This window comes from Bufo gargarizans, chromosome 2, assembly GCF_014858855.1.
Source record: "Bufo gargarizans isolate SCDJY-AF-19 chromosome 2, ASM1485885v1, whole genome shotgun sequence".
NCBI classification, from domain to species: domain Eukaryota; kingdom Metazoa; phylum Chordata; class Amphibia; order Anura; family Bufonidae; genus Bufo; species Bufo gargarizans.
The window spans coordinates 719,227,772-719,516,129 of NC_058081.1; the positions used below are offsets into that span (position 1 = coordinate 719,227,772).

General features: G+C 46.1%; 1 protein-coding gene and 1 long non-coding RNA gene across 2 annotated transcripts; both read left to right on the top strand.

The window, feature by feature from the left end:
• Window positions 1–2,894: 2,894 nt before the first annotated feature.
• Window positions 2,895–29,485, top strand: LOC122927109. The gene is made up of 3 exons (XR_006387759.1): window positions 2,895–2,942; window positions 23,518–23,661; window positions 29,188–29,485. It is a non-coding gene; the product is annotated as an uncharacterized LOC122927109 (long non-coding RNA).
• Window positions 29,486–74,862: 45,377 nt separating this feature from the next.
• On the top strand, window positions 74,863–197,547 carry LOC122929134. The gene is made up of 6 exons (XM_044282628.1): window positions 74,863–75,140; window positions 75,409–75,504; window positions 100,272–100,418; window positions 115,293–115,436; window positions 194,911–195,054; window positions 197,289–197,547. The coding sequence occupies exons 1-6, from the start codon at window positions 75,038–75,040 to the stop codon at window positions 197,501–197,503; spliced, it is 849 nt and encodes a 282-aa protein (XP_044138563.1). The 5' UTR covers window positions 74,863–75,037; the 3' UTR covers window positions 197,504–197,547.
• The last annotated feature ends 90,811 nt before the right edge of the window (window positions 197,548–288,358 follow it).

The window sequence follows — 288,358 nt, forward strand, 5'->3', positions numbered from 1 at the left end:
TCACTACAGGCGGCACCTCCATAGCCGTGAGGTGTCGTCATTCAGCGAGGGATACCGATACATACAGGCCCCTCCCCAGACTGCTTCCCATGTCAGTGCGTTCCACCATTTGGAGCGCACTCGGGCGGAAGTGACGTCCTTTACAGCTGGCGTGCGTTCCATTGGCAGCCGGCATTCGTTCCACATGACGGAAGTCGCAGAGAATACACGACTTCCTGCTTTCTGATGTGTTCCATTTGACCGGAAGTCGTGAATAGACGTGACTTCCTGTCCTCCTGCGATTCCCAAGCGCGGGAACGAGATGCGGTGGCAGAGGGAACATATATAATGTGTGAGTTTTTATGTTTTTATGTATTGTTTAATACCTTGCTCCTGAGGGAGGGTTTTTTTTTAAGTACACACCGAAAAGCGTTGAGCTCTGTTAATTAAAGAAATTGAAGGAAAAGCTCTAAATTAGATGTGCTGACTTCTACATCTGAGACCCCTACAAGCAAACTTGGCCGGGGGGTACTGTCTCAGGCGTCTTAAGCTCCACCTGTTTGTCAGCCCCCCAGTGAAGTGAGTAAGAACTTCTTTCATAGTGTTAGCTTTTTTGCCCAAAGTGACCTTAAGCGACCTTGGCCGGGGGTACACTGTCCCAGGTGCTTGTGACTATCTACCTGTGTGACAGCCCCCCAGTGAAGTGAGTAATACTCTTCATTTTAGTGCACGTTTAGACATTGAGTTTGTGTGCCCCTTTCCTGGCGACCTTGGTCGGGGGGTTACTGTCCCAGGTGTTTGTGAGAATATATACCTGATCGACAGCCCCCCAGTGAAGTAAGTAACCATCCATTGGTAGCCTTGCATTACTAATTTGCTGATCATAAGGTTGATGATCTTTTAGAGAATCACTACATAGAATCTTGACTGAATCGTATATATATACATATATATATATATATATATATATATATATATATTTGGTTAATTTTATGTTTGTGGGGATTAGGCGCTTTTTATGTGTAACTGGTAGTTAAAAAGGTCAATAACATTATAGACTAAATCTTACACATATCCTTTCTCTGGCATTAGAATACAGGGACTGCATTGGTCCCCACTGTCGGAATTCGTAGGATTCGAATTTTACAAAATACAATTACAAAATCGAGTCGACGAATCCCACAAATCTTGAGAGATTCGAGAGATTCGTGGATTAGACGGATTCGTTGTCCCACCTCTACCCATTTCTCTCAAATATTGTTCACAAATCTGTCTAAATCTGTGTTAGTGAGCACTTCTCCTTTGCCGAGATAATCCATCCCACCTCACAGGTATGGCATCTCATGGTGCTGAAAACCAGTCAGTATCTGCTGTGGCCACTATTTGCCTCATGCAGTGCAACACATCTTCGTCACATAGAGTTGATCAGGTTGCTGATTGTGGCCTGTGGAATGTTGGTCCACTGCTCTTCAATAGCTATGCGAAGTTCCTGAATATTGCCAGGAACACGCTGTCGTATATGCCGATCCAGAGCATCCCAAAAATGCTCAATGGGTGACATGTCCGGTGAGTATGCTGGCCATGCAAGAACTGGGATGTTTTCAGCTTCCAGGAATTGTGTACAGATCCTTGCAATCATTTTGGTCCAGTAGATTTTGTTTAAAACGTGCTTTTAAAATATGCAAATTACCTTGCTACCAGAAAGTAGGGCGGCTACTTGCTGGTAGCAGCCGCATCCTCCGATCCTATAGACGCCCCCTCCGCATATTGATTGACAGGGCCAGGGAACGGAATCGTTCTCTGCTGGCCCTGCCTGTTTGCATTCAAAATCTGGCGCCTGCGCCGCGGCCGTACATGTCTTCAATCGGCACAGGCGCACTGAGAGGCGGCCGCTCGCTCGGCCACTCCATCCTCAATGCGCCTGCGCCGGGTGTAGATGTGACGTCATCGGCGTAGGCGCATTGAGGATGGAGCGGCCGAGCGAGCGGCCGCCTCTCAGTGTGCCTGCGCCGATTGAAGACATGTACGGCCGCGGCGCAGGTGCCAGATTTTGAATGCAAACAGGCAGGGCCAGCAGAGGACGATCCCGTTCACTGGCCCTGTCAATCAATATGCGGAGGGGGCGTCTTTAGGATCGGAGGATGCGGCTGCTACCAGCAAGTAGCCGCCCTACTTATAATGTAGTAGATGTCACCTGCAGTCCTATGTAACACCAGCGATAACACAGTAGGGCAGCAGAACGCACCCCTCCACTCCCTCTGTCTGCTCTCGAACAGCACATGCACACAGGCAGTGCCGCTGTGGGGCTCGGGTTTAATATCCAAGCAGCACTGCGATCACAGCGCCATGAATGGACAGCAGGCAGTCATATGACAGTGTCAGCAGATTCTCCTGCGCTCTGATGGGCCATTCTGACGCTGTCTTAGACCACATTTACATGACGGTAGTGTTTTGCGGATCTGCAAAATGTGGATCCGCAAAACACGTACGTCCACCCATGTGCGTTCCGCAATTTGCTGAATCTTAAGTCCACAGCCAGCTCTTCAAAAAGGGGTTAAAATTTTCTTTTACTCTGGAGGACCTCTTCTGTCTTCTATTAAACAGACATTCCACCAATTAGAATGGACACTGGGTAATACCTGATTTCCCCTGTGGAGGCGCTGCTGGAAAATTGAATGCCCACAGAGCTGATTGCTGGAGGTCCCAGCAGGGGGTATCGTGTGATCATTTGTTGTTTTTTTGTCAAAGAACCACTAACAAGAAGGTCCAGTGGAGAGAGAACCTCTTTTAACTCAAAACTTTGTTATGTTTATTTGCAGGTGATAAGATGGCTAAAATTTTGGCCAGGACATATCAATGTGTATCTAAATGTAACTTCTTGGGCAGCTTGCGCCTACAACAACTACAAATCAGGATGGGCACGATATGTTATAGCAATCCCAACTGCGCTCTGAGCGGCAATTGTGAGTCATATATTCCTGGCTATTTCTATGTGTTCTGTACTTAAAAAAAATGAAAAACAATTTTAGATTCCACATAAGTGAATTGACATTCTGATGCGCCCCTCACTATCTTTCCTATCTTTTCTGGTCGGTTTTAAAAAACAAAACATGTCTGTCTAGCTCTGCAGGGCTTTGCAAGTAACCTGAAAGTTTTATTTTTGCAAGCTGATTATCTTGCATCACTTGTTCTGTCTTCATACACGTTCACACAGTAAACTCTTCCTGTTCTTTGTAGTCTAACTTGTTAATTGGTCAACAGGTTGTACTCTGCGCGGAGTGAGAGATTGTACATGTGTGGTAAAACTACAAGAACACAAAAAACATGTAGAAGTATAAAGCATAGGATAGCCTGTACTATAACATTTACAATGGCAGTGCACTGTCAGGGCCCTCTATATACCGTCCCAGGTTTAGTAGGAATGCCGAGTGGTATAGTGTGGCCTAAAATGTATCTTTATGTGTGTCACGGTGCTCCTACCTGGATACCGCTGGACCCCAGGCTTTGGCCCTGAAGCAATAAATAGGGGGAATAATTTCAGACCTTGAGATGAAGTTTAGCAGCAGCTTTACTTGCATAAAAGTTCCAACAGTTTACAGGCTTTGTCTTGGTTCCAGCAGGCTTTAGCATTCAACCGATAGGCAAAACCAACCCTGCGATATTTGTTTCTCTCACTGCAGTACTGACAGGCTAACTGGATAACGGCTTCTTCTTTATGCTGCCTTTCACTCTGTAGTCTGACTTATCTTCAGCCGAGGAACTAATCTGATGGCTCTTGAGGCTTTAGGATTTTGCCTCCATGGCCAACCGAGCTTAGTCTTTTAGATCACTTGAATGGTCTTGGGGTGAGAAGGCCTCCATGAACTCACGGCTGTTGGAGGCAATTTTTTTTTATAAATTCTTTATTTATTTTTTATAATTTTTTTCTTTTTCATTTTTTATATAGTCAAGTAACAAAATAATATGAACATGACATATAAATGCAAATCATTGCGGCATTAGTATCCAAAGTCATACAATAGTAAACACTATAAAGTAACCGTGTACAAACATGGATTGTCATCACATGTAATTGCTTTTCAACTCCTTTTAATATCTAAGGAAATGAAGAGGAATGGGAGCTTTCCTTTCTAGGTACCTTCCTCAAGGCTACATATTTGAGCTATGTAGGAGTTGCAAGATAATAAATAAAAGAAAAGAAAATAGGAAACTGAGAGTAAAAAGTAGAAAGGAAAAGGATAGTTGAGAAGAGAGAGGGGGGATGGGGGGGGGGGTCCCAGATCTATAGATTGTTGTATCTGCTTAGTCAGGGTTCACCAACGCCAGTGACTTCCAAGGACTCCATAACCTCATGAATTTATCATGAGTCCTGTCAATCCAGCTAGTCATTTCTTCGAACCGGCAGATTTGAGTTACTTTAGCTTTCCATTCTTGTTTGGAAGGGGGATTAACATCTAGCCAATGTAAGGGAATTACCGTTTTAGCCGCAGCTATGAGGTGTGAAGTCAGATTCCTTTTGGATGGAGAGTATTGAGGGGTTGGAAGAGCCAGGGCCACCATCTCTAGTGTAAGTCTAAAGTCTGGAGTTGTAAATTTCTGGATTAATGCTTCTACTTCTCTCCAGTAGGACTTAATCTGAGGACAATCCCACCAGATATGTGATAGGGAGCCCACTCCTACTCCACATCTCCAACTCTCCCTCGTAGTCGCTAGGCCTCTCTTGTAGAGAAAGTCAGGAGTTTTATACCACCTTGTAAGTAGTTTGAAATGATTCTCCTGTAGGCGGATACAGTGGGAGAATCCATGTGAGTGTCTCAGTACCTGTTTGACCTCCGTATCAGTCATAACCCTGTTCAACTCCTTTTCCCATTCTCTGATATACAAGGGTTTCAGAGGGTCACCCTCGCCTCCCACCATTGGGTAGAGCTTCAACACCTTTTTGGAAGCAGCAAGTGGTGAGAAGATTAATTTCTTAAATTCAGTTAAGGACCTCTGGAGAGGGTACTGCTCTTTTACCTCTCCACACACAGCTTTAATATGGGGCTTCATAAGGAAAAAGCTTGGAGAATCAGTTATCGAGCATGTAAGTGCACCAAGGATGGAGGCCTCCACATTCGGAGTGATTTCACCAAGTTTGACCGATGTTAGGGAGTTCCACAGATGTGGTTTATCTAGATTAATTGGGTTTAGGAGATCTGGGATAAGGCTCACTGGCATCAGAGGAGATGGATTAGGGGCTAACTTTTTGCTCATTTCTCTCCATATCTCTCCAAGGCCACGTATCAATGGATCTATAGTCATACAGACGTGGACAAAATTGTTGGTACCCTTTGGTCAATGAAAGAAAAAGTCACAATGGTCACAGAAATAACTTTAATCTGACAAAAGTAATAATAAATTAAAATTCTATAAATGTTAACCAATGAAAGTCAGACATTGTTTTTCAACCATGCTTCAACAGAATTATGTAAAAAAATAAACTCATGAAACAGGCATGGACAAAAATGATGGTACCCCTAACTTAATATTTTGTTGCGCAACCTTTTGAGGCAATCACTGCAATCAAACGCTTCCTGTAACTGTCAATGAGACATCTGCACCTCTCAGCAGGTATTTTGGCCCACTCCTCATGAGCAAACTGCTCCAGTTGTGTCCGGTTTGAAGGGTGCCTTTTCCAGACTGCATGTTTCAGCTCCTTCCAAAGATGCTCAATAGGATTGAGGTCAGGGCTCATAGAAGGCCACTTTAGAATAGTCCAATTTTTTCCTCTTAGCCATTCTTGGGTGTTTTTAGCGGTGTGTTTTGGGTCATTGTCCTGTTGCAAGACCCATGACCTGCGACTGAGACCAAGCTTTCTGACACTGGCTAGTACATTTCTCTCTAGAATTCCTTGATAGTCTTGAGATTTCATTGTACCCTGCACAGATTCAAGACACCCTGTGCCAGACGCAGCAAAGCAGCCCCAGAACATAACAGAGCCTCCTCCATGTTTCACAGTAGGGACAGTGTTCTTTTCTTGATATGCTTCATTTTTTCGTCTGTGAACATACAGCTGATGTGCCTTGGCAAAAACTTCGATTTTTGTCTCATCTGTCCACAGGACATTCTCCCAGAAGCTTTGTGGCTTGTCAACATGTAGTTTGGCATATTCCAGTCTTGCTTTTTTATGATTCGTTTTCAACAATGGTGTCCTCCTTGGTCGTCTCCCATGTAGTCCACTTTGGCTCAAACAACGACGGATGGTGCGATCTGACACTGATGTTCCTTGAGCATGAAGTTCACCTTGAATCTCTTTAGAAGTCTTTCTAGGCTCTTTTGTTACCATTCGGATTATCCGTCTCTTAGATTTGTCATCAATTTTCCTCCTGCGGCCACGTCCAGGGAGGTTGGCTACAGTCCCATGGATCTTAAACTTATGAATAATATGTGCAACTGTACTCACAGGAACATCTAGTTGCTTGGAGATGGTCTTATAGCCTTTACCTTTAACATGCTTGTCTATAATTTTCTTTCTGATCTCTTGAGACAGCTCTTTCCTTTGCTTCCTCTGGTCCATGTCGAGTGTGGTACACACCATATCACCAAACAACACAGTGATTACCTGGAGCCATATATATAGGCCCAATGGCTGATTACAAGGTTGTAGACACCTGTGATGCTAATTAGTGGACACACCTTGAATTAACATGTCCCTTTGGTCACATTATGTTCTGTGTTTTCTAGGGGTACCATCATTTTTGTCCATGCCTGTTTCATGAGTTTATTTTTTTACATAATTCTGTTGAAGCATGGTTGAAAAACAATGTCTGACTTTCATTGGTTAACATTTATAGAATTTTAATTTATTATTACTTTTGTCAGATTAAAGTTATTTCTGTGACCATTGTGACTTTTTCTTTCATTGACCAAAGGGTACCAACAATTTTGTCCACGTCTGTATCTCTGTGTATGTTCCTATCTGGAAGCCATAAGTGTTACTGGAAATGTCTTCCTATGCTGTGACTACAGATGGCTTGTACGTCTGGTCGTCTTTTGGGGTTTACCATTTCGAGCCATCTATTGAGTTGTATCGCTCTGTAGTACCTAGAGACGTCCGGTAAGCCCAGTCCTCCCCTCTCCTTACTTCTGACTAAGATTTCATGGGATATCCGAGGCTTCCTACCGTTCCACAGGAACCTTAAGAACATATTCTTTATGTTCCTGAGGAAGGATTTAGGGAGCCCAATCGGGACTAATTGCATGACATCTAGGACCTTTGGCATTACATAAGCCTTTAAAATGTTTTTCCGTCCCATCCAAGAGAGATAGGGAAGGTTGTATGCTTGTAACAGGCGTTGTAGGTCTCCCAGAAGGGGAGCGTAGTTGTGTTGATATAAATCATTAGTGTTTCTGGGGATTAGGATCTTTAAGTATTTAATAGGTCCTTTAGTCCAGTGAAATGGAAGTCGAGCACGTAAGGTGGCTACTTTGGATTCTGGCAGAGATATAATCAATATCTCTGATTTGGTGTGATTCACTTTAAAATCCGATAGAGAACTATATATGTCTATACTCTTCACCAATGGGTCTAATCCTTTTTCCGGGTCCACTATTAAGAACAATAAGTCATCTGCGAATGCAGTACATTTTAGTTCCTTTTGGCCGTACTTGACTCCTGAGATGTCTGGAGACTGCCTAACCAGTTGTAAGAGTGTCTCCACCACTAGGATAAACAATGAGGGGGACAGAGGGCATCCCTGCCTAGTTCCATTAGTTATATCAAAAGATGGTGATAGCATGCCATTAACTTTCAGTCTGGCATAGGGGTTTTGGTATAGAGTAAAAATCACCCTCGTAAAGGTGTCTGGGAAGGCGAAGCTTTGCAAAGTCAACTTCATGAACAGCCAGTTGACTCTGTCAGACGCCTTTTCGACGTCAATACTGAGTAAAGCTAGAGGTAGTTTTTTTCTATGTGCCATGTGTATAGCGTGAAATATCCTGTGGGAATTTTCTTTTCCCTCTCAACCCTGGACAAAGCCTGATTGTTTGTGTCCTATAAAAGCTGGCAAGAACTTGCCTAACCGGCAAGCTAGAATCTTGGCCCACAGTTTTAAGTCCAGGTTCAAGAGGGAAATCGGGCGGTAACTTCCGCAGCTCAAGGGGTCCTTTCCCTCTTTAGGAATTAGGGTGACGTAGGATTCTAGTGTCTGTTTAGGTAGGGAGTCCCCTTGCATGAGTGCATTGCACACATCTGTAAACCTAGGGATGAGGATATCTTGGAGCTTTTTATAATATAATAAGGGCAGGCCATCTGGTCCTGGGCTTTTCCCAGGTGGGAAGCTTTTAGGAGTACTAACTACTTCATCAGTTGTTATCGGACTAATGAGGTACTTTGAGTCTTCCGGTGTTATGGCCGGAAGATGGAGGGATTCTAAAAAGTCTCTGATATGGCGCTCCCTTTGGAGTTCCCGGTCAGGTGTTCCTGTCTGATGTAGGAGTAGAACTCTTTAAAAGCCCTAGCAATTTCTGGAGTTTCATTGGTCAATTTGCCATTTGACTTTTTTATAGAGGAGATGTGAGTGACATTCTTAGCTTTCTTGAGCAAGGATGACATCAGCTTTCCTCCCTTGTCACCATGAGCATAGACTTTATACTGAAAATTCAGTATTTCCTTTGTCACTTTTTGGCTAAGGAGTTTGCGAAGTTGTAACCTAAGTTCTGTCACTGCTTCTTGGTGTTCATTGCGTAGTGAAGCTTTATGTTTTTTCTCAATTATCACTATGTCTGCTAGGAGTGTATCAACTGCCTTTTGTTGTTCCTTCTTGACTCTGGTGTCTAGAGAGATAAAGCAGCCTCTAATGAACGCCTTGGGGGCCTCCCATACAATGGGTTGTGAGCTGTGTGTGGAGGAGTTAGGCGCAAAGTACTCTATCAATTGAGTCCTAACCTGATCCAAATGGAGTTGATTGTACAGTAGAGATTCATTCAGCTTCCAACTCCAGTCCCTTTTTGGTAGAGAGGCCAGGGTGAAGAGGCCGCCATGCACGGAGCGTGGTCGGATAAGGTGATATTTCCGATCTCCGCTGATCTAAAAGAGGGAAGAAGATATGCAGAGGTCAAAATGTGATCTAGTCGTTGGTACGTCCCATGCGGAACCGAGTAAAAGGAGAAGTCCTTATCTGTGGGGTGAAGGCTATGCCATACATCAATTAAGCATAAGTCATGGAGTTTCTTCTGGAGTTTACTGAGTAGATTTTGGGTTACAAGGGGTTTAGCTGAAGATGAGTCTATGACAGGATTTAGCACTAAATTTAGGTCCGCTCCTAGGATTATCTGGCCCTCAGCAAAGAGTTTAAGCGTGTCAAGAGCTTGTATAAGCCAATGTACAGGGGACTTATTTGGAACGTAAAAGTTAGCCAAGGTGAACTTGCGATCTGCTATCAAGCCTTTGACTAACAGAAGACGTCCATCCGCATCTGTGTGCTGCTGTAAAAAGGTAAATGGGACAGATTGGTGAATTACTATGGCAACTCCTTTGGAGGCAGAAACTGTCTGTACACTATGGAACCAGTGTGCAAACGGACGTTTCGGCAGTCTTGGCATTTTCTTCTGGCGTAGGTGAGTTTCCTGAAGAAATACTATATGGGAACCCATTTTCCTGAGAACCAGCATAACTTGGCCCCGTTTCTGGGGTGAGTTAAAACCTTTCACATTAAATGTAGTGATTATTATATCAGTCATCTCAGTGGGTAAGCTATTTACTTCTAGGATAGAATTAGTATCTGCAAACTCGTCTATGAGTCCCCTAAAGGGTCCGAATGGGATTCCAATGGGAAGGGGAGAAGGAAAGGGGGAGAAAAGAAAGAAAATCAAGAGAAAGTAGAGATAAAAATAACAGTAGCGATCAGTAGAACAGTCAGTTACTGGGTGTGGGGCCAGTAAGTGAAGCTATCACAACAGGTGCTTTCAGTGATGTATGTGGATAGCAAGGGGGTGAAACACAAATATACTTCTAGCCTGGTCGTGTTGCCTAGACATCACAGCCATAAAAGATGACACTATTTTTAGTGACCTACATTTTTTACAAAATTCCTAGACCTTAGGTAAGGAGGTGGGGAAGGGAAGGAGGGGGGGGGGGGGGGGGGCGAAGCAGAAGCTTATGCTTGTTAGGAATAGGTATGCTGAATACATTAGGTAAGAACATTAAACATGGGTACACTTATATCTGACCTTCATATATATACGTATTAAGTCTACCTATGCTGAGTACAATATTCCACTTTATGTAATATATGCACCAAAGTGTACAGTATATGTACCAAAGTGTAGGGATTCTCTATCATGATAGGACTACCGCCGGGACCCTCCCATGTCCCCATCAATACTGGACCAGAACTTGGCGTGGAAGTCCTCAGGGTGGGAGATCCATGGATCCCATCAGGTACTTGGTCGCTTTGCCGGTCTTGGTGCATTGAAGTCTTCTCCAGGGTTCAAGCTGTGGCAGGGTCGAGAGCGCCGTCGGGTAATTCACTGGTAGCCATGTAGGGATGTCTATGGGTCGGAGGCCAATGTGCTTCCACGCCTTGTCCAGATCATCCGGTGTATGTATGGCGATGCGTTTCCCATTCTTATTTATGGATAGTCCAAATGGGTACATCCAAGTATATGGGATTTTTTTCACTCGAAGTGAATCTAGTAAGGGTTTCAGTATGCACCTTTTTGCCAACGTCGATGGAGCATTGTCCTTGTATACGGCGATATCTGTACCTCAGTAGACAATTCGGCTTTTAGTACGTGCCGCCTCCATGACCTGCGCTCAGTCTACAAAGGACAGTAGGCCGCAAACCACATCTCTCGGCCTCTCATTTGGTTTCGGCTGGGGTCTTAATGCTCTGTGTATGCGCTATATAGTGATTGTCGCAGCTGAATCAGAGTCTAATAGGTCTGCAAATATTTCCATGGCTACTTTTCGTAGCGATTCGGCTGCCCAAGATTCGGGTAGGTCTTTTATACGAATGTTACGCCGTCTGCTGTGGTTTTCTTGGTCCTCCAGCAGTGAGAAGGCTCTGTTGAGCTCATCAGCATGTCCACTAAGGCACTCAGCCACCCCAGTGGCATGCGATCTCAGGTCTTGCGTCGCTTGCTCCAGTGCCTCGACTCTGTGCCCCACTTGGGGGATCTCAGTTTTAATGTCTGCCAGTTTGGTCAGGACCGGTCTGAGGGCTTTGTCTAGTGCTTGGCTGAGCACTTTGGTAAGAAAAGACTTGGACACCGGTGCTGGGTCTTGTTCTTCAGTTGTGCCGCAGCGCTCACTGTCCTCCTCTGAGTCTTTAGCTTCCGCTTCTTTCATGCGTGCCGTTGCCATTTTGGCGCCTGCTCCCGGCGAGTGAGAGCTTCTCTTTTTAAGGAACTTTTGCATGTCTTGTTGTCCTTTGTGGGATCGGGGAGTATCTGGAGGGTCTAGTCCCCTATCTCACCGTATTTGACCATTTCTGATCTGGTCACTGCTGTTTATAAGGCTGTAGATGCTAGGACGTGGAGGAGCAGCTCTTTCACACAGCCATCCACGCCAGCGGCCAGGCTCCGCCCCCTTGTTGGAGGCGATTTTGTGCAACCTTAAATTAGATAGAGCGAGAATTTATTGGGCCCTTTTCAAGAGACTAATTGCGGTCTCGTTTGTGGGTGTGGATTTCAAGCAGTCATCCACATAAAAATCCTTTTCCACAAAGGACCTGACATCCAACAATACTTTGCTTTACTCTCTCAGGCTGAATGTAGATAGCGACTGCAGAGGAAGGACTGTTTCCGAAGATGTGCACTCTTATTCGGTACTCTACAATGTCTTCACTGGGGTCGTGGTTACGGTACCAGAAGAACCTCAAGTAGTTTCTGTGTTCTTCCTTGACGAGGAAGTAGTGGAACATCTGTTGTATGGATGTAGTAGTGTTAAAACACAGGCCCCTTGTCGCTTTTCATACCAAATCCCTCCCCATTCACTCCTCTGTCCTGCCCTAGGTTCTTCAGAAATCCAGCACCAGCGCCGTTCAAAAGATTCGCCGCGCCTGCACACTTCATTCCCCATTATGGGCAGAGGCACAAGGCCAGCAAGATGTACGGGCCGGCACATGCACATTAAAAGCTCTAGTGCCTCTGCCCATAATGGGGAATGAAGTGCGCAGGCGCTGCAAATCTTTAGAAAGGCGCTGGCGCTTGATTTCTGAAGAACCTAGGGTGGGCCAGCGGGTGGAAGGGGAGGGATTTGGTATGAAAAGCAACGAGGGGCCTGTGCACCGGCTGCTTTAACCCCACTCCTGGGCACCTTCAGAGCCTAATTACCATATTGAATAAAAGTGTTTTTTTGTGAAAATCAGCGACGGACAGCATTGGTATGGTAAGTATGGTAAGTAGCATTCGAATATGGGGACAATTATGGAGATCCTGGTGTTAGTGTTCTATAATGGTCATTTTAGGTGAATACTTCCTTTAACCAAACACCTTCAATTGCTTTTCAATGGCTTTTGTTTCAAGATAATGTGAAATTTAAGTTAAGAGTTTGTGTGTTAACCCTGCTACATCTGTATGTCGGCCATAAATGCTACTGAATCCCTGCGGAAGCGTAGAAGTACCTCCATAAATCTGTTGTTGAGGTCTGGACAAGACAGTAAGACATAGTTTAGCAAGACACCTTCGCATCTGGCGCTCAAGTCAAATACTACTCTTATCTTCCTTGGTTTTTTAGGATGATAGACACCGAATATGGCTAAGTACCAACACTCCTCGGAGTCTTGGAGCACGGGTGCAATTTCTGCATGGTTATTCTGAAATATTCTTTCCATGAAGGTAAAGAAATGTTCTTTTGTCTCTGGTGTCCTCTGAATATTTTGTTTGAGGGAGATAAATCCGCTGTAGACAAGTTCTTTGTAGTATGGAGCGAACATGAACTGTAAAGTTTGGGTCCGTCCCAAACTTTATGATTTTGGGTACCCGGATATCCGGATCCAAAGTCGAACTTTGCCAGAAAAGTTTGGGTTCGAGTTCAGTGTTCAGGCATTTAATAAAGCTTGTTGAAAGGCTGCAGGGCAGCCAATCAACAAGTTTTTAAAGTGTAACTGCCGTTTCCTTTTTTTTTTTTTGGCTAATGTGTAGGGACAGTGACAGGGAACATTTTTGTAATGTACTTTATTTAGGGAAAACGTTTATTTTTAGTAGAAAACTGGGGCGGAAATGTCCCTTAGCAGCACTCTCTCAAATGTCAAATGGGCCATCCGTCTTCTATTAGCATAAGAGAGACTGTGCGGGAGCTGCGGGTCACTGCCTGCCCTGCTCCCGTACAGCCTGGTGGGCGCAGGAGTCTTATGTGTTAAAATTAAATCTACATTCCCCCTTTTTATTAAATATAATGCACTTGTATACTCTGTAAGCTCGCTGAACAGCATGGCCAGCGCTGTCAGTGAGCTTTCCCCCTGCACTACGGGCGTGCGGACTAATGAAGCAGCCGCCGGGAGCGGTAAGCGCTCACTACAGGCAGTGCAGGGAGGAAGGGGGAAGCAGTTATATGGTATATAGGGACATAACTGTCCTTATATACTGTATAGCAGTATATAAGCTGTGGGCACTTAGAAACCATCACAAAAAATATATAAAAGTCTCCAATACGTTGCCTGTCACTTTTGCGCTGCAGGTCCAACAGTGAAGTGGGTAAAGTTCACACGGTAAGTCTTTCGCATTGATCGGAGCGTGCTGCTCAGAATTCTCAGGAAGTATTTCACTTTAATTTGGAGCCATCAGCACCTTTAGACATAGGAAAACATTGGTATCCACACAAGACACCCTCCTTTCTCAGTGAGCTGCTCTGTGAATCAGCAAACAGGTCCCACAAATTGTGAAGCACCATTAGCCAGGGTCAGTTATAAAAATATTTATTATACTCACAGACGTAAATGAGTTAAAAGCTTATCATAAAAGCTGTGAAGCCTCTTGTCTCTGCCTGACCCGGTTTTCGCTCACGCTTCGTCAGGGGCAAATACTTCTCCCTAGTGCGAGCTGTAAACGAAATCCACCCAGAACCCCCCTCCCCATATATTTTATTTTATTCTTAGAAAGTCAGTATATATAGCATTGGTTTCCATTAGAGTTGAGCGAACACCTGGATGTTCGGGTTCGAGAAGTTCGGCCGAACTTCCCGGAAATGTTCAGGTTCGGGATCCAAACGGGACCCGAACTTTTCGGCACTAAAAAGGCTGTAAAACAGCCCAGGAAAGGGCTAGAGGGCTGAAAAGGGCAGCAAAATGTAGGTAAATCCCCTGCAAACAATTTGGAAATGAATTTAAATGAAAATAAAAATAAAAAAAATTAACCAATATCAATTGGAGAGAGGTCCCATAGCAGAGAATCAGGCTTCATGTGACCCACCACTTGAACAGGCCACTGTCAGATATTTTTAGGCCCCGGCACCCAGACAGAGGAGAGAGGTCCCATTGCAGAGAATCAGGCTTCATGTCATAGCAGAGAATCAGGCTTCACGTCACCCACCACTGGAACAGGCCATTGTCAGATATTTAGGCCCCGGCACCCAGACAGAGGAGAGAGGTCCCATTGCAGAGAATCAGGCTTCATGTCACCCACCACTGGAACATGCCACTGTCAGATATTTAGGCCCCGGCACCCAGACAGAGGAGAGAGGTCCCATTGCAGAGAATCAGGCTTCATGTCACCCACCACTGGAACAGGCCACTGTCAGATATTTAGGCCCCGGCACCCAGACAGAGGAGAGAGGTCCCATAGCAGAGAATCAGGCTTCATGTCATAGCAGAGAATTAGGCTTAATGTCACCCACCACTGGAACAGGCCATTGTCAGATATTTAGGCCTCGGCACCCAGACAGAGGAGAGAGGTCCCATAGCAGAGAATCAGGCTTCATGTCATAGCAGAGAATCAGGCTTCACATCACCCACCACTGGAACAGGCCATTGTCAGATATTTAGGCCCCAGCACCCAGACAGAGGAGAGAGGTCCCATAGCAGAGAATCAGGCTTCATGTCATAGCAGAGAATCAGGCTTCATGTCATAGCAGAGAATCAGGCTTCATGTCATAGCAGAGAATCAGGCTTCACGTCACCCACCACTGGAACAGGCCATTGTCAGATATTTAGGCCCCGGCACCCAGACAGAGGAGAGAGGTCCCATTGCAGAGAATCCGGCTTCATGTCACCCATCACTGGAACAGGCCACTGTCAGATATTTAGGCCCCAGCACCAGGGGCATAACTACAGTTCTATGGGCCCCAGGCCAAACTTTGAATTGGGGCCCCCTTTGCTACCAGACCTCCCCCCCCCCCGCCAGCCTCTGTCCCTACCCATACCCTCCCCCCCTCTGTATGAAGCCATACATAAAAAAATATAATAATACTCTAGTCACTAGAGTATTTTTTATTTATTTTTGAATGTATGGCCCACACTGGCTTCATATGAGGGATGGGGGGGGGAGATGAATGATGATCAGTGGTGCCGTGCGGCAGTGTGTCTGAATTGAGAAAGGGGGGGGGCCGCGCCATATGAGGACAGCCAGGGGCAGCAAATAATGAGGGGGCAAAATGAAAAAGAAATACTCAGTGGGCAAAAAATTTCAAATATATAGAGGGAATGGGGGCAAAATGAAATATAGTGAGACTCTTACTATATTTAATGTTGCCCCCGCCCACTCCCTCTATACATTTTGATTTTTGCCCACAGAGTATTTCATTTTCATTTGCCCCCTCATTACTTGCTGCCCTATTATGGCCGGTCCGGGCCCTTCTGAATTCAGACACACTGCCTCACGGCACCACTGATCATCATTCATGTCCCCCCTCCGTATGAAGCTGGACGCCGGTGTGTGCCATTTTTTACATTTAAAAAAAAAGTCTACCTACTCTTGTTTGTTCCGTGCCGCTCTCCTCACTTGAGGGCTGGGGCGGCCGGCAGACTAGTCATTCCTGGCTGTGTGAACCCGCGAGACCCGCCGCGGAGGTCACGGGTCTCGCGCTGACAAGTAAGCGCAACGACTCAAAATATAAGGAGGGCCCGCCACACGTAATACAAAACCACTTGCGGGGCCCGCTTTACTCCATCTCTCCTGGGGGGCTCTATGGGCCCCCCTGACTTAGGGGCCCGGTCGCAATTGCGACCGCTGCGACCCCTATAGCTAAGCCACTGCCCCGCACCCAGACAGAGTAGAGATGTCCCATAGCAGAGATTCAGGCTTCATGTCATAGCAGAGAATCAGGCTTCATGTCACCCAACACTGGAACAGTCCATTGTCATATATTTAGGCCCCGGCACCCAGACAGAGGAGAGGTTCATTCAACTTTGGGTTGCCCTGCAATATAATGGTAAAATAAAAAAAATAGGATTGAATGAGGAAGTGCCCTGGAGTACAAGAATATATGGTTAGGGGGAGGTAAATATAAATGTCTAATCTGCACAAGGGATGGACAGGTCCTGTGGGATCCATGCCTGGTTCATTTTTATGAACGTCAGCTTGTCCACATTGGCTGTAGACAGGCAGCTGCGTTTGTCTGTAATGACGCCCCCGCCGTGCTGAATACACGTTCAGACAAAACGCTGGCCGCCGGGCAGGCCAGCACCTCCAAGGCATAAAAGGCTAGCTCTGGCCACGTGGACAATTTGGAGACCCAGAATTTGAATGGGGCCGAACCATCAGTCAGTACGTGGAGGGTTGTGCACACGTACTGTTCCACCATGTTAGTGAAATGTTGCCTCCTGCTAACACGTTGCGTATCAGGTGGTGGTGCAGTTAGCTGTGGCGTGGTGACAAAACTTTTCCACATCTCTGCCATGATAACCCTGCCCTCAGACGAGCTGGCCGTGACACAGCTGCATTGGCGACCTCTTGCTCCTCCTCTGCCTTCGCCTTGGGCTTCCACTTGTTCCCCTGTGACATTTGGGAATGCTCTCAGTAGCGTGTCTACCAACGTGCGCTTGTACTCGCGCATCTTCCTATTACGCTCCAGTGCAGGAAGTAAGGTGGGCACATTGTCTTTGTACCGGGGATACAGCAGGGTGGCAACCCAGTAGTCCGTACATGTTAAAATGTGGGCAACTCTGCTGTCGTTGCGCAGGCACTGCAGCATGTAGTCGCTCATGTGTGCCAGGCTGCCCAGAGGTAAGGACAAGCTGTCCTCTGTGGGAGGCGTATCGTCATCGTCCTCCATTTCCCCCCAGCCACGCACCAGTGATGGGCCCGAGCTGCGTTGGTTGCCAACCCGCTGTGAACATACTACATCCTCATCCTCCTCCACCTTTTCCTCATCCTCGTCCTCCTCGTCCTCCAGTAGTGTGCCCTGTCTGGCCACATTTGTACCTGGCCTCTGCTGTTGCAGAAAAACTCCCTCTGAGTCACTTCTAAGACACTGGCCTGTAAGTGCTAAAAATGACCCCTCTTCCTCCTCCTCCTCCTCCTCCTCCTCCTGGGCCACCTCCTCTTCCATCATCGCTCTAAGTGTTTTCTCAAGGAGACATAGAAGTGGTATTGTAATGCTGATAACGGTGTCATCGCCACTGGCCATGTTGGTGGAGTACTCGAAACAGCGCAACAGGGCACACAGGTCTCGCATGGAGGCCCAGTCATTGGTGGTGAAGTGGTGCTGTTCCGCAGTGCGACTCACCCGTGCGTGCTGCAGCTGAAACTCCACTATGGCCTGCTGCTGCTCGCACAGTCTGTCCAGCATGTGAAAGGTGGAGTTCCACCTGGTGGGCACGTCGCATATGAGGCGGTGAGCGGGAAGGCCGAAGTAACGCTGTAGCGCAGACAGGCGAGCAGTGGCAGGATGTGAACGCCGAAGCGCGCACAGACGGCCCGCACTTTATGCAGCAGCTCTGACATGTCGGGGTAGTTGTGAATGAACTTCTGCACCACCAAATTCAGCACATGCGCCAGGCAAGGGATGTGCGTCAAACCGGCTAGTCCCAGAGCTGCAACGAGATTTCGCCCATTATCGCACACCACCAGGCCGGGCTTGAGGCTCACCGGCAGCAACCACTCGTCGGTCTGTTGTTCTATACCCCGCCACAACTCCTGCGCGGTGTGGGGCCTGTCCCCCAAACATATGAGTTTCAGAATGGCCTGCTGACGTTTACCCCGGGCTGTGCTGAAGTTGGTGGTGAAGGTGTGTGGCTGACTGGATGAGCAGGTGGAAAAAGAGGAGGAGGAAGCCGAGAAGGAGGAGGTGGCAACAGGAGGCAAAGAATGTTGCCCTGCGATCCTTGGTGGCGGAAGGACGTGCGCCAAACAGCTCTCCGCCTGGGGCCCAGCCGCCACTACATTTACCCAGTGTGCAGTTAGGGAGATATAGCGTCCCTGGCCGTGCATACTGGTCCACGTATCTGTTGTTAGGTGGACCTTGCCACAGATGGCGTTGCGCAGTGCTCACTTGATTTTATCGGATACTTGGTTGTGCAGGGAAGGCACGGCTCTCTTGGAGAAGTAGTGCCGGCTGGGAACAACATACTGTGGGACAGCAAGCGACATGAGCTGTTTGAAGCTGTCTGTGTCCACCAGCCTAAATGACAGCATTTCATAGGCCAGTAGTTTAGAAATGCTGGCATTCAGGGCCAGGGATCGAGGGTGGCTAGGTGGGAATTTACGCTTTCTCTCAAATGTTTGTGAGATGGAGAGCTGAACGCTGCCGTGTGACATGGTTGAGATGCTTGGTGATGGAGGTGGTGGTGTTGGTGGTACATCCCCTGTTTGCTGGGTGGCAGGTGCCAACGTTCCTCCAGAGGCGGAGGAAGAGGCCGAGGCAGCAGCAGCAGAAGAGGCCGAGGCGGCAGCAGCAGAAGAGGTAGCAGGGGGAGCCTGAGTGACTTCCTTGTTTTTAAGGTGTTTACTCCACTGCAGTTCATGCTTTGCATGCAGGTGCCTGGTCATGCAGGTTGTTCTAAGGTTCAGAAGGTTAATGCCTCGCTTCAGGCTCTGATGGCACAGCGTGCAAACCACTCGGGTCTTGTCGTCAGCACATTGTTTGAAGTACTGCCACACCAGGGAACTCCTTGAAGCTGCCTTTGGGGTGCTCGGTCCCTGATGGCCCTGGCCAGTAGCAGGCGGACTCTCTTGGCGGTGGGTGTTCTGCTTTTGCCCCCTGCTCCCTCTTTTGCTACGCTGTTGGCTCGGTCTCACCACTGCCTCTTCCTCCGAACTATGAAAGTCAGTGGCACGACCTTCAATCCATGTGGGGTCTAGGACCTCATCGTCCCCTACATCGTCTTCCACCCTGTCTTGATCCCTGACCTTCTGTTTAGTCTGCACACTGCAGAAAGACGCAGCAGTTGGCACCTGTGTTTCATCATCAGAGACGTGCTGAGGTGGTATTCCCATGTCCTCATCATCAGGAAACATAAGTGGTTGTGCGTCAGTGCATTCTATGTCTTCCACCGCTGGGGAAGGGCTAGGTGGATGCCCTTGTGAACCCTGGAAACACTGCTGCATAACTTGAGGCTCAGACATTTTCCCTGGTATGCATGGGGGTGATGTGACAGACTGATGGGGTTGGTTTTCAGGCGCCATCTGTGAGCTTTCTGCAGAAGACTGGTTGGGAGATAATGTGAACGTGCTGGATCCACTGTTGGCCACCCAATTGACTAATGCCTGTACCTGCTCAGGCCTTACCATCCTTAGAACGGCATTGGGCCCCACCAAATATCGCTGTAAATTATGGCGGCTACTGGGACCTGAGGTAGTTGGTACACTAGGACTTGTGGCTGTGGCAGAACGGCCACGTCCTCTCCCAGCACCAGAGGGTCCACTAACACCACCACGACCATGTCCGCATCCGCGTCCCTTACTAGATGTTTTCCTCATTGTTACCGTTCACACCAATAAGAAAAAAATTATTTGGCCCAATGTATTGAATTCAAATTCAGGCCTTTTTTTTACAGGCACCTAACACTATCTGGCTATCTATTTAGGTACCGTATTACACTAATACAGGCACAGCAGTAACCACCGATTTAGGGCTCTTTCACACTTGCGTTCTTTTCTTCCGGCATAGGGTTCCGTCATCGTGGCTCTATGCCGGAAGAATCCTGATCAGTTTTATCCTAATGCATTCTGAATGGAGAGAAATCCATTCAGGATGCATCAGGATGTCTTCAGTTCCGGACCGGAACGTTTTTTGGCCGGAGAAAATACCGCAGCATGCTGCGCTTTTTGCTCCGGCCAAAAATCCTGAAGACTTGCCGCAAGGCCGGATCCGGAATTAATGCCCATTGAAAGGCATTGATCCGGATCCGGCCTTAAGCTAAACGTCGTTTCTGCACATTGCCGGATCCGACGTTTAGCTTTTTCTGAATGGTTACAATGGCTGCCGGGACGCTAAAGTCCTGGCAGCCATGGTAAAGTGTAGCGGGGAGCGGGGGAGCAGCATACTTACCGTCCGTGCGGCTCCCGGGGCGCTCCAGAGTGACGTCAGGGCGCCCCAGGCGCATGGATGACGTGATCGCATGGCACGTAATCCATGCGCATGGGGCGCTCTGACGTCATTCTGGAGCGCCCCGGGAGCCGCACGGACTGTAAGTATGCCGCTCCCCTGCTCCCCGCTGCCCACTCCTACTATGGCAACCAGGACTTTAATAGCGTCCTGGCTGCCATAGTAACACTGAAAGCATTTTGAAGACGGATCCGTCTTCAAATGCTTTCAGTACACTTGCGTTTTTCCAGATCCGGCGTGTAATTCCGGCAAGTGGAGTACACGCCGGATCCGGACAACGCAAGTGTGAAAGAGGCCTTTGCTGAATATAAATTGTAGGCCTAGTATTTAGGCGCTGGGTGACAGGTATACGTTTACGGACAGAATTAGACTTGGAAATGCACGGTAGCGTGTGAAGTTATTGAGGATGACACTATCCGCACCTTCAATGTAATATACCCTTTTATGGATAGATTTATACTTAGCCTGATACAGCAGAAACCACTGATTTAGGGAATTGCTAATTTGGGAATTGTATTTCAACCCAGAAAAAAATATATCCTTTGCCAGACAGCAGACAGTATTACAATTGGCTAGCCACAGCTGAAACACCAGATTTATGGTACGGCTATTTTGGCAATTGTATTTCACCCCTCAATAAAATAGCAAGCACAGCCAAGCCCCTGATGTAGGATATAGAAAAAAAAATAACCACACTATTGATGGTTAAATGTACTTGGTGGCAGCTTGTGCTGGCGCACCACAAGACACAAAATGGCCGCCGATCACCCCAGAAAAAAGTGACATAAAAACGCTCTGGGCAGCCTAAAAACAGTGAGCAATTAACTAGCAGAAGTTGAATGATCCACAGCTGTAGATCGATCACTGAATTAAGTGTTTTTGAAGAGTTAATCACTGCCTAATCTCGCCCTAACAGCAGCAGCTGCATCCTCTCCCTACACTGATCAGAGCAGAGTGACGGTCGGCGCTACGTGACTTCAGCTAAAAGGGAACCTGTCACCAGTTTTATGGTGTCCTAACTAAGGGCAACATAAATAAGTGACTAATTCGCTTAGCACAATGTTGGGTCACTATCTTTAATTGACCCAGTCAATCTGCCAACATCTTGTATTGAAAAGCTCCAGCTGATAATGATGAGTCATGAATATTTATGAGCTCCTGACTCTCCCCGCCCACCTGCTTCTGAATGACAGTTTGTCTCCATAGTAATCAGCAGCAGGTGGGCAGGGGAATGGCTATAGCTCTGAATTAAATATACGCCGGACTCGAATCAGCTCATTAGCATATGGCATGTGGCATCTTTGTGTGTATATTATGAGGTAACCATCTGTCACACCAGTAAGTGAATACATCTAAGGCAATTTTTAGTAGTTAATGATTGTATATAATTAGCTAGATTATAATCAAATATCCACATGACAGGTGCCCTTTAAATAGAGGCTGGGTCACATGGTGCTCTGGCCAATCACAGCCATGCCAATAATAGGCATGGCTTTGATGGCCTCTTGGGGCAAGTAGTATAACGCTTGTTGATTGGCTGCTTTGCAGCCTTTCAAAAAGCGCCAAGAAATCGCCGAACCCAAACCCAAACCCGGACTTTTCCGAAACTATACAGTTCGGGTTCGCTCATCCCTAGTTTCCATTGCAAATACTACGTATTAGCTTTCTAAGTATACCAAAAATGGTGCTATCAATATGGTAAGGCTATAGCCTGGAGGTAAGGTCTTCTTCCTTGCATATACTGTAGCAGTCTCAAGTTTGAGTCCCACAAAACACTTGGAGAGTTCTTTCTTCAGTTCATTTTTGTCCCCGTCATTTAACTCATAATAAAAGTTGATAGAAAATCTTAGGTGTATGGTAAAATGGCCTGATGAAAGTAATGCTTTATTAACTTTATTTTTACTCAACTTTACTTTTTCCTGATATCTATACATAATACTCTCCATATCTAGCTGAGGATCTATTTCTCTGTGTAAAGGCAAATTCTAAGCCAGAGCTGAGTGTCACATATGAGATACATGATTACATCTTCTGCTTCTGTCTTCAGTATGCTGATCTCTAACCCTTTCAATGAAAGGGAGAGGGGATTGTGCAGGGGTGTTACAAAGCAGCACTCCAAAGATTCAGAACCACCCCCTGGTGCTCCATTTGCATATGAATACAAATGCAGATATCTAACAAATATATCATTTTAATCAGCATGATCACCACTACCAGACAGTATGCCTGGTTTAATAGGGTTGATCATGCTGACAGAGGCTCTTTAAACTTCCCTTGGTTTCTGTATTCTTATACTTTTCTGCAGCACTGCAAGGGTTAAACTTTCCCTTTGTTCTGTGTCAAGCTGATTTTCAATGTGCTTATCAGCCCCCCTACATATACAAGGCTGTTTTCTCCACCCTTTGCCTGAGCAATATGTCTCCAAAGATACTGCCAGTTTCTGTTTGATTTTGCTAGTTTGAAAGTCTATACTAAAGACCTATAATCCATTTGTCTTCATGTGTACCGACTTGGGCCTGAGTCCTGGACTGGACTCTGCCTCTCTGGCGCCTGACCGGACCCATGCCTGTTCACCATGATGATCCTGAGATGCCTGGCCTGACCTCTAAACTGAAATAAGGATTTGCAAGAAATCGAATTGCTCTCATCTGTGTCTGATTCCTGACTACGACTACAGCCTGATCTCTTGGTACTTCACACTGATGTCTCTGATTCCCAAAGGTCAGCAGCCAACCACCCAGGTTTGGTTGGCACAGGGGACCCATAATCACCATCTTGACAAGTTGGTCCATCTAGGATTGCACATGTAGAGCAGATACTTTTTTTGTGATGGGTAGATCTCGCTTTGGAAGACCACTAGTGTCTATGTATTGCTTGGAAGTTCACTGATTTCAATCCACAGAAAAGATGACCACTGCCCAACAAGTTCTTTAGACAAAACTAAATGATTGTGCTTTCAATAGGCTCTAACAGAAGCACCGCTTCTTTTACAAAGAGAATAGTGGCTTATGAGAGAACTACATATGTTCATGTATTAACAACATTTCATTTCTCCTTCTCCTATCTGATTCTAGTGCCAACTGAAAACTCTCCCCTCAATGGACTGGGCTGCCCATCCTGCTTATCTGCTAACTCTACCTGGTGTCACACTGATGAAACCATACAGTGCAGAGGGGATGAGACTATGTGTCTTCTTCTGCAGACAACACAAGAATCAGGTATAATTTTTATTTATTATTTCTTTTATCTTACTTTAAAGAAAAGCATTGACAAAGATTGAAATATTAAAAATCAAAGAATGGGCTGGGCACTCTCTATATCTGGAGTCAATGGTACTTTATTTAATAAAAATATCAATAATAATCACGATGTTAAAAATTAAATTATGATATACATAAATAATACAAAGGTCTGGCCAGACTAAAAAGTACCTACAAACACTTGTTTACCCACTCAATTCCTAAACACAATGGTTTTCCTGTAACCAACCTTCGAATTGTATATGAATCTCCACTTAAAATTCACAATTTCACATAAAATTCGGATATATATTCGCAAGAAAAAATCCAGATGTATAATCACAAGAATTCAAATAGTAAATAGACCTTTGTATTATTTATGTATATTGTATTATTTATGTATATTATAATTTAATTTTTAACATCGTGATTATTATTGATATTTTTATTAAATATAGTACCATTGACTCCAGATATAGAGAGTGCCCAGCCCATTCTTTGAATTTTAATATTGTTCAGCTTATAGATTGGGTGAATCTGTTGGCTGAGAGCACCCATCCTGCGTCACCCCACACAGTAGTGCGACCTAATACTTGATTAATCAAAGATTGAAATATCCTCTCTAGAACTAGTGAGCACAATGTGTTAAGAAATAAGGAAGGACCAACATGCAGATATGTCCAATCTTACCTTTGCTTTAATTTGACTAAGGACCTCAATTTCTCATGACACAATAATGTGACATGTGTAAGGGGGGAATATTAATCACCAATATTTATGTAAATATCGATAATTAATATTCATAAATAGGAGGAGCCGGCTAGTAATGACTCCGCCTATTTATGCCTTTATATAATAATTACACAATACTTTCGCTATACTTTACACTAATCACTACGCTAGCTGCAGGCGCCTAACTAACTCACTATCGCTAACAAGTACACGCTACACAAAGGGTACAAATATAACAGTATTTATTAACACCTGACACACACGATATACTGTAAATACACAGCCTAAACTACACTACACGTTCCCAAATTCCACCCATAAACTAACTATACAGTTCACACATACAAGTATATTAACAACCCACCCCACCTGACTATAGACTATCCCTATGGGGTACGACGAGGGTTAACTATGGCCTACAAGGGTGTAAGCAGACACAGTTACGGTAATTGGGGTGAGGTATCCAGGAATAAGCACAATAGGGTTAATCAGATCAGGGACACAAACAAGGCCGGGACTAGGGTTAATCAGGGAAATCAGGTACAGGGTTAATCAGGGGTGGTAGGCACAGATCAGGGCAGGGACTAGGGTAAATCAAGGGTATCAGGGCAGGGAAATCAGGTTATCAGGTGTGGTAGGGTAGGGTTAATCAGGGGTAACAAGGGGCAGTATGGGGTCTGGGATTTAAAGGGTAAAATGTTGGTGGGATAGTGGTAGGGAATAAGGGGGTGATACTTAGGGTTTATATGCTCGTTCGTCCAGGGGTTCTGCTCGTTCGTCAAGGGGTGGTCTGCTCCTTCTGTGGAGGGGGCGGCACGGCTCTTCCTGTGAGCGCCGATCGCGCTTTCCTATCAGGGGTGCCTGTCCAGGTGGGGTCTCCTCCTGAGCGCAGGATGCGCTCTCCTACCAGGTGTGGGGTCCCGATCCTAACTAACTTGAGTGCCGGGGCCGCCGCAGTGATATGACGTCACTGCGCCGGCCCGCACATCGAGGACGCGCTGCAGCTAACTGGCGGGAAAAGCCCTTGATCTCCCGCCTGTGGCATTCTGCATTCTGGCCAGCGAGATGTTAATTTCGCTGCCGGAATGCGCATAATAGAAGGAGGGGAGGCTTCTCCCCTTCTTCTATCATGCGTAATTATCTCCAGCAGAGCTGGAGGTAATTACAACAAAGGGCTCAGATTCTGTCCTGTCATTCTAATGCAATTAGCCAGATTGCATCGGTGTGAATGCTTGGGGCACATTCACACCGATGCACCCGTTTTCAGGTGTAGGGGGGGGGGGAATATATATATATATGTATAGAGCAAATGTAAAGGACACATCTGTATGACCCCTTTTCAATGCTCCTATTATTGGCATCACAGGCTCCCAATACAAGGGCCTACTGTATATATATATATATATATATATATACAGTACAGACCAAAAGTTTGGCCTCACCTTTTCATTCAAAGAGTTTTCTTTATTTTCATGACTATGAAAATTGTAGATTCACACTGAAGGCATCAAAACTATGAATTAACACATGTGGAATTATATACATAACAAAAAAGTGTGAAACAACCGAAAATATGTCATATTCTAGGTTCTTCAAAGTAGCCACCTTTTGCTTTGATTACTGCTTTGCACACTCTTGGCATTCTCTTGATGAGCTTCAAGAGGTAGTCACCTGAAATGGTCTTCCAACAGTCTTGAAGGAGTTCCCAGAGATGCTTAGCACTTGTTGGCCCTTTTGCCTTCACTCTGCGGTCCAGCTCACCCCAAAGCATCTAGATTGGGTTCAGGTCCGGTGACTGTGGAGGCCAGGTCATCTGGCGCAGCACCCCATCACTCTCCTTCATGGTCAAATAGCCTTTACACAGCCTGGAGGTGTGTTTGGGGTCATTGTCTGTTGAAAAATAAATTATGGTCCAACTAAACGCAAACCGGATGGAATAGCATGCCGCTGCAAGATGCTGTGGTAGCCATGCTGGTTCAGTATGCCTTCAATTTTGAATAAATCCCCAACAGTGTCACCAGCAAAGCACCCCCACACCATCACACCTCCTCCTCCATGCTTCACGGTCGGAACCAGGCATGTAGAGTTCATCCGTTCACCTTTTCTGCGTCGCATAAAGACACAGTGTTTGGAACCAAAGATCTCAAATTTGGACTCATCAGACCAAAGCACAGATTTCCACTGGTCTAATGCCCATTCCTTGTGTTCTTTAGCCCAAACAAGTCTCTTCTGCTTGTTGCCTGTCCTTAGCAGTGGTTTCCTAGCAGATATTCTACCATGAAGGCCTGATTCACACAGTCTCCTCTTAACAGTTGTTCTAGAGATGTGTCTGCTGCTAGAACTCTGTGTGGCATTGACCTGGTCTCTAATCTGAGCTGCTGTTAACCTACGATTTCTGAGGCTGGTGACTCGGATGAACTTATCCTCCGCAGCAGAGGTGACTCTTGGTCTTCCTTTCCTGGGGCAGTCCGCATGTGAGCCAGTTTTTTTGTAGCGCTTGATGGTTTTTGTGACTGCAATTGGGGACACTTTCAAAGTTTTCCCAATTTTTTGGACTGACTGACCTTCATTTCTTAAAGTAATGATGGCCACTCGTTTTTCTTTACTTAGCTGCTTTTTTCTTGCCATAATACAAATTCTAACAGTCTATTCAGTAGGACTATCAGCTGTGTATCCACCTGACTTCTCCACAACACAACTGATGGTTCCAACCACATTTATAAGGAAAGACCTGACAGGGCACACCTGTGTAGTGAAAACCATTTCAGGTGACTACCTCTTGAAGCTTATCAAGAGAATGCCAAGAGTGTGCAAAGCAGTAATCAAAGCAAAAGGTGGCTACTTTGAAGAACCTAGAATATGACATATTTTCAGTTGTTTCACACTTTTTTGTTATGTATATAATTCCACATGTGCTAATTCATAGTTTTGATGCCTTCAGTGTGAATCTACAATTTTCATAGTCATGAAAAAAAAGAAAACTATTTGAATGAGAAGGTGTGTCCAAACTTTTGGTCTGTACTGTATATATATATATATATATATATATATATATATATACAGTTGCAAGAAAAAGTATGTGAACCCTTTGGAATTATATGGTTTTCTGCACAAATTGGTCATAAAATGTGATCTGATCTTCATCTAAGTCACAACAATAGACAATCACAGTCTGCTTAAAGTAATAACACACAAAGAATTAAATGTTACCATGTTTTTATTGAACGCACCATGTAAACATTCACAGTGCAGGTGGAAAAAGTATGTGAACCCCTAGTTTAATGATATCTCCAAGAGCTAATTTGAGTGAGGTGTCAGCCAACTGGAGTCTAATCAATGAGATGAGATTGGAGGTGTTGGTTACAGCTGCCCTGCCTTAGAAAAAACCACACACCAGTTCTGGATTTGCTTTTCACAAGAAGCATTGCCTGATGTGAATGATGCCTCGCACAAAAGAGCTCTCAGAAGACCTACGATTAAGAATTGTTGACTTGCATAAAGCTGGAAAGGGTTATAAAAGCATCTCCAAAAGCCTTGCTGTTCATCAGTCCATGGTAAGACAAATTGTCTATAAATGGAGAAAGTTCAGCACTGCTGCTACTCTCCCTAGGAGTGGCCGTCCTGTAAAGATGACTGCAAGAGCACAGCGCAGACTGCTCAATGAGGTGAAGAAGAATCCTACAGTGTCAGCTAAAGACTTACAAAAGTCTCTGGCATATGCTAACATCCCTGTTAGCGAATCTACGATACGTAACACACTAAACAAGAATGGATTTCATGGGAGGATATCACAGAGGAAGTCACTGCTGTCCAAAAAAACATTGCTGCACGATTACAGTTTGCACAAGAGCACCTGGATGTTCCACAGCAGTACTGGCAAGATATTCTGTGGACAGATAAAACCAAAGTTGTGTTGTTTGGAAGAAACACACAACACTATATGTGGCGAAAAAGAGGCACAGCACACTAACCTCAAAACCTCATCCCAATTGTGAAGTATGGTGGTGGGGGCATCATGGTTTGGGGCTGCTTTGCTGCGTCAGGGCCTGGACGGATTGCCATCATCGAAGGAAAAATGAATTCCCAAGTTTATCAAGACATTTTGCAGGAGAACTTAAGGCCATCTGTCCACTAGCTGAAGCACAACAGAAGATGGCTGTTGCAACAGGACAACGACCCTGAGCATTGAAGTAAATCAACAACAGGATGGCTTAAACAGAAGAAAATACGCCTTCTGGAGTGGCCCAGTCAGAATCCTGACCTCAACCCGATTGAGATGCTGTGGCATGACCTCAAGAAAGCGATTCACACCAGACATCCCAAGAATATTGCTGAACTGAAACAGTTCTGTAAAGAGGAATGGTCAAGAATTACTCCTGACTGTTGTGCACGTCTGATCTGCATCTACAGGAAACGTTTGGTTGAAGTTATTGCTGCCAAAGGCGGTTTAACCAGTTATTAAATCCAAGGGTTCACATACTTTTTCCACCTACACTGTGAATGTTTACATGGTGTGTTCAATAAAAACATGGTAACATTACATTATTTGTGTTTTAGTAGTTTAAGCAGACTGTGATTGTCTATTGTTGTGACTTAGATGAAGATCAGATCACATTTTATGACCAATTTGTGCAGAAATCCATATCATTTCAAAGGGTTCACATACTTTTTCTTGCAACTGTATATATTTATATATTTAGTTTAGAAAGTCTGCATATTTCAGGTCTAATATTGTGTTACAGTAAATGAAAATTCTTCTGTGGATCTTTGCAGGATCAATGTCAACTTCAACGGTCTTTCGAGGGTGCGCATCAATGTCTCTCTGTGATCTTGGCAGTCAGTCCCAGAATAAGACCGGATCATTCACTGAGGTTAAGATTAACTGCACGAGAGCCAGCGGTAGCAACAGAGTCAGCATGAGTGTCCATAAAGTCGTCTTGACTTCAGCCATTGTGTGTCTCCTACTGAAATTGCTCTTCTAGGATTCTTGGAGGAATGTGGCCAAAATAAATTACAAAGATGTATATATTGTAGTGTATTTCATATTGTTCCTTAATTTCTTTCATTGTCAGTAACGTTTTTACTAAACCTTGGCTGGAAAATATCTAATTGCAGAAGTCATATAACAATTGTCTCCATTGAGAAGAAAGGAACAATGACATTAGTAGGACAAAAAACACACACAATTAGAGCTACACTAGGCAAAGCATACAATAGGGCAGATATATTAAAGGGGTTATCCAGGAAAAGATATTAATGACCTAACCTGAGGATAAGTCATAATCAGTATCAGATCTGTAGGGGTGTAACACCCGGAACCTCGACAATCATCTGTTTGAAGAGGTCTTGGGCACCGCAACCTCCTACTAGGCCGGTCACATCACTCTATATCGGTCATGAGGCCTAATTGCAGCACAGCCCCATTCAAGTCAATGGGGCAGAACTGCAATACCAAGCACTGTCACTATATGGTGTACGGTGCTGTCCTTGGAAACCTTACGGGAGCCTGCATCCTGAGGGAAAGTCAGCATCTTTTTCCAGGATAACCCCTTTCACAAGTTTGAGCCTACAGTCGTGGCCAAAAGTTTTGAGAATTACATAAATATTGGAAATTGGAAAAGTTGCTGCTTAAGTTTTTATAATAGCAATTTGCATATACTCCAGAATGTTATGAAGAGTGATCAGATGAATTTGCATAGTCCTTCTTTGCCATGAAAATTACTTTAATCCCAAAAAGATTATTTCAGTAATCGTCTTGTTAACTCAGGTGAGAATGTTGATGAGCACAAGGCTGGAGATCATTATGTCAGGCTGATTGGTTTAAAATGGCAGACTTGACCTGTTAAAAGGAGGGTGATGCTTGAAATCATTGTTCTTCCATTGTTAACCATGGTGACCTGCAAAGAAACGCGTGCAGCCATCATTGCGTTGCATAAAAATGGCTTCACAGGCAAGGATATTGTGGCTACTAAGATTTCACCTCAATCAACAATATATAGGATCATCAAGAACTTCAAGGAAAGAGGTTCAATTCTTGTTAAGAAGGCTTCAGGGCGTCCAAGAAAGTCCAGCAAGCGCCAGGATCGTCTCCTAAAGAGGATTCAGCTGCGGGATCGGGGTGCCACCAGTGCAGAGCTTGCTCAGGAATAGCAGCAGGCAGGTGTGAGTGCATCTGCACGCACAGTGAGGCAAAGACTTTTGGAAGATGGCCTGGTGTCAAGAAGGGCAGCAAAGAAGCCACTTCTCTCCAAAAAAAGAGGCGGGTGGACAAACAAAAACCCGCCAATTCTGACAAGCTCCAAGAAGTGATTATGAAAGAATGGGTTGCTATCAGTCAGGAATTGGCCCAAAAGTTTAATGAGAGCATGCCCAGTCGAATTGCAGAGGTCCTGAAAAAGAAGGGCCAACACTGCAAATACTGACTCTTTGCATAAGGCTGGGTTCAGACCTGAGCGTTTTACAGCGCATTCCTACGTGCTGTAAAATGCTCAACAGGCAAGAACCAATGATTCCCTATGGGAATGGTTCTCAACTGAGAGTTTTACAGCGCGTACGATCGCGCTGTAAAACGCCCGACGCCCCAAGAAGTACAGTAGCTTCTTTGGGGCGTCTTTTTGCGCGCTCCCGTACATAGACTTCCGGGAACGCGCAAACAATGGGCGTTCGCTTGTCTCTGTATGCGCGATTGCAAACGCCACTACAATCGCGCATACAGAGCGCTCCATCCCGAACGCTCAGGTCTGAACCCAGCATCAGGGCTGTTTCACACGAGTGGATGCCGTGCGTGACATCTGCTCCGTGAATGACAGCCAAGACCCGATGCGGACAGCAGAAGCACGAAGCATTAACATGATTGATAATGCTCCGTGTCTCTCTGTGATCTCTTTACTACATAGAATGTGTCGGCAGATAAAAACCATTTGTCCCATCTAGTCTGCCCAATATACTAAATACTATGGATAGCCCCTGGCCCTATCTTATACAGGGAGTGCAGAATTATTAGGCAAATGAGTATTTTGAGCACTTCATCCTCTTTATGCATGTTGTCTTACTCCAAGCTGTATAGGCTCGAAAGCCTACTACCAATTAAGCATATTAGGTGATGTGCATCTCTGTAATGAGAAGGGGTGTGGTCTAATGACATCAACACTCTATATCAGGTGTGCATAATTATTAGGCCACTTCCTTTCCTTTGGCAAAATGGCTCAAAAGAAGGAATTGACAGGCTCAGAAAAGTCAAAAATAGGGAGATATCTTGCAGAGGGATGCAGCACTCTTAAAATTGCAAAGCTTCTGAAGTGTGATCATCGAACAATCAAGCGTTTCATTCAAAATAGTCAACAGGGTCGCAAGAAGCGTGTGGAAAAACCAAGGCGCAAAATAACTGCCCATGAACTGAGAAAAGTCAAGCGTGCAGCTGCCAAGATGCCACTTGCCACCAGTTTGGCCATATTTCAGAGCTGCAACATCACTGGAGTGCCCAAAAGCACAAGGTGTGCAATACTCAGAGACATGGCCAAGGTATGAAAGGCTGAAAGACGACCACCACTGAACAAGACAAACAAGCTGAAACGTCAAGACTGGGCCAAGAAATATCTCAAGACTGATTTTTCTAAGGTTTTATGGACTGATGAAATGAGAGTGAGTCTTAATGGGCCAGATGGATGGGCCCGTGGCTGGATTGGTAAAGGGCAGAGAGCTCCAGTCCGACTCAGACGCCAGCAAGGTGGAGGTGGAGTACTGGTTTGGGCTGGTATCATCAAAGATGAGCTTGTGGGGCCTTTTCGGGTTGAGGATGGAGTCAAGCTCAACTCCCAGTCCTACTGCCAGTTTCTGGAAGACACCTTCTTCAAGCAGTGGAACAGGAAGAAGTCTGCATCCTTCAAGAAAAACATGATTTTCATGCAGGACAATGCTCCATCACACGCGTCCAAGTACTCCACAGCGTGGCTAGCAAGAAAGGGTATAAAAGAAGAAAATCTAATGACATGGCCTCCTTGTTCACCTGATCTGAACCCCATTGAGAACCTGTGGTCCATCATCAAATGTGAGATTTACAAGGAGGGAAAACAGTACACCTCTCTGAACAGTGTCTGGGAGGCTGTGGTTGCTGCTGCACGCAATGTTGATGGGGAACAGATCAAAACACTGACAGAATCCATGGATGGCAGGCTTTTGAGTGTCCTTGCAAAGAAAGGTGGCTATATTGGTCACTGATTTGTTTTTGTTTTGTTTTTGAATTTCAGAAATGTATATTTGTGAATGTTGAGATGTTATATTGGTTTCACTGGTAAAAATAATTTAAATGGGTATATATTTGTTTTTTGTTAAGTTGCCTATTATGCACAGCAATAGTCACCTGTACACACAGATATCCCCCTAAAATAGCTAAAACTAAAAACAAACTAAAAACTACTTCCAAAAATATTCAACTTTGATATTAATGAGTTTTTGGGGTTCATTGAGAACATGGTTGTTGTTCAATAATAAAATTAATCCTCAAAAATACAACTTGCCTAATAATTCTGCACTCCCTGTATGAAGGATGGCCTTGTGCCTAAACTCCTCCACTGTATTTGCAGCTACCACTTCTGCAGGAAGGCTATTCCATGCATCCACTACTCTCTCAGTAAAGTAATACTTCCTGATATTACTTTTAAACCTTTGCCCCTCTAATTTAAAACTATGTCCTCTTGTAGCAGTTTTTCTTCTTTTAAATATTCATCCTCTTTTACCTTGTTGATTCCCTTTATGTATTTAAAAGTTTCTATCATATCCCCTCGTCTCGTCTTTTTTCCAAGCTATACATGTTAAGGTCCTTTAATCTTTCCTGGTAAGTTTTATCCTGTAATCCATGTACCAGTTTAGTAGCTCTTCTCTGAACTCTCTCCAAAGTATCACTAGCCTTCTGGAGATATGGTCTCCAGTACTGAGCACAATACTCCAAATGAGGTCTCACTAGTGCTCTGTAGAGCGGCATGAGCACCTCCCTCTTTCTACTGGTAATTCCTCTTGCTATACACCCAAGCATTCTGCTAGCATTTCCTGCTGCTCTGTGACATTGTCTGCCTACCTTTAAGTCTTCTGAAATAATGATCCCTAAATTCCTTTCCTCAGATACTGAGGTTAGGACTGTATCACTGATTTTATATTCTGCTCTTGGGTTTTTAAGTCCCAGGTGCATTATCTTGCACTTATCAACATTAAATTTTAGTTGCCAGATTTTTGACCATTTCTCTAGTTTTCCTAAGTCCTTTTCCATTTGGTGTATTCCTCCAGGAACATCAACCCTGTTACAAATCTTTGTGTCATCAGCAAAAAGACACACCTTACCATTGAGGCCTTCTGCAATTTTGCTGATAAAGATATTAAACAATATGGGTCCCAGAACAGATCCCTGAGATCCACTGGTAACAAGACCTTGGTCTGAATATACTCCATTGACTACAACCCTTTGTTGCCTGTCCCTCAGCCACTGCCTAATCCATTCAACAATATAGGAGTCCAAGCCCAATGACTGCACTTTATTTTTAAGCCTTCTATGTGGGACAGTATCAAAAGCCTTACTAAAGTCTAGATAAGCGATGTCTACTGGACCTCCTCCATCTATTATTTTAGTCACCCAATCAAAAAAAATCAATAAGATTAGTTTGACATGATCTCCCTGAAGTAAACCCATGCTGTTTTTCATCTTTTAATCCATGGGATTTTAGATGGTCCACAATCCTCTCCTTAAGTATGGTTTCCATTAATTTCCCAACTATTGATGTCAGGCTTACTGGCCTATAGTTGCCCGATTCCTCCCTACTACCTTTCTTGTGAATGGGCACAACATTTGGTAATTTCCAATCTTCTGGGAAGACTCCTGTTGCCAGTGATTGGTTAATTAAATCTGTTAATGGTTTTGCTAGTTCACCGCTGAGCTCTTTTAATAGCTTTGGGTGTATCCCATCAGGCCCCTGTGACTTATTTGTATTAATTTTAGACAGTTGACTTAGAACCTCTTCCTCTGTAAAGACACATGCGTCAAAAGATTCATTATTCTTCTTTCCCAACTGAGGTCCTTCTCCTTAATTTTTCATTTGCAAAAACTGAACAGAAGTATTCATTGAGGCAGTCAACTAGTTCTTTATCTTCTTCCATATACCTTCCTTCTTTTGTTTTTAATTTGGTAGTAATTCCTTGTTTTAGTTTCCTTTTTTCATGCATGTATCTGAAGAATGCCTTATCGCCTTTTTTCACTGACTGAGCTAATTTCTCTTCTACCTGTGCTTTAGAAGCTCTTATAACTTGTTTGGCCTCTCTCTGCCTAATCTTATAAATTTGTCTGTCATCCTCGTTTTTTTTTTTTTTTTTTATAATTCCTAAATGCTATCTTTTTGTTTTTAATGATTTTGGCCACTTCTGCTGAGTACCACAGTGGTCTCTTCCTTTTTTTGCTTTTACTGACAAGCCTAATGCAATTTTCTGTTGCCTTCAATAGTGCCACTTTTAAGTAGTCCCATTTCTCCTGGACTCCAATGAAACAGTTCCAGTCTGATAGGGACTCGTATACCACTAATGTAATTTTAGAAAAGTCAGTTTTGTCTAAAATCTAAAACTTTTGTTTTTGTGTGGTGTGACTCAGTCACTGTACTTCTAGTAAACCACACTGACTGGTGATCAATAGATCAAAAGCTTTCCCCTACAGTAATATCAGATACCAAATTCCCATTTGTGAATACTAAATCTAAAATGGCCTCCTTCCGGGTTGGCTCCTCCACTACTTGCTGTATAGATAAACCCAGTAGGGAATTTAGAATATCTGTACTCCTGGCAGAACTAGCTATTTTGGTTTTCCAGTTTACATCTGGAAGATTGAAATCTCCCATAATGATAACTTCCCCCTTCAATGTCATTTTAGCTATTTCCTCAACTAGTAGATCATCTAATTCTTTGACTTGGCTAGGTGGTCTATATATCACACCTACCCGAGTCACCTTATGATTATCAAGCTGCAAGGTAACCCAAACTGACTCTAGATTGTTCTCGCTAACTTGTATCAAATTAGATTTTATGCTATCTTTCACATACAGGGCCACCCCTCCCCCCTTCTTGCCTTCTCTGTCATTCCTGTATAGAGAGAACCCTGGTATTAATATATCCCAGTCATTACTCCCCTTGAACCACATCTCAGTAACAGCCACTACATCTTTATTCTCAGATGCCATTATAGCCTCAAGTTCATTGATCTTATTCCCTAGACTGCGAACATTTGTAGACAAAATCACAGTGACAACTTTATCTCACTGTGATTTCGTAGCAAAGAGGTCACAGAGAGGCACGGAGCATTATTAGTCATGTTACTGCTCCGTGCTTCTGCTGTCCGCATCGGGTCTTGGCTGTCATTCACGGAGCGGATGTCACGCACGGCATCCGCTAGCGTAAAATTAAATGTCATGTAATTGCCAATAAAAAACTTTGAAACGTATGAAGTGCGCGTAATTATATTTCACTACATCACAGAAACAACTGAAACAAAGATCTAAAAGCAGTTTAGCAGCAAACTTTGTGAAAACGAATATTTGTGTCATTCTCAAAACTTTTGTCCACGACTGTAGTAGGGGTGAGCAAATGGCATTTTGGATCCAAGATCCAAAGTTTATTTGTTCCCCAACTTCGTTTTAATGCTGTACGGAGACCTGTCTCCAAACAGCATTAAAATGTATGTGCTGCGCAGAGGCAAATTGGTTAAATCCAAAGTCGTACGAGACTTCGGTGAAGAACTTCAGCCTTGTACAACTTTAAAAACATTTTAAAACAGCAATCTGAAGGCTTTGGTTCTGAGGTACCAGTCGTTCCTAAGGCCGACTTCTGATTGCTGTTTGAATTTTTTTTTAAAGTTGTAGAATCGAAGGCTGAAATTCTTCACAGAAGTGTCATGCAACGTGTAACCTCTGCGCGTAACCCATACATTTTAATGGAAAGTGCAACATTAAAACGAAGTTGCCAAGGCAGCTGGGGCACAGCCAGCACCTCAGAAGGCCTGGTTAGCATTGCCGAAATGTGGAAAAGATCCAAATCGACTTTGGATCTTTGATCAGGGGATCTTTTGATTGCTTTTAGAATTATACAATCAGTGCTATACTGATAGTCACCAGCAGACTGCGCCAGAGTCATGTCCTTCTAGGCTGGGACCTTCATTAAGCTTCAGACTGCTGCACAGATACATTGGCATCCTGTGATGTCATTTTTGGGATGTGGATAGAAGTCTGCTTCCTCTGTATATTGTAATAAAGGGAGAAAAGACAAGAAATGAATCGCACATCCACTGCTATGTGTCACGGATGGTGTACAGAAAACTAGAAGACACCAAATGAAGATCCGACTGACTGGATCCAAAACTAAGGAACAAAAGGGAGAGCCCTGCAACAGTCCTGGCTCTCTCCCTAACTGCTCAGCCTATGCGAAAATCTCAATGGTAGATGATCGCATATCCTCGTACCTCGACTGTATAACACCTGAACACCCTATAATAGTGAGGGGACACAACCTCCGGCTCCCTACACTTGATACGGAGGGAGTCAGGGTCACCTGGGATCCAGCAAACAGGAAAACACAAATGAATGAACAAAACTTATCTGTAAAAGACTCAGTAGTAGCATCAGCATGCACACACTCCAGGAAGGAATATAAACCGCAAAGTGATGCAGCATGGGAAGGGATCCAAAGGGATGCAATCAGTGCAACCACATGACAGCCGAGAGAGGCTAACGAGATGAGAAAATGAAAGCAAAACAAAAGGAACCTCAAGGAGGAGGTTCTGAGGGACGTCTGTCAGAGCTTCTCAGATGTCTGGTGGTGACACTATGCTTCGATCTCATCCCTGCTACTACTGCAGGAGACAGCACTAAATAGTGCATGTGTAGAGCCTCCTATGCTACATGCTGAATGAGGCATTAGTGTACATTTTGATCAAAAGGCATAAGCCCACTCACCATGCCAAGGTTGCCTCTATAAGTGGGTCCTAACCTACAATTCTGCAGTAGGGGTTAAATTAACCTACCATGCTCTCAGTTGGAGTTCCTGAGAGCTCCAGATGAGGTGAGCTTTGACAACTGTTCACATGGTGCGGTGCTGCATGGGGGCCACAGTGCTGTTTTTCTGGCTGGTTGGTGGGGCCCAGTGCTAGGTTTAGCATAGTAAGGCAGCAGGGGTGCTGTTTGGCTGCTGGGTCCCGCCGCCGGCCGGGATGGCGCCGCAGCGTCAGTGGTCGCCATGCAGCGCCTCGCCAATTTTAGGTTAGGACCCACTCATAGAGGCTACCTTGGCGTGGTAAGTGGGCTTATGCCTTTTGATCAAAATGTACACTAATGCCTCATTCAGCATGTAGCATTGGAGGCGGTACACATGCGCTATTTAGTGCTGTCTTCTGCAGTAGCAGCAGGAATGAGATCAAAGCATAGCAGTGGATGTGCGATTCATTTCTTGTCTTTTCTCCCTTTTTCATTCCTCTGTATATTAGTTGCCATGGTCGCTATTGACCAAGGAATTTAAGGGATTAATCCTCTCAGATCAGCCCTTCTGCCTTTCTGGGCCGTTAGAGCAGGAGCCTGGCTTTTATGTGACAGCCAAACTTCTACTCTTTTCTGCAAGGGAGAGCGTAGACTGGGCTGCTGAAAAAGGCAGCAGCTTAGCCAAAGGTCCACTAGTGACTGCTGTAAAAAGGTGTATGGGCGGTCACTAAGGAGTTAATAAGTGATAAGTGATTTTGAAAAATTTTGCTGAGAAATAAACTTGTTATTTTTGTTTCTTTGTTTTCATTTCACAAAGTATTAGAGAAACTTTCAGCATCAGTTTCATGGACACTAATAGGCATATGTGTGGTCATTTATGAAACTGGTGTAAAGTAGAACTGGCTTAGTTCCCCATAGCAACCAATCAGATTCCACCTTTCATTTTCCAAAGGAGCTGTAAAAATGAAAGGTGGAATCTGATTGGTTGATTTGGGCAACTGAGCCGGTTTTACTTTACACTAGTTTCATAAATGACCCCAATGGTGTCTGAGGTTCATAGTTCAAGTGTGGATTTTCTCTGTCAAATGAGGTAATCATTAGTGATGAGCGAGTATGCTCGGCCGAATACCTGTTTGGCTCGAGCATCGCTATGCTCGGCACATGGCAGTACTCGGCCAAGTACCACATGTGCTCGAGCGCCATGCTCGAGTATCCTCCCCGCACGTTTTGCGGCTGCTAAGCAGCCAATAAACGTGCAGGTGAGTACTGCCCTCACTGTAATGCCAGTAGCCATGTTGGCTGCTGGCATTATAGTGATTGACTGGCTGGAACGTGTAATCGGGTGCTATATAGCACCCGATGATGAGGGTTCGGCTCATTGTGAGTCAAGGAGAGCTGCGCTTAGGAAGGAACAGATAGCGTTGGGAGATTGTGATCGCAATATACTGTATTTTTCGCCCCATAAGACGCACTTTTTCCTCCCCAAAAATGGGAGGAAAATGCCTCTGCGTCTTATGGGGCGAATGCTGACATGTTTAACATCGCTGGCTGCGATGTGCGAGCGGAGGAGGGACTGGGAGGAGGAGCTTGGGGCTGGAAATTGGGGCGGGGCGGTGCAGTCACTGTACTATAGCCCCGCCCCGCCGCTCCAGTGCTACACAAATATAAAATGTATTATTTAATTAAAAGTTATTAAACATGCCCCCCTCACTCCTAATAGTACCGTATATCCTAATTGCTTCTGTTTAATGCCGGCAGGCGGGCCGGGCGGGCGGCAGCGTAACTCCCTGATGTCATGTGCCTTCGTCGCCTACTTTATGAATGAAGTAGGCGGCGCAGGCAAGTGACGTCAGTGAGTGACGCGCCGGCCGGCCGCCCGGCCCGCCTGCCGGCATTATACAGAAGCAATTAGGATATACGGTACTATTAAGAGTGAGGGGGGCATGTGTAATAACTTTTAATTGAATAATACATTTTATATTTGTATACTGGGGACGGGGGCGGTGGCGGGGGGGACACACACGGAATCTGTGGATGGCACAGTTAAAGGGTGGGGGTCTGTGGATGGCACTGTTATGGGCTGGGGGGGTCTGTGGATGGCACTGTTATGGGCTGGGGGGGTCTGTGGATGACACTGTTATGGGCTGGGGGGGGGTCTGTGGATGACACTGTTACGGGGTGGGGGGTCTGTGGATGGCACATATATAACAGTGCCATCCACAGATCCCCCCTGTAGCAGTGCCAGCCACAGGTCCCCCCCTGTAACAGTGTCCGTCATCCACAGATCCCCCCATAACAGTGTCCGTCATCCACAGATCCCCATTAGTTCCAAACCCACCAAAAGCACACCTTTTGGTTAAAAATATTTTTTTTTCTTATTTTCCTCCCCAAAAACCTAGGTGTGTCTTATAGGGCAAAAAATACGGTATATTCCAGTGAATAATGTTTCAAAGACCCAAAAGGCCTTTTAAGGACTATTTTGTGTGGTGGCAGCAATTTAATTGTGCAAAGTTGTACTCTGTATACTTTGCAAATAGCGATTATTTTCCTATATAGAAGGTGTCTGCAGTGACTTGTGACATCTGTGCAGCAATACCTTCTGTGTGTCAGGGGCAGAGATAGGAAGAATATTAGTGAAAACAATAATTTTTTTCCAATAATATATCCACATTTTTGCTGTCAATGGTGGAATCCGTGAATTGTGTGATCTGCGCTTCAATACCTTGTGTGGTTGTCAGGCCCAGATATAGGGAAAAAATTATAATACAGAAAACACTATTTTTTTCACATAATCCACATTTTTGCTGTCAACGGTGTAATCCGTGAATTGTGTGATCTGTGCTTCAACACCTTGTGTGGTTGTCAGGCTCAGCTATGGGGAAAAATATAAATATAAACTACATCAGAAAACTGTCTGCACTGCAGATTCCAATAAAATACATAAAAAAATAATAATAATCTTAATAAGGAGGAGGTCCATATGGAGTAGGAAGTTGAAGAGGCGGTGGATGTGGCGGTGTAGGTGGAAGCGGCGGTGGAGGAGGGGGAGGTAGCCAACACTGGCTTTTGGGTTTTTTTTTTATTTTTTTTGTTTAAATTTGGGTAGACCCCAAAACATTGGGAAATATAAAAAATAAAACAAAGAGAAAGTGCGCTGGAGTACAACAATGGCTGGGTGAGGCTGGTATACATGTCTATTCTGCACAAGGTATGGACAAGTCCTGTGGGATCCATGCCTGGTTCATTTTAATGGACGTGAACTTGTCCACATTGGCTGTGGACAGGCAGCTGTGCTTGTCTGTGATGACGCCCCCAGCCGTCACACGTTCAGATAATACACTGGCTGCAGGGACCTCCAAGGCGTAAAGGGCAAGCTCACGCCATGTGCCCCTATTTGGAGACCCAGAAGTTGAAGGGGGCAGACCTGTCATTAAGTACGTGTAGGCATGTGCACACATACTGCTCCGCCATGTTGGTGAAATGCTCCCTCCTGCTAAGATGTTCCATATCAGCTTGTGGTGCTGGTTGTTGTGGCGTGCTGACAAAGCTTTTCCACATTTCGGCCATGCTAACCCTGCCTTCTGAGGTGCTGGCGGTGCTCCAGCTGTGTTGGTGACCTCTTCCTCGTCCTCTGCCTTCGCCTTGTGCTTCCACTGAGCCCCTGCTGTCTGGTGGGAATGCCATCATCAGCGTGCGCTTGTACTCGCGCATCTTCCGATCAGTAACAGACATTTTTTCTAAATTTAGTTCCCTGTCAGCAATGCAGAGCAGGGTTTTTCACAGGCAAAAATGAGTTAATGTCAACCATCAATGTAACAGAGAAATTTTTGAAATTTAGGTCCCTGTCACATATGCAGAGCAGGAGTTTGTAAACGGCAAAAATTGTAAAATGTCACCTGTGACAAATACTACACCTTGTGCCCGCTTGACGTCACCTACGTCAAGCTCACTAGACGTGGTATGGTCACGGGTTACCAAGAGCGTGATGTTACGTCCTCCAGAGGAGCAGGTAAGGTCATCTTGGTACAGTTTACACAGACACCTCCTGTCCATGCGGGCACAGAGAGGCAACAAGCTGAGAGAGCCTTTTCACTGCCGCAGTGAAAACAGCGCTGTCTCAGCCCGGGTATCTGCCACCAGCTTCTCATTTGATATAAGCCCGATCCGCTAACGGGATTATATAGGGTGAGAAACCAACCCACGGTAGCTTATAACTAGGCCGAAACACGGACGTGGGGATTTGTGATCAAGATACAAGATAGCACAAGATGAACTTATATATTTATTTGCCTTAAGGGCACACTAGATATAACACAATATACACAGAGAATATATACAATGGTCTGAGGTTACAGATACAGGGGATATAGATACAACAGGGCTAAGCAGAGCGAAAGTCGGTTACCGGGTAAGATGAAAGTTCCTTCGCTGTATTCACATGGAGGGCAGTGATGTCAGCTGGTTTCCAGGTCTCTCCAAACACATTTGCACGATGTGACCCTCTTTCAGAAAAAGACCCCGCCCACTGGCTTGCATGGGCTTATGACCTGTAGGTGGCCCCTCCCCTCCCGGCCTTTGGGAGGGGTACACACCCCCTACTCTGGTGCTGGCAGCAAATGACCCATAAAACCCCTTAGGGCTCATAACCCCAGACCAGAATGTCGCAGGAAGATGGTTCCGGGCCCAATTGATCCGTCAGGGTGCCCGCTACAACTAAAGTCCAAACATGGTACCATTAGTTGGTTTCTGTGGGGAGATATGGATATCTCCACCCCCCCTCAAACAAAGACCATGGGCACGTTCATCGTGGCCAGAGGGACACAAATATGTATCCGGTTTACGCCTGCGATGGCCGGGCAATTCATAATTCCTTATTAAATGTAGATGCCAACATGTCTGGGAGGTATCATTGACCCTGGCAAGGGCTGATACCTCATGCTGGGGGTTTTCCTGCAGGATCCGTGCTGTCTGACTGGAGGTGTGAAATGTAATCAAATGTGGCCTGCTAGGAATTTTCTGCTATCTGGCTGCGGCTTTGAAGCAGGGCCCCCCTTTGGAGCTTGATTTCCTCTGACATCTTTCAGCAAATGGTGGGTGTGAGGACATGGGTGACAGTAAATATTTATCCATATTCCTCACATCACCCAAGAATGTAACAGACGATTTTTAGAAATTTAGGTCCCTGTCCCCTATGCAGAGCAGGGGTTTATTCACGGCAAAACTGTGTTCATGTCACCCACCAATGGAACATATTATTTACACAAAATTTAGGTCCCTGTCACCTATGCAGAATAGGGGTTTATTCAAGGAAAAATTGGATTCATGTTACCCAGCAATGGAACAGACGATTTTACAAAATTTAGGTCCCTGTCACCTATGCAGAGCAGGGGTTTGTATACGGCCAAAATGGTAAAATGTCACCCGAGAATGTAACAGATGATTTTTAGAAATTTAGGCCCCTGTCAACTATGCAGAGCAGGGGTTTATTCACGGCATAAATTTCACCCAAGAATGTAACAGATGCTTTTGCACCCTGCTCCCTCTTTTGCTGTGCTGATGCCTCTGTGCAACCACCGCCTCTTCCTCCAAATTGCACACGTCACTCACATGACCTTGATTCCATGTGGGGTCTAGTACTTAATCATCCTCCACCCAGTCTTTACCCCTGGTTTCCTTGTTGGTCTGCAGACTGCAGAAAGCCGCAGCAGTTGGGACCTGTGTTTCGTCATTATCAGAGACATGCTGAGGTGGTCTTCCCATGTCCTCATCCTGAAACATGTGGTTGAGCATCAGTGCACTCAATCTCTTCCACTTCTGGGGCAGGGCTATGTGGATTTGCCACGGATACCCTGCCAGCAGAGTAATCAAAACAGCATAAGAGACTGCTCCATGACTTGCAGCTCAGACTGCTTGGCTGATTTGCAAGGGGGTGAGGTGAAAGTCAGATGGCCATGGGCTGTAGGTTCCAACTCTGATCTTTCGCAAGGGACTGGGTGGGAGAAAATGTGAAGAAACTGGAGGCACTGTCAGCCACCCAATCTACTATTACTTGTACTTTTTCTGGCCTCACCATTCCTATCACAGCAGTATTTACTGGATTTATTTGACTGCTGGAAATGCAGCGCAGACTTCAAATGTACTATCTAGCACAAAAAGTGTTATTAATGTAACATCAGTATTTAGTGGTTTTATTGGACTGTCATAAATGCAGCGTAGGCCGCAAATGTACTTTCTAGCACAAAAGATTTCCCTGTCCACTATGTAGAGCAGGGGTATATCTCAGCCAAAAATTGGCGAATTACACCCGATAATGTAACAGACAAATTAGTGAAATTTATTAACCTGTCCACTAGGTAGGGCAGGGGTATATCACAGCCAAAAATTGGTGAATCTCACCCGACAATGCAACAGACAAATTAGTGAAATGTATTTCCCTGGCCACTATGTAGAGCAGGGGTATATCACAGCCAAATATGCAATTATGTCAACCCCTGAACTCAGAGACGGAGTAACTATATTATTGTCCCTGGCACATATGCAGGTGCATGAACAAAGACATACTATTATCCACCTGACCCGGCCACTGCGTCAGCGTACCTGTATCCTAGCCATTGCAGATATATGCCTTGGTTACCACTCGCAAAACTCATACCAACAATTCAGTTGTAAAATCAAGGCATTTAGGCCTCACCCCCAGGGACACCCCAAATCCCTCTGGAAACACCCATTTTTGGGCGGGGTTTGTGTTTGCCCCACCCATTTTCAGCCCCGAATATCATAAATTTGTGGGGACTAGTGATGAGCGAGCATGCTCGGCCGAGTACCGGTTTGGCTCGAGCATCACTATGCTCGGCAGATCCGAGCGCTCGGCTGAGTACCATATGTGCTCGAGCGCCATGTTTCAGTCTCCTCCCCACACGTTTGGCGCCTTCTAAGTAGCCACTAAACATGCTGGTAAGTATTGCCATCACTGTAATGCCATTAGCCATGTTTTCTACTGGCATTACAGTGATTGGCTGGCCGGAACATGTCATCAGCTGCTATATAGCACCCGGTCACGCGGGTTCGGCTCATTGCGAGTCAGGGAGAGCTGCTGTTAGGAATAATGAATCCTTACACCATGTAGAATTAAACAAATATCTTTATTTAAAAGTTGGCTATTTAAAGGCCGCAATGCTTATTACTTTACCAATTAAATATTTACTGGTTAAATACTCAAACTTTTAACAACCATTATAATCATATAAATAATTTAACCAGTCTCCATAACTACAAAGTCCACTCAGAGAGTGACTTAACCCCCCGTCAATAAGCAAAGCGACAAAACAATTAAGGGAAGGGAGGGATCTTCAGAATATACTTACGTGAATGCGCACAAACCGTTATTCTCTGTTCTTTTATAGGTTCAAGAAATCATCAGTTACTGAGATCTCCAATCAAAACTTCTCAAGACCTCACGAGCACCCACAGCAACTGGGTTAACCCATTCCTAAAGCAGGTAAGTAAATCCTATTTATTAAACTGTTAATTATGCCAAGTTAGGTGCCATGACATCATGGCTCACCACATTTAATTTACAATATGGTTCGCTCCATGATGTCATATGCCCCATTATTAAACTAATAAATAATGAATCCTTACACCATGTAGAATTAAACAAATATATTTATTTAAAAGTTGGCTATTTAAAGGCCGCAATGCTTATTACTTTACCAATTAAATATTTACTGGTTAAATACTCAAACTTTTAATAACCATTATAATCATATAAATAATTTAACCAGTCTCCATAACTACAAAGTCCACTCAGAGAGTGACTTAACCCCCACAACGCCACACACACGAAGTGGCCCAATAAACATTGCCAGCCTTAAATAATACCAAAATCAATCATGTTCTGCAAATCCGAAATAAATATATCACAACCAATATCAGATAATTGATCGAGTTTGTCCTGGTAAAGTCCTCTAACAAATCCTTCAAGATCAACATGCCTGTAGGAACTATGACCCATTTCTTTAAAAAAAAATTCAATTTTTTTTATTAATTCTCTTTCTAATTGTTTCTAAAAAAGATAGTTCATTTTTGGACCCAGAAAACTTGGGGATGATATCAGAAAAAATAATGACAGTGTCATTGAGTAACTGACCAATTTTTGCTAACAAATCTTTTAATTCGTAGATTAATAAGTGCGTTTTTATTTTTCCCAAGTCAGCATTACCAATATGTAAAATAAACAAATCAGGTTTAGAAATTTTTGAATACATGTCGACTTTTTCATAAATATTAGAAATCTTTAAACCTGGGAAAGAAAACCAAATTATAGAAAAGTCTTTGGGGAAACCTAAATTAACCGTAGAATGTCTAAAAGTAGATCTTCTCTCAGCCAATTGATTTATTTCGTCCCCAAAAATCCATATAACTTTCGAAGAACCTAAAATTAATGAATAACAAGGTTAGGCCGAATATAATGTTTATAACAGTTAGACCTCCATCTACCTATACTTTTAATAATAGAGCTATCTAAACCTAATTGATCAGCAAATGTAGCTGCACCTATTCTAAATGAATGCGAGGAAAAATTAAAATTTTCGTAACCCCATATCCATAAGACATTTTTTAAAAATAAAATTGAATTGGAATTTAGACAAATGAGAACCATCGAGATGGTTAAATAAAGCATTCGAATTAGGTATTCTTACCTGAAGCCAATTAATCATATTTTTGACCGGACAAATTGCTTTAATAGGGAAACTTTTCAAAAACAGCCAAATACCCTTCAAAATATTGTTCCCAATTATTATGTCTGTTTGCAAAATTGGAGAGTTTGTATTCTTATTGTCAGCAGCAATCTCGCTTATCCTTAACGCCGCGAAAAAAGCTAAAGAAAAAGCTGCTGAAAATAAAAACACTTCATACTCAAACAAACTGACACTAACTTATTTAAAATTTTTAATAAAATTTCGGTAGATAAAGGTCTAGTTTTTTCCCTAGGAGCTGAATTTCTTTTACTTTGGAATATGTGCCCCTTTGCCCACCTTGTCTGCAAAAAAGTGTCACACATGTGGTATCGCCGTACTCAGGAGAAGTTGGGGAATGTGTATTGGGGTGTCATTTTACATATAACCATGCTGGGTGAGAGAAATATCTTGGCAAAAGATAACTTTTCCCATTTTTTTATACAAAGGGGGGTTATCAATGACAGGGGGTGATGAGGGTGATCACCCCCCTGTCACTGATAACCCCCCTGTAAGGCTCCATTCAGACGTCCGCATGTGTTTTGCGGATCCGATCCATGTATCCATGGATCCGTAAAAATCATACGGACGTCTGAATGGAGCCTTACAGGGGGATGATCAATGACAGGGGGGTGATCAATGACAGGGGGTGATCGGGGAGTGTATATGGGTGATCACCCGCCTGTCATTGATCACCCCCCTGTAAGGCTCCATTCAGACGTCCGCATTTGTTTTGCGGATCCGATCCATGTATCCGTGGATCCGTAAAAATCATACGGACGTCTGAACGGAGCCTGACAGGGGGGTGATCAATGACAGGGGGGTGATCAGGGAGTTTATATGGGGTGATCATGGGTGATCAGGGGTTCATAAAGGGTTAATAAGTGACGGGGGGGGTGTAGTGTAGTGTAGTGTTTGGTGCGACTTTACTGACCTACCTGTGTCCTCTGGTGGTCGATCCTAACAAAAGGGACCACCAGAGGACCAGGTAGGAGGTATATTAGACGCTGTTATCAAAACAGCGTCTAATATACCTGTTAGGGGTTAAAAAATTCGGATCTCCAGCCTGCCAGCGAGCGATCGCCGCTGGCAGGCTGGAGATCCACTCGCTTACCTTCCGTTCCTGTGAGCGCGCGCGCCTGTGTGCGCGCGTTCACAGGAAATCCCGGCCCTCGCGAGATGACGCATATATGCGTGACTCTGCGCAGGGCTGCCACCTCCGGACTGCACATCTGCGTTAGGCGGTCCGGAGGTGGTTAATAACAAAATTATTTAAAATAGAATTGTGACCATTTAGTTTGAAGAAAAAAGAAATGCCTGATAATTTTTTGGAAATAGACTCGGCCTGAGAACCATTTTCGTAAAGATAGAGAATAAAATTGATGAAATTATTAGAATTGAATTCGAAAAAAGGGAATTTTTTAGATGAACAGAAAAGCTTCCATTCAAGCCATGCGGCAGAATAAGCTGCCCATGTATTCTTGGCTAATGAACTAGAAATTAGTTCATCAATTATTCGTCTGTTATCTCCCAAAGCTGAGCAGGACATGGAATTCCCGTTCGGGAAGCTCTGGGTGCCATTGAGAAGAACTCCTTGAAGCGCTGTCAGGACAAACAATCAGCAAGATAATTACGGTAGTTTTTCCAGGAATAAATTTAGCTCTTATCCAAATATTCATTTGTAGACATAGCAAAACTAACTTACGTAATAGAGATGAAGCCAGTGGAGATTATGAAGATAAACAGTTTATAGCAAAAACTACTCCCATATTGTCAGACCTTAACAGGATTCTCTTATTCTGGAATTCCCTAGACCAAATTGTCAAAGAAACTAGAACAGGGAATAATTCTAGAAAGACTAAATTTTTTGAATATTTGGAATTATTGATCCAAATATTAGGCCAACATTCTGCAGACCAATGGTTATTAAAATAAGCTCCGTATCCAATAGCACCAGATGCATCAGTATATAGAGATAAAGTGTCAGAACATACAAATTCCTCCTGCCAAATAGTTTGACCATTAAATTCGCATAGAAATTGCGACCAAACATAAATGTCATCTTTTAGTTGTTTTGTGATACGAATATGGGATTTAGGAGAGGACTTACCTGAAGTGGCAGCATAAAGTCTTTTAGAAAAAACTCTTCCCATGGGAATCACCCGAGAAATAAAACTTAATGAACCCAGAAGTGACTGGAGTTGTTTGAGAGTAATTTTTTCTTTTTTGTAGATGCCAATTAATAGTTGAGTTGTTTGATGAATTTTATCCATAGGTATGCTAAATTCCATAGATACTCTGTTTATAAATATGCCCAAAAACTTCAGGCTTGTAGTTGGATAAACAGTTTTATCTAAGGCTAATGGAATGTTGAAATAATTAGCGATACCAATGAATCTATTCAAAAGATTCAAACAATCATCAGATTCTTTACGGCCAATAAATAAAAAATCATCCAAATAGTGAAGCATGTATCCACTACCTGAATGAATATCAACAACCCAGTGCAGAAAAGTAGAAAATGCCTCGAAATAGAAGCATGATAAAGTGAATCCCATGGGAAGGGCCATGTCGTAAAAGAATTTATTGAGAAAATAAAAACCAAGTGAATTATAACCTATGGGATTTAAAGGTAATAATCTAAAAGCTGATTTTATGTCAGCTTTAGCGAGAAGAGAGTTTTGACCTGCTTTATGTAAAAATTACAAAGCCTGGTCAAAAGAAGAATATTTCACGCTCGCTTTCTTTTTATCTATTTCATCATTCAATGAACTGTATTTAGGATAAGATAAATTATGTATAAGACGAAAATAATTTGGTTCTTTTTTTGGGACTAAAGCTAAAGGAGATATACGAAAATTTTTGAAAGGAGGAAAATTAAAAGGACCGGCTATTCTACCTGCTAAAATTTCGGATAAAATTTTTTCTTTAACAATATTAATATTTTGTTTTACAGATAACGCATTATCAACCAAAGTACAACCTGGACCAACAAATTCAGGTATGAAAAAACCATTTGAAAAACTGTCAATTAATAGATTAGCCATCCGTTTGTTTGGGTAGTGACCTAGCCATTGAATTAATCTTGGTAAATTCAGGGGTGTCACTTTGCTTAAATGATTGAAATTCTTTGTTTGAGTTAGGAAAATGGATTCCCTGCTTCTTGAAACATTTAGTGGCTGAGTGTGAACCGGTACAGAAAGAACATTCATGCCGGTATTTGCAATTATGTTGCCATTTGCATATTGATTCGTTGAACGCGAAACAAATGCCTTTTTTACCACTATGGAAATTGGATTGACGAAAAGGATTTTTGTTAGGAAGCATGAGATTTAACCAAAGACCTACGTCTTTGCTGCCCCAATTAAGATTCGGATAAACGGCAAGCTTCTGACGAAAAGATTTGTCCTATAAACACCATCCTGATCCGCCAAAATTTTTATAAGCTTCTAAAATAGAATCAACGTGGTAAAATAAACCAGTACATAAATTAGGGTGTTTTTCGCTTAAAACTGCTGCATATATGTTAAATGCCTGCAGCCAGTTAAAAAAAGATTTTTGATGAGATTTTCTTTTTTCTTCAGAATCAGATTTTTTATCTTTTGCAGATTCACTTTTTAGATTTTCCATTGAAGAAGGGAGTAAAGAAAATATGTCAATGTATTCTTTCCTCCATATTTTTTCTTTCAAGCTTAATGGTAAATGAAACCCTAAAGGAGAAATTTGACATGCGAGAACTTCCTTCATTGATGTCTCTTTTATTCCCGAACTAAATTCAAGCTCAGGAATAACTGACACATCCGTGTTAAAATTAGACACTTTACATGCATTAAGTGAAGATTGAGTGTTTGGAATAGCTTCAGTTATACTATTAAATGCATTAACTTGGCTGACATTGCTTATATCAGACCAAACGTTGGAAGGAGATTTCTCCTGTTTAGATAAGTATAATAAAAATTCATTAAACAAACTAATCTTCTGATGAGAAGAATCAATGTTAAATGAATTAGTATCTTGAATATTAGTGCCCTGCAGATTGCAGTCACTTAAGTTTTTTAATAAGTTCATCTCACCGGTAGCGGTTCTTGTAGGAAGATCGGCAGTTGGAGTAGCAGCAGGAGTTGACTCTTGTGCGACCGTTGATTGAAGATGACGACGCTTGAAATTTCTGCTCCCACGATTAGCAGCTGTGTTAATCTTCTTGTTCTTAGGAGGAGGCGCATATTGAGGAGGTGAATATGCCCTCTTATTCTTCCTCTGACGTTTTCTGTCCGGAGATAAAGAAGCCGCGTTACTGCACATGCGCGCACCAGTAACTGAAGATGAATCCATTAGCTCGGGGCTCGCGCCGGGTCCTACGCAGCAGACCGGATCAAATGATGTAGGAAGATCTTCTTGCTGGGCCGGAGCGATTTGTAAGCATTCTCTTAGCCAAGCTTCCCCTCCTTGACTCTCCGCTTTGTAAATAAGTTGTTTTAGAAGGTCCTCCATAGCGATGAAGAATGCTGGTCTGTATCTTCAGAATATACTTACGTGAATGCGCACAAACCGTTATTCTCTGTTCTTTTGTAGGTTCAAGAAATCATCAGTTACTGAGATCTCCAATCAAAACTTCTCAAGACCTCACGAGCACCCACAGCAACTGGGTTAACCCATTCCTAAAGCAGGTAAGTAAATCCTATTTATTAAACTGTTAATTATGCCAAGTTAGGTGCCATGACATCATGGCTCACCACATTTAATTTACAATATGGTTCGCTCCAGAGCGAGTGTAGGGAGATTGGGATTGCTAATTACTTTCTTTCTCAAGACGTTTCAAAGACCCAAAAGTACTTTTTAAGGACTACTGTGAATGTTGGCAGCAATTTAAAGTGCAGATTTGCACCTTTTTTTGTTTTGTTTTAATTTACAAAAAAAATAGCTTCATTGGCTATCTTAATAGAAGGTGTCTGCAGTGACTTCAGACATCTGTGCAATACCTTCTGTGTATCAGGGGCCTAGATATGAAGAATATCAGTGAAAATAGCAACCATTTTTTTTGTCTGCGGCAGAAACCGTTTATCGCAGTGCATTGCATTTCTGTACCGTCTGTGCGCTTCAGGCCTATATATTGGGAAAAAGTGAAAAATCAATATATATACAAATTTCACTTGATCAGCACCCAGTTTTCTTGTCTGCGGTTTAAAACGTTAATCGCGGTGCATTGGATTTCTGTACTGTCTGTGCGCTTCAGGCCCATACATTGCGAATAATTTAGTCATAAATATTAACAACATAATAAAACAGTGTCTGTACTGCAGATTACAATAATCTGTGGCTAAAATACTGTCCACAATCTGTGCTGTTCTGTGTCATATACTGCCCTGTATCTGAAAACTGTCTTTTGTGGACAGTAAAAAAAAAAACAGCGTCACAACCAGTAAAAAATCCATAAATATGAAGAAGGCCAGCACTAAGGGACGGGGAAGTGGGCGTTATGCTGATGGTTCAGGCAGAGGTCGTGGCACTGGGCACAATGAAACTGTGCCTGCTGCCAGTGCACCCCCCCAAAAAAATTATAAAACCGTACCCAGCTTAGCTAGGTGGCGCAGGACAACACTGTCCAAGTCAGACCAGTGCGAACAGTTGGTCGGTTGGCTTGCTGACGATAACGCTTTCAGTCGGTTAAGCACCACCCTCTCTTCCACCAAGTCCAGTCTCTGTAGCCAAGAGTCTGGTCAGCCAACTACTCACTCAGATCATCCTTCCTCTCACCATGGAAAGGCCTGCCAAACGAGTGATCCCACACTCGGATATTCCCAGGAGCTCTTTTCAGCTCCACTATTAGATTTGGCCATCGCAGCCAACATGCTTGAAGAGGGACCTGAGATATTGTGCCCTGATTCCCAACTTCTTGAGCCTTCACAGTCTCAAGAAGATGATGGTGGTGAATGTCAATCATTAGTTCACGAGGTGGATGATGATGAGACACAGTTGTCAATTACTGACGTTGATATTAGGTCAAGACAGGAGGATGATCAGAGTGAGGAAGTGGAAGAGGAGGTGTTGGACGATGAGGTCATTTACCCAACATGGGAAGGTGAAAAGCCGAGCGAGGACAGCAGTACAGAGGGGGAGGGATCTGCAGCACCGCAACAGGCTGGAAGAGGCAGTGGGCTTGCAAAAGGGAGAAGTAGGCCCACACCAAACAGACCCGCAACCGCTACACCGAGCACCCCCATGTGTAAATCATCCGTAGCAAGGGGTAGGTGTTCCGCAGTAAGGCGCTTTTTTGAGGAAAGTGCAGAGGACAAAAGAGTGGTAGTTTGCAACCTGTGCGGTACCAAAATGAGCCGATGCAGGAACACTAGCAACCTCACCAACACCAGCATGATCCGCCACATGGCATCCAAGCACCCTACTAAGTGGGCCAAATGCTTGGGTCCACAATATGGGTCTGCGAGTCACACCACTGCCTCCTCTTCCCCTGTGTTACGTGCTGTCCAATGCCCTGTCCAAGACGCAGGCCCGGATGCATCTCGCCCTGCACCTGGACCTTCGAATGAACCAGCAGCAACAACATCTACTTCCCTGTCCCAGTGCAGCGTCCAAATGTCCATACCACAGTCATTTGAACGCAAGTGCAAATACCCACCCACCCACAGGCCATAGCACTTAATTGCCAACTTTTAAAATTACTGGCCCTTGAAATGTTGCCATATAGGCTTGTGGACACTGAGGCCTTCCGCAGCCTGATGTCGGCCGCGGTCCCATGGTACGCAGTCCCCAGCCACCACTATTTTTCACGGTGTGCCGTGCCCACCTTACACCAGCATTTGTCCCAGAACATCACCCGTGCCCTGACCAACCCAGTTACTGGGAAGGTCCACTTAACCACTGACATATGGACAAGTGCTGGTGGCCAGGGATGCTACATTTCCCTGACCGCACACTTGGTGAATGTGGTGAAGGCCAGGAGTGAGTCATACCCTGGGATGGCACAGGTGCCCAGGATTGCGGGCCCTACGTCCATCAGGGTCTCCGCAAGCAGCTATGTTACTGGCTCCAACCCCCACTTCTCCTTCTCTTCTGCTTCATCCTCCTCCACTTCCACCTCCAGCAGCCATCTGTCGCTAGCTGGAAGCAGTGTAGCACTGCTGTGGGTAAGCGTCAACAGGCCGTGCTGAAGCTGATCTGCTTAGGGGACAAAAAGCACACCGCCGCAGAGCTTTGGCAGGGTATAAGGTAACAGACCGAGCTGTGGCTCTCTCCACTCAACCTACAACCAGGCATGGTTGTGTCTGACAATGGCGTAACTTGGTGGCGGCCTTGGAGCTCGGCAACCTGACACACATCACATGCCTAGCCCACGTCTTAAACTTAGTGGTTCAGCGGGTTATCAAAACATACCCCAATTTGCCAGAGCTACTAGTGAAGGCGCATCACGTGTGTGCCCATTTACGCAAGTCGTCCACACCTTTAGCCAGCCTGTCAATGCTGCAGCAGCGCTTGTGGCTTCCAGCTCACCGACTGTTGTGTGAGGTAAGCACGCGCTGGAACTCTACGTTCTATATGTTGGCCAGGCTTTGTGAGCAGCAGAGGGCAGTTGTGGAATACCAGCTGCAACATGGTTGTCTCCTTTCAAGTCAACTGCCACTATTCACAAGCGAGGATTGGGCATTGATGTCAGACCTATGTGAGATTTTAAAAAACTTTCGAAGAAGCCACACAGATGGTTAGTGGCGATAACGCTATTGTCAGCGTAACCATCCCACTGCGGTGGCTACTCAAACGATCGCTGCTCACAATTAAGGACGAACCTCTGAATGTGGCAGACGAGGAACTGGGGTAGGACAACTCACAGGGTGATACCCAGACCACCCACAGTTCGTCTTCTCAGCACAAATTGGACTGTGAAGAGGAGGAGGAGATGGAGACTGTTGCCTCTGCTACTGAGGCTAGTACCCATCGAACTTCAATTCCATCTGTTCAGCATGGATGGGCCGAAGAAGAGGAGGAGGAGGATGAGGAGATGGAGAGTCATCCTGATGTCGACATCTTGCCTGTTGGTACTTTGGCACACATGGCTAAATTCATGTTAGGCTGCCTTACCCGCAACCCTCGCGTTATACAACTTTTAGATAACATGGATTACTGGGTGTTCACCCTTCTCGACCCCCGCTACAAAGAAAACTTCTCATCTCTCATTCCTGTGGTGGAGAGGACGAGTAAAATGGTGCAATACCATAAGGTACTTGTTGAGAGATTGCTCTGGAATTTTCCATCTGACAACGCTGAAAGCAGAGTCCGTACTTTCTTAGGCATCCGGGGAACGGAGACAATGAGAACACACAGCTAGGGATGAGCGAGCCCGAACCCGAACATTTTCGTAAAAGTCCGGGTTCGGGTTCGGTCTTCGTTGCTTTCTTGGCGCTTTTTAAAAGGCTGCAAAGCAGCCAATCAACAAGCGTCATACTACTTGCCCCAAGAGGCCGCCACAGCCATGCCTACTATTGGCATGGCTGTGATTGGCCAGTGCAGCATGTGACCCAGCCTCTATTTAAGCTGGAGTCACATAGCGCCGCACGTCATTCTGCTCTGATCAGTGTAGAGAGAGGTTGCAGCTGCGACTGTTAGGGCGAGATTAGGCAGTGATAAACTCCGAAAAAACACTTAATTCAGTGATCGATCTACAGCTGTGGATCATTGAACTGCTGCTATTCAATTGCTCACTGTTTTTAGGCTGCCCAGAGCGTTTTTCAGTCACTTTTTTCTGGGGTGATCGGCGGCCATTTTGTGTCTTGTGGTGCGGCAGCACAAGCTGCCACCAAGTCCATTTAACCATCAATAGTGTGGTTATTTTTTTGCTATATCCTACATCAGGGGCAAGCTGCCACCAACTCCATTTAACCATCAATAGTGTGGTTATTTTTTTTGCTATATCCTACATCAGGGGCAAGCTGCCACCAAGTCCATTTAACCATCAATAGTGTGGTTATTTTTTTGCTATATCCTACATCAGGGGCAAGCTGCGACCAAGTCCATTTAACCATCAATAGTGTGGTTATTTTTTTGCTATATCCTATATCAGGGGCTTGGCTGTGCTTGCTATTTTATTGAGGGTTAAAATACAATTGCCAAAATAGCAATACCCTAAATCTGGTGTTTCAGCTGTGGCCAGACAATTGTAATACTGTCTGCTGTCTGGCAAAGGATATATTTTTGTTCTGGCTTGAAATACAATTCCCAACTTAGTAATTCCCTAAATCAGTTGTTTCTGCTGTATCAGGCCTACTTTAAATCTATCCATAAAAAGGTATATTAGATTGAAGGTGCAGATAGGGTCATTCTCAATAACTTCACACGCTACCGTGCATTTCCAAGTCTAATTCTGTCCGTAAACGTATACCTGTCACCCAGCGCCTAAATAATAGGCCTCAAATTTATATTCAGCTAAATCTGTGTTTATTGCTGAGGCTGGTCAATTCATTTAGTGTCCGCCAAAGCACAGTTTTTGTTCTGGGTTGAAATACAATTCCCAACTTAGCAATTCCCTAAATCAGTTGTTTCTGCTGTATCAGGCCTACTTAAAATCTATCCATAAAAGGGTATATTAGATTGAAGGTGCAGATAGGGTCCTTCTCAATAACTTCACACGCTACAGTGCATTTCCAAGTCTAATTCTGTCCGTAAACGTATACCTGTCATCCAGCGCCTAAATAATAGTCCTAAAATTTATATTCAGCTAAATCTGTGTTTATTGCTGAGGCTGGTCAATTCATTTAGTGTCCGCCAAAGCACAGTATTTGTTCTGGGTTGAAATACAATTCCCAACTTAGCAATTCCCTAAATCAGTTGTTTCTGCTGTATCAGGCCAACTTTAAATCTATCCATAAAAGGGTATGTTAGATTGAAAGTGCGGATAGGGTCATTCTCAATAACTTCACACACGCTAACGTGCATTTCCAAGTCTAATTCTGTCCGTAAATGTATACCTGTCATCCAGCGCCTAAATACTAGGCCTACAATTTATATTCAGCTAAGGCTACTTTCACACTAGCGTTCGCCGGTCCGCTCGTGAGCTCCGTTTGAAGCTCACGAGCGGACCCGAACGCCTCCGTCCAGCCCTGATGCAGTCTGAATGGAGCGGATCCGCTCAGACTGCATCAGTCTGGCGGCGTTCAGCCTCCGCTCCGCTCGCCTCCGCACGGACAGGCGGACAGCTGAACGCTGCTTGCAGCGTTCAGCTGTCCGCCTGGCTGTGCGGAGGCGAGCGGATCCGTTCAGACTTACAATGTAAGTCAATGGGAACGGATCCGCTTGAAGATGTCACCATATGGCTCAATCTTCAAGCGGATCCGTCCCCCATTGACTTTACATTGAAAGTCTGAACGGATCCGCTCAGGCTGCTTTCACACTTAGAATTTTTTCTAAGTTATTAATGCAGACGGATCCGTACTGAACGGAGCCTCCGTCTGCATTAATATGATCGGATCCGTTCAGAACGGATCCGATCGAACGCTAGTGTGAAAGTAGCCTAAATCTGTCTTTACTGCTGTGCCTGTATTAGTGTAATACGGTAACTAAATAGATAGCCAGATAGTGTTAGGTGTCTGTAAAAAAAGGCCTGAATTTGAATTCAATATATTGGGCCAAATAATTTTTTTCTTATTGTGGTGAACAGTAACAATGAGGAAAACATTTAGTAAGGGACGCGGACGCGGACATGGTCGTGGTGGTGTTAGTGGACCCTCTGGTGCTGGGAGAGGACGTGGCCGTTCTGCCACATCCACACGTCCTAGTGTACCAACTACCTCAGGTCCCAGTAGCCTCCAAAATTTACAGCAATATTTGGTGGGACCTGAGCAGGTACAGGCATTAGTCAATTGGGTGGCCGACAGTGGATCCAGCACGTTCACATTATCTCCCACCCAGTCTTCAGCAGAAAGCACACAGATGGCGCCTGAAAACCAAGCCCATCAGTCTGTCACATCACCCCCATGCATATCAGGGAAACTGTCTGAGCCTCAAGTTACGCAGCAGTCTCTTATGCTTTTTGAAGACTCTGCTGGCAGGGTTTCCCAAGTGCATCCACCTAGCCCCTCCCCAGCTGTGAAAGACATAGAATGCACTGACGCACAACCACTTATGTTTCCTGATTATAAGAACATGGGAATACCACCTCAGCACGTCTCTGATGATGACGAAACACAGGTGCCAACTACTGCGTCTTTCTGCAGTGTGCAGACTGAACAGGAGGTCAGGGAGGAAGACTGGGTGGAAGACGATGCAGGGGACGATGAGGTCCTAGACCCCACATGGAATGAAGGTCGTGCCACTGACTTTCACAGTTCAGAGGAAGAGGCAGTGGTGAGACCGAGCCAGCAGCGTAGCAAAAGAGGGAGCAGTGGGAAAAAGCAGAACACAAGCCGCCAAGAGACTCCGCCTGCTACTGACCACCGCCATCTGGGACCGAGCACCCCAAAGGCAGCTTCAAGGAGTTCCCAGGCATGGCACTTCTTCAAACAATGTGCTGACGACAAGACCCGAGTGGTTTGCACGCTGTGCCATCATAGCCTGAAGCGAAGCATTAACGTTCTGAACCTTAGCACAACCTGCATGACCAGGCAACTGCATGCAAAGCATGAACTGCAGTGGAGTAAACACCTTAAAAACAAGGAACTCACTCAGGCTCCCCCTGCTACCTCTTCTGCTGCTGCCGCCTCGGCCTCTTCCTCCGCCTCTGGAGGAACGTTGGCACCTGCCGCCCAGCAAACAGGGGATGTACCACCAACACCACCACCTCCGTCACCAAGCATCTCAACCATGTCACACGGCAGCGTTCAGCTCTCCATCTCACAAACATTTGAGAGAAAGTGTAAATTCCCACCTAGCCACCCTCGATCCCTGGCCCTGAATGCCAGCATTTCTAAACTACTGGCCTATGAAATGCTGTCATTCAGGCTGGTGGACACAGACAGCTTCAAACAGCTCATGTCGCTTGCTGTCCCCTAGTATGTTGTTCCCAGCCGCCACTACTTCTCCAAGAGAGCCGTGCCTTCCCTGCACAACCAAGTATCCGATAAAATCAAGAGTACACTGCGCAACGCCATCTGTGGCAAGGTCCACCTAACCACAGATACGTGGACCAGTAAGCACGGCCAGGGACGCTATATCTCCCTAACTGCACACTGGGTAAATGTAGTGGCAGCTGGGCCCCAGGCGGAGAGCTGTTTGGCGCACGTCCTTCCGCCGCCAAGGATCGCAGGGCAACATTCTTTGCCTCCTGTTGCCTCCTCCTCCTACTCGGCTTCCTCCTCTTCTTCTTCCACCTGCTCATCCAGTCAGCCACACACTTTCACCACCAACTTCAGCACAGCCCGGGGTAAACATCAGCAGGCCATTCTGAAACTCATATGTTTGGGGGACAGGCCCCACACCACACAGGAGTTGTGGCGGGGTATAGAACAACAGACCGATGAGTGGTTGCTGCCGGTGAGCCTCAAGCCCGGCCTGGTGGTGTGCGATAATGGGCGAAATCTCGTTGCAGCTCTGGGACTAGCCGGTTTGACGCACATCCCTTGCCTGGCGCATGTGCTGAATTTGGTGGTGCAGAAGTTCATTCACAACTACCCCGACATGTCAGAGCTGCTGCATAAAGTGCGGGCCGTCTGTGCGCGCTTCCGGCGTTCACATCCTGCCGCTGCTCGCCTGTCTGCGCTACAGCGTAACTTCGGCCTTCCCGCTCACCGCCTCATATGTGACGTGCCCACCAGGTGGAACTCCACCTTGCACATGCTGGACAGACTGTGCGAGCAGCAGCAGGCCATAGTGGAGTTTCAGCTGCAGCACACACGGGTCAGTCGCACTGCGGAACAGCACCACTTCACCACCAATGACTGGGCCTCCATGCGAGACCTGTGTGCCCTGTTGCGCTGTTTCCAGTACTCCACCAACATGGCCAGTGGCGATGACGCCGTCATCAGCGTTACAATACCACTTCTATGTCTCCTTGAGAAAACACTTAGCGTGATGATGGAAGAGCAGGTGGCCCAGGAGGAGGAGAAGGAGGAGGAAGAGGGGTCATTTTTAGCACTTTCAGGCCAGTCTCTTAGAAGTGACTCAGAGGGAGGTTTTTAGCAACAGCAAAGGCCAGGTACAAATGTGGCCAGTCAGGTCCCACTACTGGAGGACGAGGAGGACGAGGATGAGGAGGAGGTGGAGTAGGATAAGGATGAAGCATGTTCACAGCGGGGTGGCACCCAACGCAGCTCGGGCCCATCATTGGTGCGTGGCTGGGGGGAAACGCAGGACGATGACGATACGCCTCCCACAGAGGACAGCTTGTCCTTACCTCTGGGCAGCCTGGCACACATGAGCGACTACATGCTGCAGTGCCTGCGCAACGACAGCAGAGTTGCCCACATTTTAACCTGTGCTGACTACTGGGTTGCCACCCTGCTGGATCCACGGTACAAAGACAATGTGCCCACCTTACTTCCTGCACTTGAGCGTGATAGGAAGATGCGCGAGTACAAGCGCACATTGGTAGACGCGCTACTGAGAGCATTCCCAAATGTCACAGGGGAACAAGTGGAAGCCCAAGGCCAAGGCAGAGGAGGAGCAAGAGGTCGCCAAGGCAGCTGTGTCACGGCCAGCTCCTCTGAGGGCAGGGTTAGCATGGCAGAGATGTGGAAAAGTTTTGTCAACACGCCACAGCTAACTGCACCAACACCTGATACGTAACGTGTTAGCAGGAGGCAACATTTCAGTAACATGGTGGAACAGTACGTGTGCACACCCCTCCACGTACTGACTGATGGTTCGGCCCCATTCAACTTCTGGGTCTCCAAATTGTCCACGTGGCCAGAGCTAGCCTTTTGTATGAGGCGCTGGCGTTTTGTCTGAACGTGTATTCAGCACGGCAGGGGGCGTCATTACAGACAAACGCCTGTCTACAGCCAATGTGGACAAGCTGACGTTCATAAAAATTAACCAGGCATGGATCCCACAGGACCTGTCCATCCCTTGTGCAGATTAGACATTAACTACCTCCCCTTAACCATATATTATTGTACTCCAGGGCACTTCCTCATTCAATCTTATTTTTATTTTCATTTTACTATTATATTGCTGGGCAACCCCAAGTTGAATGACCCTCTCCTCTGTCTGGGTGCCGGGGCCTAAAAATATCTGACAGTGGCCTGTTCCAGTGTTGGGTGACGTGAAGCATGATTATCTGCTATGACATGAAGCCTGAATCTCTGATATGGGACCTCTCTCCTCTTTCTGGGTTCCGGGGCCTAAATATCTGACAATGGACTGTTCCAGTTTTGGCTGACATGAAGCCTGATTCTCTGCTATGATATGAAGACTGATTCTCTGCTGACATGAAGCCTGATTCTCTGCTATGGGACATCTCTCCAATTGATATTGGTTAATATTTATTTTTTTAATTTTTATTTTAATTCATTTCCCTATCCACATTTGTTTGCAGGGGATTTAACTACATTTTGCTGCCTTTTGCAGCCCTCTATCCCTTTCCTGGGCTGTTTTACAGCCTTTTTAGTGCCGAAAAGTTTGGGTCCCCATTGACTTTAATGGGGTTCGGGACGAAGTTCGGGTCGGGTTCGGATCCCGAACCCGAACATTTCCGGGAAGTTCGGCCGAACTTCTCGAACCCGAACATCCAGGTGTTCGCTCAACTCTACTCACGATATCTCAAGTGCATAGGAACTCTATGGGAACCTCATCAAAGATGGCCGATTCTGGAGGTAAATACATGTGCACATGTCTGAGCAATAGTTGCCACCCAAATCAGGGACATGTGATCACAGTCACATGATCCCGATCGCAACATGTAAACATGAACAATGATACATTAAGGATCACAACGACTAGCAGTGAGCCGGGACCGTGTCAACAGTCAACGATTCACTCATAGTAGGTGATGGAGATGCTGCCACGGCTCCCCGGGCCAATCGTCCCCCAACCTACATCACGCTGTATAGACCCAAAAGTAAACAAAATAATATAATATAAATAGGGATGAGCGAACTCGAACTGTATAGTTCGGGTTCGTACCGAATTTTGGGGTGTCCGTGACACGGACCCGAACCCGGACATTTTCGTAAAAGTCCGGGTTCGGTGTTTGTTGCTTTCTTGGCGCTTTTTGAAAGGCTGCAAAGCAGCCAATCAACAAGCGTCAAACTACTTGCCCCATGAGGCCGTCACAGCCATGCCTACTATTGGCATGGCTGTGATTGGCCAGAGCACCATGTGACCCAGCCTCTATTTAAGCTGGAGTCACATAGCGCCGCCCGTCACTCTGCTCTGATTAGCGTAGGGAGAGGTTGCGGCTGCGACAGTAGGGCGAGATTAGGCAGATTAACTCCTCCAAAGGACTTGCTTAATCGATCGATCTGCAGCTGTGCATCATTGAGCTGCTGAAATTCAAATGCTCACTGTTTTTAGGCTGCCCTGACCGTTTGTCAGTCACTTTTTTCTGGGGTGATCGGCGGCCATTTTGTGTCTTGTGCGGTGCTGCGACCAAGTGCATCCAAGCTGCAACCAAGTGCATTTAACCCTCAATGGTGTGGTTGTTTTTTGGCTAAAGCCTACATCAGGGTGAAGCTGTCACACCAAGTGCATTTAACCAGCAATAGTCTGTTTATTTTTTTGCCATATACTACATCAGGGGCAAGCTGCGCCTGTCACCAAGTGCATTTAACCCTCAATGGTGTGGTTGTTTTTTGGCTAAAGCCTACATCAGAGTGAAGCTGTCACACCAAGTGCATTTAACCAGCAATAGTCTGTTCATTTTTTGGCCATATACTACATCAGGGGCAAGCTGCGCCCGTCACCAAGTGCATTTAACCAGCAATAGTCTGTTCATTTTTTGGCCATATACTACATCAGGGGCAAGCTGCGCCCGTCACCAAGTGCATTTAACCCTCAGTAGTGTGGTTGTTTTTTGGCTAAAGCCTACATCAGGGTGAAGCTGTCACACCAAGTGCATTTAACCAGCAATAGTCTGTTCATTTTTTGGCCATATACTACATCAGGGGCAAGCTGCGCCCGTCACCAAGTGCATTTAACCCTCAGTAGTGTGGTTGGTCAAGCTGTGACACCAAGTGCATTTAACCAGCAATAGTCTGTTCATTTTTTGGCCATATACTACATCAGGGGCAAGCTGCGCCCGTCACCAAGTGCATTTAACCCTCAGTAGTGTGGTTGGTCAAGCTGTGACACCAAGTGCATTTAACCAGCAATAGTCTGTTCATTTTTTGGCCATATACTACATCAGGGGCAAGCTGCGCCCGTCACCAAGTGCATTTAACCCTCAGTAGTGTGGTTGGTCAAGCTGTGACACCAAGTGCATTTAACCAGCAATAGTCTGTTCATTTTTTGGCCATATACTACATCAGGGGCAAGCTGCGCCTGTCACCAAGTGCATTTAACCCTCAATGGTGTGGTTGTTTTTTGGCTAAAGCCTACATCAGGGTGAAGCTGTCACACCAAGTGCATTTAACCAGCAATAGTCTGTTCATTTTTTGGCCATATACTACATCAGGGGCAAGCTGCGCCCGTCACCAAGTGCATTTAACCCTCAGTAGTGTGGTTGGTCAAGCTGTCACACCAAGTGCATTTAACCAGCAATAGTGTGGTTATTTTTTGCCCATATCCCAGTCTAATTCTGTCACTAAATCCATACCGGTCACCCAGCGCCTAAATACTAGGCCTCAAATTTATATCCCGCTAAATCTGTCGTTACCGCTGTCCTGTTGTGGATGGGCAAGTTATTTAGTGTCCGTCAAAGCACATTTTTTGTTCTGGGTTGAAATACAATTCCCAATTTAGCAATTTCATAATTTAGTGGTTTCTGCTATATCAGAGCTATTTGAAATCTATCCCTAAAAGGGTATATAATATTCAAGGTGCACATAGGGTCATTCAGAATAACTTCACACACACGCTACTGTGCATTTCCAAGTCTAATTCTGTCACTAAATCCATACCGGTCACCCAGCGCCTAAATACTAGGCCTCAAATTTATATCCCGCTGAATTTGAATACAATACATTGGGCCAAATAATATTTTTGTTGTTGTGGTGAACCATAACAATGAGGAAAACATCTAGTAAGGGACGCGGACGTGGACATGGTCGTGGTGGTGTTAGTGGACCCTCTGGTGCTGGGAGAGGACGTGGCCGTTCTGCCACATCCACACGTCCTAGTGTACCAACTACCTCAGGTCCCAGTAGCCGCCATAATTTACAGCGATATATGGTGGGGCCCAATGCCGTTCTAAGGATAATAAGGCCTGAGCAGGTACAGGCATTAGTCAATTGGGTGGCCGACAGTGGATCCAGCACGTTCACATTATCTCCCACCCAGTCTTCTGCAGAAAGCGCACAGATAGCGCCTGAAAACCAACCCCATCAGTCTGTCACATCACCCCCATGCATACCAGGGAAACTGTCTCAGCCTCAAGTTATGCAGCAGTCTCTTATGCTGTTTGAAGACTCTGCTGGCAGGGTTTCCCAAGGGCATCCACCTAGCCCTTCCCCAGCGGTGAAAGACATAGAATGCACTGACGCACAACCACTTATGTTTCCTGATGATGAGGACATGGGAATACCACCTCAGCATGTCTCTGATGATGACGAAACACAGGTGCCAACTGCTGCGTCTTTCTGCAGTGTGCAGACTGAACAGGAGGTCAGGGATCAAGACTGGGTGGAAGACGATGCAGGGGACGATGAGGTCCTAGACCCCACATGGAATGAAGGTCGTGCCACTGACTTTCACAGTTCAGAGGAAGAGGCAGTGGTGAGACCGAGCCAACAGCATAGCAAAAGAGGGAGCAGTGGGCAAAAGCAGAACACCCGCCGCCAAGAGACTCCGCCTGCTACTGACCGCCGCCATCTGGGACCGAGCACCCCAAAGGCAGCTTCAAGGAGTTCCCTGGCATGGCACTTCTTCAAACAATGTGCTGACGACAAGACCCGAGTGGTTTGCACGCTGTGCCATCAGAGCCTGAAGCGAGGCATTAACGTTCTGAACCTGAGCACAACCTGCATGACCAGGCACCTGCATGCAAAGCATGAACTGCAGTGGAGTAAACACCTTAAAACCAAGGAAGTCACTCAGGCTCCCCCTGCTACCTCTTCTGCTGCTGCCGCCTCGGCCTCTTCCTCTGCCTCTGGAGGAACGTTGGCACCTGCCGCCCAGCAAACAGGGGATGTACCACCAACACCACCACCACCTCCGTCACCAAGCGTCTCAACCATGTCACACGGCAGCGTTCAGCTCTCCATCTCACAAACATTTGAGAGAAAGCGTAAATTCCCACCTAGCCACCCTCTATCCCTGGCCCTGAATGCCAGCATTTCTAAACTACTGGCCTATGAAATGCTGTCATTTAGGCTGGTGGACACAGACAGCTTCAAACAGCTCATGTCGCTTGCTGTCCCACAGTATGTTGTTCCCAGCCGCCACTACTTCTCCAAGAGAGCCGTGCCTTCCCTGCACAACCAAGTATCCGATAAAATCAAGTGTGCACTGCGCAACGCCATCTGTAGCAAGGTCCACCTAACCACAGATACGTGGACCAGTAAGCACGGCCAGGGACGCTATATCTCCCTAACTGCACACTGGGTAAATGTAGTGGCAGCTGGGCCCCAGGCGGAGAGCTGTTTAGCGCACGTCCTTCCGCCGCCAAGGATCGCGGGGCAACATTCTTTGCCTCCTGTTGCCACCTCCTCCTTCTCGGCTTCCTCCTCCTCTTCTTCCACCTGCTCATCCAGTCAGCCACACACCTTCACCACCAACTTCAGCACAGCCCGGGGAAAACGTCAGCAGGCCATTCTGAAACTCATATGTTTGGGGGACAGGCCTTACACCGCACAGGAGTTGTGGCGTGGTATAGAACAACAGACCGACGAGTGGTTGCTGCCGGTGAGCCTCAAGCCCGGCCTGGTGGTGTGTGATAATGGGCGAAGACTCGTTGCAGCTCTGGGACTAGCCAATTTGACGCACATCCCTTGCTTGGCGCATGTGCTGCATTTGGTGGTGCAGAAGTTCATTCACAACTACCCCGACATGTCAGAGCTGCTGCATAAAGTGCGGGCCGTCTGTTCGCGCTTCCGGCTTTCACATCCTGCTGCTGCTCGCCTGTCTGCGCTACAGCGTAACTTCGGCCTTCCCGCTCACCGCCTCATATGCGACGTGCCCACCAGGTGGAACTCCACCTTGCACATGCTGGACAGACTGTGCGAGCAGCAGCAGGCCATAGTGGAGTTTCAGCTGCAGCACGCATGGGTCAGTCGCACTACAGAACAGCACCACTTCACCACCAATGACTGGGCCTCCATGCGAGACCTGTGTGCCCTGTTGCGCTGTTTCGAGTACTCCACCAACATGGCCAGTGGCGATGACGCCGTTATCAGCGTTACAATACCACTTCTATGTCTCCTTGAGAAAACACTTAGGGCGATGATGGAAGAGGAGGTGGCCCAGGAGGAGGAGGAGGAGGAGGAAGAGGGGTCATTTTTAGCACTTTCAGGCCAGTCTCTTAGAAGTGACTCAGAGGGAGGTTTTTGGCAACAGCAGAGGCCAGGTACAAATGTGGCCAGACAGGGCCCACTACTGGAGGACGAGGAGGACGAGGATGAGGAGGAGGTGGAGGAGGATGAGGATGAAGCATGGTCACAGCGGGGTGGCACCCAACGCAGCTCGGGTCCATCACTGGTGCGTGGCTGGGGGGAAAGGCAGGACGATGACGATACGCCTCCCACAGAGGACAGCTTGTCCTTACCCCTGGGCAGCCTGGCACATATGAGCGACTACATGCTGCAGTGCCTGCGCAACGACAGCAGAGTTGCCCACATTTTAACCTGTGCGGACTACTGGGTTGCCACCCTGCTGGATCCACGCTACAAAGACAATGTGCCCACCTTACTTCCTGCACTGGAGCGTGATAGGAAGATGCGCGAGTACAAGCGCACATTGGTAGACGCGCTACTGAGAGCATTCCCAAATGTCACAGGGGAACAAGTGGAAGCCCAAGGCCAAGGCAGAGGAGGAGCAAGAGGTCGCCAAGGCAGCTGTGTCACGGCCAGCTCCTCTGAGGGCAGAGTTAGCATGGCAGAGATGTGGAAAACTTTTGTCAACACGCCACAGCTAACTGCACCACCACCTGATACGCAACGTGTTAGCAGGAGGCAACATTTCACTAACATGGTGGAACAGTACGTGTGCACACCCCTCCACGTACTGACTGATGGTTCGGCCCCATTCAACTTCTGGGTCTCTAAATTGTCCACGTGGCCAGAGCTAGCCTTTTATGCCTTGGAGGTGCTGGCCTGCCCGGCGGCCAGCGTTTTGTCTGAACGTGTATTCAGCACGGCACGGGGCGTCATTACAGACAAACGCAGCCGCCTGTCTACAGCCAATGTGGACAAGCTGACGTTCATAAAAATGAACCAGGCATGGATCCCATAGGACCTGTCCGTCCCTTGTCCAGATTAGACATTAACTACCTCCCCTTAACCATATATTATTGGACTCCAGGGCACTTCCTCATTCAATCCTATTTTTATTTTCATTTTACCATTATATTGCGAGGCTACCCAAAGTTGAATGAACCTCTCCTCTGTCTGGGTGCCGGGGCCTAAATATATGCCAATGGACTGTACCAATGTTGGTTGACGTGAAGCCTGATTCTCTGCTATGACATGCAGACTAATTCTCTGCTGACATGAAGACAGATTCTCTGTTACGGGACCTCTCTCCTCTGCCTGGGTGCTGGGCCTAAATATCTGACAATGGACTGTTGCAGTGGTGGCTGACGTAAAGCCTGATTTTCTGCTATAACATGCAGACTAATTCTCTGCTGACATAAAGCCAGATTGTCTGTTACGGGACCTCTCTCCTCTGCCTGGGTGCTGGGCCTAAATATATGCCAATGGACTGTTGCAGTGGTGGCTGACGTGAAGCCTCATTCTCTGCTATGACATGCAGACTGATTCTCTGCTGACATGAAGCCAGATCCTCTGTTACGGGACCTCTCTCCTCTGCCTGGGTGCTGGGCCTAAATTTATGAAAATGGACTGTTGCAGTGGTGGGTGACGTGAAGCCTGATTCTCTGCTATGATATGAAGACTGATTCTCTGCTGACATGCAGACTAATTCTCTGCTGACATGAAGCCAGATTGTCTGTTACGGGACCTCTCTCCTCTGCCTGTGTGCTGGGCCTAAATATATGCCAATGGACTGTTGCAGTGGTGGCTGACGTGAAGCTTCATTCTCTGCTATGACATGCAGACTGATTCTCTGCTGACATGAAGCCAGATTGTCTGTTACGGGACCTCTCTCCTCTGCCTGGGTGCTGGGCCTAAATATATGCCAATGGACTGTTGCAGTGGTGGCTGACGTGAAGCCTCATTCTCTGCTATGACATGCAGACTGATTCTCTGCTGACATGAAGCCAGATTGTCTGTTACGGGACCTCTCTCCTCTGCCTGGGTGCTGGGCCTAAATTTATGACAATGGACTGTTGCAGTGGTGGCTGACGTGAAGCCTGATTCTCTGCTATAACATGCAGACTGATTCTCTGCTGACATGAAGCCAGATTGTCTGTTACGGGACCTCTCTCCTCTGCCTGGGTGCTGGGCCTAAATTTATGACAATGGACTGTTGCAGTGGTGGCTGACGTGAAGCCTGATTCTCTGCTATGACATGCAGACTGATTCTCTGCTGACATGAAGCCAGATCCTCTGTTACGGGACCTCTCTCCTCTGCCTGGGTGCTGGGCCTAAATTTATGAAAATGGACTGTTGCAGTGGTGGGTGACGTGAAGCCTGATTCTCTGCTATGATATGAAGACTGATTCTCTGCTGACATGAAGCCAGATTCTCTGTTACGGGACCTCTCTCCTCTGCCTGGGTGCCGGGGCCTAAATATCTGAGAATGGACTGTTCCAGTGGTGGGTGACAGGAAGCCAGATTCTCTGCTTTGGGACCTCTCTCCAATTGATTTTGGTTAATTTTTATTTATTTAATTTTTATTTTAATTCATTTCCCTATCCACATTTGTTTGCAGGGGATTTACCTACATGTTGCTGCCTTTTGCAGCCCTCTAGCCCTTTCCTGGGCTGTTTAACAGCCGTTTTAGTGCCGAAAAGTTCGGGTCCCCATTGACTTCAATGGGGTTCGGGACGAAGTTCGGATCGGGTTCGGATCCCGAACCCGAACATTTTCGGGAAGTTCGGCCGAACTTCTCGAACCCGAACATCCAGGTGTTCGCTTAACTCTAAATATAAATAAACCGCTGGATTAGATGTGTCTCACAGTCAAAACTGGCCGGGTCATCAGTCAGGTCATCACTGTTATAGGGCGGCGAAGACATTGCCACAGACCTCGATCAAATCTATGCGTGTAACAGCTGGATAAAAAGGCATGGTATAACCACCGGGGCCAGGAGGAAACTGCTATCTCGATGTCTACAGAAAATATCACAAATAATTATCTATGGAGGTAGACAAAAAATTGCAAACTACAACATGTCACTTGTATAATACTATATATAAATCAATGTGTCCATCCTTTAATTATTGACAAAAAGAAGAGCAGAATGTAGCTGATATAGGGTCGCAATGCTCCAATTGTCATAAAGAGTGTCCACTGGAATTGTAACTTGTAGCAGAATCTAAAAAAAATATATAGAAAGAAATAAATTATTACACTTTTTATAACATACTTGCAAAATGTAGACATTGTTATTTACACACATGTCCAAAAGGACTACACCAGGGAAGGAGAACAACATGAGACACGGAAAGAGGCACCATCTGTTCACCCTAAAGTCAACATTAAAGCTTCCTGTCACCACCACGTCTGCCCATCTGTACCTGCTCTAAAACATGGAACCTAAGATCTTTTTCAGAGTGACCTGCCTCCTTAAAATGTTTGAAAACTGTCAAATCCATTTTCTCCTTCCTAATAGAGTATCTGTGTTGATTTAATCATGTTTTAACATCCCACGTGGTCTCCCTGACATACCATGAATCACATGGGCATGTCAGTAGGTAGACCACGTGGGACGAATTACACGTCAAATATTGAGCAATCTTAATTGTCTTATTTGTCGCTGGATTAAGGAAAGAGTCCCCCTTGAGCATGAGGCAACAATTCACACAGTGGTAGCATGGATAGCAGCCAGTCCGTGTAGAGCCACAAAATGACCTCACACTGGTTCTATTGCTGCCCACATCAGATCTAACCTATGACACAAGTTTTGCCCCCTGCGGTAAGAGAAAAGTGGGGATGTCCGAAACTCCTCAATCTGAGGGAAACTATTGCCAATAATCTTCCAATATTTTCTGATGACAGACGCGATCTGCGGACTGTCAGCAGAATATTGTGAGATAAAAGGAATACGTGGGGCTACTTTGTCCTCATTGCAGGGAGTCTGTGTCCGGCTTAAATCAGCCCGCAGCTTGCTCTCTGCAATGAGTTTCTTGGGATACCCTCAGACTGCAAATTTCTTGCTCATTTCAATGAAGCTTAGATCCCTGGTGGATTTGTCCCTCACAATCCTCTTAACCCGAAGGAATTTACTATAGGGCAAAGACTGAATCATGAAACGAAGATGATGGATCTCAAAACGTAACAAAGTATTCTTATCAGTTTTTTTTTTCACATATAAATCAGTGGTTAGACCCTGTCCATGGACCTGCACTTCTGTGTCCAAAATTGTAGTCTCTGAGTCGAATGAACGACAGTAAATTTAACAGTAGGGTCGATTTCATTGGAGGTATGCGTGGAACACGAGGAGGCCCAACGTGTCTCCCGTCCACACTAAGAAGATGTCATCAATATAGCGCCACCACCCCAGAACATGTCTGAAGTGGTGGCTGCCATAGACAAATAACTCCTCAATGTGAGACATGTAGATGTTGGCATAAGTGGGCGCCACGTTGGACTCCATTGCAGTCCCACACAACTGTATAAAGAAATCATCTTGAAATAAAATTAATTAGTAATAGTAATTCTTAGTTAACACAAATTTCAATAATGTCAAAATGAAATGTTGGCATTCCTCAGTATAATCAGATTGTGTCAGACACCTTTGTACTGCCTGAAGGCCCAACTCGTGGTCGATCGACGTGTACAAGCTGCACACATAGAAACAAGGCCCCCACAGGTACACAAAGGTCATACATTTTTGACAAAAACTTGAGTCATAGGTTAGTTAGATCTGATGTCAGCAGCAATAGAACCAGTGTGAGATCATTTTGTGGCTCTACACGGACTGGCTGCTATCCATGCTACCACTGTGTGAATTGTTAACTCATGCTCAAGGGGGACTCTTTCCTTAATCCAGCGACAAATAAGACAATTCAGATTGCTCAATATTTGACGTGTGATTTGTCCCACGTGGTCTACCTACTGACATGCCCATGTGATTCATGGTATGTCGGGGAGACCACGTGGGATGTTAAAACACAATTAAATCAACACAGATACTCTATTAGGAAGGAGAAAATGGATTTGCCAGTTTCCAAACATTTTAAGGAGGTAGGTCACTCTGAAAAAGATCTTAGTTTCCGTGTTTTAGAGCAGGTACAGATGGGCAGACGTGGTGGTGACAGGAAGGTTCTTCTTAAAAAGCGAGAATTATTTTGGATATTCACTTTGAAGACACTTAAAACAAACGGCCTTAATGTTGACTTTAGGGTGAACTGATGGTGCCTCTTTCCGTGTCTCGTGTTGTTCTCCTTCCCTGGTGTAGTCCTTTTGCACATGTGTGTAAATAACTATGTCTACATTTTGCAAGTATGTTATAAAAAGTGGAATCATTTCTTTCTCTCTATATATTTTTCAGATTCAGCTACGAGTTACAATTCCAGTGGACACTCTTTGTGACGATTAGAGCATTGCGACCCTATATCAGCTACATTCTGCTCTTCTTTTTGTCAATAATTAAAGGATGGCCACATTTATATATAGTATTATACATGTGTCATGTTGTAGTTTGCAATTTTTTGTCTACCTCCATAGATGATTATTTGTGATATTTTCTGTAGACATTGAGATAGCGGTTTCCTCCTCGCCCCGGTGGTTATACCGTGCCTTTTTATCTAGCTGTTACAAGCATGGATTTGATCGAGGTCTTCTGGGCGCCGTTGACGGTTTGACACGGTAACCAGTGGCAACGTCTTCGCCTCCCTATAACAGTGATGACCTGACTGCTGACCCAGCCGGTTTTGACTGTGAGACTCCTCTAATCCAGCGGTTTATTTATATTATATTATTTTGTTTACTTTTGGGTCTATACAGTGTGATGTAGGTTGGGGGACACTTTGCCGCGGGGAGCCAAGGCAGCATCTCCATCACCTACTATCAGTGAATCGCTAACTGTTGACACGGTCCCGGCTCGCTGCTAGTCGTTGTGATCCTTAATGTATCATTGTTCATGTTTACATGTTGCAATCGGGATCATGTGACTGTGATCACATGACCCTGATTTGGGTGGCAACTATTGCTCAGACATGTGCAATGTGTATTTACCTCCAGAATCGGCCATCTTTAATGAGGTTCCCATAGAGTTCCTTTGCGCTTGAGATATCGTGAGATCTATTGATCTTGTACATGCGCATTAACTGAATGTAGACGCTCTCGGGACTGTGGTGCTCCGTCGACACTGTTGGTTTACTGGTTTTGTATTTTTTTTTATTAACACCACACATTGGTAACATGTGAATTTTTAATTATCAATTTTATTCGACTATGCACTTTTGCTATGTATAATGTATTTTTGCACTTGGAACTGTCACTTTATTGTACTATATACAATTTCACATTGCTGCTGTGGATATGTATCTCATATATTTTTTGTGAACTGTAATTATTTTTATTTTAATTGGAGAATTTAATGCAATTAATTGACACACCTTAATATATCACTGATGTAACACATGTCTGCATAGCTTGAGAAAGACCGAATCAGGCGGTTGAAACGTCTCTGGAATTTGAAACTGGGTGAATAAACCATGTTTATTTTTAATTATATTGTGCTGCTTGCTTTTAGAATTTTCTCTCTCTCTCTCTCTCTCTGTATATACACTCACCTAAAGAATTATTAGGAACACCTGTTCTATTTCTCATTAATGCGATTATCTAGTCAACCAATCACATGGCAGTTGCTTCAATGCATGAAGGGTTGTGGTCCTGGTCAAGGCAATCTCCTGAACTCCACACTGAATGTCAGAATGGGAAAGAAAGGTAATTTAAGCAAGTTTGAGCGTGGCAGGGTATTGGTGCCAGACGGGCCGGTCTGAGTATTTCACAATCTGCTCAGTTACTGGGATTTTCACGCACAACCATTTCTAGGGTTTACAAAGAATGGTGTGAAAAGGGAAAAACCTCCAGTCTGCGGCCGTCCTGTGGGCGAAAATGCCTTGTTGATGCTAGAGGTCAGAGGAGAATGGGCCGACTGATTCAAGCTGATAGAAGAGCAACGTTGACTGAAATAACCACTCATTACAACCGAGGTATGCAGCAAAGCATTTGTGAAGCCACAACACGCACAACCTTGAGGCGGATGGGCTACAACAGCAGAAGACCCCACCGGGTACCACTCATCTCCACTACAAATAGGAAAAAGAGGCTACAATTTGCACGAGCTCACCAAAATTGGACTGTTGAAGACTGGAAAAATGGTTTCTTGAACATGACAATGAGTTCACTGTAGTCCCCTATAGTCACCAGATCTCAACCCAATAGAGCATCTTTGGGATGTGGTGGAACAGGAGCTTCGTGCCCTGGATGTGCATCCCTCAAATCTCCATCAACTGCAAGATGCTATCCTATCAATATGGGCCAACATTTCTAAAGAATGCTATCAGCACCTTGTTGAATCAATGCCACGTAGAATTAAGGCAGTTCTGAAGGCAAAAGGGGGTCCAACACCGTATTAGTATGGTGTTCCTTATAATTCTTTAGGTGAGTGTATATATATATACTGAACAAAAATATAAACGCAACACTTTCGGTTTTGCTCCCATTTTGCATGAGCTGAACTCAAAGATCTGAAACATTTTCTACATACACAAAAGACCAATTCAGAAAACCAGAAAACCAGTGAGTGTCTGGTGTGGCCACTATTTGCCTCTCCGTTGCCTAGAGTTGATCAGGTTGCTGATTGTGGCCTGTAGAATGTTGGTCCACTCCTCTTCAATAGCTGTGCGAAGTTGCTGAATATTGGCAGGAACTGGGACACGCTGTTGTATATGCCAATCTAAAGCATCCCAAACATGCTCAATGGGTGACATGCCCTGCGAGTATGCTCGCCATGCAAGAACTGGGATGTTTTCAGCTTCCAGGAATTGTGGACAGATCCTTGCAATATGGGGCTGTGCATTATCATGCTGCAACATGAGGTGATGGTCGTGGATCAACGGCACAACAATGGGCCTCAGGATCTCGTCACGGTGTCTCTGTGCATTCAAAATGCCATCAATAAAATTCACCTGTGTTTGTTGACCATAACATATGTCTTCCCATACCATAACCCCACCGCCACCATGGGTCACTCGATCCACAACATTGACGCCAGCAAACCGCTCACCCACACGACGCCACACACGCTGTCTGCCATCTGCCCTGAACAGTAAAAACCGGGACTTATCCGTGAACAGAACGCCTCTCTAACGTGCCTGACGCCATCGAATGTGAGCATTTGCCCACTCAAGTCGGTTACGACGACGAAATGCACTCAGGTCCAGACCCCGGTGAGGATGATGAACATGCAGATGAGCTTCTCTGAGACGGTTTCTGACAGTTTGTGCAAAAATTCTTTGGTTATGCAAACTGATTGTTGCTGCAGCTGTCCGGGTGGCCGGTCTCAGACGATCATGGACGTGGTCTGCGGTTGTGAGGCCCAATTCTCTAAAACGCCTTTGGAGACGGATTATGGTAGAGAAATAAACATTTATTGCATGGGCAACAGCTCTGGTAGACATTCCTGCAGTCAGAATGTCAATTGCACACTCCCTCAAACGTTGCGAAATCTGTGGCATTGTGCTGTCTGATTGAACTGCACATTTCAGAGTGGCCTTTATTGTGGGCAGTCTAAGGCACACCTGTGCAATATTCATGCTGTCTAATCAGCACCTTGATATGCCACACCTGTGCGGTGGGATGGATTATCTCGGCAAAGGAGAAGTGCTCACTAACAAAGATTTGTGAACAATATTTGAGGGGGAGAGGACCCTGCTCATGAGAGCATACAATCTACAAGAGGGTTAAAAAGAACCTGAGATATAAATGGATATATTCTAGTTTTCCATGCTTCCATGACCATGGCAATCTCTCAGTCATATTTATGTACAGCACCCCTACCCATTCTTCATTTATGGCCCCCAGCGCAGGGCATGTCACACAGATATCTTCCTAGTCATTTCACTTATTTTGGTAAAGGCGGTTGCTCTGCATCCCACCAATCCTCCGGCTGCAGAGTGATCACACTGTGACATTGCTTCTCACAGGACAGTGTCTCACTCAGACCAGAGAGGAGGCTGGCACACTGGGAGGATTAATAAACATCTTCTTTTTTTTTTTTTTTCTTGGAACGGTGACATTTCCTCTTTAACAGCTTCGTAGCACATTCTTCATGTGTATATAATCCTTATCTGCTGCGTCTAGTTAAGGGGGAGAATGAACCCGTTTCAGTTTAATTACATAGCAATTTATACTGTAAGTGCACGACCAGTAAGTCCTTGGCACTGCAGCCTCCTGTGCATTTGTTATTTTCCATTTTATTTTGCCAGGGATTTATTATTTATAGAGCATTAACTTTTTTATTACTGGGGAGTTTTCATTTCATCAACATAATTAAGATCCTCCCATGCTACACCCAAAAACCTTCACATTACGTCCTGTCTTCAAGAGCAGAACCATGAGCTCCCTGTTTGGAATACTCTGCCTCCTCTCGGCTCTTGCAGCAACAAGTAAGTTTTTGGAAACATTGTGAGACCTGAATTAGTTGTCTGTTCCTATTTAGTTACTTGGTTTTATGGATTTATTCATATTATTGTCAATGATAACAGCCATGTGTAGGACAGATCTTACCTTTCTCCTGATCATGGTGTGAGCTGGGCTATGTTGAACATCATTCTCAGACACCACTGATCTCATTAACAATGCAAAATAAAGAAAATGTAATGGCAAATATTGTAATAAGTGAACAGTGTCCTGACTGTTTGACATATTTTTTAGGTTACTCTTACTGTTTCGGGGGTATTTCTATAAGCTCGCAATGCCCAGCCAACAACATCACTTGCCCATCAGGAGAGGAATGCCCAGGCGGTACTGGTGAGTAATATGTCCCTCATGGCTCTATTCTGGTGCAGCAAACCCCTGATGGCAGACAAAGCGGAGAATGGGAGAGGCAGTAGCTCTGACTAGATGATGATTGATGCCTAAAAACACTCAACATAGAGAAAACCAACTTCATTATTTTCCCCTCATATCATTCAAACCCGTCACCATACTTGTTAATCGCAGTTATTGACTCCACACTTTCTACCTTCACCCCTAAGCCCATATCACTCTTACAGCCTCCACAAATATTTCTTATATTTGATCCTTCCTCAATCCCAAATCATCTAAAGTGCTAGTGCATGTCCTCATTATCTCCCAACTAGACTACTGCAACATCATCTTTGGTGGCCTCCCATCTCACACTAGTATATCCCTTCAATCTATGTCACCAGAATTATCTCCATAGAGCCAATCACATGTTATTGGAGGTCTCCTGCAGCAGGTCAGAAATATACCGTAGTGCAAATTATGACTGCTGTAGTTTTGCAGAAAAAAAAATCACTTTTATATGTTTGCAAATAAACTGTGAAAAGAGTCCAAGAGGAGGCAACATAGTGAACGAGTCACAGAGTAGAGCGGTTCACAACAGCAATGGCAGTAACAGCACAAGATGGTGGCAGTAGGAGAAGATGGCAACAGGTGTGTGGCATTAGTTAGGTGACAGCATTAACAGGGCCGGTTCAAGGTTCGAGTGGGCCCTTGGGCGATAAATCTCAGTGGGCCCCCTTTTGGCATTTTTAAACATTTAACCCTGTGGCTCCCACACTGTATAAAGACCCCCAGTGGCCTATATACAGTATAAATCTGGCAACTAAAATTTAATGTTGATAAGTGCAAGATAATGCACCCGGGGCGTAACAACCCAAGAGCAGAATATAAAATCAGTGATACAGTCCTAACCTCAGTATCTGAGGAAAGGGATTTAGGGGTCATTATTTCAGAAGACCTAAAGGTAGGCAGACCATGTCATAGAGCAGCAAGAAATGCTAGCAGAATGCTTGGGTGTATAGGGAGAGGCATTACCAGTAGAAAGAGGGAGGTGCTCATGCCGCTCTACAGAGCACTAGTGAGACCTCATTTGCAGTATTGTGCGCAGTACTGGAGACCATATCTCCAGAAGGATATCGATACTTTGGAGAGAGTTCAGAGAAGAGCTACTAAACTGGTACATGGATTGCAGGATAAAACTGGAATCAACAAGGTAAAAGAGGAGAGAATATTTAAAAGAAGAAAAACTGCTACAAGAGGACATAGTTTTAAATTAGAGGTGCAAAGGTTTAAAAGTAATATCAGGAAGTATTACTTTACTGAGAGAGTAGTGGATGCATGGAATAGCCTTCCTGCAGAAGTGGTAGCTGCAAATACAGTGGAGGAGTTTAAGCATGCATGGGATAGGCATAAGGCCATTCTTCATATAAGATAGGGCCAGGGGCTATCCATAGTATTTAGTATATTGGGCAGACTAGATGGGCCAAATGGTTCTTATCTGCCAACACATTCTATGTTTCTATGTTTCTATAATGACCCCTCCCCCCAATGCCCCCACACACAGTATAAAAACACCCAGTGGCTCTCCATTCAGAATAATGACCCTCAGTCACACAATAAAAACACACAGAGCTATGGGGACTGGGTATTGCGGATGTGCTAGTGGCCATCTAGCAACCCATGTCCTCAGCTATATACCCAAAATCACGGTGACAGGTTCCGTTTAATATCAGTCCTCAGATCAGACTGTCAGGTATAGAATTGCTTATTAACCGCCTCCGGACCGCCTAACGCAGGATTGCGGTCCGAAGACGGCAGGTTTATTCCTCCTTCACGCGCCGGCGCATCATCTTGCGAGAGGTGAGATTTCCTGTGAACGCGCGCACACAGGAGCGCACGTTCACAGGAATGGCAGGTAAACAAGTGCATCTACAGCCTGCCAGCGGCGATCGTTCGCTGGCAGGCTGTAGATGCATTTTTTTTTTAACCCTTGAAAGGTATATCAGACGCTGCTTTGTTAACAGCGTCTAATATACCTGCTACCTGGTCCTCTGGTGGTCCCTTTTGTTTGGATCGACCACCAGAGGACACAGGCAGCTCTGTAAAGTAGCACCAAACACAACTACACTACACCCCCCCATCACTTATTAACCCCTTATTAACCCCTGATCACCCCATATAGACTCCCTGATCACTCCCCTGTAAGGCTCCATTCAGATCCACGGATCTGCAAAACACATACGGACATCTGAATGGAGCCTTACAGGGGGGTGATCAATGACAGGGGGGTGATCAGGAAGTCTATATGGGGTGATCACCCCCCTGTCATTGATCACCCCCCTGTAAGGCTCCATTCAGATGTCTGTATGTGTTTTGCGGATCCGTGGATCCGCGGATCCGCAAAACACATAAGGATGTCCGAATGGAGCCTTACAGGGGGGTGATCACCCCATATAGACTCCTTGATCACCCTCCTGTCATTGATCACCCCCCTGTAAGGCTCCATTCAAACGTCCGTATGTGTTTTGCGGATCCGCGGATCTGCAAAACACGGACACAGCAATGTGTTTTCCGCATTTTGCGGATCCGCAAATTGCCAGAACTATATAGAAAATGACTTTTCTTGTCCGCAATTGCGAACAAGAATAGGGCATGTTCTATAGGCTCTACAAAAAATGCAGTGTTCGCCCCCGATCAGGCCTGATCTTGTGCGCACACTTGCATTCAGTCCGCCCCGCCGCAGTGGCAGAATTTTTTTTTTCTGATCACTGCAAAAACACCGTAAAATCGCTGCGGCGCTATAAAAAGATAACTTTTGAGGGGCATGGCGAGTTCATAGAAGAATTTTGGTACAAGTTAGCGGAATTTTTTATTTATTTTTTTCTTACAAAGTCTCATATTCCACTAACTTGTGCCAAAAAATAAAATCTCACATGAACTCACCCTACCCCTCACGGAATCCAAATGCATAACATTTTTTAGACATTTATATTCCAGACTTCTTCTCACGCTTTAGGGCCCCTAAAATGCAAGGGCAGTATAAATACCCCACATGTGACCCCATTTTGGAAATAAGACACCCCAAGGTATTCCGTGAGGGGTATGGTGAGTTCATGTAAAATAGTATTTTTTGTCACAAGTTAGTGGAATATGAGACTTTGTAAGGAAAAAAAATAAAAATAAAAAAATTTAAAATTTCCACTAACTTGTGCCCAAAAAAATTCTAGGAACTCGCCATGCCCCTCACTGAATACCTTGGGGTGTCTTCTTTCCAAAATGGGGTCACTTGTGGGGTATTTATACTGCCCTGGCATTTTAGGGGCCCTAAAGTGTGAGAATCCAAATGTCTAAAAATGCCCTCCCTAAAAGATACTCTTTGGAATTTGGGCCCCTTTGCGCACCTAGGCTGCAAAAAAAGTGTCACACATGTGGTATCACTGTACTCAGGAGAAGTAAGGAAATGAGTTTTGCGGTGTATTTTTACATATACCCAAACTTTGTGTGAGAAATATCTCTGTCATATGACAACTTTGTATAAAAAAATGGGAAAAGTTGTCTTTTAGAGAGATATTTCTCTCACACAGTATTGGTATATGTAAAAATACACCCCAAAACACATTGCCCTACTTCTTCTGAGTATGGCGATACCACATGTGTGACACTTTTTCGCAGCCAAGATGCGCAAAGAGCCCACTTTCCAAAGAGTACCTTTAGGATTTCACAGGGCATCTTTACAAATTTGGATTCCAAACTACTTCTCACGCTTTAGGGCCCCTAAAATGCCAGGGCAGTATAAATACACCACATGTGACCCCATTTTGTAAAGAAGACACCCCAATGTATTCGGTGAGGGGTATGGTTAGTTCATGTAAAATTTAATTTTTTGTCTCAAGTTAGTGGAATATGAGACTTTGCAAAAAAATAATAATAATAAAATTCCGCTAACTTGAGACAAAAAATAAAAACTTCCATGAACTCACTATGCCCATTAGCGAATACCTTAGAGTGTCTACTTTTCCGAAATGGGGTCATTTGTGGGGTGTTTCTACTGTCTGGGCATTGTAGAACCTCAGGAAACATGACAGGTGCTCAGAAAGTCAGAGCTGCTTAAAAATGCGGAAATTCACATTTTTGCACCATAGTTTGTAAATGGTATAACTTTTACCCAAACCAATAAATATACACTTATTGCATTTTTTTTTATCAAAGACATGTAGAACAATAAATTTAGAGAAAATTTTATATAGAAATGTAGTTTAAATTGAAAAATTTTACAACCGAAAGTGAAAAATTATGTTTTTTTGCAAAAATTTAGGTAAATTTCGATTAATATAAAAAAAGTAAAAATGTCAGCAGCAATGAAATACCACCAAATGAAAGCTCTATTAGTGAGAAGAAAAGAAGGTAAAATTCATTTGGGTGGTAAGTTGCATGACCGAGCAATAAACCGTGAAAGTAGTGTAGTGCAGAATTGTAAAAAGTGATCTGGTCATTAAGGGTGTTTAAGCTAGGGGGGCTGAGCTGGTTAAGCAAGGTGGACACCATTTAATTAGATAGCTCTGTACCATGCAAAGGGGATTTGGGTGGAACTATTTCTCCGTGGGAGAGAGCACCTTAATCGGCGTGAGGAGACTTATAGATGTACAGTACATTCAGTGGTATAGGGTTGGGGAGGGGGCGGTTCCCCCGGGGCGCAAATCTGCAGGGGTCGTCAGGCAGTAGAGTAGATGAGTAGATTCCTGACCCCCTGCATATCAGCCACATAGGCTCCAGGCCACTAGGCCAGAAATCTATGAGGCAGTAGAAGGGCAAAGGCAGGGTAAAGGTTAAACTACATTCATGGTAGGGACCTGCGACTCACAATATCACGTGACATTCCTAGTAGGGTTGAGCGAACCCTAACTGTAAAGTTAGGGTTCGTACCGAACTTTAGGATTTTTGGGCCCCGGACCCGAACCCGAACATTTCTGTAAAAGTTTGGGTTCGGTGTTCGGCGGTTGAAAAAACACTTCTGGCGATCATGGAAGAAGATGTGTCACAGGAGGAGGAGGAGGAGGAAGAGGGATCATTTTGTAGGGTTTCCGGCCGGTAATTCACAAGTGGCTCCGAGGGTGGGTTCCTGCACCCACAAATGCAAGATACACAATTGTCCAGTCAGGGCACAGTTCTGGAGGATGATGAGGTGGAGGATGAGGAGGTGGAGGATGAGGAACCGTGTTTACATCAGGGTGGCACCCAAACCAGCTCATGGCCATCACTGGTGCGTGGCTGGGGGGATACAGAGGACACAGATGATACACCTCCCACAGAGGACAGCCTCTCGGCAGCCTGGCACACATGAGCGATTACATGCTGCAGTGTCACGACCGCCGAGTTGCCCACATTCTAACTTGTGCTGATTACTGGGTGGCCACGATGCTGGAACCCTGTTACAAGGACAACATACCATCCTTAATTAGGAGCGTGATCATAAGATGTGCGAGTACAAGCACACGCAGGTAGATGCGCTGCTGGTGGCATTCCCAATTGACAGCGGGGGCACCGAGGAAGCACAAGACAAAGGCAGAGGAAGAGGTCTCCAACGCAGCTGGGGCACCACCAGCACCTCAGAAGGCAGGGATATTATGGCCGAAATGTGAAAAAGCTTTGTCAGCACGCTATAGCAGCCAGTACCACCAGCTGATATGGAACGTCTTAGCAGGAGGCAGCATTTCAGCAACATGGTGGAGCAGTATGTGTGCACACGCCTACACGTACTGAATGACGGGTCTGCCCCCTTTAACTTCTGGGTCTACAAATTGGGCACATGGCCTGAGCTTGCCCTTTACGCCTTGGAGGTGCTGGCCTGCCCTGCAGCCAGTGTATTATCTGAAAGTGTGTTTAGCACGGCAGGAGGCGTTATAACAGACAAGCGCAGCCGCCTGTCCGCAGCCAACAAGCTCACGTACATTAAAATGAACCAGGCATGGATCCCTCAGTACTTGTCTGTACCATGTGCAGAATAGACATGTATACCGGCCTTACCCAGCCATTGTTATACTACAGCGCAATTGGTCCTTGTTGTATTTTTGATATTTCCCACTCTTTTGGGGTGTACCCTAATTTAAAAAATAAAATAAAAATTAAAGCCAAAAACAGTGTTGGCTACCTCGTCCTCTTCCACCACCACTTCCACCTACACCGCTACGTCCACAGCCTCCTCAACCTCCTATTCTATATGGACCTCCACCTCATACATCAAGATAATTTATTTTTAATTTGTACGTATTTTATTTTATTTTATTTCATTTAACTAATTTGTCTGTTACATTTTTGGGTGAAATTCACCAATTTTTGGCTGTGATATACCCCTGCTCTACCTAGTAGACCAGTAAACAAATGTCACTAATTTGTCTGTTACATTTTCGGGTGAAATTCACCAATTTTTGGCTATGATATACCCCTGCTCTACCTAGTAGACAGGTTAATCAATTCACTAATTCTTCTGTTACATTGTCGGGTGACATTCACCAATTTTTGCTGTTATATACCCCTGCTCTACCTAGTTGACAGGTTAATAAATTTCACCATTTTTTTTTGCTACATAGTTGGGTGACATTCACCAATTTTTGGCTGTGATATACCCCTGCTCTACCTAGCGAACAGGTTAATAAATTTCACAAATTTTTCTGTTACATTTTCGGGTGACATTCACCAATTTTTGGCTGTGATATACCCCTACTCTACCTTGTAGACAGGTTAATAAATTTCACTCATTTTTCCGTTACATTGTTGGGTGACATTCACCAATTTTTGGCTGTGATATTCCCCTGCTCTACTTAGTTGACAGGCTAATACATTTCACTATTTTTTCTGTTACATGTTTGGGTGACATTCACCAATTTTTGGCTGTGATATACCCCTGCTCTACCTAGTTGACAGGTTAATCAATTCACAAATTCTTCTGTTACATTGTCGGGTGACATTCACCAATTTTTGCTGTTATATACCCCTGCTCTACCTAGTTGACAGGTTAATAAATTTCACAATTTTTTTTGCTACATAGTTGGGTGACATTCACCAATTTTTGGCTGTGATATACCCCTGCTCTACCTAGTAGACCAGTAAACAAATGTCACTAATTTGTCTGTTACATTTTCGGGTGAAATTCACCAATTTTTGGCTATGATATACCCCTGGTCTACCTAGTAGACAGGTTAATCAATTCACTAATTCTTCTGTTACATTGCCGGGTGACATTCACCAATTTTTGCTGTTATATACCCCTGCTCTGCCTAGTTGACAGGTTAATAAATTTCAAAAAAAAATTTGCTACATAGTTGGGTGACATTCACCAATTTTTGGCTGTGATATACCCCTGCTCTACCTAGTTAACAGGTAAATAAATTTCACAAATTTTTCTGTTACATTTTCGGGTGACATTCACCAATTTTTGGCTGTGATATACCCCTACTCTACCTTGTAGACAGGTTAATAAATTTCACTAATTTTTCCGTTACATTGTTGGGTGACATTCACCAATTTTTGGCTGTGATATTCCCCTGCTCTACTTAGTTGACAGGTTAATAAATTTCACTATTTTTTCTGTTACATGTTTGGGTGACATTCACCAATTTTTGGCTGTGATATACCCCTGCTCTACCTAGTTGACAGGTTAATCAATTCACAAATTCTTCTGTTACATTGTCGGGTGACATTCACCAATTTTTGCTGTTATATACCCCTGCTCTACCTAGTTGACAGGTTAATAAATTTCACAATTTTTTTTGCTACATAGTTGGGTGACATTCACCAATTTTTGGCTGTGATATACCCCTGCGCTACCTGGTAGACAGGTTAATAAATTTCACAAATTTTTCTGTTACATAGTAGGGTGACATTCACCAATTTTTTGCTGTGATATACCCCTGCTCTACCTAGAAGACAGGTTCATAAATTTTTCTGTTACATTCTTGGGTGACATTTTACTATTTTTGCCGTGAATAAACCCCTGCTTTGCATAGATGACAGGGACCGACATTTAAAAAAATCATCTGTTCCATTGGTGGGTAGCAACGCATTTCTGGCGATGAAAAACCTCTTCTCTGCATAGGTGACAGGGAATTAAATTTGTAAAATTTGTCTTTAATTGTCCCTTTCATTCGATCCTTACGATTTAATAACTTGTCCCACATTTCAGCTCGATCACATTGCAGCCATTGACCTCCCTTGGATGTGGTATCCCTTTCTCATGCTCCCTCTCCGACATGGAACCATGATTACCGCTAACAGCGATAAACATGATAGGCGCAGAAAAGAACATCGAAAGTTGATAGAGAAGATATCCAATTGGATCGTGGACGTCACGGGGACGTACGATCAGGCAGAAGTTATCTAGAGTTAACAAAGCAGCAGCAGAGCAGCAGGGCCTCTCCTGTCTAACGTTTCCAAATCCAAAATACCCCAGTGACATTCCCTATATTTTTTTATTAATCACTCCAATAACAGGGCATCTTAATAGTCCTGTATTGTTATTTATTGTCACTACCTCCCCGAGTCAGGAGTGGGTAATTGCCGCTCGCCCCCTCCTTTACTTGGAAGCTTTGGCTTGATCACATTGCAGCCATTGACCTCCCTTGGATGTGGTCTCCCTTTCTTACGCTCCTTCTCCGGCGTGGAACCCTGATTTGACGCTAACCGTGATCAACATGGTAGGCGCAGAAAAGAACATTGAAAGTTGACAGAGCAGATATCCAATTGGATTGTGGACATCACGGGGACGTGCGACATAGTGGAGCAGTATGTGTGCACACGCCTACACGTACTGACTGATAGGTCTGTCTTCTTCAACCTCTGGGTCTACAAATTTGGCATATGGCCTGAGCTTGCTCTTTACGCCTTGGAGGTGCAGGCCTGCCCTGCAGGCAGTCTATTGTCTGAATGTTTGTTTAGCATGGCTGGAGGGGGTTATAACAGGTTATATTTCCCAATGTTTTGGGGTGTACCCTCATTTAAACAAAAACAAAATAAAAAATAAAACCAAAAAGCAGTTTAGGCTACCTCCTCATTGCTTCCACCTACATCGCCACATCCACCGCCTCCTCAACCTCCTACTCCATATGGACCTCGTCCTCCAAGATCAAGATTATTATTTTTTATTTCTAAGTTTTTTGTTATTTTAAGTCATTTCCCTATCCACATTTGTTTGAATTTGCTTTAAGTGCTCTTAACCACATTTTCATGCCATTTGCAGCCCTCTCGCCCTTTCCATTACTTTTTTACAGCAATTTTAGTGCTCAAAAGTTTGGGTCCTTATTGATTTCAATGGGATTCGGGGTCAAGTTCGGGTCAAGTTCGGGTCCCAAACTCAAACATTTTTGTGAAGTTCGACCAAACCCGTCGAACCTGAACATCCTGGTGTCCGCTCAACTCTAATTCCTAGGTCATGTGGGCCAAAAGCTGATGCGCATCACTGTCAGGCTGTAAGCAGAGAAGGAGCGGCCCAGATTTCCCCCCACGTGAGAGTACAAGGCATGGATGGCTTTTTGGGATAAATAATGCTGGCTAGGAATCTTCCTGCGAGGCTGATCGCTCACCATTAGCTCCCTAAAGGCAGCAGATTCAACTACATGGTACAGCAGCAATTGCACCATCAGCAACTTGGCCAGGTGGGAATAAAGCTTGTGCATCATGGGATTGCTGGGCATCTAGAGTTTTTTACTGGCCGCCTTTTCCATTATCGATTTCTGACAATGGGGCAAAGGGGGAGGAGGAGTCTAAGCGGGAGAAGTGAAAAAGGAAGATGAAGATGTGAAAGACATCATACTTCCCCCACAAAAGGGATCGGTAGAAGGAGATAGCAACTGCTATGGTGGCTGGCTGCCACCTCTGTTTGCCAATGGGATGTGGTGATGCCGCTTTATATGGTTCAATGGAGTTGTGGTACTTACATTTGTCTCTGCCGGCCCACATTTTACTTTGTTCTTGCACAGCTTGCACAAGACAATGTCGTTATCTCCCAGGTCCTATCCAGCACACAATCATACTCGAACCCCTTAGCCTTACTTTTGCTTCTATGAGACTTTGGGATATCATGGTGGGTTCGAACTCCAATAGAGCGGCTATGAAGGCGACTAATACTACTACTACCACGGACACGACTATGCCTTGGGTCTATAGCCTCCACCTACTCTTTAGGGCAGTACAAACACTGACTGCTTTCACACAAGTCATCAACAAGCAGACTCTTTTGCTTATCTGCCATTGGGCATGGTGAGGTTCTCTTGGTGCTTCTTCAGAAAAAAGAAGGTGCCCCTCTAGGAAAGGGCAGTGAAGACTGGGAGGACTCCACTGAAAGCTTTCTTTGGGGCTGCAAGGAGGAGAGGCAGGAGGAACGCTGTGACTTCTGGCTCCACGGCATGGTGTCCAATACTGACGTCACCTCCTGCTGTGACTCTTTCTCCTGAGCTATAATATTGCACCTTTCAAAAGCCAGCAGGGACAACTGCGGCCGACTACTATCACTACTTCTGACTGGATAGTTTGTGCTGCTACTACCAACCTTCTGGCTCTGGGTCTTGCGTTTAGAACCCTTCCCTAGCCCGAACATGTTTCGGCCTGTCAGATAATGTTGTGCACTATCCTGTTTATTGGTGTAGTAAATGCATTTATATGCTGCTAATTTTAATATAATTAACAACCCAAAAACAATAAAATAATTGATTATAAATATGTGACTATAGGCAAATGTATTTGGGTCTAAATTCGTTATCACTTCCAGATACTTTTGTGTGTTGCCCTATTGGTGTAGTAATAATCACGTATTTATTGTGAGGGGTAGCTTTCTTTCTGGGGATCATCCTCACAGATACCTTCGCAGACAACAGGTTTTCAAGTCCCAAGTCGTGCTTTATTTCCACACAAGCACAAACAAATGATACAAAACAAAATGCAAGGTTGCCCGACTATGCGCTAAACACAGTTTATCCCTGACTCACCTAAGTCACCGTTCACACACACGTGAATCCATGTGGCTTTCCACAGCCTAATTTCCATCAGCCTCCTGGCTGTTACCACACCGGTGTCTTTTGGAGGATTGTGGTCTAGTCGTCCGCCCGACGCCAACCGTGCGACCCTTTTCCCTAGGCATCGCTGGACCCCCCAAACCTCAGGCTAATCCTAGTCTCGTGGTCTCTCAGCGCATCCAGCTCAGACCACACACAGAACCATTCCAGGCTTCTGTAAAACACAGGACACGAGCCTCTCACTTTGAGGACAGCTTTATGCTCCGTTAATTGTGGCACCTGTTGCTGCCTCAGGCCTGACCACTGATGGAAAAGAGATTGATAACCCTGCCATTCTTGTCTCCTAACAGCCATGAGGCCTGTCACTGTCTCACAATATGTTGCTAGTTTGAATGTAATCAGTTCCCAATAAAAACTAAAATTGATTCGAAATGTGTTTGTGAACACAGAAATTAAGGGAAACTGATTAAAGGGGCGGGCACTGTGGAAGTCACTGTTAAAGGGGCGGGCACTGTGAAGGTCACTGTTAAAGGTGCAGCTACTATGAAGGACACTGTTAAAGGGGTTGTCAATGCTAAAGGGGCGGTCACTGTTAAAGGGCCAGACACTGTGGAGGTCACTGTTAAAGGGACAGGCACTGTTAAAGAGGTGGGTACTGTAGAAGTCACTGTTATGGGGGAAACTGTAAATATATTTTTACGACACATGGAAACATAAAATGAAATAGATGAAATATACCCGTGCGAAGTAGGGTCCTTCTGCTAGCATATTATATATACTGCTTAATTATATTAAACCCCACAAAAAAAGGATTTTTATAAAAATGGGGGAAAAAATGTGTGTTTGCTTGCAGATATCTACTTTTGAGGTGCACTTGCACTTCTGATAGCAGGCACAGCCAGGCACATTGTGCCAGACTCCCTAGGATTGTTTTCCTGGCAGAAACTCTAACACCCAACCACCTTCACTCACAGCCCAGCACAGAATTGCATTCTGCTAGGACACCTCACTGCCTCCTGCAGCACTAATTGGCTCATCCAAGCTGTCTGCAAGCCTGTGAGAAAATCAGGTCAAGCCCACCCCCCACTTCCTCTCAGGGTGATGTGAGGTCTTTTTTCCCCCTGACATCTGCGCTAAAATGGTCACTACACACCATTCTAGTCGATTTGTCTGAAATTAACCTGGAAAGATTCAGGTTCATCTGCCATTCAAAAAATGGCAAAGTTCAGATAGAACTCAGTTCGGTTGCTCATTCTTTGAGCTCATTCAATTGAACGAATGTGTTTTTTGCGGATCCACAAAACACGGATACCGGCGGTATACATCCTGTATTTTGCAGAACGCACACAGCCATCCCTATGATAGAAGAGCCTATTCTTGTCCTCAATTGCAGACAAGAATAGGAGATGCTCTAACTTTTTTGCAGGGCCATGGAACGGAAGTACGGATGCCTAAAGCACATAGTGTGCTGTCGAAATTTTTTCGGCCCCATTAAAATGAATGGGTCTGCATCCATTCCGCAAAATTTCGGAATGAATGAAGACACATGAATTGAGATGGCATTGCGGTTTCGCCCGGAAGTCCACAAAATACTGATTAAGGGGTTTGATATACCTGCTTCCACAAAATACTGATTAAGGGCATTGATATACCTGCTTCCACAAAATACTGATTGAGGGCTGCGACATAGCTGCTTCCACAAAATACTGATTGAGGGCTGCGATATACTTGCTTCAACAAAATACTAATTTAGGGCTGCGACATAGCTGCTTCTACGAAATACTGATTGAGGGCTGTGATATACCTGCTTTCACAAAATAGTGATTGAGGGCTGCGATATACCTGCTACCACAAAATTCTGATTGAGGGCTGCGATATACTTGCTTCCACAAAATACTGATTACTGGGTTTGATACACTTGCTACCACAAAATACTGATTGAGGGCTGCGATATACCTGCTTCCACGAAATACTGATTAAGGGGTTTGATACCTGCTTCCACAAAATACTTATTGATGGCTACGACATATCTGCTTCCACAAAATACTGATTGAGGGCTGCAATATACCTGCTTCCACAAAAAACTGATTGAGGACTGCGATATACCTGCTTCCACAAATACTGCTCTTCTCTAGGGACTTAGGCTCAGGGTTATTTTGAAAATGACAGGCAGAGGAAGAGGCAGGCTGTTCTGCAGGGGTGGTAGGGATTGGGCAGGTGCACCAGGCCAGAGTCTAAGTGGGAAGTTGGAGAAGGCGCGTGTGATTACTTCAAAGGGCACACCAGAGTTGATTGCATGGCTCACTCACCCTTACACTTCTGCACCCTCCTCATCCTCTGTATCTGCACCCTCCTCACTCTCTGCTGTGTGCACCCCCAAAGACACCACCACCATAGCCCATAAATCGTGGTAAGCCCAACACTCACCTAGGGATGACCGTCTTAAGAAGGCACCTAGCCTCCCATCACCGAGCACAGTGGGAGCAACCCAGTCAGAACTTTAGATGTCCCGAATAGTTCGCCGGAGAATAGTTCCCGGCGAAAATAGCTTGTTCGCGTTCGCCGCGGCGGGCGAACATTTGCGATGTTCGGTCTGCCCTCTATACATCATCATTGAGCAAACTTTGACCCTGTACCTCACAGTCAGCAGACACATTCCAGCCAATCAGCAGCAGACCCTCCCTACCAGACACTCCCACCTCCTGGACAGCATCCATTTTAGATTAATTCGGAAGCTGCATTCTTAGTGAGAGGAGGGACAGTGCTGCTGCTGCTGCTGATTTAATAGGGAAAGCGTTAGCTAGGGCAGTGTTCTATGTCCACAGACTCAGCTGACAGCACCCCAAAAAGCCCTTTTTAGGGCTGGTGCATTAGTCTGCTTTATTTTTTTTATATTTATATATATATATATATATATATATATAGCTGTTGCCTGCCCGTGTGTGAGAGACTGCAGGCTCACAGACAGTACTGTGTGCACACCATTCATACAGGGTGTCACAGACAGTACCTTGCAGATTAAAAAAAAAAGTCAATTTATTATTTCTCTGTGATATAATCGCAGTTATAGGTATAGAGAGAGAGAGAGAAAAAAATGCGAGGGTTATTCCAATCTAATGGAGGATACCAAAAAGATAGGATATAACTGGAGGCGCCAGTGGATGGAGGACAGGAAAAAAAAAGTAGTGGTGAGAGAGAACCAGTGTATCAGGGTAGGCAGCTGAAAGGGGTGTCAACACTGAAAGAATTCAGTGTGTGTAGGGAGTAAACAAAAAGACTTATCAAGTCCGAGAAAATTACACCCTAATGAGAAGCGCCAAAACCCAAAATGTAGAGAGAATGTTAGTTATCTAAACATAATCGCAGTTGCCAGACAGTGAGAGGCTGCAGGCTCACAGACTGTACTGTGTGCAGACAATTCATAAAGGGTGTCACAGACAGTACCTTACAGATAAAAAAAAAGTCCATTTATTATTTCTCTGTGATATAATCCCAGTTGCAAGCCAGTGAGTGTCTGGCCCACAGACTGTACTGTGGCCACTGGCTAGGCTACCACTCATACCGTTACAGAGTGTCACTCACAATACCTTGCAGATAAAAAAAAGTCCATTTATTATTTCTCTGTGATTAGAGTTGAGCGGACACCTGGATGTTCGGGTTCGAGAAGTTCGGCCGAACTTCCCGGAAATGTTCGGGTTCGGGATCCGAACCCGATCCGAACTTCGTCCCGAACCCCATTGAAGTCAATGGGGACCCGAACTTTTCGGCACTAAAAAGGCTGTAAAACAGCCCAGGAAAGGGCTAGAGGGCTGCAAAAGGCAGCAACATGTAGGTAAATCCCATGCAAACAAATGTGGATAGGGAAATGAATAAAAAATAAAAATAAAATAAATAAAAATTAACCAATATCAATTGGAGAGAGGTCCCATAGCAGAGAATCTGGCTTCACGTCACCCACCACTGGAACAGTCCATTCTCAGATATTTAGGCCCCGGCACCCAGGCAGAGGAGAGAGGTCCCGTAACAGAGAATCTGGCCTCATGTCAGCAGAGAATCAGTCTGCATGTCATAGCAGAGAATCAGGCTTCACGTCAGCCACCACTGCAACAGTCCATTGTCAGATATTTAGGCCCAGCACCCAGGCAGAGGAGAGAGGTCCCGTAACAGAGGATCTGGCTTCATGTCAGCAGAGAATCAGTCTGCATGTCATAGCAGAGAATCAGTCTTCATGTCATAGCAGAGAATCAGGGTTCACGTCACCCAGCCACCACTGCAACAGTCCATTGTCAGATATTTAGGCCCAGCACCCAGGCAGAGGAGAGAGGTCCCGTAACAGAGAATCTGTCTTCATGTCAGCAGAGAATCAGTCTGCATGTCATAGCAGAGAATCAGGCTTCATGTCACTCAACATTGGAACAGTCCATTGGCATATATTTAGGCCCCGGCACCCAGACAAAGGAGAGGTTCATTCAACTTTGGGTAGCCTCGCAATATAATGGTAAAATGAAAATAAAAAGAGGATTGAATGAGGAAGTGCCCTGGAGTACAATAATATATAATTAAGGGAAAGTAGTTAATGTCTAATCTGCACAAGGGATGGACAGGTCCTGTGGGATCCATGCCTGGTTCATTTTTATGAATGTCAGCTTGTCCACATTGGCTGTAGACAGCGGCTGCGTTTGTCTGTAATGACGCCCCCTGCCGTGCTGAATACACGTTCAGACAAAACGCTGGCCGCCAGGCAGGCCAGCACCTCCAAGGCATAAAAGGCTAGCTCTGGCCACGTGGACAATTTAGAGACCCAGAAGTTGAATGGGGCCGAACCATCAGTCAGTAGGTGGAGGGGTGTGCACACGTACTGTACCACCATGTTAGTGAAATGTTGCCTCCTGCTAACACGTTGCGTATCAGGTGGTGGTGCAGTTAGCTGTGGCGTGTTGACAAAACTTTTCCCCATCTCTGCCATGCTATCCCTGCCCTCAGAGGAGCTGGCCGTGACACAGCTGCCTTGGCGACCTCTTGCTCCTCCTCTGCCTTGGCTTTGGGCTTCCACTTGTTCCCCTGTGACATTTGGGAATGCTCTCAGTAGCGCGTCTACCAACGTGCGCTTGTACTCGCGCATCTTCCTTTCACGCTCCAGTGCAGGAAGTAAGGTGGGCACATTGTCTTTGTACCGTGGATCCAGCAGGGTGGCAACCCAGTAGTCCGCACACGTTAAAATGTGGGCAACTCTGCTGTCGTTGCGCAGGCACTGCAGCATGTAGTCGCTCATGTGTGCCAGGCTGCCCAGGGGTAAGGACAAGCTGTCCTCTGTGGGAGGCGTATCGTCATTGTCCTGCCTTTCCCCCCAGCCACGCACCAGTGATGGGCCCGAGCTGCGTTGGGTGCCACCCCGCTGTGACCATGCTTCATCCTCATCCTCCTCCACCTCCTCCTCATCCTCGTTCTCCTCGTCCTCCAGTAGTGGGCCCTGGCTGGTAACATTTGTACCTGGCCTCTGCTGTTGCAAAAAACCTCCCTCTGAGTCACTTCGAAGAGACTGGCCTGAAAGTGCTAAAAATGACCCCTCTTCCTCCTCCTACTGGGCCACCTCCTCTTCCATCATCGCCCTAAGTGTTTTCTCAAGGAGACATAGAAGTGGTATTGTAACGCTGATAACTGCTTCATCGCCACTGGCCATGTTGGTGGAGTACTCAAAACAGCGCAGCAGGGCACACAAGTCTCGCATGGAGGCCCAGTCATTGGTGGTGATGTGGTGCTGTTCCGTAGTGAGACTGACCCGTGCGTCCTGCAGCTGAAACTCCACTATGGCCTGCTGCTGCTCGCACAGTCTGTCCAGCATGTGCAAGGTGGAGTTCCACCTGGTGGGCACGTCGCATATGAGGCAGTGAGCGGGAAGGCCGAAGTTACGCTGTAGCGCAGACAGGCGAGCAGCGGCAGGATGTGAACGCCGGAAGTGCGAACAGACGGCTTGCACTTTATGCAGCAGCTCTGACATGTCGGGGTAGTTGTGAATGAACTTCTGCACCACCAAATTCAGCACAAGCGCCAAGCAAGGGATGTGCGTCAAAGCGGCTAGTCCCAGAGCTGCAACGAGATTTCGCCCATTATCGCACACCACCAGGCCGGGCTTGAGGCTCACCAGCAGCAACCACTCGTCGGTCTGTTGTTCTATACCCCGCCACAACTCCTGTGCGGTGTGGGGCCTGTCCCCCAAACATATGAGTTTCAGAATGGCCTGCTGACGTTTACCCCGGGCTGTGCTGAAGTTGGTGGTGAAGGTGTGTGGCTGACTGGATGAGCAGGTGGAAGAAGAGGAGGAGGAAGCTGAGTAGAAGGAGGTGGCAACAGGAGGCAAAGAATGTTGCCCTGCGATCCTTGGCGGCGGAAGGACGTCCACCAAACAGCTCTCCGCCTGGGGCCCAGCTGCCACTACATTTATCCAGTGTGCAGTTAGGGAGATATAGCGTCCCTGGCCGTGCTTACTGGTCCACGTATCTGTGGTTAGGTGGACCTTGCCACAGATGGCATTGCGCAGTGCACACTTGATTTTATCGGATACTTGGTTGTGCAGGGAAGGAACGGCTCTCTTGGAGAAGTAGTGCCGGCTAGGAACAACATACTGTGGGACAGCAAGTGACATGAGCTGTTTGAAGCTGTTTGTGTCCACCAGCCTAAATGACAGCATTTCATAAGCCAGTAGTTTAGAAATGCTGGCATTCAGGGCCAGGAATCGAGGGTGGCTAGGTGGGAATTTACGCTTTCTCTCAAATGTTTGTGAGATGGAGAGCTGAACGCTGCCGTGTGACATGGTTGAGATGCTTTTTGACGGAGGTGGTGTTGGTTGTACATCCCCTGTTTGCTGGGCGGCAGGTGCCAACGTTCCTCCAGAGGTGGAGGAAGAGGCCGGGGGCGGCAGCAGCAGAAGAGGCCGAGGCCGCAGCAGCAGAATAGGCCGAGGCGGCAGCAGCAGAAGAGGTAGCAGGGGGAGCCTGAGTGAGTTTCTTGTTTTTAAGGTGTTTACTCCACTGCAGTTCATGCTTTGCATGCAGGTGCCTGGTCATGCAGGTTGTGCTAAGGTTCAGAACGTTAATGCCTCGCTTCAGGCTCTGATGGCACAGCGTGCAAACCACTCGGGTCTTGTCGTCAGCACATTGTTTGAAGAAGTGACATGCCAGGGAACTCCTTGAAGCTGCCTTTGGGGTGCTCGGTCCCAGATGGCGGCGGTCAGTAGCAGGCGGACTCTCTTGGCGGCAGGTGTTCTGCTTTTGCCCACTGCTCCCTCTTTTGCTACGCTGTTGGCTCGGTCTCACCACTGCCTCTTCCTCCGAATTGTGAAAGTCAGTGGCACAACCTTCATTCCATGTGGGGTCTAGGACCTCATCGTCCCCTGCATCGTCTTCCACCCAGTCTTGATCCCTGACCTCCTGTTCAGTCTGCACACTGCAGAAAGATGCAGCAGTTGGCACCTGTGTTTCGTCATCATCAGAGACTTGCTGAGGTGGTATTCCCATGTCCTCATCATCAGGAAACATAAGTGGTTGTGCGTCAGTGCATTCTATGTCTTCCACCGCTGGGGAAGGGCTAGGTGGATGCCCTTGGGAAACCCTGCCAGCAGAGTCTTCAAACAGCATAAGAGACTGCTGCATAACTTGAGGCTCAGGCAGTTTCCCTGGTATGCATGGGGGTGATGTGACAGACTGATGGGGTTGGTTTTCAGGCGCCATCTGTGCGCTTTCTGCAGAAGACTGGGTGGGAGATAATGTGAACGTGCTGGATCCACTGTCGGCCACCCAATTGACTAATGCCTGTACCTGCTCAGGCCTTACCATCCTTAGAACAGCATTGGGCCCCACCATATATCGCTGTAAATTCTGGCGGCTACTGGGACCTGAGGCAGTTGGTACACTAGGACGTGTGGATGTGGCAGAACGGCCACGTCCTCTCCCAGCACCAGAGGGTCCACTAACACCACCACGACCATGTCCTCGTCCGCGTCCCTTACTAGATGTTTTCCTCATTGTTACCGTTCACCACAATAAGAAATATATTATTTGGCCCAATGTATTGAATTCAAATTACAGACATCTAACACTATCTGGCTATCTATTTAGCTACCGTATTACACTAATACAGGCACACCAGTAATGACAGATTTAGCTGAATATAAATTTGAGGCCTATTATTTAGGCGCTGGGTGACAGGTATACGTTTACGGACAGAATTAGACTTGGATCTGCACAGTAGCGTGTGTGAAGTTCTTGAGAATTATCCTATCAGCACCTTGAATCTAATATACCCTATTAGGGATAGATTTAAAGTAGGCCTGATACAGCAGAAACCACTAATTTTGAGAATTGCAAAATTGGGAATTGTATTTCAACCCAGAACAAAAACTGTGCTTTGACGGACACTAAATAACTTGACCAGCTAAAGCAGTAATGACAGATTTGGATGAATATAAATGTGAGGCCTATTTTTTAGGCGCTGGGTGACAGGCTCAACTTGCCCCTGATGTAGTATATGGCCAAAAAATAACCACACTATTGATGGTTAAATGCACTTGATGACAGTTTGACCCTGATGTAGGATATAGCAAAAAATAACCACACTATTGATGGTTAAAAGCACTTGGTGACAGGCTCAGCTTGCTCCTGATGTAGTATATGGCCAAAAAATAACCACACTATTGATGATAAAATGTACTTGGCGGCAGCTTGTGCTGGCGCACCACAAGCCACAAAATGGCCACCGATCACCCCAGAAAAAAGTGACGGAAAAACGCTCTGGGCAGTCTAAAAACAGTGAGCAATTGAATAGCAGCAGTTCAATGATCCACAGCTGTAGATCGATCACTGAATGAAGTCTTTTGGAGGAGTTAATCACTGCCTAATCTCGCCCTAACTTCGCAGCTGCAACCTCTCCCTACTCTTGTATCAGCAGAGTGACGTGCAGCGCTACGTGACCCAAGCTTATATAGAGGCTGGGTCACATGCTGCACTGGCCAATCACAGCCATGCCAATAGTAGGCATGGCTGTGATGGCCTCTTGGGGCAAGTAGTATGATGCTTGTTGATTGGCTGCTTTGCAGCCTTTCAAAAAGCGCCAAGAAAGCGCCGAACACTGAACCCGAACCCGGACTTTTACGAAAATGTTCGGGTTCGGGTCCGTGTCACGGACACCCCAAAATTCGGTACGAACCCGAATTATACAGTTCGGGTTCGCTCATCCCTACAGAGCACCCTGATGTCACAACCAGACAGCTGAGAAGCTCTGACAGAGGCCTTTCAGAACCTCCTCCTTGAGTTTTCTTTGTTGTGGTATTCAGTTCCTCATCTCGTTAGCCTCTCTCAGCTGTCATGTAGTTGGACTGATTGCTTCCCTTTAAATTCCTCCCCAGAATGCTTTACTGGGCGGCTTATACTTCTTCCTGGAGTGTGTGTGCATGCTGATCTTGTTCCCTAGTCTGCTACAAAGTTAAGTGCTGTACATCTATCTGTTATTTCCTGTTTGCTGGATCCCAGGTGACCCTGACTCCCTCCGTTTCTGGTGTAGGGAGCCGGTGGTCGTGTCCCCTCACTATTGTAGGGTGTTCAGGGGTTATATAGTCGAGGTACGTGGATATGCAACCATCCACCTTTGGGATCTTTGCAAAGGGTGAGCAGCAAGGGAAAGTGCTAGGTCTTGTGCAGGGGTCTCCCTTTTGGTTCCTTAGCTTTGGATCCTGTGAGTCATATATGCATGTTGCTTTGTCTTGTTTCCTGTACACCGTCCGTGACACCTGATCCATCTCCAACACACAATAGTCATTATAGTCCTCATCCTCCTCGTTACTTTTATCATATTTATGATGGGATCCTTGTTCCCCCTTCCACCTTTTGACTTTGTGTTTGCTCAGAGTGCCACTGTTGCTACCATTGCACATACTATCACCACTACCAATACAGGTGCTGCTACTACCACCACCACCAACACAGCACCTGTATTGCACCTGTTATTAACAGAGAGACTCAAGTACTCAATAACGGTGGCACACAGGGAGATGTCACTAATATAGTTATGTTCAGCTGACATTAGCACATCGCTAATGCCAGCCAGCTTAATACCCATTTTTTTATGACAGAAACCCTTTAATAACCTCCATAATTTTACCTCTCACTCCCGTCTTCAAGACTTTTCTCGAGCTGCACCTACTCTCTGGAATTTTCTGCCCCAGGATACATGGTCAATTCGCAACTTCTCCACCTTTAAATGTGCCTTAAAAACACATCTATTTAGGAAGGCTTATCAAGCTACCTAAAATACTTTTCCCTGAGTAAATCTCTCCCCCACCAACTCCTCTGGCCTGAACCCGATCCTCCAACAGTCCCAAACCTGAAGCAGATCGTCCGGCACCACTCCTGTCAGTTCAATAATGGCTCAAATCCTACTTATCACAATCAACTACCTTATGTGTCACCCCCAATTCCTCATAGATTGTAAGCTCTTGGAGTAGGGCCCTGAATCCTAGTGTTGGTCCATCTCAGTTGTATTTTAGCCAGTTACATTTGTTTTGTACATGAACCATATGAATTTGTAAAGTGCTGCGGAATAGGATGGCGCTATATAAATACATATTATTATTATTATTATTATTATTATTATTATTATTATCTTATAGTGGACACCTACAGTCACAGCTACTATAGTAAAGTCCTAGGGAAAGGAATCCAGAGAGAGACCACATCAGCTAGCAAGTTTCTGAGTGTATTGCTAAAAGTTCCTTGTTTAACCCTCTGTGCCTGGTTCCTTTCTCCATCATCTTTCTCACTGCATTGAACCCCTGGGAGCAACAGCCTGAGGTAGGACACTGCAACACCACATCACTACATCAGGGTCACTACCACTCCCATCCTCTACAACTGCTCCCCAGGGGCTCCTTGCACATCCCCTACCTTCCTCCCCTTTTTCTTGACTCTCCATTTGATAAGTGCTAGGAAATTGGTCTCTGGAATATGTGCCTTATTCTCTAGGTATATATCTGTAAAGAATAAATCAAGGCAACTGGACGTACTGTAGATTTCTTGAAAACGTTTCACTCTTTCTCAATTCTGAGTGATTGTACAAAAATTCTGGGAATAAATATGTAACTGAATCCACATCTGGTAATTATACCCAGCATTGGGTCAAAGGTGTTGATTCCATTATCCTAATTGGAGTCAGTAGGTGATAAAGACTTCCCAGAAAAAGGTGTCAAGACAGCATTATACGTGGCAGACAATAGATGTCTAACCCCCCCACCCCTATTCAAGCTTGGGTTCTCCATTTTTACGTAGATGGCCTCCTTCACGCCTCGTTTGTACCAATTGGCCTCCTTATCCAAAACACGTACTTGACTATCTTCAAAGGTGTGACCTGTTCCTTTTAGATGTAAGTACACGGCTGAATCTTGACCAGAGGTTTTGGCTCTTCTCTGCTGAGCCATAAGCTGATGTAGTTGTTGTTTTGTTTCACCGATATACAGTTGTGAGCATTCCTCATTGCACTGGACTGCTTACACAATGTTTTCCATCTTGTGTTTAGGCGTTGGGTCTTTGGGGTGAACCAGTTGTTGCCTCAGTGTGTTGCTTATTAGGAATGTGATGCTTATTAAAAATCCTTTTGAGTTTCTCAGACACCCCAGCTGCATATGGGATAACCATATTCTTGCGTCTGTCATGCTTCTCGCCCTCACTGGTAGTCTTGGTGGTCTTTCTTCTCCTTACTTCTGTTTTGACAAAGGCCCAAACTGGATACCCACAAGTTTTAAGTGCCCCTCTGATGTGTTTGAGTTCCTTCGCCTTGGCCTCTGTGCTGGTGGGGATTTTCTCTGCCCGGTGGTGTAGAGTCTGGATGACTCCCAGTTTGTGGTCTAGAGGATGGTGGGAATCAAATAGCAGGTACTGGTCTGTGTGTGTTGGTTTTCTATAGACCTCTATTCCCAGCTTCCTTCCCTCTTCCACTGTTATAAGACAGTCCAGAAACGCCAGCTTGTTGTTCTGCATATCTTCCCGCGTGAAATCGATGTTATGATCCACTGAGTTGATGTGGTCGGTGAAAGCCTGTAACTCTTGTTTATGAATTTTAACCCAAGTGTCATCCACACATGAGAACCTTCACAGCCTTATTCTCTAGGCCTTCGTGGCCCATGGCAAAGTGTCATGCCTTCTTTGAATTAGTCAGCTCCCTGTTGAATTAGTCAGCTAAGTGGATCGAGGCCCGAAGGGTAAGACTGCGTGTACATAAGACTATACATTATACAGTGCATTTTTGTGAATGGAGATTGGCTAATACTTTCTGTAGAGGTGCTGCAGGGAAGTTGAACTTGTACAACTAGGTTCCCCCACAGATTATAGCTGATCACTGGAGCGCCCAGCAGTGGGGCACTTTGTGACCGGCCTCTTGTCAAAGAATATGGAATAGAACCGGCACTCAGAACATTGGGAATTAACGTGGGACCGAGGTGTATGGTTAAGAAATGTATTAAACAGTATACCCTGTGTACACTGGGTTAAAAATACTTATAAAATATGACAATAAAAACATATATTTAAACACACTGCCCATGTAATTCTCTATGCCAAAGAAAGCTGCATCCGTATCTTCCCCAGTGGGTCCGACTCGTTGGATCACAGCCGTCTGTGGCGAAGTGAATCAGGGCTAATTGTATTCCAATTGCGGTATACAAATTGCATATAATACGTGCATACAAATCTAATCTTCAGATTAGACATCTCGAAACGCGTCTGGCGTAATACCTGTGAGACAAACATCCCGGCGGTGCATGGCCATGTACTGAAAGACAAAAAATGACAAAGACGTGGATTTGCCACATTCGATACAAGAATTGGTGTAAGACTCACGAAAGTATAGCTGCTGAGATAGGTCTGTCGCGAGATTAGAGACGAGACTTGGACAGAACCGGAAACACCACAGCTACAGCGGAGAAAGGTTGAAGCGTGGGACGCCACGGCAGTAACCCTGGCTACATTGAGACCACAGTGAGTACAAACAATTCTAAGATAAGTGGAGTTGCACCATATTGTTGAACAACAAAAACGACATAAATAAGTGTGTAACACAGACCTGCTGGACAACTGAAAAATTATCCAGTACACTCGGTATTTTGAGACAATTACAGCGGATGGACAATCTCGATACTATAAGAAAAAATAACACCCGAACGAGCCAGCATTTGCGTTTTGCATTGTGACATTTTTTATACAGTGTATTTATATTACACATTTGATTTGTATGCACGTATTATATGCAATTTGTATACCGCAATTGGAATACAATTAGCCCTGATTCACTTCGCCACAGACGGCTGTGATCCAACGAGTCGGACCCACTGGGGAAGATACGGATGCAGCTTTCTTTGGCATAGAGAATTACATGGGCAGTGTGTTTAAATAGATGTTTTTATTGTCATATTTTATAAGTATTTTTAACCCAGTGTACACAGGGTATACTGTTTAATAAATTTTTTAACCATACACCTCGGTCCCACGTTAATTCCCAATGTTCTGAGTGCCGGTTCTATTCCATATTCATATATCAATCAGAACTAGGGGTGTTTCTTTCAACCTGTGCACCGATCGTGATAAACCTGAGTGAGCCACCTGCTTAGTATCCATTATTCTCTTGTCAAAGAGTCCTTCTAACCAACAGTTCCAAAGTGGAAAACCTGTTAAAGAATTCCTTTTATGATTTTGGAAAGAAAAAAAAAATTGTTATGTTTCTTTGTAGGTGGAAAGAATGACTCATTTTTGGGCAAGTCACCTCCACCGCTATCTGAATGTAACCCCTTGGACAGCACGAGCGCGCAGAAAGAAAAAATCAGGATATTCGCATCACATTGTAACTCGAAAGAGTGCAATATTTCTAGTCCTGCATGTAAGTCATCTATTTCTGTCTTTTTATACATATACTTGTAGTTTGGCAAAGAAAATAGTTCCTTGTCTCTAGGGCTCCAGGTTTACTAGCACAGCCCCTTTCACACGAGCGAGTTCTCCGTGCGGGTGCAACGTGTGACGTCAACGCATAGCACCCGCACTGAATCCTGACCCATTCATTCCAATGGGTCTGTGTATATGAGCGTTTTTTTTTTCACGCATCACTTGTGTGAAAAATGCAGCATGTTCTACATTCCGTGGTATGGAAAGGGTTAAACGGCTGACATCACAACACAGATGTCAGCCGTTTATACCAGACTGTCAGCAATTCATGGACACCAATGAATATTCAAGAGGAGGCGGGCGGGGGCATTTTAAAGTTTCTGATCCCCGCTGTCAGGGACCGCAGGGATCAGAAACTGCAGAAAGCGCTGCAAACCGCAGGTCTGAATTGACCTGCGGTTTGCTGCGATCGCCGATACGGGGGGTCATATAACCCTCCCCCCCGGCGTTGTGACAGGATGCCCGCTGAATGATTTCAGCGGGCATCCTGTTCCGATTAACCCCCGCAGCACCGCAATCGCATTTTAAACTCATGACGTACCGGTACGTCATGCGTCCCTAAGGGGTTAAAACCGGTCATCTTGCTCTGTTCATCTCACAATATGTCAAGTCAACAGGAAAGGTAAGGAAGGCCCTTTTCCCACGAGCGTGACGGATTAGGTCCAGATGCGTTCAGGGAAACTTGCACCATTTTTATTTTACTCCATTTTACCAGTGTCATGAAGTACAATATGTGATGAAAAAAGAATCTCAGAATGGCCTGGATAAGTCAGTTTCAAAGTTATCAGCACCTAAAGTGACACTGGTCAGATTTGCAAAAAAAGGCCAAATCCGTAAGGTGAAATAGGGCTGAGTCCTTAAGAGGTTAAAGAAATAATTTGTGTGACTCTGTAAGGCTTCTGCGAGTAGCATAAAAGTTTTATGTTTTTTATGCCTTGTTATCCGGCACCACTCATCTTGGTAAATAAGGACACATGTCCACATAAAGATGGGAGGTAAGAAAGGAGACAAATATACACTGAACAAAAATATAAACGCAACACATTCGGTTTTGCTCCCATTTTGCATGAGCTGAACTCAAAGATCTGAAACATCTTCTACAGACACAAAAGACCCATTACATGAGGTGGGACGAATCCAATTTTTTTGTTAATCCAAAAATGTTCTCGAATCTATCAAATCTTTTGAATCTCGAAACCTTTGAATCTGTACATAAGAATTGTGTGAACGGTGTAAGAAACAAAGTGATCCAAACACTTATGGGGGGATCTGTGGATGACACTGTTATGGGGGAGATTTGTGGATGACACTGTTATGGGGGAGATCTGTGGATGGCACTGCTATGGGGGGAATCTGTGGATGACACTGCTATGGGGGGAATCTGTGGATGACACTGCTATGGGGGGAATCTGTGGATGACACTGCTATTGGGGGGATCTGTGGATGACACTGCTATGGGGGGGATCTGTAGATGGCACTGTTATGGGGGATCTTTGGATGGCACTGTTATGGGGGATCTCTGGATGGCAGTGTTATGGGGATCTCTGGATGGTACTGTGATGGGGGAATCTGTGGATGACACTTATGCATCTTATGCTATGTGCCATCCACAGATCCCCCCATAACAGTGTCCCAGCAGTGTGAATGACCCCCAATACAGGGGCTGGGGGCCGGCATCTGGATTAGTAATGACAGCGGGGATCGGTGCAGTCCCTGTAGTCTAATGCACCGGCCCGGCTCACTGTTGTATAATGCTAATCTTATCTAACCTGTAGGCATTGTTAATAATAATCATTTGTAATCCAGCTGTATTACTTACAGCTAAGTTCCGTAGCAGGGAGGAGGCAGGCAGGAGGCAGGCGGGGAGGACGGGTGGGCGAGGCGTCACTCACTACGTCATGCACCTGCACCACCCACTTTATGAAGGAAGCAGGCAGCGCGGGCGCGTGACGTAGTGAGTGACGCGCCTTTCTCCTCCCTGCTACAGAACTTTGCTGTAAGTAATACAGCTGGATTACAAATAATTATTATTAATAATGCCTACAGGCTAGATAAGAATAAGATTATACAACAATGTGCGGGGCTGGTGCATTAGAATACAGGGACTTTACCGATCCCCACTGTTGGGATTCGTCGGATTTGAATTCTACAAAATAGGTCGGGATTCAAGTCCACAAATCCCTTGAATCTTGTTAGATTCGAGGGATTTGTGGATTCGACAGATTCGTCGTCCCACTTCTACCCATTACTCTCAAATATTGTTCACAAATCTGTCTAAATCTGTGTTAGTGAGTAGGGATGAGCAAACCCAACCTGTATAGTTCGGGTTCGTACCGAATTTTCGGGTGTCCGTGACACAGACCCGAACCCGAACATTTTCGTAAAAGTCCGGGTTCGGGTTCGGTGTTCGGCGCTTTCTTGGCGCTTTTTGAAAGGCTGCAAAGACGCCAATGAACAAGCGTCATACTACTTGCCCCAAGAAGCCATCACAGCCATGCCTACTATTGGCATGGCTGTGATTGGCCAGTGCAGCATGTGACCCAGCCTCTATTTAAGCTGGAGTCATATAGCGCCGCACGTCACTCTGCTCTGATCAGCATAGGGAGAGGTTGCAGCTGCGACTGTTAGGACGAGATAAGGCAGTAATTAACTCCTCCAAAGGACTTCATTCAGAGATCGATCTGCAGCTATGGATGATTGAACTGCTGCTATTGAATTGCTCACTGTTTTTAGGCTGCCCAGAGCGTTTTTATGTCACTTTTTTCTTGGGTAATCGGCGGCCATTTTGTGTCTTGTGGTGCGCCAGCACAAGCTGCCACCAAGTCCATTTAACCATCAATAGTGTGGTTATTTTTTGGCTAAATCCTACATCAGGGGCTTGGCTGTGCTTGCTATTTTATTGAGGGGTAAAATACAATTGGCCAAAATAGCAGTACCCTAAATCTGGTGTTTCAGCTGTGGCTAGCCAATTGTAATACTGTCTGCTGTCTGCCGAAGCACAGTTTTTGTTCTGGGTTGAATACAATTCCCAACTTAGCAATCCCCTAAATATTTTTTTTCTGCTGTAGTAGGCCAAGGTTAAATTGATCCATAAAAGGGTATATTAGATTGAAGGTGCGGATAGTGTCATCCTCAATAACTTCACACGCTACCGTGCATTTCCAAGTTTAAATAATTCTGTCCGTAAGCGTATACCTTTCACCCAGCACCTAAATACTAGGCCTACAATTTATATTCATCTAAATCTGTTGATACTGCTGTGGCTGGTCAATCTATTTAGTGTCCGCCAAAGCACAGTTTTTGTTCTGGGTTGAATACAATTCCCAACTTAGAGCAGAAACCACAAATTTAGCGAACTACTATCAGGCCAAGGTTAAATCTATCCATAAAAGGGTATATTAGATTGAAGGTGCGGATAGGGTCATCCTCAATAACTTCACACGCTACCGTGCATTTCCAAGTTTCATTCTGTCCGTAAACGTATACCTGTCACCCAGCGCCTAACTACTAGGCCTACAATTTATATTCAGCTAAATCTGTCGTTACTGTTGTGCCTGTATTAGTGTAATACGGTACCTAAATAGATAGCCAGATAGTGTTAGTTGTCTGTAAAAAAAAGGCCTGAATTTGAATTCAATACATTGGGCCAAATAATTTTTTTCTTATTGTGGTGAACGGTAACAATGAGGAAAACATCTAGTAAGGGACGCGGACGCGGTCGTCGTTCTGGTGTTGTTAGTTGACCATCTGGTGCTGGGAGAGGACGTGGCCGTTCTGCCACAGCCACACGTCCTAGTGTACCAACTACCTCAGGTCCCAGTAGCCAGCAGAATTTACAGCGATATTTGGTGGGGCCCAATGCCGTTCTAAGGATAGTAAGGCCTGAGCAGGTACAGGCATTAGTCAATTGGGTGGCCGACAGTGGATCCAGCATGTTCACATTATCTCCCACCCAGTCTTCTGCAGAAAACGCACAGATGGCGCATGAAAACCAACCCCATCAGTCTGTCACATCACCCCCATGCATATCAGGGAAACTGTCTGAGCCTCAACTTATGCAGCAGTCTCTTATGCTGTTTGAAGACTCTGCTGGCAGGGTTTCCCAAGGGCATCCACCTAGCCCTTCCCCAGGGGTGGAAGAGATAGAATGCACTAACGCACAACCACTTATGTTTTCTTATGATGAGGACATGGGAATACCAACTCAGCACATCTCTGATGATGACGAAACACAGGTGCCAACTGCTGCGTCTTTCTGCAGTGTGCAGACTGAACAGGAGGTCAGGGAGGAAGACTGGGTGGAAGACGATGCAGGGGACGATGAGGTCCTAGACCCCACATGGAATGAAGGTCGTGCCACTGACTTTCAGAATTCGGAGAAAGAGGCAGTGGTGAGACCAACCAACAGCGTAGCAACAGAGGGAGCAGTGGGCAAAAGCAGAACACCCGCCGCCAAGAGAGTCCGTCTGCTACTGGCCACCGCCATCTTGGACCCAGCACCCCAAAGGCATCTTCAAGGAGTTCCCTGGCATGGCTGTTCTTCAAACAATGTGCTGACGACAAGACCCGAGTGGTTTGCACGCTGTGCCATCAGAGCATGGAGCGAGGCATTAACGTTCTGAACCTTAGCACAACCTGCATGACCAGGCACCTGCATGCAAAGCATGAACTGCAGTGGAGTAAACACCTTAAAAACAAGGAACTCACTCAGGCTCCCCCTGCTACCTCTTCTGCTGCTGCCGCCTCGGCCTCTTCTGCTGCTCCCGCCTCAGCCTCTTCCTCCGCCTCTGGAGGAACGTTGGCACCTGCCGCCCAGCAAACATAGGATGTACCACCAACACCACCACCACCTCTGTCACCCAGCATCTCAACCATGTCACACGGCAGCGTTCAGCTCTCCATCTCACAAACATTTGAGAGAAAGCGTAAATTCCCACCTAGCCACCCTCGATCCCTGGCCCTGAATGCCAGCATTTCTAAACTACTGGCCTATGAAATGCTGTCATTCAGGCTGGTGGACACAGACAGCTTCAAACAGCTCATGTCGCTTGCTGTCCCACAGTATGTTGTTCCCAGCCGGCACTACTTCTCCAAGAGAGCCGTGCCTTCCCTGCACAACCAAGTATCCGAAAAAATCAAGTGTGCACTGCGCAACGCCATCTGTGGCAAGGTCCACCCAACCACAGATACGTGGTCCAGTAAGCACGGCCAGGGACGCTATATCTCCCTAACTGCACACTAGGTAAATGTAGTGGCGGCTGGGCCCCAGGCAAAGAGCTGTTTGGCGCACGTCCTTCCGCCGCCAAGGATCGCAGGGCAACATTCTTTGCCTCCTGTTGCCTCCTCCTCCTACTCGGCTTCCACCTCCTCTTCTTCCATCTGCTCATCCAGTCAGCCACACACCTTCACCACCAACTTCAGCACAGCCCAGGGTAAACGTCAGCAGGCCATTCTGAAACTCATATGTTTGGGGGACAGGCCCCACACCGCACAGGAGTTGTGGCGGGGTATAGAACAACAGACCGACGAGGGGTTGCTGCCGGTGAGCCTCAAGCCCGGCCTGGTGGTGTGCGATAATTGGCGAAATCTCGTTGCAGCTCTGGGACTAGCCGGTTAGACGCACATCCCTTGCCTGGCGCATGTGCTGAATTTGGTGGTGCAGAAGTTCATTCACAACTACCCCGACACGTCAGAGCTGCTGCATAAAGTGCGGGTCGTCTGTTCGCGCTTCCGGCGTTCACATCCTGCCGCTGCTCACCTGTCTGCGCTACAGCGTAACTTCGGCCTTCCCGCTCACCGCCTCATATGCGACGTGCCCACCAGGTGGAACTCCACCTTGCACATGCTGGACAGACTGTGCGAGCAGCAGCAGGCCATAGTGGAGTTTCAGCTGCAGCACGCACGGGTCAGTCGCACTGCGGAACAGAACCACTTCACCACCAATGACTGGGCCTCCATGCGAGACCTGTGTGCCCTGCTGTGCTGTTTCGAGTACACCACCAACATGACCAGTGACGATGACGCCGTTATCAGCGTTACAATACCACTTCTATGTCTCCTTGAGAAAACACTTAGGGCGATGATGGAAGTGGAGGTGGCCCAGAAGGAGGAGGAGGAGGAAGAGGGGTCATTTTTAGCACTTTCAGGCCAGTCTCTTCGAAGTGACTCAGAGGGAGTTTTTTTGCAACAGCAGAGGCCAGGTACAAATGTGGCCAGCCAGGGCCCACTACTGGAGGACGAGGAGGATGAGGATGAGGAGGAGGTAGAGGAGGATGAGGATGAAGCATGTTCACAGCGAGGTGGCACCCAACGCAGCTCGGGCCCATCACTGGTGCGTGGCTAGGGGGAAACGCAGGACGATGACGATACGCCTCCCACAGAGGACAGCTTGTCCTTACCTCTGGGCAGCCTGGCACACATGAGCGACTACATGCTGCAGTGCCTGCGCAACGACAGCAGAGTTGCCCACATTTTAACGTGTGCGGACTACTGGGTTGCCACCCTGCTGGATCCCCGGTACAAAGACAATGTGCCCACCTTACTTCCTGCACTGGAGCGTGATAGGAAGATGCTCGAGTACAAGCGCACATTGGTAAACGCGCTACTGAGAGCATTCCCAAATGTCACAGGGGAACAAGTGGAAGCCCAAGGCGAAGGCAGAGGAGGAGCAAGAGGTCGCCAACGCAGCTGTGTCACGGCCAGCTCCTCTTAAGGCAGGGTTAGCATGGCAGAGATGTGGAAAAGTTTTGTCAACATGCCATAGCTAACTGCACCACCACCTGATACGGAACGTGTTAGCAGGAGGCAACATTTCACTAACATGGTGGAACAGTACGTGTGCACACCCCTCCACGTACTGACTGATGGTTCGGCCCCATTCAACTTCTGGGTCTCCAAATTGTCCATGTGGCCAGAGCAAGCCTTTTATGCCTTGGAGGTGCTGGCCTGCCCGGCGGCCAGCGTTTTGTCTGAACGTGTATTCAGCACGGCAGGGGGCGTCATTACAGACAAACGCACCCTCCTGTCTACAGCCAATGTGGACAAGCTGACGTTCATAAAAATGAACCAGGCATGGATCCCACAGGACCTGTCCGTCCCTTGTGCAGATTAGACATTTATAACTACCTCCCCTTAACCATATATTATTTTACTCCAGGGCACTTCCTCATTCAATCCTTTTTTTATTTTCATTTTACCATTATATTGCGGGGCAACCCAAAGTTGAATGAACCTCTCCTCTGTCTGGGTGCCGGGGCCTAAAAATATCTGACAGTGGCCTGTTCCAGTGTTTGGTGACATGAAGCCTGATTCTCTGCTATGACATGAAGCCTGATTCTCTGCTATGGGACCTCTCTCCTCTGTCTGGGTGCCGGGGCCTAAAAATTTCTGACAGTGGCCTGTTCCAGTGGTGAGTGACATGAAGCCTGATTCTCTGCTATGGGACCTCTCTCCTCTGTCTGGGTGCCGGGGCCTAAAAATATCTGACAATGGCCTGTTCCAGTGGTGGGTGACATGAAGCATGATTCTCTGCTATGACATGAAGCCTGATTCTCTGCTATGGGACCTCTCTCCTCTGTCTGGGTGCCGGGGCCTAAAAATATCTGACAGTGGCCTGTTCCAGTGTTGGGTGACATGAAGCATGATTCTCTGCTATGACATGAAGCCTGATTCTCTGCTATGGGACCTCTCTCCTCTGTCTGGGTGCCAGGGCCTAAAAATATCTGACAGTGGCCTGTTCCAGTGTTGGGTGACATGAAGCATGATTCTCTGCTATGACATGAAGCCTGATTCTCTGCTATGGGACCTCTCTCCTCTGTCTGGGTGCCGGGGTCTAAATATTTGACAGTGGCCTGTTCCAGTGGTGGGTGACATGAAGCCTGATTCTCTGCTATGGGACCTCTCTCCAATTGATATTGGTTAATTTTTATTTATTTTATTTTTATTTTTATTCATTTCCCTATCCACATTTGTTAGCAGGGGATTTAACTACATTTTGCTGCCTTTTGCAGCCCTCTAGCCCTTCCCTGGGCTGTTTTACAGCCTTTTTAGTGCCAAAAAGTTTGGGTCCTGTTCGGATCCCGAACCTGAACATTTCCGGGAAGTTCGGCCGAACTTCTCGAACCCGATCAACCAGGTGTTCGCTCAACTCTAATGGAAACCAATGCTATATATACTGACTTTCTAAGAATAAAAAAAATATGGAAAGGCTATAACCTGGGCTGTTTTACTGCTTTTTTAGTGCCGAAAAGTTCGTGTCCCCATTGACTTCAATGGGGTTCGGGTTCGGGGCGAAGTTCGGGTCGGGTTCGGATCCCGAACCCGAACATTTCCGGGAAGTTCGGCCGAACTTCTCGAACCCGAACATCCAGGTGTTCGCTCAACTCTATTAGTGAGCACTTCTCCTTAGCCGAGATAATCCATCCCACCTCACATTTCAGATTGGTCTACTATTGTGGGCAGTCTAAGGCTACTGTCACACTTGCGCTTGATCGGATCCGTTCTGAACGGATCCGATCATATTAATGCAGACGGAGGCTCCGTTCAGTACGGATCCGTCTGCATTAATAACTTAGAAAAATTTCTAAGTGCGCAAGATGCCTGAGCGGATCCGTTCAGACTTTCAATGTAAAGTCAATGGGGGACGGATCCGCTTGAAGATTGAGCCATATGGTGTCATCTTCAAGCGGATCCGTTCCCATTGACTTACATTGTAAGTCTGAACGGATCCGCTCGCCTCCGCACGGCCAGGCGGACAGCTGAACACTGCAAGCAGCGTTCAGCTGTCCGCCTGGCCGTGCGGAGCAGAGGCTGAACGCCGCCAGACTGATGCAGTCTGAGCGGATCCGCTCCATTCAGACTGCATCAGGGCTGGACGGAGGCGTTCGGGTCCGCTCGTGAGCTCCTTCAAACGGAGCTCACGAGCAGACCGATGAACGCTAGTGTGAAAGTAGCCTAAGGCATACCTGTGCAATATTCATGCTGTCTAATCAGCACCTGGATATACCACACCTGTGAGGTGGGATGGATTATCTTGGCAAAGGAGAAGCGCTCACTAAGACAGATTTTTACAGATTTGTGAACATTATTTGAGAGTAATGGGTCTTTTGTGTCTGTAGAAAATATTTCAGATCTTTGAGTTCAGCTCATGAAAAATGGGAGCAAAACCGAAAGTGTTGCGTTTATAATTTTGTTCAGTGTATGTTGTTTTATAACCTTGTCAACTATGCTACTGTCTCACTACAGTGACTCAGGGGATCACTGCTAGAAGGGTTAATTATTAATTGGATCACTGCTAGAAGGGTTTCTACTGGCCACCTTAACCCATAGCGCCGTATATATATATGGCGTTATGTGCCTACGTGTGTATGGAGCGGGCCTCTGCAGCGGGCCCACTCCATACACTGCGGTTGCTAGCTGCATCAATAAGCCGACACCTGCCCCTTCCCTTTTATTTAACCCCTCAGGTGCCACGATCAACGCTAATCGGTGGACTTGTGAGTGACGGCAGAGCGTTGTGGCTCCCTCTTCCTTCCGATCAGGGCCCCAGCAGTGAAATTGCAGTGCTACAATCGGTTGCCATGGCAGCCTGGACGCTGCTGAAATGTTCCAGGCCTGCCATAGCTTTCTCCATACTGAGCTATGCACGAGGCACGGCTCAGAATAGGGACTGTAAAAATCCTAATAGAGATCTATTTGGGTGAATAGAGGAGGGGATCAAAAGATCTCAGGTTCTAGCCCCTAAGGGGGCTAATATTTATTAAAAAAAATAAGTTAAAAGTAAAAAAAAAAAAAACACAATATATTAAAAGTTTAAATCACACTCTTTCGCAATTTTACCTATAAAATATATAAACAATTAAAAAAAATTAAACATATTGAGTATCACCGCATCCGAAAATATCTGAACTACTAAAATATTTTTAAAAAATCTTGTGCGGTGAACGCCATAATGAAAAATAAATGAAAAACACATGATTTGCCATTTTTTTGGTCATCTTGTCTCCACAAAAAATGTAATAACGGTGATCAAAAAGTCTTACATACTACAAAAATGGTACCAATAAAAACGACAGTTTGTTACACAAAAAACAAGCCCTTACACAGCTCAGTAGACTGAAATAAATAAGCTATGGTTGTCAGAAAATGGTAAGCAAATGCAAAGAAAATGTAAAAAAAATATATATATATACGGTATATATTCAAGTTTGGTATTGCCGTATTGGTATTTAGTCACAGGATAGGAACGTCAGGTCATTTTCAGTACATTGTGAACAATGTGATGTCAAAACCCCAAGAAACTTGCAGGAATTCTATTTTTTTTTATTTTTTATTTGCCACACAGATAATTTATTTTCCTGTTTTCTAATACAAGACTTGGTAAATTAAATAATGCCATTAAAATATGCATCTTATCCCACAACAAATAAGCCCTCATATAACTATGTGAACAGAAATATAAAAAAGTTATGGCTATTGGAACGTAGGGAGGAAAAATCCTAAACGTAAAAAATGGAAATAGGCCCGGTCTTTAAGGGGTTAAGGCCTCATGCACACGGCCGATGCTCGGCTGTTCTTTCCATTGGGGACTTGAATAGGTTTGTGATCCATCCGCATTACAAAAAAACAAGTTCTATTTTTTTTGCGGTCTGGAGGCACAGAGAGAGACCCCACGGAAGCACTCCGTATTGCTTCTGTGGCCCGTGGGGTTCTGTGCCTCCATTTCACACCGCACCTTCCGGATTGTGGACCCATTCAAGTGAATGGGCCCGTATATGTGATGCGGTGAGCACGCGGCCGGTGCCCGCATATTGCGGACCCGCTGTTTGAGGGCCGCAATACGGCCACGGCGGTCCTGTGCATGAGGCCTAAGAGTTTACTGCATTTTCTAGGTTATGCTTGTGATTTCAACAGCTGTCCATGAGTTAGCTAGCTAAGTGTTTTCCCCTACTCAGTAGGTGGAAGGCTGTCCCTGCCCCCTCTGAGTTAGGAGAAATTCATAAAAGCAAAAAGGGTATGAGTCAGGCGGAGGAAAGATATTGGGAGTAAGGGAAAGGGGAGGCGAGGGACACCAATGAGACAAAAGAAGGTGATGTTCACTGGTAGTAAGTCCTTGTTGTGTAAGATAGATGAGCGGAGTGGTGGAAGACGAGGCAGCAACCTACTAAGGCCTCATGCACACGACCGTTTTTTTTCACGGTCCGCAAAAACGGGGTCCGTGGGTCCGTGATCCGTGACCGTTTTTTCGTCCGTGGGTCTTCCTTGATTTTTGGAGGATCCACGGACATGAAAAAAAAGTCGTTTTGGCGTCCGCCTGGCCGTGCAGAGCCAAACGGATCCGTCCTGAATTACAATGCAAGTCAATGGGGACGGATCCGTTTGAAAATTGAGCCACAGTGTGTCATCTTCAAACGGATCCGTCCCCATTGACTTACATTATAAGTCTGGACGGATCCGCTTGCCTCCGCACGGCCAGGCGGACACCCGAACATAACTTGAAGCGTCCCCATCACCATGGGAACGCCTCTACGTTAGAATATACTGTCGGATATGAGCTACTTCGTGAAACTCATTTCCGACAGTATATTCTAACACAGAGGCGTTCCCATGGTGATGGGGACGCTTCAGGTTAGAATACACTGCAAACTTGGTACAAGACTGCCCCCTACTGCCTGGCACCACCCGATCTCTTACAGGGGGATATGATAGCACAATTAACCCCATCAGGTGCGGCACCTAAAGGGGTTAATTGTACTATCATATTCTCCTGTAAGAGATCAGGGCTGCCAGGCAGCAGGGGGCAGACACCCCCCTCCCCAGTTTGAATATCGTTGGTGGCACAGTGTGCGCCCACCATCGCCCCCCCCCCTTCCTCCCTCTATAGTTAAAAATCGTTGGTGGCACAGTGTGTGCCCACCATCGCCCCCCCCTTCCTCCCTCTATAGTTAAAAATCGTTGGTGGCACAGTGTGCGCCCACCATCGGCCCCCCCTCTCTCTATAGTAGTAACAACCATTGGTGGCAGTGTGCGGCCTCCCATTCCCCCCCCCCATCATTGGTGGCAGCGGAGTTCCGATCGGAGTCCCAGTTTAATCGCTGGGGCTCCGATCGGTAACCATGGCAACCAGGAAGCTACTGCATCCCTGGTTGCCATGGTTACTTAGCAATAGTACAATTGTAGAAGATTCATACTTACCTGCTTGCTGCTGCGATGTCTGTGACCGGCCGGGAGCTCCACCTACTGGTAAGTGAAAGGTCTGTGCAGTGCATTGCTAAAGAACTGTCACTTACCAGTAGGAGGAGCTCCCGGCCGGTCACAGACATCGCAGCAGCAAGCAGGTAAGTATGAATCTTCTACTATTGTACTATTGCTAAGTAACCATGGCAACCAGGGCTGCAGTAGCTTCCTGGTTGCCATGGTTACCGATCGGAGCCCCAGCGATTAAACTGGGACTCCGATCGGAACTCCGCTGCCACCAATGATGGGGGGGGGGGGAGATGGGAGGCCGCACACTGCCACCAATGGTTGTTACTACTATAGAGAGAGGGGGGGCCGATGGTGGGTGCACACTGTGCCACCAACGATTTTTAACTATAGAGGGAGGAAGGGGGGGGGCGATGGTGGGCACACACTGTGCCACCAACGATTTTTAACTATAGAGGGAGGAAGGGGGGGGGCGATGGTGGGCACACACTGTGCCACCAACGATTTTTAACTATAGAGGGAGGAGGGGGGGGGCGATGGTGGGCGCACACTGTGCCACCAACGATATTCAAACTGGGGAGGGGGGGGTCTGCCCCCTGCTGCCTGGCAGCCCTGATCTCTTACAGGAGAATATGATAGTACAATTAACCCCTTTAGGTGCCGCACCTGAAGGGGTTAATTGTGCTATCATATCCCCCTGTAAGAGATCGGGTGGTGCCAGGCAGCAGGGGGCAGTCTTGTACCAAGTTTGCAGTGTATTCTAACTAGAAGCGTCCCCATCACCATGGGAACGCTTCTGTGTTAGAATATACTGTTGGAAATGAGTTTTCACGAAGTGAAAACTTAGATCAGAAAAAGCTTTTATGCAGACGGATCTTCGGATCCGTCTGTATGAAAGCAACCTATGGCCACGGATCACGGACACGGATGCCAATCTTGTGTGCATCCGTGTTCTTTCACGGACCCATTGACTTGAATGGGTCCGTGAACCGTTGTCCGTCAAAAAAATAGGACAGGTGAAATTTTTTTTGACGGACAGGATACACGGATCACGGCCTCGGCTGCAAAACGGTGCATTTTCCGATTTTTCCACGGACCCATTGAAAGTCAATGGGTCCGCGAAATAAAACGGAAAACGGCACAACGGCCACGGATGCACACAACGGTCGTGTGCATGAGGCCTAAAGAGAATTAAACAGACTTCATTAATCAGTGTGAGACTGTGATAAAATGCAAAGAAGAAAGGCGTGAGGCGCCAATATACACCAAGTGCCCACATAGAAAGTTACTAAGTGGTAAAAACGCTAGGGATGCTTATAAAAGTGGCAGACTCGTTTATCTGTTAACCAGTCAGAGAACTTGGAGTTAAAATTACAGTATACCGCATGGAATACTTCACCAGGGAGGGGGTGCAAGATAAACTCACGACACTTGCATCCCTCAGCTCCCTTTGCCGATGTCGCCTGTAGAATATCAACCACCCGTCCGATCTGCAAGGTGGATCAGAGGACTCCAATAACAGGAAAGTAGTTAATGAGGAAATAAGCTCCACGTGTTTCGGGGATTACCATAGAGGTCCCCTTCCTCAGGACCATATAAAATACATAAAATGACATAATATATATATATATAGTTATAGGTAATGGTAATCTGGTCCCCCATGTGCATCCACGCGGAAGTTGGTCCACATTACTTCCGATCCGGACGTGTCACTTACGGTTTGGAAGATAACACAGTGATAGCTCTCTGAGTACAGATAATGCAGTAGATGTCATCTGCAGTCCTATGTAACACCGCAGATAACACAGTGATAGCTCTCTGAGTACAGATAATGCAGTAGATGTCATCTGCAGTCCTATGTAACACCGCAGATAACACAGTGATAGCTCTCTGAGTACAGATAATGCAGTAGATGTCACCTGCAGTCCTATGTAACACCACAGATAATACAGTGAAAACTCTGAGTACAGATAATGTAGTAGCGATGTCACCTGCAGTCCTATGTAACACCAGCGATAACACAGTGGGGCAGCAGAACGCACCCCTCCACTCCCTCTGTCTGCTCTCGAACAGCACATGCACACAGGCAGTGCCACTGTGGAGCTCGGGTTTAATATCCAAGCAGCGCTGCGCTCACAGCGCCATGAATGGACAGCAGGCAGTCATGTGACAGTGTCAGCAGATTCTCCTGTGCTCTGATGGGCCATTCTGACGCTGTCTTAGACCACATTTACACGACCGTAGTGTTTTGCGGATCTGCAAATTGTGGATCCGCAAAACACGTACGCCGGCCCAGCTGCAATTTGCGGAATCTTTAGTCCACAGCCAGCTCTTCAAAAAGGGGTTAAGATTATCTCTTACTCTGGAGGACCTCTTCTGTCTTCTATTAAACAGACATTACACCAATTAGAATGGACACTGGGTAATACCTGATTTCCCCTGCGGAGTTGCTGCTGGAAAATTGAATGCCCACAGAGCTGATTGCTGGAGGTCCCAGCAGGGGGTATCGTGTGATCAGTTGTTGTTTTGTTTTGTCAAAGAACCATTAACAAGAAGGTCCAGTGGAGAGAGAACCTCTTTTAACTCAAAACTTTGTTATGTTTATTTGCAGGTGATAAGATGGCAAAAATTTGGGCCTGGACATATAACTGTGCATCTAAATGTAACTTCTTGGGCAGCATGCGCCTACAGCAACTACAAATCAGGATGGGCACGTCATGTTATGGCAATCCCAACTGCACTCTGTTCTCCGCATGTGAGTCATATGTTCCTGGCTATTTATATGTGTTCTGTACTTTTAGATTCCACATATTTTAGATTCCACATAAGTAAATTGACATTCTGATGCGCCCCTCTCTATCTTTCCTCTTGGCTCCACATATCCTGAGATGAATGGAACAAGATGGTCGGTTTTAAAGAACAAAACATGTCTGTCTTGCTCTGCAGGGCTTTGCAAGTAACCTGAAAGTTTTATTTTTCCAAGCTGATTATCTTGCATCACTTGTTCTGTCTTCATACACGTTCACACAGTAAACTCTTCCTGTTCTTTGTAGTCTAACTTGTTTATTGGTCAACAGGTTGTACTCTCTGCGCGGAGTGAGAGATTGTACATGTGTGGTAAAACTACAAGAATACCAAAAACATGTAGAAGTATAAAGCATAGGACAGCATGTACTATAACATTTACAATGACAGTGCAACGGGCGGCCTCCCTCTAGGGCCCTTTATATACTGTCCCAGGTTTAGTAGGAATGCTGAGTGGTATAGTGTGGCCTAAAATGTCTCTTTATGTGTGTCACAGTGCTCCTACCTGGATACCGCTGGACCCCAGGCTTTGGCCGTGAAGCAATAAATAGGGGGAATAATTGAGGGATTTTAAGAAATAACTTGAGTCCAGACCTTGAGATAAAGTTCAACAGCAGCTTTACTTGCATAAACATTTCTTCCAACAGTTTACAGGCTTTGTCTTGGTTCCAGCAGGCTTTATCATTAAACTGGCAGGCAAACTCAACCCTGCTATATTTGTTTCTCTCACTGCAGTACTGACAGGCTGACTGGATAACGGCTTCTTCTTTATGTTGCCTTTCACTCTGTAGTCTGACTTATCTTCACCCGAGGAACTAATCTCCTGGCTCTTGAGGCTTTAGGCTTTTACCTCCATGGCCAGCAGAGCTTAGTCTTTTAGATCACTTGAATGATCCTGGGGTTGAGAAGGCCTCCGTTAACTCACGGCTGTTGGAGGTGATTTTGTGCAAATTAGATACAGCGAGCATTTCTTGGGCCCTTTTCAAGAGACTAATTGTATTGGATTTCAAGCAGTCATCCACATAAAAATCCTTTTCCACAAAGGACCTGACATCCGACCCATACTTTGCTTTACCCTCTCAGGCTGAATATAGATAGAGACTGAAGAGGAAGGACTGTTTCTGAAGATGTGCACTCTTATTCGGTACTCCACAATGTCTTCCCTGGGGTTGTGTTTACGGTACCAGAAGAACCTCAAGTAGTTTCTGTGTTCTTCCTTGACGAGGAAGTAGTGGAACATCTGTTGTACGGATGTAGTAGAGTTAAAACACATGGTTTATGAGACGTGTTATCAAAAACTAAATGCGTTAAAGGGAGTCTTTCACCTAAAATGACCATTATAGAACACTAAGGATCTCCATTATCGTCCCCATATTATAATGCTACTTACCACATTGCTGTCCTTTTATTCAATATGTTAATTAGGTTCAGAAGGTGCTCAAGCGTCCGGTGTCCAGGCCCCTCATCGCTTTTCATACCAAATCCTTCCCCTTTCACCCCTCCGTCCCGCCCTAGGTTCTTCAGAAATCCAGCGCCAGCGCCGTTAAAAAGATTTGCCGTGCCTGCGCACTTCATTCCCCATTATGGGCAGAGACACAAGGCCGGCTAGATGTACGGGCCTGCACATGCGCATTAAACGCTCCTGTGCCTCTGCCCATAATGGGGAATGAAGTGCGCAGGCGCGGCAAATCTTTTGAACGACGCTGGCGCTGGATTTCTGAAGGACCTAGGGCGGGCCAGAGGGGAGAAAGGGGAGGGATTTGGTATGAAAAGCAACGAGGGGCCTGGGCACCGGCTGCTTGAACACCGCTCCTGGGCACCTTCAGAGCCTATTTACCATATTGAATAAAAATGTTTTTTTAGCGAAAATCAGCGACGGACAGCAATATGGTAAGTAGCATTCTAATATGGGGACAATAATGGAGATCCTGGTGCTAGTGTTCTATCATGGTCATTTTAGGTGAAAGACTCCCTTTAATCAAACACCTTCAATTGCTTTTCAATGACTTTTGTTTCAAGATAATGTGATGAGTTAAGAAATTTTAGTTAAGAGTTTGTGTGTTAACCCTGCTACATCTGTATGTTGGCCTTAACTGCTACTGAATCCCTGCGGAAGCGTAGAAGTACCTCCATAAATCTGTTGTTGAGGTCTGGACAAGACAGTAAGACATAGTTTAGCAAGACACTTTCGCACCATAAGTCAAATACTACTCTTATCTTCCTTGGTTTTTTAGGATGATAGACGTCGAATATGGCTAAGTACCAACACTCCTCGGAGTCTTGGAGCACGGGTGCAATTTCTGCATGGTTATTCTGGAATATTCTTTCCATGAAGGTAAAGAAATGTTCTTTCGTCTCTGGTGTCCTCTGAAGTTTTTGTTTGAGGGAGATAAATCCGCTGTAGACAAGTTCTTTGTAGTATGGAGCGAACCTGAACTGTAAAGTTCAGGTCTGTACCAAACTTTACAGTTTTGGGTACCCGGACCCAAACTCGAACTTTGCCAGAAAAGTTTGGGTTCGAGTTCGGTGTTCAGGCATTTAATAAAGCTTGTTGAAAGGCTGCAGGGCAGCCAATCAACAAACTTTTAAAGTGTAACTGCCGTTTTATTTTTATTTTTTTTAGCTAATTTGTAGGGACAGTGACAGGGAACATTTTTGTAATGTACTTTATTTAGGGAAAACGTTTATTTTTAGTAGAAAACCTGGGGCTGAAATGTCCCTTAGCAGCACTCTCTCAAATGTCTAATGAGCGTTGCTAAGGGCCATCCCTCTTCTATTAGCATAGGAGAGACGGGCTGTGCGGGAGCTGCGGGTCTCTGCCTGCCCTGCTCCCTCACAGCCTGGGGGGCAGGAGTCTTAAGCATGGCCAGCGCTGTCAGTGAGCTTTCCCCTTGCACTACAGGCGTGCGGATTAATGAAGCAGCCGCTGGGAGCGGTAAGCGCTCACTACAGGCAGTGCAGGGAGGCAGGGAGAAGCAGTTATATGGTATATAGGGACATAACTGTTTTGTTTTCAGGTCATATACCAGCTACTGAAGATTCCTAAAAGTTTGGACAACCCCCCTGGGAGACCTATAGTCTCTGGAATTAATTCCCTTAGCAGCAGACTTACAGAATATATAGACTTTTTCTTGCAGAAATACGTGACCCAGGCTCCCCCGTATCTTGAAGATACAAGCAGGGCCGTCTTTAACCCCTTAACGCAGAACGCCGTGCATGTATGGCCGGGAATGCATTGCCAGAATACATTCCACCGTACATGCACGTCGGGATGATCGGTCGGGCACCGGAGCGGTGAGCGCCCAATCACTGCAGGGGTCCAGCAGTTCCTGGTAGCCGGGCCCCTGCTGTATCCAAATAGCGATGCTGGCAGATTAATCCCTTCTATGCAGCGGTCCGCGCTGACCGCGACATGGAAGTGGTTTGCGGCGGGTGAAGCAGCGCATCGAGTCCCCGCGGTGCTGTGGCTAGGACTCGATGCGTGACAAGGCAGCCCGATGCTGTGCAGAGGCTACCCAATGCCCTGCATAGCTTCGGGACCTGCCTTCTACGGGTGCCAAGGAGAACTAGGCAACCTGTTTGTGTACTACTCAATGTAGTACATGAACAGGCAATGCATTACAATACAGAATTAATAAAAGTGTTTTGAATAAAAAATAAATAAATTTCAATTAAAAAAAAATCACATGATCCACCCCATCCGATAGACACCATAAAAAATACTAAATAAAAACTGTGTAAAAAAAAGCCATTTTTTGTCACCTTACATCACTAAAAGAGCAACACCAAGTGATCAAAAATGCGTATGCCCCCAAAAATGGTACCAATCTAACCATCACCTCATCCCGCAAAAAATGAGCTCCTACATAGGACAATCGCCCAAAAAAATATATATATATTGCTCTCAGACTATGGAGACACTAAAACATGATATTGTATATATATTAGATATTTCCGCGTCCGTAAAAACCTGCTCTATAAAAATACCACATGACATAACTACTCAGGTGAACACCGTAAAAAAAAAAAGTGTCAAAAAAGCAATTTTTTGTCACCTTATAAAAAGTGTAATAGCAAGCGGTCAAAAAGTCATACGCACCCCAAAATTGTACCAATCAAACCGTCATCTCATCCCGCAAAAATGATAGCCTACCTAAAAGAATCACCAAAAAAAAATTACCGTATTTTTCGCCCTATAGGACGCACCGGCCCATAAGACGCACCTAGGTTTTTGGGGAGGAAAATAAGAAAAAAATTATTTTTAACCAAAAGGTGTGCTTTTGGTGGGTTTGGAACTAATGGTGGTTTGTGGGTGGCACTATTACTGGGGATCTGGAAAGGACACTGTTATGGGGGATCTGTGGATGACAGACACTGTTATGGGGGGGATCTGTGGATGACGGACACTGTTATGGGGGGGATCTGTGGATGACGGATACTGTTATGGGGGGATCTGTGGATGACAGACACTGTTATGGGGGGATCTGTGGATGACGGACACTGTTATGGGGGGATCTGTGGATGACGGACACTGTTATGGGGGGATCTGTGGATGACGGACACTGTTATGGGGGGGATCTGTGGATGACGAACACTGTTATGGGGGGATCTGTGGATGACGGACACTGTTATGGGGGGATCTGTGGATGACGGACACTGTTATGGGGGGGATCTGTGGATGACTGACACACTGTTACAGGGGGGGATCTGTGGATGGCACTGTTACAGGGGGGGGGATCTGTGGATAGCACTGTTACAGGGGGGATCTGTGGATGGCACTGTTACAGGGGGGATCTGTGGGTGGCACTGTTACATATGTGCCATCCACAGACCCCCCACCCCATAACAGTGCCATCCACAGCCCCCCAGCCCATAACAGTGCCATCCACAGCCCCCCAGCCCATAACAGTGGCATCCACAGACCCCCCCCCCCTTAACTGTGCCATCCGCGGATCACTCGATCATCCAATAGCCCCCCCCGCCGCCGCCTGTATACTAATATTAATTGTCTTATTCAATTAAATTGCATTAGATATGCCCCCTCACTCCTATATTGCTAATCGAACCTTAAATCCTCATCCTAGGTGCTGTAATGCAGGCCGGGCGGCCGGCGCGTCACTCGCTGACGTCACTTGCCTCTGCTTCATTCATAAAGTAGGCGGCGCAGGCACGTGACATCAAGGAGTTACGCTGCCGCCCGCCCAGCCTGCATTACAGCACCTAGGAATAGGATTTAAGGTACGATTAGCAATATAGGAGTGAGGGGGCATATATAATAAATTTTAATCGACTAAGACATTTAATATTAGTATACCGGAGCGGTGGGGCGGGGCTATACTACACTGATTGCACCGCCCCGCCGCTATTCCCGGCCCCCAGCTCCTCCTCCCAGTCCCTCCCCCGGCCCCAGCTCACGCTACATCGCATCCAGCGATGTTAAATTGTCAGCATTCGCCCCATAAGACGCAGGGGCATTTCCCCCCGATTTTTTTGGGGGGGAAAGTGCGTCTTATGGGGCAAAAAATACGGTATAATATATGGCTCTCAGACTATGGTGACACTGAAACATGATTTCTTTTTTGTTTCAAAAATTATATTAGTGTATAAAACTTAAATAAATATGAAAAGTATACATATTAGGTATTGCCGCATCTGTATCAACCTTCTCTATAAAAATATCACATGACCTAACCCCTCAGGTGAATACCGTAAAAAAAAAAAAAAAAAAGGTGTAAAAAAGTCATTTTGGCACCTTACATCACAAAAAGTGTAATAGCAAGCGATCAAGTCGTATCACAAAGTCATATGCACCCCAAAATTGTACCAATCAAACCGTCATCTCATACTGAAAAAAATGAGCTCCTACATAAGACATTCGTCCCAAAAAATAAAATAAACTATGGCTTTTAGAAAATGGAAACACAATTTTTTTTGTCAAAAATGCTTTATTATGTAGAACTGAAACAAACAACCAAAAACAGTTGTCATATTTGTTGCGTGCGTAACAACCTGCGCTATAAAAATAGCTCATGATCTAACCTGTCAGATGAATGTTGTAAATAACAAAAAATAAAAACTGTGGCAAAACAGCTATTTTTTGTTACCTTGCTTCACAAAAAGTGTAATATAAACCAACCAAAAATCATCTGTACCCTAAAATAGTACCAACAAAACTGCCAGCTTATCCCATAGTTTCCAAAATGGGGTCACTTTTTAGTTGTTTGTACTCTAGGGGTGCATCAGGGGGTCTTCAAATGTAACATGGCAAGTTAAAATTATCCCAGTGAAATCTGCCTTTTAAAAACCATATGGCGTTCCTTTCCTTCTGCTGTGTTTTTGACCACATATGGGGTGTTTCTGTAAACTACAGAATCAGGGCAATAAATATTGAGGTTTTTTTTTGCTGTTAACCTTGCTTTGTTAGCGGGAATAAAATATTAAAATGGAAAATCTGCCAAAAAAGTGAAATTCTGAAACGTCATCTCCATTTACCATTAATTCTTGTGGAACACCTAAAGAGTTAATAAAGTTTGTAAAATCATTTTTGAATACCTTGAGGGGTGTAGTTTCTAAAATGGGGTCACTTTTTTGGAGTTCCTACTCTAGGGATGCATCAGGGTGGCTTCAAATGGGACATGGTGTCAAATAAACAGTCCATCAAAATCTGCCTTCTAAAAACCATATGGCGTTCCTTTCCTTCTGCGCCCTGCCGTGTGCCCATACAGCAGTTTATGACCACATATGGGGTGTTTCTGTAAACTACAGAATCAGGGCAATAAATATTGCATTTTGATTGGCTGTTAACCCTTGCTTTGTAAGGAAAATCTGCCAAAAAGGGAAATTCTGAAATTTGTTCTGAATTTCGGAGATGGGCAGCTGATTCAGGCTGGAATGATGCTGCACTCCGAAGTCAGTTCTGTCATGGTCTCTCAGAGGGTTTGAAAGATGCCTTTGCTTTCCATTGGAGACCAACGTCAGTAGAGTCTGCCATGTCATTAGCGGTACGCCTTGACAGGCGTCTAAGGGAAAGAAACAAGACCTCTCCGTCCAGCCATTGTCAGTCTAGGGGCAATGGTGCGGACTCATTCAGTATGCAGGGGTCTCATCCTGTCTCGCTCCCCTCTGAGGAAGAGCCCATGCAGCTAGGCCGACTTGCCCCTGATAAAAGAGGATTTAGTCCTCAGAATATGGTGTGTTTTTGTTGTGGGGGCATAGGTCATTTGGCAAATGCTTGTCCGTCTAGGAGATTCCTGAACTGTACTAAGAGCGATAATAAGAAAAAAACCTCAAGAGGTAGATCATCAAGTTCTGCTTCATCTGCTACTTTGGGCAAAGTTGATGTGGGAATTGATGCTTTTCCTCTGACCTGCAGTTCCCGTTTTCTCCTGTCTGCCAGGGTGGCGCTAGAGAGCAAAGTCATTCCTTGTGAGATTTTTGTCGATAGTGGAGCGGCCGTCAATCTTATTGACACTCAATTTGTAGCCTTGCATGGTTTTCAGGTTTGTACATTAGAAAAGGATATACCTGATTTTGCTATTGACTCTGCCCCACTCTCGCAGAGATCTCTGAAAGGCATTGTTCACAATATCCGGCTAGCTGTAGGTGACACTCATGTGGAGGAGATATCTTGTTTTGTCCTTAACGGATTGCCTTTTCCTCTAGTTTTGGGGCTACCCTGGCTCACTAGACATAACCCCACTATTGATTGGCAAGGAAGGCAAATAAATGAGTGGAGTGACTTTTGTAGAGAGAATTGTCTCACAGCGACTTTTGCAGAGGTGTCTACTAAAACTGTGCCATCATTTCTCTCTGATTTCTCGGATGTGTTTTCCGAGAGCGGTGTTCGGGAGCTACCTCCTCACCGGGAGTTTGACTGTCCCATTAACCTCATTCCTGGCGCCAAGCTGCCAAAGGCACGCCTCTACAATCTCTCACAACCGGAAAGACTCGCAATGCAAACCTATATCTCCGAGAGTCTCGAGAAGGGGCATATTCGTCCCTCAAAGTCGCCTGTTGCCGCCGTTTTTTTTTTTTGTTAAAAAAAAGATGGCTCTCTGAGACCTTGCTTAGATTTTAGGGAGCTGAACCGTATCACGATTCGCGATCCCTATCCCCTTCCTCTGATCCCGGACCTCTTCAACCAAATTGTTGGGGCCAAGGTGTTTTCCAAATTGGATCTGAGAGGCGCGTACAACCTGGTCAGGGTCAGAGAGGGGGGTGAATGGAAAACGGCCTTTAATACCCCTAACGGGCATTTCGAGAATCTCGTTATGCCTTTCGGCCTGATGAATGCTCCGGCCGTCTTTCAGCATTTTGTTAATAGTATTTTCTATCATTTAATGGGGAAATTTGTATTGGTGTATCTTGATGATATTTTGATTTTTTCCCCTGATGTTCAGACCCATCAGGATCATCTTTTTCAGGTCCTGCAGATACTGCGGGAGAATAAACTGTATGCCAAGCTGGACAAATGTCTTTTTATGGTATCGGAGATTCAATTTCTGGGTTTTCTCCTCTCTGCTTCTGGTTTTCGCATGGATCCGGAGAAGGTCCGTGCTGTGCTGGATTGGGAGCTTCCTGAAAATCAGAAGGCATTGATGCGCTTTCTGGGTTTTGCTAACTACTACAGAAAGTTCATTTTGAATTATTCCTCTATTGTCAAACCCCTTACTGATATGACAAAAAAGGGGACGGATTTTTTCTCTTGGTCGGAGGAGGCGCTTGCAGCCTTTTCTAAGATTAAAGAGAGTTTTGCGTCTGCTCCCATCTTGGTGCATCCCGATGTTTCCTTACCTTTTATTGTTGAGGTGGATGCTTCCGAGGTGGGTGTGGGTGCAGTTTTGTCCCAGGGCCCCTCTCCTGCCAAATGGCAACCTTGTGCCTTTTTCTCTAGAAAACTCTCCCCGGCAGAGAGAAACTATGATGTGGGAGATAGGGAGTTGTTGGCCATCAAGTTGGCTTTCGAGGAATGGCGCCATTGGTTGGAGGGGGCCAGGCACCCTATCACCGTTTTTACCGATCATAAGAATCTGGCGTACTTGGAGTCGGCCAGGCGTAGGAATCCGAGACAGGCCAGATGGTCTCTGTTCTTCTCCAGATTCAATTTTGTTGTTACTTTCCGCCCTGGGATCAAGAATGTGAAGGCTGATGCTCTCTCTCGCTGTTTTCCGGGAGGAGGAAACTCCGAGGACCCGGGTCCCATTTTGGCGGAGGGGGTAGTTGGTTCTGCTCTATATTCCGATTTGGAGGCCGAGGTCCAGGCTGCCCAGTCTGAGGCACCTGCCCGTTGTCCCTCCGGGAAGTTGTTCGTGCCTTCTGAGCTACGCCACAAACTCTTTAAGGAACATCATGATACGGTTCTTGCTGGTCACCCCGGGAGTAGAGCCACGGTAGATCTCATTGCTCAGAGATTTTGGTGGCCGGCTCTTCGTAAGTCTGTGGAGGGTTTTGTGGCGGCTTGTGAGACGTGCGCTCGCGCTAAGGTCCCTCGTTCACGACCTTCAGGTTCCTTTCTCCCGTTACCCATACCTTCCCGTCCTTGGACACACCTGTCCATGGACTTTATCACGGATCTTCCTCGTTCCTCGGGGAAGTCGGTGATCCTGGTGGTCGTGGACCGTTTTAGCAAGATGGCTCATTTCGTTCCTTTCCCTGGTTTACCCAATGCTAAAACGTTGGCGCAAGCTTTTGTCGATCATATTGTTAAATTGCACAGCATTCCCTCTGATATTGTTTCCGATAGAGGCACGCAGTTTGTGTCCAGGTTCTTGAAGGCTTTCTGTTCTCGCCTGGGGGTTCGGCTGTCCTTCTCTTCTGCTTTTCACCCGCAGTCGAATGGTCAGACTGAGCACCTCAATCAGAATCTGGAGACATATTTGCGCTGTTTTGTGGCAGAGAACCAGGAGGATTGGTGTTCATTTCTCCCTCTTGCTGAGTTTGCTTTGAACAACCGTCGTCAGGAATCTTCTGATAAGTCACCATTTTTTGGTGCATATGGGTTCCATCCGCAGTTTGGGACATTCTCGGGAGGGGCTCTTTCTGGTTTACCTGAGGAGGAGAGATTTTGCTCGTCTTTGTCTACCATTTGGCAAAAGATTCAGAGTAATCTCAGAAAGATGAGTGAGAAGTATAAGCGTGTGGCTGATAAGAGACGTGTGCCTGGTCCGGACCTGAATGTGGGTGATCTGGTGTGGTTGTCTACAAGAAATATTAAACTGAAGGTTCCCTCCTGGAAATTGGGTCCCAAGTTTATTGGGCCTTATAAAATTTTGTCAGTCATCAATCCTGTTGCTTTCCGCCTTGATCTTCCACGGGTTTGGAAGATACATAATGTATTTTACAGATCTCTCTTAAAACCATATGTCCAGTCCACGGTACCCTCCTCTTTGCCTCCTCCTCCGATTTTGGTTGATGGCAATCTGGAGTTTGAGGTTTCCAGAATTGTGGACTCTCACATTGTCCGCGGTTCTCTTCAGTACCTCGTTCATTGGAAGGGTTATGGTCCTGAGGAGAGGATGTGGGTTCCGATGTTGGACATTAAAGCCACTCGCCTTATCAGGGCATTTCATAGGGCTCATCCTGGGAAGGTGGGTCCTGGGTGTCCGGAGTCCACCCGTAGAGGGGGGGGTACTGTCACTACCAGAGCTTTGAGACGTTCTCACAGCTCTGTGTCTCCACCCCTGTGATGATGTCACTTAGAGTTTGGAGGTGTTCTCACTGTTCTGTCTCTCCGCCCCTGTGATGAGGTCTTGACTCCCAGCTGTTCCTCCTGCGTTTGATTTCCCTGCCTTTAAATCACCCCTCCTCCTATTGCAGGGCGTGGATTATATTACTCTTTTCAGTTGTAGCTCTGCCTTGAGTATCTTCACTTCTTAAGCTATTAGTTCTCTGGACCTGTGTTCGGTTACTGCAAGCACTCCGGATATTGCCAGCGGCCCTTGGATCCGTCTTCTCTGCGGTTGCAGCTCCATCAGCTAAGTGTGCAGACATTGTTGCGTACCTGGTGATTTTCTGACTGGATCTGAGGTGGCCACGGTTCCCTCCATATTCTGAGCAGGGCATCGGTGGCCGTGCCCCTTCCACTATTGTAGGGGTTACAGGGCTCATCAGTCTTAGGCACGCGGGCATGCCTCGTTCCACCACATGGATCCGGGCATGTGCTTTAGCAGCATAGGGAGAGTGTTGAGGGTCTGACAGGGGTCACCCTTTCTCTTCCCTAGTTTGGGTCCGGTCAGTAGCTCTTTTTACTGTGTATGCTCTTGTTACCCTTAAACAGCCGTGACAGGCCAATAGTTCACGGCAAACATCGCTTGTTCGCGTTCGCCGCGGCGGGTGAACATATGCGATGTTCGGTCCACCCCCTATTCGTCATCATTGTGTGAACTTTGACCCTGTACCTCACAGTCAGCAGACACATTCCAGCCAATCAGCATCATACACTCCCTTCCAGACCCTCCTACATCCTGTACAGCATCCATTTTAGATTCATTCGGAAGCTGCAGTGTCACAGACTAAGTTGTAATCGCAATGTGATTAATACAGGTTATATTAATCGCATTGCGAATTCAACTTAGAGCTGGGTTCCTAATGGTTGTTGTATTGCTAGAATATAACGAAGATTAAGAATATAGCGCTATATTCGTTATATTCGTAAATTCTAGCGATACAACCATTAGGAACTCAGATCTAAGTTGCAATCGCAATGCGATTATTACAGGTAATATTAATCGCATTGCAATTTCAACTTAGAGCTGGGTTCCTAATGACCCTGTACCTCACAGTCAGCAGACACATTCCAGCCAATCAGCAGCAGACCCTCCCACCTCCTGGACAGCATCCATTTTAGATTCATTCGGAAGCTTCATTCTTAGTGAGAGGAGGGAGAGTGTAGCTGCTGCTGATTTAATAGGAAAATCGACAGCTAGGCCAGTGTATTCAGTGTCCACTCCAGTCCTCAAAGACTCATCTGATCTCTGCTGTAAGGACAGCACCCTAAAAAGCAGTTTTTAGGGCTAGAACATCAGTCTGCGTTTTTTTTTTTCCCTCTGTAATCTAATTGCAGTTGCCTACCTGCCAGCGTGTGTGTCAGGCTCACAGCGTATACTGTGCCCACTTGCCCAGTGCCACCACTCCTAACTGGTGTCACAGTAGCTTGCATTTTAAAAAAAACAATTTTTTTGACTGTAATATAATAGCATGTATTTCATGCCCTGCAAGTGCACAGTGTCACCAGCGCAACTCATATCTGGTGTCACATTCGATTCCATTTAAATAAAAACTAAAATTTTGACTGTGAATAAATAGCAGTCAGTTGCACACATGTGTTTGTGTGTTAAGGCCCAGCTGCAAGCGCAGAGTGTCACTTCAGCGCAACTCATATCTGGTGTCACAGTAGTTTGCACGCATAGTACAACTTAACGAATCTAAAAAAAGTGACAGGCAGAGGCAGGCCACCCCGCAGGAGCCGTCGTGGTCGTGGTTCTGTGATTCCCTTTGGCCATAGAATAATGCCCAGTGTTCAGAGGCCACGTACCCTGAACTCGAAAATTTCTGAGTACATAGTTGACTGGCTAACACAGGACACCCAATCTTCTACAGCTTCCGCTCGGAACCTTGACGCACCATCCTCCTTCAACTTAGCTTCGGGCACCTCTCAAGTTACCACTCGCCCGCCTGCCGCCACCACCAACACTACCACCACAGCCGCTTCACTTGATCTGTCAGAGGAGTTATTTACACATCAGTTGGAAGAAATGAGTGATGCGCAGCCATTATTGCCAGGGGATGTAGATAACAGGGATATGTCTCAGTTAGGCAGCATTACACACATGGACGTACGGTGTGATGATGATGATGTTGTACCCGCTGCTGCTTCCTTTGCTGAGTTGTCAGATACAAGTGAAGCGGTTGATGATGACGATGTGTCCGTAGATGTCACGTGGGTGCCCGCTCGAAGAGAAGAAGAACAGGGGGAAAGTTCAGATAGGGAGACAGAGGGGAGGAGGAGACGAATTGGAAGCAGGAGGAGGTCGTCGCAAGGAGCTTGTGCACAGTCAGACAGCAAGTATCGGCACTCGGGGTCAGCCAGACAGCACGCCAATCAACGCATGCTGTTGCCACCACCAGAATGCCATCATTGCAGAGCTCAGCAGTGTGGCATTTTTTTTGTGTGTCTGCCTCTGAAAACAGCGATGCCATTTGCAACCTGTGCCAAAAGAAACTGAGTCGTGGGAAGTCCAACACCCACCTAGGTACAACTGCTTTGCGAAGGCACATGATCTCACATCACAAACACCTATGGGATCAACACATGAGTACAAGCAGCACACAAACTCAAAGCCGCCATCCTCCTCCTGGTCCAGCATCTTCAGCCACATCAACCACTGCTGTCCTCCTTGCCCCCTCTCAACCATCCGCCACTCTCTCTCTCGCCTTGAGCAGTTCCTGCTCATCTGCCCACAGGCAGGTGTCTGTCAAGGACATGTTTGAGCGTAAGAAGTCAATGTCACCCCCTTGCCCAGCATCTGACAGCTGGCTTGTCTGAACTCTTAGCCCGTCAGCTTTTACCATACAAGCTGGTGGAGTCTGAGGCGTTCCAAAATTTTGTAGCTATTGGAACACCGCAGTGGAAGGTACCCGGCTGAAATTTCTTTGCACAAAAGGCAATCCCCAACCTGTACTCGATTGTGCAAAAGGAAGTAATGGCATGTCTAGCACACAGTGTTGGGGCAAGGGTCCATCTGACCACTGATACCTGATCTGCAAAGCATGGTCAGGGCAGGTATATCACCTACACTGCGCATTGGGTAAACCTGCTGACGGCTGCCAAGCATAAAAAGCGTGGCTCTGCAGAGGAGTTGGTGACACCGCCACGACTTGCAGGCAGGCCTGCTGCCACCTCCTCTACTCCTCCTACTCCATCCTCTTCCATAACCTCCTCGGATTAGTCCTCTTCTGCTGTTGCGTCTTGCTCTACATCAACGGCACCCCCCCAGCTCCCCAGGGGCTATTCCACATCCCGGATACGGCAGTGTCACGCCATCTTGGGGTTGACTTGCCTGAAAGCAAAGAGTCACACCGGACCAGCACTCCTGTCCGCCCTGAACGCACAAGTAGATCAGTGGCTGACTCCGCACCAACTGGAGATCGTCAAAGTGGTGTGTGACAACGGAAGAAATTTGTTGGCGGCATTGAATTTGGGCAAGTTGACACATGTGTCGTGCATGGCACATGTGTGTAATCTGATCGTACAACACTTTGTGCATACGAACCCAGGCTTACAGGACATCCTGAAGTAGGCCAGGAAGGTGAGTGGCCATTTCAGGCGTTCCTACACGGCCATGGCGCACTTTTCATATATTTAGCGGCGAAACAACATGCCAGTGAGGCGCTTGATTTGCGACAGCCCGATACATTGGAATTCAACACTCCTAATGTTCGACCGCCTGCTCCAACAAGAAAAAGCCGTCAACGAGTATTTATCTGACGGGGTTCTAGGACAGCCTCTGCAGAGCTGGGAATTTTTTTGCCACGTTACTGGACGCTCATGCGCAATGCCTGTAGGCTCATGCGTCCTTCTGAGGAGGTGACAAACCTAGTCAGTCGCACCGAAGGCACCATCAGCGACCTCATCCCATTTGTTTTCTTCCTGGAGTGTGCACTGCGAAGAGTGCTGGATCAGGCCGCAGATGAGCGTGAAGAGGAAGAGTTGTGGTCACCATCACCACCAGAATCAGCCTTATCAGCAACGCTGGAAGAGGATTGTGAGGAAGAGGAGTCAGAGGAGGAATGTGGCTTTGAGGAGGAGGAGGAAGACCAAACACAACAGGCATCCTAGGGTGCTCGTTGTCACCTATCTGGTACCCGTGGTGTTGTACGTGGCTGGGGGGAAGAACATACCTTCAGTGAGATCACTGAGGACGAGGAACGGGACATGAGTAGCTCGACATCCAACCTTGTGCAAATGGGGTCTTTCATGCTGTCGTGCCTGTTGAGGGACCCTCAAATAAAAAGGCTGAAGGAGAACGGCCTGTACTGGGTGTCCACGCTACTAGACCCCCGGTATAAGCATAAAGTGCCTGAAATGTTACCGAATTACCGCAAGTCGGAAAGGATGCAGCAGTTCCAAAATAAATTAGTATGCTTTACACAGCGTATAAGGGTGATGTCACAGCTCAACGGGAATCTAACAGGGGAAGAGGTGAAAGTAGTCCTCCTCCTCCCACGACCACGCCGGCAAGGACAGGACGCTTTACAGACGTGTTGTTGATGGAGGACAAGCAGAGTTTTTTAAGTCCTATGCATCGCCACAGCCCTTCGGGGTCCACCCTCAGAGAACGACTCGACCGACAGGTAGCAGACTACCTTGCCTTAACTGCAGATATCGACACTCTGAGGAGCGATGAACCCCTTGACTACTGGGTGTGCAGGCTTGACCTGTGGCCTGAGCTATCCCAATTTGCGATAGAACTTCTGGCCTGCCCCACTTCAAGTGTCCTGTCAGAAAGGACCTTCAGTGCAGCAGGAGGTATTGTCACTGAGAAGAGAAGTCGCCTAGGTCAAAAAAGTCTAGATTACCTCACCTTTATTAAGATGAATGAGGGATGGATCCTGAAGGGACTGACAGTGGGCTTTACATTCGATTAAAAAAGGCCTGATGAGATGAGCTGCCTTGGGCTAAAAATGGTCCATACGCTGCTGTATTTTATCTCTGAATTCCGGATGACTTGCGTGACTTATCCGCCACCAACTAGGGTTCAAGCCGCAATGTTTTATGGCACTTTCTGCCTGGGAAACAAACATCAATTTTTCTGGCCGCTGCTACAGCAGCGGATGCAACAATACCTAATTTTTCAGGCATGTGTACATGCCTATTTTTTCTGGACGCTGGTGCTGCACTGTGGCTTCAAAAACCAAACAAAAAAAAAGGCACATACAAGTGTGTCAATTCCCCTTTGTGATCATTACCTTGTTGTGGTGAAGGGGCTTGCGTATCACAATGAAGCAACCACCTCTGAGTGTGTTGGCAATGGCAATGTTGGCACACCCCAGATGATAAGGTCGTTGCTTCATTGTGAACAGACCAAAAGCGATTGGCTGGATAATTTTGCATAGAAAAAACATTAATTTTCTTTGTGATCATCTAAGGTGATCATTAAAGCCTACTAGGCCAACAATGGGCCCACACTGCAGAATCATTGTTTTCTGGGTAACTTAACTGTCACTGAACTACCTCAGCACGACCATAGGCTTTGAAAAAACCCCATCGCCTGCAATCTCCAAAACGTGCGCACGAGCACAGTCATCACTACACCTAGATTGACGCATAGAGGTATAAAATGTATGTCATGAGTGTGTCAACTATTGACAACTCTTTGCGGTTGTCTAAAATCTATTCCGTACACGTCCCCTGATAGGGGAACGTAACAGGGATTAAACTGATAGGAATAGTACTACTTAACACACCTTATAATAATAATAATACTAGTGAATGTAACAGGGATTAAACTGATAGGAATACTACTACTTAACACACAGTACTAAGTTACTTTATGTTGTATTGCTAGAATTGACGAATATAGCACTATATTCTCAATCTTTGTTATATTCTAGCAATACAACCATTAGGAACCCAGCTCTAAGTTGTAATCGCAATGCGATTAATATAACCTGTATTAATCGCATTGCGATTACAACTTAGATCTGAGTTCCTAATGGTTGTATTGCTAGAATTGACGAATATAGCACTATATTCTCAATCTTCATTATATTCTAACAATACAACCATTAGGAACTCAGATCTAAGTTGTAATCGCAATGTGATTAATACAGGTTATATTAATCGCATTGTGAATTTAACTTACCACACTCTGTGTCAACTACGTAATTTTCCATGGGAGTTTTGCCATGGATCCCCCTCCGGCATGCCACAGTCCAGGTGTTAGTCCCCTTGAAACAACTTTTCCATCACTATTGTGGCCAGAAAGAGTCCCTGTGGATTTTAAAATTCACCTGTCTATTGAAGTCTATGGTGGTTCGCCTAGTTCGCCCGTTCGCAAACACTTGCGGAAATTCGCGTTCGCCGTTCGCGAACGGAAATTTTTATGTTCGTGACATCTCTACTTCAGACCTGAACTGGTCCTTAAAAAGTGGGATTTGGAAATGTTCAAAAAAAATTTAAGATTTGCTTCTAAACTTATAAGCCTTCTAACATCCCCTAATTATTATAATAATAATAATACTAGTAAACGTAGCAGGGATTAAACTGATAGGAATACTACTACTTAACACACAGTACTGTGTTACTTTATGTTGTATTGCTAGAATTGCTAGAATTGACAAATATAGCACTATATTCTCAATCTTTGTTATATTCTAGCAATACAACCATTAGGAACTCAGATCTAAGTTGTAATCGCAATGCGATAAATGCAGGTTATATTAATCGCATTGCGAATTTAACTTACCACACTCTGCGTCAACTACGTCATTTTCCATGGGAGTTTTGCCATGGATCCCCCTCCGGCATGCCACAATCCAGGTGTTAGTCCCCTTGAAACATCTTTTCCATCACTATTGTGGCCAGAAAGAGTCCCTGTGGATTTTAAAATTCACCTGTCTATTGAAGTCTATGGCGGTTCGCCTAGTTCGCGAACACTTGCGGAAATTCGCGTTCGCCGTTCGCGAACGGAAAATTTTCTGTTCGCAACATCTCTACTTCAGACCTGAACTGGTCCTTAAAAAGTGGGATTTGGAAATGTTTTAAAAAATTTAAAGATTTGCTTCTAAATTATAAGCCTTCTAATGTCCCCAAAAAATAAAATGGCATTTACAAAATGATCCAAACATGAAGTAGACATTTGGGGAATGTAAAATAATAACAATTTTAGGAGGCATCAATATCTGTTTTAAAAGCAGAGAAATTGAAATTTGGAAAGTTGCGAATTTTTCAAAATTGTTAGTAAATTTGGTATTTTTTTATAAATAAAAATGAAATTTTTTTACTTAATTTTACCACTGTCATGAAGTTAAATATGTGACGAGAAAATAATCTCAGAATGACTTGGATAAGTAAAAGTGTTTTAAAGTTATCACCACATAAAGGGACACATGTCAGATTTGCAAAAATCTGTCTGGTCCTTAAGGTGAAAAAGGGCCCGGTCTTTAAGGGGTTAATATTGATTATTGGACCCTGGGCAAGTATTTACTTGTGCCCCCTGGATCCTGCTTTCCCACACCCTAGCATACAATCACGCCCTCCACCACAACACACACACAAAAAATTACTGTCAATTCTTACAGTTCTGAAGACTCCAGCAGGCTCAGGATCAGTGCTCTGGGTAGCTAGGCTCAGGGCTGGAAGTAGTCACCGCTCTGCAGTTCAGGAAGGAAACCGGAACTCGGCTCACCCTAGCTTTGCAGTGCCTCCGCGTGACGTCACGGCGAGCGGCGTACGCAAAGGGCAGGGGAGGTCGGAAGAAGGAGCAAGCAAGTTCCCGTATTTTTTGCCCTATAAGATGCAACTAGATTTTAGAGGAGGACAATAAGAAAAAAATATTTTCCATTACACCTCAGGTCAGACCAGCAGTCAGACCCCCAATGTTAATAAGACCCTCAATCAAACCTCATATCAGCCCCCCAATGCCATATATCAGCCCCCCAATGCCATATATCAGCCCCCCGAATGCCATATATTAGCCCCCTGCCACATATATCAGCCCCCAGCCTCATGTCAGCCCCAGCATCATATATCACTCCCCAGCCTCATATATCAGCCCCCCAGCCTCATATATCAGCCCCCAGCCTCATGTCAGCCCCCAGCCTCATATATCAGCCCCCAGCCATCAGCGCAAATAAAATAAATAAACCACTTACCTCTCCTGATCCTGGACGCCGCTGCTCCTCACCACCAGCTATCTCTCTCTTCTTACTGGTCCTCAGCTGTCGGCTGTGAAGGCTGCTCACAGCGTGAGGTCACACTGTGCGCAGCCCTGCAAAGCCGACAGCCGAGGACTAGGAAGCAGTGAGTACAGAGCTTTTACCGCTTCCCGGTCCTCCGGTACTATCGGCGATTCCATAATGGAAGCACTGATTAGTATTCACCCCATAAGACACAGGGACATTTTCCCCCCACTTTTGGGGCGAAAATGCGTCTTATGGGGCAAAAAATACGGGGCTCAAGAGGCAGCTGCCTTGGGCCCCCCAGGAGCAAATAGGGAGCTGCCCCTTTTGCCCCGCGTTAAAGACGTCTCTGAGTATGTTTGAAGTCAAAATAAAACTATACATTGGTTTTAAAAATGTAAGTCTGGCGAACATTTGTATTCAGCCCCCTGTACTCTGATACCCCTAAATAAAATCCAGTGTGATCACCTAATTTGTAAATATAGTCCACCTGTGTGTAATGTATTCTCAGTATAACTATAGATGTTTGGTGAAGACTTCAGAGGTTTGATAGTGAAAATTAGTGATCAAGCAGTATCATGAAAATAAAGGAACACAGCAGACAGGTCAGGGATAAAGTTGTAGAAAAGTGTAAAGCATGGAGAGGTTATAAAAAAAATATCCCAAGCTCAGAACATCTCACAGAGCACTGTTCAATTCATCATTGGAAAATGGAAGGAGTATGGCAGAACTGCAAATCTACCAAGACATGGCTATCCACCTAAACTGACTGCTCAAGCAAGGAAAACACTAATTAGAGAAGCAGTCAAGGGGCCCATGGTCATTTTGGAGGAGCTGCAGAGATCAACATATCAGGTGTGAGAATCTGTCCACAGGGCAACTATTAGATGCGTACTCCACAAATCTGGTCATTAAGGAAGTGTGGCAAGAAGAAAGGCTTTTTGAAAGCAAGCCATAAGAAGTCCCATTTGTACTTTGCCACAAGCCATGTACAGGACACAGTAAACATGTGTAAGAAGGTGTTCTGGTCAGATGAGACCTGAGACCAAAGTTGAACTTTTTGTCCTAAATGCAAAATGCTATGTGTGGAGGAAAACTAGTAACTCTGCATATCACCCTGAACACACCATCCCCACTGAAAATATTTGGACCTTTCTGGACCTCTACGACAGCCTTGGTTTGAGACACTGACGTCAGGAGAGATGTTTCTCAGTTGGCAATAACATGAAACACACACACATCACTGAGAAACACTCTAATTTTATTATGCTATAACTTGGCCTCATATAGGCAGCAGAAAAGTTTGCATAACAACAGCGTTAAACCAATCATAAAAGATAAACATTGGTGCTCATACAGATACTACCGGAACATCCTTTTATGGGTATGTAATACGTCACATTTAAGAATGTACGCAGTTGTGCCGAATGACCCTGAACGAGACAGAACATTTGTTCTAGTTCTGGGAGATTCCCAGAATCTGTCCTGAGACAGATAAGTGAACCTAACTCACAGCGGGGGGGATGTGAAGTGCGTGGGAGAGATATTATTACAATTCTGTACATGTAAGAGAAGACAAGATGGAGTCACATTTCCCTTGAATCCCCTCTTAGAACCAAATTTCTTAGATAATAGTGTTCTTACCCTTGCCCTTTTTCTTGTATACCGCCAGATATTTTCTATATCCTTCATGTGAGTTGTCTTCAGGATTAGGTAGCAGAGTCTCATAAAATGACATATTTGATACTCCTTTCATTATCAGTTTTGGTACACATGGTATGATTTATGTTGCAACTATTGCTATTACTATAATTATCAGGATAAATTCCCAACTGTACAAGTGCCTGTTTCCAGTTAGTGAACCAGCCAAAATACTGATCCCAAGCGTTATCGATACCTGAGTTTCTTTTGAGCTCAATTGATAAATCCTTGAGTTTCTTTATTGCCAGTGTGACCTTACCATTAGGGCCGGTGTTGTTGGGTATGAACGTTGCGCAGGATGAGGGGTCTGTCAATAACTTACAGACACCACCTCTTTCTGCAAGTATCATATCGAGTACCATGCGGTTTCGAAATGTCATAATGGAATCTGCCTGCTACTCTTCTGCTACACCCTGTAACTAGGGATGAGCGAACCCGAACTGTATAGTTCGGGTTCGTACCGAAATTTGGGGTGTTTGTGACACGGACCCGAACCCGAACATTTTTGTAAAAGTCCGGGTTCGGTGTTCGGCGCTTTCTTGGCGCTTTTTGAAAGGCTGCAAAGCAGCCAATCAACAAGCATCATACTACTTGCCCCAAGAGGCCGTCACAGCCATGCCTACTATTGGCATGGCTGTGATTGGCCAGCGCAGCATGTGACCCAGCCCATATTTAAGCTGGTGTCACGTAGCGCCGCACGTCACTCTGCTCTGATCAGTGTAGGGATAGGATGCAGCTGCTGCTGTTAGGGCGAGATTAGGCAGTTATTTAGTCTTCAAAAACAATTACTAAAGTGATCGATGTACAGCTGTGTATCATTCAACCTCTGCTATTTAATTGCTCACTGTTTTAAGGTTGCCCAGAGCGTTTTTCTGTCACTTTTTTCTGGGTTGATCGGCGGCCATTTCGTGTCTTGTGGTGCGCCAGCACAAGCTGCCACATTTAACCATCAATAGTGTGTTTTTTATTTTTTTGCTATATCCTACATCAGGGGCTTGGCTGTGCTTGCTATTTTATTGAGGGGTGAAATACAATTGCCAAAATTGCAATATCCTAAATCTGGTGTTTCAGCTGTGACTAGCCAATTGTAATACTGTCTGCTGTCTGGCAAAGGATATATTTTTTTCTGGGTTGAAATACAATTCCCAAATTAGCAATTCCCTAAATCAGTGGTTTCTGCTGTAGCAGGCCAAGTTTAAATCTATCCATAAAAGGGTATATTACATTGAAGGTGCGGATAGGGTCATTCTTAATAATTTCAAACGCTACCGTGCATCTCCAAGTCTAATTCTGCCGTAAACGTATACCTGTCATCCACCGCCTAAATACTAGTCCTACAATTTATATTCAGCTAAATCTGTGGTTACTGCTGTGCCTGTGTTAGTGTAATACGGTACCTAAATAGATAGCCAGATAGTGTTAGGTGCCTGTAAAAAAAGGCCTGAATTTGAATTCAATACATTGGGCCAAATATTTTTTATTCTTATTGTGGTGAACGGTAACAATGAGGAAAATATCTAGTAAGGGACGCGGACGCAGACATGGTCGTGGTGGTGTTAGTGGACCCTCTGGTGTTGGGAGAGGACGTGGCCGTTCTGCCACAGCCACACGTCCTAGTGTACCAACTACCTCAGGTCCCAGTAGCCGCCAGAATTTACAGCGATATTTGGTGGGGCCCAATGCCGTTCTAAGGATGGTAAGGCCTGAGCAGGTACAGGCATTAGTCAATTGGGTGGCCGACAGTGGATCTAGCACGTTCACATTATCTCCCACCCAGTCTTCTGCAGAAAGTGCACAGATGGCGCCTGAAAACCAACCCCATCAGTCTGTCACATCACCCCCATGCATATCAGGGAAACTGTCTGAGCCTCAACTTATGCAGCAGTCCCTTATGCTGTTTGAAGACTCTGCTGGCAGGGTTTCCCAAGGGCATCCACCTAGCCCTTCCTTAGCGGTGGAAGACATAGAATGCACTGTCTCTGATGATGAAACACAGGTGCCAACTGCTGCGTCTTTCTGCAGTGTGCAGACTGAACAGGAGGTCAGGGAGGAAGACTGGGTGGAAGACGATGCAGGGGACGATGAGGTCCTAGAACCCACATGGAATGAGGGTCGTGCCACTGACTTTCACAGTTCTGAGGAAGAGGCAGTGGTGAGACCGAGCCAACAGCGTAGCAAAAGAGGGAGCAGTGGGCAAAAGCAGAACACCCGCCGCCAAGAGAGTCCGCCTGTTACTGGCCACCGCTATCTGGGACCGAGCACCCCAAAGGCAACTTCAAGGAGTTCCCTGGCATGGCAGTTCTTCAAACAATGTGCTGACGACAAGACCCGAGTGGTTTGCACGCTGTGCCATCAGAGCCTGAAGCAAGGCATTAACGTTCTGAACCTTAGCACAACCTGCATGACCAGGCACCTGCATGCAAAGCATGAACTGCAGTGGAGTAAACACCTTAAAAACAAGGAACTCACTCAGGCTCCCCCTGCTACCTCTTCTGCTGCTGCCGCCTCAGCCTCTTCCTCCGCCTCTGGAGGAACGTTGGCACCTGCCGCCCAGCAAACAGAGGATGTACCACCAACACCACCACCTCCGTCACCAAGCATCTCAACCATGTCACACGGCAGCGTTCAGCTCTCCATCTCACAAACATTTGAGAGAAAGCGTAAATTCCCACCTAGCCACCCTCGATCCCTGGCCCTGAATGCCAGCATTTCTAAACTACTGGCCTATGAAATGCTGTCATTCAGGCTGGTGGACACAGACAGCTTCAAACAGTTCATGTCGCTTGCTGTCCCACAGTATGTTGTTCCCAGCCGCCACTACTTCTCCAAGAGAGCCGTGCCTTCCCTGCACAACTAAGTATCCGATAAAATCGAGTGTGCACTGCGGAACGCCACAGATACGTGGACCAGTAAGCACGGCCAGGGACGCTATATCTCCCTAAATGCACACTGGGTAAATGTAGTGGCGGCTGGGCCCCAGGCGGAGAGCTGTTTGGCGCACGTCCTTCAGCCGCCAAGGATCGCAGGGCAATATTCTTTGCCTCCTGTAGCCTCCTCCTCCTACTCGGCTTCCTCCTCCTCTTCATCCACCTGCTCATCCAGTCAGCCACACACAATCACCACCAACTTCAGCAAAGCCCGGGGTAAACGTCAGCAGGCCATTCTGAAACTCATATGTTTGGGGGACAGGCCCCACACCGCGCAGGAGTTGTGGCGGGGTATTGAACAACAGACGAGTGGTTGCTGCCCGTGAGCCTCAAGCTCAATAATGGGCGAAATCTCGTTGCAGCTCTGGGACAAGCTGGTTTGACGCACATCCCTTGCCTGGCGCATGTGCTGAATTTGGTGGTGCAGAAGTTCATTCACAACTACCCCGACATGTCAGAGCTGCTGCATGAAGTGCGGTCCGTCTGTGCGCGCTTCCGGCGTTCACATCCTGCCGCTGCTCGCCTGTCTGCGCTACAGCGTAACTTCGGCCTTCCCGCTCACCGCCTCATATGCGACGTGCCCACCAGGTTGAACTCCACCTTGCACATGCTGGACAGACTGTGCGAGCAGCAGCAGGCCATAGTGCAGTTTCAGCTGCAGCACGCACGGGTCAGTCGCACTGCGGAACAGCACCACTTCACCACCAATGACTGGGCCTCCATGCGAGACCTGTGTGCCCTGCTGCGCTGTTTCGAGTACACCACCAACATGGCCAGTGGCGATGACGCCGTTATCAGCGTTACAATACCACTTCTATGTCTCCTTGAGAAAACACTTAGGGCGATGATGGAAGAGGAGGTGGCCCAGGAGGAGGAGGAGGAGGAAGAAGGGTAATTTTTAGCACTTTCAGGCCAGTCTCTTAGAAGTGACTCAGAGGGAGGTTTTTTGCAACAGCAGAGGCCAGGTACAAAAGTGGCCAGACAGGGCCCACTACTGGAGGACGAGGAGGATGAGGATGAGGTGGAGGAGGATGAAGCATGTTCACAGCGGGGTGGCACCCAACGCAGCTCGGGCCCATCACTGGTGCATGGCTGGGGGGAAATGCAGGACGATGATGATACGCCTCCCACAGAGGACAGCTTGTCCTTACCTCTGGGCAGCACACATGAGCGACTACATGCTGCAGTGCCTGCGCAACGACAGCAGAGTTGCCCACATTTTAATGTGTGCGGACTACTGGGTTGCCACCCTGCTGGATTCCCGGTACAAAGACATTGTGCCCACCTTACTTCCTGCACTGGAGCGTGATAGGAAGATGCGCGAGTACAAGCGCACGTTGGTAGATGCGCTACTGAGAGCATTCCCAAATGTCACAGGGGAACAAGTGGAAGCCCAAGGCCAAGGCAGAGGAGGAGCAAGAGGTCGCCAACGCAGCTGTGTCACGGCCAGCTCCTCTGAGGGCAGGGTTAGCATGGCAGAGATGTGGAATAGTTTTGTCACCACGCCACAGCTAACTGCACCACCACCTGATACGGAACGTGTTAGCAGGAGGCAGCATTTCACTAACATGGTGGAACAGTATGTGTGCACACCCCTCCACGTACTGACTGATGGTTCGGCCCCATTCAAATTCTGGGTCTCCAAATTGTCCATGTGGCCAGAGCTAGCCTTTTATGCCTTGGAGGTGCTGGCCTGCCCGGCGGCCAGCGTTTTGTCTGAACGTGTATTCAGCACGGCAGGGGGCGTCATTACAGACAAACGCAGCCGTCTGTCCACAGCCAATGTGGACAAGCTGACGTTCATAAAAATGAACCAGGCATGGATCCCACAGGACCTGTCCATCCCTTGTGCAGATAAGACAGTTATAACTACATCCCTTAAACAATATATTCTTGTATTCCAGGGCACTTCATTCAATCCTCTTTTTTTAATTTTACCATTATATTGCGGGGCAACCCAATTGCGGGGCCTAAATATCTGACAGTGACCTGTTCCAGTGTTGGGTGACATGAAGCCTGATTCTCTGCTATGACATGAAGCCTGATTCTCTGCTATGGGACCTCTCTCCTCTGTCTGGGTGCCGTGGCTTAAAAATATCTGACAGTGACCTGTTCCAGTGTTGGGTGACATGAAGCATGATTCTCTGCTATGACATGAAGCCTGATTCTCTGCTATGGGACCTCTCTCCTCTGTCTGGGTGCCGGGGCCTAAACATATCTGACAGTGGCCTGTTCCAGTGTTGGGTGACATGAAGCATGATTCTCTGCTATGACATGAAGCCTGATTCTCTGCTATGGGACCTCTCTCCTCTGTCTGGGTGCCGTTGCTCAAAAATATCTGACAGTGACCTGTTCCAGTGTTGGGTGACATGAAGCCTGATTCTCTGCTATGACATGAAGCCTGATTCTCTGCTATGGGACCTCTCTCCTCTGTCTGGGTGCCGTGTCTTAAAAATATCTGACAGTGACCTGTTCCAGTGTTGGGTGACATGAAGCATGATTCTCTGCTATGACATGAAGCCTGATTCTTTGCTATGGGACCTCTCTCCTCTGTCTGGGTGTCGGGGCCTAAACATATCTGACAGTGGCCTGTTCCAGTGTTGGGTGACATCAAGCATGATTCTCTGCTATGACATGAAGCCTGATTCTCTGTTATGGGACCTCTCTCCTCTGTCTGGGTGCCGGGGCCTAAAAATATCTGACAGTGGCCTGTTCCAGTGTTGGGTGACATGAAGCCTGATTCTCTGCTATGGGACCTCTCTCCTCTGTCTGGGTGCCGGGGCCTAAACATATCTGACAGTGGCCTGTTCTGGGGTTGGGTGACATGAAGAATGATTCTCTGCTATGACATGAAGCCTGATTCTCTGCTATGGGACCTCTCTAATTGATATTGGTTAATTTTTATTTATTTTATTTTTATTTTTATTCATTACCCTATCCACATTTGTTTGCCTTTTGCAGCCCTCTAGCCCTTTCCTGGGCTGTTTTACAGCCTTTTTAGTGCCGAAAAGTTTGGGTCCCCATTGACTTCAATGGGGTTCGGGTTCGGGCGAAGTTCGGGTCGAGTTCGGATCATGAACCCGAACATTTTTGGGAAGTTTGGCCGAACTTCTCGAACCTGAACATCTTGGTGTTTTCTTAACTCTACCTGTAACGCATCCCTTGTGTAGTTTACAAACCTTTGTTGATTAGAGTAAATATAGTTGATCCAGTCTACATTTTTGTTGATTGTTATGTGTGGAATTAAGGATTCAAATCCTGTTGCCACCTGACCTCTGGCCTTGAATTCATCAGGGAACCCTCTTGGTACTCCGATTGCATCAATATACACGTGTGGGTCGAAGCTACCTTTTGGGAGGGTGCAACGGTTGCGTATATGTGTGTTGGTGTCTTTTTCATTTTCAGTGAAGATGTGTATGTTCATGATGGCTTTAGCAAGGGCACATTCACCTTTGCAGGAATCCTCTAGTCTAGATCTTATTTTCCCATCCCCACAGATCCAATATACATCTCCAATCGAGTATACTTGATTCTGTGTGAGGGAGGTATCTGTTTCACTGTAAGTTGCACAGTATCCTTCAGTGAAATTGCCCAGGGATCTTCCTTGATCTCCCCCTCTGTGAAAGGTATAGTTACCAGGATAGATATGTATACCTGCACCAGGGCGGGGAGTTTTTATGAGAAGTGGGTATTCTTGCTTCCATTCTTCACATGCAGACTGGTTACTAGATGAATTTGAGAATAATTGCAAAAAACATTCCTCAACACTAGAGGGCAATATTATGGGCTCAGTACCTAGGTGAGGCTTAGCTGTCCCACATATATAACAATTACTTTTATTTACTGAAGTGGCACTGTACTTCATCCATTCTATCCACAGGTTGGCATCAGAGAACCCAGTTTCTGCTGCAAGAGCCTCCTCATATGTTGGGTCAGATATTGCTCTCATATTGTTAAAAGTTAAGATACAGGGTTTGAGGGGGTTTGTTTGTTTCTGAGGGTATGTCCATTCTTATAGTGGTTGCCGCATCTCGTGGAAGGACTGCACTTCATTATGCTGCATATACAGAAGGAGTAAGTGGCAACGTGAGTACTGGAGGAATTGTACCAGAAGGTAGTGATTCCACCTTTCTGAGTTATAGCAACTTCAGCTTTGTTATCCTCCGGCAGAGTCATTAGGATCGTCAGTAATCCCACAGTACAAGTGGACCATCTGTGCCATCTTCCAGAATTGAGGGAGTGTATCCTGGTGGAGGTCAGAGCTGTCTACTCCCGTTAGTACCTCACCTTGTCCTTTTTCGAGGTCAGGACTGTCTGTGCCCGTTATTACCTCCTTTTGGGCTGCCTCCTTTGGCAGTTTTAACTCTGGTGGCGTGGATCCAAGTAGGTGCTTCTTCCGTGAGTACTGCTGTGCGGGTCTCCTGCGAATTTTCCTTTCTTTAATTTCTTTATCAGCACGATATCTCCCACTTAGAATGGGTGAGTTGGTTCCTGTGGAAGACAAGGAGACTTACAAGCAACTTTTTTCCTCAATTTCACTTAGGGCTTTAATCAATCTGGTTACAATGGTGTTTGGGTTGTTCCTCAAACATGTGATACACCTTCCCACATAATCTGACGCTAACTGTTTAATGCCTGTAATATAGAAGTTCTGTGCCAGCAGCATGTGTGTTGTTTGAATGCTGTTGTGTCCTACTTCATGAAAATGTGCAATGAACAGAGGGGAGCTGTATTGTGGTATGCATGGTTCCCCCTCTTTGCAGATTAATCCTGTCCTATGATTCTTCTGCAAGATTGGATAACACCAATCGGCCATTTTATCGTCAGTAGCTGAGGACTGGAGATCCACAAGCATCTGAGTTAACTCAAGTGAAGGAGGTACTAATTTCACCATTTGCAATGTGGCCAGGGCCATCAATGCAGCCTTCTTGGCCTACGCTTCTGCCAGGGCATTGCCTTGGGACACATTGTCTTTACCACCAGTATGCGCCCTGCAGTGGACAATTGCAATCTGTGAGGGAAATCTTATGGCTTCTAAAAGTTGTATGACAAGTTGTGAATGTGAGATGTGCTTACCATCAGCTGCAATGAATCCTCTCCTTTGCCAAATGACCCCGTGGTCCCAGACCACTTCATGTGCGTACCTGCTGTTAGTGTAAATGGTGACTGGCTTGCCTTCATGTAGTATGCATGCTCTCGTTAGTGCAATTAATTCTGCTGCTTGTGCAGATTGGTATATGATGGGTCTGACTTCCAGGACAATATGTGTGTCATGTTGTATGGTGTGTATACAATTATGTGCCTCTGTCAAGTGATCTTCAGGTCCTTTAAGTCCTAATAGGGCATTCAAGATAGGTGCTGGACCTGAGGTGTGTGTTTCATATTTGATTTGGAGGGAGGGATTGCTGAGGAGTAGAATCTCACATTCATATAGTCTTTGTGCGGACAGGTGCTGTCTGCTGTGTGTCTTTGAGAAGGCCTACTACATCATGTGTGGTGTACAGGATAGTCTCATGTCTCATTGTGAGTGGCGTTGCAAGCTCAACCATCATAGCACAGGCTGGAAGAGATCTCAGATAGGCTGGCATTCCTTGGACAAATGCCGGGACGACCTTTGAGAAAAAGGCACAAGGACGTAACTTGCCTCCGTGATATTGTGTCAGCACACCCGCCATGGTTTTACAATTTTGTCGAGCATATACGTGGAATGTGAGTTTGTAGTCAGGGAGGCCCAAACCTGGACTTGTCATTAAAGAACATTTCAAATAATCAAATGCATTAAACATTTCCTCAGACCACCTTATGAGATCTGGCATGTCTGCTAAAGTGGCTTGTCTCATTACATTGTCATAGTAGGAGCAATCAGGAATCCATTGTCTGCAGTAGTTTATCATACCAAGGAAAGATAACATTTCTTTCTTGGTGTGCGGGGTGACCAGGCCCGCAACAGACTGAACTCTTTCTGTGCTGATTCTCTTTTCTCCCTTTGTGAGAACAAAGCCCAAGTATTCAACTTGCTTTTTACACTATTGCATTTTCTTGCGTGACACCTTGTGTCCACATTCAGACAACTATTTCAACAAAGATAAACCATCTGTTACATTGGCCTCCTCTGACATACTACACAATAACAAATAATCCACGTATTGCAAGAGCACTGAACCCTGGGGTGGGGTGCCATGGTTTTAAACTGGCTTGGAGGACAATGCTGTACACTACAGGTGAATCAGCATATCCCTGGGGCATCCTGCACCAGGTGAGTTGACGACCCTCAAAGGAAAAAGGAAAAAGAGTCTGGTCTGCTTGTCAACCGGGATAGAGAAGAAAGCATTTTTCAAGTCTATCACGCTGAAACAGACAGCTTCTGCAGTAAATGGCTGAGAGCAGCTGAGAAATGTCTTGGCTGTCTCTGTTTACTCACGTGTTGGCTCCTGAACTTTTGTAACTATGTGTGGGGGTCTGTATCTTCCTGATCTCAAAGCATCCCGCTGCCTCCTTCTCATATAAATGTTTCTCAAAGTCTTGTATTTTGTCTGAGGTCCATGAGAAAACGCGCTGCTTTACAATCAACATGAGATTGGGAAGGAGAACTAGGCTGTCACTATTTGCAGCCTTCAGTCCCTGGTTGGAAACTCACACTTAGATTTTCCTCCACCCACAGTAAGAAAATGCATCAAATGACAGAGTGATAATATTACAGTGAGAGATGTTCTTACGCTTACCACCAGAACAATAGCTCTCACACAAACATATTAATCTTAACACTCTATGTATCTTATACTCTAAATATAGGTATGCGTCAAACCAAGGTAGGTCTGAGACTGTTCTCTTACATGTACCCCTGGTACTAAAATAATCTCTGTCGACAGTTAGATAAAGTAAATAGATCTCCCGGAGATCCCATGGTGTGTCCCTGACACAAACCAACTTACGGATAGATCTCCCTGAGACTCTATGCCGTGCATGGTACTCCAAGTGCCGGCCTTATTCATGAAAGTACTCCAAGTACTTATTATAAACTCCCGGAGTCTATTTTTAAGGCTTAACAATGTATCCCGGATACATAATAAAAACTCACGGGTAGAGATGTGGCCAGTGCCATTGGACTGGGCAGTGGACAAAAGGGATGTCTCTCTTACCGGACACGAGGATGGCCTTCTCTATCCCGGTCGGAGCCCCCAAACTGAAAGGATTTGGACCTTTCTGGACCTCTACGACAACCTTGGTTTGAGACACTGACGTCAGGAGAGATGTTTCTCAGTTGGCAATAACATGACACACACACACACATCACTGACAAACACTCAAATTTTATTATGCTATAGCTTGGCCTCATATAGGCAGTAGAAAAGTTTACATAACAACAGCGTTAAACCAATCATAAAAGATAAACATTGGTGCTCATACAGATACTACCGGAACATCCTTTTATGGGTATGTAATACGTCATATGTAAGAATGTACGCAGTTGTGCCGAATGGCCCTGAATGAGACAGAACATTTGTTCTAGTTCTGGGAGATTCCCAGAATCTGTCCTGAGACAGATAAGTGAACCTAACTCACAGCGGGGGGGATGTGAAGTGCGTGGGTGAGATATTATAACAATTCTGTACATGTAAGAGAAGACAAGATGGAGTCACATTTCCCTTCACCCACCATGAAATATTGCGGTGGCAGCATCATACTGTGGGGATGCTTTTCTTCAGAAGGACATGGAAGCTGGTCAGAGTTCATGGGGAGATGAATGGCACTAAATTCAGGGCAATCCCGGAGGAAAACCTGGTAAAGGCTGCAAAAGATTTGAGACTTGGGCAGAGGTTTAACTTCCAGAAGGACAACAACCCTAAGCATACAGCCAGAGCTACAATGGAGTGGGTTAGAACTGTATGTGTTAGGATGGCCTAGTCATAGTCCAGACCTAAATCCCATTGAGAATCCTTCTGCAAAGGACACCACTTCCCCTCCACATGCAGATTAACCCTACGCTGGATCAGTGACTTTTAAAGGAGGATCTATCACTGTTATTCAGTGGCCCATCCACTCACTTCCACTAAAGGGCAGGCAGCTGAACAACATTGGAAGGTTCTCACTGTAATACTCCTGCATCCTCCCCTATCTGGCAGAAACATCCTGCAAGCCAGTGCAATTGCCTTTATCTAGAGGTGGGAGCTCTTGGACTGGCTACTTCTGCAGTATGTCAGTGCTGTTGCCACCCTTCTCTACTCACTAGATGGCACCACCTGAGGAGACAGCCTCACATTGCCTCATTGCAGATTTCCCCCTGGTTACTCCTCAGATGTATAGGTATCAGGAAAGTAGTAAAACTCATCCTTGAATGGCATCATAACATGATATGAACTGCAGCATTACTTCCATCAGGCCATTTTACCATACACATACAGTAAGATTTTAATTTCTATCAACTTTTATTATGGGTTAAATGAAAGAGAAATAAAATGAACTGAATAGAGAAATTTAAATGGGATTTAAATCTGAGACTGCTATATGCAAGGCAGAAAACCTTAGCTCCAGGTTATAGCCTTTCCATATTTTTTTTTTATTCTTAGAAAGTCAGTATATAAACAGTTGCAAGAAAAAGTATGTGAACCCTTTGGAATATTATGGATTTCTGCACAAATTGGTCATAAAATGTGATCTGATCTTCATCTAAGTCACAACAATAGACAATCACAGTCTGCCTAAACTAATAACACACAAAGAATTACAAGTTACCGTGTTTTTATTGAACACACCATGTAAACATTCACAGTGCAGGTGGAAAAAGTATGTGAACCCCCTAGGCTAATGACATCTCCAGAGCTTATTGGAGTGAGGTGTCAGCCAACTGGAATACAATCAATGAGATGAGATTGGAGGTGTTGGTTACAGCTGCCCTGCCCTATAAAAAACACACACCAGTTCTGGGTTTGCTTTTCACAAGAAGCATTGCCTGATGTGAATGATGCCTCGCACAAAAGAGCTCTCAGAAGATCTACGATTAAGAATTGTTGACTTGCATTAAGCTGGAAAGGGTTATAAAAGTATCTCTAAAAGCCTTGCTGTTCATTAGTCCATGGTAAGACAAATTGTCTATAAATGGAGAAAGTTCAGCACTGCTGCTACTCTCCCTAGGAGTGGCCGTCCTTAAAGATGACTGCAAGAGCACAGCGCAGACTGCTCAATGAGGTGAAGAAGAATCCTAGAGTGTCAGCTAAAGACTTACAAAAGTCTCTGGCATATGCTAACATCCCTGTTAGCAAATCTACGATACGTAAAACACTAAACAAGAATGGATTTCATGGGAGGATACCACAGAGGAAGCCACTGCTGTCCCCAAAAAACATTGCTACAGATTTACAGTTTGCACAAGAGCACCTGGATGTTCCACAGCAGTACTGGCAGTACTGTGGACATATGAAACCAAAGTTGAGTTGTTTGGAAGAAACACACAACACTAGGTGTGGAGAAAAAGAGGCACAGCACACCAACATCAAAACCTCATCCCAACTGTGAAGTATGGTGGTGGGGGCATCATGGTTTGGGGCTGCTTTGCTGCGTCAAGGCCTGGACGGATTGCTTTCATCGAAGGAAAAATGAATTCCCAAGTTTATCAAGACATTTTGCAGGAGAACTTAAGGCCATCTGTCCACCACCTGAAGCTCAACAGAAGATGGGTGAGATGCTGCGGCATGACCTCAAGAAAGCGATTCACAGTCATCCCAAGAATATTGCTGAACTGAAACAGTTATGTAAAGAGGAATGTAAATATATAAATGAGGGGGCACACGCAAAAGGAAAACACTATTTGATGATGCAAACTAAATTTTATATTATAAAAGCAAACCCCTAAAATACACCTAAAACATACATCAAAAAATATGAATATGCAATATGCAGCAATAAAATGCAATAAATAGCAACAAACAGCACCAGTGTCCCACTTGTGGCTGTAAGTATAAGGATCACTGCCGTATAGCACACAATTGTACAATGTTCCAATTAGGAAGTATAGTGGAGATGTCTAGATTGATGGTAATCGATATCTCTCACTGTGGATACAGCACTGCAACCCCTTAGGGTGATGTTAAGGAGCCCGCACCGTGCTGCAGCTGCGGTGTTGCGGCTATAAACAGTATTCCAACTGGAAAATGAGGTATAGGCGTCTCAATCTCTGAGTGTTAATGTCCTGTGTCCTTAGGTGCGTATAGCACTGCAACCACTTGGGGTGCTAATGGTGACTCAGATCAGATATCAAGGTCCGGTATTAGAATTGTACAGAGATGCGTATACACCCTCCAAGTTACTTACTAGTTCTTGCCGCTGTAGCTTCTTAGTCTTACCCCTTCTTGCTGCGGAACTGCAGCGCTGATCTCCCAGGTAGCCGTACACGGCCGGCTGTGGCGTCCCACGTGACCTGGTCTCTAAACTTCCGGGTAGACGCTTGTATGTGACGTCACGACTATGCGGCTGTAACTTGTTAATGGAGGTAAATCGCTGGAGTTTTTTTTAAAACTTGCTGATGTCCAACTTCTTTATTCGTTATTCGGAATCCACGCTCACTCTGATATGCCAGACGCGTTTCAGGGTCTTACACCCCTTCCTCAGTGGCCACCGAGTGAGTGGATTCTCACTCCTTAAGTATCGTATTGTTCCACCCATCAATTAACTCTCTATGCTTGTTCTAATGCATGGGGTGGATTTGGTTGCTGTTTTTCTTCCATTGTTATAAAATAGCACAATTAAATGGCATTCACAATAATGATAAAATTATAAATAACTAATAAAAATATAAATATTGTTACCATATATCATAAAACATTATAAAACCATTCTATGGGTAATCTGCATGGTCAGGACTAGAGATGAGCGAACTTCTGTTTTAAGTTCGGCGTCTAAAGTTCGGGTTAGGATTAGCGGAGAATCCCGATCTGGAACCGGATATGGATTCCGACTTCCGTTGTGGTCCGTGGTAGCGGAATCAATAATCGGCCATTATTGATTCCGCTACCACGGACCACAACGGAAGTCGGAATCCATATCCGGTTCCAGATCGGGATTCTCCGCTAATCCTAACCCGAACTTTAGACGCCGAACTTAAAACAGAAGTTCGCTCATCTCTAGTCAGGACTTAATTTTCAAGAAAACCGGATTGAAACCGCATCAATGTGAATTGCGTCTTACATGCGGTTTTTCTATTTTTATATCTAGCAGGATCAAGTGGTCCCTTTTAAGGTCAATGGACCCAAAACCGTATCAGTCTATGTTGTTATTCAGTGCGTCTTTATGCTTCATTGTTCTTATTTCATCTGGGCACTCAATTCTTATGGGTAGTGTCTAGGGGAAGCTAAAGAGGAATGGTCAAGAATTACTCCTGACCGTTTTGCACATCTGATCTGCAACTACAGGAAACATTTGGTTGAAGTTATTGCTGCCAAAGGAGGTTCAACCAGTTATTAAATCCAAGGGTTCACATACTTTTTCCACCTGCACTGTGAATGTTTACATGGTGTCTTCAATAAAAACATGGTAACATTTAATTCTTTGTGTGTTATTAGTTAAGCAGACTGTGATTGTCTATTGTTGTGACTTAGATGAAGATCAGATCACATTTTGTGACCAATTTGTGCAGAAATCCATATAATTCCAAAGCGTTCACATACTTTTTCTTGCAACTGTAGCATTGGTTTCCATTGCAAATACTACGTATTAGCTTTCTAAGTATACCAAAAATGGTGCTATCAATATGGTAAATAAACCAACACCTGTTTCCCTTCCACTTATCAAGCAGTCGACCCAACATCACTCACAACTAGAGTTGAGCGAACACCTGGATGTTCGGGTTCGAGAAGTTCGGCCGAACTTCCCGAAAATGTTCGGGATCCGAACCCGATCCGAACTTCGTCCCGAACCCGAACCCCATTGAAGTCAATGGGGACCCGAACTTTTCGGCACTAAAAAGGCTGTAAAACAGCCCAGGAAAGGGCTAGAGGGCTGCAAAAGGCAGCAACATGTAGGTAAATCCCCTGCAAACAAATGTGGATAGGGAAATGAATTAAAATAAAAATTAAATAAATAAAAACTAACCAAAATCAATTGGAGAGAGGTCCCATAGCAGAGAATCTGGCTTCCCGTCACCCACCACTGGAACAGTCCATTCTCAGATATTTAGGCCCCGGAACCTAGGCAGAGGAGAGAGGTCCCGTAACAGAGAATCTGGCTTCATGTCAGCAGAGAATTAGTCTGCATGTCATAGCAGAGAATCAGGCTTCACGTCACCCAACATTGGAACAGTCCATTGGCATATATTTAGGCCCAGCACCCAGGCAGAGGAGAGAGGTCCCGTAACAGACAATCTGGCTTCATGTCAGCAGAGAATCAGTCTTCATGTCATAGCAGAGAATCAGGCTTCACGTCACCCACCACTGTAAGAGTCCATTTTCATAAATTTAGGCCCAGCACACAGGCAGAGGAGAGAGGTCCCGTAACAGAGGATCTGGCTTCATGTCAGCAGAGAATTAGTCTGCATCTCATAGCAGAGAATGAGGCTTCACGTCAGCCACTACTGCAACAGTCCATTGGCATATATTTAGGCCCAGCACACAGGCAGAGGAGAGAGGTCCCGTAACAGACAATCTGGCTTCATGTCAGCAGAGAATCAGTCTGCATGTCATAGCAGAGAATCAGGCTTCACGTCACCCACCACTGCAACAGTCCATTGTCATAAATTTAGGCCCAGCACCCAGGCAGAGGAGAGAGGTCCCGTAACAGACAATCTGGTTTCATGTCAGCAGAGAATCAGTCTTCATGTCATAGCAGAGAATCAGGCTTCACGTCACCCACCACTGTAAGAGTCCATTTTCATAAATTTAGGCCCAGCACCCAGGCAGAGGAGAGAGGTCCCGTAACAGAGGATCTGGCTTCATGTCAGCAGAGAATTAGTCTGCATGTCATAGCAGAGAATGAGGCTTCACGTCAGCCACCACTGCAACAGTCCATTGGCATATATTTAGGCCCAGCACACAGGCAGAGGAGAGAGGTCCCGTAACAGACAATCTGGCTTCATGTCAGCAGAGAATCAGTCTGCATGTCATAGCAGAGAATCAGGCTTCACGTCACCCACCACTGCAACAGTCCATTGTCATAAATTTAGGCCCAGCACCCAGGCAGAGGAGAGAGGTCCCGTAACAGAGGATCTGGCTTCATGTCAGCAGAGAATCAGTCTTCATGTCATAGCAGAGAATCAGGCTTCACGTCAGCCACCACTGTAAGAGTCCATTTTCATAAGTTTAGGCCCAGCACCCAGGCAGAGGAGAGAGGTCCCGTAACAGACAATCTGGCTTCATGTCAGCAGAGAATTAGTCTGCATGTCATAGCAGAGAATGAGGCTTCACGTCACCCACCACTGCAACAGTCCATTGCCATATATTTAGGCCCAGCACCCAGGCAGAGGAGAGAGGTCCCGTAACAGACAATCTGGCTTCATGTCAGCAGAGAATCAGTCTGCATGTCATAGCAGAGAATGAGGCTTCACGTCAGCCACCACTGCAAAAGTCCATTGGCATATATTTAGGCCCAGCACACAGGCAGAGGAGAGAGGTCCCGTAACAGACAATCTGGCTTCATGTCAGCAGAGAATTAGTCTGCATGTCATAGCAGAGAATGAGGCTTCACGTCAGCCACCACTGCAACAGTCCATTGTAGAGTTGAGCGAACACCTGGATGTTCGGGTTCGAGAAGTTCGGCCGAACATCCCGGAAATGTTCGGGTTCGGGATCCGAACCCGATCCGAACTTCGTCCCGAACCCGAACCCTATTGAAGTCAATGGGGACCCGAACTTTTCGGCACTAAAAAGGCTGTAAAACAGCCCAGGAAAGAGCTAGAGGGCTGCAAAAGGCAGCAACATGTAGGTAAATCCCCTGCAAACAAATGTGGATAGGGAAATGAATTAAAATAAAAATTAAATAAATAAAAATTAACCAAAATCAATTGGAGAGAGGTTCCATAGCAGAGAATCTGGCTTCCCGTCACCCACCACTGGAACAGTCCATTCTCAGATATTTAGGCCCCGGCACCCAGGCAGAGGAGAGAGGTCCCGTAACAGAGAATCTGTCTTCATGTCAGCAGAGAATCAGTCTGCATGTCATAGCAGAGAATCAGGCTTCACGTCAGCCACCAGTGCAACAGTCCATTGTCATATATTTAGGCCCAGCACCCAGGCAGAGGAGAGAGGTCCCGTAACAGAGGATCTGTCTTCATGTCAGCAGAGAATTAGTCTGCATGTCATAGCAGAGAATCAGGCTTCACGTCAGCCACCACTGCAACAGTCCATTGGCATATATTTAGGCCCAGCACACACACAGGCAGAGGAGAGAGGTCCCGTAACAGAGAATCTGGCTTCATGTCAGCAGAGAATCAGTCTGCATGTCATAGCAGAGAATGAGGCTTCACGTCAGCCACCACTGCAACAGTCCATTGGCATATATTTAGGCCCAGCACCCAGGCAGAGGAGGGAGGTCCCGTAACAGAGAATCTGTCTTCATGTCAGCAGAGAATTAGTCTGCATGTCATAGCAGAGAATGAGGCTTCACGTCAGCCACCACTGCAACAGTCCATTGGCATATATTTAGGCCCAGCACCCAGGCAGAGGAGGGAGGTCCCGTAACAGAGAATCTGTCTTCATGTCAGCAGAGAATTAGTCTGCATGTCATAGCAGAGAATGAGGCTTCACGTCAGCCACCACTGCAACAGTCCATTGGCATATATTTAGGCCCAGCACCCAGGCAGAGGAGGGAGGTCCCGTAACAGAGAATCTGTCTTCATGTCAGCAGAGAATTAGTCTGCATGTCATAGCAGAGAATGAGGCTTCACGTCAGCCACCACTGCAACAGTCCATTGGCATATATTTAGGCCCAGCACACACACAGGCAGAGGAGAGAGGTCCCGTAACAGAGAATCTGGCTTCATGTCAGCAGAGAATCAGTCTGCATGTCATAGCAGAGAATGAGGCTTCACGTCAGCCACCACTGCAACAGTCCATTGGCATATATTTAGGCCCAGCACACACACAGGCAGAGGAGAGAGGTCCCGTAACAGAGGATCTGGCTTCATGTCAGCAGAGAATCAGTCTGCATGTCATAGCAGAGAATCAGGCTTCACGTCAGCCACCACTGCAACAGTCCATTGTCATAAATTTAGGCCCAGCACCCAGGCAGAGGAGAGAGGTCCCGTAACAGAGAATCTGGCTTCATGTCAGCAGAGAATCAGTCTTCATATTATAGCAGAGAATCAGGCTTCACGTCACCCACCACTGTAAGAGTCAATTTTCATAAATTTAGGCCCAGAACCCAGGCAGAGGAGAAAGGTCCCGTAACAGACAATCTGGCTTCATGTCAGCAGAGAATCAGTCTTCATATCATAGCAGAGAATCAGGCTTCACGTCACCCACCACTGTAAGAGTCAATTTTCATAAATTTAGGCCCAGAACCCAGGCAGAGGAGAAAGGTCCCGTAACAGACAATCTGGCTTCATGACAGCAGAGAATCAGTCTGCATGTCATAGCAGAGAATCAGGCTTCACGTCAGCCACCACTGCAACAGTCCATTGTCATAAATTTAGGCCCAGCACCCAGGCAGAGGAGAGAGCTCCCGTAACAGAGGATCTGGCTTCATGTCAGCAGAGAATCAGTCTGCATGTCATAGCAGAGAATGAGGCTTCACGTCAGCCACCACTGCAACAGTCCATTGTCATAAATTTAGGCCCAGCACCCAGGCAGAGGAGAGAGGTCCCGTAAAAGAGGATCTGGCTTCATGTCAGCAGAGAATCAGTCTGCATGTCATAGCAGAGAATGAGGCTTCACGTCAGCCACCACTGCAACAGTCCATTGGCATATATTTAGGCCCAGCACCTAGGCAGAGGAGGGAGGTCCCGTAACAGAGAATCTGTCTTCATGTCAGCAGAGAATTAGTCTGCATGTCATAGCAGAGAATGAGGCTTCACGTCAGCCACCACTGCAACAGTCCATTGGCATATATTTAGGCCCAGCACCCAGGCAGAGGAGGGAGGTCCCGTAACAGAGAATCTGTCTTCATGTCAGCAGAGAATTAGTCTGCATGTCATAGCAGAGAATGAGGCTTCACGTCAGCCACCACTGCAACAGTCCATTGGCATATATTTAGGCCCAGCACCCAGGCAGAGGAGGGAGGTCCCGTAACAGAGAATCTGTCTTCATGTCAGCAGAGAATTAGTCTGCATGTCATAGCAGAGAATGAGGCTTCACGTCAGCCACCACTGCAACAGTCCATTGGCATATATTTAGGCCCAGCACACACACAGGCAGAGGAGAGAGGTCCCGTAACAGAGAATCTGGCTTCATGTCAGCAGAGAATCAGTCTGCATGTCATAGCAGAGAATGAGGCTTCACGTCAGCCACCACTGCAACAGTCCATTGGCATATATTTAGGCCCAGCACACACACAGGCAGAGGAGAGAGGTCCCGTAACAGAGGATCTGGCTTCATGTCAGCAGAGAATCAGTCTGCATGTCATAGCAGAGAATCAGGCTTCACGTCAGCCACCACTGCAACAGTCCATTGTCATAAATTTAGGCCCAGCACCCAGGCAGAGGAGAGAGGTCCCGTAACAGAGAATCTGGCTTCATGTCAGCAGAGAATCAGTCTTCATATCATAGCAGAGAATCAGGCTTCACGTCACCCACCACTGTAAGAGTCAATTTTCATAAATTTAGGCCCAGAACCCAGGCAGAGGAGAAAGGTCCCGTAACAGACAATCTGGCTTCATGTCAGCAGAGAATCAGTCTTCATATCATAGCAGAGAATCAGGCTTCACGTCACCCACCACTGTAAGAGTCAATTTTCATAAATTTAGGCCCAGAACCCAGGCAGAGGAGAAAGGTCCCGTAACAGACAATCTGGCTTCATGACAGCAGAGAATCAGTCTGCATGTCATAGCAGAGAATCAGGCTTCACGTCAGCCACCACTGCAACAGTCCATTGTCATAAATTTAGGCCCAGCACCCAGGCAGAGGAGAGAGCTCCCGTAACAGAGGATCTGGCTTCATGTCAGCAGAGAATCAGTCTGCATGTCATAGCAGAGAATGAGGCTTCACGTCAGCCACCACTGCAACAGTCCATTGTCATAAATTTAGGCCCAGCACCCAGGCAGAGGAGAGAGGTCCCGTAAAAGAGGATCTGGCTTCATGTCAGCAGAGAATCAGTCTGCATGTCATAGCAGAGAATGAGGCTTCACGTCAGCCACCACTGCAACAGTCCATTGTCATAAATTTAGGCCCAGCACCCAGGCAGAGGAGAGAGGTCCCGTAACAGAGGATCTGGCTTCATGTCAGCAGAGAATCAGTCTGCATGTCATAGCAGAGAATGAGGCTTCACGTCAGCCACCACTCCAACAGTCCATTGGCATAAATTTAGGCCCAGCACCCAGGCAGAGGAGAGAGGTCCCGTAAAAGAGGATCTGGCTTCATGTCAGCAGAGAATCAGTCTGCATGTCATAGCAGAGAATGAGGCTTCACATCAGCCACCACTGCAACAGTCCATTGTCATAAATTTAGGCCCAGCACCCAGGCAGAGGAGAGAGGTCCCGTAACAGAGGATCTGGCTTCATGTCAGCAGAGAATCAGTCTGCATGTCATAGCAGAGAATGAGGCTTCACGTCAGCCACCACTGCAACAGTCCATTGGCATAAATTTAGGCCCAGCACCCAGGCAGAGGAGAGAGGTCCCGTAACAGACAATCTGGCTTCATGTCAGCAGAGAATTAGTCTGCATGTCATAGCAGAGAATGAGGCTTCACGTCAGCCACCACTGCAACAGTCCATTGGCATATATTTAGGCCTAGCACACAGGCAGAGGAGAGAGGTCCCGTGACAGACAATCTGGCTTCATGTCAGCAGAGAATCAGTCTGCATGTCATAGCAGAGAATGAGGCTTCACGTCACCCACCACTGCAACAGTCCATTGGCATATATTTAGGCCTAGCACACAGGCAGAGCAGAGAGGTCCCGTAACAGACAATCTGGCTTCATGACAGCAGAGAATCAGTCTGCATGTCATAGCAGAGAATGAGGCTTCACGTCACCCACCACTGCAACAGTCCATTGGCATATATTTAGGCCTAGCACACAGGCAGAGCAGAGAGGTCCCGTAACAGACAATCTGGCTTCATGTCAGCAGAGAATCAGTCTGCATGTCATAGCAGAGAATCAGGCTTCACGTCAGCCACCACTGCAACAGTCCATTGGCATATATTTAGGCCTAGCACACAGGCAGAGGAGAGAGGTCCCGTAACAGACAATCTGGCTTCATGTCAGCAGAGAATCAGTCTGCATGTCATAGCAGAGAATGAGGCTTCACGTCACCCACCACTGCAACAGTCCATTGGCATATATTTAGGCCTAGCACACAGGCAGAGCAGAGAGGTCCCGTAACAGACAATCTGGCTTCATGACAGCAGAGAATCAGTCTGCATGTCATAGCAGAGAATGAGGCTTCACGTCACCCACCACTGCAACAGTCCATTGGCATATATTTAGGCCTAGCACACAGGCAGAGCAGAGAGGTCCCGTAACAGACAATCTGGCTTCATGTCAGCAGAGAATTAGTCTGCATGTCATAGCAGAGAATCAGGCTTCACGTCAGCCACCACTGCAACAGTCCATTGTCATAAATTTAGGCCCAGCACCCAGGCAGAGGAGAGGTTCATTCAACTTTGGGTAGCCTCGCAATATAATGGTAAAATGAAAATAAAAATAGGATTGAATGAGGAAGTGCCCTGGAGTCCAATAATATATGGTTATGGGGAGGTAGTTAATGTCTAATCTGGACAAGGGACGGACAGGTCCTGTGGGATCCATGCCTGGTTCATTTTTATGAACGTCAGCTTGTCCACATTGGCTGTAGACAGGCGGCTGCGTTTGTCTGTAATGACGCCCCCTGCCGTGCTGAATACACGTTCAGACAAAACGCTGGCTGCCGGGCAGGCCAGCACCTCCAAGGCATAAAAGGCTAGCTCTGGCCACGTGGACAATTTAGAGACCCAGAAGTTGAATGGGGCCGAACCATCAGTCAGTACGTGGAGGGGTGTGCACACGTACTGTTCCACCATGTTAGTGAAATGTTGCCTCCTGCTAACACGTTGCGTATCAGGTGGTGGTGCAGTTAGCTGTGGCGTGTTGACAAAAGTTTTCCACATCTCTGCCATGCTAACCCTGCCCTCAGAGGAGCTGGCCGTGACACAGCTGCCTTGGCGACCTCTTGCTCCTCCTCTGCCTTGGCCTTGGGCTTCCACTTGTTCCCCTGTGACATTTGGGAATGCTCTCAGTAGCGCGTCTACCAACGTGCGCTTGTACTCGCGCATCTTCCTATCACGCTCCAGTGCAGGAAGTAAGGTGGGCACATTGTCTTTGTAGCGTGGATCCAGCAGGGTGGCAACCCAGTAGTCCGCACAGGTTAAAATGTGGGCAACTCTGCTGTCGTTGCGCAGGCACTGCAGCATGTAGTCGCTCATGTGTGCCAGGCTGCCCAGGGATAAGGACAAGCTGTCCTCTGTGGGAGGCGTATCGTCATCGTCCTGCCTTTCCCCCCAGCCACGCACCAGTGATGGACCCGAGCTGCGTTGGGTGCCACCCCGCTGTGACCATGCTTCATCCTCATCCTCCTCCACCTCCTCCTCATCCTCGTCCTCCAGTAGTGGGCCCTGGCTGGCCACATTTGTACCTGGCCTCTGCTGTTGCCAAAAACCTCCCTCTGAGTCACTTCGAAGAGACTGGCCTGAAAGTGCTAAAAATGACCCCTCTTCCTCCTCCTCCTCCTCCTCCTCCTGGGCCACCTCCTCTTCCATCATCGCCCTAAGTGTTTTCTCAAGAAGACATAGAAGTGGTATTGTAACGCTGATAACGGTGTCATCGCCACTGGCCATGTTGGTGGAGTACTCGAAACAGCGCAACAGGGCACACAGGTCTCGCATGGAGGCCCAGTCATTGGTGGTGAAGTGGTGCTGTTCTGTAGTGCGACTGACCCGTGCGTGCTGCAGCTGAAACTCCACTATGGCCTGCTGCTGCTCGCACAGTCTGTCCAGCATGTGCAAGGTGGAGTTCCACCTGGTGGGCACGTCGCATATGAGGCGGTGAGCGGGAAGGCCGAAGTTACGCTGTAGCGCAGACAGGCGAGCAGCAGCAGGATGTGAACGCCGGAAGCGCGAACAGACGGCCCGCACTTTATGCAGCAGCTCTGACATGTCGGGGTAGTTGTGAATGAACTTCTGCACCACCAAATTCAGCACATGCGCCAAGCAAGGGATGTGCGTCAAATTGGCTAGTCCCAGAGCTGCAACGAGATTTCGCCCATTATCACACACCACCAGGCCGGGCTTGAGGCTCACCGGCAGCAACCACTCGTCGGTCTGTTGTTCTATACCCCGCCACAACTCCTGTGCGGTGTGGGGCCTGTCCCCCAAACATATGAGTTTCAGAATGGCCTGCTGACGTTTACCCCGGGCTGTGCTGAAGTTGGTGGTGAAGGTGTGTGGCTGACTGGATGAGCAGGTGGAAGAAGAGGAGGAGGAAGCCGAGAAGGAGGAGGTGGCAACAGGAGGCAAAGAATGTTGCCCTGCGATCCTTGGCGGCGGAAGGACGTGCGCCAAACAGCTCTCCGCCTGGGGCCCAGCTGCCACTACATTTACCCAGTGTGCAGTTAGGGAGATATAGCGTCCCTGGCCGTGCTTACTGGTCCACGTATCTGTGGTTAGGTGGACCTTGCCACAGATGGCGTTGCGCAGTGCACACTTGATTTTATCGGATACTTGGTTGTGCAGGGAAGGCACGGCTCTCTTGGAGAAGTAGTGCCGGCTGGGAACAACATACTGTGGGACAGCAAGCGACATGAGCTGTTTGAAGCTGTCTGTGTCCACCAGCCTAAATGACAGCATTTCATAGGCCAGTAGTTTAGAAATGCTGGCATTCAGGGCCAGGGATCGAGGGTGGCTAGGTGGGAATTTACGCTTTCTATCAAATGTTTGTGAGATGGAGAGCTGAACGCTGGCGTGTGACATGGTTGAGACGCTTGGTGACGGAGGTGGTGGTGGTGGTGTTGGTGGTACATCCCCTGTTTGCTGGGCGGCAGGTGCCAACGTTCCTCCAGAGGCGGAGGAAGAGGCCGAGGCGGCAGCAGCAGAATAGGCCGAGGCGGCAGCAGCAGAAGAGGTAGCAGGGGGAGCCTGAGTGACTTCCTTGGTTTTAAGGTGTTTACTCCACTGCAGTTCATGCTTTGCATGCAGGTGCCTGGTCATGCAGGTTGTGCTCAGGTTCAGAACGTTAATGCCTCGCTTCAGGCTCTGATGGCACAGCGTGCAAACCACTCGGGTCTTGTCGTCAGCACATTGTTTGAAGAAGTGCCATGCCAGGGAACTCCTTGAAGCTGCCTTTGGGGTGCTCGGTCCCAGATGGCGGCGGTCAGTAGCAGGCGGAGTCTCTTGGCGGCGGGTGTTCTGCTTTTGCCCACTGCTCCCTCTTTTGCTACGCTGTTGGCTCGGTCTCACCACTGCCTCTTCCTCCGAACTGTGAAAGTCAGTGGCACGACCTTCATTCCATGTGGGGTCTAGGACCTCATCGTCCCCTGCATCGTCTTCCACCCAGTCTTGATCCCTGACCTCCTGTTCAGTCTGCACACTGCAGAAAGACGCAGCAGTTGGCACCTGTGTTTCGTCATCATCAGAGACATGCTGAGGTGGTATTCCCATGTCCTCATCATCAGGAAACATAAGTGGTTGTGCGTCAGTGCATTCTATGTCTTTCACCGCTGGGGAAGGGCTAGGTGGATGCCCTTGGGAAACCCTGCCAGCGGAGTCTTCAAACAGCATAAGAGACTGCTGCATAACTTGAGGCTGAGACAGTTTCCCTGGTATGCATGGGGGTGATGTGACAGACTGATGGGGTTGGTTTTCAGGCGCCATCTGTGCGCTTTCTGCAGAAGACTGGGTGGGAGATAATGTGAACGTGCTGGATCCACTGTCGGCCACCCAATTGACTAATGCCTGTACCTGCTCAGGCCTTACAATCCTTAGAACGGCATTGGGCCCCACCATATATCGCTGTAAATTCTGGCGGCTACTGGGACCTGAGGTAGTTGGTACACTAGGACGTGTGGATGTGGCAGAACGGCCACGTCCTCTCCCAGCACCAGAGGGTCCACTAACACCACCACGACCATGTCCACGTCCGCGTCCCTTACTAGATGTTTTTCTCATTGTTATGGTTCACCACAACAACAAATATATTATTTGGCCCAATGTATTGTATTCAAATTCAGCGGGATATAAATTTGAGGCCTAGTATTTAGGCGCTGCGTGACAGGTATGGGTTTAGTGCCAGAATTAGACTTGGAAATACACAGTAGCGGGTGTGTGTGAAGTTATTCTGAATGACCCAATGTGCACCTTGAATATTATATACCCTTTTAGGGATAGATTTCAAATAGCTCTGATATAGCAGAAACCACTAAATTATGAAATTGCTAAATTGGGAATTGTATTTCAACCCAGAACAAGAAATGTGCTTGAACGGACACTAAATAACTCGCCCAGCTACAGCACTAAGGACAGATTTAGCTGGATATAAATTTGAGGCCTAGTATTTAGGCGCTGGGTGACAGGTATGGGTTTAGTGCCAGAATTAGACTTGGAAATACACAGTAGCGGGTGTGTGTGAAGTTATTCTGAATGACCCAATGTGCACCTTGAATATTATATACCCTTTTAGGGATAGATTTCAAATAGCTCTGATATAGCAGAAACCACTAAATTATGAAATTGCTAAATTGGGAATTGTATTTCAACCCAGAACAAGAAATGTGCTTGAACGGACACTAAATAACTCGCCCAGCTACAGCACTAGGGACATATTTAGCTGGATATAAATTTGAGGCCTAGTATTTAGGCGCTGGGTGACAGGTATGGGTTTAGTGACAGAATTAGACTTGGAAATACACAGTAGCGGGTGTGTGTGAAGTTATTCTGAATGACCCAATGTGCACCTTGAATATTATATACCCTTTTAGGGATAGATTTCAAATAGCTCTGATATAGCAGAAACCACTAAATTATGAAATTGCTAAATTGGGAATTGTATTTCAACCCAGAACAAGAAATGTGCTTGAACGGACACTAAATAACTCGCCCAGCTACAGCACTAAGGACAGATTTAGCGGGATATAAATTTGAGGCCTAGTATTTAGGCGCTGGGTGACAGGTATGGGTTTAGTGACAGAATTAGACTTGGAAATACACAGTAGCGGGTGTGTGTGAAGTTATTCTGAATGACCCAATGTGCACCTTGAATATTATATACCCTTTTAGGGATAGATTTCAAATAGCTCTGATATAGCAGAAACCACTAAATTATGAAATTGCTAAATTGGGAATTGTATTTCAACCCAGAACAAGAAATGTGCTTGAACGGACACTAAATAACTCGCCCAGCTACAGCACTAAGGACAGATTTAGCGGGATATAAATTTGAGGCCTAGTATTTAGGCGCTGGGTGACAGGTATGGGTTTAGTGCCAGAATTAGACTTGGAAATACACAGTAGCGGGTGTGTGTGAAGTTATTCTGAATGACCCAATGTGCACCTTGAATATTATATACCCTTTTAGGGATAGATTTCAAATAGCTCTGATATAGCAGAAACCACTAAATTATGAAATTGCTAAATTGGGAATTGTATTTCAACCCAGAACAAGAAATGTGCTTGAACGGACACTAAATAACTCGCCCAGCTACAGCACTAAGGACAGATTTAGCGGGATATAAATTTGAGGCCTAGTATTTAGGCGCTGGGTGACAGGTATGGGTTTAGTGCCAGAATTAGACTTGGAAATACACAGTAGCGGGTGTGTGTGAAGTTATTCTGAATGACCCAATGTGCACCTTGAATATTATATACCCTTTTAGGGATAGATTTCAAATAGCTCTGATATAGCAGAAACCACTAAATTATGAAATTGCTAAATTGGGAATTGTATTTCAACCCAGAACAAGAAATGTGCTTGAACGGACACTAAATAACTCGCCCAGCTACAGCACTAGGGACAGATTTAGCTGGATATAAATTTGAGGCCTAGTATTTAGGCGCTGGGTGACAGGTATGGGTTTAGTGACAGAATTAGACTTGGAAATACACAGTAGCGGGTGTGTGTGAAGTTATTCTGAATGACCCAATGTGCACCTTGAATATTATATACCCTTTTAGGGATAGATTTCAAATAGCTCTGATATAGCAGAAACCACTAAATTATGAAATTGCTAAATTGGGAATTGTATTTCAACCCAGAACAAGAAATGTGCTTGAACGGACACTAAATAACTCGCCCAGCTACAGCACTAAGGACAGATTTAGCTGGATATAAATTTGAGGCCTAGTATTTAGGCGCTGGGTGACAGGTATGGGTTTAGTGCCAGAATTAGACTTGGAAATACACAGTAGCGGGTGTGTGTGAAGTTATTCTGAATGACCCAATGTGCACCTTGAATATTATATACCCTTTTAGGGATAGATTTCAAATAGCTCTGATATAGCAGAAACCACTAAATTATGAAATTGCTAAATTGGGAATTGTATTTCAACCCAGAACAAGAAATGTGCTTGAACGGACACTAAATAACTCGCCCAGCTACAGCACTAGGGACAGATTTAGCTGGATATAAATTTGAGGCCTAGTATTTAGGCGCTGGGTGACAGGTATGGGTTTAGTGACAGAATTAGACTTGGAAATACACAGTAGCGGGTGTGTGTGAAGTTATTCTGAATGACCCAATGTGCACCTTGAATATTATATACCCTTTTAGGGATAGATTTCAAATAGCTCTGATATAGCAGAAACCACTAAATTATGAAATTGCTAAATTGGGAATTGTATTTCAACCCAGAACAAGAAATGTGCTTGAACGGACACTAAATAACTCGCCCAGCTACAGCACTAAGGACAGATTTAGCGGGATATAAATTTGAGGCCTAGTATTTAGGCGCTGGGTGACAGGTATGGGTTTAGTGCCAGAATTAGACTTGGAAATACACAGTAGCGGGTGTGTGTGAAGTTATTCTGAATGACCCAATGTGCACCTTGAATATTATATACCCTTTTAGGGATAGATTTCAAATAGCTCTGATATAGCAGAAACCACTAAATTATGAAATTGCTAAATTGGGAATTGTATTTCAACCCAGAACAAGAAATGTGCTTGAACGGACACTAAATAACTCGCCCAGCTACAGCACTAAGGACAGATTTAGCGGGATATAAATTTGAGGCCTAGTATTTAGGCGCTGGGTGACAGGTATGGGTTTAGTGCCAGAATTAGACTTGGAAATACACAGTAGCGGGTGTGTGTGAAGTTATTCTGAATGACCCAATGTGCACCTTGAATATTATATACCCTTTTAGGGATAGATTTCAAATAGCTCTGATATAGCAGAAACCACTAAATTATGAAATTGCTAAATTGGGAATTGTATTTCAACCCAGAACAAGAAATGTGCTTGAACGGACACTAAATAACTCGCCCAGCTACAGCACTAGGGACAGATTTAGCTGGATATAAATTTGAGGCCTAGTATTTAGGCGCTGGGTGACAGGTATGGGTTTAGTGACAGAATTAGACTTGGAAATACACAGTAGCGGGTGTGTGTGAAGTTATTCTGAATGACCCAATGTGCACCTTGAATATTATATACCCTTTTAGGGATAGATTTCAAATAGCTCTGATATAGCAGAAACCACTAAATTATGAAATTGCTAAATTGGGAATTGTATTTCAACCCAGAACAAGAAATGTGCTTGAACGGACACTAAATAACTCGCCCAGCTACAGCACTAAGGACAGATTTAGCGGGATATAAATTTGAGGCCTAGTATTTAGGCGCTGGGTGACAGGTATGGGTTTAGTGCCAGAATTAGACTTGGAAATACACAGTAGCGGGTGTGTGTGAAGTTATTCTGAATGACCCAATGTGCACCTTGAATATTATATACCCTTTTAGGGATAGATTTCAAATAGCTCTGATATAGCAGAAACCACTAAATTATGAAATTGCTAAATTGGGAATTGTATTTCAACCCAGAACAAGAAATGTGCTTGAACGGACACTAAATAACTCGCCCAGCTACAGCACTAGGGACAGATTTAGCTGGATATAAATTTGAGGCCTAGTATTTAGGCGCTGGGTGACAGGTATGGGTTTAGTGCCAGAATTAGACTTGGAAATACACAGTAGCGGGTGTGTGTGAAGTTATTCTGAATGACCCAATGTGCACCTTGAATATTATATACCCTTTTAGGGATAGATTTCAAATAGCTCTGATATAGCAGAAACCACTAAATTATGAAATTGCTAAATTGGGAATTGTATTTCAACCCAGAACAAGAAATGTGCTTGAACGGACACTAAATAACTCGCCCAGCTACAGCACTAAGGACAGATTTAGCGGGATATAAATTTGAGGCCTAGTATTTAGGCGCTGGGTGACCGGTATGGATTTAGTGACAGAATTAGACTGGGATATGGCCAAAAAATAAACAGACTATTGCTGGTTAAATGCACTTGGTGTGACAGCTTCACCCTGATGTAGGCTTTAGCCAAAAAACAACCACACCATTGAGGGTTAAATGCACTTGGTGACAGGCGCAGCTTGCCCCTGATTTAGTATATGGCCAAAAAATGAACAGACTATTGCTGGTTAAATGCACTTGGTGTGACAGCTTCACCCTGATGTAGGCTTTAGCCAAAAAACAACCACACCATTGAGGGTTAAATGCACTTGGTGACAGGCGCAGCTTGCCCCTGATTTAGTATATGGCCAAAAAATGAACAGACTATTGCTGGTTAAATGCACTTGGTGTGACAGCTTCACCCTGATGTAGGCTTTAGCCAAAAAACAACCACACCATTGAGGGTTAAATGCACTTGGTGACAGGCGCAGCTTGCCCCTGATTTTGTATATGGCCAAAAAATGAACAGACTATTGCTGGTTAAATGCACTTGGTGTGACAGCTTCACCCTGATGTAGGCTTTAGCCAAAAAACAACCACACCATTGAGGGTTAAATGCACTTGGTCGCAGCTTGTGCTGGCGCACCACAAGACACAAAATGGCCGCCGATCACCCCAGAAAAATGTGACTGACAAACGGTCTGGGCAGCCTAAAAACAGTGAGCAATTGAGGATCAGCAGCTCAATGATCCACAGCTGCAGATCGATCAGTTAATCAAGTCCTTTGGAGGAGTTAATCTGCCTAATCTCGCCCTACTGTCGCAGCCGCAACCTCTCCCTACGCTAATCAGAGCAGAGTGACGGGCGGCGCTATGTGACTCCAGCTTAAATAGAGGCTGGGTCACATGGTGCTCTGGCCAATCACAGCCATGCCAATAGTAGGCATGGCTGTGATGGCCTCTTGGGGCAAGTAGTATGACGCTTGTTAATTGGCTGCTTTGCAGCCTTTCAAAAAGCGCCAAGAAAGCGTCACAAAAGCGCGAAGAAAGCGACGAACACCGAACCCGAACCCGGACTTTTACGAAAATGTCCGGGTTCGGGTCCGTGTCACGGACACCCCAAAATTCGGTACGAACCCGAACTATACAGTTCGAGTTCGCTCATCCCTAGTCCATTGGCATATATTTAGGCCCAGCACACAGGCAGAGGAGAGAGGTCCCGTAACAGACAATCTGGCTTCATGTCAGTAGAGAATCAGTCTGCATGTAATAGCAGAGAATCAGGCTTCACGTCACCCACCACTGCAACGGTCCATTGTCATAAATTTAGGCCCAGCACCCAGGCAGAGGAGAGAGGTCCCGTAACAGACAATCTGGCTTCATGTCAGCAGAGAATTAGTCTGCATGTCATAGCAGAGAATGAGGCTTCACGTCACCCACCACTGTAAGAGTCCATTTTCATAAGTTTAGGCCCAGCACCCAGGCAGAGGAGAGAGGTCCCGTAACAGAGGATCTGACTTCATGTCAGCAGAGAATTAGTCTGCATGTCATAGCAGAGAATCAGGCTTCACGTCACCCACCACTGTAAGAGTCCATTTTCATAAATTTAGGCCCAGCACACACACAGGCAGAGGAGAGAGGTCCCGTAACAGAGGATCTGGCTTCATGTCAGCAGAGAATCATTCTGCATGTCATAGCAGAGAATCAGGCTTCACGTCACCCAACATTGGAACAGTCCATTGGCATATATTTAGGCCCCGGGACCCAGACAGAGGAGAGGTTCATTCACTTTTGGGTAGCCTCGCAATATAATGGTAAAATGAAAATAAAAATAGGATTGAATGAGGAAGTGCCCTGGAGTCCAATAATATATGGTTAAGGGGAGGTAGTTAATGTCTAATCTGGACAAGGGACGGACAGATCCTGTGGGATCCATGCCTGGTTCATTTTTATGAACGTCAGCTTGTCCACATTGGCTGTAGACAGGCGGCTGCGTTTGTCTGTAATGACGCCCCCTGCCGTGCTGAATACACGTTCAGACAAAACGCTGGCCGCCGGGCAGGCCAGCACCTCCAAGGCATAAAAGGCTAGCTCTGGCCACGTGGACAATTTAGAGACCCAGAAGTTGAATGGGGCCGAACCATCAGTCAGTACGTGGAGGGGTGTGCACATGTACTGTTCCACCATGTTAGTGAAATGTTGCCTCCTGCTTACACGTTGCGTATCAGGTGGTGGTGCAGTTAGCTGTGGTGTGTTGACAAAAGTTTTCCACATCTCTGCCATGCTAACCCTGCCCTCAAAGGAGCTGGCATTGACACAGCTGCCTTGGCGACCTCTTGCTCCTCCGCTGCCTTGGCCTTGGGCTTCCACTTGTTCCCCTGTGACATTTGGGAATGCTCTCAGTAGCGCGTCTACCAACGTGCGCTTGTACTCGCACATCTTCCTATCACGCTCCAGTGCAGGAAGTAAGGTGGGCACATTGTCTTTGTAGCGTGGATCCAGCAGGGTGGCAACCCAGTAGTCCGCACAGGTTAAAATGTGGGCAACTCTGCTGTCGTTGCGCAGGCACTGCAGCATGTAGTCGCTCATGTGTGCCAGGCTGCCCAGGGGTAAGGACAAGCTGTCCTCTGTGGAAGGCGTATCGTCATCGTCCTGCCTTTCCCCCCAGCCACGCACCAGTGATGGACCCGAGCTGCGTTGGGTGCCACCCCGCTGTGACCATGCTTCATCCTCATCCTCCTCCTCCTCATCCTCGTCCTCCTCGTCCTCCAGTAGTGGGCCCTGGCTGGCCACATTTGTACCTGGCCTCTGCTGTTGCCAAAAACCTCCCTCTGAGTCACTTCGAAGAGACTGGCCTGAAAGTGCTAAAAATGACCCCTCTTCCTCCTCCTCCTCCTCCTCCTCCTCCTTCTGGGCCACCTCCTCTTGCATCATCGCCCTAAGTGTTTTCTCAAGGAGACATAGAAGTGGTATTGTAACGCTGATAACGGCGTCATCGCCACTGGCCATGTTGATGGAGTACTCGAAACAGCGCAACAGGGCACACAGGTCTCGCATGGAGGCCCAGTCATTGGTGGTGAAGTGGTGCTGTTCTGTAGTGCGACTGACCCGTGCGTGCTGCAGCTGAAACTCCACTATGGCCTGCTACTGCTCGCACAGTCTGTCCAGCATGTGCAAGGTGGAGTTCCACCTGGTGGGCACGTCGCATATGAGGTGGTGAGCGGGAAGGCCGAAGTTACGCTGTAGCGCAGACAGGCGAGCAGCAGCAGGATGTGAACGCCGGAAGCGCGAACAGACGGCCCGCACTTTATGCAGCAGCTCTGACATGTCGGGGTAGTTGTGTATAAACTTCTGCACCACCAAATTCAGCACATGCGCCAAGCAAGGGATGTGCGTCAAATTGGCTAGTCCCAGAGCTGCAACGAGATTTCGCCCATTATCACACACCACCAGGCCGGGCTTGAGGCTCACCGGCAGCAACCACTCGTCGGTCTGTTGTTCTATACCCCGCCACAACTCCTGTGCGGTGTGGGGCCTGTCCCCCAAACATATGAGTTTCAGAATGGCCTGCTGACGTTTACCCCGGGCTGTGCTGAAGTTGGTGGTGAAGGTGTGTGGCTGACTGGATGAGCAGGTGGAAGAAGAGGAGGAGGAAGCCGAGAAGGAGGAGGTGGCAACAGGAGGCAAAGAATGTTGCCCTGCGATCCTTGGCGGCGGAAGGACGTGCGCCAAACAGCTCTCCGCCTGGGGCCCAGCTGCCACTACATTTACCCAGTGTGCAGTTAGGGAGATATAGCGTCCCTGGCCGTGCTTACTGGTCCACGTATCTGTGGTTAGGTGGACCTTGCTACAGATGGCGTTGCGCAGTGCACACTTGATTTTATCGGATACTTGGTTGTGCAGGGAAGGCACGGCTCTCTTGGAGAAGTAGTGCCGGCTGGGAACAACATACTGTGGGACAGCAAGCGACATGAGCTGTTTGAAGCTGTCTGTGTCCACCAGCCTAAATGACAGCATTTCATAGGCCAGTAGTTTAGAAATGCTGGCATTCAGGGCCAGGGATCGAGGGTGGCTAGGTGGAAATTTACGCTTTCTCTCAAATGTTTGTGAGATGGAGAGCTGAACGCTGCCGTGTGACATGGTTGAGACGCTTGGTGATGGAGGTGGTGGTGGTGGTGTTGGTGGTACATCCCCTGTTTGCTGGGCGGCAGGTGCCAACGTTCCTCCAGAGGCGGAGGAAGAGGCAGAGGCGGCAGCAGCAGAAGAGGCCGAGGCGGCAGCAGCAGAAGAGGTAGCAGGGGGAGCCTGAGTGACTTCCTTGGTTTTAAGGTGTTTACTCCACTGCAGTTCATGCTTTGCATGCAGGTGCCTGGTCATGCAGGTTGTGCTAAGGTTCAGAACGTTAATGCCTCGCTTCAGGCTCTGATGGCACAGCGTGCAAACCACTCGGGTCTTGTCGTCAGCACATTGTTTGAAGAAGTGCCATGCCAGGGAACTCCTTGAAGCTGCCTTTGGGGTGCTCGGTCCCAGATGGCGGCGGTCAGTAGCAGGCGGAGTCTCTTGGCGGCGGGTGTTCTGCTTTTGCCCACTGCTCCCTCTTTTGCTACGCTGTTGGCTCGGTCTCACCACTGCCTCTTCCTCCGAACTGTGAAAGTCAGTGGCACGACCTTCATTCCATGTGGGGTCTAGGACCTCATCGTCCCCTGCATCGTCTTCTACCCAGTCTTGATCCCTGACCTCCTGTTCAGTCTGCACACTGCAGAAAGACGCAGCAGTTGGCACCTGTGTTTCGTCATCATCAGAGACATGCTGAGGTGGTATTCCCATGTCCTCATCATCAGGAAACATAAGTGGTTGTGCGTCAGTGCATTCTATGTCTTTCACCGCTGGGGAAGGGCTAGGTGGATGCCCTTGGGAAACCCTGCCAGCGGAGTCTTCAAACAGCATAAGAGACTGCTGCATAACTTGAGGCTGAGACAGTTTCCCTGGTATGCATGGGGGTGATGTGACAGACTGATGGGGTTGGTTTTCAGGCGCCATCTGTGCGCTTTCTGCAGAAGACTGGGTGGGAGATAATGTGAACGTGCTGGATCCACTGTCGGCCACCCAATTGACTAATGCCTGTACCTGCTCAGGCCTTACCATTAGGGATGAGCGAACTCGAACTGTATAGTTCGGGTTCGTACCGAATTTTGGGGTGTCCGTGACACGGACCCGAACCCGGACATTTTCGTAAAAGTCCGGGTTCGGGTTCGGTGTTCGTCGCTTTCTTCGCGCTTTTGTGACGCTTTCTTGGCGCTTTTTGAAAGGCTGCAAAGCAGCCAATCAACAAGCGTCATACTACTTGCCCCAAGAGGCCATCACAGCCATGCCTACTATTGGCATGGCTGTGATTGGCCAGAGCACCATGTGACCCAGCCTCTATTTAAGCTGGAGTCACATAGCGCCGCCCGTCACTCTGCTCTGATTAGCGTAGGGAGAGGTTGCGGCTGCGACAGTAGGGCGAGATTAGGCAGATTAACTCCTCCAAAGGACTTGATTAACTGATCGATCTGCAGCTGTGGATCATTGAGCTGCTGATCCTCAATTGCTCACTGTTTTTAGGCTGCACAGACCGTTTGTCAGTCTCATTTTTCTGGGGTGATCGGCGGCCATTTTGTGTCTTGTGGTGCGCCAGCACAAGCTGCGACCAAGTGCATTTAACCCTCAATGGTGTGGTTGTTTTTTGGCTAAAGCCTACATCAGGGTGAAGCTGTGACACCAAGTGCATTTAACCAGCAATAGTCTGTTCATTTTTTGGCCATATACAAAATCAGGGGCAAGCTGCGCCTGTCACCAAGTGCATTTAACCCTCAATGGTGTGGTTGTTTTTTGGCTAAAGCCTACATCAGGGTGAAGCTGTCACACCAAGTGCATTTAACCAGCAATAGTCTGTTCATTTTTTGGCCATATACAAAATCAGGGGCAAGCTGCGCCTGTCACCAAGTGCATTTAACCCTCAATGGTGTGGTTGTTTTTTGGCTAAAGCCTACATCAGGGTGAAGCTGTCACACCAAGTGCATTTAACCAGCAATAGTTTGTTCATTTTTTGGCCATATACAAAATCAGGGGCAAGCTGCGCCTGTCACCAAGTGCATTTAACCCTCAATGGTGTGGTTGTTTTTTGGCTAAAGCCTACATCAGGGTGAAGCTGTCACACCAAGTGCATTTAACCAGCAATAGTCTGTTCATTTTTTGGCCATATCCCAGTCTAATTCTGTCACTAAATCCATACCGGTCACCCAGCGCCTAAATACTAGGCCTCAAATTTATATCCAGCTAAATCTGTCCCTAGTGCTGTAGCTGGGCGAGTTATTTAGTGTCCGTTCAAGCACATTTCTTGTTCTGGGTTGAAATACAATTCCCAATTTAGCAATTTCATAATTTAGTGGTTCCTGCTATATCAGAGCTCTTTGAAATCTATCCCAAAAAGGGTATATAATATTGAAGGTGCACATAGGGTCATTCAGAGTAACTTCACACACACCCGCTACTGTGTATTTCCAAGTCTAATTCTGTCACTAAATCCATACCGGTGACCCATCGCCTAAATACTAGGCCTCAAATTTAATTCCCTCTAAATCTCTCGTTACCCACCGCTGTACTGTTGTTGCTGGGCAAGATATTTAGTGTCCGTCAAAGCACATTTTTTGTTCTGGGTTGAAGTACAATTCCCAATTTAGCAATTTCATAATTTAGTGGTTTCTGCTATATCAGAGCTATTTGAAATCTATCCCAAAAAGGGTATATAATATTGAAGGTGCACATAGGGTCATTCAGAATAACTTCACACACACCCGCTACTGTGTATTTCCAAGTCTAATTCTGTCACTAAACCCATACCTGTCACCCAGCGCCTAAATACTAGGCCTCAAATTTAAATCCCTCTAAATCTCTCGTTACCGTTGTCCTGTTGTAGCTGGGAAAGTTATTTAGTGCCCGTCAAAGCACATTTTTTGTTCTGGGTTGAAGTACAATTCCCAATTTAGCAATTTCATAATTTAGTGGTTCCTGCTATATCAGAGCTATTTGAAATCTATCCCAAAAAGGGTATATAATATTGAAGGTGCACATAGGGTCATTCAGAATAACTTCACACACACCCGCTACTGTGTATTTCCAAGTCTAATTCTGTCACTAAATCCATACCGGTGACCCAGCGCCTAAATACTAGGCCTCAAATTTAATTCCCTCTAAATCTCTCGTTACCCACCGGTGTACTGTTGTTGCTGGGCAAGATATTTAGTGTCCGTCAAAGCACATTTTTTGTTCTGGGTTGAAGTACAATTCCCAATTTAGCAATTTCATAATTTAGTGGTTTCTGCTATATCAGAGCTATTTGAAATCTATCCCAAAAAGGGTATATAATATTGAAGGTGCACATAGGGTCATTCAGAATAACTTCACACACACCCGCTACTGTGTATTTCCAAGTCTAATTCTGTCACTAAACCCATACCTGTCACCCAGCGCCTAAATACTAGGCCTCAAATTTAAATCCCTCTAAATCTCTCGTTACCGTTGTCCTGTTGTAGCTGGGAAAGTTATTTAGTGCCCGTCAAAGCACATTTTTTGTTCTGGGTTGAAGTACAATTCCCAATTTAGCAATTTCATAATTTAGTGGTTCCTGCTATATCAGAGCTATTTGAAATCTATCCCAAAAAGGGTATATAATATTGAAGGTGCACATAGGGTCATTCAGAATAACTTCACACACACCCGCTACTGTGTATTTCCAAGTCTAATTCTGTCACTAAATCCATACCGGTGACCCAGCGCCTAAATACTAGGCCTCAAATTTAATTCCCTCTAAATCTCTCGTTACCCACCGCTGTACTGTTGTTGCTGGGCAAGATATTTAGTGTCCGTCAAAGCACATTTTTTGTTCTGGGTTGAAGTACAATTCCCAATTTAGCAATTTCATAATTTAGTGGTTTCTGCTATATCAGAGCTATTTGAAATCTATCCCAAAAAGGGTATATAATATTGAAGGTGCACATAGGGTCATTCAGAATAACTTCACACACACCCGCTACTGTGTATTTCCAAGTCTAATTCTGTCACTAAACCCATACCTGTCACCCAGCGCCTAAATACTAGGCCTCAAATTTAAATCCCTCTAAATCTCTCGTTACCGTTGTCCTGTTGTAGCTGGGAAAGTTATTTAGTGTCCGTCAAAGCACATTTTTTGTTCTGGGTTGAAGTACAATTCCCAATTTAGCAATTTCATAATTTAGTGGTTCCTGCTATATCAGAGCTATTTGAAATCTATCCCAAAAAGGGTATATAATATTGAAGGTGCACATAGGGTCATTCAGAATAACTTCACACACACCCGCTACTGTGTATTTCCAAGTCTAATTCTGTCACTAAATCCATACCGGTGACCCAGCGCCTAAATACTAGGCCTCAAATTTAATTCCCTCTAAATCTCTCGTTACCCACCGGTGTACTGTTGTTGCTGGGCAAGATATTTAGTGTCCGTCAAAGCACATTTTTTGTTCTGGGTTGAAGTACAATTCCCAATTTAGCAATTTCATAATTTAGTGGTTTCTGCTATATCAGAGCTATTTGAAATCTATCCCTAAAAGGGTATATAATATTGAAGGTGCACATAGGGTCATTCAGAATAACTTCACACACACCCGCTACTGTGTATTTCCAAGTCTAATTCTGTCACTAAACCCATACCTGTCACCCAGCGCCTAAATACTAGGCCTCAAATTTAAATCCCTCTAAATCTCTCGTTACCGTTGTCCTGTTGTAGCTGGGAAAGTTATTTAGTGCCCGTCAAAGCACATTTTTTGTTCTGGGTTGAAGTACAATTCCCAATTTAGCAATTTCATAATTTAGTGGTTCCTGCTATATCAGAGCTATTTGAAATCTATCCCAAAAGGGTATATAATATTGAAGGTGCACATTGGGTCATTCAGAATAACTTCACACACACGCTTCTGTGCATTTCCAAGTCTAATTCTGTCACTAAATCCATACCGGTGACCCAGCGCCTAAATACTAGGCCTCAAATTTAATTCCCTCTAAATCTCTCGTTACCCACCGCTGTACTGTTGTTGCTGGGCAAGATATTTAGTGTCCGTCAAAGCACATTTTTTGTTCTGGGTTGAAGTACAATTCCCAATTTAGCAATTTCATAATTTAGTGGTTTCTGCTATATCAGAGCTATTTGAAATCTATCCCTAAAAGGGTATATAATATTGAAGGTGCACATAGGGTCATTCAGAATAACTTCACACACACCCGCTACTGTGTATTTCCAAGTCTAATTCTGTCACTAAATCCATACCGGTGACCCAGCGCCTAAATACTAGGCCTCAAATTTAATTCCCTCTAAATCTCTCGTTACCCACCGTTGTACTGTTGTTGCTGGGCAAGATATTTAGTGTCCGTCAAAGCACATTTTTTGTTCTGGGTTGAAGTACAATTCCCAATTTAGCAATTTCATAATTTAGTGGTTTCTGCTATATCAGAGCTATTTGAAATCTATCCCTAAAAGGGTATATAATATTCAAGGTGCACATTGGGTCATTCAGAATAACTTCACACACACACGCTTCTGTGCATTTCCAAGTCTAATTCTGTCACTAAATCCATACCGGTCACCCAGCGCCTAAATACTAGGCCTCAAATTTATATCCCGCTGAATTTGAATACAATACATTGGGCCAAATAATATATTTGTTGTTGTGGTGAACCATAACAATGAGAAAAACATCTAGTAAGGGACGCGGACGTGGACATGGTCGTGGTGGTGTTAGTGGACCCTCTGGTGCTGGGAGAGGACGTGGCCGTTCTGCCACATCCACACGTCCTAGTGTACCAACTACCTCAGGTCCCAGTAGCCGCCAGAATTTACAGCGATATATGGTGGGGCCCAATGCCGTTCTAAGGATGGTAAGGCCTGAGCAGGTACAGGCATTAGTCAATTGGGTGGCCGACAGTGGATCCAGCACGTTCACATTATCTCCCACCCAGTCTTCTGCAGAAAGCGCACAGATGGCGCCTGAAAACCAACCCCATCAGTCTGTCACATCACCCCCATGCATACCAGGGAAACTGTCTCAGCCTCAAGTTATGCAGCAGTCTCTTATGCTGTTTGAAGACTCCGCTGGCAGGGTTTCCCAAGGGCATCCACCTAGCCCTTCCCCAGCGGTGAAAGACATAGAATGCACTGACGCACAACCACTTATGTTTCCTGATGATGAGGACATGGGAATACCACCTCAGCATGTCTCTGATGATGACGAAACACAGGTGCCAACTGCTGCGTCTTTCTGCAGTGTGCAGACTGAACAGGAGGTCAGGGATCAAGACTGGGTGGAAGACGATGCAGGGGACGATGAGGTCCTAGACCCCACATGGAATGAAGGTCGTGCCACTGACTTTCACAGTTCGGAGGAAGAGGCAGTGGTGAGACCGAGCCAACAGCGTAGCAAAAGAGGGAGCAGTGGGCAAAAGCAGAACACCCGCCGCCAAGAGACTCCGCCTGCTACTGACCGCCGCCATCTGGGACCGAGCACCCCAAAGGCAGCTTCAAGGAGTTCCCTGGCATGGCACTTCTTCAAACAATGTGCTGACGACAAGACCCGAGTGGTTTGCACGCTGTGCCATCAGAGCCTGAAGCGAGGCATTAACGTTCTGAACCTGAGCACAACCTGCATGACCAGGCACCTGCATGCAAAGCATGAACTGCAGTGGAGTAAACACCTTAAAACCAAGGAAGTCACTCAGGCTCCCCCTGCTACCTCTTCTGCTGCTGCCGCCTCGGCCTATTCTGCTGCTGCCGCCTCGGCCTCTTCCTCCGCCTCTGGAGGAACGTTGGCACCTGCCGCCCAGCAAACAGGGGATGTACCACCAACACCACCACCACCACCTCCGTCACCAAGCGTCTCAACCATGTCACACGCCAGCGTTCAGCTCTCCATCTCACAAACATTTGATAGAAAGCGTAAATTCCCACCTAGCCACCCTCGATCCCTGGCCCTGAATGCCAGCATTTCTAAACTACTGGCCTATGAAATGCTGTCATTTAGGCTGGTGGACACAGACAGCTTCAAACAGCTCATGTCGCTTGCTGTCCCACAGTATGTTGTTCCCAGCCGGCACTACTTCTCCAAGAGAGCCGTGCCTTCCCTGCACAACCAAGTATCCGATAAAATCAAGTGTGCACTGCGCAACGCCATCTGTAGCAAGGTCCACCTAACCACAGATACGTGGACCAGTAAGCACGGCCAGGGACGCTATATCTCCCTAACTGCACACTGGGTAAATGTAGTGGCAGCTGGGCCCCAGGCGGAGAGCTGTTTGGCGCACGTCCTTCCGCCGCCAAGGATCGCAGGGCAACATTCTTTGCCTCCTGTTGCCACCTCCTCCTTCTCGGCTTCCTCCTCCTCTTCTTCCACCTGCTCATCCAGTCAGCCACACACCTTCACCACCAACTTCAGCACAGCCCGGGGTAAACGTCAGCAGGCCATTCTGAAACTCATATGTTTGGGGGACAGGCCCCACACCGCACAGGAGTTGTGGCGGGGTATAGAACAACAGACCGACGAGTGGTTGCTGCCGGTGAGCCTCAAGCCCGGCCTGGTGGTGTGTGATAATGGGCGAAATCTCGTTGCAGCTCTGGGACTAGCCAATTTGACGCACATCCCTTGCTTGGCGCATGTGCTGAATTTGGTGGTGCAGAAGTTCATTCACAACTACCCCGACATGTCAGAGCTGCTGCATAAAGTGCGGGCCGTCTGTTCGCGCTTCCGGCGTTCACATCCTGCCGCTGCTCGCCTGTCTGCGCTACAGCGTAACTTCGGCCTTCCCGCTCACCGCCTCATATGCGACGTGCCCACCAGGTGGAACTCCACCTTGCACATGCTGGACAGACTGTGCGAGCAGCAGCAGGCCATAGTGGAGTTTCAGCTGCAGCACGCACGGGTCAGTCGCACTACAGAACAGCACCACTTCACCACCAATGACTGGGCCTCCATGCGAGACCTGTGTGCCCTGTTGCGCTGTTTCGAGTACTCCACCAACATGGCCAGTGGCGATGACACCGTTATCAGCGTTACAATACCACTTCTATGTCTCCTTGAGAAAACACTTAGGGCGATGATGGAACAGGAGGTGGCCCAGGAGGAGGAGGAGGAGGATGAGGAAGAGGGGTCATTTTAGCACTTTCAGGCCAGTCTCTTCGAAGTGACTCAGAGGGAGGTTTTTTGCAACAGCAGAGGCCAGGTACAAATGTGGCCAGCCAGGGCCCACTACTGGAGGACGAGGAGGACGAGGATGAGGAGGAGGTGGAGGAGGATGAGGATGAAGCATGGTCACAGCGGGGTGGCACCCAACGCAGCTCGGGTCCATCACTGGTGCGTGGCTGGGGGGAAAGGCAGGACGATGACGATACGCCTCCCACAGAGGACAGCTTGTCCTTACCCCTGGGCAGCCTGGCACACATGAGCGACTACATGCTGCAGTGCCTGCGCAACGACAGCAGAGTTGCCCACATTTTAACCTGTGCGGACTACTGGGTTGCCACCCTGCTGGATCCACGCTACAAAGACAATGTGCCCACCTTACTTCCTGCACTGGAGCGTGATAGGAAGATGCGCGAGTACAAGCGCACGTTGGTAGACGCGCTACTGAGAGCATTCCCAAATGTCACAGGGGAACAAGTGGAAGCCCAAGGCCAAGGCAGAGGAGGAGCAAGAGGTCGCCAAGGCAGCTGTGTCACGGCCAGCTCCTCTGAGGGCAGGGTTAGCATGGCAGAGATGTGGAAAACTTTTGTCAACACGCCACAGCTAACTGCACCACCACCTGATACGCAACGTGTTAGCAGGAGGCAACATTTTACTAACATGGTGGAACAGTACGTGTGCACACCCCTCCACGTACTGACTGATGGTTCGGCCCCATTCAACTTCTGGGTCTCTAAATTGTCCACGTGGCCAGAGCTAGCCTTTTATGCCTTGGAGGTGCTGGCCTGCCCGGCAGCCAGCGTTTTGTCTGAACGTGTATTCAGCACGGCAGGGGGCGTCATTACAGACAAACGCAGCCGCCTGTCTACAGCCAATGTGGACAAGCTGACGTTCATAAAAATGAACCAGGCATGGATCCCACAGGACCTGTCCGTCCCTTGTCCAGATTAGACATTAACTACCTCCCCATAACCATATATTATTGGACTCCAGGGCACTTCCTCATTCAATCCTATTTTTATTTTCATTTTACCATTATATTGCGATGCTACCCAAAGTTGAATGAACCTCTCCTCTGCCTGTGTGCTAGGCCTAAATATATGCCAATGGACTGTTGCAGTGGTGGCTGACATGAAGCCTGATTCTCTGCTATGACATGCAGACTAATTCTCTGCTGACATGAAGCCAGATTGTCTGTTACGGGACCTCTCTCCTCTGCCTGGGTGCTGGGCCTAAATTTATGACAATGGACTGTTGCAGTGGTGGCTGACGTGAAGCCTGATTCTCTGCTATGACATGCAGACTGATTCTCTGCTGTCATGAAGCCAGATTGTCTGTTACGGGACCTTTCTCCTCTACCTGGGTTCTGGGCCTAAATTTATGAAAATTGACTCTTACAGTGGTGGGTGACGTGAAGCCTGATTCTCTGCTATGATATGAAGACTGATTCTCTGCTGACATGAAGCCAGATTGTCTGTTACGGGACCTTTCTCCTCTGCCTGGGTTCTGGGCCTAAATTTATGAAAATTGACTCTTACAGTGGTGGGTGACGTGAAGCCTGATTCTCTGCTATGATATGAAGACTGATTCTCTGCTGACATGAAGCCAGATTGTCTGTTACGGGACCTTTCTCCTCTGCCTGGGTTCTGGGCCTAAATTTATGAAAATTGACTCTTACAGTGGTGGGTGACGTGAAGCCTGATTCTCTGCTATGATATGAAGACTGATTCTCTGCTGACATGAAGCCAAATTGTCTGTTACGGGACCTTTCTCCTCTGCCTGGGTTCTGGGCCTAAATTTATGAAAATTGACTCTTACAGTGGTGGGTGACGTGAAGCCTGATTCTCTGCTATGATATGAAGACTGATTCTCTGCTGACATGAAGCCAGATTCTCTGTTACGGGACCTCTCTCCTCTGCCTGTGTGTGTGCTGGGCCTAAATATATGCCAATGGACTGTTGCAGTGGTGGCTGACGTGAAGCCTCATTCTCTGCTATGACATGCAGACTAATTCTCTGCTGACATGAAGACAGATTCTCTGTTACGGGACCTCCCTCCTCTGCCTGGGTGCTGGGCCTAAATATATGCCAATGGACTGTTGCAGTGGTGGCTGACGTGAAGCCTCATTCTCTGCTATGACATGCAGACTAATTCTCTGCTGACATGAAGACAGATTCTCTGTTACGGGACCTCTCTCCTCTGCCTGGGTGCCGGGGCCTAAATATCTGAGAATGGACTGTTCCAGTGGTGGGTGACGGGAAGCCAGATTCTCTGCTATGGAACCTCTCTCCAATTGATTTTGGTTAATTTTTATTTATTTAATTTTTATTTTAATTCATTTCCCTATCCACATTTGTTTGCAGGGGATTTACCTACATGTTGCTGCCTTTTGCAGCCCTCTAGCTCTTTCCTGGGCTGTTTTACAGCCTTTTTAGTGCCGAAAAGTTCGGGTCCCCATTGACTTCAATGGGGTTCGGGTTCGGGACGAAGTTCGGATCGGGTTCGGATCCCGAACCCGAACATTTCCGGGATGTTCGGCCGAACTTCTCGAACCCGAACATCCAGGTGTTCGCTCAACTCTACTTACCATCCTTAGAACGGCATTGGGCCCCACCATATATCGCTGTAAATTCTGGCGGCTACTGGGACCTGAGGTAGTTGGTACACTAGGACGTGTGGATGTGGCAGAACGGCCACGTCCTCTCCCAGCACCAGAGGGTCCACTAACATCACCACGACCATGTCCACGTCCGCGTCCCTTACTAGATGTTTTCCTCATTGTTATGGTTCACCACAACAACAAAAATATTATTTGGCCCAATGTATTGTATTCAAATTCAGCGGGATATAAATTTGAGGCCTAGTATTTAGGCGCTGGGTGACCGGTATGGATTTACTAACAGAATTGGACTTGGAAATGCACAGTAGCGTGTGTGTGAAGTTATTCTGAATGACCCTATGTGCACCTTGAATATTTTATACCCTTTTAGGGATAGATTTCAAATAGCTCTGATATAGCAGGAACCACTAAATTATGAAATTGCTAAATTGGGAATTGTATTTCAACCCAGAACAAAAAATGTGCTTTGACGGACACTAAATAACTTTCCCAGCCACAACAGGACAGCGGTAACGAGAGATTTAGCGGGATATAAATTTGAGGCCTAGTATTTAGGCGCTGGGTGACCGGTATGGATTTACTAACAGAATTGGACTTGGAAATGCACAGTAGCGTGTGTGTGAAGTTATTCTGAATGACCCTATGTGCACCTTGAATATTATATACCCTTTTAGGGATAGATTTCAAATAGCTCTGATATAGCAGAAACCACTAAATTATGAAATTGCTAAATTGGGAATTGTATTTCAACCCAGAACAAAAAATGTGCTTTGACGGACACTAAATAACTTTCCCAGCCACAACAGGACAGCGGTAACGAGAGATTTAGCGGGATATAAATTTGAGGCCTAGTATTTAGGCGCTGAGTGACCGGTATGGATTTACTAACAGAATTGGACTTGGAAATGCACAGTAGCGGGTGTGTGTGAAGTTATTCTGAATGACCCTATGTGCACCTTGAATATTATATACCCTTTTAGGGATAGATTTCAAATAGCTCTGATATAGCAGAAACCACTAAATTATGAAATTGCTAAATTGGGAATTGTATTTCAACCCTGAACAAAAAATGTGCTTTGACGGACACTAAATAACTTGCCCAGCCACAACAGTACAGCGGTAATGACAGATTTAGCGGGATATAAATTTGAGGCCTAGTATTTAGGTGCTGGGTGACCGGTATGGATTTAGTGACAGAATTAGACTGGGATATGGCCAAAAAATAACCACACTATTGCTGGTTAAATGCACTTGGTGACGGGCGCAGCTTGCCCCTGATGTAGTATATGGCCAAAAAATGAACAGACTATTGCTGGTTAAATGCACTTGGTGTCACAGCTTGACCAACCACACTACTGAGGGTTAAATGCACTTGGTGACGGGCGCAGCTTGCCCCTGATTTAGTATATGGCCAAAAAATGAACAGACTATTGCTGGTTAAATGCACTTGGTGTGATAGCTTGACCAACCACACTACTGAGGGTTAAATGCACTTGGTGACGGGCGCAGCTTGCCCCTGATTTAGTATATGGCCAAAAAATGAACAGACTATTGCTGGTTAAATGCACTTGGTGTGACAGCTTCACCCTGATGTAGGCTTTAGCCAAAAAACAACCACACCATTGAGGGTTAAATGCACTTGGTGACAGGCGCAGCTTGCCCCTGATGTAGTATATGGCCAAAAAATGAACAGACTATTGCTGGTTAAATGCACTTGGTGTCACAGCTTGACCAACCACACTACTGAGGGTTAAATGCACTTGGTGACGGGCGCAGCTTGCCCCTGATGTAGTATATGGCCAAAAAATGAACAGACTATTGCTGGTTAAATGCACTTGGTGACGGGCGCAGCTTGCCCCTGATTTAGTATATGGCCAAAAAATGAACAGACTATTGCTGGTTAAATGCACTTGGTGTGACAGCTTCACCCTGATGTAGGCTTTAGCCAAAAAACAACCACACCATTGAGGGTTAAATGCACTTGGTGACAGGCGCAGCTTGCCCCTGATGTAGTATATGGCCAAAAAATGAACAGACTATTGCTGGTTAAATGCACTTGGTGTCACAGCTTGACCAACCACACTACTGAGGGTTAAATGCACTTGGTGACGGGCGCAGCTTGCCCCTGATGTAGTATATGGCCAAAAAATGAACAGACTATTGCTGGTTAAATGCACTTGGTGTCACAGCTTGACCAACCACACTACTGAGGGTTAAATGCACTTGGTGACGGGCGCAGCTTGCCCCTGATTTAGTATATGGCCAAAAAATGAACAGACTATTGCTGGTTAAATGCACTTGGTGTGATAGCTTGAACAACCACACTACTGAGGGTTAAATGCACTTGGTGACGGGTGCAGCTTGCCCCTGATGTAGTATATGGCCAAAAAATGAACAGACTATTGCTGGTTAAATGCACTTGGTGACGGGCGCAGCTTGCCCCTGATTTAGTATATGGCCAAAAAATGAACAGACTATTGCTGGTTAAATGCACTTGGTGTCACAGCTTGACCAACCACACTACTGAGGGTTAAATGCACTTGGTGACGGGCGCAGCTTGCCCCTGATTTAGTATATGGCCAAAAAATGAACAGACTATTGCTGGTTAAATGCACTTGGTGTGATAGCTTGACCAACCACACTACTGAGGGTTAAATGCACTTGGTGACGGGCGCAGCTTGCCCCTGATGTAGTATATGGCCAAAAAATAAACAGACTATTGCTGGTTAAATGCACTTGGTGTGACAGCTTCACCCTGATGTAGGCTTTAGCCAAAAAACAACCACACCATTGAGGGTTAAATGCACTTGGTGACGGGCGCAGCTTGCCCCTGATGTAGTATATGGCCAAAAAATAAACAGACTATTGCTGGTTAAATGCACTTGGTGTGACAGCTTCACCCTGATGTAGGCTTTAGCCAAAAAACAACCACACCATTGAGGGTTAAATGCACTTGGTCGCAGCTTGTGCTGGCGCACCACAAGACACAAAATGGCCGCCGATCACCCCAGAAAAATGTGACTGACAAACGGTCTGGGCAGCCTAAAAACAGTGAGCAATTGAGGATCAGCAGCTCAATGATCCACAGCTGCAGATCGATCAGTTAATCAAGTCCTTTGGAGGAGTTAATCTGCCTAATCTCGCCCTACTGTCGCAGCCGCAACCTCTCCCTACGCTAATCAGAGCAGAGTGACGGGCGGCGCTATGTGACTCCAGCTTAAATAGAGGCTGGGTCACATGGCGCTCTGGCCAATCACAGCCATGCCAATAGTAGGCATGGCTGTGATGGCCTCTTGGGGCAAGTAGTATGACGCTTGTTGATTGGCTGCTTTGCAGCCTTTCAAAAAGCGCCAAGAAAGCGTCACAAAAGCGCCAAGAAAGCGACGAACACCGAACCCGAACCCGGACTTTTACGAAAATGTCCGGGTTCGGGTCCGTGTCACGGACACCCCAAAATTCGGTACGAACCCGAACTATACAGTTCGAGTTCGCTCATCCCTACTCACCACGCAACCAACAAACAATATATGGATCTGATTAAATCACAAATCACAACTCCAAAAGCATGACTTTATACAAAATCACTGGTGTTTATTAGTACATATAGAGTTGTAACCATAGCTGGCCACACAGACATTAAGAACACTTAAAATGTCTCTCAAACTGCAGATGTGTGGTAATTACAGTACATATGAGTAAAGTGCAAGTGCCTACATAAATATGCAACAAAAGGATACAATCAGTGCCTGTCAGAGAGTATTGCCCAGTCTACAATATATAATCAGGAGGTCAAATATAGACCCTAGACTGTATGGACATCAACTCACACTATGCTATATTCAAATATGGTACAATCAATAAAGAATAAGGCATACTGACCAACGTATCTACCACAACACCTACAGTCCGTGCCCCGACGCGCGTTTCGCCGTCAGCTTTTTCAAGGGGTTGGTAAGACTATAGCCTGGAGGTAAGGTCTTATTCCTTGCATATACTGTAGCAGTCTCAGGTTTGAATCCCACAAAACACTTGGAGAGGTCTTTCTTCGGTTCATTTTTGTCCCCATCATTTAACTCATAATAAAAGTTGATAGAAAATCTGTGAGGTACAGGGTCAAAGTTTGCTCAATGATGACGTATAGGGGACGGACCGAACATCGCATATGTTCGACCGCCGTGGAGAACGCGAACAAGCGATGTTCGCCGGGAACTGTTTGCCGGCGAATAGTTCGGGACATCTCTAGTCTCAGGTTTGAATCCCACAAAACACTTGGAGAGGTCTTTCTTCAGTTCATTTTTATCCCCGTCATTTAACTCATAATAAAAGTTGATAGAAAATCTTATGTGTATGGTAAAATGGCCTGATAAAAGTAATGCTTTATTACCTTTATTTTTACTCAACTTTACTTTTTCCTGATATCTATTGTGAGACAGTGACAGGTCTCAAGCAGGGTAGAGGCAAGGAAGGGATGGATAGTTCAGTCCACACCCCTATTCCACCACAGGCGAGACCAGCTGGAAGTAATCAGGCTGGCACAAAGCACCTCCCAGAGTGTCAGCATGGGGAGTGTGTTGCCTGTGGACAGAGGCCTGGAGGCTCTGTCAGTGTGGTCCAAGCCTGGAGAGCTGAGTGACCACGATTCCCCAAGAGACCCTGGACTGGAGACAGTGGGCGTACTGTGCTCTGTACAGCCAGGAGGCTGGGGGACATTGGCTCAGAAAGCCGCACGTGTTCACAGGGTGTGAACAGGGTCTTAGGTGAGTCAGGGATCTATTTGTTTAGTTAGAGCCTGGACGGGAGAGTGTTTATTATTTTGTCATTTTGTTGTTGCTGGTGTTGCACAATAAATGCACTGTTTGGACATTATATCAGTGTCTGGTGCAGTAACCTGTGAGAATGACCCCCGAAGAAGAGCTAATCCCCCACACTATACATAATACTCCCCATATCTAGCTGAGGATCTATTTCTCTATGTAAAGGCAAATTCTAAGCCAGAGCTGAGTGTCCCATATGAGAAAAATGATTACATCTTCTGCTTTTGTCCCCAGTGTGCTGATCTCTAGCCCTTTCAATGAAAGGGAGAGGGGATTATGCAGGGGTGTTACAAAGCAGTGCTCCAAGGATTCAGCCCCACCCCTTGGTGCTCCATTTACATATGAATACAAATGCAGATATCTAAGAAATATATAATTTTAATCAGCATGATCACCAGTACCAGACAATATGCCTGGTTTAATAGGGTTAATCATGCTGACAGAGGCTCTTTAAACTTCCCTTGGTTTCTGTATTCTTATACTTTTCTGCAGCACTGCAAGGTTTAACCTTTCCCTTTGTTCTGTGTCCAGCTGATTTTCAATGTGATTATCAGCCCTCCTACATATACAAGTCGGTTTGCTCCACCCTGTGCCTGAGCAATATGTCCCCACAGATATTGCCAGTTTCTGTTTGATTCTGCTAGTTTGCAAGTCCATACTAAAGAGCTATAATCCATTTGTCCTCGTGTCCTCGTGTGTACCAACTTGGGCCTGAGTCCTGGACTCTGCCTCTCTGGTGCTTGTCCTGACTAGAGATGAGCGGACACCTGGATGTTCGGGTTCGAGAAGTTCGTCCCGAACCCGAACCCCCTCGAAGTCAATGGGGACCCGAACTTTTCGGCACTAAAAAGGCTGTAAAACAGCCCAGGAAAGGGCTAGAGGGCTGCAAAAGGCAGCAACATGTAGGTAAATCCCCTGCAAACAAATGTGGATAGGGAAATGAATTACAATTAAAATAAAATAAAAAAAAATTAACCAATATCAATTGGAGAGAGGTCCCATAGCAGAGAATCTGGCTTCACGTCACCCACCACTGTAACAGTCCATTCTCAGATATTTAGGCCCCGGCACACAGGCAGAGGAGAGAGGTCCCGTAACAGAGAATCTGTCTTCATGTGAGCAGAGAATCAGTCTGCATGTCATAGCAGAGAATCAGGCTTCACGTCAGCCACCACTGCAACAGTCCATTGGCATATATTTAGTCCCAGGTACCCAGTCAGAGGAGAGAGGTCCTGTAACAGAGAATCTGTCTTCATGTCAGCAGAGAATCAGTCTGCATGTCATAGCAGAGAATCAGGCTTCACGTCAGTCACCACTGCAATAGTCCATTGTCATATATTTAGGCCCAGCACCCAGGCAGAGGAGAGAGGTCCCGTAACAGAGAATCTGGCTTCATGTCAGCAGAGAATCAGTCTGCATGTCATAGCAGAGAATCAGGCTTCACGTCAGCCAACATTGGAACAGTCCATTGGCATATATTTAGGCCCCGGCAACCAGACAGAGGAGATGTTCATTCAACTTTGGGTTGCCCCGCAATATAATGATAAAATGAAAATAAAAAGAGGATTGAATGAGGAAGTGCCCTGGAGTACAATAATATATGGTTAAGGGGAGGTAGTTAATGTCAAATCTGCACAAGGGATGGACAGGTCCTGTGGGATCCGTGCCTGGTTCATTTTTATGAATGTCAGCTTGTCCACATTGGCTGTAGACAGGCGGCTGCGTTTGTCTGTAACGACGCCTCCTGCCGTGCTGAATACACGTTCAGACAAAACGCTGGCCGCCGGGCAGGCCAGCACCTCCAAGGCATAAAAGGCTAGCTCTTGCCACGTGGACAATTTGGAGACCCAGAAGTTGAATGGGGCCGAACCATCAGTCAGTACGTGGAGGGGTGTGCACACGTACTGTTCCACCATGTTAGTAAAATGTTGCCTCCTGCTAACACGTTGCGTATCAGGTGGTGGTGCAGTTAGCTGTGGCGTGTTGACAAAACTTTTCCACATCTCTGCCATGCTAACCCTGCCTTCAGAGGAGCTGGCCGTGACACAGCTGCCTTGGCGACCTTTTGCTCCTCCTCTGCCTTGCCCTTGGGCTTCCACTTGTTCCCCTGTGACATTTGGGAATGCTCTCAGTAGCGCGTCTACCAGCGTGCGCTTGTACTCGCGCATCTTCCTATCACGCTCCAGTGAAGGAAGTAAGGTGGGCACATTGTCTTTGTAGCGTGGATCCAGCAGGGTGGCAACCCAGTAGTCCGCACACGTTAAAATGTGGGCAACTCTGCTGTCGTTGCGCAGGCACTGCAGCATGTAGTCGCTCATGTGTGCCAGGCTGCCCAGAGGTAAGGACAAGCTGTCCTCTGTGGGAGGCGTATCGTCATCGTCCTGCCTTTCCCCCCAGCCACGCACCAGTGATGGGCCCGAGCTGCGTTGGGTGCCACCCCGCTGTGACCATGCTTCATCTTCATCCTCCTCCACCTCCTCCTCATCCTCGTCCTCCTCGTCCTCCAGTAGTGGGCCCTGGCTGGCCACATTTGTACCTGGCCTCTGCTGTTGCAAAAAACCTCCCTCTGAGTCACTTCGAAGAGACTGGCCTGAAAGTGCTAAAAATGACCCCTCTTCCTCCTCCTCTTGGGCCACCTCCTCTTCCATCATCGCCCTAAGTGTTTTCTCAAGGAGACATAGAAGTGGTATTGTAACGCTGATGACGGCGTCATCGCCACTGGCCATGTTGGTAGAGTACTCGAAACAGCGCAACAGGGCACACAGGTCTCGCATGGAGGCCCAGTCATTGGTGGTGAAGTGGTTCTGTTCCGTAGTGCGACTGACCCGTGCGTGCTGCAGCTGAAACTCCACTATGGCCTGCTGCTGCTCGCACAGTCTGTCCAGCATGTGCAAGGTGGAGTTCCACCTGGTGGGCATGTCGCATATGAGGCGGTGAGCAGGAAGGCCGAAGTTACGCTGTAGCGCAGACAGGCGAGCAGCGGCAGGATGTGAACGCCGGAAGCGCAAACAGACGGCCCGCACTTTATGCAGCAGCTCTGACATGTCGGGGTAGTTGTGAATGAACTTCTGCACCACCAAATTCAGCACATGCGCCAAGCAAGGGATGTGCGTCAAACCGGCTAGTCCCAGAGCTACAACGAGATTTCGCCCATTATCGCACACCACCAGGCCGGGCTTGAGGCTCACCGGCAGCAACCACTCATCGGTCTGTTGTTCAATACCCTGCCACAACTCCTGTGTGGTGTGGGGCCTGTCCCCCAAACATATGAGTTTCAGAATGGCCTGCTGACGTTTACCCCGGGCTGTGCTGAAGTTGGTGGTGAAAGTGTGTGGCTGACTGGATGAGCAGGTGGAAGAAGAGGAGGAGGAAGCCGAGAAGGAGGAGGTGGCAACCGGAGGCAAAGAATGTTGCCCTGCGATCCTTGGCGGCGGAAGGACGTGCACCAAACAGCTCTCCGCCTGGGGCCCAGCTGCCACTACATTTATCCAGTGTGCAGTTAGGGAGATATAGCGTCCCTGGCCGTGCTTACTGGTCCACGTATCTGTGGTTAGGTGGACCTTGCCACAGATGGCGTTGCGCAGTGCACACTCGATTTTTTCGGATACTTGGTTGTGCAGGGAAGGCACGGCTCTCTTGGAGAAGTAGTGCCCGCTAGGAACAACATACTGTGGGACAGCAAGCGACATGAGCTGTTTGAAGCTGTCTGTGTCCACCAGCCTAAATGACAGCATTTCATAGGCCAGTAGTTTAGAAATGCTGGCATTCAGGGCCAGGGATCGAGGGTGGCTAGGTGGGAATTTACGCTTTCTCTCAAATGTTTGTGAGATGGAGAGCTGAACGCTGCCGTGTGACATGGTTGAAATGCTTGGTGACGGAGGTGGTGGTGGTGTTGGTGGTACATCCCCTGTTTGCTGGGCGGCAGATGCCAACGTTCCTCCAGAGGCGGAGAAAGAGGCCGAGGCGGCAGCAGCAGAAGAGGTAGCAGGGGGAGCCTGAGTGACTTCCTTGGTTTTAAGGTGTTTACTCCACTGCAGTTCATGCTTTGCATGCAGGTGCCTGGTCATGCAGGTTGTGCTAAGGTTCAGAACGTTAATGCCTCGCTTCAGGCTCTGATGGCATAGCGTGCAAACCACTCGGGTCTTGTCGTCAGCACATTGTTTGAAGAAGTGCCATGCCAGGGAACTCCTTGAAGCTGCCTTTGGGGTGCTCGGTCCCAGATGGTGGCGGTCAGTAGCAGGCGGAGTCTCTTGGCGGCGGGTGTTCTGCTTTTGCCCACTGCTCCCTCTTTTGCTACGCTGTTGGCTCGGTCTCACCACTGCCTCTTCCTCCGAACTGTGAAAGTCAGTGGTACGACCTTCATTCCATGTGGGGTCTAGGACCTCATCGTCCCCTGCATCGTCTTTCACCCAGTCTTGATCCCTGACCTCCTGTTCAGTCTGCACACTGCAGAAAGACGCAGCAGTTGGCACCTGTGTTTCGTCATCATCAGAGACATGCTGAGGTGGTATTCCCATGTCCTCATCATCAGGAAACATAAGTGGTTGTGCGTCAGTGCATTCTATGTCTTCCACCGCTGGGGAAGGGCTGGGTGGATGCTCTTGGGAAGCCCTGCCAGCGGAGTCTTCAAACAGCATAAGAGACTGCTGCATAACTTGAGGCTCAGACAGTTTCCCTGGTATGCATGGGGGTGATGTGACAGACTGATGGGCTTGATTTTCAGGCGCCATCTGTGCGCTTTCTGCAGAAGACTGGGTGGGAGATAATGTGAAGGTGCTGGATCCACTGTCGGCCACCCAATTGACTAATGCCTGTACCTGCTCAGGCCTTACCATCCTTAGAACAGCATTGGGCCCCACCAAATATTGCTGTAAATTATGGTGGCTACTGGGACCTGAGGTAGTTGGTATACTATGACGTGTGGCTGTGGCAGAATGGCCACGTCCTCTCCCAGCACCAGAGGGTCCACTAACACCACCACGACCATGTCCGCGTCCTTTACTAGATGTTTTCCTCATTGTTATCGTTCACCACAACAACAAAAATATTATTTGACCCAATGTATTGAATTCAAATTCAGGCCTTTTTTTTAAAGACAACTAACACTATCTGGCTATCTATTTAGGTACCGTATTACACTAATACAGGCACAGCAGTAACGACAGATTTAGATGAATATAAATTTGAGGCCTATTATTTAGGCGCTGGGTGACAGGTATAGGTTTACTGACAGAATTAGACTTGGAAATGCACAGTAGCGTGTGTGTGAAGTTATTCAGAATGACCCTATGTGCACCTTGAATCTGATATACCCTTTTAGGGATAAATTTAAAGTAGGCCTGATACAGCAGAAACCACTAAATTAGGAAATTGCTAAATTGGGAATTGTATTTCAACCCAGAACAAAAAATGTGCTTTCACGGACACTAAATAACTTGACCAGCCACACCAGTAACGACAGATTTAGCTGACCATAAATTTGAGGCCTATTATTTAGGCGCTGGGTGACAGGTATAGGTTTACTGACAGAATTAGACTTGGAAATGCACAGTAGCGTGTGTGTGAAGTTATTCAGAATGACCCTATGTGCACCTTGAATCTGATATTCCCTTTTAGGGATAAATTTAAAGTAGGCCTGATACAGCAGAAACCACTAAATTAGGAAATTGCTAAATTGGGAATTGTATTTCAACCCAGAACAAAAAATGTGCTTTGACGGACACTAAATAACTTGACCAGCCACAGCAGTAACGACAGATTTAGCTGGATATAAATTTGAGGCCTAGTATTTAGGCGCTGGGTGACAGGTATACGTTTACTGACAGAATTAGACTGGGATATTGCCAAAAAATAACCACACTATTGATGGTTAAATGCACTTGGTGTGACAGCTTGACCAACCACACTATTGAGGGTTAAATGCACTTGGTGACAGGCGCAGCTTGCCCTTGATGTAGTATATGGCCAAAAAATAACCAGACTATTGCTGGTTAAATGCACTTGGTGTGACAGCTTGACCCTGATGTAGGATTTAGCTAAAAAACAACCACACCATTGAGGGTTAAATGCACTTGTGACAGCTTGCCCCTGATGTAGTATATGGCCAAAAAATAACCAGACTATTGCTGGTTAAATGCACTTGGTGTGACAGCTTGACCCTGATGTAGGATTTAGCCAAAAAGTTGAATTAGTCTTACCGGTAATTCCTTTTTCGCGAATTCTCCATGACGGCACCTTACTTGGAGATTATCCTCCTCCTCCAGCCAGGCAGGGACAGGAAGGTTCAAAAGGGCCCGCCTCCTCACTTATCTTCAGTGTCTTCTGGACTTGACAGGCCCTAAACTTACACACTCATTCGTGACCGTCACCAGTTACTTATCTATTGGGGGGGGGGGGAATATAAGCGGTGCCGTCATGGAGGATTCGCGAAAAAGGAATTACCGGTAAGACTAATTCAACTTTTCCCCTCCCCTCCATGACGGCACCTTACTTGGAGAACTAACAGATTAGTCAATTAGGGAGGGACAACTGCTTGTAAAACTTTCCTACCGTAGGATAGGTCTCTTTTAGAATCAATATCTATCCTATAGTGCTTAACAAAGGTATGGGCATTCGACCAGGTTGCTGCCCTACAGATCTGATCTAAGGAAGCGGATGCTTCCTCTGCCCATGAAGTCGATACTGCCCTTGTTGAATGAGCCTTGATATTTACCGGGGGTCGTTCTCCTATTGCTATGTAGGCTTCTGAGATGGCCGATTTTAACCAGCGTGTAATAGAACGTTTGGACGCTTTTAACCCTTTCCTACCCCCTAAGAATTGGACAAATAGGTTATTGGATTTTCTCCAGTCTTTAGTTTCTGATATATACTTCAGAACACACCTTCTGACATCCAAGGTGTGGAAATCCTCTTCTTTTTTAGATCTAGGATTTTCACAGAACGAAGGGAGAACCACCTCCTCCATTCTATGGAACTCCGAGACTACCTTAGGTAGGAAGGAATTGTCGAACTTTAGAATTATTCTGTCGTCCCTGATCGTTATAAAGGGTTTTTTAACCGAGAAGGCCTGTATCTCGTTAACCCTACGTGCAGAAGTAATGGCCACTAGAAATACTGTTTTAAGGGTCAGATGTCTGATATTTGCTGACTCTAAGGGCTCAAAGGGGGGTTTAGTGAGACCGGAGAGGACAGAGTTTAAATCCCACGGAGCGACCAGAGGTCTACTCCAGGGTCTGAGTCTGACGGTTCCCTTCATGAAGCGAATGACCCACGGGTTAAGAGCTATTTTTTCATCTAAATAGACACTTAGTGCTGAAATTTGAACTCTAAGAGTGCTAGGTTTTAACCCTTTATTAAAACCTTCTTGAAGAAAATCTAGAATAGACAGAATACTCCCCCCAGAGTTAGAAGTATTTTCTGAACACCAGGAAACATATCTATTCCAGATTTTGCAGTAAATTTTATTAGTGACTTCTTTTTTGCTGGCTAGCATGGTATTGATTACTCTGTCCGATAAACCCTTAGATTTTAAGACTGCCCTTTCAGGATCCAAGCAGAGAGGTGCAGACTCTGCGTTTTTGGGTGGAAGACTGGCCCTTGACCTAGGAGGTCTTCTGACCAGGGCAGAATCCATGGATCTTCCCTGGACATCTTTGCCAGGAGAGGAAACCAGGATCTCCTCGGCCAGTTGGGAACAATTAGGATTACCTTGGCCGTCTCTTCTTTTATTTTCCTGAGAACCCTTGGAATCAGGGGCAGAGGTGGGAAACAATATGCCAGTTGGAAATTCCAAGGAAGAGCTAGCGCATCTGTTCCTGCACTTCTCGGATCCCATGGATCCAGGGAAAAATAAGTTGGTAATTTTGCATTTAGTTTGTTTGCAAAAAGGTCTATTTGGGGAAGACCCCACCTTTGTGTTAAGGCCTGGAAAATTTCCTCTTTTAAGCTCCACTCCCCTGGATCTAATTTCCTGCGGCTGAGGAAATCCGCTTGGATGTTTTGCATCCCTTTTAGAAAGACCGCTGATAGGGAGAGGAGATTCTCCTCTGCCCACAAGAAAATCTTGTTGGCTAGGGCTTGTAGTTGTTTGCTTTTTGTTCCTCCCTGGTGGTTTATATATGCTACCACCGTCTTGTTGTCGAATCTTATCTGCACGTTGGACCTTTTTAACTCCTCTGAGAAGTGACTCAGAGCCTTCCATACCCCCAGGAGTTCCCGGTAATTTGATGAGTACCTCTTCTGGGATTGTGACCACTCCCCTTGGGCTGAAACTGTTTGGAGATGTGCCCTCCAGCCCCATAGGCTGGCATCCGTGGTGAGGATCACCTGATTTCTCACTACCCATGGAACTCCCCTCTGTAAATTTAAATTCGATTCCCACCACTTTAGTGAGGACCGAATGTGATCCGGAATTATTATAAGACTGTCCAGGGAATCTTGTTTCCGGTTCCATATTTTTAACATAAGCGTCTGAAGAGGACGGGAATGTATTTGCGCCCACTTCACTGCCGGAATACAAGCTGTAAAGGATCCTATCAGGGCCATTGTTTGTCTTATGGTGTGGGATCTTTGTTGCCTGAACTGTTTTACTTGGGATTGGAGTTTCGTGATCTTTTCTGCTGGTAAAAAGCATTTTTGGCTCACCGAGTCTATAAGAATTCCCAGAAAAACTATTTTTTGCGTGGGGACTAAGTGGGACTTCTCCCGATTTAAAATCCAACCCAGTTCCTCCAGTCTGTCTATCGTTTTGGATAGATTGATCTCTAGGTCTTTCTGGGAGTCCCCCACTATCAAGAGGTCGTCCAGGTATGGAACTATCATTACTTTTTCCCTCCTCAGAGGGGTAATTGCCTCTAGCATAATTTTTGTAAAAAGCCTGGGGGCAGTCGTTATCCCAAAGGGTAGAGCTTGAAACTGGAAATGTTTTAGATGCCCTTGGACCCATACCGCTATTCTCAAAAACAGTTGAGACCCTGGGTGAATGGGTAAGAAGAACCTTTAGCTAGTTTGGAGAGTGAAACATCGATTTTAGGACAACTCAAGAACGGGGATAATTATTCCTCGTCGAAAGGGAGCCTTTTCCTAATTGTTCGGGGTAGGAAAACCTTCCTCTCAGGATTTTTCCACCTCAAGATAAGAGACTGCAGATTTTTGTGTACCGGAAATACCCTTTCCTTCTTGGGTTCTAATACTGAAAACATTCTATCCTGGGCGGACCTATGAACTTTTTCTTCCTTAATTTCCATGGTATCCCTGACCGCTTTTAACAGATCCTTTATATCGTCAGATGAAAATAGATTATTTTTAAAATCCCCATCAGAGTCGGAATTATTACTATCCTCGTCACTATCTGAAGAGACGTCAGAGGAAGAAGACGAGGTTTTTAAGGGGGATTTTTTCCTGGGCCCCTGTTTGGACGTTGTCCATCTAGTATTGCATAGGTAGAGCAGATACTTTTTTTGTGATGGGTAGATCTCACTTTGGAAGTCCACTAGTGTCTATGTATTGCTTGGAAGTTCACTGATTTCAATCCACAGAAAAGATGACCACTGCCCAACAAGTTCTTTAAACAAAACTAAATGATTGTGCTTTCATTAGGCTCTAACAGAAGCACCACCACTTTATCAAAGAGAATAGTGGCTTATGAGAGAACTACATATGTTCATGTATTAACAACATTTTATTTCTTTCTCCTATCTGATTCTAGTACCAAATGAAAACTCTCCCCTCAATGGACTGGGCTGCCCATCCTGCTTATCTGTTAACTCTACCTGGTGTTACACTGATGAAACCATACAGTGCAGAGGGGATGAGACTATGTGTCTTCTTCTGCACACAACACAAGAATCAGGTATTATTTTTTATTATTATTTCTTTTATTTTACTTTAAAGCATTGACAAAGATTGAAATATCCTCTCCTGAACTAGTGAGCACAATTCTAACACAATTATGGGCTGTCTTGTGTTAAGAAATAAGGAAGGACCAACATGCAGATAGTCAGGTCCATAAATATAGGGACATCGACACAAATCAAAAAATTTTGGCTCTATACACCACCACAATCGATTTGAAATAAAACGAACAAGATGTGCTTTACCTGCAGACTGTCAGCTTTACCTGCAGACTGTCAGCTTTAATTTGAAGGTATTTACATCCAAATCAGGTGAACGGTGCAGGAATTACAACAGTTTGCATATGTGCCTCCCACTTGTTAAGGAACCAAAAGTAATGGGACAGAATAATAATCATAAATCAAACTTTCACTTTTTAATACTTGGTTGCAAATCCTTTGCAGTCAATCACAGCCTGAAGTCTGGAACGCATAGACATCACCAGACGCTGGGTTTCATCCCTGGTGATGCTCTGCCAGGCCTCTACTGCAACTGTCTTCAGTTCCTGCTTGTTCTTGGGGCATTTCCCCTTCAGTTTTGTCTTCAGCAAGTGAAATGCATGCTCAATCGGATTCAGGTCAGGTGATTGACTTGACCATTGCATAACATTCCACTTCTTTCCCTTTAAAAAACTCTTTAGTTACTTTTGCAGTATGCTTTGGGTCATTGTCCATCTGCACTGTGAAGCGCCGTCCAATGAGTTCTGAAGCATTTGGCTAAATATGAGCAGATAGTATTGCCCGAAACACTTCAGAACTCATCCTGCTGCTTTTGTCAGCAGTCACATCATCAATAAATACAAGAGAAACAGTTCCTTTGGCAGCCATACATGCCCACGCCATGACACTACCACCACCATGCTTCACTGATGAGGTGGTATGCTTAGGATCATGAGCAGTTTCTTTCCTTCTCCATACTCTTCTCTTCCCATCACTCTGGTACAAGTTGATCTTGTTCTCATCTGTCCATAGAATGTTGTTTACAGAACTGTGAAGGCTTTTTTAGACTCTTTTAAACTCTAATCTGACCTTCCTGTTTTTGAGCCTCACCAATGGTTTACATCTTGTGGTGAACCATCTGTACTCACTCTGGTGAAGTCTTCTCTTGATTGTTGACTTTGACACACATACACCTACCTCCTGGAGAGTGTTCTTGATCTGGCCAACTGTTGTGAAGAGTGTATTCTTCACCAGGGAAATAATTCTTTGCTCATCCACCACAGATGTTTTCCGTGGTCTTCCGGGTCTTTTGGTGTTGCTGAGCTCACCGGTGCGTTCCTTCTTTTAAAGAATGTTCCAAATAGTTGTTTTGGCAATGCCTAACGTTTTTGCTATCTCTCTGATGGGTTTGTTTAATTTTTTTTAGCCTAATGATGGCTTGCTTCACTGATAGTGACAGCTCTTTGGATCTCATCTTGAGAGTTAACAGCAACAGACAGATGCAAATAGATGCACACTTGAAATGAACTCTGGACCTTTAATCTGCTCATTGTAATTGGGATAATGAGGAATAACACACACCTGACCATAGAACAGCTGAGAAGCCAATTGTCCCATTACTTTTGGTTCCTTAACAAGTGGGAGGCACATATGCAAACTGTTGTAATTCCTCCACCATTCACCTGATTTGGATGTAAATACCCTCAAATTAAAGCTGACAGTCTGCAGTTAAATCACATCTTGTCCGTTTCATTTCAAATCCATTGTGGTGGTGTATAGAGCCAAAAATGTTAGAATTGTGTCCATGTCCAAATATTTATGGACCTGACTGTATGTCCAATCTTACCTTTGCTTTAATTTGATTAAGGACCTCAATTTTTCATGACACAAATTCAATACAATAATGTGACATGCTAACAAAACCCTTACCAGGCTGCAATGCATTACACAACTATTGGGTAGCCACACATATAAAATTAGAGATCTTGTGACAAAATTTTGAGAAATCATGTATTTTTTGTTGTCAAGTTGGTTTTCTCACACCACATGTCTCAGTGAATATGGAGTCAAGAGCAAATGTAAAGGACACATCTGTATGACTCATTTTCCATGCTACTTTTATTGGCATCACAGGCTCGCAATACAAGGGCCAACTGACATATATATATATTTATTTAGTTAGTTAGTTTAGAAAGTCTGCATATTTCAGGTCTAATATTGTGTTAAATTAAAGTCCTTCTGTGGATCTTTGCAGGATCAATGTCAACTTCAACAACCTTTCGAGGGTGCGCAACAATGTCTATCTGTGATCTTGGCAGTCAGTCCCAAAATGAGACCGGATCATTCACTGAGGTTAAGATTAACTGCACGAGAGCCAGCACCAGCGGTAGCAACAGAGGCAGCATGAGTGTCCATAAAGTCGTCTTGACTTCAGCCATTGTGTGTCTCCTGCTGAAATTGTTCTTCTAGGATTTTTGGAGGAATGTGGCCGAAATAAATGACAAAGACGTATATATCGTTGTGTATTTCATATTGTTCCTTAATTCCTTTCATTGTCAGTAACTTTTTTACTAAACCTTGACTGGAAAATATCTAAGTGCAGAAGTCATAAAACAATTGTCTCTATTGAGAAGAAAGGAGCAATGGCAGTAGTAAGATACAAAACACAAAAAATTTGAGCTAGGCAAAGCATACAATAGGGCAGGAAAAGATATTTATGACTTATCCTCAGGTTAGGTCATTATCAGTATCAGATCTGTAGGGGTGTAACACCCAGAACCTCGACAATCATCTGTTAGAAGAGGTCTTGGGCACCGCAGCCTCTTATTAGGCCGGTCACATCATTCTATATCGGTCATGAGGCCTAATTGCAGCACAGCCCTATTCAAGTCAATGGGATGGAACTGCAATACCAAGCACTGCCACTATATGATGTACGGTGCTGTCCTTGAAAACCTTACGGGAGCCTTCATCCTGAGGATAAGTCATCATCCTTTTCCAGGATAACCCCTTTCACAAGTTTGAGCCTAGTAGGGGTGAGCGAATCGCATTTTGGATCCAAGATCTAAAGTTGATTTGTTCCCCAACTTCGTTTTAATGCTGTACGGGGACCTGTCTCCAAACAGCATTACAATGTATGCGCTGCACAGAGGCAAATTGGTTAAATCCAAAGTCGTACAAGACTTCGGTGAAGAACTTCGGCCTTCGATTGTACAACTTTAAAAACATTTTAAAACAGCAATTTGAAGGCTTTGGTTCTGAGGTACCAGTCGGTCCTGAAGCCGACTTCGGATTGCTGTTTAATTTTTTTTTTTAAGTTGTAGAATCGAAGACCGAAGTTCTTCACAGAAGTGTCATGCAACTTTGGACTTAACGAAGTTTGCCTCTGTGCGAAACTCATACATGTTAATGGAAAGAGGACTCTGTGCAGCATTAAAACGAAGTTGGGGAACAAATCGACTTTGGATATTTGATCAGGGGATATTTTGATTGCTTCTAGAATTATACAGTTAGTGCTATAATGATAGTCACCAGCAGACTGCGCCAAAGAGTCATGTCCTTCTAGGCTGGGACCTTCATTAGGCTTCAGACTGCTGCGCAGATACATTGGCTTCCTGTGATGTCATTGTTGTGATGCGGATAGAAGTCTGCTTCCTCTGTACATTGCTTAGTTGCCGTGATCGCTATTGACGAAGGAATCTAAGGGATTAATCGTCTCAGATCAGCCCTTCTGCCTTTCTGGGCCGTTAGAGCAGGAGCCTGGCATTTATGTGATAGCCAAACTTCTCCTCTTTTCTGCAAGGGAGAGCGTAGACTGGGCTGCTGAAAAAGGCAGCAGCTTAGCCAAAGGTCCACTAGTGACTGCTGTAAAAAGGTGTATGGGCGGTCACTAAGGAGTTAATAAGTGATATAAGTTTTGAAAAATATTGTTGAGAAATAAACGTGTTTTTTTTTTTGTTTTTCATTTCACAAAGTATTAGTGAAACTTTCAGCATCAGTTTCTGGAACACTAATAGACATATGTGTGGTCATTTTACATCTGTTGTGGGTAAACTGTTTGAAGGTTTTCTAAGAGATGCTATCTTAGAGCATCTCAACGGAAATAAGCAAATAACGCCATATCAGCATGGCTTCGTGAGGGATCGGTCATGTCAGACTAATTTAATCAGCTTCTATAAGGAGGTAAGTTCTAGACTTGACAGCGGCAAATCAATGGATGTCGTGTATCTGGACTTCTCCAAAGCATTTAACCACATAAAAGGTTAGTATATAAAATGAGAATGCTCGGACTGGGAGAAAACATCTGTATGTGGGTAAGTAACTGGCTGAGTGATAGAAAACAGAGGGTGGTTATTAACGGTACACACTCAGATTGGGTCACTGTCACTAGTGGGGTACCTCAGGGGTCAGTATTGGGCCCTATTCTTTTCAATATATTTATTAATGATCTTGTAGAAGGCTAGCAGAGTAAAGTATACATTTTCGCAGATGACACTAAACTGTGTAAAGTAATTAACACTGAAGAGGACAGTATACTGTGTATATACTACAGAGGACAGTATACTACTACAGAGGGATCTGGATAGATTGGAGGCTTGGGCAGATAAGTGGCAGATGAGGTTTAACACTGACAAAGCCCATGGGAAGGAATAATGTTATGCCAATGGGAAGGAATAATGCAAGTCACCCGTACATACTAAATGGTAAAATACTCACAGGAGATTTAATAAACAGCAAACTAAGCTGAAAAAAACAGTGTCAGGCAGCTGGTGCCAAGGCCAATAAGATAATGGGTTGCATCAAAAGGGGCATAGATGCCCGGGATAAAAACATAGTTCTACCACTTTTCAAATCGCTAGTCAGACCACACATGGAGTACTGTGTACAGTTCTGGGCTCCTGTAAACAAGGCAGACATAGCAGAGCTGGAGAGGGTCCAGAGGAGGTCAACTAAAGTAATAACTGGAATGGGGCAACTACAGTACCCTGAAAGATTATCAACATTAGGGTTATTCACTTTAGAAAAAAGACGACTGAGGGGAGATCTAATTACTATGTATAAATATATCAGGGGTCAGTACAGAGATCACTCCCATCATCTATTTATCCCCAGAACTGTGACTCTGACGAGGGGACATCCTCTGCATCTGGAGGAAAGAAGGTTTGTACACAAACATAGAAGAGGATTCTTTACAGTAAGAGCAGTGAGACTATGGAGCTCTCTGCCTGAGGAGGTGGTGATGGTGAGTACAATAAAGGAATTCAATATATATTTTTTGCCTTCCTCTGGATCAACTAGCAGCATGACAGGCCGAACTGGATGGACAAATGTCTTTTTTCGGCCTCATGTACTATGTTATTTATGAAACTGGTGTAAAGTAGAACTGGCTTCGTTCCCCATAGCAACCAATCAGATTCCACCTTTCATTTTCCAAAGGAGATGTAAAAATTAAAGGTAGAATCTGATTGGTTGAAATGGGCAACTGAGAAAGTTTCATAAATGACCCCAATGGTGTCTGAGGTTGATAGATCAAGTGTGGATTTTCTCTGTCAAATGAGGTAATCATTAGTGATGAGCGAGCATGCTCGGCCGAAACTCGTTCAGCTCGAGCATCGCTATGCTCGGCACATGGCGGCGCTCGGCCATGTAATACAGGTGCTCGAGTGCCAATAAACGTGCTGGTAAGTTCTGCCATCACTGTTATGCCAGTAGCCATGTTGGTTGCTGGCATTACAGTGATTGGCTGGCTGAAACGCATCATCGGGTGCTATTTAGCACCCGATGCTTCGGCTCATTATGAGTCAGGGAGAGCTGCTGTTAGGAAGGGACAGATAGTGTTAGGAGATTGTGATCGCAATTTATTCCAGTGAATAACGTTTAAAAGACCCAAAAGGCCTTTTAAGGACTATTGTGTGTGGTGGCAGCAATTTAATTCTGCAAAATTGTACTCAATTTTTTTTTTAATACTTTGTGAAATAGCGATTCTTTTGCTATATACGTAGAAGGTGTCTGCAGTGACTTGTGACATCTGTGCAGCAATACCTTCTGTGTGTCAGGGGCAGAGATAGGAAGAATATTACTGAAAACAATAATTTTTTCCCATAATCCACATTTTTGTAATCTGTGAATTGTGTGATCTGCGCTTCAACACCTTGTGTGGTTGTCAGGCCCAGATATAGGGAAAAATATAAATATAAACTACATCAGAAAACAGTGTCAGTACCGCAGATTCCAATAATCTGGGCCTAAAACAGTGTCCATTCTCTGTGGTGTCCTGTGACATATACTGTCCTGCATCTGAAAACTGTGTAAAAAAATCTGCGCCTTATCTAGTGACAAAACCATTATTATGAAGAAGGCGAGCCCTGGGCGCAATGAAACTGTGCCTGCTAGAGTTGAGCGGACCCCAGGAAGTTCGGGTTTGACGGGTTCGGCCGAACTTCACAAATAAAGTTTGAGTTCGGGACTCGAACTTGACCCAAACTTGACCCCGAACCCGAACCCCATTGAAGTTAATGGGGACCAGAACTTTGGAGCGCTAAAATGGCTCTAAAAGGTAATGGAAAGGGCTAGAGGGCAGCAAATGGCAGCAAAATGTGGTTAAGAGCATGGCTCTTAACCACATTTTGGGAAATGACTTAAAATACGTAAAAGTAAAAAATAATCTTGATCTAAGAGGAGGAGGTCCATATGGAGTATGAGGTTGAGGAGGCGGTGAATGTGGCGGTGTAGGTGGAAGCGGTGGAGGAGGTAGCCTACACTGCTTTTTGTTTTTGTTTTTATTTATTTTTTTATTTGGGTAGACCCCAAAACATTAGGAAATATAAAAACTAAAACAAAGAGAAAGTGCGCTGGAGTACAACAATGGCTGGGTGAGGCCGGTATACATGTCTATTCTGCACAAGGTACAGACAAGTCCTGTGGGATACCTGCCTGGTTCATTTTAATGAATGCGAGCTTGTCCACATTGGCTGTGGACAGGCGGCTGCACTTGTCTGTGATATCCCCCTTCTGCCGTTCTAAACACACGTTCAGATAATACACTGGCTGCAGGGCAGGCCAGCACCTCCAAGGCATAAAGGGCAAGCTCAGGCCATGTGCCCAATTTGGAGACCCAGAAGTTGAAGAGGGCAGACCCATGAGTCAGTATGTGTAGGCGTGTGCACACATACTGCTCCACCATGTTGCTGAAATGCTGCCTCCTTCTAAGACGTTCCATATCAGCTGGTGATGCTGGTTGTTGTGGCGTGCTGACAAAACTTTTCCACATTTCAACCATGATAACCCTGCCTTCTCAGGTGCTGGCGGTGCCCCAGTTGCATTGGCAACCTCTTCCTCCGCCTTTGCCTTGTGCTTCCACTGAGCCCCCGCTGTCAGGTGGGAATGCCATCAGCAGTGCGTCTACCAGCATGCGCTTGTAGTCGCGCATCTTCCGAAAAGTAACAGACATTTTTACAAAATTTAGTTCCCTGTCAGCACTGCAGAGCAGGGGTTTTTCCCCTGGTAAAAATGGGCTAATGTCAACCGTCAAAGTAACAGACAATTTTTTGAAATTTAGGTCCCTGTCACATATGCAGAGCAGGGGTTTGTATACGGCAAAAATGGTAAAATGTCATCTGTGACGAATACCACACCTCGTGCCCGCTTGACATCACCTACGTCGAGCTCACGAAACTCGGTATGGTCACGGGTTACCAAGAGAGTGATGTTACGTCCTCCAGAGTAGCAGGAAAGGTCAGCTTGGTACAGTTTACACAGACACCTCCTGTCCATGCGGGCACAGAGAGGCAACAAGCTGAGAGAGCCTTTTCACTGCTGCAGTGAAAACAGCGCCGTCTCAGCCCGGGTATCTGATACCAGCTTCTCGTTTGATATAAGCCTAACGGGATTATATAGGGTAAGAAACCAACCCACGGTAGCTTATAACTAGGTCGAAACATGGACGTGGGGATTCGTGATCAAGATACAAGATAGCACAAGATTAACTTATATATTGAATTGCCTTAAGGGCACACTAGATATAACTAGAGGTTACAGATACAGGGTATATAGGTACAACAGGGTTAAGCAGAGCGAAAGTCGGTTACCAGGTAAGATGACTGTTCCTTCGCTGTATTCACATGGAGGGCAGTGATGTCAGCTGGTTTCCAGGTCTCTCCAAACACATTTGCACAATGTGATCCTCTTTCAGAAAAAGACCCCGCCCGCTGGCTTGCATGGGCTTATGACCTGTAGGTGGCCCCTCCCCTCCCGGCCTTTGGGAGGGGTCCACAACCCTTACTCTGGTGCTGGCAGCAGATGACCGATAAAACCCCTTAAGGCTCATAACCCCAGACCAGAATGTCGCAGGAAGATGGTTCCAGGCTCAATTGATCCAGCTGGGTGCCGGCTACAACTAGAGTCAAACATGGTACAGTTAGTTGTAGACTAAGGGCATGGGCACATGGGCACGTTCATCATGGCCACCGGGACACAAATATGTATCTGGTTTGCGCCTGTGTTGGCCAAGCGATTCAGAGTTCCTTATGAAATGTAGGTGCCAACATGTCTGGGAGGTATCATTGACCCTGGCAAGGGCTGATACCTCCTGCTGGGGGATTTCCTGCAGGATCCGTGCTGTCTGACTGGAGGTGTAAAATGTAATCAAATGTGGCCTGCTAGGAGTTTTCTGCTATCTGGCTGTGGCTTTGAAGCAGGGCCCCCTGTGGTGCTTGATTTCCTCTGACATCTTTCAGCAAATGGTGGGTGTGAGGATTGGGTTTATGTCACCCAAGAGTGGAACAGACGATTTTACAGAATTTAGGTCCCTGTCACCTATGCAGAGCAGGGGTTTGTATACAGCCAAAAAGGTAAAATGTCACCTGAGAATGTAACAGGTGCTATTGCACCCTGCTCCCTCTTTTGCTGTGCTGATGCCTCTGTGCGACCACCGCCTCTTCCTCAAAACTGCACACGTCACTCGCATGACCTCGATTCCATGTGGGGTCTAGTATTTAATCATCTTCCACCGACTCTTTACCCCTGCCCTCCTTGTTGGTCTGCAGACTGCAGAAAGCTGCAGCAGTTGGCATCTGTGTTTCGTCATCGTCAGAGACGTGCTGCGGTGGTCTTCCCATGTCCTCATCCTGAAACATGTGGTTGGGCATCACTCAATCCCTTCCACTTCTGGGGCAGGGCTAAGTGGATGGCCCATGGAAACCCTGCCAGCAGAGTCATCAAAAAGAATAAGAGACTGCTGCATGACTTGGGGCTCAGACTGCTTGGCTGATTTTCAAGGGGGTGGGTTGAAAGTCAGATGGCCATGGGCTGTAGGTGCCAACTGTGATCTTTCAGCAAGGGACTGGGTGGGAGACAATGTGAAGGAACTGGAGGCACTGTCAGCCTCCCAATCTACTATCGCCTGTACTTGTTCTGGCCTCACCATTCCTAGAACAGCAGTATTTACTGGATTTATTTGACTGCCAGAAATGCAGCGCAGACTGCAAATGTACTATCTAGCACAAAAAGTGTTATTTCTTCAACCAACAATGTAACATCAGTATTTAATGGTTTTATTGGACTGTCATAAATGCAGCGTAGGCCGCAAATGTACTTTCTAGCACAAAAGATGAGAATTTGTCACCCAACAATGTAACAGACGCATTTGTGAAATTGATTTCCTTGTCCGCTATGTAGAGCAGGGGTATATCACAGCCAAAAATTGGCAGATTACACCCAAAAATCTAACATACAAATTAGTGAAATTTATTTCCCTGTCCACTATATAGAGCAGGGGTATACCACAGCCAAAAATTGGTTAATGTCACCCAACACTGTAACAGACAAATTAGTGAAATTTATTTCCCTGTCCGCTATGTAGAGCAGGGGTATACCACAGCCAAAAATTGGTTAATGTCACCCAACACTGTAACAGACAAATTAGTGAAATTTATTTCCCTGTCCGCTATGTAGAGCAGGGGTATATCACAGCCAAATATGCAAATATCTCAACCCCTGAACTCAGAGACGGATTAACTATATTATTGTCCCTGGCACATATGCAGGTGCAGGTGTACTTCACAAAAAAATTGTTTTGTCGCCCACTGAACAAACAGACGGATTAAGTATTAAATTATTAATATTTATTTTACATGTTGCTTTGCACCCACCAAAAAATTGCTGTAGGAAGATCAGCCACAGATTGAACATACAGATAAATTATCTTTTTGTGTCAGGGGTGTAAAAATGGTGTATTGCACATGTGCCCTGGCTGTACAATTATGTACCTGGCCTATGTTGGTGCAGGAACCCACCATCCAAGCCACTTGTGAATGACTGGTCTGATAACCGTGGACATGTCACCCCACACGCAAACAGATGGATTTGCTGAATTTATTGGCCTGGCTGTCACATATGCAGTGCAGGCCGCAGGGTTAGTTGAAAGACTAAACTGTGAATATGTCACCCCACAATCCAACAGATGAATTTAGTGTATTTATTTGCCTGGCTGTCACATATGGAGCACAGGCCGCAAAGGTTTTTTTTTTTTTTTTTTACAGTTTTTTAAGAGCTGTATATTGTCATCTGATGTAATTTATATTATGTCTTTACAAATGTGCATCTAAAACCATGTTAAACACAATTGTTCCTGTAATTTTCCAGGTTCACTAGCAGGCGGCAGAAACACATTGGCTAAGTACAAGTCCCAGTTTAGTGAATCTAGGCTGGAATGGATTATTCCAGCTTAGCTCCCCCTCTGTGAGCAGAGTGGGCTGTTCCCACATCCTGCAGCATGGGTGGAGAAGGAAGTGAGAGTTAGTGTGCCAGCCACCCCTGTAGGGAAAGGCTGTGTGATACCGTTCAGGAGATCCCCTGCATAGGAAAGACAGCAGGGATCTAGTCTTGGCTGAGACTTGATCATATCCCCAGTCTGAGCACCTTCAGCCTCAGCTGGATGAAGAAGCAAAAAGTAAAACCTCCAGAGTTCCAGGAAGAAATCATCCCCTAAAAATCTATCTGTGAGTTAATGTCACGGACTAGAGTGGGGGTAACTCTAATCCGTGTGATGTTAAACGTAATGGGAAGCTGCTTGACCAGGACAACAGAATTAGGGAGCAGGTCACTTCCTATGCGTCCCTAACTCTAATCCTGACTCCTAACTGTATGAGCCGACCCAGATGGTAGGAGGGCTCATACTCAGGAACCTCGGGTCCCTACTAGCCTTCAACGTATCCCTAAACTAGGAGCTGAGTAAGACAACCTGTTCCTCCTGGACACTGATGAACAGGAGTCTAAACTGGCCAAGCTGCAAGGGAATGGGGAACAGATACAGCATATAGATATGGCAGGTGAGTGAAACGGTTTCCACACCTACCTGCCACAGACACACTGACTGGATCCCGTGCACAACTGCTGATGTCCAGACCAAACATAAAAGGACACAGCACACACACATAAACACACAGGAACCCAGATCCATAGCTGCAGTAATAACAGACACCACATAAACATAGAATAACATCACGCATAAGGATTTTATGACCACAAGGGTGGCCCTCACTGGCAGATGGTATAAGGGACCAGGAGGATGACTCCAGCTTACTACAAGGCTGGAGTACCCCTCAGCTACAGGTCTCAGCAGAGGCTAAATAGCCACACCCACACAGACACACATTGGAAAGGGAATTAACCCTTCCAACACCAACCAGGGAAGTGAAACCACTTAAAGGGGAAGTGCACACATACATAAACCTCCTGCACAACAAACAGGGAAAGTGCACACATAAAAATCACACTCCACCTGTTACCGCCAGCAATGGCATGCGTGGCAACCATGTCCTGGGAATCAGCCAAAGGCTGAGACAGTGCTACCACATGCACACAAAACAACACGTTGCCGCGGGCATACAACAAGTGAAGGGGAAGTGTCTCAGTGCACACCATACAGACCAAAGGCACACCTACATAGCCAGGTTGCCAGGTGTAACCGCATGCACTTGACAGAAAGCTGCTTAGCAATAGCTCAGGCTGCTATACTGCCAAATACAATCATGTTGCCAGCGGCAACCACACGTGAGGCAACATACAAGCAGTCCTCACCATGTGGTTGACAAGAGAACCAAACCGCAGGCAACCGCATGCGGTTCCAGGAGTCACGACCATGACCATGGTCGTGACAGTTAAGCTCAGAGACCTAGGAGAAGCCATTCCTCCTCAGCTAGTCTCTCCCCACAAAGGTACAGAAAAGTGCAGAAGATTGATTCCTGTCACAATTACAGAGCTACCAAGCAGATGACTTATCCTGCAAGCTCCAAATTTAAAGCAGAAGTATTTATTCCTGCCAACGATTGCTAAAACCTGCTGGGGCCAGAGACGAAAGCTGTATACTGCTTGGATACAAGTTATCTTCAGTAAAGAAACAATTGAACTTCATCTAAAGGTCTGGACATCATTTACTATGCAAAATTCCTCTATTACTCCTACTATCACTACACTAAAACTTATTGCAAGTGAGCCAGGAGTCCAGTCATACCCGGGTAGGAGACATCGTTGACACAATTACCACTACCCTATAGAGACATTATCAGCCATTACACCACTCTGGCATTCCTAATCTGGGACGTGCGTTATAACACCTTGGAAGGGCCCTGGGATAGTACCCTGCACACGCTGCAATTGGCGTCATGAACAAAGACATACTATTATCCACCTGACCAGGCCACTGCGTCAGCGTACCCGTATCCTAGCCATTGCAGATATATGCCTTGGTTACCACTCGCAAAACTCATACCAATAATTCAGTTGTAAAACCATGGCATTTAACCACCTCAGGACCGCCGTACGCAGGATTGCGTCCTGGCGGCGGCCCTGTTATTCCTCCTGGACGCGCCGGCGAGATTTCAGGCAGAGTCAGCCCGCCCATGCGCATTGCGGGACGGCAAATGTTAGAGGAGTATTTCGTCACCAGCCTGCCAGCCAATAATCGTCGCTCGCAGGTTGGTGATTTTCAAAAAATCTAATCACAAGCCAGTTAACACATTATATTTATAAATATAAGGTGTTAAATGGCTTCTGTGCTCCTCTGCTGGTCCTTTTCGTCGGTTGGTCCCAGCAGAGGACCACACATCACTGTGAGTACACACCAACACGACACTTAGCCCCAGATCACCCCCCATCACCCCAATTAACCCCTTGATCACCCCTTCTTGCCCCTGTCAATCACCTAGTAATAGGGAAAAAAGTGATCAGTGTAAACTGTCACTTTTTATTTCACTAGTATTGACGGTTAGGTTTAGGATAGTTTAGGTCCCTTCGTTAGGTAGTTAGCGTCGGTTAGCGCCCAGCCCACCGCACCACAGTCACTGATTCGCTAATTAGCGTATCGCTAATCAGTATTGGTACTTTTATAGTATCTGTAAGTGATCAGAACTGATCACAGTCAGATCTATAATAGTATTAGTGTCACCTTAGTTCGCCCTCCACCCAAAACGCAGTGTTTGCCTGATCAGGCCTGATCTGTCGCCCACACGTGCGTTCACCCACGCCAGCCCCGCCGCAGTGACAAAATTTTTTTATTTTTTTTTATCACTGCACAATCACTTTACAAGCGCTGCGGCGATAAAAAAAAATCAGTTTTGATTTTTTATCAATCGCAGCGGCCTCTTGTACTTCGCTAGCCTACCATTTGTAAGACAGGCTTGCTTTTTTTCTTGGGTTTCTTGGGAATACCCCTAAATTTAGTTGACCAAATGGCAAACAAGGGGTATTCTTCTGAAGAGGCCTACAGGCTTCTGACCCAGTCGGATGAGAAATAGGAACCCTCATCTGACGAATCTAACGGGTCAGAATATGAACCTGTAGAAATCAGTGGCAGTCTGACCCAAAGTTTGGACGAGGAGGTTGAGATCCCTGATACCACCAGGCGTATACGGCCCCGTGTTGCTAGACCACAGGTTGCGCAAGATCCGCTTCAAGGGCAGCAGAGTGGGGCTGGCGCTGTCGGATTACGTGGTGAGGCATACACCAGCAGCGCAGCCCATCCTGGACCTAGTACCAGCACTGCCGTACAACATGGTGAAGTGACGAGCACCAGAAGGGCAGTTGAAGCTGGTATAGTGGCACGTGCATTAGTTCCCCCTTCGCAGCCACCGCACAGACAGGCCCGTAGAGCCCCTAGAGTCCCTGAGGTGCTGGCAAACCCTGATTGGCAGCCCCCAACTTCAGCTGCACCAGTAGTTCCCCCTTTCACCGCCCAGTCTGGAGTTCGGGTTGAGACAGCTCAGATCGGATCGGCATTGTTTTTTTTTTAGCTGTTCTTGACTGCAGAGCTCTTGGACTTAGTCGTGGCAGAAAAAAAACGATATGCCACTGAATTTATAGCCGCCAACCCGGGAAGCTTTTATGCCCAGTCTTTCCGGTGGAAACCCGTCCAAGTTTCCGAATTTAGAAATTTACTGGGCCTTCTCCTCAACATGGGCCTGACAAAAAAATATGAATTGCGGTCATATTGGTCCACAAACCCAATTCATCACATGTCCATGTTCTCTGCTGCCATGTCCAGGACACGATTTGAGACCATCCTGCGTTTCCTGCACTTTAGCGACAACAGCACCTCTCGTCCCAGAGGCCACCCAGCTTTTGACCGGCTCCACAAAATTCGGCCCCTCATAGATCACCTTAACACCAAATTTGCAGATTTGTATACCCCTGAGCAAAACATCTGCATAGACGAGTCCCTTATACATTTTACCGGCGCCTTGGATTCAAACAATACATCCCAAGCAAGCGCGCCCGGTATCGGGTAAAATTGTGTAAGCTCTGTGAAAGAGCCACAGGCTATAGGCACAAATTTCGTGTCTATGAGGGTAAAGATCAGACCCTGGAGCCGGTCGGTTGCCCTGACTAACTGGGGAGCAGTGGGAAGACAGTCTGGGACTTGGTGTCACCCATATTTGGCAAGTGGTACCATCTTTATGTGGACAATTTTTACACAAGTGTGCCCCTCTTCAGGCATTTGCTTTTAGAACAGATTGGCTGCTGTGGCACCGCGCAACCTAGTCGCCGGGGCTTCCCCCAACGGCTTGTTACCACCCGTCTTGCAATGGGGGAGAGGGCTGCCTTGTGTAACGAAGAACTGCTCGCGGTGAAATGGAGAGACAAGCGTGACGTTTACATGCTCTCCATTCACGCAGACACGACAATCCAAATTGAACGAGCAACCCGTGTCATTGAAAAGCCCCTCTCGGTCCACGACTATAATTTGCTCATGGGAGGGGTGGACTTCAATGACCAGATGTTGGCTCCTTATTTACTTTCCCGATGCACCAGACGCTGGTATAAGAAGGTGTCTGTATATTTAATTTAATTGGCTCTGTATAATAGTTTTGTTCTCTACAGTAAGGCTGGGAGAACAGGATCCTTCCTCAAATTTCAGGAAGAGATCATCGAGAACCTCCTGTATCCAGGAGGTTCCGTGGCCCCAACCACCAGTGTAGTGAGCCGTCTACACGAGCGGCATTTCCCCAGTGTCTTTGCTAGGACCTCAAACTGACCACCACCCCGAAAAATATGTTGTGTCTGTAGCAGGAGTGGAATAAGGCGTGACACCCGCTATTTCTGTTCTGACTGCCCTGACCACCCTGCCCTATGCTTAGGGGAGTGTTTCCGGAAGTACCACACACAGGTACACTTAGCATAGGGATTGCGTTACACAGGACAGGCACACAGGGCTATTAGGGCCCTTTCACTCACAGCTGCTGCAAACCTCTCCTTTCACCTGGGACAAAGTGCATAATGTACTTCGCCACATCTCTGGGCGATTTGCGCTTTGCACATTGTCCCATGGGGAAGGAGAATTTTGTAAAAAAAAACAAACAAAAAAAAAATCACCAGTAAGCAAAAAAGTTAATGTTCTGTTCAAAAAGTTAAATAAAGTTTATAAAAGTTAATGTTTAGTTCAAATGTTATATAAACGTAATGTTAATAAATTTATTGCGTTGCGGCCTGTTTTTTTTTTTTTTTTTTTTTTTTTACCTTCTAGGTGGACCAACCGATGAACGAGCTGCAGCACTGATGTGCATTCTGACAGAAGTATTGCGCTGCTGTCAGATTACACAAAAGTCGGTGTATGCGGCGCTGCAAGACGAGATTTCTCCTCTGCAGTAAAAAAGATACGTTTGCCGAGGCATATGAGCTGAGGGGCGGTGTTCATATGCTTTGGCAAACACTTTGTATATAAAATAAAAAATAAAAAAAAATCCCGGCAATGATTTATTCATCCACATCGATTGATGTGAATGGAGAAATCGGGTTTGCCAGGGCATACGAGCTAAGTGGGTTTGGATGTTGGGCGGAGCTCCTATGTCCTGGAAGACGCCTTTCCCTTCTTTTTTTTTTTGGCAGAGATTTTTTCATCCACATTGATCGATGCGAATGAAGAAATCTGTGCGTTCATTTTTTCTTTCAGCCCAGAGGCTGAACGGAAAAAAACATCTCATTACCCATATGCTCAATATAAGGAGAATATCAGAAACTCCTAATGCTGGCCATACATGTAATGACTGCGGAGACCCTCAAATGCCAGGGCAGTACAAACACCCCACAAATAACCCATTTTGGAAAAAAAACACCCCAAGGTATTCGCTGAGGGGCATATTGAGTCCATGAAAGATTGAAATTTTTGTCCCAAGTTAGCGGAAAGGGAGACTTTGTGAGAAAAAAACAAAAAAAATCTTGTGCAAAAAAAAAAACATTTCTATGAACTCGCCATGCCCCTAATGGAATACCTTAGGGTGTCTTCTTTCCAAAATGGGGTCACATGTGGGGTATTTATACTGCCCTGGCATTTTAGGGGCCCTAAAGCATGAGAAGTCTGGAATCCAAATGTCTAAAAATGCCCTACTAAAAGGAATTTGGGCCCCTTTACCCACCTAGACTGCAAAAAAGTGTCACACATGTGGTATCGCCGTACTCAGTAGAAGTAGGGCAATGTGTTTTTGGGTGTCTTTTTACATATACACATGCTGGGTGAGAGAAATATCTCTCTAAAATGACAACTTTGTATAAAAAAAATGGGAAAAGTTGACTTTTAGAGAGATATTTCTCTCACCCAGCATGGGTATATGTAAAAATACACACCACAACACATTGCCCTACTTCTTCTGAATACGGAGATACCACATGTGTGACACTTTTTTGCAGCCTAGGTGGGCAAAGGGGCCCAAATTCTAAAGAGCACCTTTAGAATTTCACAGGACATTTTTAACACATTTGGATTTCAAACTACTTCTTACGCATTAGGGCCCCTAAAATGCCAGGGCAGTATAAATACCCCACAAGTGACCCAATTTTGGAAAGAAGACACCCCAAGGTATTCCGTGAGGGGCATGGCGAGTTCCTAGAATATTTTTTTTTTGGCCACAAGTTAGCGGAAAATGATTATTTTGTTATTTTTCTTACAAAGTCTCATATTCCACTAACTTGTGACAAAAAATAAAAACTTCCATGAACTAACCATGCCCATCACGGAATACCTTGGGGTGTCTTCTTTCCAAAATGGGGTCACTTATGGGGTATTTATACTGCCCTGTTATTTTTGGGGCCCTAATGCGTGAGAAGAAGTCTGGAATCCAAATGTGTTAAAAATGCCCTGTGAAATCCTAAAGGTGCTCTTTGGAATGTGGGCCCCTTTGCCCACTTAGGATGCAAAAAAGTGTCACACATCTGGTATTGCCGTACTCAGGAGAAGTTGGGCAATGTGTTTTGGGGTGTCATTTTACATATACCCATGTTGGGTTAGATAAATATCTCGGTCAAATGCCAACTTTGTATAAAAAAATGGGAAAAGTTGTCTTTTGCCAAGATATTTCTCTCACCCAGCATGGGTATATGTAAAAAGACACTGCAAAACACATTGCCCAACTTCTCCTCAGTACGGTGATACCAGATGAGTGACACTTTTTAGCAGCCTAGGTGGGCAAAGGGGCCCACATTCCAAAGAGCACCTTTCGGATTTCACCGGCCATTTTTTACAGATTGTGATTTCAAAACACTTCTCACGCATTCGGGCCCCTAAAATTCCAGGGCAGTATAACTACCCCACAAGTGACCCCATTTTGGAAAGAAGACACCCCAAGGTATTTCGTGATGGGCATAGTGAGTTCATGGAAGTTTTTATTTTTTGTCACAAGTTAGTGGAATATGAGACTTTGTAAGAAAAAAAAAAGAAAAAAATCATCATTTTCCGCTAACTTGTGACAAAAAATAAAAATTTCTAGGAACTCGCCATGCCCCTCACGGAATACCTTGGGGTGTCTTCTTTCCAAAATGGGGTCACTTGTGGGGTAGTTATACTGCCCTGGCATTCTAGGTGCCCTAATGTGTGGTAAGTAGGTAAATGACCAGTGAAATCCTAAAGGTGCTCTTTGGAATGTGGGCCCCTTTGCCCACCTAGGCTGCAAAAAAGTGTCACACATGTGGTATCGCCGTATTCAGGAGAAGTTGGGCAATGTGTTTTAGGGTGTCTTTTTACATATACTCATGCTGGGTGAGAGAAATATCTCGGCAAAAGACAACTTTTCCCATTTTTTATGCAAAGTTGGCATTTGACCAAGATATTTATCTCACCCAGCATGGGTATATGTAAAATGACACCACAAAACACATTGCCCAACTTCTCCTGAGTATGGCGATACCAGATGTGTGACACTGTTTTGCAGCTTAGATGCGCAAAGGGGCCCACATTCCTTTTATGAGGGCATTTTTAGACATTTGGATCCCAGACTTCTTCTCACGCTTTAGGGCCCCTAAAATGCCAGGGCAGTATAAATACCCCACATGTGACCCCATTTTGGAAAGAAGACACCCCAAGGTATTCAATGAGGAGCATGGCGAGTTCATAGAATGTTTATTTTTTTGGCACAAGTTAGCGGAAATTGAAAGTCTCCCTTTCCGCTAACTTGGGACAAAAATTTTAATCTTTCATGGACTCAATATGCCCCTCACGGAATACCTTGGGGTGTCTTCTTTCCGAAATGGGGTCACATGTGGGGTATTTATACTGCCCTGGAATTCTAGGGGCCCTAAAGCGTGAGAAGAAGTCTGGAATATAAATGTCTAAAAATTTTTACGCATTTGGATTCCGTGAGGGGTATGGTGAGTTCATGTGAGATTTTATTTTTTGACACAAGTTAGTGGAATATGAGACTTTGTAAGAAAAAAAAAAAAAATTCCGATAACTTGGGCCAAAAAAATGTCTGAATGGAGCCTTACAGGGGGGTGATCAATGACAGGGGGGTGATCAGGGAGTCTATATGGGGTGATCACCCCCCTGTCATTGATCACCCCCCTATAAGGCTCCATTCAGATGTCAGTATGTGTTTTGCGGATCCGATCCATATATCCGCGGATCCGTAAAAAACATACGGACATCTGAATGCAGCCTTACAGGGGGGTGATCAATGACAGGGGGGTGATAAGGGAGTCTATATGGGGTGATCACCTCCCTGTCATTGATCACCCCCCCTATAAGGCTCCATTCAGATGTCCGTATGTGTTTTGCGGATCCGATCCATGTATCCGTGGATCCGTAAAAAACATACGGACATCTGAATGCAGCCTTTCAGGGGGGTGATCAATGACAGGGGGGTGATCAGGGAGTCTATATGGGGTGATCACCCCCCTGTAAGGCTCCATTCAGACGTCTGTATGTGTTTTGCGGATCCGATCCATGTATCCGTGGATCTGTAAAAAACATACGGACGTCTGAATGGAGCCTTACAGGGGAGTGATCAATGACAGGGGGGTGATCAATGACAGGGGGGTGATCAGGGAGTCTATATGGGGTGATCACCCCCATCATTGAGCACCCCACTGTAAGGCTCCATTCAGACGTCCGTATGTGTTTTGCGGATCCGATCCATGTATCAGTGGATCCGTAAAAATCATACGGACGTCTAAATGGAGTCTTACAGGGGGGTGATCAATGACAGGGGGGTGATCAGGGAGTCTATATGGGGTGATCAGGGGTGATCAGTGGTTCATAAAGGGTTAATAAGTGACAGGGGGGGTGTAGTGTGGTGTTTGGTGCTACTTTACTGAGCTGCCTGTGTCCTCTGGTGGTCGATCCAAACAAAAGGGACCACCAGAGGACCAGGTAGCAGGTATATTAGACGCTGTTATCAAAACAGCGTCTAATATACCTGTTAGGGGTTAAAAAAATCACATCTCCAGCCTGCCAGCGAGCGATCGCCGCTGGCAGGCTGCAGATCCACTCGCTCACCTTCCGATCCTGTGAACGCGCGCGCCTGTGTGCGCGCGTTCACAGGAAATCTTGCGTCTCACGAGATGACGCATATATGCTTGACTGTGCGCAGGGCTGGCGCCTCCGGAACGCGATCCTGCGTTAGGCGGTCCAGAGGCTGTTAAAGTGCAGATTTGCACTTTTTTTTTTTTTCATTTACAAAATAAATAGCTTCATTGGCTATCTTAATAGAAGGTGTCTGCAGTGACTTCAGACATCTGTGCAATACCTTCTGTGTATCAGGGGCCTAGATAGGAAGAATATCAGTGAAAACAGCACCCAGTTTTATTGTCTGCGGCAGAAACCGTTTATCGCAGTGCATTGCATTTCTATACCGTCTGAGAGCTTCAGGCCCATATATTTAGAGAAATTGAAAATCAGTATATATACACATTTCACTAAATCAGCACCCAGTTTTCTTGTCTGCGGTTTAAAACGTTAATCGCGGGGCATTGCATTTCTGTACTGTCTGTGCGCTTCAGGCCCATATATTGGGAATAATATAGTCATAAATATAAACAACATTATAAAACAGTGTCTGTACTGCAGATTACAATAATCTGTGGCTAAAATACTGTCCAAAATCTCTGTTCTCTGTCATTTACTGTCCTGTATCTGAAAACTGTCTTTTGTGGACAGTAGAAAAAAACAGCGTCACAACCAGTAAAAAAATCCATAAATATGAAGAAGGCCAGCACTAAGGGACGGGGAAGTGGGCGTTATGCTGATGGTTCAATAACGTAGAGGGGGGGAACTTGCACTCCTGGTGGTAGGGCGAGGTGCTATGGTATACGGCAGAGCCCGTGTATATTTATGGAGAAAACCACGAACACTCTTGAGAGTTTAGATATGCCAGGTGGATTTATTGTGAATCATACACTTCATGCTGTGAAGTAGGTGCCAGCAACATTTGCAATAATAGGAAAGTAAATGATTCTGCTGGTAAAATTACACGATACTGCCCCAGTCAGGCATTAATTGCTCTGTTATAATGAAAATAATGCTGCGCCGTGAGTCATGTGGAGAGTTGCGATGTTTCAGACGTTTCGGTCATATGAGACATTTGTAAATAGATTGCAGGTATAGTTGCGGAGGGCGAGACCGCTGCGTGGCAGAGTAGGCTGGGAGCTCACACAGGACCTCTGAGCATGTGATTTTGAAAAAGAATGCATGAAATTACTGGCACACGAGTTACACAGTGCTACCCTAGCAGAATACCTAAGGCCTTAGATGTAATCTACGCCCAACCCTCTTCTCAGATGATAAAGAATTCAGAATCCGATTCCAACAAATATTAAACAAGTGTTCACTCGATCTGATCTTACTGAACCTAGAATTCCTCCAACTCTCCATAACCAAAACGAAGGAAAATCTGAGTGCGATTGAAACTCAACTAACCTCCATCCTTACAACCTAAGATTTCACAGCCATAAAGAACTGAGTTGACCATATTCTGTCTGAACAGAGAACCACCACCCAAGAAAGGAAACAGATAAAATTCCAGAGAGACGCCGACGACTATACCTCCAACAGAGGCCCATCCCACAACTACACAAGACCACCAAGGAGAAATCACAACTACGACTCTTCAAGCTCGGGAAGCGAAGTCCCACAAGGTCAAGCTTATCCACCATCTTTTTTAGGACCACGCAGAGGAAGGGGAAACCCACCAGGAGGTTGCAGCGCTCAAAGAGGAAATCATAGACCCATCCAGACACGTTCACAGGTAAGACGACACCTGATTTAACCATAAACATTTCCTCTCACACCCTTACATCATCTGAACTACAAGTACTACAGAAAGGACTCTCTTTTTGTCCCATACCACCACACGATACATTTGGTTTAGACCAAGAACTTCAGTGGTTCTATAGAACCCTGAGACTCAAAGCCCACTTTTCGGGAGAACAGAGCAACACCACAGGAACAATCACCCCACCGCAACCCAAACTATCAATAGGAACATTAGGCCTTCGAAAACCAAGCAATTTCAACCCCCCTAAAACCAATCATTGGATTGAAACATACATCACACTTATCGACCGCGACATCCAGAAAGTTACAACTGAATGCAAACAAGGCTTATACCCCACAAAACACAACTTAACACTGGACGAACAAACAGCAGTACGCAACCTCAAGACCAACCCACACATAATAATCAAACCAGCGGACAAAAGGGGGTGCCATCGTAGTCATGAATAAAAAAAGATTACACAAAAGAGATTGAGCGGCAACTCTTTGACATCACGACCTATTCCAAATTGGCATTGGATCCAATTCACTCCATTCATTCTAAAATACAAACCACATTAGACAGATACCTACTGACACAAACCATAGACAAAAAAAACATACGATTTTCTAATCAATACACATCCTGTCACTCCAGTATTCTATACTCTTCCAAAAATACATAAATCACTCACCAACCCACCTGGCAGACCCATTGTTGCCTCAACCGATTCCATCCTAGCCCCCCTCTTAATTTGTCTAGAAAAAATTCTCACTCCTCTGACTCACAAATCTAAATCTTTCCTTCTGGACACAGGCCATTTTTTTACGCATTCTACGTGAAATCACTAATATCCCACCGTCATCACTCTTGGTCACATTAAATGTCAACAGCTTCTACACATCTATCACCCACGACTTAGGAATAGAAACGACCCGACAACTGCTAACCTCAACACAAACACTGACCCCCAATTCCATCAATTTTTGCATTGAACTGTTGACACTAGTCCTGAAAGAGAATTACTTTCTATTTGGGGATACATACTACATACAGAAGTGCGGAACCGCGATGGGTTCTAATGTGGCGCCACCCTATGCTAATACGTACATGGCTCAGTTCGAGATTTCCCATATCTATGAACATCCACTATTCAAACAATTTGCCCTATGTTGGCACAGATACATAGATGATGTGTTCTGCATCTGGAGGGGTTCCAACCACTCCCTGACACACTTTGTAGAATCTATCAATCAGATTAGGCCTGAACTTACCTTCACTCTACTCTATGATTCCACCTCCATCAGCTTCCTGGACACACTGGTCCAGAAGGACGAGAAGGGTACACTATCAACCGACTTATACACAAAACCCACTGACAGGAACGGCCTACTTCAATACACAAGTTGTCACCCAAGAGCCACTAAATGATCCCTACCTAAGTCCCAATTCACTAGAATATGTTGCATCGTCTCAAACCCTATACGTCTATCGACACAACTAGATATCATGCGACAAAAATTTGCCAACTAGGGATATCCAGACCATCTTCTGGTCAATGAAATCACAAACACCGCACAAACAGAACAGGACACACACCACCTCCAACAGGGTAACTTTTGTCCACACCTACCATCCCATTGTCCCTAAGATCCAGCAAGTCATCCGTAAACACTCGCCTTTACTACAACGCACATATCCACTCGTTACAGAGTTTCAATCACCTGCACTAATGTGCCTTAAAAGACCGAAAAACCTTAGAGATCACTTACGAGCAGACATAGGAAGTCAAATAAAAGCCGCTAAACAACTTCGTCTGGAGACCCAGAAAAAAGGCACTTTTCCATGTCTACATTGCGCCAGCTGCACAAATGTGCAGAAGGAAAATTCATTACACCATCCACACACGGGATGCTCCTTCCAGATAAAAGACTACTTCACCTGCGATTCCAATTTCGTTGTCTACTCCATCAAATGCCCTTGCGGTCTCATGTACATTGGCGAAACCACCCAAGCAATTAGAGGCAGGATATCGAGCCATAAATCTATCATACGCTGTCAAAAAACATGGCTTCCACTACCAGACCATTTTGTAAAAGCAAGACTATACGTATCCCAACTGTGCTTTCAGGTGTCACGGCTGAGGATGGGGAAAATCCTCAGCCGTGCGATGCCAGATGATGTTATGGCTGCTCGGCCAGGACAACAGGATTAGGGAGCAGGTCACCTCCTACAGCGTCCCTAACCTGACCCTAACTCCTACCTGCATGGGCCGACCTTAAAGGTAGGAGGACCCATGCGCAGGAACCTAGGAGCCCTGACTTACCCTCCGTCCGGTCCCTAGCTAGGAGTCAGGGTAAGACAACCTACTCCTCCTAGGCAAGGATGAACAGGAGTCTCAATGGCCAAGCTGCTGGAAAAGGGAGAACATAAACAGCTCTATGGATATGGCAGGTGAACAAGGAGTTCCACCAACCTGCCACAGCCTTGCTGACTGGATCCCACAACGCATCCACACACAGGGACCCAGATCCATAGCTGCACAAAATCACAAGGAAACATCAAATAGACATCACACATAACTGGACATAAACTTAAATGTGACATAATGGTTATGACCACACGGGTGGCTCTCACTGGCAGGTAGAAAACACCCACACAGACACACCCAGTTTCTCACACAACACAGAAAGGGAGTTAACCCTTCCACTACCAGGGAAGGGATGACAGCAACTTAAAGGGGAATACAGACAAATAAACCCCGTGCACACCAAACACACAAGTTGCCAAGTGCAACCGCACGCACAACACAGCAAGCAGCCACGACTCAGCTCAGGCTGCAATGCTGCTACATAAAAACCGTTGCCAGCGGCAACCACAGGTGAGGCAAATACCACAGCCCTCACCTGTGATTGACAACCAAACTAAACCGCTGACAACCGCATGCGGTTGAGGAGTCACGGTCATGGCCATGGCCGTGACACACCCACCCCTCAAAGCCCCCCCACCAAAAAAAAAAGGAAAATGGTGAGAGACTATCACAAGGGGATAGGAGAAGGGAACGTCCACTCTCAGGACATGGTTCCCCGGAAGTCGCTGGCAGCTGCATCCTCTCCCAGCACACACTCAGCCAGTCCAGCGAGGCCTGCAGCCCGACACAGCGACACAGGAATGGAACCACTAAGAGTGGACGAGGGGACTCTCCAGTCACGTCCCCACTCCAGTCGCTGCCAGCAGACACTCCTAACCAGCACGCAGCCGGACCACTTACGGAGTGCTGCCAGCAAACGAACAGAGATGGGAACATGGAGAGGGACGAGGGATCACCAACACGAACACAGAAGGTAAGGTGGCGGGGAATAAGCCACCAACCGTGCCGTTAACGGTGATCCCCCCGGGACGCTCTCCCTCCAGAGAACGCGCATGCAGGCCACAAGGGGATGGCACTGCATGCTGCACCCTCTTCCGAAGGTGTGCAAACCGCACACCAATGAAACACCACAGTGCAATAAAATCAGGAGGACGCCAAACGAGGCAACGGTGTAGGGATGGCGGGGAACGCCACTCACCGTGCCGTCAGAGGCGAAACCCCCAGAACGCTCTCCCTCCGAAGAGCGCACATGCACCCCAAAACCTATGGCGATGCATGCTTTACCCTCTCTCGAGGGATACCAGTTGAGGAGCCATTCTGGTCATACTGTCACGGCTGAGGATGGGGGAAACCCTCAGCCGTGTGCCGATGGAAGATGGTCGCTGCTTGAAAAAGGGGGAACATAAACAGCTCTATGGATATGGCAGGTGAACAAGGAGTTCCACCTACCTGCCACAGCCTTGCTGGCTGGATCCCTGTGCTGGCAAGGTGAAGATCACAACGCATCCACACACAGGGACCCAGATCCATAGCTGCACAAAATCACAAGGAAACATCAAATAGACATCACACATAACTGGACATAAACTTAAATGTGACATAATGGTTATATGACCACACGGGTGGCTCTCACTGGCAGGTAGAAAACACCCACACAGACACACCCAGTGTCTCACACAACACAGAAAGGGAGTCAACCTTTCCACTACCAGAGAAGGGATGACAGCAACTTAAAGGGGAATACAGACAAATAAACCCCGTGCACACCAAACACACAAGTTGCCAAGTGCAACCGCACGCACAACACAGCAAGCAGCCACGACTCAACTCAGGCTGCAATGCTGCCACATAAAAAACGTTGCCAGCGACAACCACAGGTGAGGCAAATACCACAGTCCTCACCTGTGATTGACAACCAAACTAAACCGCTGACAACCGCATGCGGTTGAGGAGTCACGGTCATGGCCATGGCCGTGACATCAGGTCATTGAACGAGTAACCAGACCCAGACAGGGAGGTAACCATATAGAATTTTTGAAAAAACGAGAGTCCTACTGGATCCTTACCCTGGACACACTGACCCCTAGGGGCCTCAACCGCGAATACGAAATTTTTCCAACAAAACTCACTCTGGATTCTCAGACTTTTCTTTGACCCACATTTCTTCACAAGTTGGATTATATCCTATATTCAATATACAAACTCTGTACACATGTGTTTATTCATTCATATCGATATGCAGTATGTCAAGAATTTTCCTCATACAATGTTAATTTGGTGCGTCTAACATTTGGTGTCCCTTTTCCTCCTCAGACCCGCTGAATCCATTTCTATACTCTATCTGAGGTAGTATGATTTATCCACCCCATTCCTATGTCAAGTCCTTCCCTCCCACCTTTCCTCCATAGTAGGCCTATATCGCCCATGCCACTAACCAGTTACTTTGCCCTCCTATCCTTTTTACATGCATCACCCTGCTCTACATCACACTCTCCCCTCACCAAGATGGCACCGCTCACCACATCACCATACAACGCATGCGCAGCTTACCATCTGACGCATTCCCTCCACCAAGATGGCCGCGGCCCAACATACCACTACACAGCGCATGCGACACCCGGATCCTGCAACGCGCCTGCGCTGGCGTCTCATAGCACGCGCGATTTTGCATTTAAACCCAACCTACACACTAGACGGCAGCTCCCAGCCTACTCTGCCGCGCAGCGGTCCCGCCCTCTGCAACTATACCTGGTAAGTTTACCTCTGCCTCTCCCGCTCCATGTACCCTGCCTCTCCTCCCTGGGATCACGGCATTTGTCATTACCCCACATATGCGCCACCCACTCTATGGCCTCGTTCCCCAGGCATTTCTAATAATCTCCATGGCCTCATGGCAGTCCGGGAGCACCACTATATATAACCATATATATATTTTTGTACCGCTTTCCCACCTTTTGCCTCTCCTCCATATCATTCCAGTGTTTACCATAATCCTACATACACGCTCCCCCACAGGCTCCACATACCCCATAACCATTTCTATGGCCCCACTCCTACAGGCACCTCACATCTCTATGGACTCACATTATTCCAGGATTACAGCCATGTATTTGTGTACCGCCTTCTACTACAACTTGTATTTAGCTGTATTTCCATTATATTGCCCTCATTTTCTGAGTATATGTTCAATTAACCTAGATAGTATGATTTTTTTGTTCAATTAACCTAGTGCTCCCAGCCTACTCTGCCGCGCAGCGGTCCCGCCCTCTGCAACTATACCTGGTAAGTTTACCTCTGCCTCTCCCGCTCCATGTACCCTGCCTCTCCTCCCTGGGATCACGGCATTTGTCATTACCCCACATATGCGCCACCCACTCTATGGCCTCGTTCCCCAGGCATTTCTAATAATCTCCATGGCCTCATGGCAGTCCGGGAGCACCACTATATATAACCATATATATATTTTTGTACCGCTTTCCCACCTTTTGCCTCTCCTCCATATCATTCCAGTGTTTACCATAATCCTACATACACGCTCCCCCACAGGCTCCACATACCCCATAACCATTTCTATGGCCCCACTCCTACAGGCACCTCACATCTCTATGGACTCACATTATTCCAGGATTACAGCCATGTATTTGTGTACCGCCTTCTACTACAACTTGTATTTAGCTGTATTTCCATTATATTGCCCTCATTTTCTGAGTATATGTTCAATTAACCTAGATAGTATGATTTTTTTGTTCAATTAACCTAGTGCTCCCAGCCTACTCTGCCACGCAGCGGTCCCGCCCTCTGCAACTATACCTGCGATCTGCCCACTTACTCCAAATCATCAACTTTGTTTGCAGGCCCTCTTACGTGTCCTTGGGGCATCTTTAATCTGTGTTTTCCTATTTCCCACCCCCTTTCCCCTCCCCTTATGTGTGTGTAGATATATCCCTCATAGCTTATGAGGCTCTAGTGTATGGATTGTCCCTAAAACTGGACCTGGTGCGTAAAGTACCGAATCATTAGTATCATAAACACAGGAATGATAACAGATTCACTGTGTATATTTCTTCATCCTCTGACGTATCTTTACAGTGGTGAGCATGTGTTCTATCATAATGACGATATCCTCCTAATTACTGTTTTCCCTGTCCCCACCCCTTGGCCTTCCTGGAATTAGATATCCAGCTTTTGGTTCTATGACCACATTAGTCACGTATATAACATGATTCATTACAACGTGTCATATCATTCAACATGTGTATATAGAAAAATTAAATACTTGTTTTATGTTGAGCTATCTAAATACTAGACTAAATATAAATATAATCTGACCCTGTCATGTCGAATATTATTCTTCATGCTCTCTAAAGTGACGGTCTGAGGATGTAACATAATCTAGTTCGTCTCCTGTACCTGACGAGATCATCATTAGACAGGATGTCAGATGCGGTTCAAAGACCGGATGTGTCATGCGTTCCAGAACGAACAGATCCACGGTGGAACGCACGCCCACACCGCCCCACAGGTGCTAATGTCTGCCCTACAGGTGCTAATGAAAACTATGTTATTAGTTGATAACACCTGGGAATAATTGGCAGAGGGTCTATAAGGTGGGGTGGGGTAGTGAGACACAAGCACTGGACCTCAGGAGGAATAACAGGGGGGGGAAGCGCCTCAACAATGACTTTATTGTGAGTACTCTTTGGACGTTTTGATCAGTTGGTCTAGATGTACCCACTCCTTATGTATACCTTTCACCATCTAGGTTGCCATGATCAACTAGCCATTTATGTTTGGCACATGTCTACTAAATGAGGGATGTATCTGAGGTAGCTCTGCTTTTATATTTTTGAGATTCGGAAGGTGGTGGTCTCAAATATTGACTATTTCTGTATACACACAAACAATTCCATGTGTTTTTCATTTTCCAGCTGCACGTATTCACTCTATGTGGATGCTCGTCTCGCTAGACACTACTTAATCTGTGGCGCTGTTGCAATTTATATACTGCATTTGGATTGACATAAAAAAATCCCCCCCGGATATAGTGAGTTACCTAAGAGTGCTGTGTGATCAACGTGGTGGTGGGTACACAATTGTTAGGTGGAGAGCTAGTGCTGAATATATCATGCAATTACATGTATTTCTATCTGTCTTTCTACAGAAATCCACGTCGAAGTCCTGTTTGATTGCATAAAATAACCGCATACACAAGCGGTGAATGCGACACTCGATATGCCGCCTCCTCCTCCTAATAATATCATCTAATATCATCTGGTCCATTTTTAATTGATAGTTGTATGACAACTGACACCATTATATTTAGAGCGGTGATCAACACCCATTACACGGTGGCCTCATTACAACATGGGTCCCCGCCCGTTCTGAGTTTGATTTATTATTTATTTTCTATTTTTTACTATTTTTTATTTTTGATTTATCATTCAGTTAAACCTATAGATCCATGTACCCCCTGATGATCCCACACTGTGGGGGAAACGCGTTGGGGTTCATTGTATCATTTGTTAATGACTACAAACATTTATTCAATAGGGTGTCTTTTAACAAGTTAGTCCAGTGCACCATGTACCTCTTGGTGTTTATACATCAATAGGGCTGTATACATTGTGCATAATAATTGTGTTTGTTTTGTCTTACTGTCCATGTAGGTTTTCCACTCTGAGGCTTTTTTTCTATCAGTGATACCAATGAGGGTTATATAGGAGCTGATAGCCTTAGGCTCGAGGACAGGGAGTCCCCACCATTAGGGGCCGTCCCTGGGCAGAGGGTATAGTCTAGGGTTTGTAAGTAGGGATAGTGTCCCCACCCATATTTAACTTACCCAGCCTTTTGTGCGGATTTACCTACATTGGACATTCGGTACATGTCATGAGTTTATAAATTAAAGCGATTGTTTTGTATAAGGGTTAATTTTCTAGCTGGACTTTATACTTTCCCTTTGACCCAAATATTAATACCTTATCCTCAACTGCTGGACTAGGATCCACATACCCCATAACCATTTCTATGGCCCCACTCCTACAGGCACCTCACATCTCTATGGACTCACATTATTCCAGGATTACAGCCATGTATTTGTGTACCGCCTTCCTACTACAACTTGTATTTAGCTGTATTTACGTTATATTGCCCTCATTTTCTAAGTATATTTTCAATTAACCTAGATAGTACGATTTTTTGTTCAATTAACCTAGTGCTCCCAGCCTACTCTGCCACGCAGTGGTCCCGCCCTCTGCAACTATACCTGCAATCTATTGACAAAGGTCTCATATGACCAAAACATCTGAAACATCGCAACTCTCCACATGACTCACGGCGCAACATTATTTTCATTATAATGGAGCAATAATTGCCCAACTGGGGAAGTATTGTGTAATTTTACCAGCAGAAGCATTTACTTGCTTATTATTGCAAATGTTGCTGGCACCTACTTCACAGCTTGAAGTGTATGATTCATAATAAATCCACCTGGCATATCTAAACTCTCAAGAGTGTGCGTTGTTTTCTCCATAAATATGCTGATGGTTCAGGCAGAGGTCGTGGCACTGGGCGCAATGAAACTGTGCCTGCTTTCAGTGCACCCAAAAAAAAAGTAATAAAACCGTACCCAGCTTCATGTCGAACTTAGCTAGGCGGCGCACGACAACACTGTCCAAGTCCGACCAGTGCAAATAGTTGGTCAGTTGGCTTGCTGACGATAATGCTTCCAGTCGGCTAAGCACCACCCTCTCTTCTACCAAGTCCAGTCTCTGTAGCCAAGAGTCTGGTCAGCCAACTCCTCGCTCAGATCATCCTTCCTCCCACCATGGAGAGGCCTGCCAAACGAGTGATCCCACACATCGGATATTCCCAGGAGCTCTCTTCAGCTCCACTATTAGATTTGGCCATCGCGGCCAGCATCAGGGACCTGAGATATTGTGCCCTGATTCCCAACCTCTTGAGCCTTCACAGTCTCAAGAAGATGACGGTGGTGAACGTCAATCATTAGTTCACGAGGTGAATGACGATGAGACACAGTTGTCAATCACTGACGTTGTGGTTAGGTCAAGACAGGAGGATGATCAGAGTGAAGAAGTGGAAGAGGAGGTGTTGGACGATGAGGTCATTGACCCAACTTGGGAAGGTGAAAAGCCGAATGAGGACAGCAGTACAGAGGGGGAGGGATCCACAGCACAGCAACAGGCTGGAAGAGGCAGTGGGGTTTCAAAAGGGAGAAGTAGACCCACACAAAACAGCCCCGCAACCATTACACCGATCACCCCCATGCGTAAATCAACCTTAACAAGGGGTAGGTGTTCCGCAGTATGGCGCTTTTTTGAGGAAAGTGCAGAGGACAAAAGAGTAGTAGTTTGCAACCTGTGCGGTACCAAAATAAGCCGAGGCATGAACACTAGCAACCTCACCACCACCAGCATGATCCGCCACATGGCATCCAAGCACCCTACTAAGTGGGCTGAATGCCTGGGTCAACAATCTGGGTCTGTGGGTCACACCACTGCCTCCTCTTCCCCTGTGTTACGTGCTGTCCAATCCCCTGCAGGCCCGGATGCCTCTCACTGCATTTCCCTGACCGCACACCGGGTGAATGTGGTGGAGGCCGGGAGTGAGTCATACCCTGGGGTGGCACAGGTGCTACCCATGCCCAGGATTGTGGGCCCTACGTCCATCAGGGTCTCCGCAAGCAGCTATCTTACTGGCTCCAACCCCCACTTCTCCTCCTCTTCTGCCTCATCCTCCTCCACTTCCACCTCCAGCAGCCATCAGCCATCAGTCGCTAGCTGGAAGCAGTGTAGCACTGCTGTGGGTAAGCGTCAACAGGCTGTGCTGAAGCTGATCTGCTTAGGGGACAAGCAGCACACCGTCGCAGAGCTTTAGTAGGGTATAAGGTAACAGACCAAGCTGTGGCTCTCTCCACTCAACCTACAACCAGGCATGGTTGTGTCTGACAATGGCCGTAACTTGGTGGCAGCTTTGGAGCTCAGCAACCTGACACACATCCCATGCCTAGCCCATGTCTTAAACTTAGTGGTTCAGCAGGTTATCAAAACATACCCCAATTTGCCAGAGCTACTAGTGAAGGCGCGCCACGTGTGTGCCCATTTCCGCAAGTCGCCCACAGCTTCAGCCAGCCTGCCAACGCTGCAGCAGCGCTTGCGGCTTCCAGCTCACCGACTGTTGTGTGACGTGAGCATGCGCTGGAACTCTACGTTCTATATGTTGGCCAGGCTTTGTGAACAGCAGAGGGCAGTTGTGGAATTCCAGCTGCAACATGGTCGTCGCCTTTCAAGTCAACTGCCACTATTCACAAGCGAGGATTGGGTATTGATGTCAGACCTATGTGAGATTCTAAAAAACTTTGAAGAATCCACACAGATGGTTAGTGGCGATAACGCTATTATCAGCGTAACCATCCTACTGCCGTGTCTACTCAAACGATCGCTGCTCACAATTAGGGATAAAGCTCTGAATGTGGCAGACGAGGAACTGGGGGAGGACATCTCACAGGGTGATACCTAGACCACCCACAGTTTGTCTTCTCAGCACGAATTGGACCGTGAAGAGGAGGAGGAGATGGAGACTGCTGCCTCTGCTACTGAGGCTAGTACCCATGGAACATTAATTCCATCTGTTCAGCGTGGATGGGCCGAAGAGGAGGAGAAGGAAGAGGAGATGGAGAGTCATCCTGATGTCGACATCTTGCCTGTTGGTACTGTGGCACACATGGCTAAATTCATGTTAGGCTGCCTTAACCGCGACCCTCGCATTATAGGACTTTTAGATAACATGGATTACTGGGTGTTCACCCTTATCGACCCCTGCTACAAAAGAAAACTTCTCCTCTCTCATTCCTGTTGTGGAGAGGACAAGTAAAAGGGTGCAATACCAGAAGGTATTTGTTGAGAGATTGCTCTGGAATTTTCCATCCGACAACCTTAGGCAACCGGGGAAGGGAGACAATGGGAACACACAGCAGTTCCAACAAAGGCAGGGCAACACTCTCCAAGGCATGGGACACTTTCGTGACATCCCGCCAGCAACCTCACCCTGAAGCGCAGCCTAGTGGTACAAGGAGGGAAAGGTTTTGGAAAATGGTGAAGGAATACGTAGCAGACCATGTCAGCGTCCTAAATGATCCCTCAGTGCCTTACAACTACTGGGTGTCCAAGTTGGACTCGTGGCACAAACTTGCGCTATACGTTTGGAGGTGTTGGCCTGCCCTGCCGCCAGAGTTTTGTCTGAGCGTGTATTTAGTGCTGCTGATGGCATCACAACAGATAACCGTATCTGCTTGTCCACTGGTAATGCTGACAGGTTGATTCAGATAAAAATGAACAAGGCCGGATTGCTCGCTGACTTCTCCACTCCACCAGAGGATCGCTGAGCTAATGAGGAACAAACACGCAATTGAAATGTATGCTTTACAATGTACTCAATCCACAAGATTCACCTCCAGCTTTTCACCTCCAAAAAGGGTATATGTTTAAATCTTGTTTCCTCATCCTCTTCCTGTTCCATACAGTATATATGCCCTCAGTACAATGTTTCATATGGGACAGCTCAGCTGAAGGCCCTCAGTCCAATGTTTCATACGGTCTGCTCAGCTGTAGGCTCTCACCTCCAAAGTTTCATACGGTCTGGTCAGCTGTAGGCCCTCACCTTCAATGTTTCATACGTCTGCTCAGCTGTATGCCCTCACCTCCAATGTTTTATGGGGTTTGCTCACCTGTAGGCCCTCACCTCCTATGTTTTATACATCTGCTCAGCTGTAGGCCCTCAACCTCCAATGTTTCATATGGTCTGGTCAGCTGTAGGCCTTCACCTCTAATGTTTCATACATCTGCTCAGCTCTAGGACCTCAATACAATGTTTTATGGGTCTCGCTCACCTTCAGGCCCTCACCCAGGAGTATTGATAGGGTCTGAAAACATCCGGGGCACAAGCCCATTGTGCCACGCCCCCACCCCATGAAGCCACATCCCCATGGGCCTTCACAGTAGTTATTAACCCTTTTCAGCAGTCCTCCCTTCACAGTAGTTATTAACCCCTTTCAGTGAAAGGAGTTAATAACTACTGTGAAGGGCCTAGCCGTCTGGGCAACCCCACAGATCATCCCCTCAGTAATCCATATCCTGCAGTAACTGAACTTTAAATCAGCGCTCATCTCATTACTATCTTGACTTACACACTCAGCTCCAGTAACAGGCAGTGCGGGCGGCGCTCACTCACTGACATCACGCGCCTGCGCCGCCTAGTTGGAGGAGCAGGCGCATGATGTCAGTGAGCGAGCGCCGCCCGCACTGCCTGTTTCCGGAGCTGAGTGTGTAAGATAGTAATGAGATCATGAGCGCTGTTTTAAAGTTCAGTTACTGCAGGATACGGATTAGGATGGCGGGGCTGCGCAGCGCAGGAGAGTCAGAGCGGCCGGCCCTGCCAGCCAGGGGCGTAGCTAGAACTGACTGGGCCCCACAGCAAAAAAAATTATGGGCCCCCCCCTCCATGACTATCCTGGCCTCCTATATGTGCATATGTAAGGGAGAGTTCATATCACATTATTGCCATCCATTTGATGTTTACGTTGGAAAATGGGATACAAAAGCGCAGCACACTACGGTTTTGTATCCTGCAAAGTCTGTTAAAAAAAAAAACGTATACATTAACGTATCTTTTTTTTTTTTTATGATGTCAGTCTGAGTCACCTGTTAACATATACATTTTATGTATACATTACCAGGGGTCAGTGCCAAGTACTAGAGACAGAGAAGGGAGGCTGCAATGTACAGGGCACAGTATAGTATAGGGGGTACAGTACAGGGCAAGGGGGGGGGGACACACAGTGCACCATAGGGGGTACAATGCAGCATAGGGGGCACACTAAAGGGCATGGGGGACAGTACAGCATAGTGGGCACAATACAGCGAGGGGGCACACACACAGTGCAGCATAGGTGGGCACAGTACAGGGCAGGAGGCACACACAGTGCAGCATAGGGCAGGGGGCAGAATACAGCATGGGGGGCACAGTACAGGGCAGGGGGCAAAATACAGCATAGGGGGTACAGTACAGGGTAGGGAGTATACACAGTGCAGAATGGGGGGTACAGTACTATCTATGCTATTACACATAGAGACAGTATTCCCTTAAGACTAACTTATAGTTATATAAAATATAAATTATTTTTACAGGCTTTTTTCTGCAAAATAGGAATCTTCTGACCGCTACGTTACTCTGCAATCCACTTCTGTTTGTAATGATTTTCTATGGTTTTCATTCAAAACTGTATATATTTTTGCACCTATGTATGATCTCTGTCTCTACAATTTTTGGCAATGCTTTATTGCCGCACATTGTATGGATCTGTATATATTAGTAGAATGTAATGGTAATTTTCATAATATCCAGAATTGATACAATTTTCTCACAACTATACTGATATATGTATTACAATTATTGTATTATTTCAGGCCGTGAACAAGGTCTCGGGATGAGACCGAAACGTTGGCCTTAGCCTATTTCTATTTCTGGATGGAATATTTAATAAATACAACTGTTTACTAAAATCGAGTGCCGCGGTCATATATATTATATATTGATTGCCATTACCGCTGAGCACCGGAACCTAGCTACGGAGTGCCGTCCAAACAACCTGAAAATTGCACACTGCAGAAAGACGCAGCAGTTGGCACCTGTGTTTCGTCATCATCAGAGACATGCTGAGGTGGTATTCCCATGTCCTCATCATCAGGAAACATAAGTGGTTGTGCGTCAGTGCATTCTATGTCTTTCACCGCTGGGGAAGGGCTAGGTGGATGCCCTTGGGAAACCCTGCCAGCGGAGTCTTCAAACAGCATAAGAGACTGCTGCATAACTTGAGGCTCAGACAGTTTCCCTGATATGCATGGGGGTGATGTGACAGACTGATGGGGTTGGTTTTCAGGCGCCATCTGTGCGCTTTCTGCAGAAGACTGGGTGGGAGATAATGTGAACGTGCTGGATCCACTGTCGGCCACCCAATTGACTAATGCCTGTTCTTGCTCAGGCCTTACCATCCTTAGAACGGCATTGGGCCCCACCATATATCGCTGTAAATTCTGGCGGCTACTGGGACCTGAGGTAGTTGGTACACTAGGACGTGTGGATGTGGCAGAACGGCCACGTCCTCTCCCAGCACCAGAGGCTCTACCAACACCACCACCACGACCATGTCCGCGTTGCTTATTAGATGTTTGCCTCATAGTTAGCGTTTACAAAGCATAGTAAAAAGTGGTTAAGTCTGTTAAAAAAAATTAACCGCCAATAAAAACCCTGATGTAGGGTATTGCACTCAATTTTTTTTTTTAAACTCTATATGACAGCGGTATTTCTGGCCTAAATGTGACACTCACTTATGCACGTCTTATCCTAGATGTGCAGTATATTGTAGGGTTTTTTCACCCAGTAACCAAAAAGCCGTATTTCTGGCCTAAATGTGACAGTCACTTATACTGCACATCTGGGATTACACGTGCATACGTGACTGTCACATTTAGGCCAGAAATATAGCTTTTTGGTTACTGGGGTGAAAAAAACCCTCTAATATACTGCACATCTGGGATTACACGTGCATATCAGAGGATATTTTCACCCCAGTAAGCAAAAAACTATTTCTGGCCTAAATGTGACAGTCACTTATGCAAGTGTAATCCCAGATGTGCAATATATTAGAGGGTTTTTTCACCCCAGTATGCAAAAAGCTGTATTTCTGTCCTAAATGTGACAGTCACTTATGCATGTGTAATTCCAGATGTGCAGTATATTTAACAGATGTATTTTTTTTCACCCCAGTAAGCAAAAAGCTGTATTTCTGGACTTGCAGATAGCCTGTGCTGGTGCACTATCGTTGCATAAAATGGCTGCCAATTATGCATTGAAATTGACTAACTGAAGAAAAAAAAGTTTGTTTTCAGCAGTAGTTGGCTCAGGGCACTGCACCCACAAAACACATTTGCTGTAGATCTCTGAGTACAAAAAACAGTTCTTGATAGGATTTCTCCCTGATCTCTCCCTCACAGCAGCTGCAGCCTCTCCCTACAGTAATCCGAGCAGAGTGACGTGCAGTGCTACGTGACTCCAGCTAAAATAGAGGCTGGGTCACATGCTGCAGTTGGCCAATCACAGCCATGTCAATAGTAGGCATGGCTGTGATGGCCTTTTGGGGCAAGTAGTATGACTTTCAAAAAGCTCCAAGAAAGTGCCGAACACCGAACCCGAACTTTTACATAAATGTCTTTTACATAAATGTTCGGGTTCGGGTCCGAGTGCCGAAAAACCTAAAGTTTGGTACGAACCCGAACTTTACAGTCTCTATAACTTTCTTGGTAAGAGCATCATTCTCCACCTTCAAGTTCCTAAAATCTTTGACAAAACCAGTAACTTGATCTTCTAAATCACTGATTCTATGTTCTGCATGATTCACTCTTTCACTCACTTACTTACAATTATCTCTAATCAGCTGTACTTTATATTTTATTTCCCCATTTGTTTCATAATCATCTCCAACGCCTTATTATATTTACTCACTGCTGACATAATGTCCGCTAATGTAGGAGATTGTAAAGTACAGATGTAGCAGGGTTAACACACAAACTCTTAAGGGTACTTTCACACTTGCATTTTTCTTTTCCGGCATAGAGTTCCATCCTAGGGGCTCTATACTGGAAAAGTTCTGACCAGCTTTATCCCTATGCATTCTGAATGGAGAGCAATCTGTTCAGGATGCATCAGGATGTCTTCAGTTCAGTTTTTTTGACTGATCAGGCAAAAGATAAAACTGCAGCATGCTACGGTATTAGGCTACTTTCACACTTGCGTTTTGATTTTCCGGCATAGAGTTCCGTCACAGGGGCTCTATACCGGAAAAGAACTCTATGAAGAAGGCATATCCCCATGCATTCTGAATGGAGAGCAATCCGTTCAGTTTGCATCAGGATGTCTTCAGTTCAGTCGTTGTGACTGATCAGGCAAAAGAGAAAACTGCAGCATGCTACGGTTTTCTCTCCGGCGAAAAAAAACTGAAGACTTGCCTGAACGCCGGATCCGGCATTTTTTCCCATAGGAATGAATTAGCGCCGGATCCGGCATTCAGAATACCGGAATGCCAGATCCGTCATTCCGGCATGCGCATGCGCAGATCGGTAAAAATGTGAAGAAAATGTACAAGACGGATCCGTCGGTCCGCATGACAAGCGGAGAGACGGATCCGTCCTTGCAATGCATTTGTGAGACGGATCCGCACCCGGATCCGTCTCACAAATGCTTTCAGTCAGCGGCAGATCGGCGGATCCGGCGGCCAGTTCCGACGACGGAACTGCCCGCCGGATCACACTGCCGCAAGTGTGAAAGTAGCCTTATCTCCATCCAAAATGCCTGATCAGTTGCCAGAATGCCGGATCCGGCATTAATTTACATTGACATGTATTACATTGCCAGATCCGGCACTAAGAAGAAACACCGGGCATGTGCAGACCGGGAAAACTGTGAAAGGAAAAGACAAGATGGATCCCTCTGTCCGCATGACAAGCAGAGAGACAGATCCGTTCTTGCAATGCATTTGTGAGACGTATCCGGATCAGTCTCACAAATGCTTTCAGTCACATCCGACGACGGAACTGGTTGCCGGAAGACACTGCCGCAAGTGTGAAAGTACCCTTACTCAAATTTCTTAACTCATTGCGTAATCTTGAAACCAAAGACATTGAAAAGCAATTGAAGGTGTTTGCTTAATGCATTTAGTTTAGATAACACGTCTCATAAAGCATGAGTGTTAACTCTACTACATCTGTATCTAATGGAGATGGTAACATCTGCTCTAGATCTGTGTCCTTGCTACTCACAACTGAGTTTTTAATTTGAGTATTGGACCTAGTCTGGCCCTTATTCATGCGGAAGATGAAACCTGGAGAAATCTATCCAGTCTGCCATCCCGCTCTCGCTTTGGGACCCATATACTCCAGACTGCCTCTGCTCCCCCATTTTCTCCTTATCATCTTTCTTCTTAACCATTATTTTTTTTACTACCCCCACCCTCTTTTCCTCTTTCACCGGGGTTTTAGAACACAGTCAGTTAACTTATTAGTATTACTCCAAAACTCCTCCAAAAAGAAAACCATCCATAAGTAAGTCATAATTAGAGTGATTCTTAACAAAGTCCGAAATCCGTGTCAAACCAGTCCCTCCAATCCTCAACAGTTTGTTACTAAATAACAGCAAGACTTAAACTTTCGATTAGTGAATCAATAAAGTAGATACAGTAGTATTAGTCCAGACTCCAACTCCAGTAAATCCCACAGATCATTCATAATTCATCAGTTGAGATTGTCACATAGCAAGTACAATTGTGACGCATTTTGGCTCAAAGCATGAGCGTTTCTCAAACCTGAGCCTTTGTTTGAGAAAAGCTCATGTTTTGAGCCAAAAAGCGTCAAAATTGTACCTGCTATGTGACAATAAAAGAAATCGCAATCTACCAGTGTGTGCCGGTCTTATCTTCACGTTTGTTCCGGGGAAGCTGACCCTAGACATGTGAACCACGCCATCGGGAGAATGGAGTGCCGACTGTCCTTCTTCTGACTATAATTCCAAGCGTAGGTTACTTTCACACTAGTGTTTTTGTTTTCCGGTATTGAGTTCCGTCCTAGGGGCTTTCAATACCGGAAAAAAAACTGATCAGTTTTATCCTAATGCAATCTGAATAGGGAGCATTCTGTTCAGGAGGCATCGGTTCAGTCCCTCTTAGGTTTTTTGGCCGGAGAAAATACCACAGCATGCTGCAGTTTTCTCTCCAGCCAAAAATCCTGAACACTTGCCGGAATGCCGGATCCGGCATTAATTTCCATTGAAATGCATTAATGCCGAGGACGGCCCCAAGTGTTCTGGCAAAATGGATCCGTTCTTTCCGTCTGCGCATGCGCAGACCATTAAATCTATTAAAAAAAAATACTGGATCCGTTTTTTCGGATGACAACCGGAAAGACGGATCCGTTTCACAAATGCATCCGTTTGCGTCCAGATTGCGACAGAATTCCAGCGATGGAACTGCCTGCCGGAATCCTCTGCCGCAAGTGTGAAAGTACCCTAAGTCACCTGAATCCAGTTAAAAGGGATTAGCAGAAAAAATTCATCAGTCAAGGGGGTCACCTGTCCAAGACACAAAGTTAATTGCACTGTTTCAGCCAAATCACTCTTACAAGTGGTTTTTAAATGGTTTTAACTTCCACTGGCAAAGTTAATGAAGCCATTAAATGCTCCCCCCCCCCAGAGCATTAACATCACCTTTACAGGTGGCTCCTTAGATGCCTCTGTCCAGTTTTTAATCAAAGTTTTTTGGTGTTATAATGTAGTTCAGTCCATTCCAAGTTTGCGGTGTTACTGGGATCCTGGTGTATCTAGTCTGTTTCCATAAAGGATCAAAACAAAAGTCCCCTTTTATTTAAAAGCTTCATCCATCAAAAGTGATAAAGCATATTCCAGGTACCAGTACCCCGCCGTCTCACCCCTCAATGCTCCTCAGAGAGATGTGATCAAAATAGCTTACATACAACCCGCTCTTCATTCCACGCCACGTGTCACGCCACATACCATAGGAAGGATAAATTAGCTTGACCCAGGCGTCCCTCCTGGGATCAGCGCTTTCCGTTAAGGAGATTTCTCTATTACCCTCCAGGTAGCACTCGCTCCCTCAATGCTTCCCCTCGGTCAGCAATGATTAAGAGGTCAAAGAAGAAACTCCAGACGATGGTCTCATACCTTCCAGCAGGCATTAACTGGCATTACCCAGCGGACTGCAGAACAGAGACTAGAGCCGGTATTTAGAGCGCTCCTCCAATCCAGCTAATCAGCAAAGCTGGGGCTAACGCTGAAGGTTGGAGCACTCATCCAGTCCAGGGACGCAGAGGACCAAGACACACGGGATCCTGCCCGGCAGGCTCACTCATCGCTGGATAGGAAGGGGAGGCAGATCTACAGCCGACGTAAGAAACGTCATGCCAGCACGCACAGCAGCTGCCCCTTTAAAAGTGGCCTCCACAGTCCCCTGCCCCCTTAACAGTGACATCCACAGTGCCAGCCCCTTTAACAGTGACCTCCACAGCAGCCTGCCCTCTTAACAGTAACAGTCACAGCGCCTGCCCCTTTATTAGTGACCTCCACAGCGGCCGCACCTTTATTAGTGACCTCCACAGCGGCCGCACCTTTATTAGTGACCTCCACAGTACCCCGTCTCCTTAACAGTGATTTCCATAATAACCCGCCCCCTTACCAGTAACCTCCACAGCGCCATCCTTTTTAACAGTGACCTTCACAGCAGCCCACCCTTTATTTGTAACCTCCACAGTACCACGTCTCATTAGCAGTGATTTCTATAATAGCCCGCTCTTAACTCTGACCTCCATAGAGCTCTGTTCCCTTAAAATGCGACCTCCACAACATCTCACCCCCTTAACAGTGACCTTTACAGCAACCCGACCCTTAACACTGACCTCCATAACATACTGTCCTCTTAACTGTTTCCTACACAGACCTACACTGCGCCCACACCTTTAAGAGTGACTGCCACAGTACCTTGCTCCCTTTTATAGTGAACTCCACAGACCCCCGCCCCATTAACAGTAATCGGCATCTGCCCTCTTGTGACCTCCACAGAGCTCCGTTCCCTTAAAATTTGACCTCCACAACACCTGCTCCTTTAACAGTGACCTCTACAGCACACCACCCCTTAACCCTTTCTACCCCGGAGGTAATTTCATTCTCGTTTTGCGTCCCCTGTCTTCCCAGAGCCATGAATTTTTTATTTGCTTTTTCACATAGGGCTTGTTTTTTCCAAGACAAGTTGTATTTTCCAACGCCACCATTTAGTATTGCATATGATTTAGTGGGAAGCGGGAAAAAAATTCCGAATGGGATGAAGTTGCAAAAAAAAAAATGCTATTCCACCACAGTTTTACAGGTTTTTTATTTACGGCGTTCGATGTGCGATAAAACTGACCAGTTACTTTTATTCTACAGGTCAGTATGAATCCAGCTATAGCTTATACACTCACCTAAAGAATTATTAGGAACACCTGTTCTATTTCTCATTAATGCGATTATCTAGTCAACCAATCACATGGCAGTTGCTTCAATGCATGTAGGGTTGTGGTCCTGGTCAAGACAATCTCCTGAACTCCAAACTGAATGTCAGAATGGGAAAGAAAGGTGATTTAAGCAATTTTGAGCGTGGCATGGTTGTTGGTGCCAGACGGGCCGGTCTGAGTATTTCACAATCTGCTCAGTTACTGGGATTTTCACGCACAACCATTTCTAGGGTTTACAAAGAATGGTGTGAAAAGGGAAAAACATCCAGTATGAGGCCGTCCTGTGGGCGAAAATGCCTTGTGGATGCAAGAGGTCAGAGGAGAATGGGCCGACTGATTCAAGCTGATAGAAGAGCAACGTTGACTGAAATAACCACTGGTTACAACCGAGGTATGCAGCAAAGCATTTGTGAAGCCACAACACGCACAACCTTGAGGCGGATGGGCTACAACAGCAGAAGACCCCACCGGGAACCACTCATCTCCACTACAAATAGAAAAAAGAGGCTACAATTTGCACAAGCTCACCAAAATTGGACTGTTGAAGACTGGAAAAATGTTGCCTGCTCTGATGAGTCTCGATTTCTGTTGAGATATTCAAATGGTAGAGTCCGAATTTGGCGTAAACAGAATGAGAACATGTATCCATCCTCTGATGGCTACTTCCAGCAGGATAATGCATCATGTCACAAAGCTCGAATCATTTCAAATTTGTTTCTTGAACATGACAATGAGTTCACTGTACTAAAATGGCCCCCACAGTCACCAGATCTCAACCCAATAGAGCATCTTTGGGATGTGGCGGAACGGGAGCTTCGTGTCCTGGATGTGCATCCCTCAAATCTCCATCAACTGCAAGATGCTATCCTATCAATATGGGCCAACATTTCTAAAGAATGCTATCAGCACCTTGTTGAATCAATGCCACGTAGAATTAAGGCAGTTCTGAAGGCAAAAGGGGGTCCAACACCGTATTAGTATGGTGTTCCTAATAATTCTTTAGGCGAGTGTATGTATAGTTTTTCTTGCGGTGTGATAAAATAATGAAAAAGTGTGAAGAAAAATCAGTTTTATTTTTTCGTCGCCATATTTTGACCCCTAAAACTTTTTTGTAATTATGTATACGGACTCATTTTTTGAGAGTCAATCTGAACTTTTCATTGATACCCTTCTGGGGTGTGTATGACTTTTTGATCACTTTCTATAAATTTGTTTTGGTAGAAAATGAAGCGACCAAAAACAGTTTTTCTGTTTTCTGTATGGGGAATATATTTTTATATTTTTACACTATGGGCGTTTTCGCACATGGCGGCACCCATGATGTGCAACTTTTAAATTTTTTTAGTTCTTTTATTTTTATTTTGGGAAAAGCGGGGTGATTTGAATTATTATGTTTGTTTCATTTTTTTATTTTTAAAACTTTATTATTTTTTTTATACTTTTTTACCATAGGTAACTATAACATGCAATCATTAGATTGCTATTCTCTTTGACCCCAATGCACTAGCTAGGGCTCCATAGGAAATACTATGCAGCAGTCCCCTGTCATTCACAGGGGAGCCGAAGCATCACTGGAAGCGGTATTTCACGCGCTTAGATGCCATGGTCAGTATTGACAAAGGCATCTAAGGGGATAAATGTCCAGGATCGGCATTACTGCCAGTTGCGGACATAAGTCGGGGGTGTCTTCTATAAAAAACTGCAGGAGTGAGCGCGCTCAGGAGCTCCTACTGGCTAAAAAGGGTCATGTGACCATGTGTATGGCAGTTGGGAGATTATATATATATATATATATATATATATATATATATATATAGAAAAAAGGGCAGCACTCCAAAAATAAAAATGAAATAACTTTTATTCACCGGTACAGCGCACATACCGCTCCAAGCTCGGCGTGTAGCATCACTATTATGCATGCCCGGGTTCCTCCTTCAGTTGCCGTGGCGCTGCTACGTAATTTGGCTATTGGAGCATGCGCCCAAGGGCTCCGAAGTTACGGTGGCCATATTGGACCAGGCAAACAGCAAGAGTATAATGGTGCAAGCACAATATCATTAACAATAGCACGCTACGCCATTATGATCGCTGGTAAGATAAACTGGCATCTATACAAATACACAAACTCATAAAGTCTAAATAAGGGTCTATGGCGAAAAGGGGCGAAAAGGGCGAAAAGGGATCCAAGGGGACACAGGAGTGTACACCATCTGGGACACCCCCCTTCCCAAACTGAGGAACGGATCACACAGATATTCCCATTTTCACTGGGCAGCTGCCCTAGGTCTACCACGCCAAAAGATCACCCATGAGGGGTCTCCTCGGTGTATTATAAAAAACAGGTAATAAGGAAATAATGACCTATTTTAATAGCACAACCCGGGAAATGCAGCAGATCATATTACAAATATTTTGCACTGTAGTAACAAAAAACATCTGACAAGTGTGTTCATAATTCATGATGTCATAGGCAACCATTAAACAATGAGAAGACCAATACACAAAGATAAATAACAAAATGACCTTTATTTAATGTTTGGCACTTAAATGGCCGCGATGCTTATTACGATTTCAAATTGATTTTGAGGTATTAATCAAACAATTAAATGTTAACCATTACCGTATTAATTAATCTAAACAATAACCATCAGTCCACTCAGAGAGTGACTTAACCCCCGTCAATAAGCAAAGCGACAATAAAAAGGGGAGGGAGGGATCTGAATGTTACACTTACGAGAATGTTTTCTGTTTATATAGGTTCAGGATGACCGTTGCAGGATCTCCATATGGAACTCCTATATTGTCTGAGGCTCCATAACCGATAGCACCTGATGCATCAGTGTAAAAAGATAAAGTGTCAGAGTCTACAAATTCTTCTTGCCAAATTGTGTGCCCATTAAAGTCATTCAAAAATTGTAACCATATATTAATATCAAATTTAATTCTCTGGTTATTCTTATATGAGAGAAAGGAGAAGACTTACCTGCTGTGGCTGCGTAAAGTCTTTTAGAAAAGACCCTTCCCATGGGAATCACTCTAGTAATGAAATTTAAAGAACCGAGTAAAGACTGAAGAAATTTAAGAGTCATTTTCTCCTTGCTAGCAATCAAGGATAAAAGTTGTATAGTTTCATACATTTTTTCCCTCGGAATACTGAACTCCATATCGTCTGTATTGATGTTAATACCTAAAAATTTTAAAGATGTAGTAGGAAAAACAGTTTTTTCCATAGCTAGAGGAATATTAAAATAATCAGCAATATTGAAAAACTTGTGAAGGAGATTCATACATTCTGGGGTATCCCTGCGACCTATAAATAAAAAGTCATCAAGGTAATGTAGGATATATCCAGAATCTGAATGAGCTTCAACTATCCAATGCAAAAATGTGGAAAAAGCTTCGAAATAGAAGCAAGATAAAGTAAAACCCATGGGGAGGGCCTTATCATAAAAGAACCTATCAAGGAATTTGAAACCAAGAGAATTATAACCATTCGGATTAATTGGTAATAATCTGAAAGCAGACTTAATGTCTGCTTTAGCTAGAAGAGCATGACAACCAGCTTTTTGAAGAAAATTCAAAGCTTGATCAAACGAAGAATATTTCACACTAGCTTTATTCTTGTCAATTTCATCATTAAGAGAAAAATGTTTTGGAAAAGATAGATTGTGTATAAGGCGGAAAGAATTAGGCTCTTTTTTGGGAACAATAGCTAATGTGGAAACACGAAAATTAAGAAAAGGAGGAGAATCAAATGGACCTGCTATTCTGCCTGCAGAAATTTCAGACAGTATCTTATCCTTAACTATAACTACATTTTTCTTAACAGAAGCTGCATTGTCAACAGTAACGCAACCAGGACCATCAAATTGAGGTACGTAAAAACCCCTGGAAAAACTAATATATAGAAATTTAGCCATCTGAATGTTTGGATAAAACCACTGGAGTAATCTTTGTAAATTCAGTGGTGTCACTTGGCTTATTTGAATGAATGCCGGAATTTGAAAAATGAATTCCCTGTTTTTTTAAAGCATTTGCTAGATGGGTGTGGACCGGCACAGTAGGAACATTCGTGGCGATATCTTCAATTGGATTGCCATCTACAGTAAGCCTCATTGAAGGCAAAACAGATACCTTTTTTGAGATTATTGGGATTAGATTGTTGGCGAAAAAGATCATTTTTATTGGGAAGCATAAGGCTCAACCACAGGCCTACATCTTTGCTGCCCCAGCTTAAAGGGGTATTCCCATCTTGCTACTTCATTCTCAATTGCTGCCAGCTAGCTGGTAACTTCCTGCCTTTCTGCAGATAAGGCTGGGCGGGCTTAGGCAGCTAGAGTGAAGGACGGCCACGCCTCCTTATGACATCACACTGAGAGCTGAGTCCTGCGTGCTCGTTCATGTGAAGAGTATGACTCATCAGTCTGCAGTGTCTGAGGGGAACGGTCACTCAGAGCCATGTGACGGGAGCTCAGTGCACAGTTTTACACATAAAATATCTGTCTGATCTTTTACAAACCCATTCTGTGCATTAAAAACTATAATTCCATATTATACATTAGCCCAAAAGCTTGACCAACCCCCACCCACCAGCACTGATGCAGATTTGTTTCCATTACAGCTGTGCTCCAGTTGTGTATAAACCTCACACTATGTATCTTTATAGATGCATATACAGCTCAGCTACATATGTCTTCTCCAGTGTCTGAAAAGCTTCATATACAGCTCTGCTACATCTGTCTGTTTATCTCTTCAACCAGCACTGTATCAGAACAGTCGCATAGTCAGCTCTACTACATCTGTTTCTCTCTTCAAACAGCACTGTATCAGAACAGTCGCATAGTCAGCTCTACTACATCTGTTTCTCTCTTCAAACAGCACTGTATCAGAACAGCGCATATTCAGCTCTACTACATCTGTTTCTCTCTTCAAACAGCACTGTATCAGAACAGTCGCATATTCAGCTCTACTACATCTGTTTCTCTCTTCAAACAGCACTGTATCAGAACAGCCGCATATTCAGCTCTACTACATCTGTTTCTCTCTTCAAACAGCACTGTATCAGAACAGCCGCATATTCAGCTCTACTACATCTGTTTCTCTTTCACCAGCATTGATGCTGACCTGCCACATATTCAGCTCTGCTACATCTGTTTTTCTATTCAACCAGCACTGCGTCAGAACAGCCGCATATTCAGCTCTACTACATCTGTTTCTCTCTTCAAACAGCACTGTGTCAGAACACCCGCATATTCAGCTCTGCTACATCTGTTTCTCTTTCACCAGCATTGATGCTGACCTGCGACATATACAGCTCTGCTTCATCTGTGTCTCTTTCACCAGCATTGATTCTAAACCGCCACATACACATCTCTGCTAATTCCGTCTATTTCCTTCACCATTAGTACTGTGGCTGAACAGCCGCTCATTCAGCTCTGCTACATCTGAATCTATCTTTCACATGCATTGATTCTAAACCGCCACATACACATCTCTGCTAATTCCGTCTATTTCCTTCACCATTAGTACTGTGGCTGAACAGCCGCTCATTCAGCTCTGCTACATCTGATTCTATCTTTCACATGCATTGATTCTAAACCGCCACATACACATCTCTGCTAATTCCGTCTATTTCCTTCACCATTAGTACTGTGGCTGAACAGCCGCTCATTCAGCTCTGCTACATCTGATTCTATCTTTCACATGCATTGATTCTAAACCGCCACATACACATCTCTGCTAATTCCGTCCATTTCCTTCACCATTAGTACTGTGGCTGAACAGCAGCTTATTGTTGCCGCAGTTTTTGTTCACATTTTTTTTATACTTTTCTTTTAGTCATTTTATTCTAGTAGGAAAGTTTATGGGAAAAGGCTTGAAAAAAATGGCATGGACTCAAAAAAACGCACCAAGAGTTATAAAAATGCCTCCCCCCAACCCAAATAAAAAATTAAAAAAACCTGTTTCTGAGTAGTTGCCTCATAGAACATTATTATCAGAGTGGCCCCTTTACACGCAGGAATAATACCAGCACAGAACCGGGTGGCATTGTGCCCTTCACCGTCTAGCGAGTGCTGTTTAGGGCAGCCTGTATTCTGTAAATGGCCGGCAGGACGGCTCTGCCAGCTGCTCTGCTATTACTCCTCCACCCTTATTATACAAGGAAATTGCTTAGAATGCAATCCCCTAATCTGTAGTTGGATCCCATGGCGAGGATCCTGCGGCCTCCCCTATACACAGCGTTCAGCCTATAGCCGCACTGTTTGGCCCGATTAATTATTACTGGTTCTAGTCTTCACTGGCGTGTCGGTGGTTAAAGGGTTTCTACCACCTCATTTGGACCTATGTCTGCTCTACCTAACCATGCTATTCTTAGGCTACTTTCACACTAGCGTTCGGGCGGATCCGTTCTGAACGGATCCGCTCATAATAATGCAGACGGAGGCTCCGTTCAGAACGGATCCGTCTGCATTAAAATGGCAAAAAAAAAGCTAAGTGTGAAAATAGCCTCGGACGGATCCGTCCAGACTTTCAATGTAAAGTCAATGGGGGACGGATCCGCTTGAAGATTGAGCCACATTGTGGCATCTTCAAACGGATCCGTCCCCATTGACTTACATTGTAAGTCTGGACGGATCCGCACGGATCCGCACGCCTCCGCACGGCCAGGCGGACACCCGAACGCTGCAAGCAGCGTTCAGCTGTCCGCCGGTCCGTGCGGAGGCGAGCGGAGCGGAGGCTGAACGCCGCCAGACTGATGCAGTCTGAGCGGATCCGCTCCATTCAGACTGCATCAGGGCTGGACGGCTGCGTTCGGGTCCGCTCACGAGCGGACCAGCGAACGCTAGTGTGAAAGGAGCCTAAGACCTTTGTGTGCAGCCGTTACACAAAAAAAAACTACTTTTATTGCTATGCAATTGAGCCTCTGGGTGCTATGGGGGCGTCTTTTCAGCACCTAGAGGCTCTGTCTACTCACCCTGTATTCCGCCCCGCTCGTCCGTCAAGCCGCCCATCTCCTTTAGATTGCCAGCCTCCATCTCATTCATTCGCCGAATTCTCGCGCCTGCGCCGTGTGCGTCTGTATTCAGCGCAGGCGCAGTGACTGTCTGAATGCTCCCTGCGCCGGCATCTCCACTGCGTCTGCGCCGTCTGTTCCTCGGAGCACTCGGACGTAATCGGCGCAGTGGAGATGTCGGCGCAGGGAGCGTTCAGACAGTCACTGCGCCTGCGCTGAATACAGACGCAGGCGCGAGAATTCGGCGAACGAATGAGATGGAGGCTGGCAATCTAAAGGAGATGGACGGGCTTGACGGACGAGCGGGGCGGAATACAGAGGTCTTAGAATAGCATGGTTAGGTAGAGCAGACACTAGCAGGTCCAAATGAGGTGGTAGAAACCCTTTAAGGGGTTAAACTGCACTTTTATAATCCTTATGGGGGGGGGGGGGGTTTCTTGCTGCATTGACTGAGCTCGCTATCTGTACGGAGACCTCATGAATATAAACAGTCCATTACTCACAGCCTCTCCTGCCCATTATCATGATTGTTTGTCACTGACACCTGTGTTTCAGGGTCAAAATCCCGGACTGTGGCAGCAGCGGCAGCAGCAGGACTTCTCTCCCCGGGATCTCCTCTCTGCACTACCCTCCCCCGCCTCTCCGGCTCAGCTGCCAGCTGCTCTCACCCGATACAAAGTTCCTAGTTATAAACAGGAGCGCACCTCCGATCTCTTCACTGCTCACAGAGGACATCAGGGCTGCGCTGCTGAACGCTGCCAATAGATCACAAAGCCCCTGCTCCTCCGCTAATTTTCCTCCCCTGAAGAAAGATGGGGAGCGCATGCGTGGCTCTGTAGCAGACGTGCGCGCTCTCGTGGGAATGATCGGCTGCCTGGGTAAAAAGTAAGTGCGGTCTGCGCAAGCGCGGCACATAGATGCGGCCCTGGAGCGGTGGCCGTATCTATGGGTTGCCAAGTGTAAACAATGAATCGGTGGGAAGGCAATTTAGCTAAATGGGTGCATTATAAATAATAGAAGCAATTTAGAAAAATGAAGTATGGGATCAGTGTAAACATTTGAAACCTGATCATAAAGATGGGAATACCCCTTTAAATTAGGATAAACCGCGTTTTTTTGGCGAAAGGATTCGTTGTAGGAACACCATCCCATGCCTCCAAAATTTCTGTAAGCTTCTAGTATTGAGTCAATATGATAAAAGAGACCGGTACACAAAGAGGGGTGTTTCTCCCCTAGTACAGCAGCGTAGATGCAAAATGCCTGTATCCAATTGATAAATGTTTTCTGTATCGGTTTCTTCTTATCATCAGACTCCAACTTTTTATCTTTAGAGGAATCATTTTTAACGATTTCATTAGAAGAGGGTAATAAGGAAAAAATTTTGATATAATCTTTCCTCCAAATTTTTTCCTTAATAGATTGAGAGAGATGAAAGCCTAAAGGTGAAATTTGACAAGCCATAACTTCTTTTACTACCGTCTCCCTGATCCCAGAACTGTTTTCAAGCTCCGGAATAAGGAGCTCTGATGTATTAACAGCAGAAGGAATAGGTAAAATTGGAGTGGTATTTGTCACATTAATGTCAATGTTGGACTGTCTAAGATTAACAGTTTCAGACCAAACATTGCCAGGTGTGACAGATTGCTTGTGTAAAAATGGAATAAATTCATTAAATAATTGAATCTTTAAAGAAGAGTCCAAAACCGGAGTAGAATTGTCCAGAGAAGAAGTGCCCTGCAAGGCGCAGTCACTTATAAAATAATCAACAGGTATCTCACCACTCGACTGTTGATCAGGCAGGAGGTTGGTAGTTGCTGCACGGGCTGACTGCAGAGTGGCAGTTGGAGAGTTGATCCGACTACAATGGGAATTACTGGCCCCTCTGATAACCGAAGAAGGCTGACATCTGGATTTCTTTTTGGAAGGAGGAGGCGCATGTTGGGAAGGAGAATATGCCCTCTTGACCTTTCTATTTCGTTTCCTGACCGGAGACGTAACCTCCGATTCACTGCGCATGTGCGCGCCAGTGACGGAGGTTACATCGATTGGATGTGGGCTCGCGCTGAGTCCTGGACAGACTGGATCAGGGGAAAAAGTAGGTTGAAATAGTTCAACTTGACCGGATGGAAGCAGGAGACAGCGACGTAACCAGGCTTTACCTCCTTCGTTTTCCACCTTCAAAATTAACTGTTTAAGTAGATCCTCCATGATGAATTGCAGAGCAGGTCTTTATCTGAATGTTACACTTACGAGAATGCGCCGGTGACGATGTTTTCTGTTTATATAGGTTCAGGATGACCGTGGCAGGATCTCAAATCAGAAGTCAAGAAGACCCCGAGATCAAGCAGGTGCCTGGGATCAATCCAAAGGCTTATTATCAGGTAAGAAGAGTTAAAGTGAATACCATAACTTGAAGGTTGCCATGACATCATGGCTCCCCTCAAGTTATGCAATTGTGGTTCGCTCCATACTCCTCCACCTCTCATTGATCTTCAACATATCATCTATAAAAAAGAGAAAGAAAAAAAGATAAGATCACCATGAATATTGTAAATATTCATCCTAAATAAACCACCCACTACTAGTAATGAGCGGTAGGGTCTATATTAAAATTCGCAATATTTCACTAATATTTGAGCGAATATTCGTCATATATTCATGAATTTGCGAATTCGGGATTATTTTCTTAATTGCAAAAAATCGGCAATGTAATATTTGCGTAAGGGTACTTTCACACTTGCGTTGCTTGATTCCGGCAGGCAGTTCCGTTGCCTGAACTGACTGCCTGATCAGGCAAACTGTATGAAAACGGATGTCATTTTTTCTGACTGATCAGGCATTTTTCAGACTGATCAGGATCCTGATCAGTCAGAAAAATGCCTGATCAGTCAGAAAAATGCATTGCAATACCGGATCCGTTTTTCCGGTGTCATCAGGCAAAACGGATCCGTTTTTTTTTTTTTTTTTCATCTTTCAAAGGTCTGCGCATGCTCAGACCGGAAGGACGGATCCGGCATTCCGGTATTTTGAATGCCGGATCCGGCACTAATACATTCCTATGGAAAAAAATGCCGGATCCGGCATTCAGGCAAGTCTTCAGTTTTTTTCGCCGGAGATAAAACCGTAGCATGCTACGGTTTTCTCTTTTGCCTGATCAGTCAAAACGACTGAACTGAAGACATCCTGATGCAAACTGAACGGATTACTCTCCATTCAGAATGCATGGGGATATGCCTGATCAGTTATTTTCCGGTATAGAGCCCCTGTAACGGAACTCTATGCCGGAAAAGAAAAACGCAAGTGTGAAAGTACCCTAATGCGTGCGAAATACAGGCTCGGGTCACTTTTGCTACATTTCCTGAGACTGGAGAAAATGGTTGGCACGGCAGAACATAAAAAATGGCTTTATATACAGTAAGAGTGCTCCAATATATTCGTGATTGCGCTAATCAGGACTAATGATGTGAATATTTTGGCGCAATATGTGAAACTTCATAATTTAGCAGGTCTGCATGTACAGTTGTGTTCAAAATTATTCAACCCCCACTGAAATTGAGTGTTTTGGCCAGTTTGACATTGATTTTGATCATTTCAGTCATCTTGTTTACAATTAAATCAAAGAGGCACTTGTAAGTCAGACAAATATAACAACATTTATAATGAAATAACCACAAATGTATTTTCTGTGCTCACATCATTATCAGTTTTATTCAACCCCCAAGTGACATTCAATCTTAGTACTTAGTACAACATCCTTTTCCAGTTATAACAGCTTTTAAAGGTGAAGCATAGCTTGACACAAGTGTCTTGCAGCGATCTACGGGTATCTTCGCCCATTCTTCATGGGCAAAAGCCTCCAGTTCAGTCACATTCTTAGGCTTGCGCGCTGCAACTGCTTTCTTTAAGTCCCACCAGAGGTTCTCAATCGGATTTAAGTCTGGTGACTGCGATGGCCACTTCAAAATGTTCCAGCCTTTAATCTGCAACCATGCTCTAGTGGACTTGGAGGTATGCTTGGGATCATTGTCCTGTTGAAAGGTCCAACGTCTCCCAAGCCTCAGGTTTGTGACGGACTGCATCACATTTTCATCCAATATCTCCTGGTACTGAAGAGAATTCATGGTACCTTGCACACGCTGAAGCTTCCCTGTACCTGTAGAAGCAAAACAGCCCCAAACCATGATTGACCCCCCACCATGCTTCACAGTAGGCAAGGTGTTCTTTTCTTCATAGGCCTTGTTTTTCCTCCTCCAAACATAGCGTTGATCCATGGGCCCAAACAGTTCTAATTTAGTTTCATCAGAACACTATCCCAAAACTTTTGTGGTTTGTCCACATGACTTTTGGCATACTGCAGTCGACTCTTCTTATTCTTTGGAGACAGCAAGGGGGTGTGCCTGGGAGTTCTGGCATGGAGGCCTTCATTACGCAGTGTGCGCCTTATTGTCTGAGCTGAAACTTCAGTACCCACATCTGACAAATCTTTTTTCAGTTCCTCAGCAGTCACACGGGGACTTTTCTCCACTTTGCGCTTCAGGTAGCGCACAGCAGTCGAAGTCAGCATCTTCTTTCTGCCACGACCAGGTAGCGCTTCAACAGTGCCCTTTGCCTTGAATTTTCGAATGATGCTTCCTATGGTGTCTCTTGGTTTAACATCTTTGCAATCTTCTTATAGCCATTGCCCTTCCTGTGAAGAGAAATCACCTCTTCTCTTGTCTTCCTGGACCATTCTCTTGACTTCACCATGTTTGTAAACACACCAGTAAAGGTCTAGAAGGAGCTGAGTATAACAGTCCTTTTAAATCTGCCTTATTATGCTTGATTGCTGCTCCTTGACATCCACAGGTGTTTTCAATACCTGATCGAAAATACTTGAATGAACCTCTGTTCTTAAGAGTGGTAGTCTTTAAGGGGTTGAATAATTGTGTCAAATGTTTTTTTTTGTGATTTCTTCATTAATACTGTATTACAAAAACAATTGATGTAATTTTAGTTGCATTTGGTTCTTTAAAAAGTCCTTGTAAGATTTCATTCTGAACACAATTACAAATGTCCACTAAATTCCCTAAAACCCTTTACAGCATTGGGGGTTGAATAATTTTGAACACAACTGTATGTATGGACAGCAGAACCTATCACACTACCTAACACCCTGCACTGCAACAGCTACACTATATCAGGATATAACCTACACTGACTATCTGTATTACATATATAAGCTATCTAACTATCTATCTAATGTAGTGTGGAAAGCACAGAGCACAGCAATGTCACTGCTCTCTCTCTTAGAACTTTAAAAAAAACGGTAGAAAATGGCTGCTGGGGAGGTTCCTATACAGTTAAGCGTAGGCCATTTTTCTATTGGTTGCTAGGGATGTTGCTAAGCTCTGACAAAGACATTGCTGCCTTTCAATTGGCCCACAAGCAAGAAGGGAGGTTACTGATGAAAAAAAATCTTGAATATTCAAAATTACGAATGTATATCACTATATTCTAAATATTAGGGAAAAAAGATAAAGTACAGAGGCTCTGACCTCTCGTATCAGTGGAACATGGCGCACAACCCTTACGACCTACCCTTGGTCCCAGAGAAAGTGATTGAGCAGATAGGTAAAAGTGGTGGGGGACGCTCAACTACCTGGTGCCAGATGGACAAGGAGGTTGTAACAGTGTTAAAGCAGATATTTATTCAACAAGGTAATAGTGGTAATAAGGTCCACTGCAGTGCATCACTATAAAACAATCATTAAGAACAAAATGATAGATAAAACATTGCATCACACATATGGCGCCATAGGAAAAAATAAATAAAACAATAAAGTCACTGGATACTCCAAATGTTTGAGGTTATGCAGTAGTAGCCTGATCGTTGGAGCTCAGGGCTCTAGTTCAGGATATAGATCTGTTTAAGTCCACGATGCCGTGAGCTACAAATCCTTCCGACAATCAGGGTATCCAGGTGGAGCAGAGATCTCTTATACGAGATGTACACCTATATGACGGAAGGTGTAGCCTACTTCCTATATGCTATAGGGCAATATAGCAGCTGATGGGTGGCATTAACATCAATATGTGATAGATACTTGAACCATAAGTACTTTACCCCTCCGGGAGAAGCTTGGTCCGATTCTAGTTCACTTGGATGCTTCGGTCAGACGTCAAGTATATTTCTAGGACCTTCCGCCTTGTCCCACGTGATCCAGGTCATGTGATCAGAGAATATCCACGTGATCTGAGGGGAAGGTACGGGTTGGCTAAGATGATTTCACTGCTTAGGCGCGCGCCTCTTAAACTTGAAAACGAAGTACAGCTGTGTTCATCTCCACAGATATGGTAGTGTAGAATCCTTTAGATAAAAATTGCTGCTAGAACCAAACGCGTTTCTGGGGGCTGAACTTGCCCCTTCCTCAGTGGTGAGCAGCAGAATGGAGTATCTGTCCTTTTATAGGAAATTGTACCTAAAAAGAGGAGGTGTCTCTTTTTTTTTTTTAAAAAGGGGGGTAATTGGAAAACCAGAACTGGAACTGACTTGATGTACTGTGCCTTGTGGATTGCACCGAATGCAAACCAAGCATAATTGAAGTACAAATGAGATTCAAATACAATAATCCAAATACAATCAATAATGGAATTACTTGTAAATTGTGGACTGGCACTCTGTATGTGTGGCTTCAAATGAATACACAATAATTATGGTGATCACACTAAAATTTAATAAATGAAAAACAATCGTAATGACACTATAAAACTTATAAAAAAAATCATAAAAACATCAAACAAACATATGCATGCTCACACATATTGAATATTGTAGGAAAAATACATCATAAATCGTATATGCAGGCAGTTCCTAAAATAAATGAGGGTAATTTTCTGATGAGACTGAACTAAATCTTTATATTTGATTAAAAGTTTGCACCTGAGGGGTTAATTGTGGCCACACACTGGCCACCAATGATATTACAATAGAGGGGGGCCGTGGGGGGGCCGCACACTGGACACCAATGATATTACAATAGAGGGGGGGAGGGGGCCGACGGAGGCTGCACACTGGCCACCAATGATATTACAATAGAGGGGGGGGGGGGCCGGGGGGGGACCGCACACTGAAGGGTTAATTGTGCTGATCACAGCCCCCTGTAAAAGATCGGGTGCTGCCAGGCAGCAGGGGACAGTCATGTACACAGTTAGTAGTATATTCTAACTAGAAGCGTCCCCATCACTATGGGAACGCCTATGTGTTAGAATATACTGTCGGATCTGAGTTTCACGATGTAACTCAAATCCAATGGTATATTCTAACATAGAGGCGTTCCCATGGTGATGGGGACGCTTCAAGTTAAAATAGACCATCGGATTGGAGAAAACTCCGATCCAATGGTATATTAACTCCTGACTTTACATTGAAAGTCAATGGGGGACGGATCCGTTTGAAATTACACCATATTGTGTCAACGTCAAACGGATCCGTCCCAGGATGGATCTGTTTGGCTCCGCACGGCCAGGCGGACACCAAAACGACTTTTTTTTCATGTCTGTGGATCTTCCAAAAATCAAGGAAGACCCACGGAACAAAAAAAACGGTCACGGATCATGGACCAACGGAACCCCGTTTGGCGGACCGTGAAAAAATACGGTCGTGTGCATGAGGCCTAAATTTGAGTGTGATCACCATAATTATTGTGTATTCATTTGAAGCCACACATACAGAGTGCCAGTCCACAATTTACAAGTAATTCCAATATTTTTCTCTGTACGGGTGATACAGCCATTTGGACTAGAGCACCTGTTCCCTGTCACATAAGAGTGAGCTATTCCTACTACTTTTTTCTCAAACAATCAATAATGGTTTTAAAATCTCACATATAAGAGTGTGATGTATACAGTCTATATCGCTAAAAACACAACATTAGGGGAGTGGATCATGCAGTGTTACATGGGATATCAAAATGACAAATGTCAAACCTTCCTGAATGCTGAAGTTAGAAATATCGCTTACTGCGATTCTTAGAGATGATACTGCTACGATTTTTAAAAAACATAGCTGCGATTTTTCAAAAAGGCAGGATAACCCAAAGCCTCATGGACAATCTATCACATATAAGATATTACGTGTTTAAACCTTTAATTGTTCGAACCTCAAAGATCAAATGGCTGTATTGCTCGTCTGATCCACAATTAGTCCCATTCTTTACAAAGAACATTGATGTTTCATTCATGCGATTCGAATGTATTCTATATTTATCCTAGGATTTTGAGCATATTTATAAGTGAATGTAAGGACATCCCTAGTAGTGATTAAATAAATGAAATGAAAATAATTCCTCACGGATATAACCCATTTGTTAACTGTATATTGGTATTATATGCTTCTAAGTGAAGTAGGGGGAATAGATGGGTCCCTATGAAAATATATGTGAGATATACACTCACCTAAAGAATTATTAGGAACACCATACTAATACGGTGTTGGACCCCCTTTTGCCTTCAGAACTGCCTTAATTCTACGTGGCATTGATTCAACAAGGTGCTGATAGCATTCTTTAGAAATGTTGGCCCATATTGATAGGATAGCATCTTGCAGTTGATGGAGATTTGAGGGATGCACATCCAGGGCACGAAGCTCCCGTTCCACCACATCCCAAAGATGCTCTATTGGATTGAGATCTGGTGACTGTGGGGGCCATTTTAGTACAGTGAACTCATTGTCATGTTCAAGAAACAAATTTGAAATGATTCGAGCTTTGTGACATGGTGCATTATCCTGCTGGAAGTAGCCATCAGAGGATGGGTACATGTTCTCATTCTGTTTACGCCAAATTCGGACTCTACCATTTGAATGTCTCAACTGAAATCGAGACTCATCAGACCAGGCAACATTTTTCCAGTCTTCAACAGTCCAATTTTGGTGAGCTTGTGCAAATTGTAGCCTCTTTTTCCTATTTGTAGTGGAGATGAGTGGTACCCGGTGGGGTCTTCTGCTGTTGTAGCCCATCCGCCTCAAGGTTGTGCGTGTTGTGACTTCACAAATGCTTTGCTGCATACCTCGGTTGTAACGAGTGGTTATTTCAGTCAACGTTGCTCTTCTATCAGCTTGAATCAGTCGGCCCATTCTCCTCTGACTTCTAGCATCAACAAGGCATTTTCGCCCACAGGACTGCCGCATACTGGATGGTTTTTTCCTTTTCACACCATTCTTTGTTAACCCTAGAAATGGTTGTGAGTGAAAATCCCAGTAACTGAGCAGATTGTGAAATACTCAGACCGGCCCGTCTGGCACCAACAACCATGCCACGCTCAGCATTGCTTAAATCACCTTTCTTTCCCATTCTGACATTCAGTTTGGAGTTCAGGAGATTGTCTTGACCAGGACCACAACCCTACATGCATTGAAGCAACTGCCATGTGATTGGTTGACTAGATAATCGCATTAATGAGAAATAGAACAGGTGTTCCTAATAATTCTTTAGGATGAGTGTAAAAGGTGACTACAAATAGCATGTGTAAATGAATGGTGATATTAATGCTCCTAAGTGAAGTAGGGGGAATGGATGGGTCCCTATAAAAAACCATGTGAGATAAAAAGGTGACTATAAATAGCATACACCTGCATATCGATACATGCGCGTACATAAACTGTGAAGGGCATAGTAAGTGGCTATCGGGCGGGAAGGGGAGGTCGAGGTGCTGGTACACAGCCTGACACTCGATGTCCCATTGCCGCCCGACATACACCTCCAAACAATCAAAGAAAGCCGAATAATTCAAATTCGGCGTTAAGACCGAATGGGTTAACGGTGTTGAATTCAAAGATCCTCCTTGATTCAGTTCATGACATTTTGGCGATATGATGGCCACCTCTCCATGGTTTCTTGACCCTCTCAAAGGCCACGAACTTTAACAAAGATGGATCGCTGTTATGAAAATCTTTGAAATGTAGTGATACTGTATGGGTTACAAGGCCTTTTTTAATATTAGCTATGTGCTCAGACACTCCAGTTTTTAGGGATCTCTTTGTCCTGCCTATATACTGCCTCCGACAGGGGCATTCGAGGAGGTAGATAACATCCGTTGAATCGCATGTCAGGCCGTCTTTTATCATAATTTAAAAGAGTTTTGAGTGGACTGTATACATGTGGTTTTCTTTGGGAAAGTTGTCATGTGACAATTACTACATCTTCCGCACCTAAAAAATCCCTTAAAACTGAGCCAATTGGAATCATTATTTGTTATCCCCATTTTTAACTGTAGGCGCCACCTGTAAGACCAAGTTTGGTGCTCTGGTGTAAACAATTTGCAGATCAGTTAGTATGCTACCAATAATTTTGTCACCTAAAAGATGGTGCCAATGGGTCCTAATAATTTTGTCTACTGATTTATAGTGGGCATTGAATGGTAGGTTGACACGACTGGTGTCTTTCTGGGGTTGGGTCTCTTTTATTTTTGGGTCTCTTGTAAAAAAATATTCTCTGTTCATAGCCCTGATCATTCATGAGCTGCAGTATTAGTGAGAGGAGGGACAGTGTAGCTGCTGCTGATTTAATAGGGAAATCGATAGCTAGGCCAGTGTATTCAGTGTCCACTACAGTCCTGAAAGACTCATCTGATCTCTGCTGTAAGGACAGCACCCTAAAAAGCCCTTTTTAGGGCTAGTACATCAGTCTTCTTTTTTTTTTTTCTTTCTCTGTAATCTAATTGGGTTGCCTGCCAGCGTGTGTGTCAGGCACAGAGCGCATACTGTGCCCACTTGCCAGTGCCACTCATATCTGGTGTCACAGTAGCTTGCATTTAAAAAAATATATATATTTTTTTGACTGTAATATAATTGCAGTTAGTTGCCTGCAAGCGTGTGTGTCAGGCCTACAGTGTGTACTGTGCCAACTACTGCCTGTGCACAGTGCCACTCATATCTGGTAAACAAATTGGGGTTAGGTGGTCGCTAGGACCTGAGCGTAACTTTGCAGCCTCTCTGACTAATGTTAAAACACAATCTTTTATTTCACTATGTTAAAAATACCAATAAACTTCTTGGGAACATTTGTTAAAAATCTCAGGAATTAGGTGGACCAGGGACATATACCATTTGTGTTGATATATGTATATTCACACACCGTGTTTCTTCTGTCTTGAGGGATTATCCACCCTCTGAATATCCAACTTTAACAGTGAACTCCCTGCCTCAATTCCTGCCTAAAACTTAAGTCCTGTGTCCCTACATGTATCGCCGAGCCTCTCGGCGTCTTCAGGGGAAACTATACAGATACTGGTTGGGGGGCGGGGTCTGGGATTTTGAATCCTCGGTTTTTCTGGGTAATATAGTCTGACCAGTAAGACGGCCGTTCCGGTAGACTGACGCTCACAGCCACCAATGGCCAGGAACTCTGGCCATACATCACATCGACATGCGCCCTGACGTCAACACACTGCGCCACTGGTCACTCACCGCATCTGCTTACGCCCATGATGTCATCCATGATGCGCCGCTCTTGCATCCGTGTCGGCGCATAGATCGGTCATCGCCTACTCTGTTCTGCGCCTGCGCTCTGTAGCTGTACACTGCGCTGATCTCTCTTCTGCGCATGCGTCCACACTTAGTGCTTCTTTGACCATCTTCTAGTACTGCGCATGCGTCCAGACTTAGAAGAGTCTCTGCGACGATCCTACTGTGTCCAATAGCAGTAACAGAATAAGAGATAGATATTGGTACTATGCAGCTTATGGATCATAGTCTCTTTCTGACTCGGCGCCAATTGTTGTGCGGTGATATTGTTATTCTTTACCCTTATTGCATTATATATATAGACTTGTGCATGTAGTCATTACTAATGTCAGACTCAGCAAACCAGGTAGAGATCCTCATTTTGTTTGATGTTATCAATATCTGTCACTTTTGCATCATAGCTACTGCACCTTATCTGTCAATAAGGGCTTGGATATTTTAATTTTATGTTTTATTTCATTTCACAAATATTACGTGATCTAGACTCTCACTGGTTGCACACCAGGGAGAAATTGGTTTAGATGGTGAAATCTTCTATTTTCAAATTTTTCTATCCTTCCATCCTGTTTTCTTGTATCTACATGCTTGCGGTACTTACCCTTGGCATAGGCAACCCCCTTAACGGTTTGTGTTTCTATCCCTAGGCCCATCTCATCAATACTCCAATCCCGCACGCCGGATGCACGCAGAGGCAAGCTCAGCACCCAAGGTAAGTATTACACACAAGGAAGATTTCTACCTCCTACATAAGGGACTGAAAAAAGGAAACATATCATGGATGCCCATTACTCGTTTGCTCCTCCCCTCAACTAACCCTCCCATTTGTCTATAGTATGAGAATGAATTTCTGGGGGGAAATGTTTTACTTTTGTTCCATGTATTTTATGCCATTATTATTAATTTTCTTAATATTAAACTAAAGCTGGTTCAATTCAACCTATAAGAATGAAGCGAAGGCAAACCCTTTATTGAGCCCATTTGGGGCAAGAGAATGGAGACGATAGATCCATTTAGTCTCCTCTTGTTGTAATTTCCGGTCCATGCTGCCCTGTCTAGGAGATCCCCGCATCCTCTGTATCCCCCTATAACTAAGGAGGAGGATTTCCAAACACCTCAGTATTTTAAATACAAAATAAGGAGAGACCACTGTCTAGACATCTACAGAGATGTCATGATGGAAAAAACAGTGGTTTAAAGATCTGGGGAATACAGAGGATGCGGGGATCTCCTAGACATGGCAGCATGGACCGGAAATTACAACAAGAGGAGACTAAATGGATCTATCGTCTCCATTCTCTTGCCCCAAATGGGCTCAATGAAGGTTTTACCTTCGCTTCATTCTTATAGGTTGAATTGAACCCGCTTTAGTTTAATATTAAGAAAATTATTAATAATGGCATAAAATACATGGAACAAAAGTAAAACATTTCCCCCCAGAAATTAAGGGGGTTGCCTATGCCAAGGGCAAGTACCGCAAGCATGTAGATACAAGACAACAGGATGGAAGGATAGAAAAATTGGAAAATAGAAGATTTCACCATCTAAACCAATTTCTCCCTGGTGTGCAACCAGTGAGATTCTAGATCACGTAATATTTGTGAAATGAAATAAAACATAAACAAATTTAAATATCCAAGCCCTTATTGACAGATAAGGTGCAGTAGCTATGATGCAAAAGTAATAGATATTGATAACATCAAACAAAATGAGGATCTCTACCTGGTTTGCTGAGTCTGACATTAGTAATGACTACATGCACAAGTCTATATATATAATGCAATAAGGGTAAAGAATAACAATATCACCGCACAACAATTGGCGCAGAGTCAGATACAGACTATGATTCATAAGCTGCATAGTACCAATATCTATCTCTTATTCTGTTACTGCTATCGGATACAGTAGGATCGTCGCAGAGACTCTTCTAAGTCTGGACGCATGCGCAGTACTGGAAGATGGTCAAAGAAGCACTAAGTGTGGACGCATGCGCAGAAGAGAGATCAGCGCAGTGTACAGCTACAGAGCGCAGGCGCAGAACGGAGTAGGCGATGACCGATCTATGCGCCGACACGGATGCAAGAGCGGCGCATCATGAATGACATCATGGGCGAAGGCAGATGCGATGAGTGACCAGTGGCGCAGTGTGTTGACGTCAGGGCGCATGTCGATGTAATGTATGGCCGGAGTTCCTGGCCATTGGTGGCTGTGAGCGTCAGTCTACCGGAACGGCCGTCTTACTGGTCAGACTATATTACCCAGAAAAACCAAGGATGCAAAAGCCCAGACCCCACCCCCCAACCAGTATCTGTATAGTTTCCCCTGAAGACGCCGAGAGGCTCGGCGATACATGTAGGGACACAGGACTTAAGTTTTAGGCAGGAATTGAGGCAGGGAGTTCACTGTTAAAGTTGGATATTCAGAGGGTGGATAATCCCTCAAGACAGAAGAAACACGGTGTGTGAATATACATATATCAACACAAATGGTATATGTCCCTGGTCCACCCAATTCCTGAGATTTTTAACAAATGTTCCCAAGAGGTTTATTGGTATTTTTAACATAGTGAAATAAATGATTGTATTTTAACATTAGTCAGAGAGGCTGCAAAGTTACGCTCAGGTCCTAGCGACCACCTAACCCCAATTTGTTGCATCATAATAGCGTAGCAACCTCCTGAGGGATCCTTTTCTTTGTTACGAACTCATATCTGGTGTCACAGTAAATTACATTTTAAAAAAAACCACTTTTTTTGACTGTAATATAATTGCAGTTAGTTGCCTGCAAGCATGTGTGTCAGGCCTGCAGTGTGTACTGTGCAAAATGCTACTGCCAGTGCACAGTGCCACCACTCATATCTGGTGTCACAGTAGATTACATTTTAAAAAAAAAACACTTTTTGACTGTAATATAATTGCAGTTAGTTGCCTGCAGGAGTGTGTGTCAGGCCTACAGTGTGTACTGTGCCAACTACTGCCAATGCACAGTGCCACTCATATCTGGTGTCACAGTAGATTACATTTTTTTTTAAACAACACTTTTTAAACTGTAATATAATTGCAGTTAGTTGCCTACAAGCGTGTGTGTCAGGCCTACAGTGTTTACTTTGCCAACTACTGCCAATGAACAGTGCCACTCATATCTGGTGCCACAGTAAATTACATTTTTTTAAAACAACACTTTTTTGACTGTAATATAATTGCAGTTAGTTGCCTGCAAGCGTGTGTGTCAGGCCTACAGTGTGTACTGTGCAAAATACTACTGCCAGTGCACAGTGCCACTCATATCTGGTATCACAGTAGATTACATAAAAAAATATATAATAATTTTTAAATGTAATATAACTGCAGTTAGTTGCCTGCAAGCGTGTGTGTCAGTCCTACAGTGTGTACTGTGCCAACTACTGCCAGTGCACAGTGCCACCACTCATATCTGGTGTCACAGTAGATTACATAAAACAAAAAAAAAAACTTTTTTGACTGTAATATAATTGCAGTTAGTTGCCTGCAAGCGTGTGTGTCAGGCCTACAGTGTGTACTGTGCCAACTACTGCCAGTGCACAATGCCACACATATCTGGTTTCACAGTAGATTACATTAAAAAAACAACAACACTTTTTTGACTGTAATATAATTGCAGTTAGTTGCCTACAAGCGTGTGTGTCAGGCCTACAGTGTGTACTGTGCCAACTACTGCCAGTGCACAGTGCCACAAGTGCCACTAATATCTGGTGTCACAGTAGATTGCATTTAAAAAAAAACAAAAAACAGTTTTGACTGTAGTATAATTGCAGTTAGTTGCCTGTAAGCGTGTGTGTCAGGCCTACAGTGTGAACTGTGCCAACTACTGCCAGTGCACAGTGCCACTCATGTCTGGTGTCACAGTAGATTACATAATAAAAACAAAAAAACTTTTTTGACTTTAATATAATTGCAGTTAGTTGCCTGCAAGCGTGTGTGTCAGGCCTACAGTGTGTTCTGTGCCAACTACTACCAGTGCACAGTGCCACTCATACCTGGTGTCACAGTAGATTAAATTTATTAAAAAAAAGACTTTTTAATTTTAATATAATTGCAGATAGTTGCCTACAAGCGTGTGTGTCAGGCCTACAGTGTGTACTGTGCCAACTACTGCCAGTGCACAGTGTCACCACTAATATCTGGTGTCACAGTAGATTACATTTAAAAAAATAAATAAAATCTTTTGACTGTAATATAATTGCAGTTAGTTGCCTGCAAGCGTGTTTGTCAGGCCTACAGTGTGTACTGTGCCAACTACTGCCAGTGCCCAGTGCCACCACTCATATCTGGTGTCACAGTAGATTTAATAAAAAATATAAAAAACTTTTTTGACTGTAATATAATTGCAGTTAGTTGCCTGCAAGCATGTGTGTCAGGCCTACAGTGTGTACTGTGCCAACTACTGCCAGTGCACAGGGCCACCACTTATATCTAAAAAATGACAGGCAGAGGCAGGCCACCTGCAGGGGCCGTCGTGGTCGTGGTGCTGTGATTCCCTTTGGCCCTAGAATAATGCCCAGTGTTCAGAGGCCACGTACCCTGAACTCGAAAAGTTCTGAGGACATAGTTGACTGGCTAACACAGGACACCCAATCTTCTACAGCTTCTGCTCGGAACCTTGATGCACCATCCTCCTCCAGCTCAGCTTCGGGCACCTCTCAAGTTACCACTCGCCCGCCTGCCGCCACCACCAACACTAGCACCACAGACGCTTCACTTGATCTGTCAGAGGAGTTATTTACACATCAGGAGTTGGTGACACCGCCATGACTTGCAGGCAGGCCTGCTGCCACCTTCTCTACTCCTCCTACTCCATCCTCTTCGATAACCTCCTCGGCTGAATCCTCTTCTGCTGCTGCGTCTTGCTCCACATCAACTGCACCCCCCAGCTCCCCAGGGGCTATTCCACATCCCGGATACGACAGTGTCTTGGGGTTGATTTGCCTGAAAACAGAGTCACACCGGACCAGCACTCCTGTCCGCCATGAACGCACAGGTAGATGAGTGGCTGACTCCGCACCAACTGGAGATCGGCAAAGTGGTGTGTGACAATGGAAGCAATTTGTTGGCGGCATTGAATTTGGGCAAGTTGACACATGTGCTGTGCATGGCACATGTGTTGAATCTGATTGTACAACGCTTTGTGCAGAAGTACCCAGGCTTACAGGACGTCCTCAAGCAGGCCAGGAAGGTGTCTGGCCATTTCAGGCGTTCCTACACGGCCATGGCACACTTTTCAGATATTCAGCGGCGAAACAACATGCCAGTGAGGCACTTGTGTTGCGACAGCCCGACACGTTGGAATGCAACACTCCTAATGTTCGACTGCCTGCTCCAACAAGAAAAAGCCGTCAACGAGTATTTGTATGACCGGGGTGCTAGGACAGCCTCTGCGGAAGCAGGAATTTTTTTGCTACGTTACTGGACGCTCATGCGCAATGCCTGTAGGCTCATTTTTGAGGAGGTGACAAACCTAGTCAGTCGCACTGAAGGCACCATCAGTGACATTATCCCATTTGTTTTCTTCCTGGAACGTGCCCTGCGAAGAGTGCTGGATCAGGCCATAGATGAGCGTGAAGAGGAAGAGTTGTGGTCACCATCACCACCAGAAACAGCCTTATCAGCATTGCTTGCTGGACCTGCGGCAATGCTGGAAGAGGAGTCTGAGGAAGAGGAGTCAGAGGAGGAATGTGGCTTTGAGGAGGAGGAAGACCAACCACAGCAGGCATCCCAGGGTGCTCGTTGTCACCCATCTGTTACCCGTGGTGTTGTACGTGGCTGGGGTGAAGAACAGACCTACAGTGAGATCAGTGAGGACGAGGAACGGGACATGAGTAGCTCGGCATCCAACCTTGTGCAAATGGGGTCTTTCATGCTGCCGTGCCTGTTGAGGGACCCTCGTATAAAAAGGTTGAAGGAGAACGACCTGTACTGGGTGGCCTCGCTACTAGACCCCCGGTATAAGCAGAAAGTGCCTGAAATGTTACCGAATTACCGCAAGTCGGAAAGGATGCAGCAGTTCCAAAATAAATTAAAAAGTATGCTTTACACAGCGTATAAGGGTGATGTCACAGCACAACGGGAATCTAATAGGGGAAGAGGTGAAAGTAATCCTCCTCCTACCACGACCACGCCGGCAAGGACAGGACGCTTTACAGACATGTTGTTGATGGAGGACATGCAGAGATTTTTAAGTCCTACGCATCGCCACAGCCCTTCAGGGTCCACCCTCAGAGAACGACTCGACCGACAGGTAGCAGACTACCTCGCATTAACTACAGATATGGACACTCTGAGGAGCGATGAACCCCTTGACTACTGGGTGTGCAGACTTGACCTGTGGCCTGAGCTATCCCAATTTGCGATAGAACTTCTGGCCTGCCCCGCTTCAAGTGTCCTATCAGAAAGGACCTTCAGTGCAGCAGTAGGTATTGTCACTGACAAGATAAGTCGCCTAGGTCAAAAAAGTGTTGATTACCTCACCTTTATTAAGATGAATGAGGCATGGATTCCGAAGGGACTGACAGTGGGCGATACATTTGACTAAAAAAGGCCTGATGAGATGAGCTGCCTTGGGCTAAAAATGGTCCACACGCTGCTGTATTTTATCTCTGCATGCCGGATGACTTGCGGGACTTATCCGCCACCAACTAGGGTTCAAACCGCAATGTTTTAGTGCACTTTATGCCTGGAAAACATCAATTTTTCCGGCCGCTGCTACAGCACCAAATTTTTCAGGCATGTGTACATGCCTAGTTTTTCTGGCCTCTGGTGCTGCACTGTGGCTGAAAAAAAAAAAAAAAGGCACATACATGTGTCAATTCCCCTTTGTGATCGTTACCTTGTTGTGGTGAAGGGGCTTGCGTATCACAATGAAGCGATCACCTCTATGAGTGTGTTGGCAATGGCAATGTTGGCACACCCCAGATGATAAGGTCGTTGCTTCATTGTGAACAGACCAAAAGTGATCGGCTGGATAATTTTGCATAGAAAAAACATTAATTTTTTTTGTGATCATATAAGGCGATCATTAAAGCCTACTAGGCCAACAATGGGCAAACACTGCAGAATCATTGTTTTCTGGGTCACATAGCTGTCACTGAACTACCTGAGCACGACCATTGGCTTTGAAAAAACGGCATTTCCTGCAATCTGCCAAACGTCATCACTACACCAAGATTGACACATAGAGGAAAAAAAATTGTCATGAGTGTGTCAACTATTGACAACTCTTTGCGGTTGTCTAAAATCTATTCCATAGACCGGCCCCTGATAGGGGACGTAACAGGGATTAAACTGATAGGAATAGTACTACTTAACATGCCACTCATATCTGGTAGCACAGTACATTGCAAGGCGTACGCGCAGTGCCCCAAATTGGAAATAAGATGACCGACCAAGCATTTTTTTCCATCTCCCGGTTCCTAAAATCTATTCCATACACGTCCCCTGATAGGGGACGTAACAGGGATTAAACTGATAGGAATAGTACTACTTAACATGCCACTCATATCTGGTAGCACAGTACATTGCAAGGCGTACGCGCAGTGCCCCAAATTGGAAATAAGATGACCGACCAAGCATTTTTTTCCATCTCCCGGTTCCTAAAATCTATTCCATACACGTCCCTTGATAGGGGACGTAACAGGGATTAAACTAATAGGAATAGTACTACTTAACATACCACTCATATTGGGATTGCACAGTACATTACACGGCGCACGCGCAGTGCCCAAAATTGGAAGTAGGAGGACCAACCAAGCATCTTTTTCCATCTCCCGGTTCCTAAAATCTATTCCATACACATCCTCTAAGAGGGGACATAACTGGGATTAAACTGATAGGAATAGTACTACTTAACATACCACTCATATCTGGTAGCACAGTACATTGCACGGCGCACGCGCAGTGCCCCAAATTGGAAGTAAGAGGACCGACCAAGCATCTTTTTCCAACTCCCGGTTCCTAAAATCTATTCCATACACCGGCCCCTGATAGGGGACAAAACAGAGATTAAACTGTTAAGAACAGATTTTTTTAATAAAAAAAAAAGAGGACAGCCTCTGCGGAGCTGGGTATTTTTTGGCCGCGCTACTGAACGCTCATGCACAATGGCTGTAGGCTCATGCGTCCGTTTGCGGAGGTGAACATCTCTTTCCGGTCCTGGAGTAATTCCCTGACCTGTTCTTGTTCCTGGGGTCCTAACCCATCTCCTAACTGAACATCTTCCACCCCCCCCAGAATGATTACTGATTGCAGGAAGCTCCAGCATCGGCAGGTATTCAGAGTCCCCGGTGGCAGGAGCGCATATGGCGGCTACTGCCTCAGCCCTCTCGTGATAGGCCTTCATCATATTGATGTGGAATGTCCTCTTAATTCTTGTGTCTGCACAGCTGGCGACCACGTAGGTGGTGTCGCACAGCTGTTTTACCACCTGATAGGGGCCCTGCCAGGAGGCCTGTAATTTATTTTGCTTCAAGGGTTTTAGTACTAGGACCTTCTGTCTGACACAAAGTGCGATTCCGAGCAGATCGATCATACCAAACCTTCTGCTGACTCTTGAGGTACCTCCCTGTATGCGAACAGTAGGTGGGGAAGATATTTTTCCCAATCCTTCCTACTCTCCATGAAGGCCCGAAGTAGCTGTTTTAGGGTCCCGTTAAATCTCTCGCACAGCCCGTTCGTTTGGGGGTGGTAGGGTGCACTCTGGAGGGTTTTAATACCACAGAGGCGCCAGAGCTGCTGGGTCAGCTCAGCGGTGAACTGATTTCCTTGATCAGACAATATCTCCTGGGGAAATCCTACCCTAGTAAAAACCCGCAGTAAGGCATCAGCTATCGTGTCAGCCTGGATATTGGATAGGGGAATAGCTTCCGGGTAGCGGGTGGCGTAATCCACCACTGTAAGAATATACTTCTTCCCAGTAGCACTGGGGCGGGCCAGTGGGCCAATAATGTCTACTGCTATCCGGCTAAAGGGTGTCATGGAACCATGAACCAGACGTACAACAGAGATGAGTGGAAATAAGAAGGCTTTATTGGAAATCAAGCCGTAGCAAAAGTCCAAACGGATGGCCAAACCGAAGCAGGGTCTTGCGTAGACAGAGGTCAGGAACCAGGAGGGTGGTCAGACGAAGCCAGGATCAGGAACCAACGGGGTAGTCAGACGAAGCCAGGATCAGGAACCAACGGGGTAGTCAGACGTAGCCAGGATCAGGAACCAACGGGGTAGTCAGACGAGGCCAGGATCAGGAACCAGAAGCAGCAGCAGTCTTAGAAGCATGTGAGCACAGGAGGACCAAGCAAGGAACTGAAGCCACAGACCTTCTATATATATGAGCTAGGCATCCAGCTCCTCCCAGTGGGAAGGAGGAGCCGCAGGGTGGGAGGCTACAAGAAACCCAGAAACCAAGATGGCCGCCAGCACATGTCAAACGAAGGAGAACAGTGAGAAGGTAAGACCATGACAGTACCTCCCCCTCAAGGGCCCCTCCTCCGCGGAGTAAGGAACGGTTTCAGAGGGAAGCGTGCGTGGAAGGCTCGGAGCAACGCAGGAGCATGGACATCTGCGGAGGGAACCCAGGAACGCTCCTCTGGACCATAACCACGCCAATGGACCAAAAACTGCAACCGACCGCGGACCAGGCGTGAGTCCAGGATATTGCTCACCTCATATTCCTCACGATTGCCCACTTGGACCGGACGGGGCCGAGGAACCGAGGAAGTGAAACGATTACACACCAATGGCTTCAACAGGGAGACATGAAACACGTTGGAGATCCGCATGCCAGGAGGAAGCGCAAGGGCATAGGCTACCGGGTTTACCCTGTGAAGCACTCGGAAGGGACCAACAAAGCGAGGCGCCAGCTTGGGAGTGGGCACTCGAAGGTTGAGGTTGCGGGTGGACAACCATACACGGTCTCCGACCTGGTAGGAAGGAGCGGGCGCTCGTCTGCGATTAGCCTGGAGTCTCTGGCGTTGCGCAGAGACCTCAAGGGACCTCTGGATCTGTACCCAAGAAGTACGTAGGACGGAAAGGTGATCCTCCACAGCCGGAGTATCCTGGGGAGAGAATACCTCCGGTAACACGGCAGGTTGGAACCCATAATTGGCCATGAAGGGAGACGTCCCAGAGGAAGAGTTCACCGCCGTGTTCCTGGCAAACTCAGCCCAAGGCAGGAGGTCAACCCAATTGTCTTGGTGATCGGAGACATAGCAACAAAGGAATTGCTCCAAGGCCTGATTGGATCGTTCTGCGGCCCCATTGGACTGAGGGTGGTAGGCCGAGGAGAAAGAGAGATGAATCCCCAACTGGGAGCAAAAGGCGCGCCAGAACCTGGACACAAACTGACTCCCCCGATCCGACACAATCTCCTTGGGCAAACCGTGCAACCGGAAGACCTCCCTGGCAAAAATCGAGGCCAACTCTTGTGCAGAGGGTAACTTCTTGAGAGGAACACAGTGGCACATTTTGGAAAACCGATCCACAATCATGAGAATGACCGTATGGCCTCGGGATGCAGGGAGGTCCACAATGAAATCCATCCCCAGGTGTGACCATGGACGCTCCCCGGTGGCTATGGGTTGCAAAAGGCCCAACGGAAGGTGCCGAGGGGACTTACTCTGGGCACAAACGGAGCATGCCGCTACATATGCGGCGATGTCGGAACGTAGAGAAGGCCACCAGAACAGACGTGAAACCGCCCAGGACAGCTGATTCTTTCCAGGGTGCCCCGCGGCCTTGGAGTTATGGTAGGTTCGCAACAACCGAGTCCGCAACTCCTCAGGCACAAAACATCTGCCGTTGGGTCTCCCAGAGGGAGCACCAGATTGAGCCGCCAAAATCTGCTCACCCAGAGGAGAAGTCAGGCTGGTGCGAATAGCGGCCAGGATCTGATTCGGGGGTATGACCGTAGTCGGAATCGACTCCTCCCCGGACAGCTCGGAGTACTGCCGTGATAAGGCATCCGCTCTGATGTTCTTGGAGCCGGGTAGGTAGGAGACCACGTAATTAAAACGTGACAAGAACAGAGCCCATCTGGCCTGACGTGGTGTCAATCTCTTGGCCTCAGAGAGGTAGGTCAGATTCTTGTGGTCCGTCAGGATGAGAACCGGAACCACAGAGCCCTCGAGCAAGTGCCTCCATTCTTTAAGGGCCTGCACGATGGCCAATAACTCCCTGTCACCAATCTGATAGTTGCACTCCGCGGAAGACAGTTTCCGGGAGTAAAACCCACAAGGAAGCAGAGGACCCTCTGGTGTTCTACGCTGAGACAGGAGGGCGCCTACTCCCGTCTCAGACGCGTCCACCTCGAGGACAAAAGGCAACCCAGGGTTGGGATGCGACAGAATCGGAGCCGACACAAAGGCGGACTTTAGAGCCTCAAAAGCTCGGATGGCCTCGAGCGGCCAGACCTGAGGATTACTGCCCTTCCTGGTCAGATCCGTGAGAGGCTTGGCTAGCATGGAAAAGTCCCTGATGAACTTCCGATAATAATTGGCGAAGCCCAAAAAGCGCTGCAGGGCACGAAGCCCACTGGGCTGGGGCCACTGTAAGACAGCCGAAACCTTCTCAGGATCCATGGAGAACCCCTCAGCGGAAATGATGTAACTTAAGAAGGTTACCTGGGATCGGTGAAATTCGCATTTCTCAAGCTTACCGAACAGCTTGTTCTCTCGTAAGCGTTGCAACACTCGTCTGACATCCAGAATGTGGGCCTCCATGGATGCAGAATATACCAAGATGTCATCCAAATAGACCACCACACACTGCTGCAACAGGTCACGGAAAACATCGTTGATGAATTCCTGGAAGACTGCGGGCGCATTGCACAACCCAAAGGGCATAACCAAGGATTCATAATGACCGGTCCTGGTGTTAAACGCGGTCTTCCACTCATCGCCCGCCTTGATCCTTACCAGGTTATATGCCGCCCTCAGGTCGAGTTTGGTAAAGACCGTGGCCCCTTTGAGGCGATCGAACAGCTCGGAAATCAAGGGTATCGGGTAAGCGTTCTTGATCGTGATGCGATTGAGACCCCTGTAATCGATGCAAGGCCTCAACTCGCCGCCCTTCTTTTTCACAAAGAAAAATCCAGCCCCTGCCGGGGACGAGGATTTGCGAATGTGTCCGCGTGAAAGCGCCTCCCTCACGTACTCCTCCATGGCCTCATTCTCCGCTACCGACAGTGGATAGACTTTGCCACGAGGAGGAACGGCACCGGATTGTAACTCTATGGCACAATCGTATGGGCGGTGCGGAGGTAGGGCAACCGCGCGCACCTTATCGAATACATCCCGGTACTCTTCGTATTCAGGAGGCAACAGAGAGTCCGAGGAAGTACACAGCAACTTGACAGGCCCATGGATGCAACTAGCCCCACACTGCGGTGACCACGAGAGGATCTCGACCGATCTCCAATCGAAAGTCGGATTATGCTTCTGGAGCCAGGGGTACCCCAAGACCACCGAGTAGTGTGGAGACGAAATAACCTGGAGACAGACCGACTCTCTGTGAACGGCACCAATGGCTATCCCCACTGGAAGGGTCTCATGAGTCACGTGTGGCGGCAGAAGGGGTCTGCCGTCTATCGCCTCAAGAGCCAGTGGGGAACCTCGAGGCTGCAGAGGAATGGAATTGGCGGCAACGAACACTCTATCAATGAACAAACCACCAGCACCAGAGTCCACCAACGCCTGGGTCGTCACCGAGCCCCCGACCCAGGAGAGGACAACCGTGATCAGTGGTTTGTCAACACGGGAAACCGGGGACGAGGAGACTCCACCCAAGATCTGCCCCCGACAGGACCTCAGGTGCGAGCGTTCTCCCGGACGGTTCGGACATGCCAACCGAAAATGCCCACCGAGACCACAGTACATGCATCGGCCCTCGCGTCTCCGGAGTACCCTCTCCCCCTCAGACAGGCGAGCAAACCCCCGCTGCATGGGTTCACCCCCAGACAAGTCATCCCCAGGAGGCGTGGGAGGAGAGGGAGGCACGGGTGGGACAGCAAACGTAGGCGCCAATCTGTTAGGAGACCTCCGCAGGCTCTCCTTAAAGGAAGGTCTCTCCCTGAGTCTGGTGTCAATCAAAATCAGGAAAGAAATAAGAGACTCGAGCTCCACTGGTAGGTCCTTAGCTGCAACCTCATCCTTCAAGGCATCCGAGAGACCATGAGAGAAAGCAGCGACCAGAGCCTCATTATTCCAGCCCACCTCTGCTGCCAGGGTACGAAACTCAATGGCGTATTCAGCTACGGATCGTGAACCCTGTCTGATGGACATAAGGAGCTTCGCAGCAGAGGCAGCACGAGCCGGCACATCGAATACCTTCCGAAGAGAAGCAACAAAACCGGAAAACTCGGCAACCACCGGATTGTTGTTCTCCCATAAAGGGCTGGCCCAGGCCAAGGCCTTGTCCGAGAGCAGCGAGATCAAGAAGCCCACCTTTGATCTCTCAGTAGGAAAGGCATGTGGCAGCAACTCGAAATAAATGCCCACCTGGTTAAGGAAACCTCGGCACTGAGTTGGCTCTCCCCCAAAGCGCTGTGGAAGGGGGGCAGAACCGGTCATACCCCGAGACACCGCAGGCGCAGCAACAGGTGTCGGGGTAGACTCTGGCGCAACAACCGGAGCGGCAGTAGGCGCGGGCCCAGGAGCGACAACCGACCCATCGGCAACGGAAGCGAAATGAGCCGTGCGTTCAAGCAGGGTTTGCAACGCCACAGCGAACCGACCCAACAGGTGATCCTGCTGATCAAGTCTGGCAACCAGCGTAGGTAGCGAGGATGGCCCTGTACCGTCAGAATTCATGGCTTGGTCCTAATGTCATGGAACCATGAACCAGACGTACAACAGAGATGAGTGGAAATAAGAAGGCTTTATTGGAAATCAAGCCGTAGCAAAAGTCCAAACGGATGGCCAAACCGAAGCAGGGTCTTGCGTAGACAGAGGTCAGGAACCAGGAGGGTGGTCAGACGAAGCCAGGATCAGGAACCAACGGGGTAGTCAGACGAAGCCAGGATCAGGAACCAACGGGGTAGTCAGACGTAGCCAGGATCAGGAACCAACGGGGTAGTCAGACGAGGCCAGGATCAGGAACCAGAAGCAGCAGCAGTCTTAGAAGCATGTGAGCACAGGAGGACCAAGCAAGGAACTGAAGCCACAGACCTTCTATATATATGAGCTAGGCATCCAGCTCCTCCCAGTGGGAAGGAGTAGCCGCAGGGTGGGAGGCTACAAGAAACCCAGAAACCAAGATGGCCGCCAGCACATGTCAAACGAAGGAGAACAGTGAGAAGGTAAGACCATGACAAAGGGTTCCCTAATTATCGGCATGGGGTGCAGAGAGGCTTTTGGATGATCCCCCGCCTTTCCTACTCTCTGGCAAGTCTCACAGGTCCGGCAGTATTCTCGTACCTCTGCATGTAACCTAGGCCAGAAGAAAGCACGAGACAACCGACTCCAGGTCTTAGCTATCCCTAAATGTCCGGCCAAGGGGATGTTGTGAGCCAGCCTCAATAGCTCCTGTCTGTACTTCTGGGGTACGACTAGCTGTTTGTGGGGGCCCTCGTGTTTCCCGTTGCCCACCCCTTCAGTGTAACGATAAAGAAGCCCTCCCTCCCACTCTATTCTGTCTTCCCCTAAGCCCCCTGGATCCTTGCCCGCGCTGTCCCGATAGCACGCTAAAGTAGGGTCTTTCCGGGTTTCTTGCCTAACGTCGGAAGGAGAATCCCAGGACATGGGGTTGTCAAGTCGGGGTAACGTGGGAGGATTTGGTCTTACCTGGGTCCCATAGGAGTGGAGTTGCCTTGTAGGTGGCTTTGTTGTCGGGTGGTCACAGCCATGGCGGTCTTTGGTGCAAATGAAGAAGTCAAATGCCCCAAGTCGTTCCCCAAAAGTACTTCTGCGGGTAACTCACGGAGTATCCCTACTCTCACTTGTCACTTCCCTGAGCCCCAATCCAGGTGAACTCTGGCGGTGGATAAGCGCAGCACCTTGCCCCCTGCTACCCTGACTGCCACAGTCTGGCCGGTTCGGGCCGACTGAGGAACCATGTGAGGCTGAATAAGGGTAATCGTAGCCCCGGAATCACGAAGTCCCTGGGCCGGCTGCCCATTAACCCATACCGCCTGACGATGGTGCTGCCGATTATCTTCAGCTGCGGCCTGGACGGGATCCGCCTCAAACAGCTCACCAAACTCTTCCTGAACATCTAGCGGGTTGGCCTCGTTCTGGAGGCAATAATTCGCCGACCTGGATAACTGGGCAGTCTCTTTGTACCTCGGGGATCGGTTAGGGCAATAATGCTGCAGATGACCCGTTTGATTACATGTATAGCACTTAGGCCCGTTAGAAGATTTTGATTGGGCTAAGGGTCTAGAGGCAGCCCACTGAGATACTGGAGTTGGGCTCGAGGTCGGTACACTGGGCCGCGGTAGTGGATAGCGCTGGCCTCCAATGGATCTCCGAGAGTCCAGATATTCATCGGCCAGTAGCTGCTTGCTGTACCGTCTGTGGCCGCTTATCTCGCACCCAATCCCGTACTATCGGAGGGGTGTGGTCAAAGAACTGCTCTAAGTGAACTAGCTGGGTGATGTCCTCTATGGTATGAGCATGGCTTCCCTGGAACCAGCCCTTGAGGTTCCGCTGCAGACGATGTGCCCACTCCACGTAGGTTAGGTTGCCTTGTTTCCGGGATTCTCGAAACTTAATCCAGCTGGCTTCAGGGGTAATGGCAAATCGGGCTAGCAGGGCTTCTTTTACCCGGTCATAATCCATGGCGTCCTCATCCTCCATGGCCCGATACGCATCCGCAGCTTTGCCAGTTAGGTTACTCGCCAGTAAGGCGACCCGATCTTGGGACGGCACTTTATGTATCTGGCACAGTCTCTCAAAGTCCTGGAGGAACTCTTCTATTTCCTCCTCTCCTTCCTTAAATAATTTGAATGCGCGAAAGGGCAACTTACGGACAGGTGCTGTATCTCTAGGTGCTGTCTCTGATCGCCGTATTTCCGCCATTCTCCACTCATGTTGTCGCTCCAATTCTCTCTCTTGTCGCTCTAGTTCTTTCTCTTGCCGCTCATCCTGCAGCTGGATATCTCTGATGGCATTCTGTATGGCGGTCTCAGATGGGTTGGCACCATATAATGCCAACCGTTCTCTAACTCATTGCTGAAACAAGGCTTCCACGGACCGAGGTCCAGCATCACCATCCCTCTGATCCATCTCAGCTAACTCACTGATCAAGGTGGCCTTGTTCTTTGTCCCAGCAATCCCTCCTCGGCTCTCAAGTAAATCTTTCAGCGTGTCTCTCCTGCAGGCTGCGTAGCTGGTCATTCCTAGTTGTGATTTGGAGTGTCCCAGTAACTGGAGAGCCAATCCCACCGCTGCCACCAATGTAACGAGCCCCTGCTCGCTTTATTCTGCTCTCATGTCACTCCCTGATGTGACCACAATATCTGCTGGTTCCGCCGTTGATGATCCGGCCTTAAACGACCGCTCGTGTCGTTTTAATTCTCACAGAACTAACACCAGTCAGGCTGTATGTGAGTTCAAACTGACCAAATCTTTATTGAATTACATATATTTATAATGGCAGTTGGAACACCTCTTTCAATTGGTAAATTGTAAAACCCCCTCTGATTGGCTATGCAAATGAGGTAAGCAGAGATTAGTTCAAGAGCTTGGCTGGGAGGCAGATGGGTGTGGCCATTGTCACAGAGAGAGTCAAACCATGACACTGCCATTTTTTGTTTTTTTTGTATCTAGCATATTGTCTTTGCACGGCTTACTATTTTTACTTGTTGAGTTTTTTTTCATCATGTCATGTGACGAGGGAACACCCTCTGTGTCTAAAGGAAAGAAGGCTTGTACACAAACATAGAAAAGGATTCTTTACGGTAAGAGCAGTGAGACTATGGAACTGGGGGAAAATTGTCTTGTACCTCCCAGTTTTTTTTTGCCTTCCTCTGGATCAACTTGCAGGATAACAGGCCGAACTGGATGGACAGATGTCTTTTTTTGGCCTTATACAGTTGCAAGAAAAAGTATGTGAACCCTGAGGAGGTGGTGATGAACCCTGAGGAGGTGGTGATGAACCCTGAGGAGGTGATGATGGTGAGTACAATAAAAAAATTCAAGACAGGCTTGGATGTATTTCTGGAGGGTAATAATATTACAGGCTATAGCTACTAGAGAGGGGTCGTTGATCAAGGGAGCTATTCGGATTGCCTTATTCGAGTCGGGAAGGAATTTTTCCCCCCTTAAGTGGGGAAAATTGGCTTGTACCTCAGGTTTTTTTTGCCTTCCTCTGGATCAACTTGCAGGATAACAGGCCGAACTGGATGGACAGATGTCTTTTTTTGGCCTTATACAGTTGCAAGAAAAAGTATGTGAACCCTTTGGAATGATATGGATTTCTGCACAAATTGGTCATAAAATGTGATCTGATCTTCATCTAAGTCACAACAATAGACAATCACAGTCTGCTTAAACTAATAACACACAAAGAGTTAAATGTTACCATGTTTTTATTGAACACACCATGTAAACATTCAAAGTGCAGGTGGAAAAAGTATGTGAATAGGGATGAGCGAACTGTATAGTTCGGGTTTGTACCGAATTTTGGGGTGTCCGTGACACCGACCCGAACCCGGGCATTTTCGTAAAAGTCTGGGTTCGGGTTCGGCGTTTGGCGCTTTCTTGGCGCTTTTTGAAAGGCTGCAAAGCAGCCAATCAACAAGCGTCATACTACTTTCCCCAAGAGGCCGTCACAGCCATGCCTACTATTGGCATGGCTGTGATTGGCCAGAGCACCAGGTGACCCAGCCTCTATTTAAGCTGGAGTCACATAGCGCCGCCCGTCACTCTGCTCTGATCAGTGTAGGGAGAGGTTGCAGCTGCGACGTTAGGGCGAGATTAGGCAGTGATTAACTCCTCCAAAGGACTTCATTCAGAGATCGATCTGCAGCTGTGGATGATTGAACTGCTGCTATTGAATTGCTCACTGTTTTTAGGCTGCCCAGAGCGTTTTTCAGTCACTTTTTTCTGGGGTGATCGGCGGCCATTTTGTGTCTTGTGGTGTGCCAGCACAAGCTGTCACCAAGTGCATTTAACCCTCAATGGTGTGGTTGTTTTTTGGCTAAATCCTACATCAGGGTGAAGCTGTCACACCAAGTGCATTTAACCAGCAATAGTCTGGTTATTTTTTGGCCATATACTACATCAGGGGCAAGCTGAGCCTGTCACCAAGTGCATTTAACCCTCAATAGTGTGGTTGGTCAAGCTGTCACACCAAGTGCATTTAACCATCAATAGTGTGGTTATTTTTTGGCCATATCCCAGTCTAATTCTGTCAGTAAACCTATACCTGTCACCCAGCGCCTAAATACTAGGCCTCAAATTTATAGTCAGCTAAATCTGTGGTTATTTCTGTGGCTGGGCAAGTTATTTAGTGTCCGTCAAAGCACATTTTTTGTTCTGGGTTGAAATACAATTCCCAATTTAGCAATTTCCTAATTTAGTGGTTTCTGCTGTATCAGAGCTATTTTAAATCTATCCCAAAAGGGTATATAAGGATCAAGGTGCACATAGGGTCATTCATTATTTTTTTTATTTTTTTTTAACTTTTAACTCTTTTATTGAGTAAAATTGTAGATACAGACATTTAGCAATGAAGAAATATAGACGTCAACAAGTCGCCTTCAAAATAGATCTGTCAGGTATAGTACAATACTATCATCAGTGAGCTTTACGTCAATAAAGGGGGGAGGTGTGGGCGGGGGGGGGAACAACTGGTCATTCATTGATAGCTATATGAGGCAAAGACACATATACTATTCAAACTATATCAATAAAGTCAGCATCTATGGTACTGAGGCTAAGGGCCGACTCCGAGGCGGGTAAGGCAAGCTTTTCCAGCATCTACGGATCAGAGATTCCACTGGCTACCCGAAAGGGGGAAAACCATAAAAGACTCAGGGGTTATAACCTCTGAACTATTTCCAGTCCTTCCACACTTTTTCAAACTTATGGTGGGAGCGCTCTTCCCAGGAGGATATTTCCTCAAATCTATAGATCTGATCAATCCTGAGGAGCCATTGTTCCCAGGATGGGAGTTCCTGAGAGAGCCACATATTTGGGATAAGAAGCTTGGCCGCACTCAATAGGTATCTGAAAAGCTTTATCTGGGGAGTGTGAAGGGCCTTGGGAAAGAGGTTTAGAAGGGCAATTTCAGGAGAAGCAGGGTATTTGGTTCCACAGATCTGGTTGCTTTGCCTGAAAATATATTCCCACCAGGAAAGAACTTTAGGGCAACTCCACCAAATATGGAGGTATGTACCCCTATCTGACGAGCACCTCCAGCACACGTCCAAAGCAGAAGCAGAGTACAAACACGTTTTATCAGGGGTTTTGTACCACCTGGAGATTATTTTGAAACTATTCTCTTGGATCCTCACGCATCTGGATGCAGTATGAGGAGAGATATAGATTTTCTGAATTTCATCCTCCTGAAAGGTTCTATGTAGATCTTTCTCCCACAGCCGAATATAAGCAGGGACCAGTGAGGCAGGGGGGTCTCTTAATTTTTTATAAAGTTGGGAAATGATTTTAAGTGGAGGTTTTGTCTGGGAAATGATGCTCTCGAACCATGTAAGGGGTCTAAGGAGGTTTTGCAATCCCCCATGTAGGGTCATGTAAAATCTAAGATAATATATGTAACGGCACCGTTTCAGCAGACAAGGGGTTAAAGTCCGTTTAGGCGATATGCCCCTTTCCGAGAGACAGGCACAGCTACTGCAGAACACCAACCTCCCGAACTGGATACAAAATAGCACTCCAAACTGGAACCTCACAAGTAGCTGTCAGTCAGACGAACAGGAAAAGCGTATCCGTCAGCTTACACTCCTGGCAATCAGTCTCCAACAGCATACAGGGAATCCCCCAATAACGAGACAAGGCTCCGTGTTGAGGGTCAAGCAGTGATCTGAAGTGCTGGCACACCCAGCCTGGTTTTTATTACAGTTTTTGCAGATACAGGACAGATACAACATATCCCCACAATGCATCATGGTTTCCTCCCCTCTGTCCCGGAGACGACCGAACACAATCCAATTATCTCTCAGGACAAAGGGGAGATCACCAATACACATGTGGAGACAACAGGACAGGAATCACCACCCAAACACACAATGGCACACCCCCACAGCAAACACAGACATTTAACATATCCCCAGATAGCTCAAGTCTGAGTGCATATCATTAGGTGAATGGCACTCAGAATACACAAATACAATGATATTAGCTATCTGGGTGCCCTCACATAACATACAATTTAACCGAACGCATAATAACATAAAATACAATTCTACAGACAGATTTAAGCTGTGCGGCCGGTCTGTCTTCTCCTTTACAGTTACTATGGGCCATAATCCTGAGGCAAGAGGCTTTTAAACAGTCCTCTCCAAAACCCAGTGGCGAGGTTGGTTTCGCCACACATCTCCCCCCCCCAGGGAAGACTAACCAGATACCTGACCTCACGCCGGTCGGTACCTGAGTTAGTCTGGCAGGCCACCCACAACAAAATACTGGACCTGCTGAATTTCGTAGCATGTCTTTGTCCAGTGAATCCACCAAAGTTATGTTGGAAGCTGGTACTCCCGGTCTCTGTGTTGCTCCCTGGTTTGGAGTGGAGGTTGCTTTGTGGGCAGGGATCAGCGGTACTCAGCCCTGGTGCCAGCGCTACCACGGAAGAAGCCTGGTTGGAGCCTGGTTGTTGGAGGGGGAGACCGACTGTCTCTACCCCCTGTGCTGTAAGTGCAGAGACCACGGTCCCATCTGCACTGTTGTGGGGCTTACTGTCTCCCCCTGGTGCGTTAAGCTGCCGCTGGGGAGAGGGGGTAGCGAGCTCCTCTCCCATACATACTTCCAGCCGCTGGGGAGAGTGACCGACCGCCTCCGCTCCCAATACAGTGTCCTGCTGCTGGGGAAAGGAGACTGGGCTCTCTATTCCCTGTAGGACACTCTGCCGCTGGGGGACAGGACCGACTGTCTCTGCCCCCTGTAACTCCGCCTGCCGCTGGGGAATGGAGACTCGGCTCCCAATTCCCAAAAAATCATGCTGCTGCTGGGGGGCAGGAACAACTACCTCTGCCCCCTGTAACTCAGCCTGCCGCTGGGGAGGGAGGCCGTTGCTCTCCTCTCCCTGCATTTCACACTGCCTTCCCGGCACATCACTCTGCTGCTGGGGGGCAGGAACAACTACCTCTGCCCCCTGTAACTCAGCCTGCCGCTGGGGAGGGAGGCCGCTGCTCTCCCCTCCCTGCACTTCACACTGCCTTCCCGGCATATCACTCTGCTGCTGGGGGGCAGGAACAACTACCTCTGCCCCCTGTAACTCAGCCTGCCGCTGGGGAGGGAGGCCGCTGCTCTCCTCTCCCTGCATTTCACACTGCCTTCCCGGCATATCACTCTGCTGCTGGGGGGCAGGAACAACTACCTCTGCCCCCTGTAACTCAGCCTGCCGCTGGGGAGGGAGGCCGCTGCTCTCCCCTCCCTGCACTTCACACTGCCGCTGGGGAATGGAGACTGGGCTCCCACTGTCCCGCAACCGTAACTTCTGATGGAGGTCCACCCAACGTGGCAGCTGACCGTCACCTTCTGCCCGGTATAGTAGGGTCGTAGACACTAGATTCCTCACGAACTTCACGTATTTCTCACCTGGATTGGGTCCGAAGAAGTTCAGCCGCAACCACATCATACGGTCAAATTCCTCCACAGAGTATCTGTACTCCACTGCTGGTTCCATCCTGGTGCTTTTAGGGTCACTGTACTGAGACATGCGTTGCCCTTAAATTGTAGAATCCACAGAAATGGTGTCTCCTGTAGCTGTCCTTCTGGCTGTAGGAACGATCCCGCTGCTTGCCACCAATGTAACGGCACCGTTTCAGCAGACAAGGGGTTAAAATCCGTTTAGGCGATATGCCCCTTTCCGAGAGACAGGCACAGCTACTGCAGAACACCAACCTCCCGAACTGGATACAAAATAGCACTCCAAACTGGAACCTCACAAGTAGCTGTCAGTCAGACGAACAGGAAAAGCGTATCCGTCAGCTTACACTCCTGGCAATCAGTCTCCAACAGCATACAGGGAATCCCCCAATAACGAGACAAGGCTCCGTGTTGAGGGTCAAGCAGTGGTCTGAAGTGCTGGCACACCCAGCCTGGTTTTTATTACAGTTTTTGCAGATACAGGACAGATACAACATATCCCCACAATGCATCATGGTTTCCTCCCCTCTGTCCCGGAGACGACCGAACACAATCCAATTATCTCTCAGGACAAAGGGGAGATCACCAATACACATGTGGAGACAACAGGACAGGAATCACCACCCAAACACACAATGGCACACCCCCACAGCAAACACAGACATTTAACATATCCCCAGATAGCTCAAGTCTGAGTGCATATCATTAGGTGAATGGCACTCAGAATACACAAATACAATGATATTAGCTATCTGGGTGCCCTCACATAACATACAATTTAACCGAACGCATAATAACATAAAATACAATTCTACAGACAGATTTAAGCTGTGCGGCCGGTCTGTCTTCTCCTTTACAGTTACTATGGGCCATAATCCTGAGGCAAGAGGCTTTTAAACAGTCCTCTCCAAAACCCAGTGGCGAGGTTGGTTTCGCCACAATATATTAAATTAAATTGTGAGGGGCTGACATCAAGTAACTTGTGCATCTCGTTTGTGGAGATTAGGCAGCCTTCATGGTATAAATCAATGATTTTTATGTTAGAAAATCTAATCTTGGGTGGTATACTGTCTCTAAGTTCATGAGGGGCTAAATTAAATACATCTCCCATGGACAGAGTAGGAGAGGGAAGAGGTATACTAATAGGGGATCTCTGTAAAGCGTTCCAAGCCTGGAAAGTAGCTTTAATAACCGGAGATATGCCAGAACAAAGAGGTGCAGGGGATAGTTTGCCCAATAGAAAGGCTGAAAAAGTCGAGCCAAGGAGGGATTGCTCCATTGCGACCCACGATTTGTGCGGAGGGCATCGCACCCAGTCCACGACTCTCGCCAAAAGGACAGCTCTACCATATATTTCTGGATCCGGTAGTGAGATTCCCCCTTGCTCTTTTGAGTAGGATAAAGCTTTATAAGCAATCCTAGCCCTCTTACCGGACCAAATGAAGGATCTAAATAGAGAACGGAGGGAGGCATAATAGGTAGAGGGTATAGGTATTGGGAGTGCCTGTTGGAGGTATGTCAGTTTTAGTATGATAAGAGACATTAGTATATTTTTTCTCCCAAACCAGGAGAGGATAGGGATATCTAAAGCTCCTAAATCAGATTTAATTTTCTGAAGCAGAGGAAGATAATTCAGATTAAAAAATTGGCCGGGGTCTGTACCGAGTTTGACTCCTAAAAATGTTAAGTGAGGGGAGGACCAGTTAAAAGGCGAAGTTCGGATTAACTCCTTCTTTAAAGTACTGGAAATACCCGTAGAGATTATAAATGATTTGTTATGGTTGATCTTTAGGTTAGACAGAAATCCAAAGATTTCTAAGTGTTTATAGATCTTAGGGAGGGCCTTGGCAGGATTATGGATCATAATTAGCATGTCATCCGCGAATGCGGCTATTTTATGTTGCTGATCTCCTAGGGCTATACCTTGGATGTCGTCATCTAACCTAATAGATTGCAATAAGGGCTCTAGGGTTAAGACGAATAGGAGGGGTGACAAGGGGCAACCTTGGCGCGTGCCGTTGCCTATCCGGAAGGGAGCTGACATGGTGTCGTTAACTGTTATGGAGGCCGACGCGTTAAAATACATGGCATGTACGGCTTTAATGAAGTGAGGAGGGAAGTTAATAGAGTGGCGAACCGAGTACATGAATGGCCAACTAACTCTATCAAAGGCCTTCTCAGCGTCTGTGCTGAGAAGGACCAGGGGCAGAGCCCGTTTCTTAACAAAATGAAGAATGTTGAGTACCCTAGCTGTGTTGTCCTTCCCTTCTCTGTATTTGATGAAACCTACTTGATCTCTATGGATCAAGTTTGGGAGGAATTTAGCTAATCTGTTGGCAAGGAGTTTAGCCAACAGCTTCAAGTCTATATTGAGTAAGGAGATGGGCCTGAAATTAGAACAAAGAGTGTGGTTCTTACCCTCTTTAGGGATCACTGTGATAGTCGCTCTGGTCATATCTCCGGTTAAAGGGACACCCTGCAGAGATGCATTGAAAATAGGTAATAAGTGAGGGATTAATATATCGTGGAAAGTATTATAGTAGGGGATGGGCAGCCCGTCCGGGCCAGGGCATTTTCCTTTTGGGGATTCTCTGATGACCTTTAACAGTTCTTCTGGAGTAAAAGGGGCAGAAAGATGAAGACTATCTAGGACCGATAGCTGTGAGAGGTCAAGGCCTTTTAGGAAGGACAAATGATCTGGAACAGCCTCCGGGACACTATTAGTCTGAGTCAAAGGGTGTAGGTTATAGAGAGATTCATAGAAGTTCCTAAAAAGAGAGGCTATTCTGTCTGGATCAAAAGTAACTGGGCCTTCTGGGTTTTTTTTCATTTTGTGAACAAAGTTGTTAAGTTTCCTACGTTTGAGTCTTTGCATCATAAACCTAGAAGCTTTATTGCCATGTGCGAAGATCTTTTGTTGTGAGTGCAAGAAATATTTTGCAGACGAGTCATTCAAGAGATTTTTAAGAGAGGCTCTACAAGTTGAAAGCTCGTTTAAGTGAGCTTGAAGTAATTAATTATTATGGGTACTTTCAAGAGCTCTAATTTTTTCAAGCAGGTCATCTATCTGTTTCGATCTGACTTTTTTAATATGAGCTCCTATGCTTATGCAATGCCCTCTGATGAAAGCCTTGTGGGCATCCCAAATTGTATGTGGTGTGACGTCAGAGGTGCAGTTAGTGTCAAAATAGTTCTTTAGTAGGGTTTTCAGACGAGCTTTGGTGTCCGGGAGGCCTAGAAGTTTTTCATTAAGGCGCCAGTTTCTAAAGGGACGCCTATCCGGCGGGGACAGAAAGGTAAGTGAGATAGGGGCGTGGTCCGAGATGGTGATTGAACCAATTTCCGCCTCGGAACAGTGCTGGAGGTATTCTCTAGAAACAAATAGATGATCTAAACGCTGATATTAACCGTGAACCTGGGAGAAAAAGGTGTAGTCCCTTACATCCGGGTGAAGAGTATGCCAAACATCTACAAGGTGATTTCCAGCTAAATTTTTTAGGATGGATCTAAGGGCTTTTCGAGATTGAGCTGATTTATTAGAAGAGGAGTCCAAGAACGGGTTAAAAACTAAATTGAAGTCCCCCCCGAAGAAAGTGATACCTTCTCTGAAATCTTCTGATCTCTTCAAGATATCAGTTAGCCAGTGAATTTGATTAGAGTTAGGTGCATATATATTTATAAGAGTAAATAGGTGCTGACCTATTGTGCCTTTTTATCATGATAAATCTACCCTCCGGGTCACAGATTTGATCCTTTAGAAGGAAAGGGACTTTTTTGTGGAACCCTATGCTAACGCCCTTTGAGTTGGATGAGGGGGATCCACTGTGGAACCACAAGGGGAATATGGAGAAGGAAAGGTTGGGGAAGTGATTCACTTTAAAGTGGGTCTCCTGGAGAAAAACAATATTAGCATGTATCCTCTTCAGAATCCCAAATATGTGGCTCCTCTTAGAGGGAGAGTTACACCCCTTTACATTAAATGAAGCTAGTTTGAAGGCCATCGTTAGGATGTGTAAAGGATCTGGGGAGCTGATTCCACACCTGTATGACAAAAGCGTGCAAGGAAAAAATTAGCTGGAACTTATCTTTTTCAACGCGCCAGTGTAAGGAAGAGAGCCTCCGCCTCAGATGGATCTCAGATAATCTGTTGAATGACCATAAAAAATAAAACATGAGAAAAACAGAAGTAAGAAATATAACTTGAAAACAGGAATGAAAAGGCAGTATGTTGATGCCAGAGAAGGTCTGGTGGGGGGAATAGGTTAATTACCACTAAGTGACAACCACTTTACTTATTGAAGATGTTTAGACCCGTAGCCAAAGAGATAGGGAGAAGGATGTTAAAATTAAGGGTCATGGACCTAAAAAATGGGTCAATGGATACATATTTAGAAGGAAGGGCAGTGAGACATAGAGCACAAGATGGGGGGGGGAGGGGGGGAAAAGTAGGGGGGTATAGGAGAGGAGAAAAGGATAGCAAATGGAGGGAGTAATGACAAAGACAGGGAAGATAAGGGTTAATAGATCTGTGGGTAGATTCCTTCTAGAGTAAAATCTAAATAGGGGCAAAGGAGGGATAAAACAAAGCACTAAATTCGCCCTGCTGAACAGAGGGGACAACTGTGAACTGCATGGGCAGTTATTGAGGAAGAGATGCATAATCCTCTGGTATGAAGTCCTGGGAGCAGGAGTAGAACCGAAGTAAAGGTAAGGTTATTGCTGAAGATAGCCGGTTATTTCGTGGGTGCTTTACATAGGAGCGGGATCGTTCTGCTGAGAGCAGACGCTGTAAGGGATTCCAGGTGCTTTAGAATACGTTCAACGATCTTCTGAGGCGATGCGTCCTGGGGGTAAGAGATTGATTCCTTTTCTTTTGGCGACGCGATTTGGGAGTGTCTTTGGGTTCAAAGGAGGTGTACTTGGGCAGCTCCGGCAGAAGGGTTAAATCCCGAACCAAGTCCCAATCATCTATATCCAATGGAGAAATGTCCAGGAGATCATATAACGGGCCCAAGTCCGCGTGGATTCTGATAGTGATTCTTCTGCCGTTGAACGCAAAGGAAAGGCTGAACGGAAAGTTCCACCTATACAGTATTTTACGGTTTCTAAGCCATTCCGTTAATGGTTTTAGAGCTTTCCTTTTCTGAAGGGTAATAGGCGCGAGGTCTTGAAAGACTGATATGACCGCTCCGTTGAACTTCACCCCTTCAGGTCTACGGGCTTTGCTTAGGACAGCTTCCTTGTCTGGAAAATGTAAGAAGCGGCATATGATGTCTCTAGGAGGGTTGTTTGCGTCTGGTATTGGACGAAGGGCACGGTGGGCCCTTTCAATAATTAGAGGGTCTGGGCAGTCCGGGCCTAATGAGACCGCGCAAATAGATCTGACAATGTCCGGGACTTCACATGTAGAATCTGACTCAGGGACACCTCTGAACCTGAGGTTATTCCTCCTGCCGCGGTTTTCCTGATCCTCTAAAGCATTATAGACCGCATTAAGATGTAACTGGCATTTCTGCAGGCTAGAGGACGAGGCGGCTTGAAAGTCTAGCATAGCAGCTTGCGTCTCTTCAAGCGCTTCTACCCTGCCGCCCACGTGTTTAATGTCTTCCCTCAGTGATGAAATTTCACCTACCAGAGGACCCATAGCTTTCTGGAGGGCCAGATCTAGGTACTTCCTAGAGATCGGTAGGAGCTTGCGGCTTTTGGCACCATCGGTGTCGCTTGTGTCTTCTTGTGCGTCCGGGTCTAACTCAGCAGAGTCTCTGCAGGGAGCCGGCGCCATCTTAGACTCCTTGGCCACGTATGTAGCGGCAGCTTTTTTAATGAAGCGGTCCATATCTCCGCTATTTGCTGGGTTCTTCTGGTGCTGGGATGAATCCCCTGTCCTTTGCTGACCGATCTTGCCCATAATTTAGTCCAGGGGCTTAAGTGAGCTGTAGGAAAGTGGCGTCTTTCTCGGAGAGCTCAGACACAGACGTCCATGTCGGTCTGGCGCTAGCTCCGCCCCCCGGGTCATTCTGAATAACTTCACACACACTCTACTGTGCATTTCCAAGTCGAATTCTGTCCGTAAACCTATACCTGTCACCCAGCGCCTAAATACTAGGCCTCAAATTTATATCCAGCTAAATCTGTGGTTACTGCTGTGCCTGTATTAGTGTAATACTGGTTCCTAAATAGATAGTCCAGATAGTGTTAGGTGTCTGTGAAAAAAGGCCTGAATTTGAATTCAATACATTGGGCCAAATAATATTTTTGTTGTTGTGGTGAACGGTAACAATGAGGAAAACATCTAGTAAGGGACGCGGACGTGGACATGGTCGTGGTGGTGTTAGTGGACCCTCTAGTGCTGGGAGAAGACGTGGCCGTTCTGCCACATCCACACGTCCTAGTGTACCAACTACCTGAGGTCCCAGTAGCCGCCAGAATTTACAGCGATATATGGTGAGGCCCAATGCCGTTCTAAGGATGGTAAGGCCTGAGCAGGTACAGGCATTAGTCAATTGGGTGGCCGACAGTGGATCCAGCACGTTCACATTATCTCCCACCCAGTCTTCTGCAGAAAGCGCACAGATGGCGCCTGAAAACCAACCCCATCAGTCTGTCACATCACCCCCATGCATATCAGGGAAACTGTCTGAGCCTCAAGTTATGCAGCAGTCTCTTATGCTGTTTGAAGACTCCGCTGGCAGGGTTTCCCAAGGGCATCCACCCCAGCGGTGGAAGACATAGAATGCACTGACACACAACCACTTATGTTTCCTGATGATGAGGACATGGGAATATCACCTCAGCACGTCTCTGATGATGACGAAACACAGGTGCCAACTGCTGCGTCTTTCTGCAGTGTGCAGACTGAACAGGAGGTCAGGGAGGAAGACTGGGTGGAAGACGATGCAGGGGACGATGAGGTCCTAGACCCCACATGGAATGAAGGTCGTGCCACTGACTTTCACAGTTCGGAGGAAGAGGCAGTGGTGAGACCGAGCCAACAGCGTAGCAAAAGAGGGAGCAGTGGGCAAAAGCAGAACACCCGCCGCCAAGAGACTCCGACTGCTACTGACCGCCGCCATCTGGGACCGAGCACCCCAAAGGCAGCTTCAAGGAGTTCCCTGGCATGGCACTTCTTCAAACAATGTGCTGACGACAAGACCCGAGAGGTTTGCACGCTGTGCCATCAGAGCCTGAAGCGAGGCATTAACGTTCTGAACCTTAGCACAACCTGCAGGACCAGGCACCTGCACGCAAAGCATGAACTGCAGTGGAGTAAACACCTTAAAAACAAGGAAGTCACTCAGGCTCCCCCTGCTACCTCTTCTGCTGCTCTTCTGCTGCTGCCGCCTCTTCCTCCGCCTCTGGAGGAACGTTGGCACCTGCCGCCCAGCAAACAGGGGATGTACCACCAACACCACCACCACCTCCGTCACCAAGCATCTCAACCATGTCACACGGCAGCGTTCAGCTCTCCATCTCACAAACATTTGAGAGAAAGCGTAAATTCCCACCTAGCCACCCTCGATCCCTGGCCCTGAATGCCAGCATTTCTAAACTTCTGGCCTATGAAATGCTGTCATTTAGGCTGGTGGACACAGACAGCTACAAAAAGCTCATGTCGCTTGATGTCCCACAGTATGTTGTTCCCAGCCGCCACTACTTCTCCAAGAGAGCCGTGCCTTCCCTGCACAACCAAGTATCCGATAAAATCAAGTGTGCACTACGCAACGCCATCTGTAGCAAGGTCCACCTAACCACAGATACGTGGACCAGTAAGCACGGCCAGGGACACTATATCTCCCAAACTGCACACTGGGTAAATGTAGTGGCAGTGTCACGAGGGTATCGAGAACCACGCCTGACTCCGTTATACCCGGGGTCAGGAAGTCGCAGCGGTTGGCTGCACGCTCTATTTAAGATAGGTCTGTTTTCCTTATGGTAGCTTTCTGGGTTTGCTTTGCAAACCCTTTTGGCTCACTCAGGGATCCGTAGCTCCTTATCCTCAGCTGTTCCTTGTCCAGCACTCCCAAACCTCCTTATATTCCTCTCTCACACTTCTCTGGTTGCCAGAGATAGAGCTTCCTGCCTGGACATCTATCCTGACCCACTGGAGCTGTGTTGCTGCGTTCTCTGACTGTTGATTCAGAACGCTACCCTCCGGATCCCTGTTGGACCTTTGTGGACTGCTGTGGTCGTCCACCTGGGTGTTTGTGTTTGTCTGTCCTCTCCCTGGTGTTTCCCTCTTAGTGCAGTGGTGCGGACTAGCGATCCCACCGGCCCGTTCACTATCTAGGGCTCATTTCAGGGAAAGCCAGGGTTTAGGCACGTGATCGCCGCACGGGTGAGGAACCCGTCTAGGGACGTCAGGGCAGTCAGGTGCCAGCCGCAAGGTGAGTTAGGGGTCACCACCTTTCCCTCTCCCTTGGGCAGGGCTTTCCCTGTTTTCCTCCCTGTGCGTGACACCGGTCATTACATTATCTCTGGCCCTTATTTTGTGAAGGTTAAAAAAATAAATAAATAATTTTTTACCTACTTAGAATCCAGTATGGATCAAATTGCTGCTCTGTCCAAACAATTTCATGGCCTGTCTTTGGAGGTGGTAGGATTGAAGGCGTCGGTCCTCCAGCAACAGCAGCAATTACAACTGACCGCAAGCCCAGCGGTTGCTACTGGTAACCAGGTTGTTGCGGAACCCAAGGTCCCTCTCCCTGACAGATTTTCTGGGGGAAGGGACAAGTTTTTGACATTCCGTGAGGCCTGTAAGTTATATTTTAAACTGCGCCCTCTCTTTACCTACTGATTCCCAGGCTCTTCGGTCAGTGGATGAGTTTTTCGGGGCCTTGGGTATCATATATGACGACCCTGACCGAGTAGCACTGGCTGAATCAAGATTACGGAGACTCTTACAAGGAGAACGGCCGGTAGAGGAGTATTGCTCTGAATTCCGTAGGTGGGCTACGGATACCCAATGGAACGACCCGGCTCTCAGGAGTCAGTTCTGCTCTGGGTTATCCGAAAGGGTTAAGGATGTGCTTGCATTATATGAGACCCCCTTTTCCCTTGATGCGGTTATGTCCCTTTCTATCCGTATAGAGAGACGCCTTAGGGACAGGTTGAAAGAACCGGAGAAATTGGTAACTCCTCCCAAGCAGCAGTTAGTCTGTACGGACTTAGACGAGCCTATGCAGCTAGGAGGAACTACTCGTCAGGTCCGTCCTCCTGAGGCTCGCTGTAGGTGTGGGGTTTGTTTTTTTTGTGGGGAGAGGGGTCATTTCATTAATGTCTGTCCTTCTTTCCTCAGAAACAAAAGACAGTCAGAAAAACTACTAACCCCAGGCTGTGTGGAGGATGTTAGCCGGGGGGTATACGTCTCCTCCATACGTACATCGCAATTTGTGTTGCCAGCGGTTATTATTTTTGGTGATAAGACGGAGACTATTTCTTTCTTTTTAGACAGTGGAGCAGGGGTAAATTTGATAGATGCCCATTTTGCCCACACTTTGGGTTTGTCTCTCTGTACGTTACAGAGACCCATTCCCATATTCGCTATTGATTCTGCTCCCCTGTCTCAGAGAAACCTCACCCACATTGTTCATAATTTACACCTTCGGGTAGGGGACCACCATAACGAGATGCTTTCAGGTTATGTTCTGGAGGGGCTTCCCACTCCGGTGGTGCTGGGTCTTCCCTGGTTGGTAGCGCACAATCCAGTAGTGGATTGGCAGGCCAGGGAGATATTGGAGTGGAGTGAGCAGTGTAGAGAAAATTGCTTAAATAGCAATTGCTTAGTCGCCTCCATAACTACCCTACCTACATTTATTTCTGATTTTGAGGATGTTTTTTTCTGAAAAGGGTTGTCAGAAGTTACCACCTCATCGTCCTTATGATTGCCCGGTTAACCTTATTCCCGGCGCAAAATTACCCAAGACCAGGTTATATAATCTTTCGGGTCCAGAGAGACAAGCCATGAAAGATTATATCTCCGAGAGCTTGGCTAAGGGACACATCAGGCCCTCTTCTTCACCCGTGGCTGCAGGGTTTTTCTTTGTTAAAAAGAAAGATGGGGGCCTGCGTCCTTGCTTGGATTTTCGCGAATTAAATCGGATAACCATCCGAGACCCATACCCTCTTCCTCTCATTCCTGACCTGTTTAATCAGATTGCGGGTGCTAGGTGGTTCTCCAAACTTGATCTTAGGGGGGCCTACAATCTGATTCGTATCAAGGAAGGGGATGAGTGGAAGACAGCGTTTAACACCCCTGAGGGGCATTATGAAAATCTAGTTATGCCTTTCGGTCTGACCAATGCTCCTGCCGTCTTTCAATATTTTGTTAATGACATTTTTAGTCATCTAATCGGCAGGTTTGTGGTAATATACCTAGATGATATTTTAATTTATTCGTCTGATCTGAAAACACATGAGGTGCATGTCAGACAAGTACTGCAGGTCCTACGGACGAATGAATTATATGCTAAGATTGAAAAATGTGTCTTCGCTAGAGTTGAGCGAACACCTGGAT

What these genes read in the sequence shown, in the direction of transcription:
- LOC122929134 (XM_044282628.1), top strand. Translation starts at nt 75,038, where the DNA reads ATGCTACACCCAAAAACCTTCACATTACGTCCTGTCTTCAAGAGCAGA. An exon ending in GGAATGCCCAGGCGGTACTG is followed by an intron (nt 75,505 to 100,271) that starts GTGAGTAATATG and finishes GTTTCTTTGTAG; the next exon opens with GTGGAAAGAATGACTCATTT. An exon ending in CAATATTTCTAGTCCTGCAT is followed by an intron (nt 100,419 to 115,292) that starts GTAAGTCATCTA and finishes GTTTATTTGCAG; the next exon opens with GTGATAAGATGGCAAAAATT.